Here is a 288,358-nt window from a genome sequence, read left to right as displayed (position 1 = left end):
TGTGGAGCAGCTTCCTCTGCGTGGTAATTTGCTTTTCATTATTGGTCTGACCTCTCCTTAACAAGACCGAAAAAATGTGACTTGGTGCCATGATTTCCATTAAATTTGTTAGAATGGAATGTCTACATAAAACATTGCTGCTATGGAATTGAGTAGAAAAGAAGAATTGAAAAGATAACTTATACAGTACTGAAAGCTACTATCAACTTCAAATCAGTATAGTTGGTGCATTTTGTACTTGACATCTACTATCAACTTGATTTATTCTATGTATGGGAACATAGAGTAAATACAGTTCTGTTAATGGGCTTGTTAACTGGATGCCAAGAACAAGTTAATAACAAGCACATGAACACCACACTATTTAAACTTCTATTCATCAGGACTGGACAAATCAAGTGCATACAATACAAAAAAGAAGATGCTATAATTTTAAATCAAGAGGCACTTTCTAGCCTTGTCATCTATGCCAAAATAAATAATACATAGCTAAATAAATAAACAAATAAATAAATAATATATCAGGCTGTCTATAAAAAATGCTCAGTGCCTTGTATTCTCACACTCATTTCTGGCCTGCTTCCATGTGATCACTTCCTCCAGCCCCATCTGCTTGATTATTATCCTAAATAAACATATATACAGTGACCATGGTTTTCAGTAGATATGATATGATACAAGAGTGATCATAATGTTAAACCTGCAATAAGCGATTTCAGACCCTCTAACCAATCCTGAAACTAACGTGTGCTACGTGGAGATTTCCGTGAGACGTAATGATATAAACAAACAGCCACACACATGGACCAGCTGTGTTGTTGTTTTCACCTCTTTCCTAAAGCTTGTTGTCAAAGTCGGCCCAAGTAATGGCGAATCGATGAAGCGAGCGAGTAAACGTTTTCAACTAGTAAACTTGCTACCTGCCTCTTTACGTGTCATTGTGGGACATGTATCCTTCAGCGAGAGAAAAATCTGGCAAAGCGAGACTGGTAACTGGCAATATTTCTCCATAGGTACGTTTATTTTAGCCATTAACCTTTATGCACGGTTCCGTCGCCCATTAGCTTTGCTGTGTGTTTACAAATGTGTTGCGGTTTCTGTCACCCTCTAGTGGTCAGAAAAAATCGCTTAGTGTAGCTTTAAGTGGATATAATGTAATTAAATGGAAAAGATATCCACTACCCTCTGCTGTATGTATACAAGTATTACTACTACTATGTTTTTTTTTTCGTTTTCCAGGAGGGAAGCTGGTGGATCGTTAACTAGATTTGCTGCACCTGGGTAGAGGCTGACAGGACTTAAAAAGGGCTTTTAACTAAACTTGTAATAAGGCAAGTGACTTGAAATCATGCATATTAAAGAACCTAAATATGAAATTTCATATCATGGAGTGTGTGTCCACTCTCTTTGATATGAAACTACCCACTTAATTTGCAATTATATATTATATAGGGTGTTTTGGATTGCATTAAATGGCTTTTCCTCATCCTTTTCTTGGTTTCTTGTCACCTACTTTAAAAGTCAGTACAAAACATTCCTTTTCTCTGTGGCCTTTTGCTAAATCATCTATATGTAGATGTAGCAGGTGTTATTATCTTTATTATTATTTATGTCTTTTATTTGTTTTACCTATTTTATCCTTCTTTTTAATATATAATTGTATGTGTTTGTTCTGTTTTATGTGAAGCACATTGCATTTGCCTTGTCTATGAAATGTGCTATATACATAAAGTTAGCCTTGCCTTTTTGCCCTGCCTTATACTTCTCCACAAGAACACCCTGATTATAACATGCATTATGTCCTTTTGCCTTGTAATGGCTCAATGGTGACTGCAGTTCCAGAAACCTCATGAAGCCATTTTGATCCTCTGTTGACCATCCAAAATCAAACCAATTTCGGAGCAGACATGTCAATTTGGTTTGATGGGTCACTTGATATTTCTGTGCATACTGTACATCTCACCAGAGGGCTAAAAGCAGAAAGTAGTGGATAGGTCAATGAAACACAACTATTACTAAGAGTTCATAAAGCTGGAAAGGTCCAACAGCTACTGTGTGTTGAGCACAGGAGCATGAGCACCTGTTGTTGAACAGGTGCTAATGATACCAGTCATAGTCAAATCACACTGACAACGGATTACACACTGACTAGATCTGTGGCTGAACACACTCTCAAAGTGGCTGTGGGTGTATGACAGCAGGATGATTTTTCTCTGAAAAGAAAGCCAGTTACAGGTACAGTTAACAACTATACTTATCTATTCATGAAGTTGAATTGATTAGGGTTTTCTTGGACTAGCTTGCAGTCAGTTGTGGTTTAAATAACCCATGAACAAAGATACATTTCACTCTGTAAACATATTAAATCTGTTCTATTGAACTTAAAGCTTCTCAGTGTGGTTTCAATGCCAACATTTCTCTGTGGAAACATGAATGGGGTGCTTAAACCATTAAGGTACATACAGGGATTTTTAAACTTGAAAGTTTTTGTCTTATTTCAATATCTGTTTTGGCTCGTTTTGTTTTCATTTATTTCACAATATATGGGACTGATGGGGATTTCTCCTGAGGGGGCAGCAGGGAGAGAGATTGGGGACATCATCATCAAAATGTATGTTAAATATGTATGTTAAATGTTTCTCTCTTCAGACTCCTGAAAACAATTTCCAACTGTTCTTTCTTCCTCAACACAGAGACAATTTGTCCTCCTGCAGGTCAAATTATCTCTAAATAAAATAAGTCTCCAATAATAAACAATGGACTTCCGTGATGTCAACTCATCTTCCCTCAACTCATCCACTCCTTGCCAGTGGAAGCTGCAGTGGTATGAATGCTGGCATTGGCCAACCTGCCTGCATGTCTACCTGGCATCAGAGGTCAGTAAAAATCTGACAAATCTCCCTTTTGGCAAGGTGGAGACTATTTAAATTTTTTAGTCATTTAAAGGCACAGTTTTTTCATTGACCACAAGATGTCCTGTATTGCATGAGCAGACATCCATCATAACATTTGGTTATATAGGAGACAACTGGTATAGTTACTGTTGGTTTCGGGTTGTGTGGAAATTAGCCAATATACAAGATTAAAGCAATATTCTACTTAGTTTTAACATGGGGGTTATGGCACTTGACCACCATGAAAACCAGAATATAAACTAATCACCAAGATCGGATGCAGCTGGATGAGTTGAAACAAAAGGGGGCTATGAGGCAATATGATGAATTGACTTTATCATTACTGTTGTAATTCCAGATGTTTAACTCTATCCTGGGTCTGGTCACCAACTGCTGGTTCCTGAAGCTGGTGACTGGAGGATCTCTGTTCCAGGTAACAAGACATTAAAGAAATATTTCATTTCGGTTACACATTAGAGTAAGGAGAGTTCAAAAGTAGATGGAGGGGACATACTGTACCATATTCAATTATTGCACAAGCTGGGATTAATTCCCTTACAATTCTACCAATTCAGGAAGCAAGTTTTCATCAAAGCTCAAATGTTGAATAACACTGAATAACACTTTATCATTTGGAAATAAATTTTGAGTTTCTATGTACATTATGAATTGATTGAATTGAAAGGGAATTGCAGAGGCCTGGTGTTGCCAGACCCGGTTCCACAGGATTTGGGGGCATTCAGTGATGTAGTTCACACACATATACACGCCCCACGGACCACACAATCAGTACCACCACACATTATGTTTCTTTGTTTGCTTTTTCTTAATTTTCCTTTACGGAATGCTCAGAAGTGTCCTACGTTCCAAATATAACACGGTCACACACAGGCTAAGCAAATAAATACCAATTATTTGCATATTGGCCATGGATCATTTTTCACTTTGCTCTCTGCGCCCCAGCTCTCTTTTACCAGTGCTTGCTATGCTTTGATCCTGAACTGGTAACACTTTAGAATAAGGTTGTCCTAACGAATAGTTTTCAGGCCTTAGTTAAATGTTAGTTCAACAGTAGGTAATGCATTAACTAATATTGTATTAACACTTAACTCATGTTTAAACAACACTTAAGTAAGGTATGAATAAATGTATTCATGACTTAGTTAAGTGTTTATTATAAAAATGTGTTATTAATAATAGTAATAATTTATATTAGGACAACTTTATTGTAAATTGTTAAACTCAAACGTCATTTTCTATTTTTGATACTGTATGTATCACTGGTCATTCTAGATAGGTATATGAGGTATATAGCTCTATATTGGAGCAGTTTGTGGATGAAGTGCCATGCACAAGTTGGTGAGGGAGAGCATTACCACTTGTTCACACCTCCAGGCACTCATTTTCTATGACCATTGACCAGAGACACGCTGTCCTATTTTGACCATGGTCTTTTTCCCACGGCGCAGCCGAGGGCATCACAAAGGAAATTCAGGTCAGTCAGTCAGGCAGTGACACACGATCTCTGATGTGCGCATCACGTCATCTTTGTCATTTGGAGATGCGCAGACCAGCAGCATTGTACTCAATCCACAGAGTCTGCCGCTGTGAAAACAAAAGTGAAACTTAACATTGCACAATTTGCTCCAAACTCACCTGTGGTAGTTCTGACTTTAACGGTAGGTAACGTTATTATTTTGTGGTATTTAAGTAACGTTAGTGGAATTAGGTAATTGAACCGTGTCGCAGTGCTTCAGTGCATAGAATTGAACACACGCACCGTGGGTCTGTACAGGATCTGTGCTTGCTGTTTTCTCATTTGTTTGCGATTAAATTTTGGCCGTTGCTATATGTCCCAGCTATGGCTGGAACACCACAGTAGCAGGGTGATGTGGTTGCTAGCAGTCTGAATGCAGTTATTCCCTCACTTTGACCATCGATATTTCTCGGTTGATGTGGGGGATTCAAACCCACAACAGGTCACAAGCCCACTTTTCTAACCTTTAGGCTAACCTTTGGCTTCCTCGTTCCCTTTCCCAGATCAATCAGGAGATGTTGTCCATCAACCTGGCCATCTTGGAGGTCATCTACTGCCTCCTGTCTCCTCTTCTGGTCCTCAACATCATCGTCTTTGTCAACCAAACTATTCTGAGCTGCAGTTGGTACATCTATGGTTTAGTTATCGTTGGCCGTCCCTTTTTCCACAGCTGCATCTGTGTGGAGCATTATCTGGCGGTGGTCCACCCTGTGGTCTTCCTTAGGTACGATCTCCTGCCTGCCTGCAGCAACAGTACAGTAAATACACTGTAAATATAGATTAAAGGTGCTATGTGTAGCATTTTACCATACATAAATCATAACCACATGAATTTTGAGACATTATTATAATTACCATAAATAAACAAGACCATCACCAGGATGATTGTCAGCCTCATATTGTCTGCCACCGGGTCGGATTTGGAGGTAAATCTGCTGGATTGCTTTACCGCACAAAACAGGAACCATTTTTACTTTGCAGCTATACAAATTTATTGCAATTCCACTATTCTAACTGCATAGTTTCAGCTTGACATTACCTTACCTGGTAAGAATACATATTGGCTGTTATCAAGGGCTGTTATGGGCTCTTATCCTTCTTCCGGCTCTTCAAAACAAACGGAGCGATGCCAGCGAGGGGGAGCAAGTACTAACAACCTTTTTGCAACAGGAAGCATGTGAAAATGTGAAACAAACAAGACTAGGTCAAAACCTAGTATATGGCTGGACCGTGTATGGGTGTGCCACGTGCCACGGCCGACCAATGGTGTAACTAACTCCGCTGTAGACTGTTAATATACAGAATAATAGTCCATACATCCATACTGATCTCCATTCCAGCGCGTCCCGTCTCCTCTCTCTGCCGCTGTCCTCTCCACCGCGCCCACGGCCCGCATTGATCCTCCCGATCCAAGCCCCAGTCGCTCTGGTACCCATCGGTGCCGAAAACGCCGTTCGCCAGACACCCGGTGACGCATCGGCATTGGGACCCCCGCCAAAATCTCGGCCGGATCACCGGGAACAAATCGGCGCCCAGCTATCGGCACTGGCCGGAACCGTGCCCCCGGGAAACTCCGGGAAGCGTCGGCAGTAAGCCCTCGGCGCGCCGAAACCTCCATGCTTGTCTGTGTCTCTCTCTCCGCCGACAGAACAGAGGGCTGTCAGGTGGACTGAGCTCGCGCATATGCATCGAAATAAACAGCGATATTATATAATTGTATAGATTCTACTTTAGCTTCAGTTAGCTTCAGCTTACATGCATGATATTGGTCAGCCTTCTTACTGTGTGGGAGAAACGGGCTCCCGATCTCAGCGGAGAAACAAGATGGCGGAGAAAACCAAACTTAAATTTCTGGCTCTGTGATCCTATGATGTGCCACGTGCCATGGCCGACCAATGGTGTAACTTCATCACTCAGTCAGTCAGTCAGTGAGTGACAGACATTCGCGTTTATAGGGCTGGCCCCGCTGTTGCGGTCCAGCCAAAAATGCCACACATAGCACCTGACCACCACATGAGAGTGGTTGTCAACAGTAAAACTTAATTTCAGAATTTTTAGTAGGGAGAAACAACCGCCTATTCATGCCAAACTCTAATCTCTGTTACAATAACACATCAAAAATAATGAGCATCAAACATTATGTCGCTGTCTTAATGCATACGGAGCTCTCTGTAGATGACACACAACCCTGGTATGGGATTAACATTGAATATGTGTTGCAGGTATAAACCTCTACGGTACCGGGTGGCATGTTCTGCACTGGTTTGGTCGGCAACTCTTGTCTTAGCCATCCTGTTCGGTTCAAATCCACTCATTGAATTCACTTCCTCCATCCTCTTCATCATCCTAATCACTGACCTCTTCTGCTGCGTCTCCATTCTGCTCGTACTTCGTAGAGCTGGTCCTGGAGAGGGAATGAAGGAGCGCAACAAAGACAGAGAGAATGGAAGGAAGACAATGAAGGAACGTGCCTCCCAGACAGTACTGATCATCCTGGCAACATTTGCAATCAACTACATTCCTGTGATCATGGGCGCTGTTGCAAAGTACATTGGCATTTCTTCTTGGTCATTTGAGTGTATCGTGACGAACCTCACATTCTCGTTCTGTCTGCTGGGAAGTTTCACTCAGCCTCTGCTGTACTTCCACAAGGCTGGAAAACTACCCTGTTGACGAGGGAAGAAAAGGGGATTTTCATAACTTTTCATTTCATTTACACTCTTAAACTCTTAGGATGAGTCATTTTCAGCACATCTGACTGTAAACAAATATTTTCATTTCACTTTTCCATGGTTCGCACTTTGGTTTGCTCAGCCACCTAGGATGCTCCCCTGTAGCTTGGGACAGCACACATCTTTTAATACGTGTTAATAGAAGCACTTATTCATGTCATGACAGCATGTGTTAAAGCATCTTTAACAAGTGTTGAACGGAAATGCAAGGTGTAGCCTAATTGTCCCATGCAGTCACAGATGTGATCAACCTCTTTATCACAAGAGTGTTTGTGAGAATTTATAAAATTAACTATTACAAAACTATCTACAATAAAGTTGATTTACTGATTGTTATTTATTAGTTTGTGCACTTGGGGAACAAGCTTGTGAGCTAAGTTGGTTGATTTAGTTAGACTTTATTTATATCTATAATATGTCTTGGATAGTTTATTATCAAATATTACCTCTAGTGCTCTATTATTAATTTAAACTGTAGCCCTGTAGCGGGCCCGGTGCCACGAGGGGGCAGGAGGGGGCTTTGCCCCCTCAGTTGTATTTTCTGCCCCCCCCAGTTTAAGTTTTATGTACCCTATAGAAACATAGCGCTGTTATTTCAGAACCATGGACAGGCAGCGCTGTTTGTTGTGCGTTGGTTGTCAAGAGATTTATTTATTAGATTTCAGCTTCATTATTATTATTATTATTATTAGAACAGCTGCAACTCTACTGAGGAAAGGCACGACAGAATTTAGCTGGTTTATTTTTCTGCTGGTTTGGCATGTCGGAGACAGATACGTTTAGGCTATTTACATAGGGCCGCGCGGCGCTGTCCCCGGTACTGAATGGAGCGGAGAGATAGACAGAACACATCACTTCGGTTCAGCCTGCTTTTTATGGTTGTAAATAGAACTTTCGGCCCTAATTCTGTTTTTTTTCCATTGTAGCAATCCACAGAATCGAAACGACAGGGAAATGAAGTTTCGGTCAATGAGAGAGAGAGAGGGGGGGAGAGAGAGAGAGCGCGAGAGAGCTGTATGGCATGAGCAGAAAGACAGACAAAACGATCTGATCATCTTTTTTTTTTTTTTACTTAATGACCCTGACGCTGTTGGCTATTATTTTGTTGATTTTAGCAGTCATCCAATCGTTCATAAATTCTATTATTTTGCGTAGACCTACGTTCCAAGTGCTCCGATTCCCTAAGTTGTGCGAGGACAGGTTTAATACTGGCTTCACCACTGCTGTGAAATAAATTTATTATTTGATTTAATAGTAGTCTTTCTTGTGTTGTTGTTATTTAGCCTCTCAGATGCTACTGCATGGTTAAATCAATGAATTTCATTAAACCTACCACCAGACCAATTTTAGGTGGTGACCTGGCAATCTGCCCCAAATATTCCTATTTCATATTATGGCCATGACGCACAAACACATGGGAAAGGTAAGGTAGGGAATTGTTCGCATCTAGTCAAAACGCCACTATACTGCCACCCGCAGGATGAAAAAAATGCAGAAATAGGCATAGCAGGATGATAACCTACTGTTTTACTATATAAAAAGATTTGCCCTCTCGCCATTTTTAACTGCCCCCTCAGTCACTTCATCCTGGTGCCAGGCCTGCCCTGTAGGCTATTGTATACATATGACAAGTCAACTTTGATTTGAAGTGATATGATCTGAAGAAATTGCATCGAGGTCAAGATAAGTCCAGTAGCTTGCCGAACATTGTATCAGGCTGTTGGTCTATTAACCTTATTCACACGGCGGCCATTTTGAAAACTAAGGGTGGGAAACTCTACCTGGAAGAGCAGGTCCAGCTGCTCTACAGTTAGTATTTCACAGATTCACACTGAAAAACATATCAGAAACAAATGTATCTCAAGAATCAGAGGGATATTGGTTCACATTTGAATGTATTTGGCCCATTATCTCTACCTACCAGAGTCTAGTCTAGGCAGCTAGCTAGTAGCTAACTAACTAGTAAGCTAACTAGCTGACTTCCTGCTAAATTCAGACAGTTGTTGTCGATGTTGCTAGCTAATCTGGTAACTGTTCGTCTATCTGAAGTCCTCATGTTGAAGTAACACTAGATGCCGATCTTCCAGGTAGAATTTACCACCCTGAGTGTTCAAAATGGCCGCCGTGTGAATAAGGTCATAAAAAAATGCTCAGTGCCTTATATGAAGTTCTCACACTTATTTCCGGCCTGGTTCCATGTGATCACTTCCTCCAGCCCCATCCTGGGCCGGATTATCCACATATGGCATCGGGCGAGTGCCCGGGGGCACCAGCCAATTTGTCTTGTTGGGGGGCATCACAGCATTCAAACCACAATTATACCTTTAAAAGTTTTGTCATATTTTCTTTATATATTACTCTCTGGCAGGAATGCATACATGGCCAAAATTAACCTTTGATACTAAAAAAGAATATAAAGAGAACGGCAATCCTGTGAGTGAATCTGATGACGGAACACGCGTTCCGGTTCTGAAAAAATAAATACGGAGCAGTACCGGTTGTTATACAAGTTTTGGTGGCTTAAACAACTGGTTTGGTTAGTTTTTACACCAAGTTTGCCGGCTGGGCGGTGTTTGGACCTTCGGGCCAATCACAGTGCTTAAAAACGCAAACTCCACCCAACTGGGAAGCTGGGCCACGTTAAACAAACTCACATCAAATGACAGGCACGGTTAAATATGAGCCACGGAGCTGACAGGTTGTGTTGTGAAATCACCAGCAAGGATGGTTGGTGTCCGGCCGATTGCGGTGGGCTGGTCTGGACTAACGTCGCAGCCTGAATGTGCTGCTCCTTTCACCTTCTGCAGCTCCCACTGTCACCTCACCTCACCTGAAGTGACTGCTTGCTACAATCACTGAGCTTGCTTTATTTGGTCGTATGTGGGGCCTTGTCCGTGGTGCTGAAGGTGCATTAGATGTCTGTTATGATTTTTTTAGTCATGCTCTGTAATGGTTTGGCAATTAGCCTTCATTCAGGCCTTTGAAAATTTATGTTGGAAACAATGATTTTTAACATGATGTCTATATGTCTGATACAGTATAGCTCTGTGTGTAAAGCCTAAAATGGCATTTGTAGTCAATCTATGGTGTAAAGTAATGTGTTGGTTAGTTTATTGTCTTATATTTGTCTGTAGTATGTGTGTTGAGCCTGTATAGTTTAAGGTAATGTAAATTTATGATCCTTATTGCCATTGTAAATTTACCTTTTTTGCGTGTAAAGTGGAAGGAGGGGGGCACTTCAAGTGAGGTCACCCTAGGGCACCACACTGTGTTAATCCGGGCCTGGCCCCATCTGCTTGCTTATTATCCTAAATAAAAGTATATACAGTGACCATGGTTTTCAGAAAATATGACAAACGGTTTATCAATGTATACAAGTATTACTACTACTATATATTTTTTTCATTTTCCAGGAGGGAAGCTGGTGGATCGTTAACTAGATTTGTTGCACCTTGGTAGAGGCTGACAGGACTTAAAAAGGGCTTTTAACTAAACTTGTAATATTGCTGTTTTGCTGTAACAGCATTTAATTCAGTGATAGTAATGTTGTATCGTTCCACACACCAGCTGGCTTGGTGTCTGGGAAAGAGCTAACTTAAAGGATAAGGCTGGTGTTTTATAATGCATTGCTTACCGTCAACAAATCCTATGAAAATAACAAAATCAGCAATTATTTTGTTTTGCCAACAAGTCTCGTCCATGTAGCCGGTGCCCAATGAAGCCATGTCCCAGCAGCCATAGAACTCCATTATATAAAAAAAAAAGAAAACGATTAAACACACGTCAAAGAGCTATGCCGTTGCTCTGGCAGCATATTTCATCATCGCGATGCACCGGGCCGGCCGACTTTTTCCTCAAGCAACTTAATAAGCTGGCTGTAAACACTTTGCGATCTCAAGAAAGTAGTTCCGTTGCACTGAAAATAGTCCCCGGCGTAATGAAGAATTTGTTCCCATTTGAATTTGATTTGGTAATAACTATAACAGCCTGACTTTTCATGGTAACAGTTAGCGATTTTTAAAATTGAAACTATGTCTTTGTGAGCTGTATTTAAAGGTTTTTAGCTTACAATTGGAGCCAATGACTTCTGGGTTGACGGCTAAAAACGGTACGTGGGAAGTCAGAAAGTAACGGGAGTAGAGCAAACGCATTGTTGATTTTGTTATTTTCATAGGATTTGTTGACGGTAAGCAAAGCATTAAAAAACACCAGCCTTATCCTTTAACAGTGGCCAAATCCGGACACACACTCTTTGATGCAGTTTTCCTGTCTTTTAGTGTGAAATTTTTGAGAGGAATTTCCTGATGAAAGGCACGTGACTTGAAATCATGCATATTAAAGAACCTAAATATGAAATTTCACATCATAGAGTGTGTGTCCACTCTCTTTGATATGAAACTACCCACTTAATTTGCAATTATATATTATATAGGGTGTTTTGGATTGCATTAAATGGCTTTTCCTCATCCTTTTCTTGGTTTCTTGTCACCTACTTTAAAAGTCGGTACAAAACATTCCTTTTCTATTTGGCCTTTTGCTAAATCATCTATATGTAGATGTAGCAGGTGTTATTATCGTTATTATTATTTATGTCTTTTATTTCTTTAATTTATATTTTAACTATTTTCTTTCTTTCTTTCTTTTTAATATATAATTGTATGTGTTTGTTCTGTTTTATGTGAAGCACATTGAATTTGCCTTGTCTATGAAATGTGCTATATATATAAAATTAGCCTTGCCTTTTTGCCTCTCCACAAGAACACCCTGATTAAAACATGCGTCATGTCCTTTTGCCTTGTAATGGCTCAATGGTGACTGCAGTTCCAGAAACCATTTTGATCCTCTGTTGACTATCCTAAGTCAAACCAATTTCGAAGCAGACACGTCAATTTGGTTTGATGGTCAATTGATATTTCTGTGCATACTGTACATCTCACCAGAGGGTTAAGAGCCAAGAGTAGTGGATATGTCAATGAAAGCTGGAAAGGTCCAACAGCTGCTGTGTGTTGAGCACAGGAACGTGAGCACCTTGTTGAACAGGTGCTAATGATATCAGGCATAGTCAAATCATACAGGTGATTGATGGCACACTGTCCAAGGGAGGGAGGAGAGTCAGAGAAAGGGAGGAGAGTCAGAAAGGGAGGAGAGCAGACTGATCTCAGAAAAATGAAAAAGTGAAATGAACACAACTTGTTAACAGCAAATTATGTGTTGGTGGAACATAAAGTGTTAAATTTAATATAACTTAACAACTTTTATTATTTTAGAAACATACCTGGAAAAAACAACAAAACAATCCTAAGTCAAATGTAAGCTATAATGTACCTTTCAGCAATGTGGGATAAACAAGGGTAGATCTAACCACACCAGTGATTTAAAATGAGTGTTTTTTTTGTGGGTTTTTTTACATGATAGCATGAACATGTTGAAAGCATCAGGAATTTTTCTTCTTGTTTTTTGTATTCTGTTTGTGCAGTTTGTGATGTGTCTGGGTCAGTTACTTGAGTTACTTAACTGAATTTTAAAACATTTATCTTCTATATAAAATATATGCTAGTTTTATGTGCCCTTATGTGTCACACACAGCCAAAAATTTAACATTATTAAGACAGTACTTACTTACAGTAACGTTTGTTAAAAATGTGTCATTACCAAAAGCTAAAAATGGCTTAAAATATGCTGCTGAACATTTCTGGCTCATCTACATGTCCGGGTTTTAAAATTTGGCCCATTTGAATTAATTTATTATTATTATAATATTGAAGTAATTGAATAGCCCTGACATAGAGGATGATAGATGTGAGAATGATCATTGAAACACAAACACACACAGATGTTTCCCTCCAAGGTTCTAACTGGGGATTCAATTTTTGCCATTATTTTAACCAGTGGTCGGCACATATTAATTGATTAATAAAGGGTTGTAGCACCCAATAATGTAATAATTTCCTGAAAATGTAATAACGCCTGAAAATGTAATAAAATTTGCACTTAACTTGATCAAAAATGTAATAAAACCCAATAATGTAATAACTTGACCAATAATGTAATAAAATGTCCTGACTGATATTGTAATAACATTTTTATGTTTATTTTTATATTTCATGTTTGGAAATGTAAACTCTAGGCTTTATGTAGAATTTGAAATTTACAACAGATGGCAAGTGGTACATTGTTATCAGGCAAAGATGCATTAAACTAAAATCCCTATCAATGGGAAATGAACCCGCCCATACCCATGCTGATTGGTCGTTGTGCAAGGATCGTCCATTAGACCAGAGTGGATCTTAGATTAGACACCATCAGAAGATTTGTAAAAAGTAGAAACTTTTTGACTTTTACTCAATTGCACCCCCACGGATTATGATGGGGGGATCCAATCACGGATTTTCTAGTTTTAAAGGGGGGGCCTGACCAAGAAAGTTTGAGTACCACTGCTTTAACTTAAGTATAATTTCTGGGTACTTTTTACACACCTGGTGATTTATTTCCTGATAAGGCAAAGTTAGCATCACTTTGCGTTGAGAATGGTACTGTCAAATTTCTGTGAGCGCACAGCCTAATTGTTTTGGCAAGCGCGGAAAATAACGCAACTGCTGAGCGCCTGTCAATATTATTATTATAAGAAGTTAGCATCAACAAGCATTAACATCAACTTCTAACTAGCATGTAACACATGGTCAATAAAAAAAATCTAGCCTGAAGCCTACCACTTTATCCTCATATCCTATCAAACTCTGTCTGATATTCTACAGAAATCTGCAGGAATTGATGCTGTGACATTTCATACTGTACCTTGCCAAGTGATCATATCCTATAGGGAGAAAACTTCAGTGCAGTGTGTAGCTAGTGCTGGAGGTATTTTCTGTAGCTAGTGCTGGAGGTATTTTCAGTTTAGCTCCACTAGAGCTCCACCTAGTGGCCAAAATGATTGGCTGTTGGTTATATTATTTTGACTTATTGAGGAACACGGAGAACGACAATGTCAATTGTCATAAAGTACTATGTCATTTTGAAGCAGAAAGTGTCATAACATACCAGTATGACAGTATATGTCAACTGACCACTATGTCACTTGACATAGAGGATGATGTCAATTTGACATTGAAAGTGACATAATAACCCTTTATGACCAGGTGGAACAAACATTTATGACTGGCTATGTATGTTTATGTCAGGTGTCATGTAGTGCGTATGTAGGTGTTATGAATGCTTATGTATACCCCCTTCAAATTAAGTGTTACCGAAAGTTGTTTTGTTGGATTGTGGTTGTTTTCATGAGGCAGTGTTTTGTTGGAAATCCGTGGTATAGAGAGTGAAGAGGAAGGTTTAGGGAACAGTTACCTGGGGTCCCCAGTGCTGCTCAGAAGCTTATCTGACCTGGAATGGTCTACCAAGGAGGTAGTCCATCACCCACTCAATAAGACCAGGATGTAGTTGCATGTCCCCAGGGGTTAAAGTGGGCCGGAACGATCCGGAACGGCGTTCCGGCACCTTCGATTAATAAGTAAATAAATCTGATTGACAGTTTCATACATAATAATGTCAAGCGAGTTCACAGGGCTGCCAACTCTCACGCATTGACCGTGAGACTCACGCAATTGACATTTCAAGTCCATTTTCTCACGCAGTGAAAAACAAATTCATAACTGATAACGTCGCGGCGCGAAAAGAGACACTGACAGCGCACGAGACGAGACAGAGCAGCACAGCGCAGCAGCGAGTTATTCAGACCATCTGAATAGAGAGAAATATACACAAATCTATTATATTGTAATTTATTCCCATGCATGGTGCTCAGAGTAACGTCAGTCCGCGGCTCTTCTGCGTCTCTCCCTCTCCTCTCGCGCTGTGCGCACGCAGGCAGGAGTGAGAGTGAGTTACTATGGTTACGGGGACGCTCTGTGTCTGTCGCTCTGAAACTTTCTCGCGATTCCCAATAATAGGTTTTTAGGTTAGTATGCCTATGCAAAATCATGAATGTAAGCACCTCAATGCTGAAATCTAGTAATATAACATAATTTAACATTTTTGGTTAACATTATACAGGGTTGCTGTTTCTTGACTTAATCCAAGAGGTTAGGTGGTGTAGAAATGCAGGAAATTTGACCCCCCCACCAATTATGTATTTTACCCCCCCCCCCCCCCCCCCCCTCGAAACAGGGTTCCCCCACCTGCCAAATCCCACTTTAACCCCTGCATGTCCCTGAGTTTCTGCCCATATGCATATGGCTGTATGGTGCTCAAAGTCTGCACTTTAACCTAATAGTCATTCTTTCATTTAAAATCCAATGTATATAACATTCTTAAATTCTTAAAACACAAAATGTAGAACTCTGGACTGAAAATGAACATCATCAGACCCACCTGAAAGGTATTACATTATCAGTAAAAATATTATTACAATATGAGTCAGGACATTTTATTACATTATTGGTCAAGTTATTACATTATTGGGTTTTATTACATTTTCGATCAAGTTAAGTGCAAATTTTATTACATTTGCAGGCGTTATTACATTTTCAGGAAATTATTACATTATTGGGTGCTACAAGGGTAATTATTAAGCTTAAAACAAACTAATTGATGCAAAATACCATTCAATGATTTTTAATAAAAGCAGGGTTTATTATAAGGTATGCTCCATCTGTGTCCCATCACAGATGGAGCACATGCTCCAATGTACTGCCACTTGGAAGGAAGAAACTTTTATATTTATAATTTTCCTTCACTGTCATCATTTTGCCGATGGGTATAATAGGATAACCTCCTGTGATGATGGGTATCTCCAAAATTTTATATCAACTAGCTAATGTAACGTTAAGTTGCAGTTATTTTTAGATTGAATGAGAGTGTCAGCCATCAGAAAATTGGCTTGTGGCTTGGCTCTATACTAAGCTTGCAGGGAGAGATGACAGTGTGAACAAAGTTGGGAGTGGGAGTGGCAACCTCCTTTGTTGAGTTTCAGAATTTAATTTCTAGTTGAGGAAAAACTGTGTCACCTATTCATTCAAATTAACCGTTAACTCTCTCTCTTGCTAGCATTGAACAGTGAAAATGCTACCCCATCCAGAGGCCAGAGTGACATTCTCAACAGATGTGAGTATGGACATTGACATAGTTCGGCCATGATCTTTACACCTGCCATTCCTTCCTTACATCTCCCATTCTTTTCCCATCTCTAGAAGTGATAATATACATTTAAAGGGTAACTAAACCCCACCCAAATGTGTGGTGAAGCCTGACATCTACTGGTGAAAGTAGGGTACTGAACTGGCCATCTGCTATTGGCTGATCTTTGGTGCCAGGTGATGTCACACCTGTTGTACTCTATTCAGGGGTTAAAGTGGGCCGGAACGATCCGGAACGGCGTTCCGGCACCTTCGATTAATAAGTAAGTAAATCTGATTGGCAGTTCTATACATAATAATGTCAACCGAGTTCACAGGGCTGCCAACTCTCACGCATTGACCGTGAGACTCACGCAATTGACATTTTTCACACGCTCTCACGCCACAAGTCCATTTTCTCATGCAGTGAAAAACAAATTCATAACTACTCTGACAGCGCACGAGACGAGACAGAGCAGCACCGTGCAGCAAGTTATTCAGACCATCTGAATAGCGAGAAATATACACAAATTTATTATATTGTAATTTATTCCCATGCATGATGCTCAGAGTAATCTCAGTCCGCGGCTCTTCTGCGTCTCTCCCTCTCCTCTCGCGCTGTGCGCACGCAGGCAGGAGTGAGAGTGAGTTACTATGGTTACGGGGACGCGCTGTGTCTGTCGCTCTGAAACTTTCTCAAGATTCCCAATAATAGGTTTTTAGGTTAGTATGCCTATGCAAAATCATGAATGTAAGCACCTCAATGCTGAAATCTAGTAATATAACATAATTTTACATTTTTGGTTAACATTATACAGGGTTGCTGTTTCTTGACTTAATCCAAGAGGTTAGGTGGTGTAAAAATGCAGGAAATTTGTTTTAAATTACTATTTTTTTCGGACCCCTCCACCAATTATGCATCTTACACCCCCCCCCCGAAACAGGGTTCTTCCACCTGCCAAATTCCACTTTAACCCCTGACTCTATTGAAGGTGGCATCACCCAGCACAAAGAAGAGCCAATAGCAGGTAGCCAGTTCAGTACCCTAGTTTTCACCATTAGGTGTCAGAAGCCTAACAACTCCCGCTCAACTTTTGCTCTACAGCATTCAACATAGGAGATAGCATCACACCATCAAGAGGATGAAATGTTGATTGTAATGAATGTATGGACATAAACATTTACACACCATCTTCACATGCATACTCACATACACAAAATCCACTCTGACTGGAAACATTAAAACCCATTTCCTCTGTTTTCTCTCTCTTACTGTCCTTTTAAGCTGTCATACGGAATATCCTCGCCAATCAAGAAATGATCAAGGAGCATGAGTATCCTGGTGAAACTGGTTTAAGATTTAAGGGGTGCCCACGAAGATACTCAAACATTTCCTCAAGATATGCTTCCAGTTTCCAACCTTCAGCAGTTGCAGGGGTTGGAGGGACAGCTCCAGCAAGATGATAATCTGAAGAAAGCCCTGGTAAGAATTCTGACTTACAAACCTTTTATTAGGTTACATTTTCTGAAGGAAATTTGTGCGCCTACTTCAGTTTGAAAAGTTACAAAGTTGAATTAATTACAGAGTTTAAATGTCTTTAAAATGTGATTATTTTGAGCTATTAAGCTATTTATTTGTCAGCCAGAAGTCTTGTATTAATCAATATATTGAAGAATTGGTCGTAATGTTTTAAAATGTAGTAGTATCAGCAGTAGTGAAAGTAGTAATAGTAATATCAGTAGTAGAAGCATTTGGACTTAGTAGTTGTAGTAGCCATCTGCTCCCGTCCGGTAATACTGGGATCCCCCCTCTGCTGCAATAGAAACCTAGGGGCATACGCTAGTGAGCCTTTGAAAAAAAATGATAAACGTTGTTTTGCAAAACACGATGGTCACAGTATAATCATACCGGTGTCAGTATGTTATCTTGAAAAAATCGTTAAAAAAAACAAGCTTTCTGTCAGCAGTTATTTTAGGATTCTTCTGGCTCTCGTGGACGCTTACACCGGTTTAGAAGGTAGTGCGTCTTTGAGAAAAAATAATTTCCATCCAAATAGCACACAACTATTGACAGAAAGCTAGTTTTTTTTCAAGATAACATACTGACACTGGTATGATTATACTGTTTATCATAGTTTTCAAAGACTGTGGCGTATGCCCCTAGGTTTCTATTGCAGTAGTGGGAGGGAGCTTCCCAGTGTTACCGGACGGGTGGAGCAGGCGGCTAGCCGAGTTATGGTTTCTACTAATAGGGATCATGACGGAAAACATGTTATTTGGGCCCAGGGTTCAAAATACCAAACTATTCCTTTAAGTAAAGGATAATTTACAGTGAGCCAGTCATTATTGTAAAATAAGCCCGACAGGATGAATCATGACCCCGAGGCAAAGCAGGGGCTCTCTGTACATTATCCTGCTTGTTACATGGCTATGTAGCAAAGACATTCATTATTTGACACAAAATTGATTGATTGACTTGATTTAAAATTATTTAATTACAAGCTAAAATAATTTACAAGCTTCTGCCTCAAACCAGCAGAACTCTCTGCAGTAACCAAGGAGTCTTTTTGACACAAGGTGGCACCAGTTAAATTGATGAGAAGATTTGACTGGACTTGACTGACCTTGGAATGCCTTCATTTGCCAATCAGAATTGGCCAATCAGAACTGAGTGTTCTACAAAACTGTGTAATAATCAGGTGTATATTGTTACGTCTTTTCATAAAGCAAATTAACTATCAAATTAACTACATTAACTATCCCATCGTGTTTGTAATTTCCTCTGGTGACCAAGCAAGGTCATTATGAGTTATTGTGTGTGCTAACAACCACATTCATAATGCCTTATATTAAATATGAAAACCCTTACATTTGTAAGGATGTAGTGGAGGGTAAGCCCAAATAAACTCAGTTTACCTACCTTTTTTAATTGGACATGACAAATTCGTAGTGTATATCAAATGAAGTAGTATCAAACTGATGTCATTTATTTGAGGACAGGGTCTTTTAAAGAAAAAAAACATAATGCTTTTTCAGTAAATGTAGATTTTTTTGCATATGGGCAGTTGTTTGCTTTATGATGATCAAAGACTGGAGGTCATGTTTACCCACCTTTTTGATTTACTACTCCATCATTGGTATATTAATATATATTTTAAGTGTTGCCAAATGAGTTACCGTTCTCTTCTTGTCAGGCCCAAACAACATGTGAAGAAATCTTCTCCTGACCCACGAAGCCGCACCAGTCAACCACCACCTTTACCAAGACCACTATCACCAGTCAGAGGCCAGTTAGGCTTACAGTATGGGATGAAGCCTGTTAGACTGCCTGGTCTTGCTGATGGGAGGTTGCTTAACATTTACCCTCCCTGTGTGCAGCCGCCAAAAACCAGACGACATTAAATTTAAGGAGAAGGATGGACTCTTGGCCCAGTGTTCCACTCTGGAGAGTTGTTGGTGAGGAGCCTATAAGGGCCTCCCTGCATGTGAGTTTTCTGTTTGGTTTCTGTTCAAACTGCCTTGTAGTCTAGCCTCTATGTTTGTCTGCCCGTCCATTTTGGGACAGCTTTTAAGATTTCATTATAAACCTTTTTATTGGTTTTTCACATGTGAGTGATTTCTTGTTTTGGGGTTTGGCAAGGGAATGTAACAATTGTAGTCGACATACTGTATTTCTACTATTCTGTGTTTAATTTGCCAACCTGGAGGCCTCTGTAATGTCATGTAATAATCTGAACATGCAAAATTAAACAAAACTTTTACATATGAACTGTGTTGATGAAGTTTGTAGATGAGGAAAAATATCTTAAGTGAGTAATTGAATGTTTTGTATATGCAGTATTAGATTAATTTCAATGGTGGAAGTATCAAATTACATTTACTCTCATTACTGTAATTGCATAGCTTTTTTGTGTACTTCTACTGTTTTGAATAGTTTTTAAAGTCAGTACTTTAAGTTTTACTTGAGTATGTTTTTAAGGATTGTACTTTGTTACATTTTAAATCACATCCATTACAGAGTACAAATATTGTGGCTCTCCATAGACATTGCATTAGAAACCTTTACCTGCACCTTTATCACATGTGTTCAAGCTTGTAGAGGAAGTGAATTTGCCCATGATAGTAGCAGAGTTAACATGCGTCCAGTTACAGTATTGTTGTGTTGTGTTTAACTGGTTGTTGCTAGCTAGTTGGATAGCTAAGAGCAAAACAAACAACAATGGAGAAACTCAATAACTTCTAGTCTGAATACATTTTAAATGAGCTACTTTTTACTTTTACTTAAGTAGATTTGTACACCAGTAATTATACTTTTACTGCAGTAATATTTCAGCAAAGTAACAGTAGCCCACTTCTACTCTACCTAGAAGTTAAATGGAATAAATGGCAATTAAATGGAATAAATAAATAAATAATTTTGTTAGATCAATACATATTTGCACTAAGTGACATGAATAAACTGAATAAAAACATATGTCAGAAAGAAAATACTAGCTGTACACAAACATATCAGCAAAGTGCAAAATTGATGTCACAGGCTATAATGTTAGAAATAAGAGTCCATGTATATAGAGTGTACAGTCTGACAGATAATATTCCCCAAGTTATAGGTACACAGAAATAAAACACTGTATAGTACATTTGTAATTGTTTATACAAATTCATTTTACCCAGTGTTGCCTCCATGAGGGTAGATCTCAACTGAGTTAGACAATATAGTTGAAACATAGAACTTGAATGGATAGAACAGTCCTTCCATTGTTTGCTATGGTAATTTGGCTAATACATCATAAATTGCATGAAATTTTAAGGGTTGGTTGCTATGGTGACAATGCAAGACTGGACATTAAGGGTGTAAAGTGTGTCACACTTGCTTGAGAACTGTGCAGATGAGTCTGTTGCACGAGTGCTTAGCAAACTGCCAAAACTCAACTGAAAGCTAATGTTAAAGATAAAGTTAACGTAGCTTTATCATTATCTCTCGCTAGCTCTTCACGTCAAAATCAGCATATTAGCACCTAGCTGGTAAGCATCATCAAACAGCTACCTTTAACCCCTTAAATCCTATAAACTAATGTAGCTTAGTCTACCTTTAGTGGAGAAGAAAGGTTAACATTCGGTAACTTCAAACAGCTAACGGACATCGGCTGAAACAGATTAACTCAACTGTAACCACTTCCACTAACTGTGCAGAGCTGTCAAAACTTTTGACCTAGGCTACTTAAAAAGACAGCAGCAACTGGAGCTCCGCCTAGTGGTGGCATGACTGACAACTTCATTCAGCTGCAATGCCAGTTTTCCACCGCTTTGGTTCTTGCTGCAAAACGTCTCTCCTCAGCGACTTACTGTGAGTCGGTTTATACAGAAGCTACTCCAACGGTTCACATAAAAATGGCTGCCACTCCGACCATCCTGGAACGTTAATTTGAATGGGAGTGACCATTCTATCCCTTCAAGTTCTGTGAGTTGAACCCTTTAATATGACATCTTGAATTGAGACTTAATGTAACGTGAATGAAACGTCCTTACAAAAAAAACCTTGACTACTTTAATAGCCTATTACTTAGTCTACTCATCCTATGTGGCAGGGCACTTTTTTCCATTTTCATAGCCCATAGTAGAGCCCAGCTCTCATCTATATACTGTCTAGTCACCTCTGATATGATTACATATATATTGTACAATTTATCAATACAACACTGGTTGTCTATATGAAACCCTGAATCTTAAATGATAGTTGATTCTAATGAGACATTTTGATTGGATTCCACACAAGAATGCAGTAATATGTTAGATCATTATTATTATTATTATTATCATTGGTATGAGTATTAATATCAATAGTAGCAGTAGTAGTAATAGTATCCTGTGTTTCAATTTTTTAGTTTTAGTATCTCATGGTCTATGTTGTTTCAGAGGCTTTTCCACCCTGACAAGAATAAAATTCTGGGGGAAACACTGAATACTATTTACTATTTTTGGAATAAAAATGGTCAAATATCTATATTGGCCTTCAAATCCTAAATCACTGTAACCCTAAATGTAACATGATTATATCTTAGTAAATCTTCATAAGGTCACCCTTAACATATGCAGCCTATCTTGGTGCCCACTATGCTAACTCTCGTAAAGGTATCCTTAGCCGAGGTACTGAGGTATGATGCTTAGTTGTGTCTGGAAGCTGGTCACATTCAATTTCAGGCCTGAAAAGTAGATGACAGAGAAATTATTCTTACAGAAGTGAACATAGATAGAGGATTCCCACTGGTTACCTGTTAGCTTCAGAATTGATTTTCAGATTTTACTGATCACTTTTAAGGCAGTGATGGGTCTGGCATCAAGCAATATCACAGACATTTTAACCTCCTATGAGCCATATCACACCCTGAGGTAATTGGACACGTTCCTATTGGTTCCTAATGTCACTTAAAAACAAGAGGTTCCTATTGGCTGTTCCAAAGTCTAGGTTAAAAACAAGAGGTTCCTATTGGCTGTTCCACAGTCTAGATTAAAAACAAGAGGTGATTAGCTATTTTCTATCAGGAATCCTGGACTTTGTATCAACCAGCCTGAGGAGCTCAGGCTGCTAAATCTGTATAATCTTTTAAATCACCTCTTAAAGCTCACTTTCACAGACTTGCTTTTATGAAATAACCTTTATTAATTGTCTTTGACAACAAACAAAACAAACAAAACAAACAAAAAACCAAAACAAACAAAACTAAGTAAGTAAGTAAAAAACAAGTGAACTATAGTTTACTTTTCAGTTGAATATTACATTTTTGAAAATGTTAAATTTCAGCCTACTTATTAATGTAATAGAAACAAAGCGTCCCAATCAGTGCTCAAAATAATTATTTCAACAAAATGAATAGCCTTTGAAAAACAAAACAAAACATACACCCATTATGTTATGGGGTCATTTTTTCCGACATTGGGGCAACTGCAAATTAACTGCAAATTGTTATTGCGTTAATGGTTTATTACATTAATCGGAATGTATTGCATGAACAGCTGTAAATGTTATGTACTGTATGGTGGCTGTTAAGAGCAGAGCGTGTGAGGAATGCTGCCGATGCAGTTTGTGAAGTTTGGAGATAGGAACATTGATTTGCCACTCATTTGATTCTCTGTACGGGGCTGATTTTGCTTCACCGGATCACTTTTACTGTCAAAAGTTCAAAAGTGGTACAGCGATATGAGCTTTAAGCATGACTTACAATGTATTATTTTAAGAAATCTCCAAAAAACAACAATTTCTTCAAGTTACAATAACAAAAAATTAATTCCCATCACTTTGCCATACTGTGAATATGTTTGAAACCCAGAAAAATATTTTGTACTGACCTTATTCTGAACATGGTTTGGAGTGTTGAGGTCTGGTCTCTGGATAGTGTTCTTTTCAGCGTTGAAGCTTTGTCCTTCCCGCTGCTACCCTGCAAATCTGTGAGAAACTTAATTTACAGATTTGGGAGTTTTAAATAAAGTTTTCCTTCACTGTTCCAATCATATAAACTATTGATGATTAATTTACTCGTCGATCACTTTCATTGCTGAGTACAACAAGGTCAGAAAAATCCAATACTGATAGTTGACTGGCTGAACCGACATCAATATTTTAATTCATTATTTCTTTATTCTTTACTTTACTTTACTCATATTTATTTTTGTAAACATATCATTGAAATGACAGCAATGTTTTTATTCTCTGAAACTCACCAGGCTCTTATGTACTTCCTTCAGTCTCTTCAGGTTAAGTTTGCTTTTACTTTTGTCTCACTCCTTCCTTATCTATGCCTACTGAAGGGGGTGGGAGTGTTTAAATGATTACTGGAAAACAAATGCCTCCAGCATTCCCCACCCAAACACACCTCATGGCCAAGGTTTTGTAAAAGCACTTTGTAACAATTGTTTTGAAAATGTGCTATACAGTTTTATTATTATTATTATTATTATTATTATTATTTAGTGTGTGTCTATGTGTGTGCGTGTGCGTGTCCATTCTACATTTTTTACAATTTTATAATCCAAATGCCCCAACAAGCCAAGGTCCCAGGATGTGACTCAATTCACAAAATTTGGGTCCCAGGATGAAAAAGTTCAACAATTCCTGTATCACAATAAACAGCGATACAGAGTCACATTTGTTATATGAAAATGTTGCCAATTATTACTTTAAGACCTTTAGGTAGACAACAGTAATATTTTAGGACTTCCCAGAGATCACCTGTCGATCAGTATGTCCAATACTGTGACTTCTTTTTACTTGGATTTTCTGTTGATTAAGTTTTAGTTTCTTTAAGTAGCACTCTGTTTTCTTTTGTTCTTTGTCTGTTCAGCCATGGTGGCTATCACTGCTCATGCTAGCTACCCAGTTCTTCTTCTTCTGTTTATTCCAAACAAACTGTAAACGTAAAACACACTCACTTCCTGTGTGGCAGAGGATTTTTCCCAGGAAAGAGCTACCAGACACCAGCTGTTTAGAACAGAAAATGTAAAAGCTTTCATGAACTGGATATAGGTTGAATCACTGTTGTATCAATCAGTGACAGAGAGTAGCAAAATGTAAATATATTTACATGAAAATGGCACAGATTATTACTTAAGACAAGACTGTAAAAATGAGTGCCTAATAATAGCACTATAACACATCAGACCTGTAACACAGTATCAAATTCAGACTGCCACTGTGCATCTTCAAAGTATCACTATGGGTAAAAGCCCAACAGATGCCTTATGGGTCATTTATTGATTTTACTCAGTGTATTGGCCTGTGAACGATGCACATGAAACTAAAGGGCCTATGTGTATAACCATTGCCTATTGGAGTGCGAGAAAATCACACTTAATATCGCAAAGATCACTCAATAGATTGTATTTAATACCATCGCCAAGATACTGTGGCTGATACTGATTAGAGTGCATCGTTGTAACCTGAAATTTCCCAATACACGCATGGGCCTGCCTCATATACTTCGTTAATTACGGTAAAAGTTAACCCAGTTCCGGTGGGAGAGACCTGTGTCGCATTGAACCAATCGCTATTGACTTGATCTCTCAGCTGCCCAATCACCGCTGTTTATCTGCCATTTGTCCTCATTGACCTCTGCACTTCTTTCCGCCCCCTTTAAATCGTGATTTCCATACATTTTCGCCGACTAGAAACTACAAGGCTAAGCCAAGCTACACAAAATTAACTAAAGTAACACCGGAAGTTACGTATTTTGCCTTCAAAGTTGTTGCTTTTGGACAGACAAAAATAATTGAGTATTTAGCTGTGCACTACAGAACAAAAAGCATGTCAAAATATTCAGTGGTATTACATTAATTTCAAAAACCGTATATTGTATTGTTGTGCATGGCATTTCCTAGCGAAGGAAGGGTTTTATTTTTTAAATTCTAACCGGAAGTTGTATTGTTTATCCTGGCTAGCTTAACACTGGTAAACCACAAGCTAGCAGCCGGCCGTTCACATTTAGCTAACAGTTGCATCACCGGCTGCCTCACTCTTTTCGGGGTTCATCTCCCGTTTTAGTCGTAGTGCGTTAGGGACCTAGAAATGGCGCTGCTAACGCCTTTATTCGCTTTCCTGTACCACCTGCCGCAGGTGTACAAGTGGCTGCTGAAGCCCTACTATGTAGCTTCTCTCTTCATGTCTGTAGCCTTTCTAGCCATCCGCAAGACGCCTGGCATCTGCGACCATCTGGCTACACAACGAGAGGACGGCAACTCCTGCGACTTCGACTGGGTCCGTAGAAAATGCTAGAAAGTAACAGTCATTTTAAGAAGGAACATTCACTAGCTAACCGGATAATGGATGAACACAGCTGCGCTCAAAATGTGGGAATGGTTGGGCTGACTGGCAACAAGGGCCAGGATGACATTAGCCCCGATATGAGCTGCTCTCTAAGGAGGAACGTCACGCCTACTCCTATTCAAAAATCTGGCCTATTAATGCTGCCTTGCTTATCGGTAAAGTTGCAAAAACGGTAAAACGTAATTTAAGAGTTTTACGAATCGTTAAGGTCTTCTGTTAAGTTCGGCATGTAAAATGCCAACTTTTAGAATTGGTTCACGTTAAGCATTAAGCAAGACAACATTGAACTCCCAGATATTTGGCTGTGGCATGGCGTTCTCGATACGAGAGAGCGGACAGTATCGGGGCTATGGACACATTAACGTTACATTTTCGTTGCGATATGAAGAGTGCAGAAATGGCCGGTGGCCTGCCTTGACATTTAATCTGCAATAGAGGCCTGTGGTTAATAATGTACTCTCTGAAGGGAAACGCTTTGCACATTCTTGACACAGACTTAGTGGCTGAAGTTTAAAGGTGTGTGTGTGTGGTAGCAGGAGCTTATATTCCTGAAAGCACCAGCTATGTGAAAGGAGATGCTTGCATGCGGACACTTGCTGCCTTCAGTGTCTCTTCATAAGCTTCTACTTTCGAATTCAGAGGTTGTAAATTCGACTTGTTTAAGTGCTTTTGGTTGAAATTAATAAATAATGAATTGGCCCTGTAAACAAGTCGTTTTTAGTGGGCGTTTTGTTTTAGAAATCAAGCAGCCCTGAACTAATTAAGAGCTACTTACAGAACAAAGAGGAGAAATATGCATCACACATGTAACTGATGTTTTAATTATCAGCCGAAAGTTGTTTTATGCATCATGTTTATGTCCCATTTTGGCAACTCTGATGTCAACGGAAAATGTCCACACTCCTGGTCCCAAGGGTCACTTAGTGGAGTCGTACAAGGGCGCACAACTGCTCATTCCGATATTTCCAACAGCACTCGAAGGCAGCAGCAGACTGATTAACCTGGCTGGTCATGGTTGTGAAATGGTGAGATACTGATGCAGATCTAATGTTTCCGTTCTCAGAGAGAGGTGGAGATCCTCATGTTCCTCAGTGCCATCGTCATGATGAAGAACAGAAGAGCCAGTGAGTAGATGTTGTGTTTTGTTCTGGCTTTATTTGTCGTTGATGGTCATGTTAGGGTTGGGGCGGCCTTAAAAACATGAAAACAGAATTGAAAAGCTTCATTCTCTCTCTCTCTCTCTCTCTCTGTTCATGTTAGTAACGGTGGAGCAGCATGTCGGCAACATCATCCTGTTCAGCAAAGTGGCCAACGTCATTCTGTTCTTCAGACTGGACATCAGGATGGGACTGCTCTATCTGACGCTCTGCATTGGTCAGTATAGTCTCTACTGACACACACACACATACACACACACACACACACACACACGAGTCGGTTCACTTTCCAATCAAACAAATCAAAATGTCAAGGGGAGAAAGAGATTGCCCTTCAACAATTTGTAGTTGATATGAAGTAATGTGATGTATTAGGTGCTCATATTGTGTTGCAGTGTTTTTAATGAGGTGTAAGCCTACATCACCTAGACACACAGTCCTTGTGTTGTATACTGATGTGTTCCTCTCTTCTGTTTGTGCCTTGCAGTGTTTTTAATGACCTGTAAGCCTCCTCTCTACATGGGACCAGAGTACATCAAATACTTCAGCGACAAAACCATCGACGTGAGTAAAATGGCCAAAATTTGCAATAGTGACTCAATGCTTGACCAAGAGCAAATGTCTGGACATCACTTACTTTTTTATTCAGAAGTCAAAATTGGATGTGTGTGTGTGTGTGTGTGTGTGTGTGTGTTCAGGAGGAGCTGGACAGAGACGGTCGCGTGACGTGGATTGTGGAGTTTTTCGCCAACTGGTCGCCAGAGTGCCAGTCCTTCGCCTCTGTCTACGCCGACCTCTCCCTGAAGTAAGGCTGCATCCATCCATCCATCCATCCATCCCTCTCATCCTCCTCCTCCGCATTTTTTCTGTTTTTTTCAAGCAGCAGGGAGCGTCACCGCTGAATAATAATAATAATAATAATAACTTAGATTTATATAACGCCTTTCAAGAGACCCAAGGACGCTTTACACAGTGAGGCAGACAAAACAAATAAAACAAGAACAGAAAATAGTAATAGCAATAATTGCCGGGAATTAATGTAGAGTCACTGCTCAGTGAGGTTACTGGAGTGTTGGACTCAAAAAGTGAATTCTCCTTTCATCGGTTTCAGCAGGGCTGGAGAGAGTAACATAATATACTAGTTAAATAGGATTTACTGTTGCCATGCTTAAAGTTTACTTGAAATTACTGGTGTAAAAATACACTTAAGTAAAAGTAAAAAGTAGTTGATTTAAACAAACTACTTCAAACGTTTTGAAAGTTGAAGAGTTACTTTAAAAAAACAAAGTTGAATAAGATCTTTGCAATTTAAAAAAGATGACTGAGAGTTCAATATGTGATATGGTACATGTTGTTTTCTGAAATTCATGTCAATATTTGATATGTGATTCAAAAAAAAAAAAACTGAAAATGCCCATGCCCGTTATTCAATAACGTTGCTATTGGCTATCCAACTAGCTAGTAAGGCTAGCGAACTAGCTAGCAACAACCATGTTAACGCAAATCAATAAAGTTACTGTGTTCAAAAAAGATAAAGTTCAAGTACACAAAATGCTACTCAGTTACAGTGACCAGAGTAAATGTAATTACTTCCACACTTGTGTTTCAGGTATAATTGTCCCGGTCTCAAGTTTGGCAAGGTGGACATCGGACGGTATGGAGAAGTTTCCAAGAAGTAAGTCTCTTCATTTAATTTAATGTTTTTTAATCCTTTACCCCCCCCCCCCTCTCTTTTTGACCCACCTTGTCTCTCCAAAGAGAGGGAGAGGACTAGAAATACAAACATGTTATCCTCCATTTTTCTTCTTTCATGATTTTGTCCCTTTCTCCAGGTACAAGGTGTCGGCGTCTCCTCTGTCCAAGCAGCTTCCTTCCTTGGTGTTGTTCCAGGGAGGGAAGGAGGTGATGCGACGCCCCCAGGTGGACAAGAAGGGCAGAGCCGTGTCCTGGAGCTTCACAGAGGTCAGTTTGTAAAATATATTTCAGTTCAGTGACGGTTTATTGAAACTATTTGCAAAAACAACAATTTATTCAATTCATATTGTGATGAGCAATTATTTGGATTGAAAACGTACTACACAATAGCACATAATCAGCATAACCTGATGTAAAACAATTCAAAATTTGAGAACATGTACTGTAGTTATGAATGTACCTTCCATTAGCTCCCTGTTGTACTACAGTGAGGTTGGTAGCAGCTTTCACCTCATTTGCTGGGGTTCCATTTGATTATTTTTGTTTTGAAAAAGAAGCTGAACGGCAAAAGTTTTTACCCTCCCTTGAGGTGTAAAGGATGTTATGAAGAGTTTGAGTGTGATAAATAGCAGTGGAAACGCATTTGTTTATAATAACAGGCTTTGAATGATCAGCCTCTGAGTCTCTTTTTTGGTTGTATGACCATGAGTTGTACAACTTGCACAATACTAATTGGTTGAAAGACTCTTACCATTTTTCTGGTCAATGTGTTGTTTCTCATGTTCAGGATCTGATTTATTTGCTTAAATCAAGCTGAGGGCAACGCACCTAATTAGCAGTTCATTTTTTTTTTCAAAGATTTGCGCAAAATTAGCTTGACAACTGGATGGAAACAGCTATTATGTCCATTATTATGTATTTAGTCTGCTATGGTGCATGTTAATGCTTTTGGCACACTGTGTATATTAAGTGGACGCTACAAGCTAGCTTAGCATCATCTCTAAAGTATTATCGTACGCACCATAACGGACCAAGTACTGAATAGGGTTTGAATTGAAGCTGCCGAAAGCAAAGAGTTTTAGTGTCTCAAGGGCTAAATACTGTTTAAAAAATTCTGGAGGGAACACAAAATTTTTTGGCACGAAAATGCTCAAATGCAAAGATCTCAGTACCGGCGTTCAAAAACCCTCATCGGCAACACTTCCCTCTGTCACTCTCCCCCAACAGGAGAACATCATCCGCGAGTTCAACCTCAACGAGCTCTACCAGAAATCCAAGAAGCTCAACAAGACCAAGGGCGGCCTCGGCGACAAGGCCGGCCTGTCGCAGTTCCCCCCGGTCCCCGAGGAGGAGGAGCCAGAGCAGGAGGGAGGCGACGCCCAGGGGGAGGAGGTCGAATCCAAGAAGGACAAATAGGATCGCTCCGCTTGAACGTCGGGACGAAACTTTGGGCTCCTCCTCCTCCTCCTCCTCCTCCTCCTCCTCTTCGCTCCAAGTGTCCATTTGTTCACTCCTGCCCATGTTTTCTACGTCTGTGAGATCGGCGTCGGTGTAGATGAGTGTTCCATTTCTCAGTGGCGTGGGAAGGCCTCTTAAGCCGCATTTAGACCATTTTCAAAGTGGGAAGGTACTCAAGAACCCCCAAATAACCACAGGTGCAGTTTGGAGGCCAGGGATTTGAACTGGAAAGAAAGAAAGACCGCAACTGTGTTCTCGCGGCACAAAAAAAATCCAAGTCCAGGCATTCACGTGGGTTTGAAAACATTAAAGAACACCTACAAATCTGATGAAGCCCAGAGTGTAGGTGGTTTTTAAAGGCGTTTTGACCGTAACACCTGGACTTTTTTCTGCCACAAGAGCTATTTCTATTAATGGTCACATTTCCTCTCTCTCTTTCCAAGTAACAGATGGTTTAGACCTCTCCATCGAAACCAACAAAATTCTCCCAGACGTAGCGGCCCACAGTGACCTTACAGTGTGTTTTCCCCTTTTTAGAAATCAACAAAGTGAACAAGCGTGCACTTTAGCGGAGTAGCAAATCGAGACGCAGCCAGCTGGATTGTTAAACGGCACAGCACTCTATTAATATATATATATATATGTATATGTGTGTATATATATATATATATATATATATATATATATATATATATATATATATATATATATATATATATATATATATATATATATATACGTGTATATATAGATATAGATATAGATATAGATATATATATCTATATATAGATATAGATATATAGATATATATCTCGGATACGCATACGTTTAAGCTCTGGAAATGTGTTGTGTAGACCTTGCCATATGTAGTGGGTTCCCACAGTCCATACAGCACATTTCCGACGGCTAAAGCTGTGAATATTTGAGTGGCTCCATCCCGCTACAGCGAGACCTTTTGGAGATCTAGAGCAGTGAGGTAAGAAGGGGTCTGACTTAGACGAGAATGCCTATTGAGAGTTTTTACTAATTAACAATAAGGGAACATTGATTGTGATGCTGTTTTCGATTTTGATTTTGTTTTTTAAGTTGCTGATTCAATGTAGATTTTTTTTAATCATTGATTGATTAACTCTATCTTAATGTAAACTAAGTTAAATCTAGACGGTATAGAAAAAGTAAGTAGTTTTTTGTTGAAATCAGTCGCAGTGTTACTCGTTCAGGTTCCTAATGGTTTCGGCTTGAACCTGAAGAAACATGACTACACTACAGCATGAGCTGGGTGGTGTCGCGTTCATTAATAGTTGGACACCATCCCTGTAAGGACACAGACTTGAATTTGTATTATTGTCGACCTACCAAGTTGAACTTTTTTTTTTTTCCTTTTTTCCCAGTCATTCAAGCTTTTCTGACACATTCCATTTCTTTTTTTTTCATGGAGATTCCTACTGTCCCGCTTTATTTCCCTATCATTTTAAATTTGTATTTTTTTTTGTGGTGATTACATTCATTCGGTGTATTTACCTCTCAAACTGAGATGATCTTGATTGTATTTAGCTCTCAAAGTTAACAGACTATCCTGCTATCTAAGTGTGGCAAGTTGTTTTGTAATGCCTGCCGTTTCAAACGTCCCAAATTCTGCTTTCTGCTTTCTGCTTCCGTTAAGCGTCAAGGCGTAGAGAATCAAAGAATCAAGCCGCCTCCTCTGCTAAGGCTGCATTCAGGTCATACGGGAAAGATGGGAGAGAAGAGTTTCCTACTTGGACATACTTTCAGAGGGTATTCCCATGTGACGTGAATGCAACATAAGCGCAGAGCCACTGATAGACTATAGGCAACACTTCAATCAGCATCTTGATGGCTGCAGATTCCCACGGAGCAGAAAACGCCAGTGGCTGAAAACTGCTAACGTACAGTTTGTCCCAAAGCTCATACTGCCCACTAAATAGCATGTGGTGGAATTATGCAAAAAAAACTATCAACACATTAATCTCATCCATATCAACAACTGGGGTCATGAGCCTCTTGTCTGTCTATGGCTGTGGGTGAGCTACAGTTCACTGTCCCTGCATTTTCACTCAAGCTTTGAAGTCCTGTTAGCCAATCAAGTGATGTCAAATGCTATACCTGCGAGTTCATTGGTCGAAAACTGGTCAAACATTTCATGCTACCTACCTCCAATTGGCATCATGATCAACTGCAAGCGCGTTTTTTGTTGTTAGGGCTTGTTTATTTGAAGCTACCTTAAGTGAATTTCTTATGTAGTCTATTACCTATTCGACCCATTCCAAGGTAGTCTGAGACATTGCCTTTTTTTTTTTATTTAATAAATCACCTTTATGATATTATACAGTATGTTATCAGTAACTACATTGCACTGCTAAGTTTTCCTGGTGAAACTTTTCTTATCTTGGTTTATTTTTTGGTCTAGATAAAAGGAGGAGCGAGAGAAACAAGATACTAGCCACTTAGCCTGTGGCTAGTATATTTTTGCCTGTATAGTGTAAAATGATGCCCAGGAGCCAGATTTTGAGTGGCATCTAAGGGAGATAACATTAAGATTATAATCTGCATATCTCTGGTAACACAGATATCAAATAAAGTCATTTAAGAAGCGATCTGGCTTTTGGGGCAAAATCACTCCATTCATTCCTTTTCTGTGTTTCCCACCATTATTTCCTGCTTTTTTTGTGTTCCCTGATAACATCCCCGCTCACGGTTTTGAGCTTTTTCCACCAGGCTGCAGCATACTGTAAACACCTAATACAATGTACACAGTCAAGGTTTGCTGTTTGATGACACTGTGAAGTTTTATCCCCGATTCACCATTTTATTACTAATATTTTTTTTTTTTTGTTATGTGTTGCGTACTTAACTTTGATTTAACTTTTTTTGTGTCATGTTGCATTTTAGTTTTGTTGGAAGGATGCGTCACTGACCAGGGCGTCGTGTTGAACAACCATAACTCTGTATGTATATTTGCTCATGTGAGTGAATGAAGAAGCCTGCTGAAAAACAATTTGAAAATAACTTGGGGGGGGGGGAAGTCTGGCCTGTTTCTTTTGTTTTTTCCATGCAATAAAACTATGTGCACATGAAACCCAACAAAGCCACCTCAGTTATCCCATAAGTATTTGAATGAGCGGTACTCGACACCAGTGTGTAATATTGACAAACACGCTGTCAAAAATATAAAAAAAATAGAAAATCAATGCACAATTTTGCCCTCAATGTGTTTGGAAATTGAACAGAGTGAGAATCTGTTTCATTAAGTTTATTATCAATCCTCCAACACCCCCCACCCCACCCCACACACACACACACACATACTACATCCACAAACATACTCACACACACATTAAGCTATACAGTACACTTTATCTTTTTTTTTTGTTTCTTCAGTTAAAACATCCATTTCCCAGCCCCGCCCTTATCAAACACACAGGCGAGAGGCATTGGCTGCTCCTGACGCCCGTCAAATGTGCTTGCCAACATAAGCCTAAAGCCCGCCTTCTTACTCTACCATCCCTTGTGGTCCAAAGCAATAACCTGAAATTGGTCGCAAAATATAGCAACATGAGCAAAAAGTTGAAATTAAATATAAAAAAAAAAGGCATCACCGGGGGAATTTTTGCTCTCCTGTGATCTGATAGATTCAATCAAAAACAGCATTTATGTTTCACAGGATTTTCCCCTTCCTGTTATGTTCTTTGATGGCTTGGCTATGTTGTGGGGGAAAAAAAGCTGTAAGAAATATTTGAACTACTTGAGGTGTGCTTGATTTATTTTGCCAGACAATTGAACAGCCACATAACTGGACACATCATTTGCAAGATCAGAGGAATAAAGTGCGCCTTGTGTTTTTCCGATGTGTGTCCATTTTGTGTCCCCCAACTGACCAATAGAAGGGGCACAAAATGGGCGCAGATGGGACACCCAAAAGGTGACACCCTAGAGAAAATGAACAATTCCAAATCAAGTAAAACTTTGCCCACTATTCTTGGCCGTTGAGGAATGACGACAAAGTTACAAAGCATTATGCCACTTACCATTAATTGTACAAGAAACGTCCTGCAGTGTGTTGCACCAGTTAAACTTCAGGTCTAATGGCAAGTTTGAATGTTAATTCTGCCCGAGTCTGAGGTCACGCATTGCCAAGATTTTAACAGTGGCACCAACTGACATAGTTGCAACACAGACATAAGTTACAACTTAAACTTACACCTACCTCCTAATAGGTGCAAAGTCTTCTGTAAAATTCCGTTTGCATAGTGAATTGATTTGAAAGATGGGCAAACTTGCTGGATGACCTGGAAGAACGATAACAGCGTGGTCTGTAACAGCTTTTAGTGTCACACTAACTAGTTTTGAAGGTAACGGTTAGTGTCCACCCTAAAGCAGTGGTTCTCAACATTTTTCATATCAAGGACCCCTAATTTGATGTGATTTTGTCTCTCAGACCCAAATCTGAGAATATTTTTATTGTAAGATTTGATTTTGTCCAGAATCCCATGACTATCTGTATTGTAGGTAGAGAGATAGCAGTGAAACTATGATCAAAATAGTCTTTTTCCTCCATTCTCAAATTGTGTAATGGTAAAGTTTAACACTTCATCAATTTGCTGGGGACCCCCAGGAAGCCCCTCAAGGACCCCTGGTGGTCCCCGGACCCCACGTTGAGAACCACTTCCCCAAAGTGCAATTGAAAGCACGTTTGAACTGGTGCAACAGGCTGCTGGACATTCTGTTGTCGGCTTAAATGTCCACACTTTATAACACCAAGCAGTCCATTATGTTCCTGAAATCACAGCTCCAGCCCTTAAGTGAATTACCGAATGTGAAACAGTGGATTTGAAATGGTAAAGGGGGGAGAAAAAAAAGGAAGACTTTTAATGCACTGCTTTTCATTTGCCTTTCAAATGGAGTTAAGTGAGTGGCCGGTAAATCAAATCATCACAAGTTTATCAACATTTTCACACAGATTTTTCTCCTGGTTTACAACATAGGACTTTGCTAAATTTGATGCTCTTTCTGGAAAAACACTCGGTGGATGAACTGTGTCGGGAGCTTCACCCAAAACCCAACAGGGGGGCTGCTTTCATCTTTTTTTTTCTCCATTCTGAAATTGACAAAACAACCCCTTGTTTGAGTCGATATTAAAAACTCTTCATTTATCAATAGCTATATTTCAATATAAATTCATATAAAACAATTTGAAATTAAATAAGTGAAATAAAAAAAGACAACACTTTTCTTTGATTTTCAAGGCAATTGCTCGAGGAATTCTTTTTTTTTTCCTAGAAAAGGCTGCCTCGTCTTAAAGACCCCTAATAACAACAAAAGGCCAAAACACCATTTCCTTGTTCACTTTAGTATCCTTATTTCTGATTGGTCAAGAGACAACAGACAGCGTGGTCCACAGCCAATCACAGTGGCCCACAGTGGCTTGTAGTAATAGTAGTGCATGCTGCAGTCCATTATGAATGCCACTTGTTTTTTTTTTGTTTTTTTGTTGTTTTTTTTCTTTAGGAAATCCACATTTAAATCACATCATCCTGTACAAACATGGAATCATATTCACATCTAGGAATAAATCAACAAATGAATAAAAGAAAGAGGGAATCGGCATTTTTTTTTTTTTTCTTCCAATGTCATGTTTTCCTTCCCTCCGTCAAAAAAAAAAAAAAAAAGGCAAATCCATTCACGCCTCGACGTCAATCTGAAGTTGATGGATATCGTTCCTTCCAGCCACTGGTAGATTGTCAAGAGTCCATGACGGATGCTGACGGTAACGTAGGTCCTACACACTGCGGTTGGTTGGTTGGTTGGTTGCCTCCTGCCAGGCCTTAAGGTGTATTTCCTTGAGCGAGAGACCATGGAGGAGAGAGAGACAGGAAAGAGGAGGGACATTGCCTGGGTTTTGTTTCTGCCTCCATGCGTTGCAGAACACCTCGGATTGGTCAAAACTAGTTCTTGGCCCTGCTAAACCAAGTCAAATTATACAACGCTCCATTTGGTGGACGCTTTACTCAATGTAGGGTTGACCTGATACATGTCCTTCTACTACAGGTTTGGTCCAGTCGGTGTGGTCCAACCCTTAATTACATATTTATTGTAGAATTGATAAGTATTACACTTGTCGTTTATGGGAACCCCTTAACCTGAATTGATTCTAATGAGACATTTTGATCAGATTCCACAAGTATTTCACTGTCCTGTTTTACTGTCTCATGGTCTAAATTCTGTTTCAGACGCCTGACAAGAATAAAACTCTGGGGAAAACACTGAATAGTTGGAATTTTGAAAATTTTGAAAAACGAATACCTGCCCAAAATATCAGCTATTGGCAGCGTCAATCCCAAAACATTGGCGTGAGCCTTCAAAACCCCCCGTTGCGCTCAAACCCTAATCCGGTTAGCTTTACAGTGCAGCAAGTGGAGTGGTGGCCCCAGTGGGAATCAAACCCCTAACCCCATGGCAGTGTTAGTGCCTTGCTCTGTAACTGAGCTACACAGGAAACGGAACCCCCGACCCCTAGTGGTGCTAGTGCTACCTATTGAGCTACAGTGGGAACAAAAACCCTGTGGCAATATTAATGCCGTAGTGAACCATATGAGCACAGTTTGAGCCAAGAAAAAAAATGGTTCCTGTTTGGTTCCAGTCAGGTCCAAAAATCCACCCTGGGCTGCTAAATTAAGATAAAAAAAAGTGAGTGTTTTTACACCACAAAACAGTCCAGTATCAGTTCAGTCCTGGCTTCTGTCAGTCCAGGTTACGCTGTCCTTTACCAGCACAGTTCCAGTTGCTGTGGTGGACGTTTGGAGCCGGGCCAGCAGAATACAGTTTAGCTCCATCTAGCTCCAAATCACCCAAGGAGGAGTGCAATCAGGATAAAATGGTTCTTCACACCCTCATTATTCCCTCTCTTTCTCTAGGTCTATGGTAGGACACTGGTTTCTAGTGTCACCGCACAAAAAATAAAAAATACAGGAAAAACCCCAAAACACCCCTTCTCTGCTTCAAATCCCCGTGGCGACAGAGAGAGGCGGGGCTACGTCGAGCAGTCCGACCCGTCTCTCCGTGCCATTGGTTCCCGGCCCCCGTCGGTCGAGACTCAGACGGAAATCTCGTAGGTGGTGCCCCCGACGCCCGTCACCTTCTTCACCCCGCCGCCGCCGCCTTGGGGCTTGTGGGCAGGACTCTGCGTGGACGCCGGGCCGGGATAGGCCGCTCCGGGCCGGGTGGACACGCCGATCGGGTGAGAGGGGGAGGAAGGGGCGGAACAGGAGGCGGAGGAGCAGGAGGAGAGGGGCTGGCCCCCGTTGGTCCGACTCAGAGGTTTCATCTGGATCAGCTCATCCCTGAGTTTGTGTGTGCGTGTTGGAAAAAAATTGAAAAAAGGAAGACAGCATTAGTACCACAGTTCAAGACATTCAATACAACCACGATACAACGTAATAAATACAAGTCTGACTGTGCAGAATTCTGTTTATTTCTGAACCACAAATCTTTGTAAACAACAATTTAAAAATGTCATTACAAAGTGAAAATGTAATTTGGATGGAGAGCTTGTGAAACTGTGATGGTCAAGCGTCTCATTTGTGATATTTGTGATTACTACAGCAGAATAAAATGGAGCTAATATCACCATTCATTTTTCTGACCCACGATACGTATTGTCACATTTTTGTATCGCGATATATTGAATTCCGATATATCGTCCTGCCCCGTTTTATAAAAATATTGACATTTTTATAATTTCATCTCATATCTGAAGTGTTTTTCTTTTTTTTTTATTCTATTGCGGCTACTGCTGTTATCTTGCACACCATCATATCACTTCATTCTTTTTCATACAAGTCATACATTCAATTTCTGTTCCATTTTTCTTTGTTATATCATGCAACAATCCAATTCCCCAATGGTGCTTAATTTATGAGTGAATCTTTTACAGATTATATAATATCTTTCTGAAACGCCAATATCAGTTGATAATACTAGTTGATAATACTAGTGCAACGGCATTTACTGGACCCTTCTGGAATGAAACCAGTACAAATGGGAGTTTTGGCAGTGGAAAAGACGAGAACAAAATGGCCGACCAAAACAACGTCACAAACACAGCAGTGACAGACAAGGACACAAATGCCAAGAACCCCACAGATGAATGGAAGACAAGCAAAGGGAAAAGAAGGAAGAACTCACAGGAAATCTGGCAGGAGGAGGAGGAGGAAGGAAGAAGGGAAGAAGAGGAGGAGGAGGAGGAGCAGGAGGAGTAGTCAATCAGGTAGTCAGGTTTTCAGGCAGGCAGATGGTTTTTTTCGGGGCTAGCAGCAAACCAATCGTCCTGACAAGTGGCGAAACTCATACTCACTTTGGCGCTTGTATTCCTCCTCCTCCTCCCATCCCTCCTCCTCCTCCTCCTACCCCCGCGGCGTTCGCTCCGGCTGACGCGGAGGCCTTTCGGACCAGCCGGTACTGCATTTCGGCGGCGGCGGCGCTCGAGTACGAGAGCGACTTGCCCAGCGGCGGGGGGTGCGGCGAGCGGGGAGGGTGGGTGGTGGAGGAGGAGGTGGAGCCGCCGCCCAGCGGGGTGTCGGTAGAGCGGGTGCGGTAGGGGTAGCCGTGGTGGGGGGGCGCATGGGGGGCGGCGAAGCGGGGGGGAGGGCGGGAGGTGGCAGACGAGGAAGAGGAGTGGTGGTGGTGATGGTGGGAGTGGTGGTGGTGGTGGTGGTGGTGATGGTGCGGGGGAGGCGGGGCGGAGGAGGAGGGGGGCGGGGCGGAGGGCGCCTGGCTGGCGGGAGGCGGGTGGGGCTCGCCCAGCAGGCGCTCCCTCTCGGGCGGCGGCGGGGGCGAGGAGGAGGTGGAGGAGGAGGAGCGGTGCAGGAAGGGGTGGTGGTGGTGGTGGTGGTGGTGGGAGGGGCGGTGGTGGTGGTGGGGCGACTGGGACGTCTGCGAGTGCAGCTCGGCCTCCCGCTGCTGCGCCGACAGGAACGGGGAGCTGTAGCCGCCCGTCGCCGGCGTACGGGGCCTCCCGGGGGAAACCTCGGGGGCCGCCGGGCCCGGCGCCGCCGGGTCGAAGTCGTCGCCTCCCGCTAGCAAGCTGTCGTACGACAGGCTGCCGTTGCGGGATGGGTGGTGCGGCGGCGGCGTCTGATTGGCTAAGCTCTTGTAGCTGGCCGAGGTGGTGGTCGCCTCGGAGATGTGGGCAACGCCCGCCGAGGTGTGGGTGGAGCTGGAGGAGCGCGACGCCCCCCCCGACAGGACGGTGGGGTCGGAGAAGGAGGGGTACGAACGGCCGCCGAGGGTGTAGCCGGGGATACCGCCTCCTCCTCCCCCTCCTCCTCCTCCTCCCTCTCTTCCTCCGTCCCTCCTCTCTCCACCTCCTCCTCCTCCTCTGTCGGAGGGAGTGTCCCTGCCGTCCAGGCTGGGCTGGGAGCGGAAGCCCGGCTGCTGGCTGGCCTGGAGGAGGGAGGAGGTGGAGGAGGAGTCCCTGGCGCTGCCGACACTCTCCCCTCGACTCAACTGGAGGAGACGGGAGGAGGAGGAGGAGGAGGAGGGAAGGGAGGAGGAGAGGGAGAAGTGAGAGAGGAGGGAAGAAGAAAAGGGAAATGTGGAGGGGGAATGGGGAGAGGAGGAAAACGGAGAGAAAAATAAATTTAGGAAATAAGTTGTGTCAGTTTTTTCCCCACACATATAGCCATGGAGCATCATCCCCCTCTAGTGGTGACACACTGACACAACACCTGAACTGCTTCTATTAGGACACAATTAATTACCAGACAGGACATTGATAAGTCTGACAAGTAGGGATCGACATATGTGAGTTTTTAAAAGCTGACACCAATATTTTTGAAGATATTCTTTGCCGATATCCAATATATCTAAATTTGACCATTTCGATGCCTAACAAATTCTTGTTAGGGTGGACAAGCCTCTGAAAAAACATGGGATACTAAAGCCCTGGATAATAATTATCATATTCATGCGTGGAATCTGATCAAAATGTCTCATTAGAATCAATTCAGATTAAGGTCTTCCCATTGACAACCAGTGTAGTATTGATCAATTCTACAATAAATATGTAATCAATCAAACTGCATCATATCCATCATATCAGAGGTGGACCACACTGACTGGACCAGATCAGATTTTTAATAAAAGGACAATATCGACCTCATATATCAGCAAACCCATATATCGGTCTAACCCTAATACCAAGGTCAGTCGGGGAACTCCATGTAGAGTGCAGATTTGTGCAGACTACCAGTCACCAGCAGTGTTTTGTCCTTTACATCATGACATACGTTTAAAGCCGTTTATGACTCCTACCTCCAAAAAGCCCCACTATTCAGGAACTGCACATGTATTTTGACATTTTACAGTACAGTATTGATGGCTGGCGTTGGTCCCAGGGGGTCAGGAAACATTTTCTACACGTGGGTCCAATTGGCAGTGAAAATGAAGCTTTTAACATCTGAGCTACAACTGGATTTCTTCTGACAAACTAGTGGGAGAAACTACAGGAGTCCCTAAGACAAACTGGTGTGGAGAAGGACGAAAAGCTGAAACGAGACGTGACAGGACAATCACCAAGGACGGACTTCTAATTGGAAGAAAAATAAAAACTCAAAGGAAAAGAATAGGGAGATGGATGGATGGGTGTTAACAGACCAAACAGAAATGGAGGAAGAAAAGAGAAAACCTTTACAGGGAGCTGTATTGGAAGGGTGGACGGATGTTAGAAACTGACGGAAAACATGGGCAAAAATACACAGAGGAGAAAACATTAGGACCACCGGCTCTATACATGAAGCAGACTGATCAGATGAATTTACATGAAAGTTATGAACCCTTACTGATTGTACCAATCGAAATCCACCTCAGTTTAGAAGAGGAGATGAAAATGAAGGGGAAGAGTGGAAAGTATTCTGTTTTTTGTTTTTGTTTTTTAACTTTGAATCAAGTCAATATTAAGGAAGTGGTCCGAATGTTTTGCACACACTGTGTTTTTGAATACAGTTTCATAAAGCACTAGAGGTGCGCTTGACTCGTCTTGCCAGACTTAAAGTAAATGATAAGAATAATAATAAAAAAGGCAGGAAATAAAAAATATAGTAAATCAGGAAATTAAGTCAAATTACCCTAAAAAATACAAAAATAAAATACCTCCTTGAAGACACTTAAACAGCCTCAAAAGTGCACAGGAGGTTCAGATTGATATCAGGCTGATATTACTATTATCATTATGCTGGTTTTGAATGGAGAATTTTAGCATGGTCGAAATGCCATTTCAGTGGTTTTTCCATCCTGCTAAGAGTAAAACTGTGGTTGAAGCAGTTCTTGGAATTTCATGAAAATGGTCGAATTTAAGATATTATATTTTGAAGATAGTATATTATCACAAAATATCAGCAATTGGCCGCTTTAATCCAGAAATATTGGTATGAGCCGTATACGAATATATTACTCATATTGGTCTCGACTTGCAAGACAGATAAATCAAGCGCACCTCATGTATTTCAAATGTATTCAAGTAGTATTCACCCACGTTCACGGTAAACAGAAAGGTGGGGGGGGGGGGGAGCTTTCAGAACAAGCACTTACTGATACTGATCAACAGAAAGCCACTGAGAAACCAAATCAAGATGGCCGACAGGAAATCAAAAGGGGGAAAAAAAACAAACAAACAAACAAAACAGGAGATGCATTAGCAAGGCAGATTAAAATCAAAAGAGATCAAATGAAAGAAAGCCAAGGCGGGGGACAAATGTCTCAGAAACCAGATGGAAATGGACTTTCTCTTCAACACACACACACCGAATAAAAGTCACAATGAAACAGGAGTATAAATCTCTTAACAACTTGTTTTCATTTGCGTTACTCTCTTTGTATGTTACCTGGCTTTGTCTATCGTGTGTGTGTGTGTGTGTGTGTTACCTGGTTGGCGTAGGCGTGTGTGAGCGCTGTGTGGTTCTTGCCAGGGCTGTAGGTAGGCCTGTACTTGTACATGGTGGGGGTGGGTGGGGCTTTGTTCAGTAGACTGCTCTCTGTTGGGTGGGGTGGGGTGGATGGGGTGGGCAGAAAATAGAAATCACAGTGAAATCAGTATCGAATCATAACAATCTCTCGCTTTTACGGCAAAAAGTTAAGAAAAAGAACAGAGACTGTGATATATACACGAATTAATTAACTAATTAATGATAAGTTCATTCATTCATTTCGTTCACTAATGATCAGTTTATTTGAACGCGATCTTAGCTCTCTGGTTCCCTAGTTGAGCAGCTGCCTTAATCTCTTCTATGGAGAATACAGTAGCGAACATAGCTTATATAGCATATTACATACATACATACATACATACATACATACATAAAAGCACTGCTGATACAACAATGTGGTTTATTATAATGTATAATCACTATATATCACTGTATGACAACAGTCCATGTACACAGAAATCAATTTTCAATCATTTTTCTGCCCCACGATACGTATCGTCCCATTTTTGTATCGCGATATATTGAATTTCCGATGCATCGTCCCGTCCCCTGTTAAAAAGCGTTACCCTCTGTATTCCCTCTAGTCAGTCCGGGGTAGCGGAGCTCTGGTTTGGGGGGAGGAGGAGGCTCGGCGTCGCATGACTGGCTCTCCATCATCTCGAGGCTGGACTTGGACTGGAAGAGGGAAGGCAAAGGGAGGAAAAAGAGACAGAGATGTTGGACAGACGCACGTTATTAAATAAGCAGCGGGTCTGGTTGTGTTTGTGCTTCCTGAATTTACATGTAGCAAACCTCTGTATGCTATCAACTGTAAAACAGACAGATCTGGTCCTCAGTTACGATTGGTTGACCCTGACACATAATTTAAAGCCCCTGTGTGTAGAATTTGAAATTTGATGACTTTGGCAACCTCTTCAGTCCCTGAGTGGTAGTATTTTATGGGACACCGTGGCAACAGAGGAGAGCATCCCATCCCCCCCTAATTGAGATGCGGTTGATTTGCTCCATTTGCCCCATTTTTTAAATTATTTCTCTGGTGTCTGGTACGGTCACCCGGCGGGAAATTTTTGGAAAAAGATTAGTGCCAGCAGAGAAGGTCTTCGAATTCCAAAAATGAATTCGGTTCATCAGCAAGATTTATGGCACTTCGACATTTCCCCCCCAGTAACGGCGAGGTTTGTCCCACCGAGCGTCCTTCCCTCGGGACGGCTCTTCTTACCCTGTGCAGGTCTCCCTGTATGCCGTTGTCCAGGATCTTCGCAGCCAGCTGGGCCTCGGTCAGCTGTGGCCTCAGAAAAGGAGGCTGCACACACACACTCTGGACACGCTTCTTCCTGCCCAGATACCTACAGTAAGCACAGAGACAGCAGTCTTGAGTGTGTGTATGAGGCACCGTGGGGGCTTCCCATATATTCATTATATTTGGGTTCAAACCTGGCGTTTAGCGACAACACAGTTTTCAAACGGCAATAATTTTATGCCGTCAAGCACTGAAAGCGTGTTTAGTGAACCACAATGACCATAATTCACTGCACCTACGATGCAGTGCATTGGTCTGTGCGCAAAATGTTCTTTATGCCTCAATTCAATCTACTGAACGATGGAGATGATATTGTAGTCTATATTGGGGCTGCATATTTGTTGACATTTCATTTAGTAAGCTCGATATCTCATCATTGCTCAGGCCCTAAAGACTCTGACTCTATTGTAAGCTAATGAGGCTAGCACTGGCTAACTTACTACTGCAACATTAGCCGACTACTAAGTAAATAAACAGTAAATCAGTAAATCTATATATATATCAATCAATATCAAGTCTATTACCCCCCTATTTGCAATCCACTTTTAGAACCGTACTTCTACCAGAAGGCTGAGGTTAAAACCTACATGACATAGGGATCGGACCATATGCTTATCTCACGATACGATTCGATACGTGATATGAGGTTCACGATTCAATACAGCCACGATACGATGTCATAAATAAAAGTTCAATGACAACAAAGTCCGACTGTGCAGAATTATGTTTATTTCTGAGCCACAAACATCTCTAGCGATGGCATTGGTACGCTAGAATGTAAACAACAATTTAAGCTCCCCCTTGTTTGTTTGGTGTGGGAATGAACTCCGCTACCTCTGTTCCTCGTCTACTCAGTTATTTGCTGTGACTGCTATTATTGGTAGTGTGGAGGAGGCTGTGCTTTCTGTAGCCTTGAAGCACTGACTGGATTTTCTATAACTTGTACTATACTGTAATGTGAGATGATTGTACTTGAATGTCAGATTTCTATGAAAACTATCTTGCATCCCAAGCAGCTGTTTCATAACTAAAAGGCAATCAGAAGGCACATATGGCAAACAGACAACAGTTGCCGTTACATTGTGAGTAGACATTTCAACACCTTTGGACATACATTTAGCTTAAGACTTCTCATCCTCCCTGTGTGTCTCAATAGTTAATTACTAAAAAACAATGTGGTCCAGTCAGTGTGGACCACCTCAAATGTGTTGGGTATAATGCAGTGATTGATTGATTACATATTTATTGTAGACTTGTAGACTTGATCAATACTGCACCGGTTGTCTATGGGAAGACCTTAACTGGAACTGATTCTGATGAGATATTTTGATCAGACTCCACACAAGTATGTATCATTATTATTATTACTACTACTACTACTACTACTACTATCCTGGGATTCAGTGGAAAGTTTTAGTGTCCCATGGCCTAAATGTTCAGAGGCTTTTCCACCCTTTTTTTTGTCATGAAAACGGCCAAATTTAAATATATTGAATATTGGCACAAAATATCGGCTATCAGCCTTCAAAAAAACCTTATCGACCAAACCATATACACAGAGTATACATGTTTACTGTAGGCTTGTTTTGTTCACTGTAAAATTGTTTTGTTTATAGGGAAAAATATGAAAAACACTAACTAAATAATACATTTGGAAGGTCAAGTGTTATGTGTGAAAGGCTGACCAAAGACAGCGAGCTAGTTAAAGAAGAAAAGTAAAACAAATACAAACAAAACAAGTGTACCTGGGTGCTTGTGAACTGCAGAGGACATGAGATACGTTCTTCCAACAGCCGTTGGTGAAAGGATTGACCCCTCCTCTGAACTTCCCCGTTACCTAGAGAGACAGAGAAAGAGAGAGACAGAGACAGAGAGAGAGAGAGAGAGAGATGAATAGACTACTTACTTGTAATGTTCATGCAGACTAAGACGAAATCTATGGACATTCAAATCCGTTTTCTAGACAAGATTTTTTATGTAATGATCCAGCCGTCTATTCAGGCTAAATCACAAAGTGGGGCTGCAACAGAGAAGAGCGTCCCATCCCCACTAATTGAGACACTGTAGATTCTCCCTATTTGCCCAAATTAAATTCTGGTGTCAGTATGGTCACTGGTGGGAAATCTTCTTGGACTCACCAACGATGGTTGAACCTCTTCACCAAAAAAAAAGAGTTACATCTCTCTGCCACTTGGGGCCACCAATGAGCAAAATTGCCTAGAGCAGATTCAATATAGTATTTTTTTTTTAGTTTTTAGAGTATTCTAGTATGTTTTTTAGAGTATTCTAGTATTTTCTAGTATATTTGGACCGGGGTTTTGTTCTCACCCCATTCCATCTGTTTGTTTGTTTGTCTGTTAGCGGGTTAACTCAAAAAGTTCTTAACGGATTTGCATGAAACTTTGTGGAAAGTTTGGTCACGGGGCGAGGAAGAACCCAACTTTTCACACCGATTGGCCGGAGGTGGGCGGAGGGGCGGGGGTGGGGGGTGGCAGTGAGCGTGGCTTCTCATAAAAAGGCATGCAACGCCATGAAACTTTGTGGTAAGGTTGGTCGTGAACTGCGGCCTAAGTTTTATACACGTTCTTTGCCAAATATACAGAATAGAAAGAATTTTACTGAGTGCCATCTTTCTAGTTCATGTTTTGAATTTTATCAATTAATGGACTTACTAGTTGCACTAGTCCATGCAATCAAGCAGCAGTCTGGCATCAGATTACAAGTTGCTAAGTGTAGCCCCTCATACTGCACAAGTAAGGATTTTTCTCTAAGGATTAAATGGAATTAGCCAATTCTCAATCAAATACAAAGCAGTTTCAAACAATCATAAAAGGGAGCCTCAAATCAAGACCTCGATTGACCTAGGATGATGTCCTGTTCTTGATTCAAAGGATTTTCAGAGTGAAGGAGAGAAAAAAACAAAACAAGTCGGAACAAAGAGAGACGTCATTTTCATCCCAAAAAACCCTGTGCACAAAAAAAACAGGAGAGGGATGAATGGAGGAAGAGGACAGGGGATGGCAGGAGAAAAAGAGGGACCTTCCCTTCTTGATTAGATTATCAGCTGTACATTTTCATCCAAGAGAGGCCGGACGGAGAACAAAGGAGGGGGTGAGATGAAGGGATTGATGGAAGAGGGACATGAACAACAGAGCGCATAACTGACGGAGGAGGAGGAGGGTACGATAAAAATTAAGGCAAATACCATCACATACTGCCATTGTTGTACCTGTGAGGACTTTCCAAAGATTTACATTCATTCTCAGGCAACATGATCATGGCTAAAATCATAATACAGATTATTTTTGTTAGATAGTATGATCACAAACATTAATAAATTATTATTATTGATGATATCAGCAACAAAATGATTTTACTATGCCTTTTAAATCTTATATTGACATCTTGACTATTGTCAACTACAGTGGACGCTGCATGTAAAGTGAAATGAGAGGAAACTAAAATGTCAGTACATGATTATACAGAAATTATTGTGCGGCTCTAGCAGTGTGACTGCAAGTTTCATCAGAAACATCTGTTTAAATCTTTAAAATATTTTAATACATTTTGAATGTTAGCTAAAATGAAATATAATGCCAATTTTGCAATTGAAGTTATGATGAGAACAACTGTAGACCTATCTAAATACGTATGTCTGCATGACTAGACTGATTTCTAACCAAGAAAAAAACAAGAAATTAGGAACAGCGTGCCTTCAAACACTTTTAGCCCTCGACGACTGAATTTAGGGTTCTATGTAATTGTGTTGAAGATTTTTAAAAAGGGGCATTAAATGACATTTACTGCCCTGCATCAGTGACCAGTAGGACTTGCAACAAGTCATATCAACAAGTCATACAACAGAGATGAGTAAGCTTGCTCATTAGAGCAGAAATCCAACAGAAAGGTCTAACCTACCATTGGATAACCTTTGGAGAAAAGATATGAAATCATCCTCTGTGCATCTCAACTGGAATACTATGCGGTCTAACATATCTTTGTGTTCCAGAAATGATTTGCTACAAATGTATACACGGATCTTATGTCACACCTCGAAAGTTGCACCAAATGAAATCTAAAACTGAACCATATTGTTAATTTTATTCAGACAGTACCATTGGTACCTTTATTCATATTTGGCTTGGGCGATATCCCAAATTTTATATTGTGATACTGTCCCGCCAAAATATCGCGATATACAATATTATCACAGGGGGGTGGGGGTTTGTGGGGGTATTTTATTTTATTTCTTACATTTCTAGGCTATAATAATATTTTTTTATTGTTATTATTAACAGTGTAGAAATTTGATCTTACTATTCAAGCATTAGAGGAAACAATGGCCATTTGGTGTAATTTGCTCATTCCTACTATTTCCAGAAAAATTTGGAATTGTGGAAAAGGGAACCCACTTGAATTAAAAACACAAATTGTAAGTATGATTACTTTTTGGTTTTTTTTACTATCCTACCACTTGTAGATTATAGGTTTATAAGTTTAAAAGCAGTTGTGATCTAAGGAATCTAAGCAACACATGGTGCCATGGCCGCGATATTTCCCGCGATATTGCGGGAAATATCGCGATATTTACGAAATTCAATAATATCAAATATCGGTCCAAGCCTAATTTATATGGTATGGGAGTGCCCAGAGGTAAACAGTTTCTCGGAGCATATTTTTTGTATTTTATCCAACCTCTTGATGAGAGTCATTCCTCATTGACAGTAGTTGCTGCTCAATGACGGCTCCTTTTTAGAGCTCAGTACCAGCGGCAGCCGCCTCCTCTCCTCTATTCCTCCGAATTGTGGAACTCAACTTTAGTTTTACCTGCCCAATCCTAATGCTGAGCAGAGTTTCCTACCTGTTCGTTGGTAGTCCTGCCTCTGGCCACGAGTACTATGTGGAAGCCGGTGAGGCCGGCAACAGGGATGAAGAACAGCCCTGCAACACACATCACAGCCAGCCTGAGGGAGAAGGGTGTTAAGGAATCTTACGGATGAGATTATACAATAGGCAAATCTCAAAAATCTGCAGTCTCAAACGCCTCCCCTCCCCGTCTGAAAGGATACGTGACGATGGCGTGCAGGCGGTCGATGCTCTGGCGGTGGTAGAGGATGAAGAGGAGGCCGAAGCCGAACACGGCCATGATGTGGGCCGTCAGCGACAGCAGGAAGAGGAAGAAGTAGCGGTAGTTCCTCCTGCCGATGCAGTTGTTCACCCACGGACAGTGGTGGTCAAAGTCCTAAGGGTTAGAAGAAATAGTGGTGAGCCAACAAGTAGAGGGAATGGTCAGAGCATTAAAACGACAGCAACTAATCTAAAGGCCCATTCACATCTAGAATGATAACTATAAAGATAACTATAACTATAAAAAGATTTCAATCGTTCTAAGTAAATAGAATGTCTGTGTTCACACTACAACTGTAACTATAAAAACATCCAAAACGACAACTATAACTATATTCTTGGTTCCATCTCAGAGCGATTTTTCTGTGTGTGTGTGTGTGTGTACCTCGACACAGTTGTCGCAGACCGAGCAGTGGGAGCAGCGCGGCGGTCTGTAGAAGCGGCAGGTTGAGCACCACTTCATCCTGACCTGGATCCCTCTGATCTCCACCGTCTTATACAGGGGGGCGCGGAAATCGTCCTCCTTGTCCTCGTCTTCCTCCGCTACACACACACACACACACACACACACACACACACACACACACACACACACACACACACACACACACACACACAGAGAAAACACACTCATGATCAAACACACAGTCCTACATCCCTACTGAGGGATTTGATCCCTGAAATCTGAATACACACACATACACTTTCGGCCTTTAATTAGATAAAAGTACTGAGACAGGGAGATGACTAATTCTGATGAAAACGAGTCTGATAACTCTAGTTTTAGATATTTCAGCTTAAAATCAGAGTTTTAGATATTTTTGAATTGGCAACTATAATTACTGAAATTGAAATAGTAATTTGTGGCACTACTCATTACTAGAGGCCAAAAAGTCCTCTCTTAAAACATCCAAAATTCACAAGTATTCACAAGTATAGTAAGTACACACATACACCTTAAATGTATTGTGGGGCAGAATTTCTGCCCCACAATACATTTAGTTTAGTTAGTTAGTTAGTACATTTAGTGTATTGTGGAAAATTAGCAGAAAAACTTATCGTGATATTAGCTCCATTTCATTCTGCTGTAATAATCAAAAACGCTTGACCATCACTATTTCACAAGCTCTCCATCCAAATTATGTTATTTGCATTTTGTAATGACATTTTTAAATTGTTATTTACATTCTAACCAGCCAATGCCATTGCTAGAAAGATTTGTGTCCCAGAAATATAAAAACATATTAAACATAATTCTGCACAGTCAGACTTTGTTGTCACTGAACTTTTATTTAGGATAGACATGATAGCCTATCTACCATCAAGCAAGAAAATGATTTCATTCATAAAATAAAGCCAGACGCAAGCTGCAGAGAAAATGTAATATTTGTTGTGTAGTCTGAAGGATGATACTACATGTATTGCATACACACGCACATGCAGCCACCCATCTACTCACCTCTGGGGAAGATGCCGGGGTCCATGAATGTGGCCATACAGAAGTTGGCCAAAACAAACAGGAAGATCACTCCATTATAGATGGGCACGGCCACCGAGAAGCGCTCTGAAAGCCATGGACAGCTAGAACAGAGAGAGCGAGAGGGAGATTAAAACATCCTCCCATCCATCATCATATATGTATATATATATATATATAATAATATGGCTCAGTGACGGCCTGCTTTCACACCCAATGAGGTCAACTTTTCCAAAGCCAAGCTGCTGAGTCACTACTCGGTCCTTTTACTTGCTGCACATGCTGATAGATTCAGACTATTATGAGCATTATTATTCGGGTTAAAGGGTTTTTGAAGGCCAGTGCCGATATTTTTGGACTGGAGCTGTCGTCAGCTGATATTTTTGTGTACACGTCTTTAAAATTTGACCATCTGAATGCCAAATAATTCCTACAAATTCCAAATATTCAGTGTTTCCCCCTAGAATTTTATTCTCGTCCGGGTGGAAAAGCCTCTAAAACGGCATTTAGACGCTAAAACCCAGGATAATAATTTCAACTCGATATACCAGCAAACCAATGGAATTCTGGATCAATTCTGGATCATTATTTCCTAGCCTTTTTGTATTGTTCTAACCATTTCCCTCAAGTCTGGCAACATGAGTCATGCACCTGAAGTGCTGAATCAAACTGTATTGAAATATAGTACAGCGTACAAAACATTAGGACCACTTTCTTAATGTTGAACAATATTTCCCAACATAGACAACTGGTGTACTATTAATCAATTCTTCATCAGATCAGAGGCGGATGACACCGACTGGATGATTTTTTTTTTAATAACAGGCCAATATGGGCAAACTGATATATCGGTCTAACCCTGATGAGAAAGTCAGAGAGAACGTGTGAATGGCTGCAGGGAGGGAGGGAGGGAGCGAGAGAGAGAGCGAGAGAGCGAGAGAGAGAATGAGAATCTAGTGAGAGACTAGATGAGGGGCTTTTCTCAGGGTGACAGATGTTGGCCTATTTTTCTCTTCTCTAATCTGAAGCGCAGAGCTGACTGCCCACCACACTGACCACACACACACACACACACACACACACACACACACACACACACACACACACACACACACACACACACACACACACACACACACACACACACACACACACAATTCACCACACTGGCCACACACACTCACTGCAATTTAATTTCCTCACATATGCATGCACAAACACACAGACACACACTTGCACTTGTCAATCTCAATTTCTCACATTCACAAACTGCACACACACACACACACGTTCACACTCCCGTCGCCCTCTTTCACACGCACACATCAGAGTGAGGTGCCAGTCAGATTAGTGATGACAGATCGCGCCGTTTACTTGGCACTCCGTCTCACACACTCACACTGCTGACGGGTAAGGGCAAGGTTCTTATGTAAAAATCGACCCCTCACTGCCATAAATTCATCCCATTTGCCCAAATTAAATTCTGGTATCGGTATGGTCACTTCCCGGCCCGCAGAGTGACTACACTTAAAAGTGAACTTAAAAGGATGAGTTCAGCGATTTTGGGCCCATATATAATTCGTCTTTTACATACCTGTAGTACTTGGACCCGCAGAGAATATTGGCTCCAGAGTCAGCTGTCAGTTTAAACAGTGAGCTCTGTTGCCTCTTGCTGCTAACAATGAGTCCAAATGGGGTTCGTCAAAATATCTCCAAAAAAGCCATTTGTAGGCTCCACAGGCGAGTTGAGAGTAAACATGACACAATTCTGTCATTACGCACACTTTCACTAATCAGGAAATCATGGAACTATTTTTCTCTGCCGCAGCACAGACTGCTGTGGGGTGAAAGGTCATTACTGGCGGAGTGATCTAGTTTTGGACGATCAGGTCAGATTGTAAACAGTAGAGTTTGGTAGAAGATGATCCGCTGAGTGGAAATGGTGCAGTGCTGCTGCTTTCCGGGCCGTGGATAGAAATACGTTGGTCGGTCGCCATATCATTTTTACCGACTGGCTTTTTGGAGATATTTTGACAAACCCCATTTGGACTCATTGCAGCAACAAGCTAAAGGTAAAAGACACATTATATATAGGTTAAAAATCGTTGAACTTATCCTTTAAACATGCATTAAGTAGTCTATGACTTTTATCGACTTCTATCAGTGACCAATAGGAATTGCGACATTGACCCTGGCACTGCTTACTTTGGTCTGGCATTGACATAAATAATAAAGTCATATTTTCACAATGTAAAGGAGCAAGCTAGCTAATTAGAGCAGAGATCCAACAGAAATGTCTCGTGAAGAGGTAATATATCACCATGCTAAATACTGGAATAATAAAATTGTTTTGTCATTTGCTTTGTTCGCTTAAAGAGTCTGTGGTGAAGCCTGAAAACTAGGGTACTGAACTGGCCTTCTCCTACTGGCTGGTCTTTGTGCCGGGTGATGTCATCAATTCTACAATAAATATGTAATCAGGCAAACTGCAACATATCGATCGTATCAGAGGTGGATGACACCGACTGGATGATTTTTTTTAATAACAGGCCAATATGGGCAAACTGATATATCGGTCTAACCCTGATGAGGAAGTCAGAGAGAACGTGTGAATGGCTGCAGGGAGAGAGAGAGAGCAAGAGCGAGAGAGAGAGTACCTGTTGTACTCTATAGAGGGTGACATCACAGGGCACAGAGACCAGCCAATAGCAGATGACCAGTTTAGGACCCTACTTTTCACCATTAGGTGTCAGGCTTCACCTCAGATTTAGGTGGGGTTTAGTTACTTTTTAAGAAAGAAGCTTTTTAGCCTTCGTAGCTGAAATGTGTCGCGACACCCGTCACACACTCGTACACTGTCTTCGATCGTTCAGCAGTTGCAAATGCCAGCAGGTGGGGGAGAAGATTGGGAGTACTGTGAAACTCCAATTGGCTTTAAGCTTTAACAACAAAAAGTAAACTGGTGCCGTCTTAGTGGTTAACACTCCCAATGGAGTACAATTTAGGTATGTGTGTGTGTGAGCGCTGCACTCCCACCACTTACGTGAAGCAGAAGAAGAGCGTGGTGGATCCGACCAGGAAGAAGGTGGCCGCCGACACCGGGACGTAGCGGGAGGGTCGCAGGGGCCGGCTGGGCGGGGCCACAGCGTGGGGGAGGGGCGACGAGGACGGACCCCCGCCTCCGCTCTTACTGCTGCCGCCGCCCGGCATCACTTCCTGTGTGTGTGTGTGTTCAGCAATCACTCTGTTGAGGAGCGTCGTTCAGGAGGTGCTCAGTTGTTTAGGTGTGCGTTGGGTAAGACGTGAGCCGATCAGCGCGTGTATGAGGTGGATTTGTCGTTTTGGGGTGGATCGAAAGGATTAGCGAAGAACAAAAAAAAAAAAAAACAGGGAGGGCGAGATTAACGAGAAAGGAGATGGAGAAGGAGGACGGAGGGGTGGAGGTGGAAGTTAGAGGGGATGGAGAACTCCCTCTTTCAACTGACGAAGAGGAAAAAACCTCCTTTTCGGCATCGTCGTGAGAGATGAGAGGAAGAACGAGAAGAGGAAGAGTGTACACTGGTTTGCTTAGGTTCCAGTCCAAACCCAGTTGACCCCTCAATCCTGCTCTACTGTGTGTGTACGTGTGTGTGTGTGTGTGTGTGCGTGCGCGAGATTGACAAGAGGCTTACGAGCTGCTCCCCCGCAAAGCCTTTGTTTTCCCGTCAGCCAGAGAAACAGGTGGAAGGGTTTGAAGGAGGGATAAACAAATGAGCGGGGGATTAAAAAAAGAAGGTGGTGTCTGGGTATCTATCCGTTACCGAGTTACAGGCAAATAAACAGAGTGTATTTCTCCACTATTCGACGCTCCTTCGGTTAATCACAAACATGAGCCAGTTAAAAATGATAATTCTTCAGGGTCAGTTGCCACAAAAGTAAATAAAATATCTTTGTTCGATTGTTAAAAGAGCAGGAGGTATAGCTAGGTAAATAAAGGCTTCATAAGAAAATAGTGCAATTTAAAAAAAATAAATATGGCTCTTTTTTGGTGTGGTTAAAAAAAAAGCAGTATTTGGACCCTCCTGTTAAAACCAAATAATTTCCTTGTATATATGTATATTTAAACAATGATTATGAGTGGTTTGATGCTGTGAAAATGATTGGATGCGAGACGGACCCAATTTATTAACTCATCTGTCATACATTCTGCTTCAAACACCAACAAACTTGACAAAGATTGTGGGTCTTTGTCTTGTGTCTAACCGTAATGTGATTAGATGGTGGGTTGACTGGCTAATTGGCTGAACGGTTTGATTGGCCTGGTCTTCGAAATGGGAGTTCGGTGAGGTACGAGAGGTGAAAAGAGAGGTAGACTTGTTCTGGTGGAAGATGGGAGAGTCTAGAGAGGACGAAAAGCGAGAAGAGAAATGAGGAAGAGGAGAGCAGAACGAGAGAGAGGGGAGATGTCAGGGATGAGAATCCCGTCTTGGCTTTCCGTCTTCCTGCTAATATGAACCTCACCCAAAGAAGCTTCCAAACTCTCACAGCTCAAAAAACAAAGTGCAGATCGAGACCAAAAAAAAAAATGGAAAGTGGGCCCTTTTATAGATAGAAGTGTTGGAGCATGGTGTTCCGGGGGCCAGTTATTGGATTCACTCTAATTTGGCGTTTTTCACAAACCCGGAGAACAGCGGTCCGGGCTGCTTTAGCAGTCTGAGAAAAGTTGTTGGTTTTTATTTTAAATAACCCCCCCTCCTCTCCGCGGGAGAAGGAGCCAGTCGCGTTTCAGTCCAGGACTCGTATTAGAAACTGCAGTCTGTAAGCGGGCCGGTGCTGTAGCCTGGTTTTCCTGTGTCGGGGCATCCCTAGACCCCGCCGGTGGCCGATTCACACCACCTCACCTGCCTGTCGCGCCGGGGATGTGATTGGAAGAGGCGAACAAAAAGCAGGAAGTGATGGTGGGGTAATATCCGAAGCATCTGGGGGGAAATCCAGTCGAACACCCATTAGTCTCCATGTAAGTAAAAGGGTTGCAGGTTACAAAAACACCAAAATGAGTTAAAATAACACCAAAGTGATAAATTAATCCAAAAGGTGTCGAGATGGCAGAGTCGGTACCACAGAGGAAACTTCACCTCAGCTCCCCTACTGGTCTCCTTGCTGCCCTGTGTATGTGTGTGTGTGTGTGTCTCTGTGTGCGTGTGTGTTTGACAATGACTCCAACGTCCGTCGGTTACATAAGCGCTGGCCTCTCAGCTAGAGGCCGCTTTCCTTTTTCCCCCCCTCTCTCCTCCAGGGACTTCCAGGGCCATTCCTCTGCTTCCTTCCCCAGCGGAGAGTACCGAGGCCTGGGCAACACCCTCCACCAGACTCCCCCGGGGAACCGGGCTCTCTAGAACAACAGCTAAAAAAAAAAAAAGCACAACTCCGTGACCTTTATGTGCGGGAGACAGAGATTGCTCGGACAACTTGTGGCTTAGGTCTTATTTCTGTTTGTGTACAAGTTATAACTGACAATTTAGCCGACTCTTATCCACAGCAAGTTGCAGTATCCTCATCTTGGGTCTTATTCTTATTGGATGAAAACCATGGAAGCTCACTTCTGAGGAAAAGCAAACGGAAGTAGTTAGCTTTTTCCCCTTCTACTCCATTTCTGAGCTCATCTGATCTCCGCCGTTAGACGGCTTGCTGTGGAGCTCTGAAGTAGCTGACCCTTGAAAACAGGATTCAGGCAATTTCCCCATCCAGTGCTGGCGTGCTGGTACGTGGATCTGTTCTGCGTATATGGGGGAAAACCGTAGAGGCTGCCTTGGAGAGCACCGTCAAATATCAAGTCCGACAGGTTGTCCCTGGTTGGAAGGAGGATGAATCGGGGCCCGACGGTTGGTTGAGGTGCTGCACCTAGGAGGGAGAGGCAGAGAGGGTTGGTTAAAGAACAGATACTGCAATCAGCGTGTTCTGAAAGCGCTGCCGCCTCGGACTCTATACACAGTATTGTTGCTTGCTTCTCTGTCCTGCATCTGTTACATTTCAACCAATCGGACAGAGACTGGTATTAGACTAGCAATGCCATTTGGCAATGTGACTAAAGACCATAAAATCAATCGTCATTTTGACTTGCCTATGAGAATAAAATGTACTTATCACAGAACTCTAACTTTGGTTTAAAAAGGTGCTGTATTCTACCTGTAATCCCATGTATTCATTTATTTTTTGTAAGAATATTGGATAAGTGGTGGACAAATATTTACCATACAACATTTCAGAACGTCTAAAACCACATTTCAACTATTGTCAGTGTTTCCCACACATAGACTTTAGTTGGGCGGGCCGCCCAGGTATATTAACGGCCGACCAAGTATATTTGGCGACCCATTTTAGCATTTTTAATTTTTTTATCCGTCCGAGAGAACGACGCCATCCGTGATCAATTAACTAGTGGACAATCTCCCTTCGCTCTAAGTTACCCCTCCAGGGTTTCCCACACATAGAAAACTTTGTGGCGGGCCGCCACAATATCAGCACTGACCGCCACAAATGTTCTTTTTTTTCACTATTTAATCGTAGAACTGCGTGTAGCGCTTTGATTCGCTCAGCCCCTACTTCCTTCTCTCTCTCTCTGCACACGTGTGAGGGAGATTTTTTTTCCATGCCAAGAAGACGGCCGACTGAATTCGCGAAAAGAAGAACTAACAGTTAACGTTACTCGGAATACAGCTGAGTTTCCGAGATTAGCACACTGTATAGCCTAGCTGCTAGTCAGTATCCACCGAGTGGACCGATAACGTTATTATTAACTTTTTAACTCTGACTCTGAATGTTTGCTCCCTCAATCCAGATTAATATTGAAAAATATTTTCAAAGAAGGAAAAGGACTCGTCCTGAGGAGGAGCAGGACAGTCTGGACCAGAGGAGCTGCTGAGCAGTAAAACAGAGTAGATAATAATGTCAAAGGCTGTAATGTAACGATGTAAAGATACAGGAGAGACCGACAGCACAGAGAGATGCAGCAGGGCAGAGGGGCAGAACAGCAGATTTCTCTGTAAAAGGAGTCTCATTTCTATTCTTCACCTTGTAGACAAAAGCAACAACAAACAGAACAGTGTAACACTGTTTATATTTTTAAGTTATGTTATCTTTGACACAAAGTACTTTAGATATCTACAGGTTAGTTATTTGTTTGACAAATGGAACTATTTAAAATGGAGGAGGCCTACATTAGATAATTTTTCAGCCATCCAGGTAATGGGATCCTTTATTGATATTCTATTCAGCTTCTATAATTCACGTCATAATTTGCATTGAAATACTTGGATGGAAGCCCAGCTTGTGAGGTGTCAGTGAGAAAACGCTCCACTGTGTTACCCTTCCTTTTCCACCTCGTCCTAGTGCTGTTCCAGCGGTTAATGAACTAAAGACTAGTTTAACCAGGTTGTTAGATGTACATCGTCCTGCTGGTTCCCAAAACAACAAGACACTTTGTGTGTGTGTATGTGTGTGAGAGAGAGAGAGACAGAACCTGGCAGGTAATCTGTTGTTTATGCCTGGAGGTAGATGTGATTGTGAGAATGAAACCTTGGGAAGAAAAAAAAAAAAAATAACACGGATATGACCGACATAGGGAGGGAGGGAGAAAAAGACAAGATGGTGTAACCAGTGTGCTGTGCTGGAAATGACACACGAGACTGTTAAGTTTTGATGCTAAGTGGTGTGAATAGAAGAGTGTGAACGCCTAACAAGGCAGCTGGACAGCCTATTGCAATGGTGGAGGATCCAAACTGATTTTCAGTGTTAGTCCAGATTTTTATTCTTGTTAGGGTGGAAAAGCTCTGGAACAGGAATTAGACCATGGGACACAAAATATATAATAATACTAATAAACATGCATACTACTCAAAATGTCTAATTAGAATCAATTCAGGTTAAGGGCTTGCCATAGACAACCAGTGTAGTATTGATCAATTCCACAATAAATATGAATTCAAACAAACTGTATATCCGTTATTATTGATTTGGCTAATCAGGGCCAAGAAAACAAACTAGTTTTTCCAATCCAAGCTGTTCTGCAATGCATGGAGGCAGAAACAAAACCAATCGGCCCCATATATCCGTAAACCAGTGTATCGGTCCGATTCGAACTCATCTAACCCCTGCATGGCTGGGACATTGGGAATGCCGTGGCAGCGTATTATAGCCAGCGCCCTCGTAGAGAAGTCGAATTGTCCAGTCAAAACCAATCAGTGATGTCTACAGAGTAATCTGGGGACCCGTTTTAATCTTTCATCGACCCAACTTCTGCATCCTGACCCAGACTCTGAAATATAGTTACAGAGAGGGAGAGAGGGAGAGAGAGAGAGAGAGAGCGCTCTTACTGGCCTTTGAATGATTTGTATAACGACATGTTCTCAATGTTGGAATTGTTTTTACATTATTATAGATAGTGGTGATTACCTACAATTATCACTATTTTGCCAGCCTAGTAGGTATTTAGAACAGAACAGGGCCTCAAAGTGATGGTTAGATTGCAAAAACAGATAAAGAACAGACAAACCCTGGTAAAACATTGGGATGACACTGACAGGGCAATTTTTTACTGGATTTATACTGTATAGTCTGCATCTTCTTTTTGCTATGATGTAGCGCTGCTATAAGCAAAGCCTTCATGGGATCCATGTTGTTGGCAATTACCTAGTCTGCATGGAGAGTAGCCCGAACAACCTCAAGACGTCATTCATTTGTTTGCATCTCGAGTAGAGCTGAACAATTAATCAGAGAAAAAAATCGAAATCGCAATTTGAACTTCTGCAATTTCCAAATCGCAGAGGCTGCAATTGATTGCTTAAGAGAGGAGCGTCCAAAATGGATTTCTAAACAAGGTGTTTTAGAGCTGCAGGTAATCTTTGGTCCATGAATTAAGTACAATATTGGTGAAAACCTTTCATCATGCTCAAACTCAGCAAATCCTGCACACTGACGTCTATTTTTAATGAATTTTTAAGTTCTAAAAAATGTATGACATGAAAAGCGTGATGATATCAGTGTTTCCCACAGAATTCGAATCTATTTGTGGTAGTAGGTGAGTTGGCGATATATAGGCTATGTATAGGCTATTATCAATAAAGGATCCCATTACCTGGATGACTGAAAAATGATCTAATGTACTCCATTTTAAATAGTTCCATTTGTCAAACAAATAACTAACCTGTATCTAAAGTGCTCCCTTTCAAGTACTTTGTGTCAAAGATAACATAACTTAAAAATATAAACACTACTACAGTGTTCTGTTTGTTGCTTGCTTTTGTCCTGTCAACAAGGTACAGAAGAATAGAAAGGAGGCCCCTTTTACAGCAAAATCTGCTTTTCTGCCCTGCTACATCTGTCTGTGCTGTCAATTTCACCTGTATCTTTACATCGTTACATTACAGCCTTTGACACTGTTACATTATCTACTCTGTTTTACTGCTCAGCAGTGTCCAGTCTGGTCCAGACTGTCCTGCTCCTTTTCCTTCTTTGAAAATATTTTTCAATATTAATCAGGATTGAGGGAGCAAACATTCAGAGTCAGAGTTAAAAAGGTAATATTAACATAACACTGACTAGCAGCTAGACCGCGTGCTAATCTCGGAAACCGAGCTGTATTCCGAGTAACGTTAACTGTTAGTTCTTTTCGGGAATTCAGCCGGCCGTCTTCTTGGCATGGAAAAAAAAATATCCCTCACGCCCGCATGTGCAATGGGAGGCGAACAGACGGGTCCGGTGAGAGAGAGAGCAAGCGAGCGAGCAAGCGAGCGAGCAAGCGCGCGCGCGAGAGAGAGCGAGAGACAGAGAGAGTGAGTGAGCAACAGAGAGCAAGCGAGAGAGAGACCGAGAGACAGAGAAAGGGAGCGAGAGAGAGAGAGAGCGCGGAGCAATTAGGTGCTGAGCCAATCAATGCGCTACACGCAGTTCTACAATTAAATAGTGGGGAAAAAAAACATTGTGGTGGTCAGTGCTGATATTGTGGCGGGCCGCCACAACGTTTTCTGTGTGGGAAACCCTGGATATGAATCGCAGTTTAAATCGCAATTGTAATATTCTGTTAAATAATCGCAATTTGTTTTTTTGTCAATATCATTCAGCCCTAATCTTGAGTCAGATGATGATCCATCAAAACCTTGGAGGAAATCTCGACTACATACCATGCAAAGTAAATCAATGACGGCAACGTCTTGAGGCCATTATATCTATCTATATGTATATACATAACACAGAGGGATAAATACTGGTTCATGGGTGAAAAAAAAAAAAGACAGAAACGGACAATAACATTTCAGCATCTCAGGACTGGGGAGGTGGATTTTTAGATTATCACAAAAAGAACTCCTTTCCTTGCTTAATCGGTTTTCTAGGCATATGCTTCAGCACCATTACAAAAACCAGCATTTGAATAGGTTTCACGGGCCCTGGAGTCAAAACAGTTACTCAGCACATAAAGGACCATGTAATTATTTAAATTAGCCAAAGTGAAAAGCACCCAGTTGTGAACGTGTGAAGATGTAATGAATGTGAAGCGAGAGCGAGCATGCCGAGTCAACCGTTCCCTGGGTTAATAAGGGAGATATACAGAGGGAAAAACAAACGGGGATAAAACACTGAAATCAGACTTGGGAGGTTCATTTTTGGGGGTTTTCATGCGACAGCAGCCAGTTATTGATGAACATTCACAAAGCGGATGAAACCCAAGTGTGTGTGTTTGTCTTTGAGCGAGAGTTATAGCAGTGCAGATGATAGCCTAATCAGTGGAGTATCTGCCGAAGGGAGAAACGCTTCGTATTCGCACACACACACACACACACACACAGTGAGTCATCGCTGTGCTACACCCTGCCTCACCTCATCTGTAGGGTTGAGAGAGAGAGAGAAAGCAGATGCAGTGTGTGTTCATCATAATGTAGTTCTTTCCAATGGCACGTGCACACACACTTTTTAATTCCCAGGAGGACTTCTGAGAGCAGAGGCCCACACTGGAATCAGGGGGAAAACTGTGTGCGCGCGCACGTGTGTGTGTACCCGCCTTGGGGTCCCATTAGAACCTGAACAGCTGCTTCAAACAGGACTGATGTGTTTGGGGTGGGGGGGTAAATTCCACAGTCCGTATAACACTTATCATTTTAAAAGTGCTCTGCGTGTCATCTTAACATCAATAAATCATTACCACGTTAATTTTAATACATTATTAGAATTACCATAAACAAACAAGACCATTGCCAGCCTTTACCAGCCCCTACAATGCATTTTACATTGTGTGCCACCGGGTTGGATTCAGTGGAAATCTGCTGGATTGCTTTACAGCACAAAACAGCAAGAGGGCGCTGTTCTTCTAGCACAAACATAGCTTAAAGCTGGGGTAGGCAACTTTGGAGAAACGTGCAAAAATTTGAAAGTATAGCTACATCAATCATCATTGGATTATGGCCGTTTCACGTCATCTCTTCTGTGGATACTTTTGTTTTCTCTCTGCAGTCTGCAGGGAGGTCAAGACCAGGGGACGCCTGCTCACAGAGAGCTGTCCTGATTGGTTGCTACGATTCAGGCGCCGAGATTTCGGAGTGGCTGATTACAGGGCCTGGGACGGCCACAGAGACCGGATTTTTTTTCTCAGAGCATTTGATTTATTGATAGCTGTCAGGAAGCAGTTTGACCAAATATTACCAAAATTGTTCTAAAGAAAATTGCCTACCCCAGCATTGAGCTTTCAACAATGGCAGATGGTGGAAGGAGTGAAAGGCAGAATGTAAAAATCGCTGTTCAGTAAAGCCAAAAGACACTACGGAGGGGGTACATGAGGCACAATGTGCCAGCCAGGGTTGGAGAAAGTTTTTAAGCTACCAGCCATGTGGTCGGCAGCATCAAAAGCTGTTTATTGTCAACCTTAGCCCATGGTTGTTAAACAGCTGGAATGTCTGGTACAGTAGACAAACTGATCAGCCACAGCCAAAATCCATCCGCATTTGGCTGGTGGCTGGTGTTAATTTCCCAGCCTGATGCCAGATAATCTGAAGGCAGATGTTTGGGCACATTTCTGATTCAAAAAACCAAAAGGAGCACCATGAACTCATGCAGACACACACACATACACTGTGTGCAGCGCAGTGTAGGCGTGATGGCTTTAATTGTAATGTAGCTTGTAAGTGCTTAATTAGTCTGCGATTGCATGAAGTCCAAAAGTGGCATAAGAGGGGGGGATACCATGCGGCAAAAGCTCCCAAGCTGGATTCAAACCCAGGACGTTGTGATTGCGTGGTACGCGCATAGACTGTAAAAAAAGATGGACGTAGTGAGTGTGACATCATTTATAGGTTTCTGAAGGGCCGTTCTGAAGCCAAAAGATTGGGTTTACAATCGGCGCCATGTTGACATTTTTTGGAGCCAGCGCAGCCAGAGCGAGGCTGAGGGTCGTCCATAGAGTTGCAGCGCCGCCTGCTATTGGCCCGTAATCGGTGACCTGTCAATCACTGGACAGGCGACCTGTCAATCACTAACAACCCCGTTGTATATCCTGTTAATGACACAATTCGTTTGAAAATCACCATAAGGACACACATGAGAAGAAGTGAAATTCCCTGCTGAATATATTCCCTGAATATTCCCTGCTAAAATATACTGACTTTATATTTGAGTGAGAAGTTGGGTTGTGGTCCCATTGACTTGCATGGAGTTGGGTCGGGTTTGGAGTCTTTTTGTAGGCGGCCCCTAGCGGACGTTAGAGGAACTGCCGCCTAGCGACACTTCCTTATTGGCTTCAAAATTCACCTGTGGTTTTGGCCGCTTGGGTACGCGCCTTAGGCAACTGAGCCACCAGGATGCCCTTCTGTCACTCTCTCTAAACTCTTTAACTCATCACAGACAACTTCAAGCTCAGCAGCCTAACCAGAGGGAGGGAGAGAGACAGAGAGTCTCTGCGTGAATCTGGACACTCCATGGACTCAAGACTTCAAGCCTCAAATCGATAGGCAGATGAGAGATCTGACTAACAAAGCCCCACCTGTTCCGGACAGGCGTGACGGCGTGATGGTCTATCACTACTCCCCCATTCGTCAGCATTAATCTATCTCACTCACTCACTCTTGTATGAAGTTAATGGCTCTGTTGCCGAGGCCTTCCCTAACAGGAAATTCCAGCAACACTTGCAAAGATTTTTCCTGTTTCCCAGTGTTACCTGCCTGTTCTACGCACCTTGTCAGCATGCTTTTTCAACCTCTGCTTCCCAAGACCCTACAAAGTCATGCAAACTGAATAAAATCCTCTCTGTCAGCAGGTCAGTTGCCTGAAAAATAATCCACATTTTGTGTGATCGTACACTTTGGTTCAAGAGAAAAAACTTGGGTATATATGGGTCTCTAGAGATTTTTTTTATTTTTATATTTTTTTAAATCACTGCAATTTAGTATCTTTGAGGAGTAGTGGTTTGCCTCAAGTTTAAAGTCACAAAAAAACAAAAAAAATGTTTGGTTCTCATATATTTAAATCTCATTTCTTTTACTTCTTGGAATTTGGTGTATTTTTAGTGAGTACTTCATGGCTTACCAGTCAGCGTACATAAAGATTCTAACCCATAAAATCAAACGCAGATTTTTTTTAAACAACAAAGTAGGCTAACTGATACTTTTGTGACCGCAGAAAGTGGTGGCTGCTTGCTGCAGGACTTGAGATCCAACGTATGTGTCAGACTGTAAAAACCAATCGAGTCAGCAGGGTTAATGGACACTGGGATGCGAAGGAGATGTAATATGATAGAAATGTACACAGCAGGATATACTAAGCTTAAAACTAAAATGTCTCCCACAAACACGGTCAAATTCATCGCCATGTTTAAACGAGGCACTGCAACCCACAGGTTTTGGGCATTTTTGTAACCCAGTTTGGCTAGTTTGAAGCTAAGTTGCTGCTTCGCTTAATACCACACCCAATAGTTTTGTTTCCCACCTGGAAGTGAAGGCAAGCCTTTTGTTTACCAACTTTAACTTTCTGATTTGACCTAGGCTATTCTGATTAGGGTTGAGTTCCGAACTTCCGTTTGCCGGTTCCATTTTGGAACCGACTCCCCAGTTTGTTTACTGGACTGACTGAACATGGCAGATTGCCTCAGACGTTCCAAAGTGTGGCTGCAGTTCATTGAAATGACTAAAAGCAATGAACAAACAGCAGAAAACAATATTTGCAGCAAAGTCCTCGTGACAAAGGGCGGGGGGGGGGGGGGGGGGGGGGCTACAAGCCCCATGCTGAAACATTTATCTATACAGCATCAAATCAAAGTAAAACTTGAGGACGAGGCTCTGCCTCAACCTGCTGGTGCAACCAGTTCATCTTCAGGTAAGTTCAACATGGTGCTATGCAACAATGACAGCCATTTATTTAGTTGATGTTGGCTAAATGATAAAATAGAATTAATATTATTTGCACGTCATGTTTATTACATGACATTACACGATTTCAGAATTTTAGTTCTTAAATAGAAGGTTCTTTATAACTTTGTTGTGTTACTTAACATTGCTGAAAGCTATTTTGTTACTGCACTGAGTGCAAAAAAACAACACCTATTTTTTAACTAAGAAATTGTCTCTTGATAAGGAGCACAACAAATTACCTAAAATGATTCGATTTTAGATTCGATAAGCAGATTCGATACTGGATTCAGATTTGATAAAATGCTTTTGAATCCCAATATATCTAATATCTAAGATTACTCCAAATCAGGGTAACAAAACTACTTGCAAACCTCACTGGGCCAAGTCAAACACTCTGTTTCCTTCCTCAGCCCATTAGTGTAATTGTTTCTTTCCCCCCCATCTTGTCCATGCTGACTTATAGTTACATCCAGTCCATCTGGGCACTTGTGGGGTACAGCCAGCTGGCTGGCACTGCTACCAGTCTCTCTCTATGCCTACAGCAACTGCAAAGGAATCAAATGCTCTTATATACTGCTGACAGAAGAGACTGCTGAAGATGTTTGAGTCAACACAGCTGACATCATGACAGGCTCATAAAACATATTTACAAATCAGATCTTTAGATTTAGTTCATTGGCAACCTAAATGCATATGGTTTGGACATTACTATAGGAGCAGGGGATGATCCTTTATTCTTTCATCCATGCTAATCTCAGATGATTGGCCAGATCCCCTGGCCTTGACCATGGCACTTACTGGGATGAGAGCGGCAAACAGATTCCTGATCAGCACCTCTAACCTGACAGCCCAGAGCACAGCTCACTTAGTAGCATAAGCAGCATCTGCTGTCACTTCTTATCCACTTCCAATCATAGGCTGGACATGGTAGCCTTTTCAAGCCAAAACATTTTGCACTATTTGAATTTCAAAGAAAGTCTACTCTCTGAACTGGGTGAACTAATCCCAGCCTGTGTTAAAGTTTGAAGGGGATTTGTAAGGTCCGATAACTGATACATGCACACTGACATGTGGACTCGGAGTAATGCAGGATACTGCTCCTTGTTTTTGTATCCAGTACTTCCTTACACCTGGCAGGCTGCCACATAGGGATCACAGTTACAACATGTCAAAACCAACAATCAGGTTCATAACTCACTGTGATATGTGGCATGATGCCAAATACTCAACATGGGCTCCTGTGACATGTTGATCAGTGGATACTGTGTTTTCCACACTGCTCGATAAGGAGTACATCTGTCTTTTGCGTGCCATACAGAGCTACAACTGCAATTATCAGAAGCAACCCATTTCATTCAGTAAATCTGAATGCCTATCACAGTCAAATGCTGCACACAGAATTGTATGGTTTCCCTTAATAATGAGCATTGCCAGTGTATTGGAGTGAAATTCCAAACACATAGAACTTTATTTGCTCTACCTGAAGCTCACTGATAAAATAAAAGTTATTCTCTCATTCAATCTTATGCATGCATGCTTCCTTCAATCAAGAGCACTGTAAGTGCATTCTCAATCTAACAGGCAGAATGTCTAACCTCCTGGTGCTGTAAGTGCTAGCGAATCCCCCCACACAATGACACCCAGTGTAATTAAACGAGCCTATAGCATTGCCAGCGCCGTGATACTGGGTGTGTATAGTTCACTGCAGTCCAGGAATTTCTCTCTATGTTAACGGCAGTCAAGGCCTCCCTATCCGCTCTATACCGGCGGAGGATGGCTCCCCCCACAGATGTGAACAACCTCATTTCTAAACCGAGAGTCTCTAATTTTTGAGTGCCTTTGGCGAAAAATGATTTGAATGTGAAATCTCACTTATTTCACATTTAGATGCTGACAGATAATGCGTTTACTCCCTTGCCGGTTAGAAGCCAGTTGCCACACAAACCCCAATCGATTCTGTCAAACGGCACATAGAGCTCGGCTTGACAGCTCCGTTGACACGATTCAGCCTGGGCACGATATGTGCCAGTCTCATTTTCGTGTGGGAGAGAACATCACGCCAAACTCTTTTCAAAATCTTGTCAGCTTAGTATGGCCTTTCTAATGGGTATATGTACGTACCTGAAAGATCATGGTTTAAGACCTGTTCTGAATCGTTAGGAGCTACTCCTCAATTCGGCATGCATCCAATACACCATACAGCAATTGGTTCGCCTGTTATTTCCACAACCATCTTCCACCGAAATACACCCAAATGGGCGGTAGCGAGCAGCCTGAACCAATTCTAAAAAATGAGATTTTATTTACATCAAATGAACTGCTAGGTAGATCATCTACATGCCGAATTTATCAGAAGATCTCAAAGATGGGTAAATACACTTAAGTCATATTCTACCAGGTATGTACGTTTACCGATAATCAAGGCAGCAATTAACTGTAAGATTTTGCAATAGAGTTTGGCGTGGCGTTTTGCCCACACGAGAGAACGGTTCGTATCGTGGCTAGATTCAGCCCATCTTGGACAGTCCGTAACATTGAAGCCGGGGTGGGGACGCAGAGTGGGGGCGGTAGTAACGTTAGGCATCTATCACGAGCAGCAAAAAGGCTCCAGTTTAACAACCGACGTTAAGTTAGCTTGTACACGTCAAGTGACACCTTTCAGACTTGTACAGTCAGTAGTCAACCTTTGGTTAGCCGATTGAAACTGGGGTGGGGATAGCAAACTACTGAGGTACATCAGCAGCAAGATAATGCTACTGCTTGCTACATTAGCTTGGTTACTGCTAATGTGAGCTAACGTTACATATGAGGAAGAATCCCGTTACACATAAGCATTTTATCAATATTAAGATTTTTCATGGTTTGTGTGCTAGATAACGGTATTAGTCAAGCGCAGTGTATGTCAACATTAGCCAACGTTACACTCGCTCGATATTTAACATTACTTGCATCATTTTGCATCTGAGGTTACCTTAACATTAGCTTTGCTCAGCTTTCTATTGGTTAGCACTGGCTATCGGCAGGCTAACGCAATTAATCTCACCTGTAAAATGGGTTCACAATGGCTTCGATTCCAAAAACGATGTTGCAGTCTTGGTCGTATTCTTTCCGTTTGGGATTATAAATGGCAGTGGCAACTCGTTGCATCCAATAATATCCATATCAGGCTCACTTGCGTTGCTAGCAAGCTGCACGGGTCTTGCTTTGGTGGTTACCTTAGTGCCGAGCTAGTTTTCAGATAAATGGTTGGTTAGCAAACCTGCCACCGTTAGCTACCTCTAACGTTATTTTGCTACTAAACAGAGGGAGCTAGCTTAACTAACTGTTAGCTAGGGGTGGAAACCGCTTGGTTTGTAACTTAGTTATGTTAGCATCAGTGCCCGATCCGCCAAAATGTAAGCTACATAGAAGAAGTCCAAGTGAATACAATCCCAAGACATGTATGAAATCTTCTCATATATCCATAATATTGGTTGCTAAGAGTGTCCCAGAGGCCGACATATTTCTCAGCACTACAAAACTCCGATACCACAAGGTCCAACAGCAGAATTGTCGCAATAAAGTTACCGCTGATTGAACGAGTAGGGTGCCAATCAAACTGGAAGCACATTCTATTGGTTCTCGAGGTGGGTAGATGCCATGAACCCTCCCCCGTAACAGTGAACGTCATGATTGCACTAAATCATGATTGAATGATTATTCCCCAATACAAAGAAACACAGTGAAAGACTTGTTGACTCAGTTGCAATAGATAATAAAGCCTTGGCAAAATATAATGTTTTCGCTTAGCGTTATTGGCACATAAGCTGTCTCTAACATGAGGTTTTAATCCTCTCATGTGACACACTGACATACTAAATGTGTGTGTGTGTGTGTGTGTGTGTGCGTGCGTGCGTGCGTGCGTGCGTGCGTGCGTGTGTGTGTGTGTGTAAGTGCGCGAGGTGGTGAATGCACATGAGCACTCACATAAGTGCCACCAGCAATCAGTGCCAACATAGACATGCACACAGAATGAGAATAAACTAAACAGGCACAAGCACGCGCACACACACACACACACACACACACAAAGGGAAGATTAAAACGACAGCAGGGGCTATGGGGATAAGCCCACACAGCCTAGGTCCTAAACAACACAACACACACACACACACACACACACACACACACACACACACACACACACACACACACACACTCCAAAATAATAACAAATCTGAAATCCTGCAATCAGGAAATCACACATGGAATTGAGGTGGCTCACTGTGTGTGTGTGTGTGTGTGTGTGTGTGTGTGTGTGTGTGTGTGTGTGTTAAATCCCTATGGCAGTTGGCATGTGAATGCATAAAGCCCATAAACCAAGGGGGCAATCATGGCATTAAAAACAACAACATTGGCTCATTTTATGATGACCTATTTCACATAGAAGGGTGAACAAAGAAATCTGTTTTCCAATAAATGGCCCTCCATGTTAGCCTGTAGCTATAAACTTGCAGATGATATGCACATTGAATAATTTGGAACCATTCAGTTTTGTAAATAAGCAAGAACTCTGTTCAATGGAGAGTATCAGAGAAGGCTTCCCAGTAACAATTATTATTATTATTCAATTCCGGGGTGAACAACTGACACATTATCAGCATCAGGTCCCACGTGGCAGTGGTGTAGCCAAAGATCCTCTAATCCTTTAGGCCTTTTGAATATGCATTATTATTAGTCATATTATTTCACTACAATGGCCTAGGATACCCAAGTACATACACCTGAACATCAATGACAATACATATAGCTTCAATTCATTTCACGATATCGTTGTCTCTATTGAAAACCTAAAAAATTTAACATATACTGAAAGTGAGTTGCCCCCTGTTTATGTTATATGACATACAGCTATCCATGATGGCAAAGCCTAAGTGACATCTCTCCTCTCCACAAGGCTACAATACACCAGAAAAATTGGTCATTTTTGGACAGATCTCTGAGCAAATGTAATGTAACTGCCCGATAGCTTTTGTGGACTTCAGTGACATGAAACTGGAAAGGGTGAAACTGCAATTCCTTTTGAAACCTGTAATGTTGCTTTCCAGGTCTCCTCATGAACTCTAATTACAAGTTCATACATTCAACTTGTCGGTGCATGCAAGTGCTTTTGGTTCCAAGTAATAACAAAATGGACCCTGTAACAAAAGTATTTTTTAGTGGCTGTTTTTTTGGTGTCTTTTTCACAGTGGTACAGAACTGTGGTGGCAGAATGACAAGGAGAAAATGTGCATCAGGTCATGCAACTGATTTATTAAAAGCTATGAAGGCCTTCAGTACATCTTTTTTTTTTTTTACCAATATAAATAAAATCTAGGCTTAATACTTTTTTGCGCTTTTTGTCTCTTCAACACCAACAGAACAACTTAGAAGTATGTACAAAAATGTGTAACAAATGAGTTACACATTACACAACTTGTACAATCTTAGAAAGGACGTGTTATTTTCAACACGTGTGACTTTTAATGGTCAGAGTTTGGGGAACATAGAATACAAACTTCAACTTTTTTTCAGCCCCCAATTTGAACCATTTTGGTAGAATCACCCATGTACAGAAATGTATCTCGAAGTGCAAATGTGCATTGTTAGCTATTCACATTATCAGATTTACTGATGGAAATAAGATCCGTAAAGAAATGTGTCCAGAAGTGCAAATGTGCATTATTAGATTTTCACATAATCAAGTTTTAGAGGTAACATCTGTACTGAAATGTGTGCAGACATATGTACAGGCCATGTGTAGTGCAGTATATAACCAGGCTACAGCTCCTTCCACAAGGCACAAATGAACTTTTATGCATGAGTTTGTAAAGAAACACGAGGCAACTAACAGAGTTCACAGACGCCAAGTAGTCTGTGCTTGAATTCTAGGAGCATCAGTCACAAAACCTGCAAAATGATTTATTCATGTGTCAAGGGTAACAGTAGGAGCACAGCAAGCAGGAGTGAAGCTGTTCTAGAGGCAAAGGGTAGCCCTACTCCTTATTAGCCACTTGATAATCATATATTGTTGGCTGTTTACATTGTTTTGTCCGCCCCTGGCAGTACCACCGATGATGGAAATACAATATGTTTGCAGAAAAGCACTTTGATGTGTTTTTAATCCGTGTTTTACCTAATATCTAACCGCCGAAGCACGATTCCAAATCAAAAGAACGACAGGACGGAGGACCCCAGAAGTTTCCTCGCCAACCTCAAAATATCGAGGATGCATCAGATGGTGACTTGACTGACGAGAACGTAATGAAAGCCCCAAGATTCATTGCGACAACGGTGAACAGCGCTGCAGTCTACAGTACAGAGCCGGTTAACAGGTGGGAAAATGAACAGCTGTGTGTCTTCATTAATCACGCAGTTCATCTCAAACTGTAAGGAAGCTTCTCTGTGCTTACTTTCATGAGAAGATCGTTCTCTCCAAGACGACTTGGGAAGGGAAGAACGTTCTCCGCAAGAACGCTAGTATCGACTTGGCGTTCTTGGTTTTGATAATCAGCCTGAGGTGTGCCTGAGTACCAGCCACACCTGGTCTGTGTCTACTGAGACCAGCGCCCTGTTCCATAAAGCGAGTTTACCAAATAAGCCAGGCTTCTTTCGGTTAGTCTGACTCATTTTCAGTTGATTCGGTTCCATAAAGCAAGTTCAACATAGTTCAAGCTCAGTTACTATGGCAACTTATGCTGGAAAACTAACCTGGTCCGGGGCAGGCTAACTGTCAGGCTAAGCCTGAGTTGTTGCTTAACCAGAGTTCCTGTAACACTGACCCCACGGGAAAGCCATGATTTTACCACTGACTTTCTGGCGTGCTGCCATATTATTTAACTTTATTAACCAATATCAGTCAAAAAATTTAAGTTCATAGAAAATCAACTTAAATGAATAATAAATAAAATAAATTATACAATGATAAATGATAAGATATAGACCTACGTGTTTAATTATATGGTATGTGATATCAAACATTTAGGCTTATGCTACATAAAATATGTCTCAATCTAAATTACCCCAATAGAATGACAATAGCTACATAAATAGTTAACAGTACAATTGCAAAAAATTATATTGACCAGAAATGTAGTATCTAAATCCATATGCCTCTATCCTCTATTTGCCCGATAGGAAACCATGTTTAAAAATGTATTGGTTAATGTATTGGTTAATACATTTAAAACAATGTCAAAAAGTAAACTTAGATGTGTTTAGTGGGTGTATGGTTTTTCAGTCAATACAGTAAAGGTCTCTAAATAAGGACCTCAACCCATGTGTCATTCTTTGTCAGTCATGGCGTGTCCTTTCATTGATGAGTACTAGGTGGCATGGATTCAGACGCTGTTCCCCCCTCTATTCCCTCAATGACTGGCCTCCCCCTGTTCAGCTCCTCTGCAGGAGTTAAGTGTGCTGGTGGTGGCTGTTTAAAAGTTCAGCATTGAGGTGCTTACATTCATGATTTTGCATAGGCATACTAACCTAAAAACCTATTATTGGGAATCGCGAGAAAGTTTCAGAGCGACAGACACAGAGCGTCCCCGTAACCATAGTAACTCACTCTCACTCCTGCCTGCGTGCGCACGGCGCGAGAGGAGAGGGAGAGACGCAGAAGAGCCGCGGACTGAGATTACTCTGAACACCATGCATGGGAATAAATTACAATATAATAGATTTGTGTATATTTCTCTCTATTCAGATGGTCTGAATAACTCTCTGCTGCACGGTGCTGCTGTCTCGTCTCGTGCGCTGTCAGTGTGAGTGTAATCGAAGGTGCCGGGACGCCGTTCCGGATCGTTCCGGACCACTTTAACCCCTGCGTATATATTAAACGAGTGAACATATATACATTTGCAGCCTTGAGGTTTGATATCTATGTATTCTTGTATAAGATATTTTAATAACCTACAGGTTTTCTGTTCTTACTAACTGTTTGAATGCATTGTGCCCAAGATTTAATTTGGTTGTATCAAAATATTTTATTACATTTTAACTTAGTTGCTACTTACGCATTCAATTGATCAGCAATTTCTTGCCAGGCTTTCTCTCTTGTTTTGTTTATGGCAGCTGTATTACCTTTTTTGGTTATTATATGTTTCATTTCTTCATATATTTCTACTAATAAGCGCCGCTTGGTGGCCGTGAACATCGCCGCTCTCTCTTTACCGTTGCTTTTTGCCATGGTGTATCGATTTGATCCATGATCGACCTCTCGGGCTGCTTAAGAATGGCGTGCACACGCAATTATTTTGACTACTTGAACCTGTCTTGAATTAGTCTGATTGCGTGAACTTGAATTGAGCTTTATGGAACCGCTTTAGCCCCGACTGATTTGTTAGGTTCATTCAAGTCAGGTTTTGGATTTTAATCCCCACTTTTCTTAGCGCGCTTTATGGAACGGGGCCCAGGTGTGCCTCATTAGCTGCCAGGGAGGAATAACAACCTGCCGGACACGGCCCACGATATCCGGAATTGAATAATCATGATTTAGACCATCATATGACATTAAAACTCAGATTAATTAAATTCTTTTAGCGTTAGCAGCTCTTTATGGCAGGATGACCCATCTCACTTATCCAATGGTAGAGGAAACTCTGGAGCCAAGGATCTAGCAGGGACACATGGATGATTTTGTGTTTGACCTTAGCATTGCTGACTCCTCTCCCTAAGACCAAAGAGTGGCAGAAGAAGATGTTATACCATCATCAGTCTGTTACGCTGCCGGTCTTGCATGTGGGACCATCATTACAAACACATGTTTTGCAGCCAAGCTTTGTTTCAAACCCACAAAACTTTATTTTAAATTGTAGTCAAGATCTCAAAGTTTCCAAAGATACCAAATCTGTCATGCTGAATTACAGGGAAATGTGTATAAAATGATACACAAGATATCTAGATTTTTGTGAAGTGTTGGAACGAACAGATAGAGAATATGGATGGATTGTCATACAATATGGAAAAGATGGTTTTTTTCTAACTTTGAAGCTACTTAAGAGGAAATATAAGGGGAAACTCAGGATGCAAACTGAGGTGTTTCGGTGTTCACAGCCCAGTCAGTTCCTGCTGCAGCAGTCACAGCAGCGCCACCTAGAGGACTTACTGGGCAATGACGCCGTTGTAGTTGAACCTCCTAAACCCTCAACACCACTACTAGCCCCTTAACACCGCTCATCACTGTTTAAACCCTTAATTTAACTATAACTGTAAGAGTAATTCCCACATACACTGCCCATCAAAAGTTTGAGGATACCTCATTGATTGTACTATGATTTTCATTATGTTAAAGCCATTTTGGTCTAAAGGCTTATGCTTAAATGCTTGAAATTTGTTTCTTAGACAAATGTAAATAGTGAAGTTGATCCTATGTGTGAATTTCTTTCCAAAGCCTTTGCCTCTCCATCAAGGCAAAGGGCGGCTACTTTAAAGAATCTAAAATATAAGATAGTTTTGATTTATTTAACACTTTTTTGGTCGCTGCATAATTCCATTTGTGTTAGTTCATAGTTTTGATGTCTTTACTATTATTCTAAAATGTGGAAAATAGTAAAAATGAAGAAAAATGTGGTGTCCCCAAACTTTTGACGGGCCCACAAGTCCTCTCCAGACTTTCTATTAGTCACAATCAAAGTCTCAATTTTGTCAAAACTCCTTCTTTAACCTGTCTCCTCCCCTTCATCTGCATCATAAATACACACTTAACAAAGAGGGTTCTACTTCAAAACCAGGAAATACAGGATACAAAAGGATCTACATCGGACCTTTATGGTGCTGTAAAGCAGTGGTCCTCAACATGGGATCTGGGGACCACCAGGGGACCTTGAGGGGGTTCCAGGGGGTCCCCAGCAAATTGATGAATTGTTAAACTTCAGCATTATTTCATTTACAAGAAGTTAACACCATTAGAGAATGTAGAAGAATGGCTGTTTTGATCATAGTTTCACTGTTATCTCTCTACCTACAATAGAGATAGTTATGGAATTCTGGACAAGTTCTGAGTCATTATGGTTCCATACAGAATCACAAACAAGAACCAAGGAACCCTGAAGACTCCTCCTTTTCCTGGGTGTACTGTAAGTGAACAAGAAGGGAAAGATAATAATAATAAGTAAATAATAATACATTTTATTCGTAATACACTTTTCATTACAAGTACATCTCAAAGTGCTACAGAGTAAATAAGTACATAAGATGTTGTAGAAATCAATAGGTTTCATTCGGGTTCAATTAGCAATAGATAACATGGAAAGAAATACATACATACGTGCATACACACACGCACACACACACACACACACACACACACACACACACAGCATAAGTACTGAAGAAAAATCTCTGGTTTACAAGGAGTGACGTCATCCTGTGTGATTCATCAGGGTGACGTGTTGAAATCAGGTTGAAATATGAGTTTAATATTGAATACTCATGTGAACTTTGTGGACTGGACAAAGAAAGTATTTTTCATTTATTGTATTTTATTTTTTGGGGGGGATGATGTGAAAACCTTTCTGTTGCATTGTGATTAATCTATGTAGAAATGACTCAGTTATGAATAATTATAGTAAAGTTACTTATCTATATTTACTAGAAGTAGCAGTAGTAGCAGCAGCAGCAGCAGCAGTAGTAGCAGTAGTAGCAGTAGTAGCAGCAGTACTAGTTGTACTAGCAGTAACAGTAGTAGTAGTAGTAGTTGGAACAGTAGTATTTGTCTCATTATTATTATTATTATTATTATTATTATTATTATTATTATTATTATCATTATTATTATTGTTGTTGTTGTTGTTGTTGTTGTTGTTATTGTTGTCTGATGGTTCAAGTTCTCCAGTCATTGTTGGTTGGTTTTCTGTATCAGGTCAGGACCAACTGGCATAAAATGGATAATATACACTTTGCTTTAGTGAGAAGTTCATGTCATTTGTTCAGTATATTATCATTCTTTCTGTGTTTTTTGGACACACAACACATGTCCTGTTGAGATCCCTAATAGAACCAGAGACATTTGTCACTGTCTGCTACTTTCTAAATTGCACAAATTTTTGCACTAATTTAATAATTGTAATTGAAAAGCTGCTTCAGATTTGCTCTTGTTTGAGTTCAATTTTTACAGGATTTCCAACTTGTATCTGTCTTTCTCCAACATCACCACCAGGGAGCAGTATCTCACAGCTGTCAGCACCATCCTATCATAACAAAAGCCCCATATACAGTCATTTCCTCTGTTCCCAGGAAATTGAAAGCTGGACTGATGCTGCCTTCATGTCCTATGGGAAAAATGGTAGATATGAGCTTCCCAACTAGAAAATATGCCTACCGTTCACCTCAGCCTTCAGATGTAAATACTACTAGAAAATATCGTTCACCTCAGTTTTCAGATGCAAATACTACTAGAAAATACTGAATGGCTTCAAATGAGTATAAGAATATGAACACTTCCTAGTCCTTGCTTTGAACCAGTTTTTCCCATATGACTTGAATGCAGCATAAGTACTGAAGAAAAATCTCCATATTTGGTTTACAGGGAGTGACTTCATCCTGTGTGATTCATCAGGGTGACGTGTTGAAATCAGGTTGAAATATGATGATGATTTGAATGCTCATGTGAACTTTGTGGACTGGACAAAGAAACTATTTTTCATTTATCTTATTTTATTTATGCAGAATTTATTTTTTTCGAATGATATGAAAACCTTTCTGTTGCATTGTGATTATGCCATGTATTTTGTGCATAACAAGGTAGAGAGAGACATTTGTTAACTCAGTTATGAATAATTTTAGCAAAGTTACACAAGAAAACCCTAACCCTAACCCTAAAAAACAACTCAATGTTATTAATGAACATAGTAAATAATAAACATCACAGGACTAGTTAGCCAAAATGAGGAATAAAAAAAGCAATCAAGATTATGCATAATTAGTTTTACCCTGGCACTTTGTATTCTGAATTGTGTTATGTGTCAACAAAAAAAAAGAGGTGATGAATTATTGATGAATTATTGCTCCTCCAGATGAAACCAAATGATGATGTCATCCTCACACCCCCTAATTCAGACACACACACACACACACACAGCACTGACATCACTTTGAGACCTCACTTGTGTCTTCAGAATGAGCACTGGCCATGTATGAGCACACACACACACACACACACACACACACACAATGGAATTATGACATTATAGTTACATCATAAAGAAAGTTTGTGTTTTCCAAAAGTACAAGCCATGCTAGCCTTACATTAAACAGTATAATATTAATATTACACAGCATATACTATATACTTTAATATATACTGGACAAAAACTACCTACTAAACCATTTTTCAAATTCAGCATAGAGACAAAAAAGGTTTCCTCTGGGATGAAACTTGTGCCACTATAGCTACAACTGAATTTGAATTGCAGCGCTGCATTTGTGTGTGAATCTTGAAATTGAATGAATTTTTGGGATGATGTGCAAACCTTTCTGTTGCATTGTGGGAAATCGATGTAGCAGTGACATGAAGATGTATTTTGTGCATAGCAAGGTACAGAGCAACAAATGTCACTCAACTCAGTTATGAATCATTTGAGGAAAGTTACTTATCCACAAGAAAAAATGGACTGACACAAATCTAATTATTGCCATTTTATTAATGAAATTAAACATTACGGCACTAGTTAACCAAGATAAGGGGGAAAAAAGGGATCAAGATGATTATGGTGTCAATAAAGAGAAAAGATGAAAGAATTATTGCTCCTCTGGATGAAACCAAGCGATGATGTCATCCTCACACCCCTTAATTCACACGCACACGCACACACACACACACACACACACACACACACACACGCACACACACACACAGAGCACTGACCTCACTTGTGTCATCAGAATGAGCACTGGCCATGTAAGTGTATGAAATGTATGGCATCAAAATAAAATTTCTGGTGACTCCATTGTAAAGCCTTGTTGCACCTTTGGTTCTCATATTTCACCTTTACAGTCAGTTTTTCCCATTGGAATGATTCTCTCACCTGTGCATGTTTGCAGTCTCACAGATGTACGTTTCAGTTTAGGGAATTTCTCCTTGTAGTCTTTGAAGGGTATGACAGACAGAGCAGATCCAGTGTCCAGTTCCATTTTTAATGCCATTCCATTAACTGTAGGTGTCAGCCATATGCCCTCACTGTCAGCATGTTCTGTAGAGTGTAACTCAAGACAGGACAAATTCTCTTCATTTGAGTCATTAGAGTTTGTCTCCGTTTCTTCATGTACCTTTTGTCCCTTTTTCCTGTTTTCTTTCCCTGTCTGTCACATCTTCTGTATGTGTCCTCTTTTATTGCACTGTCTGCATTCTTTATCTGTAAACCAGCAATCTGCAGGATCATGTAACTTTTTACTACATCTGAAGCAAGACTGTGTTTTATCATTGCGTTGTTTTGTGTGTAACTTCTGTGCTTTTATTTATTATTTATTATATTTCCTTTGATCACCTTAATATGACTTCTTATACCTTGATCTTTGTTTAACACACACGCCCCCTCCTCCTTCTAGCTTGTCCATCAAACGTACTATCCATGTGAGGTGGGCAGATGGTGAATTTCCACAAGATCCAGGTCAATAAAGTCCATGTTCTCCTCTTTTTTCAGTTTTGCCGTCCGTTGCACATTAGGGATTCTTAGACTCATCGCCAATTCTGTTGTTTTTCTTCTCTTACACTAACAGCAATAAAATGATGAGTTGAATCACAAGATACAGTTCAGGTGTCTTTACTGTTCAAGTGCAAATTCAATCACACAGGTATCATAACGCTGACGTATCAGTTAGCCAATTAAAGGTATACTACTGACCATTGTATCAATTAACAAAAAGTAGTGCCAAATGCCTATTCTAAATATTGAAATAATGTTTTATTTTTCCAAATACATAACAAATAGCAGTTTAAAAATATATAGTGGCTTAATATTGACTTTGTTATGCTTCCATAGTACCATGGCACTATACTATACTACGGTATATGCTTTAGGCTCAGGTTCCCTCATCATTTCCTCCAACGTGAACAGGAAAATCATGTCAGTGGCACACAGCAGGAGGAGGAAGAGGAGACCAGAGGAAGACCTGTTTTTTTTTTAGGAAAATTGTTATAAACCTGTTATTATTATTATGTTTCATTTCATTTCATTTTTATTTCATTTTTTTTTAAATTTCATTTTTCTTTCTTTCTTTTTTTTCCAAGATGTGTGTCATTGCCATTGTGCCACTTCCGGCTCGGCTGCTGGTCTGAGATCGACGTCTATGGTTTTCTCTCTCTTTACCTAAACTGGACGGTCGGACAGAGGAAACTGACTCCAGACCAGCTCTCAGGGTTTGACGCTGCCTTCTAATTTGCTCCAATCAGAGCCGCTCAGCCAGCGGACTGGGGCGTCAAGCTAGAGAGAGTGAGACAGAAACATCAAGGAGGGTACGCGATTTTACCTTCAAAATAAAAGCTCCCTCTATGCTTTTCTATGCAGTTACGTCATTTTAAGGCAAACAACCACCAATAGAAACAAAAATCATTGTAAGAGAAGCATTAATTTTTATTTTTGGCATGCAACACTTGCAAGTCAGGTGGATTGGAGACTCTAAACTGCCAGTCTATGGAGGTAGCTATATTTTTATGGAGCTATATTTCCCCCAAAACAAATCGTACGTACACTCAACATTGTGAAATGCTTCAAGCTAAAAAAAAGTTAAATCTATAAACAGGAGTGTAACCCACATTTTACAAGTACAGTCCTCAGTTTACAATTCTGAATTTTATTCACAGAGATTTATGTGAAAATTCCTATGCATTACTTATGGACCAGAATCAGTAGAATGCTGTCTATGTACGAATCACAAGTGAGGATACAAACAGCCAACAGTCTGAACGTAAAAAAATATTGGGCACCTATAAACGGTGATGCAAAATGAGAACTGAAGGCATAAATACTTATTCGTAGTCATAACATCATGATAATAAGGTATCATAAAAATGTATTTGCAAAGCATGGATTCCAATCCTGTTTATAGATTTACAGAACTGACTTTGGGTTTTCAGATTACTTTTTAACGAGTGAACCATTCCATATTCTTGGGTTAACGTAAGATTTGATAATTGTACAAATATAGATCCATATCCATGTGTATCTGTGTTAGCCTTGTGATGGACTGGCGACCTGTCCAGGGTGTCTCCCTGCATGCCGCCCAATGTATTCTGGGATAGCAAGGTATTTTCATTTACCACAGATGTACAAATTACTACAGATAAAAATTAATTAATTAATTACAAAAAAAAGAAGCTACTTTTATTGTGTAAAATCCGACCGGAAGTGCTCTGTGTTATTCTTGTGGGCTTGACTCCGGTCTATTTTATTATGATGGTCGCCCCGACAAGCCGCTCATGAAGCAGGGAATCCAGACAGGATTACCAACAGCAGACGCCGCCGAATTGGTGGACAACATTTCTGCCTGCAATTTAACATGAAGACTTGGACTAAGTCGACATTTCCGTACAAGCCGATGTGAGAAGAGAGGTAAGCCGTCGACTCTCTGTGGGCTGCCCGCCTGTCATCGAGACTTCCCGGTGATAACATTTTGATTTTTTTATTGCCTAGGATAAATGACGAGATTGCAAAGGGCTGCTTTTCCGGGCTTGTATAGCCTTTGTTAAATAATTATCAGCAATAAACAGTTGAGAAAAAATGTTTTGAAATAACGGCTGATCGAGGCCTGTAATTAGGCTATATCTAAGCCTAACAGAGCTGCTGCTGTCCCTGTCTATTTATTCTATGGAGGTTATGGCTTATCGCACTGCAAGGTGATTCGCTGTGGCTACTAGCCTCATGGCCACCATACACGGCCAATGGAATGATAATTTTGAGGCAATGTAATAGGCCTGTTGCCCTCAGCGGGGATGTGAACCAAATGCGACAAAAATCAATGTGAATAATGCAGTGGGCTTTATGGAATGAGGCTCCATACTATTAACATTGTTGATCGTAATTTGTCATCATGCTCTTTAATCTGGCGAAGAGCGAACATCGCTGCCCTGATGAAAAAACATACTGTAATATTCCTATAATATTCCTATGGGGATTTAGCCTTACTGTAATAGAATGATCTTATTCTACTAGGCTATATAGCCTACATATATATATATATTTTTATCCCCTATGGCATCCCAGTAATATTCCTATAATATTTCTACAGGGACGTATGCATGGTACCTGGCTGTTCGCCCCTCCTCCCGTCTCCCGGTACCGTTCAGTAACGCCGCAGCATCATTACCCCTCTGTTAAACTAACGGGATGACGGAGGGGACCGAGCCTCCTCACGCACCGACACGCTGAAGGGACGTTCACGGACTGCAGGAATCCCCAGCACCACCGGCCCGGCCTGGCCTGGAGGCGACTTGGGAGAGAGGACCGCCGAAGATCTCAGTGAATCAGCTGTTTATTAGTGATCTTTTATTGAAGGGTGAATCCTCCTTTGGCTTTGGATGGATGCTTGAACCTGGTTCCTATGGTTGAAGGACGGACTCTATAACTACTACAGGGAGCGTTTTAACCAAAACAACAACAACAACAACAACAACAACAACAACAACAACATCAACAACAACAACAACAACAATAGCAACACTATAGTGTGTCAGTAATATTCCTATTGGGGCTTATAGTGTGTGTTAGTATTTCCTTTACCTCCAGTAGTATCATTATAATCTTTCTAAAGGGTATTAACTATAGTTTTACTTTGATATTTGAATCGTATCTTTTTAACATTTATCATACGATTACTAGGCCTATAGTCCTTTTTCGTAAGGGTGCAACCTGGAAAGTAGACACAACCAGTGTGTAGAATAGAATTATTGTCAGTTAACATTAGTTTAACCCCTCTACTCTGCACAGCGAATGCATTTATCATTCTGACACCATGGTGGTGGGAGCCACCATCGTCTTGTGCTTAAGGACTAGTGTAGTTTAACAGTTGTCGGTAGGCGTACGTGTTGGTTACCCTTTGGGAAGGAGCAATAATAACGTGGCGGTCTGCCAGCGCAATGGACTATCATGCTGACTGTATCTGTGATCCGGAGGAGGGTGACGGGGGCCCCGAGGAGCCGCCGCTCCACCGTATCCACGCACCCAACCGGATCCGCCCGTCCTCGTACCGAGCCCTGAGGAGCGCCGTGTCCAGCCTGGCCCGCATCGACGACTTCTTCTGCGAGAAGATCGGCTCGGGCTTCTTCTCTGAGGTCTTCAAGGTATGTGACCAAAGCAAGTCATGAACGGTCAATTAGGCTACTTACTGTTTAGCTCAAGATGAAGCAGTAGAACTTAGTGGTTAACCTCACACAGTGTTCAGTCTCTGGGATTGCAACATATCTCAGTGGGTTTATCATAACTGGTAAAGTGTCAAATGATCAATCTTCAGTTATCATGATAGCCAGGCAAGGGTAAACATGTCTTTTGTGATGCAGTCAACCTCTGGGCCAATCAGTGATCCTCGGACCATTCAGTGTAATTTTGAACATGCTGGACAGTGGTGAGATGCATCATTCTTCCAAAATCCAGTCAGTGGTGTCTGATTGCGTTTGATGGACAGACAAACGAACAAATAAAGAGCGAGTCATTTTCTAACCAGTGAATATGTCTATCTTTAACTGGTCCCAAGCAGTGCTACTCTGTTGTCCCCTACCTGTGGCTCATGAAAAGAGCTACCCCTACTTCCTACAACTGATAGTTTTGAAGGTCCCCCTTCCTCAGCCCTTCTGTTGTTATCTAGGCTGGTTAATAGCCCCCTACCTGCATCATATCCCCTGGAGTGGAACCCAATCCCATTAAGGAAAGCTGCTGCTTGGCTACAATGTATAACTCCACACCTAAGTGTCTCACTAGCTGCTTGTTGACAGCAAAGATACTATGAGTTAAGTTCTTTCCAGTGGCCAGGGGGTGTGTAGTAGGGTTTGGCTGACATGGGTTTTTGAAGGCCAGTACCAATACTATGTTGATATTTTTGTACTGAAGCAAAATTTTGTGCCAGTATTCAATAACTTTAAAATTGATCATTTTCATGTCATTAACTCAGTGTTTCCCCAAGAATGTTATTCTTGTCAGGGTTGAAAAGCCTTTGAAACAGCATTTAGACCATTGAAAGTCAGACTAATGAAATATAATATCATATAATACCAATATCATAGCAAACTCACCCTAGTGTGTAGAGCATGGGGCTTTGAGCCTCTAATGCAAACCTCTGTATCTATTATCAACTCAGAATCACAAGAAATCATCTACTTTGATGAAAAAAGAAGTAACATGTGCTCTGAATGGTTCCCCTTTTGTAAGCATAGCTAACCAGGTGATTGTCATTTTCAAATGCTGGTCCTATCTTACACTTCAAACTTCAAATTTTAGATTGAAAAATGCTACGAGGCAGAAAAGAGATAGACGTCTAAGGAGTAACCACTGTCTTCAGCATGACCATGGTCAAGGGGTTATTGTCTTTGTCTTGGGAATCAACAAGTCATGGTGTTACCAGCTTCAGGCACCACTTTCTCTAAAGCAAATACTGGTTTACATTCAAGCTATTCCTGGTTTACATAAAACTAATAACAGTTAATTGCTATACCAGATAACCAGACCATGGGCCACTAGGCAACATCCCGGAGAGCAGGTCCCCCAGATCTCAGTGGGAGAATCACTGCTTCATACAGTATCATTAAGATCCCATTTACACCCTAAATGCGATCTGTACCTGATATCTGGATGAGGAAAACCCAATGTCAATGCAAGATGCAAATGAACCCAATACATTTTGGGATGGGAATGTGATGGGATCTGCCAGAGTCAGCCACGTGGAAATGCAATCTGGGCAGTTTGTTTGCAGTGAGAAAGTAAGAAAGTAGTGAGAAAGTATCCACTCATGTGGCAGAAATGTCATTACTGCAGGTAGAAACGTTGTCACTGCAGGTAGAAACATAGTCAGTGCAGGTGGAAACGTTGCTGCAGGTGGAAACATTGTCACTGGGTAGGAAGATCGTCACTCTGGGTACAAACATCGTCACTGCGGGTAGAACCATTGTCACTCGGGGTAGAAACATTGTCACTGCGGATAGAAACATCATCACCACAGGTTCAAACATCGTCACTGGGGGTAGAAACATTGTCACTGCAGGTACAAATGTCATCACCACAGGTAGAAACATTGTCGCTGCAGGTAGAAACATCATTGCTGCGGGTAGAAGCTTCATTACTGCGGGTAGAAACATCGTCACTGTGAGTAGAAGCATCGTCACTGTGAGTAGAAGCATCGTCACTGCAGAAAGAAACATCATCACTGCGGGTAGGAACTTCATCACTGTGGGTACAAACATTGTCGCTGCAGGTACAAATGTCATCACCACAGGTAGAAACATTGTTGCTGTGGTTAGAGACATCATCATTGCGGGTAGAAATGTCATTGCTGTGGGTAGAAACAACATCACCGTGGGTAAGGACGTCATCACCGTGGGTAGAAATGTCGTTGCGGGTTGAAATGACATCACCTCTGCTCTCTAATAATTTTTTCGTGGCTTTTTGCCTTTATTTGATAGGTCAGTAGAGATTGACAGGAAAGACAGGGCAGAGAGAGGGGATGACATGCAGACATGGGCAAGGGCAGGATTCAAACCCATGACACGATGATTAGGACTTTGCCTTAATGGTTGCGCTCTACCGGTTGAGCCACCTGTTCTCTACCGGCCCGACAGATCAACGCACCAAAAATGGATGATTCTTGTTGTTTCTGTTGCCTCCAAATAGAGAGTGTTAGAAGACGAGCCCTTCCGCAGCAACGGAAAAGCAAGTCCAGGTTGTAGAGTAACATCATCGTAGTACGGCCACTGCACTCTGTTCGGTGCAGTATCCAGTTATTGGATCATATGAGTTGAAAGGATGGATACTTACTTTGTTAAGCACTTATTTTATTTCACAATGGACAGAACGTTGTCGGCCCTCCGGTCAGTGATGAAGGCCGGAGTGCTTAACAGAGTAACATCATCTGCCATGGTTTTTTTTTTGTTGCCACCTCCCCACCTGCTTAGCCAAAAATGAAATTCAATCACAAAGTGGACAGAATGCAGACAGAGAACACATGTATACCATGGTGGCAATGCAAGGGTGTGATCAACTTGTTCATTATCTGGATAGCATATACAGATGCAGATTGATAGAACTACACAACTATACAACAGCATGGCTTCTACCCCTAACTTGAAAGTCCTTTTGCTGGTCCAGGAGATGGTACCAGTTGATTTAAGATTAAGACCCACCTGCCTCCTTCCTCCCAAGAGCTGCCACCCTACTGAACCAGCCCCTTTAAGAGTCAACCCCCATACACCCACACGATCTTTGGACTCCTTCTCACCTCCCCCTATAGAACTGTGTGTAAACCTATTGTGACTGTTAAATCCATGCTATGTGTTATTACTCAACGCTGCTTCCATAATCCTACACCACCCCTAATATCTGCACAAGTCTTTGCATACCATGGCAATTTCTCCCCTAGGAATTATGTACATGCTCCATCATACTCGGAACTTATTTCTTGCTTTTCATCCTACTCAGTATAACTATGGTACACTGTTCCATTTGAATACTCAACTGAGGGTAAAAATAATCTGATTCCAGTCCCCTTAACTTTAGATAGTTAAGCATGATGGACTTGTTTCTTTGATGTAATTTACCTTCTCTGGTGTTCATACCAGTTAAAAACACATGAGGAAATAGCTGAATATGAGCATCAGTCCAGACTGGTTTGTCCTCACTTCCTTTTGTTATGCTAAGCTTTCCAAGCATGAGGAACTTCTAGCTATCAGATGCCAACATCCGTCTCCTTATACCCATGTAGAACTTAAGCAAACCACTTGTTTTTGATTTAGGATTTTGATTTATTTTTGATTTATTAGATTTGCCAGAATCTAACTGGGCTAAACGGTGCATCTCACTTTGGCAAGTATGGGTACTTATATGGGTACCAACCGGGACTGAGATTTCTCCCAAAGCTTTACACTGTTTAGAATCAACCACCAATCTCTGCTTAACTGCTAATGCAGAGACACTCGGAGTCTGGACTGGAGCCATCTCTGAGCAACCTCAGTATTGTTGTGTTGACGAGTTAAACTGGAGGATAGAGTAAAGCTCATCTTCCATCCCATCAGTACAGTATGCTGCAGAGGCAGATAGAACAGCATAGCTAGAATCACTGATTCCTGATCAGTCCTAACTAGTTTTGCTCACGTATTGTACCTGTATTTTATTTTATTGTTTTGTACTGTACATGTATTTTACTGTGTTGTACTTGTGGTTTGTACATATGCTTGTGTTCCTGTTTGTGTTGTTGTTTGTGTTTGTCTGCTGAATATGTCTTGTATTTTGTCTATACATGTAGGTGTATGTTTGTATGTTTGGCGGTGCGTGTTTGTGGTGTTTTATGTGTGTTTTGGCCACACGTGTGTGTATGTGTTGTCTGTTTGTGTATGTGTGGCGACAGGTTGATTGGAGGACAGGTTGCTCCCACTGCCTAGACTAAGTAGATTACCTGCACACCACCTGTGTGTGTGTGTGTGTGTGTGTGTGTGCATGCACGTGTGTGGACATCATGCTGCTTTTCTCTCATCTCTAGTAGGCTAGTAGGTAACTGTTGCTTCATGGCTAGTTATTACATTTCTTTGACCTAATGTGGGCGTGTGTGCACGTGCTTTTGATTTTTTTTCACTTATTTTGTAAAGCACTTTGTCATTTTGTTTTGATAAATGCGTTATTATTATCAGCACAATCAAGGCACAGTAAAACATCCACATGTACTGCTTATTGACCATGCAAAGGCATTTAATCAGGTTGCTGGTGTATTTGCTCAGGGTGAGGGTTCATGCACATTCCTCGGCTCTTATGATCTTAAATGGTAAATGCTTTGGAAACTCACACCCAGAAACCCAGACGTCAGAGAACAAGGAAATGCCTGACATAGGATTCGGCTGATATGGCTTTTTGAAGGCTGATACTGTTTTTGGATTGTAGCTGCTGATAGTTGATATTTTAAATCAGTATTCAATATCTTTAAATTTGATCATTTTTATGCCAAGTAATCAGTGTTTCCCCCAGAATTTTATTCTTGTCAAGGTGGAAAAGCCTCTGAAACAGTATTTAGACCATCATGGTACACTAAAACACTGGCATTGAAATCCAGCATACATAAATAATAATAAAACATATTCTTGCATACTTGTATGGAATCCAATCAAAATGTTGCATTAGAATCAATTCAGGTTAAAGGAAAATTCCACCCTAAAACACTGTTAAAAAAAGCAGCTATTGGTGATCTAGGCTATCTTGCATTTCTGGGTCCATTTTGTTGTTTACTGGTGTATTTTTCTTCTTCCCGTGGAATTTTTCAGCTACCTAAAATATCAGTGGTAAACATCAGGTTTTGGCGTCCGTCCTTCAGAATCAAAGAGCAAGGGCTTCTTTCTAGAGTCGCCATTTTGCACCATTTCATACAGGGAGAAATCCATTGTAGAAGAGGCAGAGATGCAAATTCCTCTGACAGTTTTACTTGATATAGACAAAACATGACAAAGAAATTTGTCATTTAAAGTGAAAGGAATCGGGCATTAGCATTTTGTCATCGCTCTTTTTATTTAAAATATAAATTTGAGTGAGTGGTGTAGGTAATGACACTCTCACAAAATCATTTAACTAATCAGTGGTCCACAATTTTGCTGCTTCCTTGGTCAGGCCCTTTCCCCATTGATGTGAATGGCAGTGTCCTTTCAGTGAGTCTTATCTGAAGAGTTCACTTCCAAAACACTATATATCCCTTTTGGAAAGAAAGTGAGACCTGAAGTTCATCATTCAATGTCTCTAAAAATACAGAGCATCCAGATTGTAAAAGTCTTACAATTCAGTCAACCAATGATTTAAATCACCTACAATCTTTTAAAAAGATGCATTTTTTTTTGGTTTTGTGCTAACAATTATGAGAGTAAATGTTGATTTTAAGCATAGGTGTCGCTTCTTTCAAACGGTACATATCTCATTGTGGAATGAAATTGTTTCCATGTGTGCTCTCTCCACCGTATAGGTGGGTCAGCAAACTTTCCAGGCTGGTATGTATTTACTCTCTCTATTATATTGGAGATAAGAGGCGTGAGTCAGGGGTGACCCAACCCACATGGGTAAAGGGAAAAATCTACCCTAAAACTGAACTTGCGCATTCCTGTGAGCCAACACTCTTGAAAGTGAATTTCTCAGTAGAGGCAGCAGTCTCTTGATGACAGTTCAGATCAGAACACTGCCGCTTTCATCTTAGCTTCAGGAGAAAGGTGTTCGTTTTCACAGTGTCATATTATGGGACAGTAAAAATTCATACTTTGAAATGGTTTAACTGCTATTAGAAATGTATTCAGGGCCCAAATTCGATGCAGGTAGCAGCTATCGACGACTATGGATGTCGTCTCAATTTTGATTTGGTGCTATATTTACACAGATTTTCAATGTTGGTGCAGGCCATCGTATCAACATCTATCCAACATCGAAATGTTTGTGGGGAGGGTAAAAAATATTGCTTGAGCTGGCTAGGGTGGAATTTCTTAAATACAGGAAGCCACTTCACAGCATTATGCTTTGTTTGACTGGCAAATCTGATTGATAGACTTATGGTACAATACAGGTCAGTTGATTAGTTTTTTAACCTTTATTTCTGCAGTGGGTTTACTGAGGACACTTGGTCTTTTGGAGCAGTTGGGAGGTGGAAGTGCCTTGCTTTCGGGCTCCTCCATTGTAGTTGTTGAGGGAGGCAAGTGTGTTATTAAGTATGGAGAAAGACTGGAAAGAGACGAGACCCACACAGCAAGTGGACTTTGCTGTAAAAGGTGGAACAAAACTACTAATTTTTGGCCAACCTTGCAAATATTCATTAGATCCTGGTTTCAATATTAATTTTATGCTTGATCAATAGCTCTCCTTTAGCCGTCAATAGTTTCTGTTCTTCGATATTTTTGATTGGATTTTTAACAGCTGACCATGTTGCTATCAGGGCTTCAAGGTGGGATTGGAGTACAAATCAATGATGGATCAATCAGAATTCAGATCAAGACGCATACTGTTTTCTGTTAACTTTCTGTTGTGTGTGTGTGTGTGTGTGTGTGTGTGTGTGTGTGTTAGTGTTCCTCCCTCCTGTCTGCTGTTGGGTGATGCCACAGTAATGGTCCAGTGGATTTGTGCAGATCAGGAGGAGTGATGGGAAATCCAGAAAGCCTATTAGTGCTACGCTGCTATTAATACACACACACACACACGCACACACACACACACGCACACACACACACGCACACACACACACACACGGTATAGAGACACAAACTCACACAGTGTAGAGATATACACACACACACACAAACATATACACAGTATACAGACATGCCAACACATACATTATAATCACCCCGCCACGCACACATGCACACACAGTTTACACACACCACACACACACACACACTATACAGTATGCTAACGCATGCAGACACAGACACACAGACTATAAAGACATGCCCACACATACATTATAAACAGGCACACACACTTAAAAGAGCCATTGAATCCACATATGAATGTTACTTTATGTAATGTATTCCTAAACACTTTCCTCAGAAGGATTCTCCAAACCATATCTGTATTTCTCAAAAATATTTGGTCGTAATGCTTTGTATTTTAATCTCTAAATCCTTTTTTCCTCCTCCCATTTACCAACTATGAATTAATTATTAATTAAATGACAGTATTTTAAACTAAGGCAGATCTTCTTGAATGTCTTAAAACATGTTGACTTTCATGGGAAACTTTGAAATTATGTCACCAAAGTGGCAAATTTTTCACTTGGTTTAAGAAAAACAAGAAACAACCTTGGATATTGTTACACTGTTATATATCATCAATCTGTGATGTTCAATGCATTTCAGGAGTTTTTTAGGAGCAATTACTCTTGCCTCGTCTACTTCTACTTCAGTTAGTGACTTTCTACATTTCCCAGAATGCCTTTTGGCGACACCCAGAGAACATGCCTGCAATTGGCTATTTATGTGTAAGTGGAGAGAGAGCAATAGTGATAGCATAGTAAGAGCAACAGAGCAAGAGTTTTTCCAATGGAGGAAAAAGCGAGAGCCACGGCCCTTAATCAAAACGCAACACGTCTTGTGGTTGCAATGCATTCTGGTCTATTGAGGCTAGTGTTGGTGGAGAAATTGGTCTCTCTTCCTCTTCTACGATGGATTTCTCCCTGTATGATTGTTGAACGTCGGTGCAAAATGGCGAGTCTGGAAAGAAACTCTTGCTCTTTGACACCAAAACCTGATGTTTACTAGGGTTGTCGCGGTGGGCGGTGTTACCGGTGGCATTCGGTTTTGGAGTCCACACCGGTGGCATTAGCCCCACACCGGGAATACCGTTATTTTGTAAAATAAAAGCACATATTCAGAGCTTCCATGTTCAAGTTAGGCTGTAAAATGATAAATGGACATACTAACAACATACTGATCACTAAATCTGATCACTAATATGACAGATTAGGATGAATAGGATTAATTATTTGTCCTTACCTAGTGACAGCAATGTGTCCAGTACAATCCAATGGTAGCCTAAGGGGATGATCACACCGAGAAGCTAGAAACGTGTCGCCACCAAAACCATTGTTTTCCTATGGTAAGGCGCGGCTGGCGCCTGCTCTTCTCTTGCGACACACTTTGCGTTTTTCTGGCGGTTTTTAGGCGCACATAAAAGTTAAAATATTCTCAACTTTTCAGCGCAAGGCGCGGAGTCGCACCGCTCGTCAATGTCACATTTGGGCCAGGCAGCCAATCAAATCAAGCAGAAGGCGGGCTTTCCTTCCTGTTTTGATGCGGTTTGATGTGGTGGGAACGGTGGGACAGAGGAAAACACAGATGAAAAGCTGTGTTTTCGATCTTTAACCCGGTAGCGATCTTTAACCCGGTCGCACACGCAGCCCTGCTCCACAGGCCATCAAGCTGTTTTGCCCGACGCAGTCTGCCGAGGCGTTTTTGAAGCGGATGCGCCTGTAGCGACGCTTCTCGGTGTGATCGCCCCTTAAAGAAGGGCAATATGCCAGAATCTGCACTGCACTCACATTAACTACCTGAGTGTTGAGCAGTGTTATAAATCGCTGATTAAAAAGTGTTACGTTTACAAATGCCGTTAACGTGAGTTTGGAGAGGAATTATAAGTTTAACTTTAATTGTAGTGACGCTGATTTTGATAGCGCATAGACCCTCTAGTGGCGACAGGCGGTATAACCGGTGTGACTGGTGTTGAGGAGGGAAACGACACCGGTGTCAAAATGACACCACCGTGACAACTCTAATGTTTACTGTTGATGTTTTAGATCACTGAAACATTTTCTGCTGTTAAACTAATAAGAAAAATACACCACCTAACAACAAAATAGACCCAGGAATGCAAGAATGTGCCTTGCATGATGTTTCAATAGCTGTTTTTTAACAGTGTTAAAGTGCTTCATGATGGATTTGCCCTTTAATATCTCAATATTAGACTAAATAACTAAATGTTTGCAGTATAGATAGCACAGACAGTTTTCTCTTTGTCAAACAATATACACGAAAACCCCAAACCAGTGGTATTTTGCAACATACAAGCATGTAAAGAAAGGTTTTTTGTTGTTTTTTTTAGATTATCTACACATAATACAGTAGAGGTGCCACTTTTTCTACAAAAAAGCAGAACAGTATGAACCCGAGTAGTAATTATTATGCACTTTTTTTCTCACGCACACACGTTCATGTGTGAGGCGTGTACAGTGGTACATGTGGTGTGTCAGCAGATGAATGTTTTTGTGTGTCTGTGTGCACACGACAGGTGCATGTTAGTGTGTGTGATATCTCTGTGTGTGCATGGTGTGTGTGTGACGGTGTGTGCGTCATGTCAGCGGAGGGGGGGCTTCACAGCCCTAACAACATGTTCATGTTACCTAAGCTAATAAACTAGCCAGCTAATGTCAATGGCTACCAACTCCAGATTGTGATTCATCAAAGCTGCGCATTGTTACATTATCAGTGTGTTATTCACAATTTCACAAGAGCTAACATTACAGTACTAACTGCTGTTCACGCAAAAGCTGGCAAAAACCACTGTTATCAAAACTCACGCAAACCATGCTAAAGTTAGGTTAGCTTGGTAACTTACCTCAATGTGTTCTTTCAAATTTGATGGTGAACTTTTGAAAGCCAGTATCTCGTGGTTTCGAGGGAGACAAAGAAGGCACCGGAAACTCCATGAATAATTTTTAGAACCAACTATCTCCAATAACATTTGTAAATAGGGCCATGGGTGGCGCATGTCTGGCGGTCTGGGCTCGGCCGTCTCGGTGCTCTCCGCTGACTCCATTGTGGGGCCAAAAGAGGCTGCTGCAACGGGTGCTCTACTTAAAAGGTTGTAGGGACTACACAATCTGATGGGCGCAGTGGATTGGTTCCTCTTGATTTGGTTTACTTTCGATATAAAAATACAGCCCTCCAAAAAAAAAAACCCGCAACTGTTTAGAAATGTAGTGGAGTAAAAAGCATAGATATTTGCTTTGAGATGTAGTGGAGTAAAAGTAGAGTATCCAAAACTAAATATACTTAAGTAAAAAAACGATTTCAGTACTAGTTCAGCAGTAGTTCACTTTTAATTAATTACTTTCTACCACTGAAAACTTCACTCCACATCTTCTTCCTTGGGCACAGAGCGGCGGCTAAATGCCCCCATCAATCTGGAGAAGAAGCCTCGGATTCCCTTCTTCTTCTTCTTCTTCTTCTTCTTCTTCTTCTTCTTGGGCTCGCTGACCTCTGAAAATCAAGAGAGCACAGTCAGTGCCTCAACCTACCTTAGTGCAATTAACTTCATTGTGGAAGGACTGGACAATTCAGACACAAGTTGAGGTGAATATCTCCTATCAGGTGTGGTGTGAGAGGACTCTGTGTGGTCCAGGTGGTCCTCTGTCTGGGTCAGAGCAGCGGCTGCAGCAGCAGCGCTGTGGTGAACAAAACAGCTGCACTGTTAGCATACTATTCCTTCAAATTGTTTTTGTCACAACGCCTTATAACAATCATGCAAAATTCACACATAAGTGCGCATACTCCCTGATCTGCCCCTCCCTGATGGCCTAACTTCACCAATTCCCTCCTCCTCCACCCTTATCTGAGGGATGAGTGGAGTGAGCAGAGGAAATAATCTTACCTAATTTGGTGGTTATCACTCTGCTGTTCAGTAGCCCCATCCTCCTGCATGCTGTTCGTGAGTGGCATTGGCAGTTCCAAGATGTCACCTGGCCGTGGTGCTGTGGAAGTTCCACCAGTGCTGATGAATGAAGACACATGCAGTTAACATATGCTGCTCCCTTCCCTAATAAAGCAAAAGATGGAGCAACACCTACCAATCATCAGCCTTGGTCTTCCCGGTGTCTTGGGATCGGGTCTGGGCCTGGCTCCCGCTGGGTTCCGGTGCTGCAGGCTGAGACTGTTCTTCATCCACAGTCTCACTGTCTCTCTGCATGGTGGTGGCATCATGCATGACATATGTGATGAAAATCATTGGTTTTATTTGAAATGAATATTCAGATATTTCCTTGTTTGGATGACATAAGAATTCAAGAAGTTGAAGAAATCGGGATCACAAATTCCCAAGTCAACAGGATTTTCTAGTACAACGCTCGTTTCTCCTATCTTCCCTATGTGATGTGAATGCAGCATATAGGTATTCGACTCCTGTAGGCTGGCCAAGCACTATAGTGTCTTTCTGTACACACACACACTTTGTGTTTCCAACGCTGTGAGGGTTTGAAATCCCCGTCAGCTCACCTCCTGCTGGTAAAACTCCCCGAAGCTGCTTTCCTTACAGAAAAAAGCACTTTAATGTGTGTGTGTGTGTGCCAATATTGCAGTCAGCAGAATCAGTGTGTTTTAAACTAGACAGCCAGACTGCCTACTGCATTCAACTTAGCCAGGCTGCTACAGAATGACATGAGAGCTGGTGACAGGGAACGTGTTTGAACTAACTTGTGCAGTCTCACACACACACACACACACACACACACACACACACACACACACACACACACAGATGCATGCACTTGCGGGGCCAGACACTTGCTGAACTCTGCAGGCACATATCGCCAGTCAATGACCCATTCACCCACACACACGACCACAGGCCTACCTGCTGCATCACATGCTAAGCACATGTTCAGGTGTAGCGACAAGGTAAACAAGTAGACAGGTTACAGTATTAAGGCCTAACTTGTTTTAACAAGTTACAACTAGCTTAGCAGTAGTTGCATGTTTGCTAGCTGTGAGTGTCTTGGAAAATAATAAAATCAAATCACCAATAATAGCTCAATACTAGTGTAGGCTACAGCATAACTAGCATTACTGCTAGCATACATTTAGCCTACTATGCTAACGTTACAACCCACTTAAAACCCACCTAAAACAAAGGTCCAAAACACTAAAACCTAAATCAAACAATTTAATGTACAAATGACATGACTTACCTTATCAGGAAACCAGAACTAGCTTAAAGGGTAACTTCGGTATTTTTCAACCTGGACCCTATTTTCCCATATTTTTGTGTCTAAGTGAGTAAAAGGGACAACAATTTTTGAAATTGGTCCAGTATTGAGTGAGATCGCTTCAGCCGGCAGCCGCGAAACGGGCTGCAATGTAATCCGATGGGGCAAATCGCACCGTCAATGTACGTCCACTGAAGTGCTTGTTTTTGCCACTGACAGGCTCAGATTGTTATTATAAGTGTCTGACAACATTATGGAAAGGACCCTACAGAGAAATGAAACGTTTTTCTTTACCTTTCGCTTGATCCGGTCTGTCTGTAACTTCCTGCAACAACAACTCGCTCAATACTGGACCAATTTCAAAAATGTTTGTCCCCTTTAGTCACTTGGACACAAGAAGATGGGAAAATAGGGTCCAGGTTGAAAAATACTCAAGTTACCCTTTAAGACTTCCAAAAGTAGTTTTAAATGTAGAGAAATGTGAAATGGAAAAAGCAATCTTTCAGTGCAACTTCAGTGAAAACTAGTGTGAGAAGCAGGAGCAGTAAATTATGGGCCATCAGCTGTTCTATAAAGGTTACTACAGGTATTTTAGTTTGACAGTTCAATGAGGACCTAATGAAAATATTACAGTCTCTTACACATCAGCACATGGAGATGCTCGCCCTTTTGGCTAGCATAAAATGTGTTAAGAGCAAAAAAAAAAAAAAAAGGTCTTCTTCAACACGTGTGCTTCATGTCTTTTGACAGCATAGCATGTACTTACAATAATAATATTTCAAGTCAAAATCATTGTGCTTACTTTTGTCTGTGATTCATTTGATATCATTTTATGGCATCTGCTTTGTTTATATCCTGGGTTCTTAGACTTTTTCAGCCAAGTTAGAGTGGTTCTTATTTTGACCTGCCAGAACTAGCAACACACTGCTCAATCCATTATTTTTGAAACCACGATTTATATGTGATGTGATCCATAGTAATTGATTTCATCTGGAAAGGAATCATGGATTTGCTGTTGCTGTTCAGTTTATCTCTGCTCTGTTAGATATGTCTCGTTCTATGATGTTACAGCCGATATTAAACAGGGATGCAAACTAGTCACCTTTAGGTGACAGTCACCTTTTTCATCCCAAAATAGGACACTTAAGTGAAGGATTTCTGAGTGGTTTTGTGTCTGCCCTGGTATCTGTCACCTTTTTCACTATCCATGAGTTTGCATCCCTGATTAAAGATCCAGTGCAGTGATTTTAATTCAGCAAGGAAAAGCTTGCTAGGGATTTCTAAGGCGAGGAGTGTCATTTTGATTGTTTATGATTGATGGTTCATCTAATTTGTTTTAACTGCTTTAGTGCTCCTTTCTCTATGCTCAGCAAATTGTCAGTAAATTGGGGGGGCAGGCGGGGGGTTCCTAGCAACACCCATTTCTGGTGCCAACATGTCTATAGCCAAAGCATCTAATGTTAGCGGTACAATCTGTGCTTAAGTAAATTTTCCTGTGAAAATCATGTAATATTTTAAATGCCACATGTCAAATACCATGCCAAATAGTACAAACCAAGGGTTGTCAACACAGGTCTCTCTTTCCCTCCTTCTGTCTCAGTCTCTGCCTCACTCGTTCACCTGTGCACACTGACCAGGTCCCTTGTTCACTTAAAGTGGTGTTCCTCAGTATTGTTGTATCGTCGTTTCGTTTTCTGTCTCTATCTTTGGTGTTATTGCTGTCATTGCTCATTGCTGTGGTGCTTTTACACTGCACTTCCCAGGGATCACAGGGCCTGGTGCTAACTTTTAGAAGTGGTTGCCAAGCTGGCAATCAGGCATCAGCTTTTAGTTACCAAAATTGACAATATGGTTGCCATTTTTTAATGGATTACATTTGGACTGCAAGCCAGAATGCTAGAATGTAAACAACAATTTTCAAAGGACATTACAAACATTACATTGAAGAGCTTGTGAAATTGTGATGGGCGAGCCATCTCATTTGTGATTACTACAGCAGAAAAAAATGTAGCTAATATTCCGATTCATTTTTCTGCCCCACGAGACGTATTGTCACATTTTTGTATCGCGATATATTGAGTTTCGATATATCGTCGCATCTCTAAAAACTTCCATTTACGTTCTGCTGCCACAGGAAAGGAATCATGTCATTAATCATGAATAGGACTTCATCTACAGGATTAGTGAGGAGTTTCTGTTAAATCACATTAAGTTATACCGTGCAAGAGCCAGATGCTCTGTTGCATGTTAATATGTACATGTTCTTTGATGTATGTTTTATATAGGACTATCGCTGGAGCAATCACAAATATATGAAGCAAGGATGACTAAAAAACCTTAAAGGAATACCTTGCCATCTTGAATTTAACTCTTTTTTTCTTTGCCATGCACTTGTCACATCTAGCTGCTGGCATGGGCATGCTAACAAAGCTAATAAACTTCATTTTCCTTGTTTTTCAGTTAACTGACATGATAATGCCACTGCAGTCTGACACGTTCCCTGTGAATAAGAATGACAAGCCAAAATTCAAAATGTCTTTGTACTTTGTGGTATTTTTATCTGCTATAGTATCAATGTAATATTCCTATAATATTCTAATATGTACAAAGAATGTCTATAGTACTCAATAGTGAGTTTATGTGGTCTTATCGTTAGGATTTGTATGCCTTTATTCCCACTTGACAATAGGAGTTGAATTGAGTTTACCCACTTTTTATGCCTCCGCGCCGGTGACAGCCGTGGCCGAAGGCATTATGTTTTCGGGTTGTCCGTCGTCCGTCCGTCCGTCCCATTCTCGTAAACGCGATATCTCAGGAACGCCTTGAGGGAATTTCTTCAAATTTGGCACAAATGTCCACTTGGACTCAAGGATGAACTGATTAGATTTTGGTGGTCAAAGGTCAAAGGTCAAGGTCACTGTGACCTCACGTCCGTCCCATTCTCATGAACGCGATATCTCAGGAACGCCTGGAGGGAATTTCATTACATCTGGCACAAACGTCCACTTGGACTCAAGGATGAACTGATTAGAATTTGGTGGTCAAAGGTCAAGGTCACTGTGACCTCACAAAAGACGTTTTTGGCCATAACTCAAGAATTCATACGCTAATTATGACAAAATTGGTTTTACTGATATTGAGCTTCAGGTGATTGTCGTTGCACCATGTGACGAAGCTCTGTACTCCTCTGTAAAAATAGTCTCTTATTATCTTATCTTATACTTAATACCTTTTATTAAATTCCTTCAAAGTCTTCACTACATATATTTTATGAGTCTGGACAGACATGGATGTAAACTGCAACTTGACTTGTTGGCGGAGGCATACAACCGCGAGGTGGTTATTTCTAGTTTTAGGCTGGCATGAATCGTTCTGATATAAACTCCTACTATACATCATACTAAGCAGAAGCAATGATGATGTAACTCATATGAGCATAGAAAGCAGAAAATAATTGACTTCTGTGGGTGGTTGTCTTATGATGATCACCCACTGGAGGTCATACTTACCCACCTTTTTATTTGCCACTGCATCACGGAAACACTGAAACAAAGTGAGGAGACTGTGTGGGACTAGGAGGCAGTAGGTGCTATCTTCTGATTCTGTTTACTGTGTCCTTTAGGTGAAGCATCGTATCTCATTCTCCCTCTGCTTGCCATCCCGTGGTAAATACACTCTGGTTGTTTCCCAGGTGCAGCACAGGATCACGGGGCAGGTGATGGCGCTGAAAATGAACACGCTGGCTAGCAACAAGGCGAACATGCTACGAGAAGTGCAGCTGATGAACAGGCTTTGCCACCCCAATATCCTCAGGTATGTATATATTATTAGTATTTTTATATCAGATCTCTGACCAGAGGAATCATTCCAGTGTGGTGTGGGAGGATTTTACTCAACAGTCTGTAAAACCTGCAGTGAAACCTGCCTCACTCTGCCTTAAGGAGCTGCTAACCCACCTGAAACTAAACTAAAATTAGTCTGGTTTCAATGGAGGTTTTTAGTGTCCCATGATGGTCTAAATGCTGTTTCAGAGGCTTTTCCATTCTGACAAGAATAAAACTCTGGGGCAAACACTGAATACTTTGAATTTTTTTAAATGTTTGGCATGAAAATTATCAAATTTTAAGATGGAAAACAACACTATTGGCAGCTTCAATCCAAAAATAGCGGTCTTCAAAAACCCATGAAACGATTGGGTTGTTGCAGCAGCAAAGTAATAGGATATAACAAAGAAAAATGGAATATACTGTACACATAAAGGTAGAATATACTAGCAAATGGGGGTTAAACATAGCAAATCGACAATTTTGACACTTGTTGAGAAGAATGTATGAATGCAGAACAGCAGAAGGACCTGCTGAGGCAAAGGCCAAAGAGAGATCAATGTGTATACAGTATGAAAGTATCAGTATACATGTAGTATGTAACAATGCAGGGGATATGGGAATCTGGATAGATGACAGATGGTGACACTTTGACTTTCCAACACATATCTTATATCATATACATATCTAATATCTTACCCGTATCTCTCTCTACCTCTCCTCAGGTTTCTTGGAGTTTGTGTCCACGAAGGTCAACTCCACGCTCTGACTGAGGTAAAAAAAACAAAAAAACTATATTACTTTATTCCTCCTTTTCCTCTCTGTACTCTTTCTGTCTATCTCACAGCACCTTCATCCATTTCTGTCTCTCTTGCTCTATCTCTCCTCCGTCGTCAGTTCTCTCTCCGTTTATTCACAACTGTTGTTTTCTGCTTATTCAAAGTTTGTCTCTCTTGACTATTCAATCATTTTACCTCTCTCTCTTTATTCCTCTCTCCCTATCTCTCTTATTCTCATTCTGTTTCTCTCTTTTTTACCTCTCTCTCACTCTCTCAACTCTCCCTCTTTCTCTTTATATCCCAGTAGCCATAGCAAAGGTTCAACTTCCTTCCTAATACAGCAGTTGAAACTTTTTTTTTTCTGGCTGTTGAAATGGTCATGATGATCATCGGCCGATCACTGAGGACCTATTTTGAATGCTAATTGGCTGATTATGATCTGTGGCTGATCGATCAGTGCATCCCCAATAGGAACCTGAATTGATTGTAATGTAACATTTTGATCTGATTCCACACAGGTGCGCATGAATAATATTATTATTATTATTATAATTATAAAAAAGAGTTTGGGTCTAAATGCAGTGTCAGAGGCTTTACCACCCTGACATGGTTAATTGTGGGGAATTTTTGGCCATGAAAATGCCCAAATTTTAATTTAAAGTCAAATTTAAATATATTGAATATCAGCCCAAAATATGGGAAGCTTCAATCCAAAATATCAGTCAAGTAATAATATGCTTGAATGCTCTAATGAAGGCTTTTCTTGTTGAAATGCATTAGTGTTTTATAGTGTATCTCCTTATACAAGAATTCCACTGCTGAAGCGCACTTTTTCCCTCACACAGTACCAATATCAGCCTTAAAATGCCAATATGAGTCCAATATACATATATACATCTCTATACTTTCTGGGAGAGGGTGGTATCCATGGCAACACCATAAGACAAGTCAGATAACTGACAGTACCGATTATGGTCGTATCTTGCAAATGGTAATAAATGATTAATGTGTTTTTATGTCTGCCTCTGACTGTTGTGCATTTGTTGTGCATTGCAGATATAAATAAATCATTAAAGTGAGTGTGTGTGAGTGTGCACATTTTCATGGAATGGCAGTGTCAGCGGTTTTGAAACTATTAAAATATAATTTGACGGATGTTGGTGGCAGGTTCGTGTAGGATCTGTTCAGCAGTGTAGCACATCAGCTAAAGCCCCATTCTGGGATTTGTTGTTGACATTTTGATGTATAATGTACACAGATTCTTGATGAATTTGACTTGGAATATCTGTCTTTTGCCGTTCTTTATTGATTTGTGCTTTACACATGAATAATTCATTGACGTGTGCACTTGATGGGGTCTGCTCCTCTTTCTCCGATGTTAATCTGTCTTTCTTGTATTGTCTCTCTCGTTGTGTTTCTTTCTCCCTGTAGTATATAAATGGTGGGAACCTGGAGCAGCTGTTGGACAGTGATCTGTACCTGTCGTGGGCCGTCAGGATGGGTCTTTCGCTGGATATTGCCAGAGGGCTGCAGTACCTGCATAGCAAGGGAATATTCCACAGAGACCTCACCTCCAAGGTACAGCATGCAGTATAGGACACTGTTACAACCTGGCTCAAGGTTAGCAACAAAGTGGGAGACCACACACAGAATCAAAACGCAAAAGACGTTTAATCCAAATTAACCAAACCCAACACATAAGGATGAGGTATGAATATGTATATATATGGACATTGCATGTAATGTGTGGGGGTGTTGAATGGAATAAAAGAAAAATAACAGAAGGAACCACAGGGGGGTTGGTTGGATGAGCACCAGCAGGCTGAGTGGTAAAGAGAGACAGACTGTCAGGTAGACCAGCCCTTTATACCCTGGCAGCTCCAGCCCAGGTGCTACCAACTAAAGGAAACGACCCACTCAGCCTATCAGCAACCTGTAAAAGAAAGCACAGCAGAACAGCAAGACAGGCCTACAGAGTGGGTGGGGTCATCACAACACACAGTATATTTTGGTGATTTTCAAGGTTTTATTTAATTGTAAGGTTTACAGTATATAATCGTTGGATTGAAAAAAAAAAAGTGGTTAAAATAACAAAATTACTTAATAGTCCATTGTCAACACTGTCAGATCTCTGTCAACACTTTCCGATTTCTGTCACTTATGTCAGATGGACTTTTAGTGGATTTTAGTCTTAGACTTTAAGCTGTGCTTGTATCTTTTGCAGTCAGTAGTGTTGATCTATTAAAGTATTTATCTCTGTAAAGTTCAAAACGTGATTTTTTTTATGTCCAAAATCTTGTTGTTTACATTAAAGGTAAAGTTGCATACGGTTAGAGTTTTAGGAATATATTTGGGGTAGTATGGTAAAAGAGCAAAAGTCGACTTTCAGCATTTATGTGTAACTATGGGGCAGAGAGGAAGATTTTGAGGCTCTAAATGTGTGTTGGACAAAATACATAAAAATAAAATGCTTTTCATTGTGTCAAGTAATTACATGAAAAACCTGGATTTTGTGAACAAATGGTAAAACCAGGAGGTAGGCTAATTGCGGCGAAACATTGCTTGATACAAAACATATTTGCTTAGATTTCTTAACATGTTCACTTTTTTAAAAATTTTATTTTGTTTTTTTGATTCCATGCTAACACTTTAGCATACACTGTCGAGTGATAGTAAATCTCCATGCTAATATTTTAGCATACATTATGTCGAGCGATAGTAGGCTCCATGCTAACGCTTTAGTGTGCACTATGTTAAGTGATAGTAGGTTCCATGCTAACACTTTAGCATACACTATGTTGAGTGATATAGGCTCCATGCTAACATTTTAGTGTACATTATGTTAAGTGATAGTAGGTTCCATGCTAACACTTTAGCATACACTATGTTAAGTGTTAGGCTTCATGCTAACATTTTAGCATACACTATGTTGAGTGATAGTAGGCCACTAGCATAATCTCCAAAGGGAGAAAATGAGAACTTGTAGCAGCTCTAAAGCTAAATAGTAAGTTATCTTAAATGATATGTGGGTATGTCTGGCAGTTTTATGATAATATTTTTTGGTTTATGAAAGTTAAAAATGGGAATAAACCCTGCACACTTGCTTTTCTTCAGAGACCAACAGAGCGTTGACCTAATGAAATAACATATCTAGAAGTACAGGAGGCCTGCACTCATTTTGCAGATAAAAAATCAGAGTTTCAAGGACCTTTTCAAGGGGTTTGCAGCTGCATAGAATTTTGTAGTCCTCTGATTGCTTTGTTGGTTCTAGATCTAACCTCAGATCTCTTACTGTTTTCCTGTGTAGAACTGTCTGGTTCGCTGTGACAACGGTGTGTTCACTGCTGTTGTGGGAGACTTCGGCCTGGCAGAGAAGATCCCTGATTACAGGTGAGTAGGATGATATCCAGAGAGGCTCAGTGCCTTTTCTGAACAGGGAAATTATGTAACCATAATCACCATATAACAGCCACATAACAGAACCTTCAATTAAAGGACAACCATAGAGTCTTTGGTATGCAGGTTCAGTGTCATTCTTAGCAATGATTGGATATTACAGTATATCTGATTCATCACTTCCATAGGCTTCGAGTATATCAGTATCTGAAAACCTGAGAGGTATTGAATATCCAGTACAGAAATATGATCTATGTATTTCTGAAATGCATATCGCCTGATTTTCATTCCCCATTATTAGATTGATAAACTCAAAATATGGGTGGTAAGAAACGTGAGTCAAATTTCTGTACATGTGATAAAAGTATATAATCACTGTTGTACTGGTTGCTTCAAAACTGATTTCAGTTGTATACCCTGTGGCATTCTGGGTAGTGGGTACTATGTCTTTGATATGAACTATTGTTAGCTTAAACTACCACAAAGTGAATTTAGTGTGAGTAGGTTTCTGACACTAAGTGCTTTCAGGATGTAGGGGATTATGGGGCATCGCTTGTTTTTTACAAAAACATTGCCAACAGTTTGCCCTTTTCACAGCAAACGCTTCATCAGCTAGAGCAACTCTGGTTAAAGAGCTGAACTTTGAATTTGGCAAAGTGACTTTTCAAGGCCAAGTTCTAAGCATTATGGCAGATCGTAGGCTTAAGGCAAAATGATTCCAATGTCTTTTGCATGTAATACAGCGTAGCATGAACTACTATTGTCCAAAGAATTGTTTGTGCTGGGAGTTTCCTACTCTGGCAGAGGGCTCAAGAATTTTTTTTTTGTTTTTGCCAGAGAAGACGCTGTAAGAAGTATAGACCTAACTTGAGTCAGTGCAGAATCTTATTGATCTCATTATTATTCACAAAACTGCTTGAGTCAATTTTGAGTAGCCCAATTCCCTCACTTAAAACACAATGCCAGTATAAAGCACAGAGTCTCTGCACCTACTCACGTTTCAGGCAGTTTAAACGTTTTGTGAATCCATATTGTTGCATAGAGTATCGAGTGCATAGGTATCAGCTGATTCTGCTTACACAAGATCAGCAATTTGTATTGGCCCTCAAAATCCACATCAGAGCATCCCAATTCATGAGATGTGTTTACTCACAATAGAAACCCATTTGAAACCCCAGGGCCCATTAATCCCAGTTTAAAAAAAAAGAAAAAGAAAATGGTTGTTGGTAAATGAAGCCATTTTTCTTACATCCCTGGACTAGTGACCTGGGAAATCAGCAGGTTGTGAAAAGGTCAACTCAGTGTTGAGAGCAGAGTCAAACTCTTCTCTGCTCGGGGTCAAAGGTCAGGGTTTAACTCGTCTTGCTCCGTGTCTGGAGCATCACACATGTAGGTATGAATGACTGAAATCCGTCTTTGTGCAGATGCAGGGTTTTTATCCAACACCTGAAATAACTGAATTGTTTATATCACACATCACAGTATCATTGAATTTACCCTCATGATTGTCACATTTATGTGACCACATTTTTGGTGTCGCTGTCATTTCAAATAATGCCGAGTCAAGTGAAATAAACCACCTCCCAGCTTTTCTTCGAAGTTGTTACGGAAATGTAAAAAAAAACAGAAACCTGATACTGAATGTCTGGTTCTATTCTATAATGGAGTCTATTTAGGGAACAGGGTAACGTTTAAGGAATGTTATGTAGGAAAGGAGGGAGGGAAAGTTTAGAGGGATGACCAAAAAAAGTGCCTCTCTAGTGGGACCAACAGAAAAGGTCCCAAGTGGAGGAAAAATATCCGCATAGCAATCCCCCCCAGTAATGTTTGATAACAGTGGTTTTTCTTTCAGTCATAATATGTGTTCAGTTTTGGTCTTTTTCTTGGTTCTAGCACTGTGTGAAGGCTTGAAAGCCATCTAACTACATTTACCACTTGTTTGTATGACATGTTCAGGCATTCGGGCGCAACTTCTGCTGCCTTCAAGGTCTCTTCCTAAGCTCCTACTTCCATGTTTAGAAGTCGTAAATATGACTTGTTGCACATTCAAGTGATTTCAAGTGGTTAGAAATTATAACAGTATGGACCCTGTAACAAAAGTTGTTTTGTGGTGGCTGTTAGTTTATTTTAGAAATCAAGTGGTAAATCCTGACTTTCCCAGCTGCATTTATCACTTCGTTAGGCCGTTCATTCGCGGACCACTTAAAATTACGATATTTACAGTCGTATTGGAAGGCAGCATTCCACTTGAAATCATGGGAAACCTTCTGTTTTTCTTCCTAGTGATGGTGTGGAGAGGCAGCCTCTGGCCATCGTGGGCTCCCCCTACTGGATGGCCCCAGAAGTGCTGAGAGGAGAGCTCTACGATGAGAAGGTAAACCTAGGTCACCTTGGTCATTGCTCTTTGCCCAGCTCAAGTGAACACCTACTGTAGTACAACTGTCATAGACTCCTATGCTAAACTATGACTCTTTCATCCTGTGCTCATGCCAAGACCGGGTATAATGTCTGCTATAATGTCGGTATAATGTTTACCAATATTGTTCTTTTATTAAAAATCGGATGTTGGCTGACTGAAATACTGAATTTCGGTATCGTTATCAGCCTTCAAATACCCATATCGTTTGAATCCTAACCTGTTCTAGCCTGGTCAGAGCGAATATACAGGACGGAGCTAACATGCTTCTTCCCTCTTTTCTCCATAGGTGGATGTGTTTGCATACGGCATCATCCTGTGTGAGATCATTGCCAGGATTGAAGCCGATCCTGACTTTTTACCCAGGACGGAGGTAGGAATCTTCACCTTGTGCGTGTGTGTGTGTGTGTGGATTCAGACTAATGTATCAAACATGGGATGTTTAAAGGGAATATTTCAAGATGAAATCAGCTCTCTGACACTCTTAACTGCCAACCCGCAACCCCCTTATATCATTTTTACCAATACAAACATACGTTAATAGGATCACACATAGAAACATGTTACGAATGTTGTATGTTGTGTTGGAGGGAAACACAAGATGTTAAATGATTTGTTGAAAATGAGAACAACAAGAGCAAACCATGGAAACTTTAACTCGGTAGTTGTGATTCGTTGACCCAGATGAAGATAGAATTCTCTTCTTCCTAACTTATGATCTCTGCTGCGGTGAAAAGACCTGAATATTTAATCACTGCAGTGGCGTGTGTGTGTGTGCACATGCATGATGTCTGATTATAAGGATAATGCAGTGTGTTACCCCACCTAGTGGAAATTTTAGTGAACTACATGTTAGTTTGGTTTTACACAGCCATTATACTATGCTCTCTGGATATTCACATTTGTGATTTGCAGTGGTTTTGATCCCAGGTTTGTGTCACAGCATCAATGCATAAAGAATGAATACATTATACTGTTGGAATAACTGAAACACAAGGATTTCTGTGAGAGGGAGAGGAAGAGGGAGAGAAAGAGAGCATTTCTTGTATGTCTAGAAAATGTAAATTCTGTTTTGTGTGTATATGTGTATTGTGTGTGTGTATGTGTGTGTGTGTGTGTGTGTGTGTGTGTGTGCATGTGCATATACCTATTCATGCATTTGTGCATGTGTGTATGCACGTGTGTAGGACTTTGGACTGGATGTGGAGGCCTTTGAGAACATGGTTGGAGACTGCCCACCTGCCTTCTTCAGCCTGGCTGTCACCTGCTGTAATGTAAGTAACATTCAGACACACACGTATGCACTCACACACATACACACACACGCTTTCTCATCTATGCACAGCCGGTCCATTCAAGGTTGCAAAAAGCCTAGAGGCTTTGCAGTTGTGTCACAAATTTCCTAGCAACCACAAGTGGTTCCATCATGGAAGTCCATTGGAGACTTGGCTGTGCACTATATAATAATGTCTCAATGTACAACCAGGCAAGAAAAATAAAGATTCTTGAATAAGATTGTTGTTGTGTAGCTGTAGATTCATTCAGTAACGTTCTCAGTAAAAGTGATGATGTGTGATAAGGTGGATTTGTTTCCAAATGTAGGTTACTGTGACACAGTAAACTGTCTTGTCTTTAGCCCTAGTCTCTACTCCAAAACACTCTGAGTTGTAGCTTGAGAAGAGTCAGCTCAGTTAACCTGAACAAATACTTGGCTTTAAAGCCTGTAGGCTCCTTTAGCAAAGACACTAATGTTAATGTTATCATGTAATGTAATGTTATCTACTAATGCTAGCTCCTTCTAAATACATTAGCTTGTGCACACATCAGATGTATTAACAAGACAGTGACAGTTAGCTGGCCAGATACTATGGTTTAATTAGCTATCAAGCTGACATTATCTAAACACAAAAAAATATCAAATGTATCAGTGATGAAGTGATCATTGCATCATACACAATCAGCTGTTCACAGCCACTGCTGCTGAAGAGCTGTGGACCTCCAATATGGCCACCAGAGGGTGTGTTATGTCACCTTAAAATCCTTGGTTCCTTTTAGTTAAAGGTGCTGTGTTTCATTTTTGAACATCAATATATCATTACTAGATTAATTGTGATACCTTGGTAAAATTACCATTAACAAATGAGACCATGGTCGAGAGAGTTGGTGCTAGTGTTTCTCAAAATTAAAATTACATTTCCCATAAACCCTGTTGCTTCCTGTTGCAAAGAGAACGTTGCTACTTGTTTCTTTGGTCAAATGTCAAATCGTTTGTCTTACTGAAGAGGATAAACATATTGGAAGTGATTTTTCCATCAGCCTTTCACTCCTTCCAGCATCTGCCATTGCCAGAAACTCTGAAAGCTTTAGCTCATTTGCACTGGAAGAACAGCGCCCTCTTCCTGTTTTGTGCTGTAAAGCAATCTCCAACAATTTCCCTCCATATCCAACCCAGTGCTACACAGTGTACAATTCAGTGTAGAGGCTGGTAGAGGCTGACAATCTTCTCATTGATAGTCTAGTTAACAGTAATTATACTATGATTCATTGATGTTAAAATGCTACATGTAGCACCTTTAAATGACATTTTCATCTTTTCTCCCCCGGTTGCATTTTTTCAGATGAGTGCAGTGAGGCGTCCCTCATTTTCTGACATCGTCTTTACACTGGAGAAGATGGAGAGAGGAGAAGAGAGAGAGAAGCCCATCACTCTTGGTAAATGGATCAGGTTATTGGTGTGGAAAACTAAATCATTGAATTGGAGACATTTTTTACAGTGCTATTGATACAGCTATTAGCTAGCTAGCTAAGGCAGCATGACTGCTAATCATGGGTTTCGAATGCATTGGGAAGCTGAAATATTTAGGAAATGTTCATTTTGATGAAATTTTTAAGGTTTCTGTTTGCATTGCCATATAAAACAAGTGCCTTAGGCTGGGGACACACTACATCACTAGGTTGATCATAGCCGTGATTTGGCCTAACGACTAATTTACTTCGGCACTAGTTTGGGTTAGTTGTACAGATGATCTTGTAGTGTGTAAGGGTTCAAGACTTTAATCTCTTGCCTCTTGATTTAGTCAGGACCATCACCATTCTTTCAAACATGTTTGATTTTTAAAAGCCAGATCTAGACAAGTCTTGATCCCCTTCTGTAGTGTGAGCTGGCCAACCACTCAAATCTAAATGGAGACCGGCAATAGCCAATGAGAGCCGAGTTCCAGAGAATAAAAAATACAGGAAGTGTGAAAAGAAAAATACTCCATCTCCTTGTTTGTTCTGGTGGTGTGTTGTGAGCATGAGAGCTCATGTTTTCAACAGATTGGAGGGTTGCATGACTTAAGAACTCAGGTAGTTTGTGATATCCAAATCCAATTGGTCGTCAAGCATGTGATCCCCAAATCTAACTGGTTGTCACCAACTGCCTCTCTTCAACGACGAAGACAAATAGTCTGCAAATGCCAGTCATTAAAGAGTAACTAAACCCCAAACCCAAATCTGTGGTAAAGCCTGACATCTAATGGTGAAAAGTAGAGTACTGAAGTGGCCATCTGCTATTGGCTGGTCTTTGGTGCCAGGTGATGTCACCTTCTATAGAGTACAACAGGTAGTGACATCACCCGGGTTTAGTTACTCTCTAAGTGTGTGCCTCTCTCACTGCCTCTCACTCCTTTCTTTCTATTTCCACCTCTCTCCCATATTTCTCTCCCTTCCTCCCTCCCTCAGAACCGATAGCGGTAGAAGTCAGTCCGTACCGACGCCGCAGCTCTCCTTGTCATCCCGGCGACCGCGTCCAGCAACGGCTGTCAAGGAGCCAGTCGGACATGTTGCCCCCGGCAACCCTGACCCCTTCCCTTCTCGGGACCCCTGGGCGGGTCAATCCCTTCTCTCTTAGACAGGACCTGAATGGCGGCCGCTGTAAACTCTTAGACACGCCCAGCAAGTCTGTCATCTCCCTGACCTTTACCCTCCCAGCTCCTCACGACCCCTGTGCCTCCCCCCACCTCCTCAGAGGGACCCCGGGAACCAGAGCTCCCCCGAGGAGGTGTCAGTCGCTCCCCTGTACCCCAGAGCTTGGCCGGACTGTAGCCTTGCCAAGAGGCATGGATGGGAAGGAGGAGGAAGATGAGATGGTGGCGGATAAAGCAAGGATAGTGGCGGATGTAGAGAATGACTTGAGGAAGATGAAAGGGAAATCGGAGGAGGTGGAGAGGGTGCATATAAGGTTGGAGGTAGAGCAAAAGGAGAAAAGAGAGTTGTTAAAGGAGGAAGAGGGGGTGGTGATGGGAGAGGATTCGGGTCTTCCGCTTGAGCTGGAGATGGTGTCTCTGGAACGACTTGAGGAGGAGGAGGAAGAGGAGGAAGGTGTATGTCTAACAGAGCCAATGGACTGCACCAAGTCCCCAGAGCCAGTAGAGGGAGTTCTTGCCTCCACACCAGGAAGACCTCTGCTCACCTCCACCTCCACTTCCTTGCTACGGACCAATGGCTGGCGACTTCCCATTTCCAACGGACCACCCTCCTTGCCTCCCCTGCCGCGACTGGACAACAACAACAGCTCGGCCCTTGTGATTGGACGGCAGGCACAGTGGGGGGGGGGACGGGCTAACGGTTACGGAAGAGCCCAGATCATCGCCTCTGACCCTCCCGGCCCTTCTGAACAGGATGAGGTCATTTCCTGTCCGGGCTGCTGTCTAGTGGGTCTGAGTTTTCCCTCTGTGTGCCTCCGTGGTTCGGCCGCCGTGGCTGCCCCCCGGCGACGGGCTTCGTTACCACGGCAGCGACCGTACCGGAACCTCAACGGTACCGTCACTGGCGGCAGCACTTCCTCATCAACAACAGCTGCCACAGCAACCAAAGCCCTGCTGTGTCGCAGCACAAATGGACTTGTAGTGGCCGCTCCCTCAGTGCCCTGTGAGCCTGGCCGGTCTCTGCCAGAGGCTCAGACTTAGGCGGAGCTCACAATGGATTTGGCTTTGAACTTGTGAGATGCACCAGCACTAAATGTTGCTAGCAAACTAACCACAGAATTGTTGCTATGCTACTATTAAAAAACCCAATGTTGACTCCCAACACTTGCAACACTTGTGTTGTTAATCCTTTGAAATCACAAATTGCCAACAGTGGGGAAGTGTGTCAATGCGATCACCATTTTAGAGAGCACCACTTGGTGGGCTGGTGGATTAAATACAACAAAAACACTGACAGTCAAGGCTGTGTAATACTGAAATGGGGCTAAGCTGAGCCAAAAACACAGCTGAACTAAACTACACAGAGGACAACAACAGAGTACTGCCACTGTCATGGTGCTGACCTAAGCAGAGCAGCTAGATTAATGTCTCATTTCTACTGAACTAAATCAAACTGAAGTTGATCTGCACTGCACTGTGCTGGCCTGATCACATGCTTAGTTCTGGAGCTGCAGTGGAAAAGAACAAAACGTGACCAGAGCTGATCTAACATTATTCAGCATGTGAACAGGACAGACAAACTGAACTAATCTGTAATGCACTGCAGTGTTTTCTATACAGTGGTGGATGAAGAACATTTTGTCTCTCCTTGTTATGGTTCTAAAGGTTTGCAGTGGTGAAAGCACTCTTATTTACACATTTTCATCATTGTTATTATGGGTGGAAATTTTCTATAGCAGTCATGGCAATGACATGTTGCAGGCCCACCACTGCTATGTGAAAATAGTGGAAACACTGCTGCACTGCACTGCAATGGCCTGGTCCCACATTCAGTGTATCTGAGCAACAGAAAAAGGACAAAGCCAGCACAGTATGTGCAGGTACATAACCATATGTGAAAACACTGTAACTGTTTTTGATTCTATTTAATATTCTATGATTAACAGTAGCTACAGGGGAAATGTTTATAATATTAATAAAGATTATATACTTCCTACATTTTTATAGCAGCTTGTGTGTGTGTGTGTGTGTGTGTGTGTGTGTGTGTGTGTGTGATATCAGTGTGTTTGGGGGATTTAAAGGAAGAAACCTTTTTTGTCACATTTAACTTATTTATGTTTGCACCTGTGTTTGAAGCACTGCATTAAAACACCAGGCTGCTATACAATAATGTGCTACTGGTGCTTTATGAGTATGTGCTTCTGACCCATCAAACAACAAACCTGTCATCCTTTAACATCCACTCTCCTTCACATGTGTATTGTGTGTGTGTGTGTGTGTGTGTGTGTGTGTGTGTGCGCGCGCATATTTTTATTACAGTTGTAACTTTTAAAAAATGGCATGTTAAGCAGGTATGATTATTTATTGTACAGATCATTCCACACACTGTGTGTGTATGTGTATTTGAGAGAAAGATAGAGTGATGGATACTCATAAGATAACATTTATCCCATCATTTCAGATGTTAAACCATGATTTTCTGGTCATTTCCATGTTCTGTTCTGTTCGGTTAGAAACCTGTGTGCAATAATCTGATATTAAAGAAATATGGTTGTGCATAACCTATCCTGCATTTTTTGGGGGTGGGTATTTTGTCTTTATTAGATAAAAGTGGAGAGAAACAGGAAAGACTGGGAGAGAGAGAGAGGGATGACATGTAACAAAGGTCCTGCCCTACAAACGTAGCTGCCATTATTAACTGTGGTATTTACGTTATGTTACCCGTGGCAACACCGATCCGTTATGTCTGTCCGTCTCCATTCATTTCAATTAATTTTCAATAAGAGCCGTCTGTTGTCCGTACAGTTCTGATGATGCGTCCGTCTCCGTCAGAGTTCCATCTGTTTTAACAGACAGAAAGTTCAACCCAGTTTAACTTTTTTGGGACGGATTCGGATTCGTCACCATCTGTTGGCCAATCAGAGGCCAATCAGAGAGTTTGTTTTGGAAAAAATAGCGGCGATCACAGACAAAACTGAACAACCAAAACAAATATAAAACGGAGAAAGCCTGGTATATATCGTTGGGATGACTGGAGGTTTTCGGGTCAGTTTCTTATTTAATTTATACTGTATAGTTTGTTTCTTCTTTTTTCCATGAAGTAGCACCATTATGAGTAAAGCTACTGTATTTCTGCCTCTCCCACCATGTTGACATTCCACATTCAACAGCCCAATGGACAGAAATCTATCAGTCAATAATTCTGTCCGTTTTCAGACAAATCAGTGTGGCCGCAGCTAGTGGAATTCAACTCACACGCCATGGGCCTGTGCAGGATCTGTACTTGTTAATTATTTTTGCAATTACTAGCACATCAAAATAGGCCACTAACTTGAAAACAAACCCAGCAACAATGAATGGAGAGCTCATATAATATCAGCTCTACACAATTTCTAATGTCATGTAGAATTCTTATACATGGCAAACACTCACAAAGCAGCAAAGTAAGCTTAACAGGCAAGTTAATAATGTGGCCTAGTGGGATGGAGACAGGCGTAAATTCAGTACCACGCAGCAAGTGGAGCAGAAAGGTGCCGTCAGGCCATGAAATGATATTCCAAAAAACTACAAAAAGACTTTACAATGTCACACTAGGATAGAAATAATTATCTCAGCAATAATGCTATGAGTTATACAGGTAGAACATATTAAAAGGGAGCAAAAAAAACATAGGAACACCCTGAACTTGTGCTACTAACTAGAAAGAAAATTAGGTAGGAACAATGCACTCAGTGTAGTAAATGGGCATTCCTATTGGTCATTGGAATGATTGAGTCTTTTCTCAGCCAATAAACGCAGGAGTAGGTTAAACGAGAATTAACATTACAGCTAATTAGAGACCAAACATTAGGAAAGGTCATTAGAAAGTTTGTGACCCAATCACCCTTTTGTACAGTGAGTGTGTGTGTGCGCAGACTTTATTATCCCTTCAGGGAAGTTGTGTTGGTCACTTTCCTAAATACTTCTGCTCCTCTTGATATTTGAGCTTGAAGGAGGAACTGCTTCCTGATCTACGGCCATTTGAAAGTAATGGGACTGGGGCTTCAGAGGTGGCCTTAATGTGTGTGTAATATGGCAAATTAATTATAACTAGTGCTGTTTTATTTCAGCACGTTCACCACTAGAACTCTCTAAGGCTCAAAGACTGATGACCTTTTAACCCTGTAGTAGACTTATTCACATTTCAACCTTATGGCTTCTATAAAGGATTACACATTCAATAAGATATCACTTTTTATTGCAAGATTGCTTAAGCATTGTAACACATATTATTTGTTATTGTAAATCTGTATGGCACAAATGCATATTTGTAAGTCATCTCTATTGCTAACACCCATGAACTCACTGATGTGATTACAAATTGTGACCTACAGGAAAACTGAATCAGACAATGTGAGGATTTACAACAAGTTACAGCTATAATTAAAAAAGAGCGATTGCAGGACATTTCCCAATGGGACTTCACTTCCACACAGCAAGTCAGTGTTAATTTAACTCAACACTATGTGAGTGTTTCTATCAGTCTAAGTTAACTAACTACAACAGACTATAGTGCTGAAATTATGAAAAAAAGCCTTTAATTCCGGACCACATTAATTTAAATCCGTTAACAATTTTGTTTATTGGATTCTTCTCTTCAGCCTTTTTTCTGGCCTCAATTTCATGCTGTCTTTTCAACTCTTGTTGTTTCTCTTTGAGTTCTCTATCACACTCTTCCTTTAATTTTTTCTTCATGTTTTCAATCACCCTTTCTTTCTCCTCTATCTCTTTCTTTCTCTCAGCTTCTCTCTCCTCCCTCTCCTTGGCCCTCTTCCTCTCCCCCTCCCTCTCCCTCTCCCTCTCCTCATTCTCCTTCTTCCTCTTCTCTCTCTCCTTCCTCTCCTCCTCTCTCTCCTTCCTCTCCCTCTCCTTCTTCATCTCCTCCTGTCTCTCCTTCCTCCCCCTCTCCATCTCCTCATTCACCATCTTCCTCTCCTCCTGTCTCTCCTTCCTCTCCTTCTCTCTCTCTTGCTTCTCCTTCCTCCTCTCCTCCTCAATCTCCCTCCTCCTCTTTTCCTCAATCTCCCTCCTCCTGTCCTCCTCAATCTCCCTCCATTCCCTCTCCTTCCTCTTCTTCTCCCTCTCCCTCTTCCTCTCCTCCTCTCTCTCCTTCCTCTCCTCCTCCCTCTCCTTCCTCTCCCTCTCCCTCTCAGCCTTGGCTTGCTCATTTATTTTCCTCAGCTGTTCTTCATATTTTTCCTCTATTTTCTTCTGCAGTTGCTCTTGCTCTTTGCGCATTTGCTCCTCTTTCTCTTTCAGGATTTGTTGTTTCTCCTGTTCGATTGCCCTCTCGGCTTCTTGGAACATCTCGTTGGTGTAGTGGCTTCCTCTGTTCATCTCTTTTATATTGCTGATCTTCTTGAGCAGCTCGGTGACCTGGGAGCCATCCTTAATCTTATTATTGAAGACGTGATAGTAGCCGTTACATTTGTCCACGAGTTCCTGCAGGTCTTTGCTTTCCTTCAAGAAGTCCTCAATTGAGGTATCGAGCAGGTCACCATGAGTAAAGAGAACCATGCTGTATTTCTCGGCATCTTTACCAAAGGTTTCCTGAATCTTCTGCACCGTCTGCTTCTCTTCCTCTGTGTATCTGCCCAGCATGATCAGTACCAGGAACACATGGGGTCCAGGAGCAGCAAAAGAAATACATTGGGTCATATTTCTAACTGTCTTCTCCTGGGAATGCCTGGTGTCAAACAAGCCTGGAGTGTCGATAACAGCAATCTTCTGTCCATCCACCACACCTCTGGCCTTAGTGCAGTCTTCAGTCAGAGACGTAGGGGAGAACTTCGATTCAAAGCAATTTCTCCCCAGAATGGTGTTTCCAGTGGCACTCTTCCCAATTCCAGTCTTCCCCACCATGACGATCCTGAGCTCCTCATTATTATATCTGGTGTGTTCTGAGGGGAAGAATGAATAACATTAGCTAAGAATCAACACTCTAGGTATTCATAAGATTTTGTACCATACACCTACACCAATTGCTTTGAGAAGACAGAAGACAGAAGAGACATATGTGTGAGCAGCCACTACTGAAAGAGCAGGTCATATGGTGTCATCAACATATAATGAACATGAAGGGACAATATGCATAGACCTAGGTGAAAATATTCCTGGTCTCTTTACAAAAAGGTTCTATATTAGTATCAGAAAATGTTTTTAGGACCCCTTTGAGAAATGTTCTCTATAGCACCCAATGGCTTAAATGGTTCTACATAAATCCTTTGTGAAACACCCAAATTAGCAGTATTGAAAAAATGGTTTAACAACCACACTTGGTTATTGTGGAGAAAAGTTGCATTCTATGTCTTGCTTTAGGCTAGGATATTTGCTTTCTTTAGAATATTGATGATCATGTGTCTATCATGTATCCTCATGTGATTTTATGTGACAGAAAGGAGAGTTCTATGAGAGAGGGCTTTATGTTCCTGTGACAGTGGTGTGATCATGAGACGATGCTTTAGGGATGTTTGGCCTTGTCCTTATAAGCTTTGTTGACCACCTCTGTTTGTCACTCCTTTTCAAAGAACTGTATCAGTACTTCTGCTGGGCACTTCTCTCCATGCATGTATCATTAGTCAAGCAAACTACAAATGCATTACCTCCACATGCAATCTCAAAGCTGCCTTTTCTCTCAAAAGTGCTTGAGAAGGTTGTGTATAACCAGCTGACTTTCTTCTTGAGCAATAATTAAATGTTTGAAAGGTTTCAATCAGGTTTCCAGCACAGAGACGGCACTAGTAAGAGTGTCAAATGATTTACTGTTAGCAGGGGACGCAGGCAATTGCTCCATATTTGTATTACTTGACCATAGTGCTGCATTCGACACAGTTGATCACAATATTTTAATTGATCGGCTAAAAAATGTTGTTGGTATCACAGACACTGCTCTCTAAATCAGCATTGATACTTGTGGTGTACCGCAGGGTTCCATCCTGGGCCCATTCTGTTTTCAATGTACACGTTCCCTCTTGGCCATATAATTAAAAGACATAATATCTCTTTCCATTGTTACGCTGATGATACTCAGTTGTATCTACTGGTAAAGCCCAATGCTGCTGGTTGACTCCCTAAAACGTTGCCTGGCAGATATTAAATCTTGGATGTCACACAATTGTCTGCTGTTGAACGATGACAAGTCTGAAGTGGTGATATTTGGCCCACCCAATAACATCCAAAAAATTTATCTCTTGGCTCCCTTTCCACCAATGTAAAAATCTTGGAGTTATCTTTGACTCAGACTTGAAGAACAAATTAAAAAAGTTGTGCAATCATGCTTCTGTCAGTTAAGGAATATTTCTAAAATCAGATCTTTCCTTTCATTTGCTGATTTAGAGAAAGTGATTCATGCACTTATTTCTTCATGTATAGACTATTGCTATTCACTGTATTCTGGCCTTAGCCAAAAAGCTCTGTCTCGTCTACAGCTTGTTCAAAACGCTGCTGCCAGGCTGCTAACTAAAACAAATAGGAGAGAGTATAATTATCCCCATATTGGCCTCTCTCCACTGGCTTCCTATCGTGTACAGAATTGATTTTACTTTAAAATCCATTTTAAATCCATTTATGGTTTGGCCCCAACGTATATCTCGGAACTTTTAACCCCCCTTGAACAACAACGCTCACTGAGATCCACTGCAAAAGCTCTGTTGTCAGTTCCGTAGTCCAGATTTAAGACCAAAGGAGACAGAGCTTTTTCGGTGAGGGCCCCCAAGTTGTGGAATAGCTTGCCTGAGAATATTAGAAGGGCCGAGTCTGTCACTGCTTTTAAATCACAATTGAAAACATACTTTTTTAAACTTGCTTTTTCCTAATTGATTTATTCGCTGTTGGCTTTTACTATTTGAATGTATTTTTAAGCTATTTTTTGTATTTATTTTATGTCATTGTTTTAATTTTCTGGTGTTCAGCACTTAACTTTGTTAAGAAAAGTGCTATATAAATAAAATTATTATTATTGTTATTAAAGAGAACACTGAATCGGCTGATGGCAAAATAGTCTTTATTTCATTTTTATTCTTCAGTTATTTACTCTGACTAACCATGTTTTAATTTAATACATTTTGTTGTGTTCCTTCATGAAAAAAGATAACTTGCAGTCTAGAGGAAGGTTCCACAGAATGAAGTGACAGTTGCTATCTATCAGAGTTTCTTTACTAAGTGAAAGACTACGTCAATGGATTCTTATAAATAAATTATAAGAAATATGGCTGTTTTACTCTAAGTTGGTAAAGGAAGTGAATTTCTGAAATAATACTGTATATAAATGAATCCATGTTACATTCCTAGGAGGACGACTGATAAGTATAATGTACATCACCTCGAACCTCTCTGCTTCTCCTGTTCACACAGAGGGAGCTGTGTCTGTGACCCACATAACTCCAAAGCCCCGCCCCTAATACATTTGTCAAAAAAACGCAGATGTAAATCTCAGAAACGCAAAGCCAAAGCTCCGGAATACCGTTCAGACCAAAAATGATGACTTGCGCATGAGGAATTAAAGGGCTATTAGACACAGATTGAAGCAATGAACATATCGAAATTAATTGCATTGGTTCAAATCAAAATTTTCTAGTGCTATACAAAGACTACATACATTTTGCAGAGTTCATCATTTTGTGTTGCAATAATCAGTTTTGCATTATAAGTGAACAAAATCCTTACCATATACTACATTGGTCAAAAAAATGCTCATGTGAAAGAGATCAGGTAATAAGTCTGAAACAAAAGATAATAAAAGTATCTTTCATGCAATATATGCCTGTTGCAGGTCTGTGTCTGTCCAGAGATCACAGTTAAAATTGGTTTTGCCACTGATCCTTAATAGCGCTGTAGTGGTGATAGGTATTGATGGTGTCTGATATCAATATAATTTAGAGTTAGCTTCAATGAGAATTAAGAAGGGCACCAGATAACAGACAGCATCAACAGGTCTCATCTGAAGGAGTGAGTTCTCGGCATATTAAACCAACATTTCAGCAGACACAATCATGGAAGATGAGCAGTGGAAGACATGAGTCAGCAACGATAGCAATAAAGTATAAAACTATCTGGAAAACTGACTTAAATCAATCCTTGAATAACTGAATGGTTACTATAACTATAGGGAGCTGTAATAAAGTGTGTGATATGTGATATCGCTCGGCTCTTTCCTGTTCAGTTACACATGTTGAAGGAATTTATCAGTCCAATCATCAAGAGGCAAAACACGAACTACCAATCAGAGTGATCTCTCTCACCGACGGGCTCCGCCGCCGATTCAACATGCTCAATCGGCCGAAAAGACGCCGACAGGGTCCGACTAGTGCCGACGGTGCGGGACACACCGCAAAAACTAGGGACACCGACGCTTACCGACGGCCCGACATTGGCCTACGGCCGAGTGTGTCAGGGCCTTGAAGTGTGAATGTAATGGAATAGCTATGTGTGATGTATGATATGATGACACCAGCGGAGGTCCGGAGGGAGATGAAGCACGTTGAGGCCGGGAGTCTGTGAGGAGTCTCGGCTCGACGAGGTGCTGGAGGTTGAAGATCCGACTTCTGTTCAGTTGATCTCAGCAGGCCGCAACAGAGTGAAGCACGCAGGCTTCTGGACAGGGCTGTGGGTCTCTCAAGGCTACGCCGACCCACTCTGGATGATTCTTCAGCAGGATAGCTGATAGCAAGTGTAGCAGGCAGGACACACAGACACACGTGCTGGCGTGTGTGTGTATTTGTCAGGTAGACAGGCAAGGCAGCAAGGCTCTCTTCACTGTTTCGGCTTGTGATGATGAGGCAGTTGAGTCCGTCTTTGGAGACAAACTTTGGAACAAAGTTGTCAGACTCCGTTAGCAGACGTGTCGCGACCACGTAAAGTGCATGAAATCCGCATTGGAAATGTGTGTGTTTGGTTTTGTTGTGATCAGTTGAGGGGTGTGTGCGTGGGCTGGCATGTCTAGTGTTACGGCTCATTACGCATAAACCATTGATTTTGGCTCTCAGATCTATCCAATATGATTGACCGTCGTAACATTGACATTTTTAAACTCAGCACAAATTCCTGAACACTTTAATATCAAACATGGCTATCTAAGCCCTATGTAATAATAAAGAAATTGAATAATGCAAATAACTATTATAGTGTAGAAGTGGCAGGAATGTGGAGACGGACAACTTCTCTCGTTGACTACACTAACTCGTGTGTCATTTATTTGAAAACCACAGAGCAAGACAATTTACATCGCGCTGCCCAGAGCCATATAGAGAGATCTCTCTATATGGCTCTGGCGCTGCCCAAAAACACAACAACACTACGTCGAGCTGACGTCACTCAGAAAACCAGACTTTCTTAAAGGGACCGTGTCTCCTTAACCCTGAGAAGCACACAATAACTGCATGTGTTAAACATACCCAAACCACAGATTATGGTGAATAATGTCCATAGAGTCCGCCACAATATAAAACATCACAGTTACACATAAAATTAGACATATACATTAGAGTCCACCACAATGTGATACCCAAGGTTTCATGAGTCTGTATCAAAGATTTCTCCTGATTTTGGACACATTCCACTGTGTCTTGTCTCAGACTCTCTGTCTCTTTGGGGATTAACAAAGACAGGGCTGAGTGTTGGAGTTTTATGGTTATTTACCAGGTCTGTTCCTTGATACCAGCTCTTAGGGGTGGAAATGAGGTAATTTACGTTGAGGTCAGTGCCCTTTCCTTTCGATCTCACAGTCTTCCCCCACCATACTGATCTGTTATCAGGGAGGAGGCTCACACCAAATGCACAGGGCCTTTCCAGATGTGAGATGACAATGATGGTGTGGGTGCAGTTACTACAGAGCTCATATTCATAGTGTTCTGTTACGTCATCACACGGCCATCTTGGTAGGAAAATAACAGGTGATTGTAATAAATTAACAGGTGATTACAATCAAACGACAGACACAGCCAATGAACTTTCTATATTGTAAGGCATAAATGCATGTGACATAATGGGAATACTATGAATAGGGAAGAAATTAATCTGGGTTATTCTTCTTATTTAAGAGATGCAGAGGCTAGATGTGGCCTGTGGGCAGTGTTGGGCAAGTTACTTGGAAAATGTAATGTATTATTCTTTACTTATTATTTCTTAAGTAATCACATTACATATTACTCTACAGGAACAGTAATTAGTTACATTACTTTCCGTTACCCCCCCCCACCCCCCCCCAGACTAGTAAAAGCAGAGCTCCTGACCACAGCCAGACCTGCTGTCCAGAAGTGAAACAACGATTGTATCTCATAAGGAGAAGCTTCTCTAACCTGTTGTCAGACAGTCTGTTCCTTCTGGAGGTGAGCAGCAAACTTCCTAAACTGAACAGTGGCTCCACAGGCGCTAGCTGGGGTCGGGGTAAATGTTTTTGATGTTTGAGAACTGGTTGAGGGTCTCAGTCCCAGATCCTCCTGACCTCAAATAATCCGTCACTTCTTCTTCTGCTGAGTAGCTGTTTGTCCACCAGCGTGTCCTGCTCTGAAATCCAGAAATTGTTTAGTTGGAGTGCGTTTGTCGTTGGCAGTGGAGGCTCCTTGTCGGGTTGTTTTTCCCTGAGTTTCACATTGCTGTGTTGTGTATTAGATGCTTTGACAAATTGGATGTTGTGTTTTTCGCTGTGGAAAGCGTACAAGTTTACAACGGACGATAACGTTCTTTGCATCCTTGACTGAGATAAATTCAAAGTAATGGGAAAACTTCCAGCTGCTGAAAGTCTGCATCTCTCCCACACCCTCCACCCTCCACCCTCCACTGCCCAACACTGCCCGTGGGCCACCAGTTCCCCATCACTGATGTAAAACCATAACATAAAAGTTTAAGTTAATGTATCTTAGAGTATTTGTTAATGAACAATATGAATACAGTAATATATTGACTTACCATGTTGGGCATGTTTACTGGCCATGTTTGGGAGTGCAGAGTAGATGTGATGCCGGAGTGTAGATGCAGAGTTCAGTCTGTCCACAACGCTCCCTGTTTATATAATGGCTTCATGCACCAACCCACGCCCATATATGGGTGTATTATGGACAGCAAAGCATAGTGAAACCTAAAAGTTAACTTTCTGCTTAGATGTGTGTGTGTGTGTGTGTGTGTGTGGTTAGTTCAGCTACAGTATATTATTTTATAGATTGGGTCTCAATGGGAATGTATTGACAGCAGAGTTTATATCCTGGAATTGTTTTCTACCATTAGCATCGAATCCAGCTCTTGCGTTATAAATAGAACAAGAGGCACTTGAGCTGCCCAATGGCCCACTATAACCATCATGACATATTAAAGATAACCAGTCATGTTAATGAGCTCAGTAATTAAACAATTTATTGCATTCATAATCAAGTATTTTGATATCAACATACTTGCCTTCCCCCAACACATGGGCAGTATTAATACTTTACAGCATTAAGGGGTTATAGCAGTTTCAGTAAAATCAGATTTTCCATATTAATATGCAAACTAATCATAACTATAATCAGATCATTTCCTCTGTAGGGGGAACCTGTGACCGTGTCATTATGAAGCTTCCATCATGTATTTTCCTTAACTTATTGAGTCGAAGAATGTGTGCATGTGTCTACAGGCATTTGATTGTTTAGCATAAGAAGTAACATGGCAGAGTCATTACTTTATAAAAGAATAATAAATCAGAACACTGCTGATGATATTCAGAAAAATGTATATTATTTGTTTCACATCCTACTACACTCTCGCCTGTCTTTGATGATGGAGGTGTGTGACACTTCCTCATGTTCTTCTTTTTCTCAACAACCCAGAGGAATCTATACTAGCAGTTGAACCATTTCATTGTTATATGCAATTGATGCTCAATCTACAGTAAGGGGATGAACAGAAGCCTAGTTCTGTTTTCACTATCTTTCAAACATGTTGAAATACACTAATGGTTCATAAGGGCTGTAGATGTTTATGACAACATTCTTCAAATAAGTTAAATTGTCCCATTAACTCGGGATGTTTAAAAAAACAAAAAAACCAAACATGTTAAGTTAAAATAATAATGACAAACAAAACAAATTGATTCACTCCCCTGCTTATGACTTTCTTTTTGCTGTATCTTCTAGCATAGTTCACTACTGAGGCCAGCAGCACTTACAGGATATCAGTCCTTATAATATCAACTGTAAACCTCCCGTCCTGCTCACCCCTCCCTTCAGCATTTACAAGAACTGGCTGCAGTTTTTTTTAAAGCAAAACAAGCTGACAGCAGCCATGACACACAGACATGGGTATTTTTAGCCCCGCGACTGCAGGGGCTCTATGGAGAGGAGTATGGCAGCAGACCTCGAGCGTCAGGCCCCTCTCTGGGCTGCTCCAGGTCTGCAGCCAGACCCTATTTGCTCTATGGATGATATTGTCGGTCGGTCGGTCGTTCTGTTTACCACTTTGTGGGTGACATGGGCCGCAGGGAGTTAGACTGCAGACTCTCGAGCAGGAGACCCGAGTTCGATTCCCAGCAGTAAATATTCAGGGAATTATTGTGTATACTAAAGGTTTGTTTACATTCTGCAAGGTGGAAGTAGTGATGGCGAAATGAAGCTTTCTGAAGCATTACAGTTTTCTAACACGCTGTCTGTATCCCAAATGAAAGGTAGGCTAGCTGCCTGCTGCCTTGTCTAGCTTTGGAGGCAGTGTTTTTATATGAAGGTACCTATAAAGGACTCTGTTTAAGGCTAGGTTCACACCAGACTGGGCTATTGAACTGCCACAAAAGTAAACAAGGATACATGTTTAGGTTTGTTTATTTATAGGCTATTTAATATATTTAGGCCTATGTTATTATTTAAACAGAGAGAGAGAGAGAGAGAGAGAGAGTGAGAGAGAGAGAGAGAGAGAGATCTAGGTCCCATAGGCTTTCCTAATTATTCCCTGATCACAAGTCACGACTCTGGCTGAGAAGTGACTTTGATACACGAGTCTGTGAAGAAAGGTTGAAAGTGAAGAAGATGGAAGATACAAAGTTAATCCCTGATGTGGAAAAGTAGAGTGAGCTGTCAGCATTGGGTCTACATGTCAGGAGTCCAGCCAGCTCATCTCCTTGAGCTCTTTTTCTCTCTCTGTGTTGTCTGTCTTGGTCTTGTTTTCCACTCCCAGTTCCCTTTTGTCTGTTCTGTGTTTTATGTTTGTCTTTCAGATCCCAGTCCAGTTCCAGTTCATGCTCCGGTTGTTGTCTGCCTACTCACCTTCCCGCCTCCTGCATCACCTGCTGTCACCTGTCTCCGCCCTGCCCAGCTGCATCTCATTCCCTCATTACCCCCTTAGCATTTATACCAGTCCATTTCCCTTTGTTCTCTGCCAGATCGTCTAGTGATGTACCTAGTCTGTTCCAGCTCTTCTGCCTGCCTGTTTATTTGCTCTCCCGGTTTGATCCTGCCAGTTTTTGACTTTGTTTCTCAGTCGTTTTGGTACCTTTTGCCTTTTCTGGTTTTGACCTCCTGCCTGTTTGGATTATGAAAATGCCTGCCAATTAAACCCCTTTGTACCGTATTCCTGCCTCCGCCTGTGTCTGCATTTGAGTCCTCACAGATTTGTGACACTACAAGGACAACAGTAAAACAGAGGCTTTTGGGGGCTACTGGAACATAATGCAGCCTACAGCTTGTTTCCACCGGGTTTTTCCTCCTCCTGTAGAGTATGGAACATTTATTGTGCTACAATAAATGATCATATCTAATAATAAAAACATACAATCTTCAAATAAGAAATGACCACAACAACTAATGAATGCTCACATCATCACATAATGAATGCACACGTCAAATAATGAAAAGCAATCAAACAACAAAAGAACAAATCAAATAAAAAAAACTCACATGAATTAACAAACAGCTTTATCCAATTTTTATGTTAAGATGTGGATCTACTGTTCGCCACTAGATGTTGTGATTTCATTATTTAAGTATATAAGGCTCCCGCACACCATCTACTTACAAATCAAGTAATTTGCAAGTAGATAATACATAATACATACACTGTAAAAACTCATAGTGCAATTTTGTGAAATCAACTCATCTTTATCCATTAACACAATGTATATAGATGTGTTTGTCAATTTCAACTTAAAAGTGCTAGTTATGAGCTTCATGACTTAAAATCACGAGTTCACATCTTGTGACTTAATATGAGTTTAAAAAACACCTTATAAAGCATTCACTAAACTCAACACTTAGTTTATTAGCAGACTTCCCAGTATGCATTGCATTCGGTTTAACTCTCCAGAAACTCTTCCTTCTTCTGGTTTGAATGAAGTTACAGGATAGAGATTTGTTATGTATGTATGTATGTTTGATGAATCATAGGTCAATTTCTGATTAAAAAAAAAAAAAAAAACATGATAAAATCTACTATCTATCTTATCTATGTATCTGGGAATTCACAATCAAGTAAGTTTCTCTCTGATGCACATAGCAAGTACAATCCACTACAAGTAAGTGTGTTGCAGCTGCATACTATATGCTGAGCTGTGTATTAATCATGTGATACAAGAGGAACTCAAACTTAGACCTAGCAAACCTTGTGAAAAAATAAATAACACTGGATTTCAGTTCATCAATTAATGCATTCAACTTGGAAACACGAATCAGCATGACTAGACATATGTTGATTGAACTTATTGTCTTAAGTTCACTCAGTTAGCTTTTCTACATTAGAACAACTAACTAATGATCTTTGACCTATCTATTCAGTACTACTTCAGTCAACTCACAATTTTAAGGCAGCAAGGAAACATATGTTTTTAAGTTGAACTGCCTTAATATTTTTTGCAGTGTACGTACATAATTACTTCTCTATTGTTGTGATGAACTTTGAACTGCTGGAGCATTATGTTCATTGCTTCAGTCTGTCTCAGATTGCCATTTAATTCCTCATGCAAAGTCATCATTTTTGGTTTGAACAGCAGATGGTGGTGAAGCGTGATGGCATTCCTGAGCGGCTGCGTTTTTTTGGATAAAGTATTTGGGGCGAGGCTTTGGAGTTGTGTGGATCTACTGTTCTTCTATTGGTCAGTTCAATGATTGAGTGACAGGCTTTTCAATCCCTCCCAGTCAGCTCCCTCTGTGTGAACAGGAGAAGTAGAGAGGCTCGTATTGGTTATCCCAGGTTATGTACAAGCAGTCAAGCACCCTGTCGCCAGGTTTCAAGATGACACCTCTAATGCTGGTCATAGTACTTCTTCCCTCTAGCGCCGGACTGTTTAGAGTTCTCCGACGCCAGGCTTCAGCCATTGTCTTGGCCCATCTCTCTGCATAGCCTTTTGGGGTCTGAGCTTCCTCAGATGTTTAGCTTGAACAACAGATCCACTGGTAGGCACGGGTGGCAACCATATATAACCCAAATTTAAGAAACCAAGAGAGAGTGTCACAAAACTCCAGTTGAAAATTTTGCTTTGAACCAATGCAATTAAATTTGATATGTTCATTGCTTCAGTCTGTCTCAGATTGCCATTTAATTCGCAAGTCATCATTTTTGCTGTGAACAGCAGATGGCGTAAACCTCAGAAATGGTGGCTTTGCGTTTATGAGGTTTACGTCGTGTTTTTTCGACAAGAGTCTTATGACTTCTTACCCAGGACAGGTAGGAATCTGCACCTTGTGTGTGTGGATTGAGACTGATGTATCAAACATTGGATGTTTAAAGGGATTTCAAGATGAAATCAGCTCTCTGACACTCTTATCTGCAACTGTCAACCTGCAGCCCCCTTCCCATCGGGACCAGGTTGTCTTTGCATGCACAACAGGTCGTTGAGTTGTTGACAGTATTCTGTCCTTTCCATCCAAATAAGAATAACACAGTAAGATTTACCAGTAAGATCTCAGCTCATGCAGTCAAATGGACTTTGAAAACAAGTAGAGATTCTGTCCATGGTGCATGTGAGGTAATGATGTGTAGTTCTTTGTCTGAATCCGAGAAGAGGATTGTGGGAGGATCGCAACAAAGGCATGAAGAGTCATAGCTGAACTAAAATTTTCACAGTAATGCAACTCAAATTTAATTTTCTGAATTATATACTGCTCAATGAAGGACAGACATGATTTGTAGCAAATTTTGCACAGCTACAGGAGTGAAGCATCTCATCCTGACTGACCTGAATTTGCCTCCACATGATGTATGATCTATAGATGAAAAAAGCTTGTGTCTAGATTGAGTACAATTTATATAACTTTTACCAATACAAACATGCGTTCATAGGATCACATATAGAAACATGTTACTAATGTTGCATGTGTTGGAGGGAAACACAAGATGTATTTAATTTTGTTGAAATGCAGTGTGTTACCCCACCTGGTGGAAACTTTAGTGAACTACATGTTAGTTTGGTTTTACACAGCCATCATATGCAGCCTCTCTGGATATTCATATAATTGATTTGCAGTGGTTTTGATCCCAGGTTTGTGTCACAGCAACACTGCATAAAGAATCAATGCATTACACTGATGGAATAACTGAAACACAAGGATTTCTCTGTGTGCGTGAGTGTGTGTGTGTGTGTGAGAGAGAGAGAAAGAGAGAGAGAGAGAGAGAGAGAGAGAGAGAGAATTTCTCATATATCTAGAAAATGTAAATTCTGTTTTGTGTGTATATGTGTGCGTGTGTGTTTATGTGTGTGCATGTGTGAGAAAACAGAAGAAGAAGAGAGAGAGAGGCAGCATGCGGCGATGAGAAGGGGCAGAGATCAGCGCTAAATTCATAGAAACAAGGGCAGCAGTCGTAATTCAACGTCCAGGTGGGAACAGCAGCAGGGATGGGAGTAAGGCCGGCACCGACGATCAAAGAGCCAGGGCAGCACCTGTCCACTGCCAGGTAGAAACACTGCAAAGGAATCTGAGAGAGGAGAGAAAAGCAGCCGCACACACACACACACACACACACACACACACACAGTCGTAATTCACGTCCAGGTGGGAACAGCATCAGGGATGGGACTGTCATGGTGCTGACCGAAGCAGAGCAGCTAGATCAGGGGTGGCCAACCCGCAGCTCGTGAGCCGCATGCGGCTCTTTGCTCGTTCTTATGCAGCTCTTCAATTCACATCAAATTGTCTGTGTGTGTGTGTGAGTTTTTAACACACTGACTGTTACAGGCCATGCTATGTATACCACTGCTTCAGTATGAGAGCCAACCACTTCAAACCAATCATTTACCTTGGAAATGAAAAAAAACATGCCAGCGAACCAATCACCATGGGAAATGGAAAAAAACAAACTGTTTTTTGATTTTGCTGTTGAGCGTTCCGACATTTTCTTTTAAGGCAAGATCGCTCTAAAAATGGCAGGGAAATGTAAAAGTAAGCGCAAATATGAAGACGAACACAGGACGTTTTTAGAAGAGTGGGAGAGTTTATATTTTTTTGTTGAACGTAATGGCAAGCCATCCTGCCTGATATGCCAGACGTCATTAGCACATTTCAAGGCTTCAAATCTACAGCGTCATTTCAGCTCACTCCATGCTAACATCGACCAGGAATTCCTGAAAGGTACTGAACTTCGCAAGCACAAATTAAACACCTTGAAAAGTCAGGCAGAAAAACAGACTCAGTTGTTCCGAAAATTTGCCAAGCATTCGGAGACAGTAACGCTTGCATCATACGAAGTGGCGTGGAACATTGCCCGTGCTAAAAAGCCATACAATGAAGGCGAGTTTGTAAAAAAATGCCTCAGTGATGTTGTTGAAATCTTGTCTCCAGAAAATGACAAACTAAAACGAATGGTATCAGACGTCCAACTGTCACGCCACACTGTTGAACACAGAATATTGAACATAAACAATGCCATTGAGTCACAATTACATTCTGATCTTCAAAAATGCGAGTATTTCAGTGTCGCATTGGATGAGTCTTGTGATATACAAGACAAGCCTCAGCTGGCAATATTTGCACGGTCCATTTCAGAAGATTGTGTAATAAAAGAAGAACTCCTTGATATCGTACCATTAAAGGACAGAACCCGTGGCATCGATGTGAAAGAAACAATGACAGATGTGTTTGTGAAAGCAAATCTGCCATTACCAAAACTAACGGCAATTGCCACGGATGGAGCGCCATCTATGGTCGGATCTGTGAACGGGCTTGTGGGGCTCTGTAAAGCTGACAACACATTTCCCGAGTTTTGGACTTTCCACTGCATCATTCATCGGGAGCAATTGGTGTCTAAAAAGCTGAATTTAGACCACGTCATGAAGCCCGTGATGGAAATCGCCAATTATATTCGCACACATGCTCTTAAACACAGACAATTCAAGAATCTCATTGCTGAACTCGACCAAGGGCTTCCCGGAGACCTGCCGCTCCACTGTACTGTGAGGTGGCTTTCTAAAGGTAAAGTGCTTTCTCGCTTCTTTGATCTTTTGGACGCTGTGAAACTGTTCATGGAAGAGAAGCACAAGGAATATCCTGATCTCTCAGACCCCCAGTGGATTTTGGATTTGGCCTTTTTGGTAGACATGCTGTGTCATCTGGACAGACTGAACCTGGATCTACAGGGGAAGTTAAAAATGCTGCCTGACCTGGTGCAAAGTGTATTCGCGTTTGTCAACAAACTCAAGCTGTTTAACACACATCTTCAAAAGGGAGAATTAGCGCATTTTCCCTCTCTGCTAAAAGCAAGCGGACAAGCAACCGCCCTGAAAATGGAAACAGCCCGATATGCAACACTGCTTGAAAACCTTCAGGAAGGTTTTGCGGCCGATTCCATGATCTACAGCTGAAAAGGCCACATATTACTTTCCTCATTGACCCTTTTACTGCGGAGACAGACTGTTTAAAAGCCCCGCTAGTCACAGACGAAGCAACGTCTCAGATGGAGATGATTGAACTTTCTGAGGATGACAGACTGAAATCTGTTCTGAGGGAAGGGACCCTTGAGTTCTGGAAAACTGTGCCAATGGAAAAATATCCCAATGTCAAACGGGCTGCGCTCAAGCTACTCTCAATGTTTGGGTCAACGTACGTTTGTGAGACTGTGTTTTCTACCCTGAAACATGTGAAATCAAAGCATCGATCTGTTCTTACTGACACACATGTGAAAGAACTGCTTGGAGTGGCCACAACTGAATACAAGCCAGATTTAAAGAGGATTGTTGAAGGCAAGGAATGCCAGAAGTCCCACTGAGTCAAAAGCAGCAACATGCATGGTAAGAGAAAAACTTTTGTCACATGAAAGCAATTTTTTTGGCTCTGACTGGTTGGCCACCCCTGAGCTAGATTAACTTCTAGTGTCTCATTTCTACTGAACTAAATCAAACTGAAGTTGATCTGCACTGCACTGTGCTGGCCTGATCACATGCTTAGTTCTGGAGCTGCAGTGGAAAAGAACAAAACGTGACCAGAGCTGATCTAACATTATTCAGCATGTGAACAGGACAGACAAACTGAACTAATCTGTAATGCACTGCAGTGTTTTCTATACAGTGGTGGATGAAGAACATTTTGTCTCTCCTTGTTATGGTTCTAAAGGTTTGCAGTGGTGAAAGCACTCTTATTTACACATTTTCATCATTGTTATTATGGGTGGAAATTTTCTATAGCAGTCATGGCAATGACATGTTGCAGGCCCACCACTGCTATGTGAAAATAGTGGAAACACTGCTGCACTGCACTGCAATGGCCTGGTCCCACATTCAGTGTATCTGAGCAACAGAAAAAGGACAAAGCCAGCACAGTATGTGCAGGTACATAACCATATGTGAAAACACTGTAACTGTTTTTGATTCTATTTAATATTCTATGATTAACAGTAGCTACAGGGGAAATGTTTATAATATTAATAAAGATGATATACTTCCTACATTTTTATAGCAGCTTGTGTGTGTGTGTGTGTGTGTGTGTGATATCAGTGTGTTTGGGGGATTTAAAGGAAGAAACCTTTTTTGTCACATTTAACTTATTTATGTTTGCACCTGTGTTTGAAGCACTGCATTAAAACACCAGGCTGCTATACAATAATGTGCTACTGGTGCTTTATGAGTATGTGCTTCTGACCCATCAAACAACAAACCTGTCATCCTTTAACATCCACTCTCCTTCACATGTGTATTGTGTGTGTGTGTGTGTGTGTGTGTGTGCGCGCGCATATTTTTATTACAGTTGTAACTTTTAAAAAATGGCATGTTAAGCAGGTATGATTATTTATTGTACAGATCATTCCACACACTGTGTGTGTATGTGTATTTGAGAGAAAGATAGAGTGATGGATACTCATAAGATAACATTTATCCCATCATTTCAGATGTTAAACCATGATTTTCTGGTCATTTCCATGTTCTGTTCTGTTCGGTTAGAAACCTGTGTGCAATAATCTGATATTAAAGATAAGATAGCACTTTATTAATCCCCTTGGAAAATTCAATTACATAGAATATAGCACATATTATCATTATATTGTATTCAGAGATATTTCACACACACACACACACACACACACACACACACACACACACACACACACACAATCAAATATACTTCTATGAGGGGTCAATGAGAAGGATTGCCCAAATCAAATCTTGTTGATGTGAATTCAAAAGTAATTATAAATTATCAAAAGTGCAATTTCAATCAGTAAAAATACCACTGGTGTGTGCAACAAAAAAAAATGCATGTTATAAAGAAAGTGATGCAATATCATTTACAGCAACTGTGGCATTTTATGTGCAACTAAACAGCACAAAGCATCAGTAAAAATATTTGTCTTTTTACCAATTACTTTTACTTACTAGCTCATCAAAATAGGCCACTAACTTGAAAACAAACCCAGCAGCAATGAATGGAGAGCTCATATAATATCAGCTCTACACAATGTCTAATGTCATGTATAATTCTTATACATGGCAAACACTCACAAATAAACAAAGGAAGCTTAAGATATATTGAAATGATTGGGTCATTTCTCAGCCAATAAACGCAGGAGTTAGTTAAATGAGAATTAACATTACAACCATGTGTGAGCACGCAGACTTTATCCCTTCAGGGAAGTTGTGTTGATCACTTTCCTAAATACTTCTGCTCCTCTTGATATTTGAGCTTGAAGGAGGAACTGCTTCCTGATCTACAGCCATTTGAAAGTAATGGGACTGGGGCTTCAGAAGTGGCCTTAATATGTGTGTAATCTGGCAAATTAATGAAAACCAGTGCTGTTTTATTTCAGGGCATTCACCACTAGAACTCTCTAAGGCTCAAAGTACCTTACAATGCTTTGACCGATGACCTTTGAACCCTGTAGTAGACTTATTCATATTTCAACCTTATGAATTCTGTAAAGGATTACACATTCAATAAGATTTTATTGCAAGATCACTTAAGCACTGTAACAAATATTGTTTGTTATTGTAAATCTGTGTGGCACAAATGTACATTTGCTAACACCCATGAGCGTTAGCAATAGTCTACAAATGTGCATGTGATTACGAATTGTGACCTACAGGAAAGTCTCTTGTTGTTTCTTTTTTAGTTCTCTATCACGGTCTTCCATTAATATTTTCTTCATGTTTTCCATCTCCTTTTCTTTCTCCTCTCTCTGTTCTTTCTCTCTGCTTCTCTCTCCTCCTTCCTCCCCTCGCCTCTCTGCTCCTTCTCTCTCTCCTTCCTCTCCCTCTCGGCCTGGGCTCGTTCCTTTATTTTCCTCAGCTGTTATATATGATATGATATTTTTCCTCTAGTTTCTTCTGCAGTTCCTTTTGCTCTTTGCGTATTTGCTCCTCTTTCTCCTTCAGGATTCGTTGTTTCTCGTCTTCGATTGCCCTCTCGGCTTCTTGGAACATCTCGTTGGTGTAGTGGCTTCCTCCGTTCATCTCTGTTATATTTCTGATCTTCTTGAGCAGCTCGGTGACCTGGGAGCCATCCTTAATCTTATTATTGAAGACATGATGGTGGCCGTTACATTTGTCCACGAGTTCCTGCAGGTCTTCGCTGTCCATCAAGAAGTCCTCAATAGAGGTATCAAGCAGGTCACCATGAGTAAAGAGAACCATGCTGTATTTGTCGGCATCTTTACCAAAGGTTTCCTGAATCTTCTGCACCGTCTGCTTCTCTTCCTCTGTGTATCTGCCCAGCCTGATCACTACCAGGAACACATGGGGTCCAGGAGAAGCAAACGAAATGCATTGGGTCATATCTTTAACTGTTTTCTCCTGGGAATGCCTGGTGTCAAACAAGCCTGGAGTGTCGATAACAGCAATCTTTTGTCCATCCACCACACCTCTGGCCTTAGCGCAGTCTACAGTCATAGACTTAGAGCTGAACTTCGATTCAAAGGCTTTTCTCCCCAGAATGGTGTTTCCAGTGGCACTCTTCCCAGTTCCAGTCTTCCCCACCATCACGATCCTGAGCTCCTCATTGTTATGTCTGGTAGGTTCTGAGGGGAAGAATGAATAACATTAAAGTTCCCATATTTTATACTTTCCAGTGTTTTATTTTATGTCTTGAGGTCCATTCAAAGCAGTGTGTGTGGTGTCATGCACCAAAAACACTCTCAATCCATTTCTCCACGTTCATTTTCCAGCATCTCTCTGAGCCTTACCAAGAACAGGCTGTTTCTGTCGCTGTGTCTTTAAGGCTCATTAATATTAACGACCCCTCTGTTCTGATTGGCTAACCGTTTCAAGAATGAAACGTGAGACGCCGGGCCGCTACAGGTAGGGAAAACTCTCCGGTAATAAACAATGGCAACCGCTCAACTGCTTGGAAAAAAAACACTTTGTTAGTCTATTATTTCTTACAAAAATGATAATGAGCAAACCTTTGTGACGTCACAAAGTTACAGAAGTCCAAACGGCTCGTTTAGAGGCTAGCTTTTCTAATATGGATTATGTGGATTTGGCGACTGTGCATTTTGATACTTTCACCATGTTTAGATAGCACATCCAACTCCTTTATAATCAAAGAGGCAAGGGGAATCTCGTTTTCCACAATATGGGACCTTTAACTATATAGCTCTCATTGATTGACAAAACATAAACGATAATACAAACTTGTCTAAATTATAAATTCACTCTTAGTTTAAAATAGCTAAATTAAGTCATATTTCCTAATTGGTGATTTAATTATAGGAAAACTCTTAACATATATTTTAAATAAATGATGGAGGCAATAAAATCAATGGAAGCACATATCCACAGGTGCGAGTGGGCTGCCACCAAACCAACTAGCAATCTAACCAAGGCCTGGGCAGACAGTGTAGGCTATTTTTTACAAAATTAAAAAAAGACAGTCCACAACTGTCACCTTGGCCATCAGCAGAGGAACGGAAACAAAATGCTGCATTGCGAATGGAGCAGCCACACATGATTAGTTAGTAACAGATTTGTAAACAACAGTAACCTGACAGCTCATCTGCTGCCCTACACACTTTAACAGTAGGTACCGTTTTTACCTTGTGGTATTTAAGTAATGTTAGTGGAATTATTTATCCGATAACAGTGTCGCAGTGCTTCAGTGCATTTAACTGAATTGAACTGAGTTGAATTGTACATGCGCGCCGTGGGTCTGTACAGGATCTGTGCTTGTTTTCATACCCGCTTCTGCAGAATACTCAGGTGTAGCTCTCCCTCGGTCTGTCACCAGAGCGCTGTTTGATGCTAATATCGGGTCTGTCCGGGCCAAGCTGCTTGGTATGAAGCTTTTCCTGTAGTTATATTAATGGCGGATGAACATAAAAGATAGCATTGAGAATTGTCCAATCACAATAGATCAAAAAACATAAAAACAATACCAATTCGCTGCCAATAAAAGTGGGAGTGTCTGGGGTGCAGAGAGCTGCGTCCCGTTGAAAATCTGAAGCAACCAATTAGAGAGCAGCCTCAGGTCACCTGCTTGCCAAAAGTTGAAGGACTTACATACACACTCATTTGGCCGGCGACCTTCACCCAGGAAGTATATGTATTCACACAGATACAATTTGGAACCAATTTTTAATGAATGCTGACAGGCGCTGACAGACTACCAGGCGCATTGTACGAGTAAACAATTTTTATTTTATAATTATTCGCATTATCTAATTAATTTATGTTTAACATGTTTAAGTAGACTTTCTTCTCTAGTTGGAGGGGGGCGGCGCCCAAGCGCCCCGCATTAATGAACCGCCACTGATCAACACTCTAGGTATTCATAAGACTTTGTACCATACACCTAGACTAACCCTAACCCTACACCAATAGAGAGCCTAAGTCCCTCCCCTTCCGGTGGACCACCATGGGACCTTATTTCGGAAAAAATATGTACGGTAGTCAACGGCGAGAGACAAATAATTGTTTGATCCCGTTTGAATTGTGCCATGAATTACACATATGATGTTTTGTCAATTTAAAAGATAATTTTGCAAGTCAAGAAAGTCGCAGTTTGTCGTAAAACTGTTGAACTATAAGACTGTAAAAATACGTAATTAGAAAGACTACACACCCAAAAGTCGCGCAAGTGACGTAACTTTCTCTCTCCACAAGCTACCCAGAGCCGCTGAAGCTAAGTCCCTCTCAGATAGCAGTAGTATTATACACAACCTGGAAGGTAGACAGTAAGAACTGATTTAAACTGGTTTAGGATAGTTTTAGTACAGTGGGGGCTAACGTTAACGCGATGCCTGTGTGTTTCGTATGTTTCGTTCCATGTTGGTGTTGGTGACGTATATTGTGCGAGACGAGAGATGTAGTTCACTGAGCGGTTTCACACAAAACTAAACGTTACTGTACTGTTTTACAACAAACTGCGACTTTCTTGACTTGCAAAATTATCTTTTAAATTGACAAAACATCATATGTGTAAGTCATGGCACAATTCAAACGGGATCAAACAATTATTTGTCTCTCGCCGTTGACTACCGTACATATTTTTTCCGAAATAAGGTCCCATGGGGGACAGCGGAAGGGGAGGGACTTAGGCTCTCTATTGCTTTGAGAAGGCCAAAATATGTATGTGAGCAGCCACTACTGAGAGAGCAGATCATATGGTGTTATCAACAAGTAATGAACTGAATAGTTGTCTAATGTTCAATATGTGTAGACCTATAGGAGAAAAGATTCCTGCCCTCTTAACAAAATGGTTCTATATTGATATCAGAAAATGTTTTTAGGAACCCTTTGAGAAAGGTTCTCTATAGCACCAAATGGCTCAAATGGTTCTACATAAACCCCCTGGTTCTGTAAAGAACCCCTTGTGAAAGGCCCAAATTTAGCAGTATTGAAAGAACATTTTAACCACACTGGGTTATTTACTCTGATTAACCAGTTTTTTTTATTTAATACATTTTGTTGTGTTACTTCATGAAAAAGTAACTTGCAGTCTAGAGGAAGGTTCCACAGAATGTCATAATAAAAGGGACAGTTGCTATCTATCAGAGTTTCTTTACTAAGTGAAAGACTACATCAGTGAATTCTTCTAAATTTATTATAAAAAATACTGTTTTACTCTATAAGTTGGTAATGGAAGTGAGTTTACCAAATAATATATGTTGGGCCTTGATAGGGGCAGGTTTGGTTATTAGCAATCAATTAATAATCATGAAATTATTAATATTCATAAAATTATTGACGGGAGTCAGTATTAACGGGGCACCACCCTGGAATCAGGGACCAATAACCGAACCTTCAATACAGTCTCAAAATGGCTGTTCACCCCCAAATGACAGTGTTTAAGTACCACTGTACATTTATGAGTGAACAGTGAAGGGTGAATTTGTACACAGGCCCTCACAACCAGCCGTTATTACAACACATATGCACAAGAAATCACAGACAACTTCTCTTTAAAAGTATAACAGAGTTTATTTAACTTTAGCAATATCAATCAATAATCAATAACACTTCAGTTAATCAACAACTAGTACACAACTATAACTATATGTCTAACTAGCAAGCATAAAGGCACAAACAGCATATGGCACGTATGCGTGTGTGTGGGGGGGGGGGGGGGTGAGAGAGAGAGAGAGAGAGAGAGAGAGGGAGAGAGAGAGAGAAGGCAAGATGGCGGACGTGACCACGTGAGTGGGACGTCTCGTGAGAGTTCAAAATGTCGGCTGTGACCGCGCAGTTTGAACAAAGGGGCTTTGAAACCAAGATGGAGTTGGAGTTAGGCAGCTAAACCAACACCATCTAATCCTTAGGTAGCAATGAATGTGTAATGAGACGTGGGTGTGTGTGTGTATATGGTGGTTAGTAAGAGAGAGAGAGAGGGAGAATAAGGGGGGAGCACTCAGGGTAAACCTAGAGATTCTACTCACCGTCTAGAGACACAACAATAGCTTTTTACCACGCAGAAACTCGGGGTACGACTTGAAAATAGTACACCGGGTTACTGGTCTTTGAACTGGTAAAATGCAGTATATATTGGCTCTATACGGTGGCTATTAACACAGATGCAAGCTCAGCGGCATGCAATAGAACACAATCAGCTTTACATTAACACAATCAAATCAAGCAGCAAGCATAATGATTGAGGTATCTTCACACAGCCTAATATGGACGCGGCGGTCCGATGCGCTTCCCAATAAGCACAATTATAGCTTCTGATCAGTCAAGCTTATTTAACACACCTATTCTAGTCTCTGCCCAGAACCAAAGCCCCGCAGATTTAGGCTTTTAATTTTACATGTAGGCCTTTCCTTTGTTTAACCACATGGCCTGGCCCAACATATATAAATGAATCCATGTTACATTCCTATTGATGTGTGTTTCAGTCCGTCTTATCGATCCGGTGGGTTCTCCCAGGCGGGTCGGCGGAACCGTTATCTCTCCGTGTACGGAACAACGGCCAGCTGGCTTTCCTCGTAGGCAGGAATCCATGTTACATTCCTAGGAGGACGATTGATAAGTGTATAGTACAAGACCTCTTAATACGAGCCTCTCTACTTCTCCTGTTCACACAGAGGGAGCTGACTGGGAGGGATCGAGAAGCCTGTCACTCAATCATTCATCTGACCAATAGAAGAGCAGCAGATCCACACAACTCCAAAGCCCCGCCCCTAATGCGCTTGTCGAAAAAAATGCAGACGTAAGCGTTTCTGAAGTTTATGCCATCTGCTGTTTAAACCAAAAATGGTGACTTGCGTTCACATGAAGAATTAAATGGCAATCTGAGACAGACTGAAACAATGAACATATCATATTTAATTGCACTGGTTCACAGTTTCAACTGGAGTTTTTTGACGCTCTCTCTTGGTTTCTACAATTTAGGTTATATTCAGCAGACAAAACATTGAGGTCTGAGGTTTCACCCGAACTCAGGTTCCGGAAAGATTGTAAAATAAATCACGATCATTTTAATATCAAACACAGACACTGGTGTCTCTGAGATACGTTACACTGTTACACACGTTTGATATAAAATTATTGCAACAGTTGTGAAGGCATCAAGTGAATTTGAGATGACAGTTTTGAACCATTGTTTCACGTTTTTAGCAAAGGAAAAACAATTCTATGCAACAGTTAAATGATCTCAGAGATGCTTGAGTTTCTGTGTCTGAGGTTAAAGATTATTGTCATTTACCTTTACCATTTTCGCCACTGAGAAGATTCTTCCTGATTTTTGATGGAACCTCTGAGCTGGATAGCGAAACGTTTCAATCATTCATCTGGTCTGAATTTAGAATTGCTTTATAAATTCAATAATCAGACAAATAAACAAAGTTCAGATTATTCTGAGGTGGAACTCCATCCCCCCTTGCATTTTACTCTGCACTGATTATAAGTGAAAAACATTCTTACCTTATACACTACATCGGTCAAAAAAACTCAAACCTTCCCTTTAAAGTGCAAGAGTATCCCAGACTATGTCGCCAGATTATATTATATGAAATTCTTGATGGTCACCAGGACAGCACAGGCCAAAATGGAAGATAAAATGAGGGAATGTCACTTGCAAGATATCTGATGTCCACTATGCTCATGTGAAAGAGATAAGGCTGAAAAAAAAGATAATAAAAGTATCTTTCACATGCCACCCAATATATGCCTGTTACAGGTCTGTATCTATCAAGAGATTACAGTTAAAATTGGTTTCGCCACTGATCCCTATTAGAGCTCATATAGGGAAGAAATGAATCCGGGTTATTCTTGATTTAAGAGGCTAGATGTGGCCCGTGGGCCGCCAGTTGCCCATCATTGATGTAAATCAATAACATAATAAAAGTTTCAGTTAATGTTCCTTAGAGTCTTTTTAATGAACAATATGAATACAGTATATTGACTTACCATATTGGGCATGTTTACTGGACATGTTTGGGTTGCAGAGTGCAGAGTAGATGTGATGCTGGAGTGTAGATGCAGAGTTCAGAGTCTGTACACAACTCTCCCTGTTTATGTAATGGCTTCATGCACCAACCCACGCCCATATATGGGTGTATTATGGACAGCAAAGCATAGTGAAGAGTTACCTTTCTGCTTAGATGTGTGTGTGTGGTTAGTTACAGTAGATTATTTTATAGATTAAGCCTCAATGGGAATGTACTGACAGCACAGTTTACATCCTTGAACCATTTTCTACCATTAGTATCAAATCCAGCTCTGGCTTTATAAATAGAATAGAGGCACTTGAGCTGACTAATGGCCTGCTATAATCATCATGACATATTAAAGATAACCAGTCATGTTTGTTTATTTGTTTTTTATATATAGCCCTTTATTACAAGCATGTCTCAAAGGACATGCTTGTCCTCATTTTAATGAGCTCATTAATTAAACTATTTAGTGCATTCATTATCAATTATTTCAATATGAACATACTTGTCTTCCCACAACAAATGGGCAGTATTAATATTTTACAGCATTAAGGAATTATAGTTGTTTCAATAAAATCTGTTTTTCCGTATTAATATGCAAATGTATGCAATCAGATTATCAGATTGTATCAGACAGCATAACTTTACTACCCAGCCCAACAGCATTTACAGGAAATCAGTCCTTAAACCCTCAACGTCCCGTCCTGCTCACCCCTCCCTTCAGCATTTACAAGAAATGGCTGCAGTTCTTTTAAATTGCAGAAAGTATTGTGCACCTCACCTATCAAATGAAAATGGAACTGCATGGTGTAAACGTGTACAGAGCTATACATTTGTTTTACATTTTCAGTGGTAACTTTGACAGAAAAATCAGTTTAGATCGTTGGACCTGCTGGGTATGTTAGGGATGGGATTTTTGACATTTGTTGCCTTAACAACAGCTTCTAAACAGCTTTAAGGCACATTCATAAACAGTGACTCAAACCATATGGCAGCTTTCAGAAAGCATTGATTCATTCAGGTAAATACCTGAATACCTGAATCTACAGAAGAGATATTTTTCAGCCAAGGCAGAAAAATATCTCTTCTGTAGAAGAGTAAAATTCAGATGAAGGTGTTACTTCCTCTGTTGCATTTCTCTGCGTGTAACACTTTGCCATCATTCAATTACAAAATGCTACATTTTGAGGGAAAAAATCATCACCTTAAGTTCATAATTATATATATTTATACATATGTAGGGGATGCAGTCTGTAGAAGTGTTTGTGCATTTTGTCAACTAATCACAGCACAAAAAGCCTTGAAAACGACTGAATGTCTGACAGTGAATGTCTGGCCACACTGTAACTTTGTGGGGTTTGCAGGCATTTGCCATCCATTTTCAGGGGGAAATGCAACGCCTAAAATCCCCGATTTGATACCATTCAAATTTTATGGTAGAAATTGTCAGCAACGGTCAACCATGGTGAATAATCCTAAAACCTTTATAGGGCAATCAGGTAGGATTTTTGAGTTCTATAAGACACTAGTAGCAGCTCTATTCACTTTACAATAAATGTACAGGGATTTGTTTTGGTGACATTGGTGCAGACACATATACTGTAAACAACTAACACAGCAACATAAGTGCATACAGGCACCCACGCATATGGACAACAGCTAGCATTCTGTGCAAAGGGGACAGAGCAAGAACCACATGTACCGACTGTACGTATCACTATACATATACACATTATACAGAGGGTGGATAAAATAATGGAAACGCCATATGAGGAAGGATTTTAACTTTGAAGACACTAAGGGTGCCTTCACACCAAGCATGTTGGGAGTGGTTTCTTTGAAAAGTGGTTTGGTTTGTTTGGGCAAACAAAACTGAAAATGCAGATCTTGGTCCTGTGAACTGTGTTGCATTTGATAATGAGTGAGTGCATCATCCAAACAAGCTACAGGAAACGACCACAAAACGCAAGGGATTATGGTTGACATCTGATAGCTAGCAGTTCCTCATACTTGGAAGCCTAGCATAACAAAATGAAGCGAGGGCAAGCCGCAGTCTGGACTGATGCTCATATTCAGCTATTTCCTCATATTTTCCTCATGTGTTCTGAACTGGTATGAACATCCGATAAGGTGAATTATATCAAAGAGACAAGTCCATCATGCTTAGCTAAAGTTAGCTAATGTTAGCAATAGTAAATATTTTCCTCAGTTTTTTCCAGTTTTATTTGTATTTGTATTTGTATACTTTATTATCCCCGTGGGGAAATTGGTCCTCTGCATTTGACCCATCCTATGAGCAGTGGGCAGCCGCAGTACAGCGCCCGGGGACCAACTCCAGTTCTTTTGCCAGTGCCTTGGTCAGGGGCACTGACAGGAGTATTAACCCTAACATACATGTATTTTGATGTGGGAAAGGTTAAAAAATCACTATATTACCCCGTTTGAAGAGATACATGAGGATTCGCATAGGGATTCCTGAGATTTTAGGCAGATAGAATCCACAAATATACACAGGTAAACGCAACGTCAGCCATATTGCATCTCAAGTCCTGACCCAACCCGTTCTCATTCCTAACTCATCCTATGTTGACTCTTTGTCAAATCCCTTGGCGTTGCTATAACAACGCTAAAGGTTCCCTGATTCACTGATCTGATAGCCTGGTAAGACCATCCTGATCATGTGACCTCACATTCTGTTTCGCTCCACGGATCAGTCTGGACTTCTAGCCGCACATCGATTTCCTGAAATTACAATGCAACTGGGCCAATCAGGGACTGCGTCGTAGTTGATGACGTGAAATACAGGCCGCCGCTGGCAAAACAGTAATGGCGTCTCCCGAAGCAACGAGCGGTAACGTTAACGTTAGTAGAGTAAACACAGCCATAAGTGCAGTTATTGCAGAAATAGACTCAATAACAACAATTAAACAAGAACAAGAGTATGCACTAGCGGAGTTTCTCAGCGGAAAAGACGTTTTCGCCGTTCTTCTGACTGGATTTGGCAAAAGTTTGATTTATCAACTTGCTCCGTTGGTGATGAAGAAGATTAGCCTGGTAAGACCATCCTGATCACGTGACCTCACATTCTGTTTCGCTCCACGGATCTCCACGGATTTCTGCAATAACTGCACTTATGGCTGTGTTTACTAACGTTAACGTTACCGCTCGTTACTTTGGGAGATGCCATTACTGTTTTGCCAGCGGCGGCCTGTATTTCACGTCATCAACTACGACGCAGTCCCTGATTGGCCCGGTTACATTGTAATTTCAGGAAATCGATGTGGGCGGCTAGAAGTCCAGACTGATCCGTGGAGCAAAACAGAATGTGAGGTCACGTGATCAGGATGGTCTTACCAGGCTACTGATCTGAGGCCATGCATAGTAAATGTCATGACCATATCCATCTGATTATCAACTCATCACCCCATGATAAGGATAAGCCACAAATCAGCTGTGGAGACTGCCACCTACAAGTTCATAACAGGGTCATCTTCAGAGATATATGTAGGAAACTTCATCTGTAAACAGAGGGGTATTGAGGCTACAACATACTATAATCCTGACCATGCAGGAGGTTTGGGGGAGGGGCTAAAGTGCTTCAAAAACAGCAGTGTTATCCAACCCTAACCCTCCTATGACAACAATACAGATGTATTTGGTAGGTAAAATAAGGTCTACACTAGCCCGAATCCAAAAGTATGACTGTGATTAGGAAAAACATCAATACCTTGAAGGTTCTGAATACCTTTCAACTAAATAAGCAAAAATCTAAAGACTTGATTTTATCCAGGCTGGAGTCTCAAAGGATCTCAGAAACTACGCCTGAAAGAGGCTGCATCTGGACAGAGGTGAAAATATAACTTTGTCATAGGACAAAATTAAAGACATTTTTGGAAAGGCCTTGACCTGGAGAGTAACATATGTCAATATGAAGAACATGGGTGGTTCCTGTACTGCAATATTGCCCTTTGAACTCTGACCCCTGGCTACTTTTGAAGGCTTATTTTGCAGCAACACAAGGGGCTAGAGACATGGGGTCAACTTCTCTAGAAAGCTATTGAGCTGCACTTTAATGGGAGTGGGGTTACTGATGACAGGCGGTACTGAGTTGGGTTGAAATGCAATATTTTCTGAAATTCTCCTGCTTCCCATTAAGATGGCTGAAATCTGACAAAAGATTTGTTCTTTTCCACCCTCAAATACCCCAGTAACAATGTCAATTCCATGTTTACAACGTCAACTACGGGAGAAACAACAGCAAAACAACAAAACCCACGGAGCAGGGCTTTTATTGTGAAGTGCTCATAGGAAGTGGTACAGCGCAAGCTGTAGCTTTTCCAGGGACAAGGTTACGGTTGTGAAAAGGCAAACTGCTCAATATTACAAAGATGCAATACAATCTGAACCAACAGGTTGATGTTATAAGAGGATATAATCAAAAAAATTACAAAAATATACTTTTGTTGGTGCTATGTTGCTGCGATTTCATCAGCTCTGTTTCATGGGCAGAAAGAGGTATGTTCAATGACGAAACGAATTATGCAAAGTTTAGAAACATTAACTCCCGACTGCTTTCTTCTATTTAAATTGTGCTTATTGTAAAGTAGATGTAACGATACAGTCGTTATAAAGTGCTATTTTTTATGGAGTTTATTGAGATGCCACTGAATAACTTGTTATATAGGTTATGAGCCAAATTTATTTATTTATCTAGCAGGTGACATCAAATGGTAAATGCAAGCGATTTTTTTTTTCATTTGGCCTTGAAATTGATCTACAACCATACTAACCTTTTTTTTTTTTAAATTAATATTAGCACCAAAGAGCTCAAGCAAAGAAATGCATCAAAGCGGAATGCCTTATTTGGGCAGAAAATGTAGGCCAGACTGTGTGTTCTGTGGTCCAGGAGAGAAAGTTGCAGGCGTCCAATACTGCCGCGAGAGGCTTTACCATGGAGTCTATGGAACACCCGGTGTGCCCTATACAGACGCAGAAGGGTACCTTTAGCGTCGTTATAGCGACGCCAAGGGATTTGACAAAGAGTCAACATAGGACGAATTGGGAATGAGAACCGGTTGGATTTCCTATAAATGCTGTTGGGCTGGGTAGTAAAGGTATGCTAGATGATACAACAAAAAGATAGTCAGATAAGCAGGGGAGTGAATCAGACATCACACAGGTAACTCTTCACTATGCTTTGCTGTCCATAATACACCCAGAGATGGGAGTTGGTTGGTGCATGAAGCCATTATATACAGAGGGACAGTTGTAGACAGACTCTGAATTCTACATATACTCCAGCACCACATCTACTCTGCACTCCCAAACATGGCCAGTAAACATGCCCAATATGGTAAGTCAATATGTGGAATTGTTTAAGGTACTTACACTTGTTAGCTGACCAAAGTTGACATAGTTTCAGGATATGCCTGATGTTCCTGCTACAATGCCATTTGGCTCCAAGTGTCAATTGTTACGTCAGCTATTAGGCATATGGAGACATGCAGGAGCCATGTCTTTTCATTTATCTGTCATGTACATAACTGATCACTATATAGATCACAGGTCTCTCTCAGTACAGGGAGAGACTAACATCACTGACTGTGTTCACATTGTTCCTCTCCAATGGTGCATCATTAAACGTCTAATTGATCAGATCAACTACTGTCTGTTCCTGTGCTCTGGTATCAATATCACATACAAAAATAAATATATTACTGTATTCATTAAAAAATACTCTAAGGAACATTAACTTAAACGTTTATTATGTTATGGATTTACATCAATGGCAACTGGTGGTCCACAGGCCACATCTAGCCTCTGCATCTCTTAAATCAGGCCTATTCAACTGGCGGCCCGCAGGCCAACTCCGGCCCGCCAATCAAGTCACACCGGCCCGCCGATCAGTTCTGTTTACAAATAAATAAAATTTAAAACCTGAAGAAAAAAAAAATCACGCGAATAACGGACATTTTTGCCACAATAAATCCTTCAAACCAGCAGAGCGCTCCTGTGTAATGTAAACTACCGTATTTCCTCTAATATTGGCCCGGGCCTTTATTTACCTCAACTGCAGAGGGTACCAGGCCTTTATTGGAAGCAGGCTTATATTAGAGACAGGCCTTTATTTCTAATTCCCTCTGTTTGATAAGTATATTTGCTCATATTTTAGTACGAAGCCTCCTTGTTTTCTGATCTGCTTCTGTTGGGGTTCGTTAGGTAGCGGTTTTTTTGTTACTGCAATGCATTACGATAATTACGGTAATCGACGACGGCATGCTCCAGAGACTTCCGCCGGCCGAGCCGTCTTGTGGCACTTGTACGTTACTACAAACTACAGTTACAAACAGGCACCAGGAGTTTACCGGTATCCACCGTTGTTTGCATGTAAGCTGAAGCTAACTGAAGCTAAAGTAGAATCTATACAATTATATCATTTCGCCGTTTATTTCGATGCATATGCGCGAGCTCAGTCCACCTGACAGCCCTCTGTTCTGTCGGTGGAGAGAGAGACACAGACAAGCATGGAGGTTTCGGCGCACCGAGGGCTTACTGCTGACGCTTCCCGGAGTTTCCCGGGGGCACGGTTCCGGCCAGTGCCGATAACTGGGCGCCAATTTGTTCCCGGTGATCCGGCCGAGATCTCGGCGGGGGTCCCGACGCCGATGTGTCACCAGGTGTCCCCGATGGGTACGGGCCGTGGGCGCGGTGGAGAGGACAGCAGCGGAGAGAGGAGACAAACACGGTCCAGCCATATACTAGGTTTTGACCTAGTCTTGTTTCCTTTGTTTTTTCCCCTGGCCTGTATTTGGGGCCGGCCTTAATTTGTTTGTGTCGACCACAGCCCCGGCCATTATTGGAGACCCGGCTTTTAATTGACTACCGGCCACTATTAGAGGAAATACGGTAGATCCTGTTCTACATACTCCAGTACAGTAGGTGCAGTGTTGCCAATTTGGCGACTTTGTCGCTAGACTTAGTGACTTTTCAGACCCCCCTGGCGACTTTATTTCTCAAAAGCGACTAGCGAAAAATCTGGCGACTTTTTCTGACCATGGGAAGCAATGTTAATGTGTTGAATCCCAAAGCATTTGGCAATAAATTGGTACGGCTGATGCCGGTTTGCTCTACTTGCTTGTCTAATCCAGAGAGGTCTGACGATTCCCACACACAGCGTAGCTCCCTCCCTCTGCTGAGAGCAGGGACTGTAGGATAGGGTCCACTTGTAATTGCTGCCGGCGTACGCCGAAACTGGCCCGGGTGGGCGGAGTCAGCACTTTAATTAAAACGGGCTACGCCGCGGCGGGCATAACAAGTGCAGCATTATATATTGATATGCAAATTATCGTATGACATCATCAATGTCACTATCAACGCTGAAGAAAAGAAAAGTTGATGCCGAAAATCGTCAATTCAACAGTGACTGGACTGAGAAATATGTGTAAATAAAGAAAAAGAAAAAAATAAAGAAAATGAAATTAAGCACTTGGCCTAATTACTTAAAGAATGCCTATTTATTTTCTTTTTTAATTTATGATTAGGCTACTTTTGCAATGTAGCAAAATAAAAGTTTTGAAAATGTGGTGGCGCGTTGTGTCAGATAATGAAATGAAATGTCCGGCCCCGGGCCCTTAGCTTTCTGACATTGTGGCCCCCTGAACAATATAGTTTAATAGCCCTGTCTTAAATCAAGAGTAACCCGGATTCATTTCTTCCCTATATGAGCATAGATCAGTGGCAAAAAACAATTTTCACCAATGGACAATAAGGTACAGAGAGAGATAGCGTGCCCTTCATACTTATTAATTGAAGGACTGTCTATAACTGAACCAAATATAGCCTGTAATGGATGAAGTACTATAGTTTTGTTAACGGCTTTTGATATATAATCGAATACAAGGGTCCAGAAGAGTTTTAATTTTGGGCAGGACCAAAACTGTTGGGTAAGAGTACCAGACTCTTGTTTACACTTATCACATAACTGAGATGTACCCTGGAATACAGCATGAAGCCTGGATTTTGAATAATAAAGTCTGGCATTTACTGAAGTATGATGAATATTATCAAGAATTGCCATGTTTCAACAGATATTTCAGTATTGAGTTCTTGTTCCCAATCATTTCATAATTTGTGGGCTAAAAATGGGCTTGTAAGGTATCAGAAAAAAGAAACAGATCCTTTAATACCAGGTTCATGACATTGAAAGCTGTCCAATGTGCTATGTTCATATTGTGGTATGTTGGTCCTAATGCAATTGCTAATTTGGAGATACTAGAAGTATGTTGATGGAAGATCATGGGTCTGTTGTAGTCGTTGAAAAGAAAATAAGTTTCCTTTGGCATACAAGGCCCTTATTGTAACTATATTTTTATCTTTCCAGACAGAAATTGGACTGCATTTCTTTCATGTATCCCAGAGTAAGTAGCCAGATTATAGTATGTGAAATTCTGGGTAGTACTCAGGAGAGCATAGGCAAACATAGAGGAGATAAAATGAGGCATGTCCACTATGCTCATGTGAAAGAGATCAGGTAATAAGGAAATAAGGAAATAAAAGATAAGTAATATTTTATTTCCTTATTACCTGATCAGATAATAAAAGTATGCCTTTCCTCCTGCGTTTCTAGACCTTCTCCATGAAGGTCTAGAAATGCAGGAGGAAAGGCATACTAATCAGGTAATAAGGATATTTGAAGCGCTTTGCTGCGCAGCAACAGAGTGTCACTGTCAGGGCCACCGGCGGGGCGAGGAGACAACGGAGCTCTCTGCTCTTGACTCACGTCTCATGTCGATAACGGGGGAATCCCTACTTAGTGGCGTTGTGTTAGAAAAAGAGGGAGACACCGACATGGCATTAGAGGAAAATGAGACAGCTGCGACTGACCCAGGTAGGCCTATCCTAAATGTGCCTTTTATTTTTGGAAAGACTGAACCTAACCACGCATTCAACATCTCATATTCATTTGATATGACTAAAAAACACCTAATGGATTTAGGAACAGATGATACAATTTTATTATTGCCATTTTCTGACTCTGGTATCAGAGGGTGCGGTCGGAGGTGAAGAGGATGCTGTAGGCTACAGGATGGCTGTGCGCCCAGCAGCGGCGTCTCCAGTGCGCTCTGTGCGTCACAAAACCATAATGCATCATTTATCTTGTTACATCCAGTCCAATTGCTTAACACTTTGAAGTTGTCGCAATTATTTGGGACAAAATGGGACTCTGCTAAAAGACTGTGATGCACATAACTGAGACTAAATTAGTCACCGATATGTCTTTTGGACTTCTCAAAGCAATTGGTGTAGGTATCTTATGAATACCTAGAGTGTTGATTCTTAGTTAATGTTATTCATTCTTCCCCTCAGAACCTACCAGACATAATAATGAGGAGCTCAGGATCGTGATGGTGGGGAATTAGGAAGAGTGCCACTGGAAACACCATTCTGGGTCAAAAAGCCTTTGAATTGAAGTTCTCCGCTACGTCTCTGACTGAAGACTGCACTAAGGCCAGAGGTGTGGTGGGTGGACAGAAGATTGCTGTTATCGACACTCCAGGCTTGTTTGACACCAGGCATTCCCAGGAGAAAACAGTTAAAGATATGACCCAATGCATTTCTTTTGCTGCTCCTGGACCCCATGTGTTCCTGGTAGTGATCAGGCTGGGAATATACACAGAAGAAGAGAAGCAGACGGTGCAGAATATTCAGGAAACCTTTGGTAAAGATGCCGACAAATACAGCATGGTTCTCTTTACTCATGGTGACAACCTTGATACCTCTATTGAGGACTTCTTGATGTACAGCGAAGACCTGCAGGAACTTGTGGACAAATGTAACGACCAGTATCATGTCTTTAATAATAAGGTGAAGGATAGCCTTCAGGTCACTGAGCTGCTCAAGAAGATCAGAAATATAACAGAGATGAACGGAGGAAGCCACTACACCAACGAGATGTTCCAAGAAGCCGAGAGGGCAATCGAAGACGAGAAACAACGAATCCTGAAAGAGAAAGAGGAGCAAATGTGTAAAAAGCAAGAGCAACTGCAGAAGAAAATAGAGGAAAAATATGAAGAACAGCTGAGGAAAATTAATTAGCTAGCTCAGGCCGAGAAGGAGAGAGAGAGGAAGGAGAGAGGAGGAGACGAATAAGCAGGAGGAGAGAGCTGAGGAGAGGAAGACGGAGAGGGAGGAGAGAGAAGCAGAGAGAAAGAAAGAGAGAGACGAAAAAGATAAGGAAATGGAAAATATGAAGAAAACATTTAAGGAAGAGCATGATATAGAACTCAAAGAGAAACAACAAGAGTTGGAAAGAAAGCATGAAAGAGAGGCCAGACAGGATGCTGAAGAGAATAATCCAATAAATACGATTGCTGAAGGAGCTAAATTAGTCTGGCGCGGATTTAAAAGCTTGGTTTTTGGATAATTTCAGCAATATAGTCTTAACTCTAATGTTGTGAACTGATAGATACTGATAGAATTTTACACTCTCAGAGTTAAATTAACACTGAGTTGCTGTGTGGAAGTGAACTCCTATTGGGAAATGTCCCGCAATTGCTTGTTTTTAATTATAGCTGTCACTTGTAAATCCTCACATTTTTCCTGTAGGTCACAATTTGTAATCACATCAGTGAGTTCATGGGTGTTCAGCAACAGAGATGACCTACAAATATGCGTTTGTGCCATACAGATTTACAATAACAAATAATATGTGTTACAGTGCTTAAGCGATCTTGCAATAAAAAGTGATATCTCATTGAATGTGTAATCCTTTACAGATGTCATACGGTTGAAATATGAACAAGTCTACTACAGGGTTCAAAGGTCATCAGTCAATGTATTGCAAAGAGCTTTGAGCCTTAGAGAGTTCTATTGGTGAACGCGCTGAAATAAAACAGCACTAATTAATTTGCCAGATTATACACATGTCAAAGGTCACCACTGAAGCCCCAGTCCCATTACTTTCACATGGCTGTAGATCAGTAGTATTTAGGAAAGTGAACTCCCCTGAAGAGATAATAGTCTACACACACACACACACACACACACACACACACACACACACACACTCAGGTGTTACCATAGTGAGATAAAAACTCAACTGGATCCTTCCATTATTTTCTTACAATTACTACAGTTACAATGGTTGTACTGGGCAGCTCCCAGTGGCCGACAATAGAAGACTGTGGTTGTACTGCACACTTGCTGGATAAATAAATAATGATAACAACAACAACAACAATAATAATAATAATAACTAGGATGCTGTCGGGGGCCGACAGCAAGGGTATATCCCCGAAATTCTCCAATCCTCGAAGGCCCCATTAAGTCAAAAGTAATAAAAAACCATTCAATTCATTCCCCAATAATAAAGGGTATGTACCTTAACTATTTTTTAACACTCAATAATAAATTTAACTAATTAAATATAGCCACTAGCGCCGATGGCTGGGTTCATGCCGGTACAGCAGCCAGAGCTGAAACGTGGAAGTTTGCATTAAGATTACTGTCAGTTTTGTCATATTAGGCTGTTGAGCCATCAGGCCCCAAGCTATCAAGTTCTAATACTGAACAACTGGAAATTGGTGAGTATGTTCCACATAAAGGTTGGAACATGATTAACCAGTTTCATAGCAATTGGTGAAATTCTGTTTGAGTTGTAAGCCAAAATGTCATAGGCCACGGCCACTTTCACTAATGACGACCAACCTTCAGACTTTGACTAGGACATGATCCTAGAGCATGTGTAACAAATTTCGTATTGGATTAGGAGATACAGTTTTCTGGCCTTTGTGGCGCCCCCTATTGGTCAATATTTGAATGGCTTTGCACACATGTTCATTCATTCATTATATGTCATGATGATTGGACCATCTATCACAAAGTTATAACAATTTAGCTTATAGGCCACTCCTCCTTCACAACTTTAAGAGTTAATATCTTCAAAACTACAGCAGATATCAACAATCTATAGACAACATTTTAAGAGCATAGGACCATAGATGCTACTGACCAATTTTGGTGGTAATCGGTCAAACGGTGTAGGAGGAGATGTTAAAAATGTGTGTTTCAAATAATGCAAAATATCTCAAAGATTTTCCAGGCGGACCTTGAGGGTCCTTATGGCAAATTTGTAGAGTACGGTTAGGTGGACATGTGTACCAAGTTTCATGTAAATCAGACAAACGGTGTGGGAGATACAGCCCTTTAAACTTTTTATTTTTGACTTTTGATTATAGCGCCACCATCAGGCCGATTATAATCATAAACATATCATCAATTTCCATGCCAAATTTGAAAAGATTCTTATAAAAACTGTTCAAGTTATCGCGTTCACACGAAGGATCTGCGGCGGACGCAGCGGCGGGTGGGGTGAATCCATAATATTCCCGAAACTCTCATTTCGGGGATATAATAACAATGGTCTAGGTCAGTGATTCTCAACCTTTTTCATATCAAGGACCCCTAATTTAGTACATATTAGGGTAGATTTTGATGAGATTTTGTCTCTCAGACCCAAATCTGACAAGATTTTTATTATTAAGATATGATTTTGTCCAGAATTCTATGACTGTATTGTAGGTAGAGAGATAACAGAGAAACTATGATCAAAACAGTCATTCTTCTACATTATCTAATTGTGTTCACTTCTTGTAAACTAAATAACTACCCCGCCTGCCTCTCCCTGAAGGGGCCCTCATTTTTATGTGAGTCTACCACAAAATGGCTCCTCATCTCTTGCAAGCTGCATGAGCAGGCTTCCTGCCCTATGCAAACTTACTTATTTAACAGAACTGCAGCCACTTCTTGTAAATGCTGAAGGGAGGGGTGAACAGGATGGACTGATTTCCTGTAAATGCTGTTGGGCTGGGTAGTAAAGTTATGCTAGATGATGAGACAAAAATAAAGTCAGGTAAGGCAAGGCAAGGCAAGGCAAGTTTACTTATATAGCACATTTCATACACATTGGCAATTCAAAGTGCTTTACATAAATAAAACAAAAACAAAGACACAGGTAATAAAATATATAAAAAGTGAAAGTGCATTGAAATCATATTTAAAAAGACAGTGCAAAAAGATTTAAAAAAAAAAGATGAAGATAAAAGATACAAGAATAAATATTCCAGCGCAGATAAGCATTGCCCTAAATTTCTTAAAAAGCCCTGGCGAACAGAAAAGTTTTAAGCCCTGATTTAAAAGATTCTAAAGTGGAGGCAGACCTCAGATTTTCTGGAAGTTTGTTCCAGGCATGAGGAGCATAGAAACTAAAAGCTGCTTCTCCATGCTTTGTTCTGATGCTCTGTAAGCAGGGGAGTGAATCACTTTTATTTGAGACACTTATTTGAACAATGTTATCATAAACATCTACAGCTATTATTGTATTTCAGTATGTTTGAAAGATATTGAAAAACAGAACTAGGCTTCTGTTCTATCTCTTTACTGTAGATTGAGCATCAATTGCATGTAACAACTAGAAAATATGTTCAGTTGAGCACAGAATATAGATTCCTAACTAAACTAATGAATACACTAGTTTAATTAATTACCTCATTAGCATAACCAGTGATGTTTAATATGTCATACAGAAAGATAACTCTTCACAATGCTTTGCTGAGCATAATACACCCATATATGGGCGTGGGTTGGTGCATGAAGCCCTTATACAAAGAGAAACAGTTGTAGACAGAACTGCATCTACACTTCAGCTACTCTTCACTGCATCTACTCTACACTCTGTAACCCAAGCATGGCCAGCAAACATCCCAGATACGGTAAGTCAATATACTACTCATACAATATACTATTCATGCTGTTCATTAAAAATATTTTATGGTGCATTAACTGAAACTTTTAACAAATATGTTATTGATTTACATCAATGATGGGCAACTGGTGGCCCACGGGCCACATCTAGCCTCTGCATCTCTTTAAATCAAGAATAACCCGGATTAATTTCTTCCCTATATGAGCACTTGTAAGGATCAGTGGAAAAAACAATTTTCACTGTGATCTCTGGATAGAGACAAACCCATAGGTGCGGAAAGGGGGGTGCTGAGGGTGCTGCAGCACTCCCCTGTTGGCTGAGAGTGAAACTGTTAGAAAAACCTTTACCAAAAACGACAGTCACTGGATTCAAAGTAGATTGCTCTTTACTCGCAGCGAGGAATCAAAACAGGCAGTACAAGAGTACAAGATTTGATTGATTACTGTCAGCCAACACATGAGTTTTATACAGTCATACAAATAATCCTTGCCCTAACGGCGGTTACACAGTAACTTCTGTTCAAAAGAGATAACGGCTCACAAAAAGGAACTTCGTATATGTTCGTATATGGGACTGTCTGTCCTCAAGTGTGTTACTGTTTTTAACCATACTATTTTAGAAACAGAACTTCATGACCTTTAAAACCAATGCAGTTGTGAAACAAACGTATTCATTTCGGTAATTTTTCCATCAGAAACACAGTGGAAATAATATTGTACCTTTTACTGTAAATAATGTCTGATATATTATTTGAAGGACTTATCTTAAGGCGCAGAAAATGATGATAGAGACTGTGTTTTTTACTTTGTCAACTGCAAAGCACGGGAGAAAGGTAGGACATTGTGGTATTGTTGTATTGTATAGTTAAATTGTTATTACTTTAGAACATGAATAATCATTGTTTTTAATGTTGGTGATCCCCAAGTTATGAATTAACATCCTTCCACCATCCATATATGAACAAGGGATAAAAATTTGATTTGGAGCTATTAACTTAATTGGGATGCACAGTGTCAGTGTGTTTGACTTGTGCAGGGATTGATGTACAGCTTTAGGAGTTCATGTGTAAGTGCGTGCATTTACGCTACCATACGCTTGCATGTAGGCTAAAGTCAGGGGTTAAAGTGGGCCGGAACGATCTGGAACGGCGTTCCGGCACCTTCGATTAATAAGTAAATAAATCTGATTGGCAGTTTCATACATAATAATGTCAAGCGAGTTCACAGGGCTGCCAACTCTCACGCATTGACCGTGAGACTCACGCAATTGACATTTTTCACATGCTCTCACGCCACAAGTCTATTTTCTCACGCAGTGAAAAACAAATTCATAACTGATAACGTCGCGGCGCGAAAAGAGACACTGACAGCGCACGAGATGAGACAGAGCAGCACCGTGCAGCAGAGAGTTATTCAGACCATCTGAATAGCGAGAAATATACACAAATCTATTATATTGTAATTTATTCCCATGCATGGAGCTCAGAGTAATCTCAGTCAGCGGCTCTTCTGCGTCTCTCCCTCTCCTCTCGCGCCGTGCGCACGCAGGCAGAAGTGAGAGTGAGTTACTATGGTTACGGGGACGCTCTGTGTCTGTCGCTCTGAAACTTTCTCGCGATTCCCAATAATAGGTTTTTAGGTTAGTATGCCTATGCATGAATGTAAGCACCTCAATGCTGAAATCTAGTAATATAACATAATTTTACATTTTTGGTTAACATTATACAGGGTTGCTGTTTCTTGACTTAATCCAAGAGGTTAGGTGGTGTAGAAATGCAGGAAATTTGTTTTAAATTACTATTTTTTTCTGACCCCCCCACCAATTATGTATCTTACACCCCCCCACTGAAATTTGCCAATCTGATAAGCTTTCTGAAATCCTTGAACCCTTTTCTGCTACTTGAGTAAAACATATTGTTTGAAAATATTTGCAATAAAGTATAAAATCTAACTTTTGTTTGGCTTGCTATGCCTCTTTCCTGTGCATGTTTTTCCAGCTTGTCACACAGGGAAGAGGTGTTGAAGAGGAATGGACTCCTTGAAATCTATTGATTTAAATATTATTTGATAAACTCACTTCCATTACCAACTTATAGAGTAACAAGTACAGATCCTGTACAGGCCCACGGCACGTGTGTTGAATTCCACTAGCTGCGGCCACACTGATCCGTTGGAAAACGGAAAGAATAATTGATGGTATGATGATATATTTCTGTCCGCTGGGCTGTCTTGGAATGTCAACATGGTGGGAAAGGCATGTAGCGTAGGGGTTGAGCCACCGTTTTGTAGGGGTATAACCGGTGTGTTCCTACCTTGGCCGATTGTGATAGTGGAAGGATCTGAGTCCCCACCCCCAATACAATTATGTATTGGGGGTCGTCCTCCAAATAACATTTACAGTAGCCTATGTATGTGAGTATGGAGTGTGTGAGAGAGAGATTTATTTCTCTCCATGGAAACGTCATAGGCATCAGCCCCATGGATGTATTAAACTATGGATTAGGTATTCATTCCACTGAAAGTTGCTCACCCAGCGCATCATCCCAAGGATTGGTATGTGATGTCACTGTCATACGGAAGTGATTCCGTCGGCTACACATACACAATTCCTCCGTGTATGGCGCTGGTGTCACGTACCTATCCTTAGCAGTTTTATTCCAGACCACAGCAAAAAGCTCCGCTGCGCTTGAGCTTTAAAAATGCTTGGGAAAATGTAGCTTTTGTGTATGCTACCGCACTACTTGACCAATAAAACGGCTTCGCTACTGAAAACAGTGATGCTACAACCACGCTACTGAGAAATGTAGTTAAACTAGTAGCTGCCTTTTTGTTAGGGCAGGAATATTTTCTCCAAGGTCTATGCATATTGTCCCTACATTAGAGAACTATTTGGTTTATTACATGTTGATGACACCACATGACCTGCTCTCTCAGTAGTGGCTGCTCACCCATACGTCTTTTGGCCTTCTCAAAGCAATTGTAAGTGTATGTACAAAATCATATGAATACTTAGAGTGTTGATTCTTAGTTCATTTTATTCATTCTTCCCCACAGAATGCACCAGATATAATAATGAGGAGCTCAGGATCGTGATGGTGGGGAAGACTGGAATTGGGAAGAGTGCCACTGGAAACACCATTCTGGGTCAAAAAACCTTTGAATCGAAGTTCAGCGCTAAGTCTATGACTGTAGACTGCCAGAAGGCCAGAGGTGTGGTGGATGGACAGAAGATTTCTGTTATCGACACTCCAGGCTTGTTTGACACCAGGTATTCCCAGGAGAAGACAGTTAAAGATATGACCCAATGCATTAAATATGCTGCCCCTGGACCCCATGTGTTCCTGGTAGTGATCAGGCTGGGCAGATACACAGAAGAAGAGAAGCAGACGGTGCAGAAGATTCAGGAAACCTTTGGTAAAGATGCCGACAAATACAGCATGGTTCTCTTTACTCATGGTGACCTGCTGAAGAATTCCTCTATTGAGGACTTCTTGATGGACAGCGAAGACCTGCAGGAACTCGTGGACAAATGTAACGGCCAGTATCATGTCTTCAATAATGAGGTGAAGGATGGCTCCCAGGTCACCGAGCTGCTCAAGAAGATCAGAAATATAACAGAGATGAATGGAGGAAGCCACTACACCAACGAGATGTTCCAAGAAGCCGAGAGGGCAATCGAAGACGAGAAACAACGAATCCTGAAGGAGAAAGAGGAGCAAATACGCAAAGAGCAAGAGGAACTGCAGAAGAAACTAGAGGAAAAATATGAAGAACAGCTGAGGAAAATAAATGAGCAAGCCGAGGCCGAGAGGGAGAGGGAGAGGAAGGAGAGAGAGGAGGAGAGGAAGGAGAGAGAGGAGGAGAGGAAGAGGGAGAAAGAGGAGAGGGAGAGGGAGAGGAAGCAGAGAGAGAATGAAAGGAAGAGGGAGAAGGAGGAGAGAGAGGAGGAGAGGAAGAGGGAGAGGGAGGAGAGACAGGAGGAGAAGAAACAGGAGAGGGAGGAGAGGGAGAGGAAGGAGAGAGAGGAGGAGAGGAAGAGGGAGGAAGAGGAGAGGAAGAGGGAAAGGAAGGAGAGAGAGGACGAGATGGAGAAGGAGAAGAAGAGAGCCAATGAGAGGAAGAAGGAGAGGGAGGAGAGAGAAGCAGAGAGAAAGAAAGAGAGAGAGGAGAAAGAAAAGGAGATGGAAAACCTGAAGAAAACATTAAAGGAAAAGCATGATAGAGAAGTAAAAGAGAAACAAGAAGAGTTGGACAGAAAGCATGAAAGAGAGGCCAGACAGGATGCTGAAGAGAATACTACAGTAAACAAAATTGTTAAAGGAATTAAATTAATCTGGTCTGGAATTACAGGATCGTTTTCATAATTTCAGCACTATAGTTTGTTGTAGTGAGTTAACTCTAATGTTGTGAACTGATAGATACCCATAGATAGAGTTTTATACTCTCAGAGTTAAATTAACACTGACTTACTGTGTGGAAATGAACTTCTACTGGGAAATGTCCTGCAATCGGCAGTTTAGCTGAGCTTGTTTTTTCTTATAGCTGTAACTTGTTGTAAATCCTCACATTGTCTGATTCAGTTTTCCTGTAGGCCACAATTTGTAATCACATCAGTGACTTCATCGCTGTTAGCAATAGAGATGACTTACAAATATGCATTTGTGCCATACAGATTTACAATAACAAATCTGTGTTACAGTGCTTAAGTGATCTTGCAATAAAATGTATATCTTATTGAATGTGTAATCCTTTACAGATTTCATAAGGTTGAAATATGAATAAGTCTATTACAGGGTTCAAAGGTCATCAGTCAATGCATTGTAAGGTACTTTGAACCTTAGAGAGTTCTAGTGATGAATGCCCTGAAATAAAACAGCAATGGTTATAATTAATTTGTCATATTACACACATATTCAGGCCACCTCTGAAGCCCCAGTCCCATTACTTTCACAAGGACAAGCAAATCCTCCTTCAAGCTCAAATATCAAGAGGAGCAGAAGTATTTAGGAAAGTGATCAACACAACTCCCCTGAAGGGATAATAGAGTCTTCACACACACACTCACACTCCGGTGTTAGCGAGATAAAAACTCAACTGGATCCTTCCATTATTTTCTTACAATTACTGCAGTTACAATGGTTGTACTGGGCAGCTCCCAGTGGCCGACAATAGAAGACTGTGGTTGTACTGCACACTTGCTGGATAAATATCTAAAGATGATAATAATAACAACAGCAACAACAACAATAATAGTAACAGTGGTCTAGATAGGTAGGCTACCAAGCAATGGGAGAATAAGGGAAGGCTTCCATCTAGTGTTTGTTATTTTCATTACTAAACACTGGAGGAAAGAGTTGGGGGAGTGAATATCGGATGAACAGTGTTGCCAAAGCATGTAAATACATTCTTTATGCCTGTCTTTCTCAAGTTGCCAGAGAGACTTTATAGACCGGAAGTCCACTTTGCTTTCAAAATAAAAGTATAAAATGTGTCAAAAAAAAATAAAAAAAATACAAATAAAAATACGATAAGTATTGGAGTGCATAGACCCGCCAAATATATAGCAAAATTATGATTACACTACTATAAAAATATTATATATTACATTATATTATTTTATATTATATTGTGCACTGTATTTCCTGATGAGTGGCTACTGGGTAAATTAACTTAAACGAAAAAAGATACAGGAAGTATGGTATGTCTAGTATAGAATAAGGCCATTAGCCAACTTAGAAGGATGTTTATTATCTTGCAAACATCCATTTTAACACATATCGGCACAATTGTTCCTGAAGGCTATAGAATTTGTGCTGCTGTCCACAGATAGGCTGCATTTACAGAAATGCCAAAAGGATACAAAGGTATTCTCAACTACCAAGCTTATGCCAGGCAACTTGGAAGGGGCTCTACTGTCTTCAGTCTATTTTGAGCCATAGTAGGCTAGTAGCTACATGCATTATGCGTCTTATTTTGAAAATTAAAAAAAATAAAAATCCGGAAGGCCCGTTTGTTTTTGTTGTTAAGTCTGTCTAGCGCTCCCCCCCCCCCCCCCCCTCTCTCTCTCTCTCTCTCCCTCTCTCTCTCTCTCTCTCTCTCTCTCTCTCTCTCTCTCAAACGCAGCGGTGTTTTATGTCTCAGCCGACAACAGCGCTTCCTCAGGATAAATCCCTGTGTCTCTGTAGGGAATAATAACATGTCACCACTTGTATGGACGTAGAAAGCCACTAACACCCGGCACATCGACACTGAGCGGTAAGTGTTTCGTATTGGACTGATTTTTGTTTGCTGCAGGATGCTGAATTGATGGGCGTGTGTGTCTGTGTCTCCATCTGGGCCAACTGGGACTACAGTTTCATATTAGCCCATACTAAGCATCACTAAACCTTATATGAGGACACTGTACTAGACATGCTGCTATACAGAGCTAGTGAGTGATTTATTCAAGGACACCGGTAGACAGGTACATTTCTGTTTACTTCATTTTTTTTTTTTGGTACAGTTAATAAAAGGGGGGTTCATTTGATAATTTGGTCTATTTGGGGTTGTCATTCCCTCTCATCCTCCCTCAGCTCACCCCCACACATGGGACTTCATCCTCACTCTGGCATGGGTGTTAACTGTATGTATGGCAAGGTGTTATATATCTTGTCTTAAAATTTGCCAATATAAATTAATAGAGAAAATGAACTTTGAGTCTGGCCCTAGTTACATTTAGTCAAAGGTGATGGTTCTTTTTGACATTAAAGATGATCGTCATTCAAATAAATACAATTTACACCTTACCTTATATATATATATATATAGATATATATATATTTATATATATATGTATATACATATGTGTTATGTGTGTATATTTATATGTATGTATATTTATATATACATATATTTATATCAACTTTTTACATCTGTATTGTAGGCAGTGATCTATGGTGTAAACTTTGCCCTCCAGATGGTGATCATCATAAGGCAAACAACATCCAGCATAATGAAAAATACATCAGTTTTCAGAAAAAAAGATAACTCTTTTTTCCCCCCTTAAAAGACCCTGTGCTCATGCAACTTGCATTGGTTTAATGGTTAATGGTTGTTGTTGTTGTTGTTTTTTTTTAAAAATACAACAAGGACAGTGGCAGGGAGCTCTCCTTACAATTCCCCATGATATATACAGTATAAGAAGGGAGTACTTGTGCTAACCAGGAGGTTCAGCTGTAGGCCCAACCAACTCATTAACCCAAAATAAGCTAATAACCCAAATACACTCACTTTGAAATAAGAAGGGAAAATAAATAAGCAAGGAACAGCTGGAAATGCTATTATGTGTGCTACTTTTCAATTTGAATATCAAAGTGATATTTACAGTTCAATTCACGGTTAACACTTTTTAGTGACCTAATTATACGTCTATGATTCTCTACTCATGCAAGATTAATGAAGTGACTGGACTGGCAGCTAAAAGAAGTATTGTAATTATGCTAAATATTGGTTATATGTGTGTGTGTGTGTGTGTGTGTGTGTGTGTGTGTGTGAGTCCAGAGAGAGCAAATATGATATGACAAAGAGAGTCAAAGTATAGAGACGAGGGCAAAGTGTGTAACTTTATCCTTCATGTATTCAGCTCCAAGATAGGCATCTTGTCATATAAATAAATCACATATATATGATGCTAAACTGAACAGAAAATCCACTGAACAGTAATGCTCCTTTAGTGCTGAATAAACTGTTGGTTTCTCTATGGCTTTGTGGAAGAGGATTGGCACCAAAAACTTTGTGTCTGGTAGATAGTTCTGTTCGGTGTGCATGCTAACACTTTAGCATACAGTATGTTAAATAATCGTAAGTGACTGGCATTATCCTAAAAGTGAGAAAATTAGAACTTGTGCCAGCTCTAAGGCTGGATGGTTAGGAAGCATAGGAAGCATAAATCAAAGCAAGTAGATGTAACCTTACTCAACCCTAGCTTACTAGTTCTTGTCCAACTTTACCTGACTCTCCTCCTCCTTGTCTCCTGCCTTTCTCTTCTTTGAGAAATACCTCAATTAACTTATTTGAAAGATTAAGCAGGGAAATGTCCTGTTTTATCTGATGTAGCCAAGAAGGTAAAAGGGGAAGAAAGAGTAGGGTCTTCAAATTATGAAATGTTAAGTTTTGTTGGCTATCACAAAGGTTGCTATCAGTAGGCTATGTCAGCTAGCCACGTCTCTTAGCTGACCTTGACTGTAAGGAAGCTAGCAAAACAAACTGATGACTTTAAGTAGCACTAGACTAGACAATTTCCTCTGACTGGCAGTACAAGTCGTTTCCCTGTTCTCTAGGTATTGCCATCGACTGTTATGGATCTCTTTGCCATTAATCAAGGGAAATATAACCATAACGTTAATCATGCTGACTTCATAGCTAACATCAACACTATATTACCTTGCTCTCAGACCTGCCACTCTCCTATGCGCTTGGCTGCTTGACTAACTGAGGACGTGAGTGAGGCCATCCTGAGGAGAGATGAGGAAAGGTGGAGGTGCGCCTATGTGGGGCAGCGCACTGGCCGCCTGCCTCATAGTCTTGACTGCACACTAGCCTAGCATACTTAGACTGTTTTTGGCAAAAAATAAAATTATTTTGGAAATTATTCTTGGAATGGCAGGTCATGATCTTACCATTGCGCCAAACTTGGCTGCCAAAACCTCCAAAAAGTCAGAGTAGGTCTTTAAAGTCAAAGGAAATAAGTTGTTACTAGTCAGGCATTTGTGTACTGTAGATAGATTATAGTAAAGGCAGAGACCAAGAGACTGGTCAGTGTGCTCGTCTTTTTTATAGGTACAGCAGTCTATTTGTAGAGGTGCCTGCTCCTTAAGCGCTGTGTATATGAAACACTTGGACAGCATCCAACACTTTTGGAGCTTTTACAACGTGCAAGGTCAACCTTCTTCACTTATTCCTTCAGCACCAGTAGTATCCTTCACTCACATTTTTTGCTCGACTTCACATTTGCTTACTTACGTAACCGTTGAACCCAAGCCCTGAGTGATCCCTAGCATTAAGTGAGGAATTTACGTGAATTAGTCGAATATCCCCTGAGAGCTACAAATGCAAGGCTCAAACAGTCAGAAAATGACTCTTTCTTTGCTGGCCAGAGTGGATTTAGGTTTTGAGACTGTCGCTATAAGCTTCTTTAGAGCACATGCGTCATATATGGTACATCATCATCATTTCTTTGACCCTTTCCTACTGAGGGCTCTGTATGTATAGCTGAGCAGGCTTTGACAGATGACAGTATAGTTCTCCTTAGAACTTGAATGGACCCCATTCTCATTCAAATCAGCGCTCTTTAATTTTCATTTAACTGGTACACTTAAAGTGGAATACCACTCAATGTAAAAATATACATGTTTATATGTTTATAATGTCCAATGTTTCCCACAGGTGATCAGTTTACTTTTGGGGTGTCGGGAGAGGGATAGTTATTGACAAATTGTTATTGACGTTTCATCCAGCGAGCCCAGTAACACATTTTTTCTACTTTATCTAGTATAAGCTAATGCCATTGTAACATTAGATGACTATTATAGTTCCATGTGATTATGGAGGCTACGTTTCAAACTGTCTGTCACACTCCAAGGAGCACACATGCGCTACGATCAATGAATTTTGGTCACTCTGGTTCACTAACACGCTTTTGACGCTTGGCAGCATTGAATCTTGATTGTTTGAAAACTACATCGCAGCTTCATGCATCACGGCACCGAAATGAATCCAAAACAACAAATCATATTTGTGACCATGAGCAATTCTCTCTGGAGCTCCATAGAAAATAAATGGGAAACTGATTTTATGGACCCACAAAATGTTTGTTTAACTTTAAGCAGAGCACCAGCAGAGTAGGGCCCATTGCAAAGAAACCATATACAAATACACTATTTACACACCCTTAGCTAGACAGGCACTGCTAGATACTGTGTTCTGCTCGTCCTTCTCCATGCCTAGGCACCAGATGATGAATAAGGACTGGCAGTCCCAGCCACACAGTGTCCCAGCCACACAGTGAGCCTAGCCCTACCGCAGTGGAGATAGGAGATAGTCATTGTCCAATAAAAAAAAGCCATGCAGCCATTGTCCAATTTTCTTGCTGAATGTTGCAGGATATTTTATCCTGTCTTTAATGTAAAAGACCTTGGGGTTGATGAATCGTGCATTCCTAATGCCTCAATTTACACGTTTCTGCACACTGCCGCTAAAAAAAAAGGCCTCTAAAAAAGTTGTGAAGATTTAAAATTCACCTGCAACCAGCAGGAATTAGCAGGAACATTGATAGAACTTACACAAGTCTGGCCAAGTAATCTTTGAGTCATTGGTATTGATCAACAACCGTATCAACCACCACAGATATATTATTTCCATTTTGTGCTAAGGGGCAAGAAAAACATATTTACAGCCCCTTTAAAAAAAAATTATATTTTGGGGACACTGCTGGTGGGAGTGTTTGTTTTTTTACTTTGATTGAAAGTGGAGCACCCTACCATTTCAGCCACATGATTGATACTGCTTTGTGCTTTGAATAATGGGAGCAACACCTCCCTTGAGACCTGATTTTGTTGATGTGACGTTAAGCTGGCAGCCCCACACATTTGCTACTGTTTGCCCTGATACTGACGCTAGCAACAAAACCAAGTGCATTGGCTTTCTATCATACTTGATTTACTGGTTCCTGGGTTTATTTCTCACTGAGGAAGCAGACACACTCAGGTAGCACATTTTGACAAGATCACCTTTGGTTAGAGGAGATATGTTTTTCAGCTTTGGTTGGACAAGATATGTTTCATAGCTTTGGTTAAACAAGATATGTTTCATAGCTTTGGTTAAACAAGATATGTTTTGTAGTCTTGGTTAGACAAGATATGTTTTTCAGCTTATACTTGGCATCCACAGGGATCAAAACAGAACATAACAAAGAAGGAGACAGCAAAAGAAAAATGAATATTGAGAAGAATAGCGCAGTGCACATTTGGAAAAACAGAACAAAACAAAGCAGTCGTATGTACAATATATGCAGTCTGTTGACAACTCAGCATCATTTGATTTGGAGAATTACTGACTAGACTAGAACTGACTAGATTGAAAAGTATACGACTGGCACTCTTGCATGAGCACAGGCAAGAAGTCAAGTCTGTGTGCAAATGCATAAGAAGGAAGGAAAGAAAGAGAGGAAAGGGCGGGAGCGAGGTTAAAGATCAATACAGTGTCTATATCCAGTGGAGCGTGTAACATCGTTACACACCGTACCATCCCTTATGAAGCCCAGGACAGCGAAAACACCTCAATTTCGGAAACTGTTTCCTAGTTTTTTCTGCAGCAGATTATGCAACACATAGCCTACATTTTCAGACCTGCAGTATTGTTCTGTCTCTCTCTTTCTCTCTGTCTTTTTCACACTCTGTCTCTGTCTCTCTGTCTTTGTCATTGTCTGTCCTTACGCTACAACAGGAGGTCAGTGATGACATCATCAGGGTATTATCCATCACTTCCTGGTTCCTAACCACATTGCCATGGCAACAGGAAGAAAAGGTAGGTCTTTCGCTGTCTGTGACCACGTCTTTGTGTCTTCGTAGCGTGCTTGCATGTGTGTGTGTGTGTGTGTGCATGTGACACTGTAGTAGTGGTCTTAGAATTAGGCTTAGGTTGAAGGGCAGCACTTTGGCCTAGTGGTTAGAGAGAATGTCCCATAACCAGTCTCATGTTTGATTGCTGCAACAGCCAATGTGTCCTGTTGAAGTGTCCTTGAGCAAGGCGCTGAACCCTACTCACTCATTGTCTGTCAGTTAAATACCTAAAAAAATTTAAATAATAAGTGAATGGAATGTCCTTGTATGGATAATACCGGTAAGTGTGTGTGTTCATGTACACTTAGCCACTTTATTAGGTACACCCAACTAGTACCAGGTAGGACCCCCCTGTTGCCTCAAGAACAGTTTCAATTCTTCAAGGAATGGATCCAACAGCTTGAAACTTGCTGTGCTAATCCGGACTGTGCCAACAGCCATCCTACAGTAGCAAGCAGGAGCGCTGTAGGGTGCGCACAATCAGAGCATTGTCAGTGAGGAGGTAGGTTAATGTTGGACTTTTGGATCCATAGTGCAATCGTTTGTCTACAAAACACTTGGACTATGCTGACTAGCTGTTTGGAGAAATTTGGGTTCGGGTTAGACATTTTTTTGGAGCTGTAAAAAGGATGGCGAGCATTAATTATGGCTAGTAGTTGCATCTTAACATAAATATTGATTGCTTTGCTAAATTAGCCTATTGGCTAGTTAGCTAGCTAACAAAATAAAAAAGAAACTGTTCAGGGTAACTCAGCTGACTCTTCTCAAGCTACAACTCAGTGTTGTGAAGTAGAGACTAGGGCTAAAGACAAGACACTTTATTGTGTCACAGTAACCTACATTTGGAAACAAATGATCCGACTATTCACTTTTACTTGACACAACAACGTTTTTCAGGTATTTTTCTTGCCCGGTTGTTATATATTTAGCCATTATTTGCATACAGCTAATTCTCGAATGGACCTCGACGATGGCGTCAGCTGAGGTTGGTAGGAGATTTGAAACCTCTCTTGTCTCTCTATGGCCAGGCTCCACCTCCAAAGGGGGTGGCGTGCGATTCCCTGATGACGACGAGCCCCCTGGTTCTCCAACGCGGCGAGACGACCAGTCAAACAACTCAACCCTCATCGCCATCCCAGAGAAGGATGGCAGCTACCTGGTCAAGGTGTGTCTGATTTGTGCGTGTGTTTGAGTGTGTGTTTGTGGTTGTTGAAGTCCACGTATACGGAATGGGTATAATTTCCATCAGTCATGTCTTTTGCTCAGCATTCAATGTTTGGGAATCACACAAACACCAAGGTTCAAGCTTAGGGAATGGGCAGGATGAAGCTAGGCTGGCCATACACTCAGTGCAGACAGAATATTGTGACATTGAGCCATCTTCCTCACTGTCTTTCCCACCCTCCCTCTCTTTCTCTTTCAGGGTTGTTATCATGCTCATGTGGGTTCCCTCATTTTTCATTTTTCATAGGGCTTGAGCAAGTTGATTTCTGAATTTGGGTTTTTGCAGTGGTTCAATAAAGGCTTTTTTTTACATTGTGAATTCTCTTTCTCCCGCTGTCTTTCAGTTCAGTTCAGAGGTGCTTTATCGACATGAAAAGTACTTCTTGCCAAAACAAAATCAATATAAGCAGATTCACTTCTCAACCACGACAATGGGACATTAACAACAGCAATTTCAACTTTCCATGAAATTAACATCTTTCTCCATCTTAATCCTTGCCCATTCTCTCCTCCCCCTATCTCCTTCTTTACCTCTCCCTCTCTCCCTTATACTCTCTCCTTCCCTCCTCCCTGTCTTCTCCTTCCCTCTGCCCTCTCCTCCCTCTCTCCAGGCTGGTTTCCTGAGGAGCCACCACTGTTATGAGATCGTCTTCACCGTCCCTGATGTCCCCTCGCTGGGCAGAGAGCTCTGCTGCCTCCCCTCCTCCTCCCCAGCCTCCCGGTCCTCCAATCTCCGGGTCCACCGCATTACCTCCACACTAGAGGGTAGGTCCTGTATGCTGGCTGGTAACTTTTGAAATGTTGCAAAAAAAATAACAGCGCAACAGTAAACATGAATGGTGCAGTTGCTCTTGGCCAATCAGTAACAAATAAGTCACCTTGTGGATGTTTATTGGGTGGGACAGGAGGAAGTGAGTGGACTGGACCTCTAGAAATTGACGTTTTTATTTAAAATCACAATGAAATGGCATTTTATGAACATCTTCCTTCTGTAATTTGATGTATTTACAGTTGAAATAGGATGTTAGGGTGGGACATAATGTGGGGAGGGATCATTCAAAAGTGAAACCAATGGAATAGCAGTTAGGGAGATAAAGGCAGTTGTATTTGATGGGAGGGGCGGAGGGGTATCCCAAAGTAATGGGATTTTGATATAACAACATAGCAAATTAAAAATGCTGTCAATTTTTTTTAGTAGGTGGTTAAGTAGTAGTAGTAGGTTAAGTAGGTGTATATTATGACATGGGGAAATCAAGGTGAAAAAGTCATTTTTTGTTTCATTGTGACTAAATATTCACAGATTACAAGAAATTATGAAAGAAGCATTGATAGTAAACAAGTGTGCAGGAAGGAAAGAAATCCAGAACACCTTATCCTGTGATTTACAGCAATGTTGTAAATCAGATCAGTGCAGAAAAGGCCTTAGGGGGAAAGCTGCAAAATAGTGGAAAATCCAATATGCTGTACATTGATGGTTCTGGAGGCAAATTTGTAGAGCAAGGACAGCTGGATATGTGCACCATATTTCATGCCATTCCAACTTGCAGTGTGGGAGATATGACTGATTATAAAAAAAATTAACTTCACCTTTTCATTGAGGCACCTTCTTGGGCCAATCAGTGACTACGTTTACATGGACTGCAATAATCCGACTATTGACCTTATTCTAAATAAGACAATATTTCGATTAAGGTGTTCACATGAGTTGCTTATAGAATATTCCATTCATATTCCCGTTTACATGCTACAGAGCATAGTCCGATTAATGACTGAAGACGCACACCCACATTACGTCCCTATGTCCTACGTCCGAGTTTCCCTCCGGAATTTAACCTGAAACCCTTTCTGTCATGTTGCTACCATGGTATACCCTTATGAGTATTTTCTTGCTAATTTTGCAAAACACTGTGCTTCGAGCCGTTATTTTTTGGAAGCTAGAGCATGCGTCGTCAAGCAGTTGGATTGCCATACGTGTCGCAAAATGCTGCGAAAACCCACATGTCTACAATGCACTTCAATAATGCGACTAAGATCGGAATACTCCACGTCTTAATTCGACTATTGCTTACTCCGACTATGACCTTATTCGGGTTAAGGTAATCAGCAAATGCTGTTTACATGGCAGTTTATTATTCAGAGTATTGTCTTAATCGGGTTAATATCTGAATATTGCAGTCCATGTAAACATGCTCAGTGTCATTTTGAAAATGCCAGAACACAGCGGTGGGATGCATCATTCCCCCAAGTTCCATCAAAATCTGATTGAGATAGTACATGGACCATCGTTCCCTATGATGAAATCTCCTCTAATTAGTTGCATTTCCCTCTGTTGCTGGGTTGAAGAGAATAGATGACTTCCTGAACGTAGAACTTCCGTCTTTCAAGAATTGATTAGTATGGATTGATCGATCAATAATCGGGAAGTTGTTATTGGTGTTTAGTGCAAGATGATGTTGGCCATATTTCATACTGTCATACTAATATCAAAACAAAGAAATGCACTTGATGATATTCATGGCAGCAACAGTACATGCAACATTTCAGGGTGGTCATGGTGGACAGATATTTTATGATATTTTACACTTCAGAACATCCAAGTCCACTTTTGAACTGTTGTGCAGTGAGATTGAACAGTTTGCCTAGTTGATCATGCCAAGACTGCACCATTATTTAAGCAACAAATGTGTTTTCACCACTATTTGTTACATCATTTTTTATTTTCCCCTTCAAGCGAGCGTAAAATTTTGTGCATTTTCCATTCAGCCTCATACTTCACATGGCTGCCTGTAATTGTATTATATCCAAACTGGAAGGTGCAGTGACTGTTTATAATAACTGGGTAAATGGCTATTTATAGAGGATGGATGGATGGATGGATGGTAGGGTTGGACGGTAATACGCTAATATGGTATCCCGGGGTATTTGAAAATAGCAACGGTGTCCGTTTCATTACCGTCATAAAAAAATGTCTGTTGCGCAATGTGCGCATATATATAATAAATGCCTTAAGAGTGTTCAGCACCACTGTCTGTGTGGTTGAAGATGCTATGAAAGTGATGACAGAACTTTTTGTAAACAATGTAATTTGTCAAATAAATAACCTGTCAAAAAAGACTAACTATTTAGAAGCGATCATAATCGCGCGTCATGTGACAGCTTCTCCTCAGATGGGAGAATTAGAAATTAGAAATTAGAAATTAGAAATTATACAATAAAGTTAGACAAGAGGTTCAAGTGCTGCTGTCGGGGGCAGACAGCTATTCACTGACAACTGATATGTGGTCGTCAGTTAACATGACACCATACATGTCCTTGACTGTCCACACCATTACACCCGAGTGGAAACTTGAGTCTAAATGCCTCCAGACCACTTATTTTCCTGAAAGCCATACAGCGGCCAATCTTGCTGCTGCGCTCAGAGATGCGCTTCGGGATTGGCAACTCGATGAGAATAAACTCTCGGCCATAACCACAGACAACGCTGCCAACATTGCTGCCGCAATCAGGTCCCTGCATTGGCCATGGCTTAATTGTTTCGGCCACAACCTTAACTTGGCTGTTACGAACGCAGTGCAGGACCAAAGACAAAAAACAGAGCGCGCCCTCGGACTCTGCCGTGAAATCAACGCCGCCTTTTCGCACAGCTTGCACCGAAAGAGAGAACTGCACAAGAAGCAGGTGGAATTGGGACTCCCAGAGCATAGTCTCATAACAGTAAGCCTACATCAATTTATTATAGGCCTATAGACAAATAAAGAGTCTAATGAATGTGCATGTGGTGCAGAATGATTAATAAAAAATCGTATTACGCATGGTGATTGTTGTTTATTAGGCCTACTTCTTAATGATTCTAATTAATTAATTAAAACATGTTTTTTTTTCATCGACAGGACTGCGCAACTCGCTGGGGTTCTAAACTAGCAATGATAGAGCGCATCCTTGAGCAAGCTCAAGCGATCAGACACGTGCTGACTGACGACAGAAGGAGCAATCTTTCACTTACATGGCAGGACACTGATGTCCTGCAGGCTGTTCACAATGCACTTAAACCAGTCAGTGACTTCACTGATATTTTGTCTGGAGAAAACTATGTGACCAACTCCTCTCTCCTCCCCATGCTCCAGCTCTGCAGGGACGATGTGTTGGCTGTGTCAAACGAGGACGTCCAGTTAACCAAGTCCATAAAAGCTGGAATTCTTGCCAAGCTGGAGGCCAAATACGAAAGTGATGCAGTGCACGAGTTGATGCGCAAATGCTCCTTCCTCGACCCTCGGTACCGTGGAGGATATGAGAGTGATGACACCGCTTTGGCTGAGACAAAGACGCAGTTAGAGGCCGAGATGGTGAGACTGGAGAGGCAAGCAGAACATGCAGCAGCAGGTCCAGTGGCCATCAGAGTGGAGGCAGAAGAAGAGGAGCGAGATGCGCAACCTGCACCCCCCCAAAAAAAGATAACTTTGGGCAGTCTGTTGCAAAAAAAAGCTGATGCGGCGGGCGCGGCAGGTCCTGTCGGACTCGGCACCATAGAGGAGCGAGCAGAATCGGAGATGACTGACTACTGTCGCGAGCCTGTGATTCACGGAGACGAAGATCCCCTTCTCTGGTGGAAGTCAAATGGAGCCAGCCGCTTTCCACTGATGTTGAGGGTGGCCCGAAAGTTCTTGTGCGCGTGTGCCACAAGCTCACCATCAGAGCGGGTGTTCAGCACCGCAGGCAAAGTCGTAAGTCCGTTACGTGCCCTGCTCAAGCCGGAAAAAGTAAACATGCTTGTTTTTCTGGCGAAAAACCTAGAATAGGCTTGAAGAATAGCCTAACGTTGCGGTCTGTAGGATACGCTTTTATGCCCATTTTCGTTACTGCCGTTTTTGTTATTTATTGTTATTTTGTTATTATTTGATAAGCCTACTGGATGCTATAGGCTGTGCTTTTAATTTAATTTATTTGTACTGGATTGTAGCCCATAGACAATTTGTTGTTAATTTCATTCCGTTTGGTTGACAGACGCCCGAGAATTAATGTCATGTCCTTGCACTATTTTTTATTTACCTTAGGCTACCCGCTGTATTTGCACTCAAGTTTTATATTTGTTGTTAATAGATGACATGTTGTTAATGTTGTACATGTTTTGTTGTTATTGTTTCAATATTCTGTTGTAAATATGTAACGTTTGCTATTCCGTTTCTGATGTTGTTCAGAGAATAAAACTGGAACATGTATCACATTTTTGTCGTGTGAAAATCACAGTTGAAGTGCACTGCAGCCACCTTGTGGCGGGAAACGGTATAGCAGCGACTACATAAATTCATCATATGGAATTGGCGGCTCCCTCCAAGCCCTACAATGTGATTTTTAATCGGATGGTAATACCGTATACCGCGGGAAAATTTGGGGAAGGTTTAACGGTGTCAAAAATTGGATACCGCCCAACCCTAATGGATAGATGGATGGACAGATAGATAGGTAGATAGATAGATAGATAGATACAACATTTTAATTAAATCCACACCAGAGAGTACAATGTGTGACTCGCCGGCTGGCTGTTTGGCTGCCTGCCTCTTGGTCTACCTGCCTGTTTGTCTGGCTTGCTGGATTGGCTATTATCTGTCTGTCCATCTGTCTGTGTCTATTTCCATCTATCCATCTCCCTCTTTCTTTCAATCATTCCATCAGCTGAGGACACAGAGGTCAAAACATTGTCGTCATCAGACAGTTTACAGCTGCCTAGGAGACTTGACGGATCAATAGAACTGCTCTGATAACAACACACACACACACACACACACATACGTAAATATGAGCTGACCTCTGGGGTTTTCAGAGTGTCTTTTTTTGGTAAGACCTGCAGGTTTACGGTCAGATCTCTTGACAAATCAATGGTTATCAGTACCCTTATTGTCCTAACGATTTGAGGATGTTAGTTCATGCATGTGTGGTTCTTTTTTACAAGGATAAATACAACTGCAAAAACATATTTCAAGCAACTGGCCATAGAGTTGTATCACAGTATTGAGGCATGGGTAGGTTAGATTTCCGTACCTGCCCTTAGAGCAGGTATTGTATTATATGTGTGTATCATGAAAACATACATACATACACAGCATATCTACCTATTGATATGTGTATGTAATATATATGGTATTACACACACACACACACACACACACACGCACACACACACACTCACACAAACACACACATTCACATATGTAGACACTTGCATGCACACACTATACAGGAAACTAACCCAAAAACCTAACCCAAATAAAGGAATCATCAATAAGAAATGTCCAAATAGGGAATCGGTTCACCAAGAACCACAAGAATAGCTTCAGTACACCTTGGTATTAGGGATGCTGCGATCGATCGGCCAGCAATCGGAATCGGCCGATATTCAGTATAAATATGAGATCGGAGAATTTCGATAATGCTTTATAGTCGCCGATTGCAAAAACCGATCGATGACGCAAAACACGTGAGCCATTTCTCTTCTTGAACTTCTTGAATTCATATTTCTTTAGGCTACATGTTAATTAAAAACACAAATCTTCATGGACAACCAGTAAAGTCACAGTCCGTCACGCCCGCTACTTCCCCTCATTTAATTCTCTGCTTATTTAATGCATCAATTCATCGCATGCCATGTGCGTTTGTTTACATAATGGTCTGCACTCTGCACCGCTGTCCGCGTCGTACTGGACGACGGTCGAGACCCTAACAGCGGAGAGGCAACTGAAAAGTCTCATTTCTCTCTCTTAAGAACATTCACTTATACAAAAACAAAGACTAAAACGGATATAAATCTTCGGAGGGTGTCTCCATTTATTTAACTCGACTCAACAACACAGGCAAGTGGCAACAGTCTGAGTCTTGTGCTTTGGTTATCTCACACGCACATGGTTTTGTTTACATACTGATCAAGTAAATATTGAGGTAGAAAAAAAGAAAATGTGGATACTTTTTAACTAGGACTCAATATGATGGATGAAATGTATGTAAAATGGAAACTGACCTATAATACTGCTATACCAGCTGCTATAACAAAACAAAAAAACTATCTATGGCCGATCGGTATCGGCAGATATGGCTCATAGACGATCGGCGATCGGCGTCAAAAAACGTTATCGGGGCATCCCTACTTTGTATAGATTTTTGTGTGTGTCTAAAGTGTGTTGGAAGGATGCACTAACCCTAACCCTAACCCTAACCCATTATTAGTTGTATTGATGATGGCGGTGTAAAATGCTATTTCAAATGCCGCCACAGAATCTTCCATAGGTGTTCCATTGGGTTTAGATCTGGTGACTAAGAGGGTCATGGTATCTGCTTTATATGACTTTCATGCTGACCAGCCCTTTCAGTAACCACTGGTGCCCTGTGGATGGAAGCATTGTCATCCTGGAATATTCCACTGCCATCAGGATAGAAATGCCCATACATGATCACCCTCTCAATCATTCTCAACCATATGCCATCAAGGCCCAAGAGGATGTAGATTTTCATTCCAACCAAACCACACCAGCTCATTTCACTATTAACACCACCACGCTGAAAGGAAGCGCTAATGGGTGTAGTTTTTATTGGAATGAAAACACAGCACATGGTTGAGAACCACTGCTCTGATTTATTGATGTTCACGTCATTTTGAATACAAGTGGACGACTGGGAAAAAAACATTCACGTCTGCGTCTTAGTGGTTCTTACAAATAGGACTTTTAGGGTTGGCGCCGATATTTACCACATGGTGCCACAAATTGTGGAAGTGTGTCAACACAGATGCAACGTGGCAGGGAATCCACTGATGCCGTCAATCCAAGGTAATTAAAATCAAAACTATCAGTTATATTCACTCTAATACAATCAACTCTGTCTGACTATCTGCTGCAGTTTGTTCGTGGTTGATTTTAAAGTAATTTGCTTCCTCCACTATGATGTGAATGTGACATAAGGGGCTCAGTGGACCTAAACCTTGCCAGGAAAATACAGCCAATATCGTTATGGAACCGCCAGAACGTTTCACTGAGGGAAATAAGCACTCTGGCCGGTAGACACATTTTGGTGTGCAACACACATGCACTGAATGCACTCGTGCGACACACATGCACTTGTTGAGAACATGATGAGGGATCTGACTATATGACTTTTTCCACTGTTTAGTAGACCACTGCCTACACACCACTACATTTTAAGATGCAGTAAAGGAATTATGCAACCCACCTAAACATAGTATTTCTCTCAAAAGTTAAATAAAGTAAAGTTCTCAACACCTTATCAATACTTGATAAAACTGTCTGCTCAGGCCTTAGATTGAAATTTGTCAACTGATTGTCTCTTTTCCTTGCTTCTCAACCAGTTCTCTGACATTGCATTGACATTGGATGTTAATTTTATAATTATCTCAAGGACCATATCTGTTTGGAAGCTGCTTTCAATATACTTTGTATCCCTCATTTACTCAAGTGTTTCCTCTGCAGCATCAGTCTCCAAATCATGTGCCATTGAGAGCCATGTGTACAGGCTTTCATTCCACACTGCAGCAGCTGATTTATTCGTTCCTCGTCTCTGGTTGAAGGTGTGCTAATGAGTGAAATTAGCTGCTGGGTCGTGTGGTTGGAATGAAAACCTGCGTACACATGTCTCTAGATGGCACATAGTGAAGAACCACAGCTTTACAGGATGTCCAAAAACTCTGGAGTAACAAATATAAATGATACATTTTGGCCATTGCTCAGGTGCACCTGGGCACTGTCAGTTCTTGGCAGCCTCCCTCTCCCGTCTGCCAAGTCCACCGAAGAGGCTTTTGGAAGCTTCTGCATCAAATGAAGGATATGCACCAATCAACTCATGAGACAGTGTTCTGCTAGAGAGCTCAGCATATGGCACATCCTACACAGATGAATGAGCTGGCAGGTTTAACTTCATCAGTTCTTAGGGTCTACAACTTCATTTCAGAGTGTGAAATGCAACTTCCCTAAGTCAGCTCTTGCTCTATCTCTCTGATGACCTTGCACAATGAATTGAGGGTTCTCACTCTCCTTCTCATCCTATCTCTCCCTATCTAATCTGTTCCTCTACATCCCATCCCTCCCTCTTCATCTACTCCTCTCCATCTCTCTCCATCCAAAGTGCTTGATTGGCATGATAAGACTGTTAATATTCAAGTATATAACGCCAGCACCTCCTCTCCCTTTAGGAGGAGTAAAGGTAACGTGTGAGTACAAGACTCACCAGGAGGGGGTGCTACAGGAGGAGCTCACTCTTGTCACCAGAGGAAAGAAAGACACCTGTCTGAAGGTCAGGCTCCAGGCCAGGGTCATGGGTAAGTACTAGCATGCACGCACGCATACACAAGCTTCCTTGTACTTCTATCCTCATGAGAACCGTCCATTGACTACATTCATACCTTATCATACGCGTATATGATAACATATGGAACGCGTATGATAAGAAAGACAATCTTATTATATAAAATTTCTGACCAATCAGTGGATTTCTTATTGATTCACCACTGAAGTCTATTATCATATATAGGTCATTGCTGAATGAATAAGAAATCCATTGATTGGTCTCTCGTATCACACACATTCCAGTTCTTGTAATACATATATGATAACACATAGTTCTTATTATGCACGTATGACAAGGTGTGGTTCTTATCATATGTGTATAATAACATATATGCACATGTGTGCATTTGACACGTATAATAAGAAATGTACAGAAAAGAATGTGATTGGTCTATCCTAGAGTGAAATCATTTTGTTTTGATCAATTTGGCTTGCCATACTTACTGCTGTTTAGGAGACACTTTGGATTTCACTCTTAAGTTCTAAGCATCTCAATTAGTATGGATGGGACACTCTTCCCTGTTGCAGCCCCACTTTTAGTTGGATTTAGGCTTATAAGGCATGCGGACTTTTACATGAAAATTTGCCTTGTGCAGCTTTAAGAGAGAAAGGAAGTATAGGAAAGTCATTGGATGCTGTGCATTCTTTTTTTTTAATATGTATTTACAGGTGCTAATGTAACAGTTCATTTGATTCTGTGAAGAAGCAAGTTTAATTCCAGTCGGGATCTCTCATCCTGTCATTTGAAAATGAGTTATATAATGCCATCTCTGTTTTTCTCTCTTCATCTATCTGTATTTCTCTCTGTACTCCCACTCTCACCCTCCATCCCCCTTTCTCCCTCCATCCAGACCCACATCATGGCACTCCCATGCTGCTGGAGGGGGTGAGGTGTATGGGCACTGGGAAAAATGCCCAGGCAAAGCACAGCGGCGACCGCAAGAGGATATGACGAGGGGATACGAGCCCTCTATATATCTACAACGCTGTTCCAAGGCTTGGCCCAAAGTGGCAACACAGGAAGATCGAAATGTCAAAGTAGAAATTTTATTTGAAATTTTAATTCTGTCATGCTATGTTATGCCACCATAGCATTCCGAAGTCCTTGCAGTGTAACATACTGTCAGGCCTGTCAGAGCTTGACGAACACTGGCCTACAGCTCTGGATGTGTATTTGACAGCCGCCATACAACTAGATAGCCATGAAGCCTCTATTGTCGCAGGGGTAAACCAGCACTGAAGACAAGCCAGCTTATATACACACCTAACCCTAACCCTAACTCAGCCTGGAGAAACAAAATAGTAATGATCAGGAGGACCACACATACTCACACATTAGTAGCTTGCAAAGTGTATTTGAGGTGCTTGAACCCATGACCTTAGGCATTTCAAGCATCTGCACTACCACCACACCTAAAGATTCTCTTAGCAGTCAATGTCACGGTATATTTTTAAAGATCTAGTACAATGATTTTAATTCAGTCAGGAAAAGCAAGCTCCCTTTTGGTGGCTCATCTAATTAGTTGCATCTACTTTAGTGGCCCTTTCTCTATATTCAGCCAGTTCTCAGTGGGTTGTGGGGGCGTGGAACTGTCAGCCTGCTTAGTGAGATCCATTTCTGGTTGGCCATGTGTCCTAAGTGGAGACATCAAATTCCATGCCAAATAGAAAGTACCAGCCAGGGGTTAACAACAGAAGTGTCTCTCTCCCTCATTCTGTCGCAGTCTCTGCCTTACTCGCACACCCCCACACAGACCAGGTCTCTTGTCCACTTAGCTTTAGTAGTCTAATAAAAAATGGTATGCATGTTCAAGATAAGGAGAGATGTAAGAAATTTCAAATAACGTCATTTTACATTGCTCTACTGTACATTGCTATTTTCCACCAAGGCAAACTCTCAGTAGCTTTTTTCGTCTATCTTTCATACTATCCCATTACCTATGCATACTGTTGGCCAATCAGAGCATTCATTAAAATCTGCCTATTTTATTACAGCATTTACACCAGGAAGTAGATTATCTAGATATCTAACATTGCTTCATTCTGTTGAGAACCAGAGGGAGAGATTGTCAAAGGGCATTGGATACATTTCTACAACACTGACAGTTGACACATTTGTTTTTTGGGGTAACTTTACATAATCAAAACCTTTGTTAAGCAATACCATGATACCATGAAATGTGATTCTCATTGCACTGGACCTTTACAGTTTCAGTAAAATATTGCAAGCAATATTGCGTTGCATTTTGTCAAAAAAGGGACATAGGAAGATTAAAATCAGCTAATCTTAGATCATTTTCAATTAACTGTCCTCACCACAGGTTGGTGAATATACATAGATGAACTGGGGCCTAGTAGGCAGCCTTCCTAACCAATCCACCAGTCTGCCAACACCCTTGCAATTGGGATAGCACATCTTGTATTACATTTCAACACATGTTGCATCAGTATCTTTTCAACGCCGAGTTGGAAAAGACCAAGACGTTTTGTTCTTGTACAATACTTATGGATGGGTTATTTTTAAGTGTAGTGAAAAGTAGCAGCGCGCACAGCTCCAAATCTTGAACACTGTATCAGGTGCACGGTTGTGGCAAGGATCAAAACAAACAGAACACCGGCACTCAAAAACAATAGTCTTCTTATTTATTATGGGCAAAAACGACGCTGATGATGGCTTCTAGCTGAAACGCGTTCATTTTTGCCCATAATAAATAAGAAGACTATTGTTCTGTGAGTGCCGGTGTTCTGTTTGTTTTTATTTTTAAGTGTGTCATTGGGTATGTAATACCTGTATTTCTATGTAGCCATTAACTAGCTGTATACATTAACTGGAATGTGCACTATAGTCAACCACACACACACACACATACACACACAGGAGAGGTCATGTAAGGTTTTATTCAGACGTTCACATACACACATGAAATATTAGCACATACAGGTATATGAAATACTTGCACACGCACAAATACTTCTAAATACTCACAGTATCAGCATATTGCATATATCATTATGGCCGAGGCTGTGAGTGTTTTGCTTCACCTTTTTGAGTCTCCTGCAATGATCACTTCGATTGCATTGTATTAGATGAACTTCAATGATCCCTGAGGGGAACTTTAGTTGAAAAGTAAAACAAGATATGTATGGTCCAAAACTACATTCACCAATGTGCTGGGAGAGAATTTTTGTGGCACATGATGGATCTTTCCTGTTTTTTTCAAACAGATAATAGTCAGATTATTTCTGATTAGACAGACAAAAGATCAGTTCTCTGCCACAGAGATAAAAAGTTATATATTTCATGTAAATCCTGTCTTTTTTTTAAATTTCAAATCAATCAAACCTTTCTGTAATTCCACTGTAACTAAGGAGAAGGCTAGTATGCTTTTTGTCTTTTGAGAAAAAAACCAAAACGTAATCAAGTATTTACCTGCCTTAAACAATCATAATTAAGCGATTTATTGCTGACATCAGCGTAACTTGTTCATTTGAGTGATGCTTTAAATGACAGCTTATATCAGCAATGACATTATCTTACAACTTAATATACAGTATGTAAAGTTACAAGTTGTTTTAAATAAACTACTAATGCTGTGACAAAGAGGGAGGTTGGGGACAGTGTTTCCCCTCTATTTGCATGGTTTATATTTCTTGAGGTGTAACCAAATTCAACAACCTGACCAAATAATAAGACATGGTCAGGTGAATGATAGGCCTTCTGATGGCAACAGAAACATCTGTGTCAAATGTTTGTTTTTGTTACTGTATAATGATCACACTGTAAATCTAATGTGTGTGTTACCCTCACTTGTTGTTAAAGGAATACACTATATTTTTGGTAGATTGTCCATTGGTCAACTAAGCCAACAAGTTGAATCATCCATGTGTACCCAGTAGATCACTGCTGGCTCCGATGCTCCATGTTAACACTTTAGCATAAACTATGTTGAGTGATAGCCATGCGAACACTTTAACATAAACCGTGTTGAGTGATAGTAGGCTCCATGCTAACACTTTAACATACATTATGCTTGGTGATAGTAGGTTCCACGCTAACACTTTAGCATACACTATGGTTAGTGATAGTAGACTCAATGGTAACAATTAAGCATACATTATGTTGAGTGACAGTAGGCCACTATAGCATTATGTCAAAAGTAAGAAGAATGACGTTTTAATAACAGAAAGTTGGCAGTGCCTTATGTGGCCTAGATTCCTACATTTTAAAAATGAAATATTAAAGTGATATTGGACCTTGGCAGGGTTGTGTAGCTTCCTGGCCATGATATAACCCCAAAATTGGCGATTCTCTGTTATCTGTTGCCAGTGTTGTGCATGAACGTGCTAAAAGAGCACGTTCATTGAACGTGCTCATGTTTTTGGTGAATGGTGAACTGAACGTATCCGTTTGCAACTAATGAACGTGAACGTGAGTGTTGTTAACTCCCGCGAGAGTTAACGATGCTCCCGCAAGAGTTAACAACGCTCACGCACTGTGTTTTACGGCGCCCGAGGATTTACGGCACCCGGCATGGCTAGTGCAACTGGCAATTCAGACGCAGCTACCGGTACTGCTGAAGTACTCTAAATACTCTAAATTGTGTGCTCTGCAGAACTGAAATCATAGCACATCTTTCAGCTAGCGACTGTAATGAAGCCAGTGGTGGAGCTGGTACCAGCTCCATTTATGTTTTTGAACTGCTGCATAATTTGGTTCATGCAGGCTAAATAAAATTTCCATTGCATCTACAGTATACCTTTACTGCACCTCTTTTTTTCACTTTCTGCATAATATGACACATTGTTTAAGTGGTAAAACATATACTCACATTGGTTTTTCTTGGCTTTTAAAAGTAATCTCTGTCTGTGATTCTATAGTAGTATACAGTAATTCATTTAGTTTGGGAAGTGGGCAGTGGCAATGATTGGGGGCTGGGGATGGATGGGTAGGAGGAGGTTCTATTGAAAAAGAATAGCTCGGAGCAGCTCATTTAAAAAAAACAGAAGAAATTAATGTGAACTAGTTCATTTTTTGGGACTGTGAACTTAGTTCAAAATTCAAAATTGTGAACTATGAACGTGAACTAGTTCATTTTAATCTGTGTGAACTGAACTTTGAGCTAGCTCTTGTGAAGTGTGAACTTGCACAACACTGTCTATTGCTCCGGTGTTCCGGTAGACATGATTGGAGAATTTTTTCTCTCTCCATTCACTGCAACTGTATGGCGAAACAGGTCTGAAAATCACACTTCTAGCAACGAACGTGAACAAAAGAGATTCTGACAATATATAAAAAAAACTAGTCATTCTGTTGAAATGTTTGTAAGTGAATCGCTTTCTTTAAGTTTATTAAACCTTTCAGTTTGGATAAGTGTAACACCAAAATCCGGTCAGAAGAATTTTACCAATCTCATACAAATAACTGCCTGACTTAGATATAGCTTCAGAGCTGCTACAAATTCTCATTTTCTCACTTTAGATAATGCCAGTGGCCTACTATTACTCAGCATAGTGTGTGCTAAAGTGTTAGCATGGAGCCCACTATTACTCAACATAGTGTATGCTAAAGTGTTAGCATGGAGTCTACTATCACTCAACATAGTGTATGTTAAAGTGTTAGCATGGAGCCTACTATCACTCAACATGCATGTTAAAGTGTTAGCATGGAGCCTACTATCACTCAACATAGTGTAGGCTATGTTAAAGTGTTAGCATGGAGCTTAGCCTACTATCATTCAACAGTGCATGTTAAAGTGTTAGCATGGAGCCTACTACTCAACATAGTGTATGCTAAAGTGTTAGCATGGAGTCTACTATCACTCAACATAGTGTATGCTAAAGTGTTAGCATGGAGTCTACTATCACTCAACATAGTGTATGTTAAAGTGTTAGCATGGAGCCTACTATCACTCAACAGTGCATGTTAAAGTGTTAGCATGGAGCCTACTATTACTCAACATGGTGTATGCTAAAGTGTTAGCATGGAGCCTACTATTACTCAACATAGTGTATGCTAAAGTGTTAGCATGGAGTCTACTATCACTCAACATAGTGTATGTTAAAGTGTTAGCATGGAGCCTATCACTCAACAGTGCATGTTAAAGTGTTAGCATGGAGCCTACTATTACTCAACATAGTGTATGCTAAAGTGTTAGCATGGAGAGCCAATGATCTATCGGGGACACAAGGATGACCAATGGGACTATCCCCCATAAACATGCTGCATTCCTTTAAGCGTTGTACACTGTGATGTGAAGCCTGCAATGTGTGTGTCATGTCATGTTGTGCTCTGTTGTCTGACTGTGACCCGCTACACTCAGTAAGAACACGTCTCCTCGCACTTGTGTCCATCTGGACTGTAATATTTGTCTGTTCTGCTGAATGTGAATAAAATATCCTGTCACATGTTGTATGGGGTCATGCATTTTTGTATTCATTGAACTTGTCATGTAAGTGCCTTTATTTCCTTCTGACCCATTAAACACAACATATATTTTGAACATTACTGTAAATTCACTGAAAATGTGTTTTGCCAATATTCAATAAAATAGGGAGTTTGTTGGAAACAAAGATCTGTATAGGTGTGGAAAAGAACATATGTGTAAACACATTTGTAAATAAAGCACTGCAAAACTACTGGACTATGGAGGCCCCTAAGGACAAACAAGCACTGTGCATAAAGGCTACCAGCTAAGCTAACCGTACCTACGGAGAAGTCTCGTCGGTTACCAGTCTCACTTTGACAGAACTTTCTCCAGCTGAAGGTTACATGTCCCACAATGACAAGTGAAGCAAGTTTACTAGTTTAACAAGGTTACTCACTCGCTTCATCGATTCCGCCATTACAAGAATTTATTTCAGGAAAGGGAGGGGGAGAGCACCGCTTTTAAACAGCGAGGGAGGAGACAAGCTAGTTTAATAAAAAAAGAAAAGCTACTGAATGGACCAGGAGGAGCTTCGTTCCGGAGCAGAGTTTTTTTGTGATTACTGCGGCCAAAAATGCTTGATTTTGCTGCGGCTTTTCTCAAAAATTGCGATACAATTTGCAAGGTTTTATGTGCTCTTTTTGAGGTAAAATTGCGGGAATTGGGAAAAATTGCAAGCAAAGGAAACATTTTTTTTCTCTCTCTCTCTCTCTCTCTCTCTTATTCACTCACACACACACACACACATACACAGCCTCCCCCTATTCTCTCCCACTCTCCGTTTAAGCCAGTGGTCTTCAACCGGGGGTACTGCAGGGGGTCCGCCAATTTTCGTCAAAATAATTTGTGAAAAATTTAAAAATGTATTTTAGACAAAAATAATAATATTGAGTAAACTCCAAGTATTAATAGGCAATAAGATACTTTTGACAAAAACGATGACCAACCGCCATTGAAAAAAATTAGCTGGCTTGCTAGCAAGCTAAGTGTTGGCTAAAACGCAGTTCGGTGCTAAAATAATAACTAGCCTACTACTAGGTTAATATGTGAAGTAGAATGGATCACTTTGTAACAGTAACTAGGCCTCGAGCTCGGGATCCTACCGTTACTCCTTCCACCTCGTCCGAGACCACAGGTGAACCTGCCCCAGCAGCACCTGCCCCAGCAGCAGAGGGTAAACGCAAAAGAGAGAAGTCCCGAAAATATTCAGAAACCTACCTAAAGTTTGGATTTACCTTCAAAGAAACCGAAGGGATTGAATTGCCGGTGTGTGTTGTTTGTTCGGCGACGCTCTCAAACGAAAGCATGAAGCCATCAAAGCTGCAGCGACACTTGGAGAAGAATCACGGCCACTTACAAGATAAAACACTGGAATACTTTCAGGCTCGTCTGAACTCTCCCCAATGCCAACAGACAACGATGAGAAAATCAGCGAAAGTTGGAGAGCTTGCTTTGAAAGCCTCATATCAAGTTGCTCTTCGCATTGCTCAATGTAAAAAACCATATACAATTGCAGAAGATTTGATATTGCCCGCGGCCAGTGATATGTGCAAGACAATGTTTGGGAATTATGAATATGTAAATAAACTGAAGACTATCCCGTTGTCAGACACAACGATTGCTCAGCGAATTGGTGAAATGGCATCTGATGTGAGGGTGCAATTAATCAAGAAACTAAAATTGGCGGAGGCGTTTGCATTACAGTTGGATGAATCTGTGGACATGTCCAAAGACGCACAGCTCTTGGCATTTGTGCATTTTGTTGACCAAAACGAAATGTGTGAGGAATTTTTGTTTTGTAAGAAGCTTCCTGAACGCACAACAAGTTCTGAAATTTTCAAAGTGATTGATTACTTTTTCAGAGAAAACGACATAATCTGGGCAAAATGTGTTGCGATTTGTACTGACGGTGCGCGAGCTATGACTGGTCAAAAAAGTGGACTGATTGCACTTGTCAAAAAAGTCGCCCCACAAGTTCTGTGGACTCATTGCATGTTACACAGAGAATCTCTCGCTGCCAAAGAAATGAGTGCTGAATTTGCTGACGTTATGGACACTGTTGTGAAGGCTGTCAATTTTATTAAGAGGAGTGCCTTGCAAACGCGTCTCTTTGCTTCTCTGCGATGCTACGGGAGAGGAACACAATGCGCTCCTTTACCATTCTGAGGTCAGATGGCTTTCTCGCGGATCAGTATTGGCACGCGTGTTCGAGTTACGCACAGCTATCCACGAGTTTTTAGTTGGTCAAAACCGAGCGGAGCTGGCTGCAGATTTCAGTGACAATGTCTGGGTCACTAAACTGGCATATCTGGCAGACGTTTTCTCAGAGTTGAACAGACTGAACAGTTCTATGCAGGGCCGCAATACACATGCCATTCAGCTGTATGACAAGATGGAAGGCTTTCCGAAGAAAACAAAAAGATGGAGAGAGCGAATCAGGGGAGGAAACATTTCCATGTTTCCATCAATGGAGGAGTTGGCTGATTCTGCGGTGCTCTCGCCTGACGTGAAACATGCAATTGTTGGACACTTGGAGGCACTCGAAAGTCAATTTGAAAAATATTTTTCTGAGGCTGAGTCCTGGAGAAGGGACAAGACATGGATACAGTTTCCATTCAAACACAATGCATCGGACGGCTCAAACTTGACAGCCTCTGAGGAAGATCAGCTGATCGACCTATCCACAGACAGTACGCACAAGAATGTGTATGAGTCAAGGCCTCTCATCCAGTTCTGGATCTATTGCCAGAAAGCCTTCCACCAGCCTACAGCAAAGGCAATGGTGAGGCCTTTTGCCTTTTGCAACAACTTATCTTTGTGAAAGTGGATTCTCCTCCCTCACCTACCTGAAGAGTAAATACCGTTCAAGACTGCAGCCTGAGGATGATATGATGCTCTGCCTGACAACCTCCATCTCCCCCAGAATAGACAAGCTGTGTGCCACTCACCAGGGTCAGTCATCTCACTGAGGTAGGCCTATGTGTCATCCTGAAGCTAAAGTTAAGCTAAATGTTTCATTGTAAAAAAAAAAAAAAAAGCATAAGCCTCAATCTATAATAATCATAATAATAATAATAATAATAATAATAATGATCATCATCATCATCATCATCAATAATAATTATGTATAAACGTTTTAGCAACCGTAAGCATAATAACTGAGTATATAAATAGGTTAATAAGGGATTATAAATATGTTATTATAGGTCAGGTTTAAAATGCAACACAGTTTTTTTTTTTTAATCTAGGGAGTCCCTGCTCTGTTTCTCTATCGACCAAGAGGTCCTTGGGCTGAAAAAGGTTGAAGACCCCTGGTTTAAGCTATTAACTCTTCCAAGAGCTTGAATTTTGCACTCACCTCGATTCTTGCTGCTTTTGTTTTGTTTTGCACGGTCTATGGCAGTCATTTTTGTTGGCAGGTGAGCTTTGTTCATCTTCCACCTGAATGCGCGCTGCGATGATGTAAGTTACCACGACACCGAATGCGACAATTGGTCCAAATCACAAGCGGTCTGTTGATTTGGCCATTTCATGCGGAAAAGTTGCGGCAATTTTGCAAAACTGCAAGCTCTCGCAAATATTGCGGAGATTTCTTGAATTTGCGTTAATTATTGCGATCGCAAAATCGCAAGTTCCTGGAGGGACTGAAAGAGGTGAAAACAGCAACACAGCTGGCTGCTGTGTGGATATTGGTTTATATCATTATGTCTCAATGAAATCTCCACATAGCACACGTTAGTTTCAGGATTGGTTATAAGGTCTGATATTGCTTATTGCAGGTTTAAACATTTATGAAGATAAAGTTAAAATTTAAGAAGTTAAAGGTAAATAGAGAGTAAGGTATACAGATTGGAGGTTTTGAAGACAATATAAAATGTGATGTTTATATCGGCATCAGGGCCTCATATTTTACAATGCTTGTTCTACAAGTGGTGGCAATGCAAGTGTTGTTCAACATCATGTATTATGTTAGTCAAGGCTGCAGTATGTCTCTGCCAGCTGTTTTTAATGTATTTTAGACAACAATGGGAGCTTATGACTTCTGGGAGCTAAGGCAAACCTGCAGTAAACGTGCAGCATTCTGATCTTGGATCAGAATATGACCATGTTCAGCTGACTGGTATAAAGAATGCTCTCTTTTTCAATACTGTCAATTCCAGAGCTCTCTCTCTTTCTCTCTCTGTGACATTCATGCTCACACACACACACACACACACACACACCTACACACACACACACACACACACACACACACGCACACACACACAGACAAATTTAACCCAGCCCTGGCATAAAAATCAGGAGTGATCAGATATCATCTGGCTTCCCTGCCAGAGTAGTATCGAAGGCTGAAAGTTAACTACTTCATGAATTGGTGTTACTACTTCACCAACGCAAAATGCAAGGAAACTGGGTGAATCATATGGACTTGTTAGTTACACATGCCTGAAGACTGTTGAGATTACGCAAATAAAAGAAGCAATGGGACACTAAGAGGTAAGGACCCCAACTTTACACAGGAATAGAAAATCTGTTTTTTAGTCCAGTGTGACACAGATCTTTTTATGACTGTATATAGGTAGCCATAAGAAGATGAGATTGTGTGCTGTAAATGGTTAAAAATCAGACAACCTGTGTCTGTGTAGGTGAATGCAGCCCTGTTCTGCGTCAATCTTTTGCATATGAAACTCAGGTTGACTGAGGCACACCGCTGACTGTTCCAGCCATACTGGATTAAAAACCAGTGAGTTTTACTAGCTGACCAGCATTAGTAACATTCACCCCAGTGGCCAAGCTAATATAAATCTATTTGTTAAACCGAGTGTTTGTAATTTGTTTTCAAGGCGAGGAAGGGTTTTTGCAGAATCTCCATCCATTTAGACCTGTGCAAAAATATATTTCACTACAGTTTCAAATCTTTTAACCTGTTGAGGTGCATGTGATGTATCTTGCCAGACACTCAAACAGACTCAAAAACAAACAGCTAAAATGTTGCACCCCTCATGGATTTTCAAGTATTCAAAATGTATTTAAGTAGTGTATGCCCAATGTCTACATCAGTTACACTTTAACAGGTTCTATGAATGTTGCTCTGCTGCTTATTTCCTGCAAGCATTCATCACACAAGAACACAACTCTGCTGTGTTTGATTGTTGGACTCTGGAATGCAGAGAGACAAGCTAAGGTGTGTCACATGTTGACGTTTCATTGAATGAAAGGATATATTGTTAAGAGAAAAAAATGACCATGTGATCCTTGAGATTAAATCTGGCTCATATTGTTTCTGAGCTTGTAGAAAAATGTTCACAAATGTTCTGAGACTTATAGCTGTGCAGTATATCACCATATTTGAATGTGTGAAAAAATGCATGAATAAATTCAAATGTGTACATGTGTGAAAACGATTGGATCAAATAAATTCAAATGTTTGAATGCATAGACATGTAGACATAAATTTTGAATGCATACGAAAAGATTTCTCAAAATGAAATACCATGATAAATTCTGCTAGACTCCTGACAAGTACGTTATTGGGAGGGTTTAGAAGTATTATATGTACTAACATTAGCAAGCAAACGGCATGGAGAAATGAGCTATAGCCCAGGAAGACCAGAAATAGGTCCCTATTCATCCAACTGGCTAACTTAATTAAACTTGTTGAAGACATAGAAATGTTCTAGAAAAGATCTTCCCACTCACTTCCTGATTCGATAAACAGAATAAGATCCTAATCTGAGCATCCCCATTGGATAATGAGATAGCACTGGAAACTAAGGGCCAAAGTTTGGGGTTTATGGTATGAGCAGAGACATACCATAAACTATATAGTAACATAATTAGTACATACTGGTAAACATGCTACATTCACTGCAAAGGGGACACTGCAAGACATACAACAGAAGATTATGCATACCACTCTGTCGTGAAACTCAAATGGATGGGGAGTTTTTGTTCCAAAACAAAAAGAGTACAGGCTGGAAAGTGAAATTTGAAACCAGAAAGTTAGTACCTGGACAAGTAATCATTCAGTCATTGGTGTTGATCAAGGGTGAAGGAAATTTGGGCAAAAAACACACAGAGATAAACTTGATGAAGCCGATGGAGGTTTATTATTCAAAGGGGGTAAAAAATGCAGTTCACATAGTCAGTCAATGCCCTATGTCTGAATGTCGTCATGGTAATGATGACTCCTCCTTATTTTCACAGTACCTGGACTGGATAAGGAAGTCCACCATGTTTGTTTGCTTGTTTTAGAAGGGCAGAATAGCACTGACAGGTGAATATATGTGTTGTTGTTTTTTTTTTACTGCTGCTCCAAAGTCTTTGTATTCTAATAATTGATGGGAATTAATAGTTAATAACACTGCCTGACGCAGTTAAATACAGCCACTTGCTTGGCAATTTGAATTTAGATAGAAAGACTGTTCTTTCAGATGGATAGGAGAGGTTTGTTGTAGGGAGAAATGAAACTGCTGGTATACATAGTCTAATGAGCAAGGGAGAGCTGCTGTTTCTGTGTTCCATATGGAAATGAATCTCAGTTAATGCAATTGTATCTATGGCAAGGAAATCAGAAAAGATTCCCTGAACGCTGTTGTGTCAAATAGTTTTTAAATCCTTTCCTTAAGCTGTTGCCAAGAAATGCCACTCCCAAAAAACAAGTAGAGACGAGGAAAAGAGATGAAACCACAGAACAGGTTTTATATGCCTTACAAAAATGCTTTATGATTTATGTTCTTACATTCCCTTTCACATTACAATATATCACACTATGAGACAAAAGAGGTGTAAGGGGTTGTAAAATTGTCCAGCTGCATCATCCTCTCTTTTACTCTTCCTCTCTAGCACCTGAAGGACCTGAATCTATACACCTAGGCAGAATGGAGTGAGGTTTGTATCCAGGAAAAGCAAATCAAGGAGGCAGCAGGAGGCCAGTCCTCCCTGTTGTGACGTAGGCAAGATGGATGCGAAGCAGGAGAAGAGAGCCGACTCTCCAAGCTATCTCTCTACGAAGAGTGGCAGTTCAATGAACCGGCCTCCAGATTTCAGTCAGGAACCTGATACACAAGAAGACTGGTATGCTTTTATAATTTGTCTTCTCTTTTGCCGCCATTATCCCCCCATCAAAAATGTACTTCAGGGAATAGACCAAATGGAGTCATAACAATCGGGATTCATAAATTCGGGCAAGACATACACATAGTTAAAAAGTATTCGCCACTCCCTGGTAAACAGAGTTGAGATTAACTTGTGACCGCAACAGTTATTTTCTATGACACATCAAAGCCTTTTGGGTTATAATCCTACATGCAGGAGCATGTCATATTAGAGAGTAGAAATGAAAGGTCTCACTATTCATAATTTATATCCCTCCAGGAGTCCTCCATGTCCTGAGACAGACAGGATGGATGCCAAGCTTCAAGAGAGAGACAAGTCCCCAAGGTTTCTGTCTCTGAAGAGTCACAGGTCAATGAGCCCTCCCCTGCGTTTTGAACCTGGCACTATTGAAGACAGGCAAGACTTGTAAGTTGTGTTTTCTGCCCTTGCGCTCTGTGTTCCTTGAAGCTCAACTATGTTTACATTATTTACGGCTGAATAGAGAAGTAAAGCACTGAGCTAGCTCCTTAGTCAGATTTGGTATGGTAGAATAGATCTACATAATGTAGATGTTAGATCCAGTGGCTTGTTTTAAGAAACAACGTAGTAAATAATCTTAGAGAATCAAAACCATGAAACCATTTACAATCTAACACTGCAAAAGAAAACTGTTACATAGTTTTAGTAGTATAATAGTATACATCTTTAAAAAGGAGGGTTTGTGAGAGAAACTTGTGACCGGAAAGTTGCCAGTTCAAATACCAGGACCAGCTGGGAAAATGGGGGTGGGAAAGTGAAGAAGTAATGCTCTCCCCTCCCTCAATAGGTGCCCTTTAGCAAGGCACTAAACCCCCAACTGTTCCAGTAAGGTGCTCATTGGCCACCAATAGAGGACTGTGGTTGTACAGCGCATACCCCAGTGGGACAGTAGGAGACTGTGGTTGTACAGGGCAATTACCAGTGGCCAACAGTAGAAGACTATGGTTGTACTGTGTAGCACCCAGATATGAATGTGTGGAAATGATATAAATGTGAAGTAGAATGTGAACTTTCCCTAGGTTAATAAAGGTTAAAAAAAAACAAGAAAAAAAAACAAGACAGAATCATACAGATTTTCATAGAACCTGTTTCAAAGCTTGTCAGAGATGTATAACAATGTGTCCAAGACTTTATAGTATGTTTTTTTTTTTTTTCAGTTACTGTAGTTTTGCTTCATTAAATGACTGTTTACAGGTATGGGAGTGACTACATTGGCTAAAAACATTGAAGGAGAAATTATATCATATATTGCATTACAAGTGCAGTCTGTTTTCTCTGTACAGGAATGTGAGATCTTATGGAACACAATTGCCTGTTGGAGGGGCACGAGCGAAAACGGTATGTTAAAGCCTCTGGTTTATATAATTTATAGTAATTACTAATTGGGCAGCAATGAGCAGGACATGATTTACCCTGTAACTTAATAATGTATCCTGTTATGTAATAATGACCAGACTGATAATACTGACAATAGTTATAAATGCACAAACATTTATTTTCCTCTAATTTTTACCACTGGTTGTGCAGAGAGGAAATGACCTTGATGAATCCCCGCTAAAGATTGAGGACTGGACCAAGGAGCATGTGAAAGATTGGCTGATCATTAGACTACGAGTACCAGAGCGAATTGCACAGACACTCTATGACCAAGAGACGTCAGGAGCTTGCTTGGTCTCCTTTGAGAAACAAGACCTGTTAGATTTAGGTGTGCCACTAGCACCGGCAATCCAAATAATACGACAAGTTGAGAAGTTGAGGAGGCAATCCGAGACAATTGGGGGAAGTGTGATGATACCAGAGAGTCATTATGAAACCAGAGCAGGTGAGCTCAGGGCAAGCACAGAGAGGTGGGAGGTGTCAGGAAATCTTGATGAATCTATGGAGACTGAAACAGTGTCGTCAGACTCTGGAATTGAAAGTCTAAGCTCCACAATGTTGTTATTACAGACACTGAGATATAAAATCAAATCTGTAACAGATGGGAAGACAACAGATGACAAAAGATTACATAGAGAAAATACTGAGGACACCACATCTCTACACCTGAAGAGGCCAATATGTCTGACCCGGCCCTTTGACAAAAGCGACCCATCGTTCATTTACACACAAAATGGCATTCTTCCTCCTGTAGCCGGTCCAAGCAATCTCCTTGACCCTGTGCATGAGTATCAGCTTCTGCCGAACACAGATGAGGCCAGTGAAAGAGAAATCCTTTACGAATTCACAAAAGAAGTATTTTGTTTTGCTGCAAGCTGCATGAATTCACGCACCAATGGTACTATTCATTTTGGAGTGAATAACCAGGCAGGACAGGCAGGTCAGGTAATTGGGCACAAGGTCACCTCTTTCAGTAAATATAATGAGGCATTTGAATCATGTCTGAGCGAGCACTTTGAAGAACACAGAAATGTTGCCAGAACATGCATCAGACCTCCTAAATTCTTCCAAGTTCACTGTCAAGATGGAACAACTTCAGACAAATGTGTGATTGAGGTTGATGTAGTTCCAACATATTCAGAGACACAAGAGAAAGTTTTCTATACTTTCTTAAATATTGCATCAACACAGAAGGAGCAACAGTGCAAAACCGAATGTCTGTTTGTCCGGGATGGCCCGAGGGCAATCAACATTTTAGCAGATCCTAATCCCCGCATAGTCCAGGAGAAGATAAAAAGTATGATTGAAGAAGTAAAATGTTGGGCATCAGCACGCAAGTCAGCAGAGGAGAGGGATGAAAAGCACCTCAGTCAAGGCCACCAGGGCCAAAGGCTCAAACAAATAATAACTCGTGGAAGAGACACTTTGGAGAACTCCCTTCAAGTCATTGTTGTTACCAACAAATGTCATTCAAGCCAACTGGAGCACTTGGGTTTTCTGAAAGAGATGAAGTTGCTTGCAGTACTTGAGTTTGACCCAGAGTCTGATGTTGATGGAACGTGCAGTTTTTACCGAAAGGATCACATAGCTAATCTGCACTACCCACGAATGTACATCACCCAGGACAGTGTATCAACTGTCATTGGAAAGCTGAACCTGTTTAAGCAAACAAGTTGGGTCTTCTGCAATGGACGGGTGAATGAAGAGAGTGAGATGGACAAACCATTAACAACTAGTGAATGGTTGAAGAAACGCTCTGGAGATATCAACAACATGATTTCATTTCTCTGCAATCCAGATCTGCTTTCTAAGGATGGACTGCTGGTGGTCTTCATTCTTCACTCAGCCATCACTGACATCTCAAGCCCTATTATGGAGACCTTCTGTGCAATTTATCGCACATTGGAAGGGGATGACAATATGCTTTGCATATGCAAAGACTCAACTGTGTTCAGCCACTGGAAGCAAATAATAGAGACTCGCTGTAAAGTGGACATCACCAGTAAATGCATCTATGAACTGAGTCCGAATGAAATCAATAGCACCATCCAAAAGCTGAAAGAGCCTCAGACACGGTCTTCTAGGAGATACCTGCCATCCTCAGGCTCAAGCTCAGTCCTCCTGACAAAAAGAGATGAGGAGCTGATGACTGTTCTGGACATATTAAGTGAAAATGAATGTGAGAACACAGAAATTGAAACAATGGAGTCTTTCCAGGAGTTCAAGAAGAAAACAGAGGAGGACTTTTACAGAGGAGGACAAGTTACATGGTGGAACTTTTACCTTTCGGAGAGGCCAGGCTGCCTGCCATTCATCAAACGAGAAAAATACAATGAGCTATATGATCTGATCACTCCCGTAGAGGGCTACACATCTCCATGTGTCATGATTAATCTTTTTCATCACCCAGGTTGTGGGGGAACAACTCTAGCAATGCATGTTCTTTGGAGCTTGAGGAGAAAATTCAGATGTGCTGTTGTGAAAAACAACATGGCATCGAATAGTGAAATTGCAATCCAAGTCACAAACCTGCTGACTTGTGGCAAACAGGAGCAGTCAGACTACACACCTGTTCTCCTCTTGGTGGACAACTGGGATGATGTAGAGGACCTAAAGCAGTGCATCCTGAGTGTGGGGAGTGAAAGAAAGCGACATAATCTAATGGTAATCATACTGAACTGTGAGAGAACCCAGTTCCCGGATGAGAGCTCCAGGAATAGCCGGGTTGCAAACGTGTTCATCACTAACAATCTGTCCCCCAAAGAGCAGAGTTTGTTTTCTGATAAACTAAGACAACTCAAGGATTTCCATGAAGAACCTGAAACGTTCTATGCATTCATGATCATGACCAATAATTTCAGTGAGCACTACATCAAGAATCTGGTGAGCAACATTGTTAAAGCTCTCGACACCACTACCAAACAAGGAAAGCTGTTCTCCTTCTTAGCTTTGCTGAACACTTACATCAATGGATCCTACATGTCGCTCTCTCTGTGTGAAGACTTAGTGGGTATAAGGAATGCCCTGTGGAAGACAGAAACGTTCAAAGAAAAAATGAATCCGTATTCCACACTGCTGATCAATTTCATTGTTGAAGAGCATGGCACATATCAAGCAGTACGGTTCTTACACCAAATGATTGCCAGTAACTGTCTTGACATCCTTACCCAAATACACAAACTCTCTCTGGCTGAGATAACAATCAACCTGTTGCACTGTAACTGTCTCTACAAATCATGCATGGGAAAGGATATCCTGGTCCAAAACATCCAAAGTATGCTGATCACACGTCACAGAAAAGAACAGGGAGCTGACAAAGACACATTGTTCTCTCCTTTGATTGAGGCTATACATGAGGAGGGACTTGACAAAAGGGAGGGACATGACAAAATCAAAGAAGTCTTAGAAAGAGCAACAGTCAGATTTGACAAAAGTGCAACATTGCCACAAGCATTGGCAAGACATTTCTACCTGAAAGAGAAAGACTTTAAATCTGCCCTCCATTGGGCCAGGGATGCACAAGGAAAAAATTCAAATTCCTACATTGCAGACACAGTCGGACAGGTGTACAAGAGCCAGCTCAAAAAGGAAATTGAGCAATCTAAGGATCTCACTCCTGAAGCACTTGACACTTGCCTAAAATTAGCATTCAATGCTATAAATGCATTCAGGGATTCACAGGAACTAGCCAAGAAGGATGAACCGATAGATCCATTAGATCTGCACAACAGAAAGAGACACAGGTCTTACAATACATCAGGCTATGTAGGAGAGACAGAAGTCATGATGATCCTTTTTGAGGTTATTCAACACATTCCTCTTTTCAGTGTCAGTGACAGACATAAGAAGGATAAAATGCTACAATTCCTCAAAGGTCACCTCCCAGTGAACACGTTTCATGAAATCAGCAACACAAGCATTAACCAGTTTGTCACTGTCCTGGCAGACCATGAGAGATTTCTGGTCTCTTTGAAGCCAAGGCTGAAGGAAATTTTCAGTTTCTTTGAGAACTACTTCACATACCTAAAGCCTAGGTCATTTGAAAGGGAGACAGCAGATGACAGAAACAAACGCAAGGTGTCAGAGTACTTTAAAAAGTACATACAGATATTCTGTATTTCAGAACAGGAGAAGGCATCTGAAAAAGCCAACAACCCCAAGCTGAGTCTACGTCAGGAGATAGCAGATCAGAGGAACTATCTGGAACTAAAACGAGCTGACTCATTTGCTGGGCTCCTGCAGTGTTTGAACGACAAAAGTGGAGTGGAAATGGAGCACATTCTGAATAAATGGCAGTTTGTATTTGACAACTCACCCTCTAAGTACACGGTCAACTTCATCCTGGCAAACATTGTTCTTCACAGCATCAAGCCCACCTCCAAATTGCTGAAAAAATATGAGGAGTTGGTCTACCTTCTCAATGAGGAGCTGCAAAATGAGGGGACTCATTCAAATTCTACAGAGCTGTACTACCTCTCTATGCTGCTCATGTGGCCTACAAAAGACCACAGGCTTGAAAACTCAGCAACATACAAAAATATCAATATGTATGTTACATCAGCCAAGAAATCATTTCATCGACGCTTCTCTCACATGTTTTCAGCAAGAAGTGCCATTGCTCACTTCTACCTTGGGAAATCCAATGGACTGAAGCGAATAGTTTCAAAGGGGAAGCTTGATCAAATTGTGATCGCCGCTTCAAAGCAGCAAGCCTCTGCCAGTGGCTCAACTGGTCAACCACGTAACCTGCACCATCTCTGGCAGAGTGGTGCAGTATGGAAAGAGCCAAAGGTCCAAAGTATGCTGCTACGGGTTAAAGGAAAATCAGAAAACAACAACATTTATGTTCATTATGCTGGCAACCTTAAAATGCTTGTGCGTCCCATTTACCTGGGTGGTGTACGCAGTGGTTACAGCCAGGAGGAAGTGTCCTTCTACCTTGGATTCAGCATGGAAGGTCCTGTGGCCTATGATATTAGGTATGAAAATGACCCATGAGCACATTTCCTTACTGCAGATGTAAACAGTGGTTTACATACATGCATTGACATACAGGGGATGGACAAAAGACTTTAACGTTGAAGTAAATACCGTAAAGATAAACCACTAAAGGCAGGGTCTCAAATAGTGTGCTGATCTTTAACAATAACCCGGGAGTGTGTATGCATAAATAAAGGCTGGACCCAAATGAAAACCGGGTTAAAAAAAAAAATGGCAGAATTACCAGAAAGAAATTCTAAATTCATAATAGCTTAAGTATCATTAAAATTACTAAAATACCACAAAATATATTACCAAAAAGAGATGTTGCATGTAGTGGAACACACTGACATGTTTATCTTGTTGCCATAGATACAGGTACTGGTGCAGAAGCCTTTAAATTCGTTACCAGACATAACTCCACTACTTGGAGCACTATACAGCATTGCTCCTGTTTGCAAGGCTGATGTAGCTGTAGTAATAGTAGTATCTGACATCAGTTGCCTATATCAGTAATATTTTTAGGAAACAGGCCTAAAAACGGAATTGTATGATTTTTTTTTTTTTTACAGAACACCAGCAAATTCTCACTTCTTGACATGAATCTGAATTGAGCACTGGTCACAAAAAGTAAAAAGAAAAAGTAAAAGATTATTTAAGGTGGTATGTGGAACACTCTTGAAAATCATGACAACATATGCCAAACTGCTTTTAATTTTCTATTTACTTATTATTAATTATATTAACAAATCATTGTTTACAATATTATGTTTATGTTATGCTAAATGTTTCTGTTTCAAATTAAGGTTTTGGATAGCCATACATTTGTGCTTAATTCATCTTCAACTGTCATTTTGCTTCTATGTTTAATAATGCAAAATAATTATTTGATTGTGTTTTTCTTCAAAATGACACTATGGCAGGCTTATTGCACTTTTTCATGCACTACATCTGCTCTTGAGGAAAACACAGGTTTCAGGTCTGAATGCAGCAGCTCTTCACATACGCCTCAATGTCGGGGAAACCTCACCCCAGAACTACAACTGCTGAAATAGCTCTATTACCCATTTATTATTCAGTGAGATCTGATTATTGCTGCATGCATTTTTGGTATTAAATCAGACTTATCTGTACCTGAATCATAGTCTTCCTGAGTGTATATTTCAAATTCATTATGAAAGTTTGTTGCATATTTTCAATGGTATCAAAGTTATACAATGTGTCTATTTGATGTACTATTTGAACTGATGATGAATATATTGATGCCAAGCCTTAATATATTAAAGTCTACGTACTGATGAAAGAAATTGAATGTCTTTCTTTATCAAATATGAAAAGTTCCTTTACTATGGTGGCATATCACAAGCACCTCAAATTTATATTCTACAAACTTCAGCAGAGAATTGTTAATTCAACATGGAAATATAATATAATGGGATATTTGTTACAACATGTCATAGGGCGTCAGAATTACCCACCATAACTTCTCTGAAAACATGCAGTTGAGTTGAAATCTGGCTTTTTGGATGCTCTGTCATTTCTTTAATGTTGTCCATTGCACTTACAGCTAGTAGCTTATGTGTTAATTATACAGGTCAATTATCACAGCTACAGCTGGTCCTTAGTTCTGATTGGCTGAGTCACATACAAAGTCAGTGCAAAACATCTGATGAACACAAACCTGTGACCACATAACAGTTAATTTCAAAATTAATGTGACCCAAAAACCAACACCCATACTGCTACTTATGTGTTGGTTAGGAACTACTTTGTTTAGCTACTGTTCAAGAAGTGTTTTTGTATTGCAGCATCCTGGCTATAAAGAATAGCCACAATTTTGGTCAAGTGTTATACATGAAAAAGCTGTTTATCAAGACGTCTTCTTTGTGTAACTTGGGTTTGCTGGTTTCCAGGTAAATAATTTAGTTGGAATTCAATGATAGGTTACTTGCTGTCTGTTTACATGCACCTTATACTGTGGAGGTCCACACAATATCATGACATATCCCCACAATATCATGACAAACACATAGGTCTGGTGCTGTACTGTACTGTACTATATATACTATACTCTACTATACTCTACTATACTGTAGAATAGGCACTTTACCTTGACACATTATATTTTTTATGGGTGATATAACAGAGGGTTGACTGCTGGAATCAGTGCTGATTTTTAAATGAAAGTGCTTCACTGACATTACATTAAAGCAATCTAATCTAATCTGAGCAAACATAATCTCATCTACTCCTCCTGGAAACCACTGGAAGATGACTGTGGATTGAGTTTTTGCAAAGGACTGACACAAGGTGTTTCCTTTTTTATTTCAAAATTCATTTATACCACCTATTCACAAATTAAGTATGAAGAATTAGAGACTGATCTATTGGTATAAAAAAAAAAAAAAAACATTTTCCCATTGCATCCCACCTTAAATAGACAACCACCGACAATGTAGATAAGGCTGATCTAGAGAAACTAATTTCTTAATTCAGCAAAATAGGTTTCAAAATATTAGGCTATATATTGCCAAGTTCAGAAGAAGCATTATCTCAATAATTGCATGAAAGAAAAACATCTGTATGATGTATACAAGTAGCATGATGGAAATCAATGACCATTAAATAGTTGCGGATATCTGCCCAAGTATTATGCCCATATTTACACCTGTCTTGTAAAATAGGAACCTTAACCTTGTTCAGTGAACTTTGTCATCAATTTTGTAACAACTTTTCTATTCAATAATGTGTAAACACACTGAACCTAGGTTCAAATCTGGTCATTGTTTCATGTCATTCCTCTCTCTTTCATCTTTTCTGCCACTCTCAGTTTATTATTAGAGAACAACACTGTCCCATATCAGAATCCATGCACATGTGACCAAATACAGTTCTCTCAGAAACTGTAATTCTATATTTGTGCATGCAAATGAATAAAGTAACCAAAGTGAACCAAAGGTCTGCTCATGATCTGCTCTGCAGATTGGTTCTGATTTAGTCTGGTCTACAGGTACGTATGTGCATCTCAGTCTTCTTCCAAGATGCATAAAAGTGTGTGTTCATCTTCATCTTTCTTCATTACAGAGGATACGCAACATATGATTCTATGATTATCTTAGGTTGAATCTGTGGGTATATTTCATTCTGTTGTTGCAACAGGGCAGATGATTAGCGGAGCTTCATTCCTTCCAGATTTATTAGTACAAGGGCTGAAGAATGGAAGGATGGTGTCGGGAAAACTATCCATGAATGTATAGATAAGCACTCTGGCCTCTACATTATAGAACGACACCAGTCCCTTGTCGCAGTCCACGTAGATCCCAACCCGGGAGGGTCTGAGGTTGAGTCCCAGGTTGGTTGAGGGTTCTGTTCGGAAGGCGAAGTCGGTCCGATCCCGCAGGCTGAGGAACCAGTAGCCGTGGGCGGGGCTTACAGTGATCTTGCCTTTCCGATTGATGGACTGGCTTGCCACCCCCAGGTCCCAGTCAGTCTTTCCTCCAACCTCCACCTGGAAGAAGAGGCAGGCGTGGTGGAGTTGAGTGCACTGGGCACATGTACATACTAGTATTAGAGTATCAGTTTCCCCCTGGGGGATTAATAAAGTATTTCGTATCGTATCGTATCGTAGACTAATATATTGATTTGCCAACATATGGGGTCAATATTGGCCTTTTATTAAACATTGAATATCAGGTCACATCGTCCACTGCTGATATGATGGAGGCTCCTCTGTGACCAAAGCTGCCTAAAAACTTTTCTTTGCACGTTTCATTTATTCATTTAATTGTTCAGTTATGTTTTTGTAAATTATTTTATTAATTCAAAGGCACTAATCCATCCCAGTCCATTGCTGGATTTAGTGTTATTTTTTCAATGAAAAGTCAAATTGCTTCATTGACAAGACATTTAAATTAAAGGATCTAATGTAATCTAATGTAATCCTACTAGAAAACACTGGAAGGCAACTTTGTGGATTGAATTTTTAAATAGGAGTGATAATAAGAAGATTACAAGATTATATTCCTTTTTAATTCTAAATGTATTCATACTACCTATTCATGGTGGGCATGTGCTTTGTATGCATTTCATTCTGCCATAATATTAAACTACAGTACATACATGAATTTTACCAGTAGATGGTGCAAGCTACTTTTAAAAATCATTATGGAGAGCTTCCCCCTCCTTTCCCCTCCTAAGTCACAGTACAGTATTTTGAGTGCAGTGACACTGACAAGAGTTCAGTAACAATGGAAGATATAGTAAGCCTTGCTCCATGTAGCCAAAACGCACACAAGAAAACACCACACAACACAATGTTGACAAACTAACATGCTAACTGAAATAAAAATGAAAAGGTTGCAACAGAGCAATATCTAATATTCTACAATGCAGCACAAAAAGCCCAGAACTATAGTGAGCAACACAAATACAGTTAATTGTTTCGTTAATCATAATCATACTGTTTTGTTTAGGGTTTTGTTTCTCCAATCTGGAGAAACAAAACCCTGAGCAGCTGATAAAGATCTATGAGGCTCACATGATCAGTGGCTGCACATCTGCATAAAGCCATACTACAGGCTGGCTTTCACTGTAAGTGTAGTGTCCCTTTTGTTCTGACATTACTGACTTGGGACCTTGCATCAAGAGAGATTATGACTAATGGCAAAGACACATGAAAGATGACAAAATGTATGGCAAAATTAACCAAAGCAGACAATGTCTGTCTAATTTGATGTGAATTTAGAGCCATGGTGAAATGTCTGGCCTGCACTGCTTACTTACCAAGCCAGCAAATTTTGATGTTGAATAGATGCTGATGCAACAGCTTGCACCAACATTGAAAACATGTGTACAAAATGAAGTCTGTAGTCGGGATAGCTGCTACGCACATTGTTCTGTGCAATCAGGACCTAAATATCTTTCTGATATCAGTTCAAAACAGTTTCCAAAGCTGCTTTCTTAAATATGTTTTCTGTCATTATTGTTTGATAGTTCACAGTGGAAAAGAGAGGAAAATTCAGAAACAGAGTGAAGGATGCCACAAAAGTCCCAATCCGGATTTGAACCCAGCATACCATGGTTACATGGATCTTTGTGACAGATGCACAGTCATACACATGGACACAGTTTCATGCAGCTTCCTACCTACCTCCCAGTAATGCCGTCCTGAGCTGAAGCCCTCGCGACCGAGGACACAAACCACCCGGTCGAAGCGCTCGGGGTTGTCTGGTACCGGCTGATACCGGTCGCCACAGCAAACCTGCTTACCGTCCACCGAGATGTTGAGACGTGGGTGAGCTGTGTTGGGGTCTAGCGTAATGTCAGCTGAGACATTCAGAGAGAGAGAGAGGTGGTTGGTAGTTAGTTTGATGAATGGATGAAGGGTGGACTGTAACTGTGCGTTCACACTGCAAGTGAATTGGTTGACTGATCGCTCTATTCTGACTTATTTTGGGAGGTGCAAGAGGCTCCAATAGCATCTATGTAGTGGCTACAAAGTTTTGAACATGAAAATCATGCACTTTTTTTGTTGCTTTGGTATTGCCTTTCATAATGTTACATTGTTTCGATGTACTTCAGTACTTCATGTCTTCAGTGCACACTGAGAGCTAACATAAACGACATGCATGACCGACTCTTCTGGCTGAAAGTTGATGAGAGGTTAAAAGCATCACTTCTTTCTTTTGTAAAAAACATTAATGTATTGAAAATCTCTGACTGTTTGTATAGCTCACACTTAGCTCTAATGCACACACATACCCCACCAGACATGCCATCAGTGGTAACTACACAATTCCAAAAACCAAAACAAATTCGAAACAACGCGCAGTGCTGTATAGAGCTATGGTTGAATGGAACTCCCTTCCAGGTCATATTTCTAAAACTCAGAATAAAGCTAGTTTCAAAAAACAAGTGAAGCAGCACCTCATGGCTGTTCGCATCAGATCTTAGTGTGCATTGCTTACTTATTACTTTAATTTTATTCATTTATTTATTTTGATTTTTTTGTGTTAGTTGTTGTTTTTGTGTGTTGGTTTTTTCTTTGTCATATGCTTTGTTCGCATTAGATCTTAGTGTGCATTGCTGACTTATTATTTAATTTATTTATTTATTTTTATTATTATTATTATTATTTTTTTTTTTTTGTGTGTGTGTGTTGATGGTTTCTTCCTTGTCATATGTTTTGTGTGGACCCCAGGAAGAGTAGCTGATGTTTTCTGCATCAGCTAATGGGGATCCTAATAAAATCAAATAAAATCAAATAACGTAGCTAGCTAGCAAACGCTAATTAGGCAGCATTAATTGAAAATAAACAGAAAAACTTCTCGGCCATGTAGAACTTTCATGAAACGGAATCACATGATTGGCTGCTGAAGGCCAATGACCGTGAAACTTTTCTCAGCCGACAAGCTTGTTATTGTCCACACATCAGCTGAGTTTCCCTGGTCACTCAGCTCTATAGGAAATCAACGGAATTCCGGTGACTTGTTGATTGTGTTGCTCGCTGTGTGAACTCACAGTTAGAATGCAGAAAATGCAAGGTTTGAATGTTGGGACATAATGTGATGTCAGCGGACAGATTAATGAATAAATTAATGAATGACCAATGAATGAACGAATGTTAGAGCTGAATAAATGCAAAGTTTGAATGTTCAGGTCTAACGTGACATCAGCTGAGAGAGGGACAGAGAGAGAGAGAGAGAGAGAGAGAGAGTTGGTGGTTAGATTGATGGATGGTTTGAATGTTGTTTTGGTCTAATGTGATGTCCACCCTCACAGTGAGAGATGAGAGTGGTTGGTGGTTAGACTGATAGATGGCCAAATCAATGAAAACGGGACTGAGTATCAGAACTGAGTGAATGCAAGGCTTGAATGTAAAACAAATTACCTGCATATTCTTGAACCCTCCTCACCTCTGCAGACAAGAGAGAGATTTGCTTTGATCACATTTTATTGACTCAGCTAACAAAAAATAGTAAAGTCATTTGAAATCAACAAAATTTGATATGAAAGTAGGGAATTCTTACTTGGGTTGGACCTGGATACAGATTGCTCCGATGGGGATTGCTGGCCTGTTAATGAGAAGGTAAAAAGTATATTGTTACTGTTATCACAATCATACTTGGAACAAGAGAGGCAAGGCAAGACACAGTGACAGAATTGAAGATAATATGGGATCATTTTCTGGTTCACACTGGTTGGTCCATTGGGATGTAATGGCTTATAGAAGCATTTTGTGAATACACAAAGTCAGTCACTGTCAATGGAGCAGATCAGGCTATTGTCTTTATCATAGATTAGAGTCTTGGTGTTTGGGTTTCTATAGTAGTTTTAGGAGAGAGCAGGGAGAAGATGTCTTTTCTGATGGTTTCACTTCAGGTCTGAGTGTAGACTTACAGATCTCTGGCAATTTCCGTAAGTCTTCCTGAAAGCGCTCCATCATTTGAGTGACAGTCCTGAGAACCACCCCTGAGGTCAGCTCAGACACCACACGGGCATTGGACCAATCCCTGGTTTGTGGAGTGCTGGAGAGGCCAGGGAAAGTCTGCAGAGAGAGAAAATGACAAGAGGAGATAGATTTAACCTGTTCTTCCCTATCGCCCCAGCCACTGGGTCCATCACTACAAACGCAGGTTGCACGGCCAAGCTTTGTTCAAACCCACAGAACTTTTTTTTTTAATTCTAGTCAAGATAACAAGTTTTCCAAAGACACCAAATGTCATGCTACATAAAGGGAAATGTGTATAAAATGATGCACAAACATCTAGATTTTTCCCATTTGATGTAATGGTGCAGCCATAAAAACATAGCGTCTTGTATTTGAATATTTCATTTAATATAAGCAGCTAGAGCTTCAAGAAAGTGTTGGAACAGCAGATACAGAATATGGATGTGATGTTTCTAACTTTGAAGCTACTTAAGGGTAAAGTCAGCTAAAGTCAGGGTACATGGGGTTAAAGAAATACACACAGTTTTTGGAAGATTGTCCTGTTAGTCAACAAAGTGGTGAGAACATAGACACCACAATCACCCATTTGTTCCTGGTGGATCATTGGCTCCGGTGCTCCATGCTAACACTTTACCATATACTATAATGAATGATAGGTGACATTATCCAAAGTAACAAGACTGACCTCTTTTAGTTATAAAAAGTTGTTGTGTGGTTTTTATTACACAGCATGTAGATTCATAGATTTTCCTAAACGAAACACCTACCTATCATTCCTCTATCCATACCTTGAGGAAGAGTATATAGTCTTCAGACTGAGCGAGCTGGTTCAGCGATGTACTCCTCTTTTTCAGCTCAGCTATCTCCTGCTCCAACTCTCTCACCAGGCTCTGGGCTCTGTGCTCGGCCGCTCGACGGGCCATCTCTATCACCTGGTAGTAACAAGAATAATACGTATCATATGCGTTGATAAATAATTTCCCATCTAGTTAAAATATCTTAAATTGGTTGATTATTTAAGTCAATGTAGCTTTAAAAAGTTCTAACTTTAATTATTGACTGTTTGCATTGCAACTCAGTTAAACTAAATGGGATTATATTTTTGGAGGATAGACAAGAGCTACTTACCTCCTAGCCCCAATAGGTGTCATTCTCGCACCTATGGAGAGAATGCCATTCCAAACTCCATTCCAAATCTGGCAATTTAAAGTGGACTTGCTTATCTGTACTATATTTACGTTATATAAAATGACTCAAGACCTTTTCTGAATTATGTGGAGCCAGTCTTCAGTTCAGCATACATATGATCCAACAAGCAGCACATATTTTAATAACTTTACCTTTTAGAACTGGTTCGCCTGTTATTTCCACAATCTTCGTCCACCAAAATACACTTTGGTTGACGGTAGCAAGGAGTGGGAACTAATTCTAAAAGTTGACATTTTATCGAAATAAGTGCTGCTTGGTGGATCATATGTATGCTAAATTCAAGCAACTCCTAACAGTTCAAAAAATGTCTTGAGTCGTAGTTTATGGGGTATGTGTACATTTGCTGAGGTCGCATTAAATTTCCAGATATTTGAATGGAGTTTGGTATTGTCGTTTTTGGTGTCGCTGTGGCTTACCTCCAAGACTTCAGCTTGGCAGCGCTCCACACTGGAGACTAGCTTGGAGAACACACATACACTTCCCTCGGTCTCTCTCTCTGCAGCGGCCTGGATCAAAGAGGAGAGGAGATTGGGGTGAGAGGAGACTGGAAGGAAGACAGGTATTTTGAATAGTTTGGCTGGTACACTTAAGTTAAGTTAAGTAAGGTTTTTCACTTTAATCTAACCTACAACCTTCTCAGTAGAGATGCTGGTGTAAAGTTGAACTTCTAATCTATTCATTCCCCATTTGGTTTGTGTACAGTTCAATGTATTTTTTAAGGGCCGTAAAAAAGCTCCTCCCATATAGCTGGAGCCCCTCCCACCCCTTATAACCATTCAGGCTAAACCAGCTCTCTCGTATCATGTAAAATATGGTAGAGCAGCCAGTTGTAAGACCGAAAAACTCTAGTATGCCTCCCAAATGACCTTTGGTAGAGCAAGAGCAAACACCAGAATAAACATTGGTATTGCTATTGAAAGATGGAGGAACCTGAGACAGACCAAAGGAACTAAAAGTGATGCTGAGTTGGCCATTTTTCTTCTAGACAGGTAAGCACAATTCACATTATCTAACGCTTGTTATCTAGATGATTAGACGCTATTGGGGAAAGCCCAGTTGGTTTGTAATGTGTCCCTAAACCGAGCTAACGTTAGGGGTCCAAACACCGCAGGTGCTGGAGCCCTATTGTTTGTGTTCAGATTATTATTATTCCGTTTCTGCTTCTGTTCTCCCTATGTTTGCATGGGGTTCCACTGGGTGCTCTGGTTTCCTCCCACAGGCCAAAGACATGTATGTCAGGTGAACTGGAGACTCTAAATTGCCCATATGTATGAATATAAGTGTTATCTGTCTAACTGTGTTATCCCTGCGATGGTCTGGCGACCTGTCCAGGGTGTTTCCCTGCCTTCCCGCCCAGTGCATGCTTGGTTAGGTAAAAGTGGGTAAAGACAATCAATCAACGTAATAAAAAGAACAAGGAGAGAACGCAAAAAGAGAATTTGGGTAAAGCCGTGGCTGGAGAGATGCAGTCAACGTGAGCTGAGGTGAGTTGGCTTTGGTTGTGTCCTCACACAACCAGATAATCCTTGCCAACCAACCAAACCTCTGATCAGGATTTCTCCTCCGATTGCCTGGAAATGTGTAAATCAGCCTGATAATCCTCAAGCATGTCCCCAGCCTTAGAGAAACTAGCTAAACTTGACTCAACCTCATAACTTATAGAACTTGCCATAGACCGAGAACTCACCTGTATGTCCCACAGAGAGTTCTGTATCTCCTCCACTTTCCTCTCTCTCTCAGAGATGAGATCCTTCAGCTCCACCTCTGTAATACCTAACTGGGACTGCAAATGAAGACAGCGTTAGTGCACACATGACAACCACACACACACACACACACACACACACACACACAGATACCTTCTTGATGTGCCACTCTCTCTTGGCAGGGATGACGCTGTGTCCTCGGTGTTCTGCTGTCTCCACACAGACGCTGCAGATACAGGTCTGGTCGGTTCGACAGAAGAACTCCAGGCCTCTCAGGTGGGCAGGGCACAGAGGCAGGTTGGGGGAAGACTCAGCTGGACCGCTCAGGGTGTACCTGGCATGACATTAACATTAATAATCTGTAACATTGTCATACAAATAAACGTCAATTTTGCTACTCTCTGTCAGTAATTCCTATGATGCAAAAGTGATGCAACCTATAGCCAGTTCATGAAAGCTTTTCCATTTGCTGTTCTTAACACTCTGTGTCTGGTAGTTCTCTCCTGGGAAAAATCCTCTGCCGCACAGGAAGTGATGCATAGAACTGCACTCATGCTAACTATGCAAGAACTGCATAGTAAGCATGAGCAGCGATAGCCACCATGGATGAACAGACAAAGAAAAGAGCGCCACCTATAGAAATTCAAACTTCATCAACAGAAAATCCAAGGAAAATGATTTAACACTGGACTGGACTGTACTGTACTGGACAAACTGTTTGACTGACAAGTGATCGCAGGGAAGTGCGGTGCAGAAACACCACAGCAATGAGCATTAGGATTAAAGATAGAGACAAAATAATAAAACACCACAGCAATGAGCACTTAGCACCAACATGGAGATAAAATAAAAATAAAATAAAAAAACAGGTTCTCACAGATTATCACTTTAAGCACTTATAAGCAATAAGGTGTTGTAACTGGTAGGAACCCTCTAACCTTTGCATTAGGGTCCCTCTTAGCTGGTCTAAAATGGTGTCTCTTCTATAAGATGAGGGACAGATTACAGCTTGATATTTATACATCATGTCATTATACACAATCCTGACAGGATCGTATCTGACCTGAAGGTTAAAAAATACATGTATTAGCAAATTATTAAAGGAACGCTTCACCATTTTTTAACCTTATCTCAATATATTGGCCCTCACTAATACATGCTTTGAGACGGCACAATGTCTGTCTACTTGCTCTGTGTCTTGGAAAAGGGCTGTGGGAAGTCCCAAAATTCACCCGCCGATTACATCATCGCCGGGGATTTCCAACTGGTGAAAACTACAACCGCTCTCTTTCTGGATTCTGGAAGTGAGCGGTTGTAGTTTCTATGAGTTGGAACTTTTTTGGGATGTATTAGTGAGGACCAATATATGAAGATAAGGTAAAAAAAAAAATGGCGAAGTGTTCCTTTAATTGTTCATACATGTTAATGTTTATTTTTTTTATATTCCATTCCTTTTCTTGATCTCAGTATGTTTGACTGCTGTTATTTGACTGCTGTAAAAAAAAATCATTCATACATACATGTTATAGTGTTGAAATTAGATTAGATTAGATTAGATTAGACTAATCTAGTCTAGTCTAGTCTAATTTAGGAGTGTAGCTCTGTACCTGCGAGAGGGTGAATAGGGTATAGGCGGGTCGTGATGCTCGTGGGTCTGAGCCTCGTGGGATGGGTGAGGGTGGGCGTTGGTTTGGGTGGGGCGTTGGGGGTGAGGGGCGTTGGGATGGGGGAAGGTGGTGGGAGGCATTCCACTGGTTGGCAGCTGCTGAAACCGAGTCTTCATCTCAGCAAAGAGGCTTCCCGGCATCTCCCCTGGCCTGGGACCGGAAGGCAGGGGCGGGTGATGATGATGGTGTGGATGAGAGTTGGGTTCCTCCCCTCCTCCTCCTCCACCTCCTCCCATTCCTCCCGTTCCAACTTCAGTGTCGGCCATCTGTTTGAACTGCTCGGTGATCTCCTTCAGGGTCCGGTTGACGTGGAGCTCCGGTCGTTTGCGGAAGGACTCCTTGCAGAGGGGGCACAGGTAGCACTTGGCACCTCCTCCTCCTCCGTCCCAGTAGGAGGAGATGCAGGCCTGGCAGAAGCTGTGGCCGCAAGGTGTGGAGACCGGGTTGGTGAACACATCCAGGCAGATAGAGCAGGTGAACTGGTCTTCAGACAGGAAGGCCGTGGACAGAGACATGGCCGTGCAAGGTTAGAAATGAGCTGTACAAGAGACAGAGAGATAGTGTGACTGTGAGAGAGAAATCAGTAATACAGAATGTCTGAGGCCTTGATCACATAGAAGGCTTATTACATGGCTGCACCTTTTTTTCAGGTAATGATTTGGTCACGGCAGGCAGGCATGTCCTCCAGACTATGCGCCTGGGGATTTGGACGCTGTTTTGGACGTTTTGGGGTGCTGCTCTTGGCTCCAAGTTGACATGAAGTTGAACCTCAATTAAGCATCAGTTAAGGGGGGGGGGGGGGGGGGGGGATTTTCCCCTAACCAATCACCAATGACTAACATAGTGACTGATGTATCTGGCCACCAGTGTATTTACCAACTCTACCAAGAATGTTGGTTGATTTTTGTCGGTTGATTTTTAAAGACAATACGTTGGTTAAGGGGGTGATTTCAACAAATATTCTGCTAAAACATCAAAGAAAAACCGTTGCACGAACGGTTCAAAGTTTAGCCCCACCCGTAAAGGCGCTGATGGGTTCAATTGTTTTTCCGAGCTAGAACAAGCTGTTGACTAGAGCAACACCAGACTCTTTGAATCGCTCGACAAAATCTGTAGCAGGCAGGACGCAATTCAGGAGTCTGGAAAGTTGGCGTGCTGGTGGGCGTGGCTTCTCACTAAAAGGCATAACTTACGAACAGATTCACGTAACACCATCAAACTTTGTGTGCAGACGACCATCGGAACTCTAGATGGCAGTGGCTAGATGGTGTTACTTTGTTAGTACGGAAGTAATAACAGAAGTAGTAGTGTTTGCATTCTCTGAAATTCATGTTCTTGGATTACCTTGCGAGGCAGCTGGATTCGCAAGATCACGATCATGCGAGAATCCATCTTGCCAGGCTTCAAGTTATGCGTTTGTGGCCGAACCATGGTTCGGACCAATCAGCATCCTATGAGGGCAGCTATGGGCGTGGTTTAGGTGTAACGACAGCGAGAAGCGACTGTTCGTTCACAACAATGACGGCTTCTAAAGAGGCTAGCGTAGATGCTGCTATAACATCAGTTATTTCTGAACTGGAGAGTAAGAGTGCCCTTTATTTATAAATTTTCCTTACAAAGACGGCAAGAATCATCTACCGACATGCTAACTACATAGTTTGTTGTCGTCTTTCCTCTTCGGCGCTGTCCTACTACGTCATATGGTTCGTTGATCTGATTGGTTGAAGTTAGCCCGTGATAGACGGTGATAGACAGATGGTTCCTCCAATCACCTGCCAAGTATTTTTTGAAAGTGCCTGCCCTTTTCCAAACAGTTTCCAAGGACAACTTCCCAGATGGTTCTGTGTAACAAACCATCTGACGCGTCAGGTTAGTTCTTGGATATTTCTCACCACGAATTCAGTGACATCTGGTAGTAATTCGGAGATGAGGTGCATACAAATGAATATCTATTTGCGAACCGCCTCAGCTAGTATCTCTTCAATCTGTTCCATCCATGATCCATGTTGTCTTCACTATCGGTGGACATCATAGGAGGAAATACGACGCGAGTCAATCACAGTTCTTGCGGTCTTTTGGAGAGGTGCGTGTTAGCTACAGCAGCAGCCTCTGTGGGCTACGCCTGCGCTGCAAAGACCTACGGTGTAGCTACAACAACACGTCAATGCAGAAGTATAAATTGGCCTTTAGACAAAAATGGCCTGCCAATTTTTCCAAAACATGGTACAGTGGTAGAAGGGCAGCCCGAATGGCCACTGAACCAATATAGTGTTGATTAGCCAAGTAGTGTTTTTTAATAGGCATATCTCATGTCCCATTTCAGATACATGGTAAGGTGACCAATGGGCTGAACTCCCACAAAGTTGTAGTAGTCATTTAACCCTAAACCCAAGTTCTAACCTTAAACTAACATTAACCCATACCCTAATGTAAACCTATTTCTAACCCTAAACTATCCCCTTGTAGAAATTAGGACCGGCCAAAATCACTTTGGGGGATTTTCCTAATCTTTCTATTCTTTGGTCCTCACAAAGATAGAAATACAAGATCACACAGACACACACACACACACACACACCAGAGTGAGACACTCTTCCATTTGTCCATTCCACTGACATTGTTACCAAACAAGTCAGACGTCGTGGGTTTGTAGGCTAAAACAAAAAAAACAAAAAAAACAAAACCAAGGTCTTCATATTTGTGAGCCAGCTCCCATTGTTCACCTAATAGAGCCAGCTGCCACTAACACACAGACACTGTCAGACACATTGTACCCCTGTCACTGCGCAGGTGAAGTTGCTACTGTGTAATTCTGTGTATGTAGGTGTATTTGTATGAAAACACACACACTGACACCAACAATGAGGTGTTTCGCAACATCAGGAAATTCAAGCTTGGCTGGAACATTTAGACTTGTTTTCCATTGACCATGAATAGGATTACTAGGAAACATATTCTATATGTGGCAACAAACTCAGAACCTGCAAGTCATCCTCACTTCCTCTTCTCTCTGTACTCACGCAAACATAGGAGCTAAAGTGCCTCCTTAACATTGACTAAACACTATGATAATTAAATTATGACACAAAACACACGGAATAGCAGCTTAAACTGGGTGCTGAATCCTCAAAAAATACAAGATAATTAAATAAAAATCTAGGACAGCACTCCCATTATTGTATCTTTCATTGCCGCATGGATGTTTCGGGTAAGATGCCCTTCCTCAGCATGCAATTGTGGTAAAAGTGACAAACCTATTTAGCACAGGTGAATACAATCTATAGTCAACCTGGCATCACAAAAAACAAGCAAGTGAAAATTTCTCATTCAAGCCTACTGGCATCAATGTATCAAGAAATTTAATTTTGTCGTTATTCCCTCTTCTATGGGGCATCCTTATTGTTTAACTCACCCAAACTGATGGTGGTGATGGCTGTTGAAATGTCTAGCTACTGATGATTTTACATCTTGATTGCCAATAGAACATTTGTGTTCACATATCGTTGTTTGTTTTTTTTGCATTTTAGCAAATACTCAGACTCAGACCCCACATGAAATTTGGGAAGAAATCACGACTGTATTGAGATGGGCCTTACAAAATGGGCATATTACTGATGATGACTATAAAAACATTTTACCAGGGCTGGAAAAATAATAGTAACAATATCATGATACATTTTTTCTGTATAGCAGCTTTTCAAAAACAGTTTACAGTGCAAAAGTGCATAAACAACACATAGAAAACAGGACAATAATAAATTAGTCAATAATAAATAAAGAACTAAGAATTGTTAAGGAAAGCAATTTTACAGAGATGTTTTTTTTTGGGGGGGGGGGGGCATTTTTCCCTTTTTTATTAGATAGTTCAAAGTTGAGAAAGACAGGACTGATGGAGAGAGAGAGAGAGGGGGATGACATGTGACAAAGGTCCCGGGCCGGATTCAAACCCGGGACGTCACGTCCACATGGCACATGCCCTATACCCCCTGAAAACATGGGTCTCAGTCCTCTCCCAAGTGGACTGAACCACGGCTCGCAGACCACCAACCACAGGATAGGTAATTTACTGCTTCAAAGTGCTTCAATGAATTGAATTGAATTGAATTGAACTGAACTGAACTGAACTGAATTGAATTGAATTGAATTGAACACACGCGCCATGGGCCTGTACAGGATCTGTGCTTGTTTTAAATACTGCCGTCTGATTGGCCTATGGGCCCTGAGGTGGCTGTCAGTGAATATTTATTGCTGACTATCCATGCAATCCTGTAACCCTGATGAAGGCTATTGCATCCGAAACACCTTGTTTTTCAGCAGAGTAGCTGTTAATTTGTTTGATTTTGATTTGTATGCTCCTTGGAGGAGCTGGAATGTTGTGACAGATTTTTCCCCCAGTAAAAATTTTAAATAAATTATTGGGGTCATATGGTGCCGGTCTGTAAGGAGCTCCTAAACCACCATAATTTCATTAATATGTCTTTCAATGGAGAGTTTTAGTGTCCCATGATGGTCTAAATGCTGTTTCAGAGGCTTTTACACCCTGACAAGAATAAAACTCTGGAGGAAAAAATCAATAATCAAAATTATACAATTTAAAGATGCTGAATATTGCCACAAAATATCGGCAACTAGTAACTTCAGTCCAAAATTATCGGTATTGGCCTGCCGAAACCCATATCGATTGGATTCTAATTAGTAGGTGAAGCATCAACACAGTGACGTTAAACTATTACATGAATGTTAGAAGTGTCTGGCTGAGTCACTTCCAATGCTTATCTAAGATATTATTATAAACCTTGATTGTGAATTTAGACAATGCAACCACTTTAATTGTCACTTAGTCTAGTTATGTTTGTCTCTCTGTCATTGTGTGCTACACATGGGTGTAGGGTGGCGGCACATGCACAGTGGACACACACATAATTATGAATTATGCTTGTGAGGACCTTCATTGACTGCATTCATTCCCAAACCCCTACCCCTTACCTTAAAGTAACCTTAACCTTAACCCTAACTAAACCTATTCCAAATTATAATCTTAACCCTACACCCAAATCCTAAACTTTAAACTAGCCCCTTAAAGAAGTGAAGATCAGACAAATGTCCTCACTTGAGAGGGTTTTCCTCATATTTCTGTCCTTGTCTGGACATTTGTTGCTAATACGTATACAAATACAAGAACACACACACACACAGAGACAAACAGATACACGCACACTCCCAGCTGCAGTACAGGTACTGCCAGTTTCCCATCAGTTGACTGGGTTAGGTATGCAAAGTGAAAAAAACCTCAACATGGTGATCATAGCTGTGATAGAGAAGAAGTAACTTTCAAGTAGCTTTCATTCAGTTGCAGGCTATGGCTCTCACACTATAAAGCACCGTCACCAGGAACTGGTGTGGGAGAGTGTGTAGCTTTCCTGTCTAAAAAAAAAGTCCCTTCCATTCTCCTTAGTTCATATTTTATTTATGTTTCTAGAACGTTCCTTTTACATGATCGTTCTTTGGTCAGAGGGCTATTGCAATGCCAGTAAGCCGACCATGGCATTCCTTATTTTTGGTTGCTTGTAATTGTTGTTGATTAAGAAATTGAGCTTATTCTGCTGATCCACTCACTCAGCTAAATGCTTAAAATGTCAAATGTAAATGAGTTTGATCCATATTAAAATACAAAAAAATGAACCAATCAATCAATTAACATACTGGCTGTATTTGAATACTGTATGTACAGTAAGTGCAAGGTCTGGAACTCTGAAATGTATTGAAATTCTACAGTAAAGCTTACACATCCTTGAATGCTTTAGCACAGTCTTACAGCACTGGCAATTTAAATACTTTAAGCTGAATGTATTGTTGCAGAAAAATATTCTGTTGTAGATTTGGATCAAGGAAATCACTCAGGGTTATCAATAAACAGGCAGAGTTCCAGTTCTCTTGTAGCTGAGTAACTTTATAGGTGCACAGAGAGAACAGAGATTCAAGCTGGTGGCAGGTTCTTTGCTCTCTGACTAGAGAAACAGAAAAAAATGATATAAGTATGAGACAAGGAGTGTGTAGGGAGGGGGTACTGTCTTATCAGTCCTGTGTCCTTGACTGTCTTCTGGAGACAGGAACGAGCACTAAGATCTGGTAAACAAGTTGCATGAAGGATTCAGTAGTTTTCCACTATGTGAACAGATACACACTAAAGAAAGAATGATATACTTTATAAGCTTTAATGCATATAAATGATTAAAGCTTCATTTCTTCTACATGTATTAACAAGGAAATTCCAACAACTATAGTACACACATACAATATATTGCCGGTGTCAATTTTTATGTTTTTATTCCTACCTGAATTGAAAGTTTGGTTATTTGTGTGAGTGATTGTCACAAACCTTTGTCCTTTGAAACCTTTTAAAATCCTATCATTTCAAAAATAAATGGGCATCAGTGGGAAAACAAGCCGTCTTTTCATCCTTCCAGGAAAACACCACATATTGCTCATTATAGATCGGTCAGTTCGGACAAGTGAAGATCTACTATAGTTGGCTGTAGGGACGCCCCAAGGATTCTTGCAACTGCAACTAATAAGGCACACATTTAATCTTATTTCTCTTTGTAGTTCTCTTTCAACACTCTTAGGATTTCTCACTCTCATCACATCCATGTGTCTAGTTTGGGGCCACACACATTTATATGTTGAAAAATCAGTAATGGAAGATAAAGATTGAGTACTGCAGGGTGAAAAAGCGAAGCTGCAATGTAAACAGGCTCCTAATGCTGTTGACAGAGGAGAGCATTTTCCCATAGCTCTCCTGTTTGAGTGCCTGCCTCATTATTTTTTGCTTTCCATTCCTCTAATGAGGCTTATCTCACACTTCTTTGTGAATTCTACTTTTCTACGCAAGCTTATCTCCACTTGTCCACCGAGACCCTTTAAGTGGCCTTTCACATTCTCACATACTCCATACAAGCATGTGCTTCTAATGGTAAAAATAGGAATTATCTAATGCTAACAGTACATATACATTGTGGGCTTGAACCTTTTAATACAGAATAGGACTTATCTAATGCGAGTGATGAATGATAGCATTACATATCAATATTTGACACTGCTTTCTAACTGCTAATGATGAGATAAGTCAAGTGACAACAGTGTAGAAAAGGTTTTTGCTTATCACAGATGTATAATAGATTGCTTTTTCAGTCGATTAGCATGGACCAGACAGTTATCCCCAGCCAATTCCCAACTATTCACCATTGCTGAAAAGGACAACTTTATAACACTGTAAGGTACAGCATCTGCTATACATATTCCTACTAGTGTTTTAATGTCCTACCTTAGAGTTTAAATGGGTCATACCTGTTCTGTGGACTGCAGAGAGATTTCTGAAGAGATATTATTCCGTTGTTAGTGGTATTTCCAAGACGTCCTGATTGTCTTCTGTCAATCTTTCTACATACAGTACAATCTTTCTTTCCTATGCACTGTTTTCTCTTCCTATTAATCCCGGTGTCTCTATTTTCAACTGTTGCATTCCCTTCTTTTTCTTTCCCTCCCTGTCTGTCATGCTGCTGCTGACCCCTCCCTCCTAACCCCCCCCCACCCCCCCCTGCAAAGCTTATGCAATCCAACCTGCTTGACAGGTGTAGCCATTCAGCTATGCCTTTTTAAAGCATTCACTTCCTCTCTCTCTCTTTCTCTCTCTCTCTCTCTCTTTCTCTCTCTCTGCATGTCTCTCTTTCTCCCCTTTGACTGCATTCTCTCTTTTTGCCTGTTTGCCCCCCCCCCCCTTTCCTCCTTCCTCACTTATTTTCATCTGTAGGCCATCATATCGTGTCTCTCACGGCAGTCATTAAATAATTGAAGTAATAATCTGTGACACTTTCCTACGTTCTTGCCCTGATGAAGACCTTATGGTCGGTGATGGCTCTAAGCCATAGCTTAGCCAAGCTTTTTAAATTTCAAGCTTTTAGTCTTTTCCCTACTTACTGGATTTAGAGTGCCTTGGACACTGTGCATACAGCTCAAGATTTTACTTTTTTCTCACTGGAGGTTTTCAATCTTAGAGCTAGTATTCCTCTGCAGGCCATCATATAGTGTATCTCCAATCAGTCATTAAATAATTAAATAATAACCTGTGACATTTTCCTATCACTTAATGTCTGCTACTCTCTACCATTGCTATAACACAATAGTGATCCAACCTATAGCCAGTTCATGAAAGCTTTTACATTGTTGTCAACCTCTCAGTCCCTCCAATAAGGCCGTGGAGTCACACTGGATCGACCCGAGAAAGGACCTGAATTAACTGAAGATCTGGAGCATTTTATTGCTAACTATAACCAGGCTTTGAAGTACAGGATGTTGTAGGAGACTGCTGTAAATGCTGATACATGGAAGAAAAAATCTGAGTAGAATTTGCAGAAAAATCACAGACTACACGTGACCATGTCCGAGTAAGAGAATACACCCTGAAAGTGAAGATGAAAACAACAAGACAACAATGGAAACTGAAATCAGTTTGCTACAATCGATCAACAGCCGGCTGGCCAAACTTGAAATTCTGGGTGTAATGATGAAGGAAATCAGCGATCTAAAGGCAAGTTTGGAAAACAGCCAACTGCAGATTGAAGACCTGCTGCAGGACAATGTGATAATGAAATGCACTGTGGAAGCAGTGGAGCGCAATGTGGACGCAGTTGAGAAGAAGGAACTCTTACTTGAACTCCTGTGCCGTTCCATGAGGGACAATTTCATTGTTCTGAGGGATACCAGACAGGAGCATCAGAACATCTGAGGCTAACCCTAAAATGCAAAAAAAAGGTGAACCCTGATCACCTACAGATGAGATAAGTTTTAATAACTGTACTTACCACAGCAATAGCATTTTAAACGTGTTGCAACACTCACCAATAAGCCATCCATCTTCAGCAGCACCTGGAGACATACGTTCCTCTGCAATAATCAAATTTGTTGTGTGACAGTGTTTTTATTGCTATGTGTGTACAGTTTATTGCTCCGATTTGGAAATCCAGTGATGGTGTGAAGTCCCCACTTGATCTCAGCTTGTTGTGAAATTGTGTAAGGGAACTGGATGTAGCTCGGGCTCAGAGAAATTATGGCATCCAACACTGCAACACTATCTGCAATCTCACGCAGGGATGTGCCGGTGGCCAAAAACCCCAGGGTGGACAGGACTTGGATGTGCACAAGAATGGCTTTCGTGTGGTTATAAATCATGGCATAAATCTATCAAGATATGTTTTGGGAAGCGGGAACCTACTTAGAGGCCACTCTGTGCTCTCAGCGAACAGATCAGCGTGCTCTCTGAAAATGGGCTCCCTACAGAGCGCACACATATGCTAAATCTTCCAGTGCTGCAAAATGAGCCATGTTACATTTTCAAAGACTACTACTGCCTGGAGCCTTGTTACAGGACAGCCTCCTCATCACTGCTGCGCAAAATAACTGCCAGCTTGTTTCAGGATTGGAGAAGAGGACAAGGAGGAGAGGAAAGCAGAACGGGACCAAGGACTGCGCCTGTACATCTCCTGAATGTCAAAATAAATGTTCTTCCTTTTTATACTGACTCCTGCCTGTGTCTTGGTCATTGTGGTTCCTTCCCAACTGGTCACACTAATGATCGAACCTGAGTCCTGGTGCTCATTCAAACCATCAGGTGGTGTTGTCATAACAATTTCACAGATGTCTTTTATAGATTTTGACACCAATTAGGCTACATGTCTGTTTCTAAGTAGACAAAATTACTAATTGATTAATTCATAATAAAAAAATAACAGAACATATGTGGATGTTGAAATTGTTTGATGTGTGTGGTTGTATTGTGACTGTTCACTTGCTGCAGTGCTTTCCATTTGCAGTTTCCCTATTCTACTGCTGGATGCTGTGCGTAAGCATGGTCAGAGCTGTGCTTAAATTCACACACATTTTTAAGTGCAAGTTGATTAATTCCACACTTTGCATTGAAATGATCGTACGCACTAGGGGTGCAACAACTTAAGTTGTACCGTGAGGAACATTAATGTACCATATAGGAATACTTACGTCACTTTTTTTTTTGAGACTACTGTCACCAAATAAACTCAACTCAACTTACCCCATACAAAACAAGACTCCGCAGTTGGCAATAACAATATAATCTTTATTGATTATCACGCCATGTACACAAAGTTCAGCTCATAGAATGGACGTAAAAGCTAACTTGGTTCATAAACCTTTAAACCAATTGAGTAAACTACGTGGGTACAAGCTGAGTAAACTACAAATACCAATATTAGGATCAAATAAACATAGGATACTTACTGAAGCAGGCCATAATATAATCTTTATTATTAAGCTACGTACACAAAGCTCAGCTCAGTAAAAGTAAAAGCAAGAAATCACTCCAACCTGGGAATTAATATACAACAACAATTGTTACGAACAAACTGAACAAACCTTTAATGCCAATTGAGGCATTAAGACCAAAGCAACATATAATGCATTCTAAGGACATTAGCTTATAACTAAAATAAAATGATATCTTAATTTGGTGTAAAGACTACAAGTTATCAAAATACTGCCAGTCACTATTAAAAAGCTACTAGTAACAGCAGAATAGTAACAAGTAAGAGAATAATTAGAATAAAGCTAGTGATTAATTAATGGTTACTAGTAACTAATGCATAATAACTAGTAGAATTGAATTAGAAATTAGTACTAAATAAAATAATTACTAGTGAGTAATGAAAAGTGTATCTAAAATGTGTAGCCCCATAGGATTCAATTAAAAAACAACTTACATTTTTACTAGTGAGAACATAACTGTGACTGGCAAAAATTAAATTAGTAACTAGTAACTAAGAATAAGTACTAGTGTTTATTAAACTATACTAGTAAAAATAGAAAAGTGACTAATAAGAGACGAGACATGAGAAATGAGAGACAAATTAGTCACTGGTACCTAAATTAGAACTAGAAGCTATTATATAGCAACTTATAAAATTAATAGCAACTAATAATTGGCAAAATAGGGACTACTGACTAAATACTAAGCACTAATGGCTAATTGTTGGTCACTAGTGTATGTTAGGGAATAAATGACAAAACAGCCTGCCAAAAAGGAAAAGGTCATGGCGGGTCAACAGATAGTGGGTGCCACCTGATAAAAGCCACCTAGTGGTCAGAGTAAAAAGTTGATTTAAATGTGAAGAAACTATAACCTGTGTCCATGCAGTATGTTAAAGTTGTACTCTTTGGTAGCCCCAAGTGGCAGTGGGAAATAACTGTAGCAGTGGAAAATTAAAAAAATAAAAATTTTGACAGTCTGAAAGATTTCAATACCCATAAATCATGTAACTGCACACTCATCTGACCTATTTTTTTTCTTCTTAGTGGCAATTGGGGGTGAAGATGGTGAAAAAACAAACAAAAAAAACTCTCTTTGCAGCAGCCATTGTCGGTGACTCCAGCTTTCTCTGGACAGAGCTCTTGTTTGCTGATGTTTAGGAGAAAACTGATTTGTCAATTTCTGTGGGTAAAGAAACTTTCCCACTAGTGACCATACCTGACACCTGAAATTAATTAACAGGGTGAAACTATGGGGTCTCAATTAGTGGAGAAGGGATGCTCTTTGTTGTAGCCCCAGGTTATGATTGAGACTGGGGTATTTTTACAGTGCAGATTTAACACACTATATTGTTATCTTTGAAAAGACAAAATAAGTTAAATTATAGCAACTCTAGCTGCTGCCCTAATTACTTTCCCCTGCCTCTTTTGCATTGCAGCTTCCCAGCCCTGTGGAGGAAGAGCAGAGCCTGGAATGAACTTCCAAAAGTGGACAATGTGAACGCTACAGGGATAACCTCACCAATGATGACATTGTATTCAAGAACTCTGTGGAGAAGAGCCACAAAGATGAATGACACTGTGTTAAAAAACAACATGGCCAACACAACGCAGATGATCTTGACAGCTCTTATCTTCTGCTGGTTCCCTTCCTTCTTCTTTTGTTCATTTCGCATCCCTCCATCCCCTGGGCCAGGCCGTCTAAGGATCCTGAGGATGGACAGACTGCAGAAGAGTTCAATGAAGAGGGCAGGAACCAGGAGAGCAAATGAACAAGTGGAAAGTGTAATATTTAGTGGCTTTAAGGAATTGATCAATCCTACACCTGCAAAACACCAAAAAGAATAACAGTTAGGGCAGACAAATGACAAACAAAAATAGAATAGGACAAATATGTGCAATAATCATGAAGTAGGGTGCCAGATCATTTAGGTGTTTCTTTAGTAGTATCCCGTTTTATTAAAAAAACAGGTTTAAAGTTCAAATGACAGTCACTGACTTATATTCACAAACTCACTTACCTATGACCACCAGCCAGATTGCAGCAAGACATGCAACTCTATACCTTATTTGTTTGTACCTGGACAAGGGGGAAAGGGACATGTTTCTTGCTCAGTGAATTTACAATTAACAGATACATTACAGAATTTCACTGAGTCCAGACACTAGGACACTAGACACTATGTGTCTTTTCAGGAATTGAAGAGTTTCATTCCTAAAAAAATTGAAAATGAATGATGAATTAAAATCTGCATGGTGGTAGTCTAGAGGTTAGAGAAGTGGACATGTGGCCAAAAAGTCACCAGTTTGAATCCTGACTGGGAAAATGTAGGTAAGGAAAATCTATGAGTAATTTTCTTCCCTCCTAAAACAACTACTGTCAAGGTGCTCTTGAGCAAGGCACTGAACCCCCAACTGCTCCAGTGGAGCTGCGCAGTGGCCACCAGTAGAAGACTGTGGTTGTACTGGGCAGCTCTCGGTGTGAATGTGTATAGAGCTATGCAAATGTAAAGCAGCATGTTGCTGGAAAACAGCATGGTGCTCAGTCGATTTTCCCTGGAGAAATAAAGATCAGCTAATTATGGTCCCTCCTTCCTGTCTACAAACCACAGTGTCCATCTTTAAACAGGCCTACTCTAAGACATTAACTGTAAATTCAGGAGCTGGACAAACCTGAATGCATAGAAGAGGCAGATGACGGAACGCAAGCACACACATGTATTGAAGGAAAAGTTTGGGCCAATAAGGAGGTGGTTGGGCACAGCTGCAGTGCGCAGATGAGCTGAATGAAAGCTAATGGACTAGATATGTAGAGGCTGGAGAATGACAGGGTAAAGAGGAGAGAGGCAGAGAGGGGTTATGCATTCAGGTTTTGTCTGTTCGGTAAGGCCTGGCGCACATCATACGATATCACAGCCGATTTAGGCGTCCCAGACGGTCTCAGACATTTTCAAGATCCCGATGCAGTCTGGGACCTGTCTGGGATGTCCTGATCATTTTCAAACATGTTTGATATTTTTGTCGTTCCTCTTGTAGTGTGCAAACTCACATCGTTGCCTCATCCTAAAGTGTGCACACGATTATGATGTAAGGCGGGATTCGGTAGCTGGGTAGCTCGGTAAATGTCAGATGTCCTGCAATATACGGTCGTGCAATGTGCTTCTGGCATAAGCTCAGTTAATAAATTTACTCCATAAGAAGTCTCAAGACTTGGGGACAAATTCCACCACATTTTGGCTTTCAGGCTCTTCTCTTAGCAAGACAAGTCCTATGCTACCTGGGAAAATAATAATAATTGGACACACACTGCAGCTAGACAAAATCAAATAGCCTACTGTTCGCAGGACTCCAATACTAAGTTCATGACTCGGCAACCTCTCAACTTATTCCTCCTAACAGATTCCGGTTTCACTTGTCCTTTTATTTTGAGTAACTCCGAATTTCAAAATAAATCATAAAAAATAAAGACAAAAAAAATCCACCACTTGAGAAAGAGACAGCTAATTTTACAAATTAATTCTTGTCTGTAGAAGAGCAGTAAGTTAGATTTACTTACTTACGGCCCCATATATAGCATAGGTTGTGGTATGTGGTAGTTGTGCTACTGCCGCAGTTGCTAAACTGGTTGAAGTAGCTTATGTAGCTAGCTAGCTACAATATTAAATGTATATGTTGTGAACTAAACTGTAAATGAGTGAGTGAGTGAGTGAGTGCAGTAAATGCAATGGTTTCTGATCTCCCTTTTTCTCTTTAGTGCATTTTTGGAACGTGTTTGTCTTAGTCCTTAGAGAACATCCAACCACACCACAACACGAGCCATAGGATTTTTTTAATCCATGACCTCCAGCAATTTTAAATTGTTTTCAACTTAGCGTTTGCCACTTCCTAGTGTAAACAGCTGAGTGGATGTGTACAAGGGTTTTCACTCCTAGCAAGGTTTTTTCCACAATTTCTTAATAGAGCGCCTTGGGAGCGCCTCGGGACTAGCACACACGCACACACGCATGACTAGCACATGCAGTCATGCAGTCATGTGTGTGCTAATCATGCAGTACCATCACGCACGCATGATGGTACTGTACCATGGTACTGGTATACCATGGTAAACCATGCCATTGTACTACCATGATATACCACATTTTATCACACCAGGTAAAATAACCCCTCCCTCACCCATCCTCGGATGCTCAGACAAACATAAATTCTGATACAATTTGGAACAGTATGATATATTAATGTACATGTAATATACACATTTAATTTGATGTTTTGTGATGTAAAACGGCTCCTTAGTCACTTAGACAACATGCCCCGAAATCAATGTGACAACATGCCCCACCCAGGCATTCCTGACAAAGGTCCCTTCCCTGAGCACACAGCTTCACTAAACCATTCAAATTTATTATCAGGTTATAGCTGACCCTTGCTTTTATGTATCACAATGTATAATTATTTTGATTCCTTTATAAGAAAAAAATGAGATGAAAAACACTGAGATTTTCATTATTTACTTTCAGGTATACAATTTGGTTTTATGTTATGTAGTGTTTTGACTGTTGTATTCAACATAGGTAACCTCTTATTAAGAAAGTAAACATTTTTGTAATTGGACTTTTGGCTCTAAAATATTTAGTTTCAGATATAAAGCCACTGAGAAAAACTTACCCACCTGACAACTTTCCCCACCCTCCTCTACCATGGTATAGCATGGTTTCACCATGGCATTGTACTGTCATGGTAGTGACCAAAAAACCATGGTATTTATGCCACTTCTATAATACCATCATATTGTTTTATAGTATTACCATGGTACTTTTTTGTAAAGGTAGTAAAGTGCTTCTAGTTGCTGGCATCCTCAACACATTTGTTTTTGAGAAAAGGCCATTGGAATGAAACTATTCAATTGCACATTATCATTTTGTGTTCAGCCAGTTACCTGATAAACGCCACAGGATAGACCACTGCCAAGTAGCGGTCCACACAGACATAGCACTGGAACAGGGATCGTCCGACTGTGACAAAGGCATAAAGAAAGTTTGCCACAGGGTCCACAGACGGTAACATCAATCTGACCAGTGAAAAAGCGAATCCCACAGACCAAAACATTTCCACAGTAACCATGTTGAGAGTTATGATCTCTGATTCGACAAGGTTCGGCCCACCGGAGACGATCAGCCACAGAGCCCAGCTATTGGTCGGAATGCCAAACGTTTGGTCTACTGAGCTGGTAACCAGATAAATGTAAATCCCAGTGGTCATAAAGAGCGAGGCACCTGTGGAATTGTTGGCCATTTTTCTTCTCTTTTTTTCTGAAGATGAGGAACTTAAAAAAAAAAGACGCAAAGCATTGTTAGATTGCATTGTTGAGATGGCAGTGTTTTCAGAAAGAAAAAAAGTACAATATTCTACCTTTTGGCATTGTTCTACCTTCTTTTTCTTAAATGCATGGCAATGGAAATTTCAAATTTTACAAAGCACTAACGTGTGACTTGTATATGGGGAATGATTTCACATTTAAAACGTTTTCCACAAAAAAGCATCAGTGGACATCTATTAAAGCAATCCGGCCAATTGTGGTTAGCTTATGTTTGAAATACTGTGGTCATGACTACAGAATTGTCAAAATTTTCATTTTTGACATTGTCAAAATTTTCATCAATAGTAGACAAGTGTTGCCTCTTACACAAAAAGTCACATCTCTCTCTTCATATACACTGCACTGTAAGGACTGCAAATTACTAAATCAAATGGCAAATATAATTTTCTGCACCAAAAACCAATACAATTGACTAATTTTAGAATGTTAAAAATATTGAGACTGACCTGTAGAGTACATGGGTGTCTCGCTTCTCCGATGTGTAAGCTTGTACCTTGTGTTGGTCCCCGGGTGCTGTACTGCGGCTGCCCACTGCTCCTAGTGTGTGTATAGGATGGGTCAAATGCAGAGGACAAATTTCCCCACGGGGATAATAAAGTATACAAATAAAAATAAAAAGTAATTCAATCCATGATGCTTTGCATAATTTGTTCATTTGACTAAATGCTATACCTCTCTACAGTTCAAAACACGACATGGCAGAACTCAACAGCTAAACAAACATGGCATACAAATAGCTTAACAGGGCTCATCTCCATTTGTCAAAGGAGAGCTATTAAAACCTTATATGAGAAAATCTGGTACCAATGCGTGTGCCACATTACAACCTAAAACCTTTTGTGCTATCTGTAAGTTATAATTCTGAACAAGCAAGGGATGAACATTCATATTTGATTTATTGAGGCAAATATGGATCTTGACTTTTATAATGTTAACCCTGAAAAATATCCTTTTTGTGTTTTTATGTTACAGCAGCTTCCTGTAACAGTGTTGATGCTATCTCAGCCATTGCTTTAGCACTAGCTTGTTTACTCTCTGCCAGCCAACTGCAGCTGTCTGTCTACATGTGCCACATGCAAAGTAGGGCAAAAAAAAAAAAAAATAAATTGTGCAAGTTGTCGGGTCATAGACAAACTGAAAATTAAATATAATCATGTTTCATTGCAGACATGCTAGCTAGCAAGATGCAAGTGGCTCTACGGTGAAGCAATTCTCAAGCTTTTGGTCAGAAATCATCAGTATGATATGAAAATGATGGGAAAATAGGGTCCAGGTGGTAAAAGGCTGGAGTTATGCTTTAAGCCTGCAGATAATACGTGTTGGGCCAGGCCATGTGGTTAAACAAAGGAAAGGCCTACATGTCAAATTAAAAGCCTACATCTGCGGCCTAGCAAGGGAATCAGAAGCCTGAACTCTAGCCCACCCGCTGGGCTGGGACCTTAAACAAAGGAAAGCAGCGCCAAAATACCAACAGGCCCTGAAGTTCACACCAAGGTGCGGACTGGCTGAAACCCAACCTCTGGTCTCTCATTGGACGAGACTCGGACGAGCCCCGGGATGTCCCCATGATGTCACTAAGAGTATAAATTCCAGAGATACCTTTCTGCTGAGCCCCTTCCTTGCGACTTCATCTGCTAACAAGGTGGTACCTGAAACATTCGAACTGTTCTTTTGTTTAGCCGAGGCGCAGTCTTCAACTCGCGGGATGAGCCCAGACTGTTTAGTGTTAGCTGTACCACTGTTGGATCCAGAAGGATTAGACTAGTCGTCTGTGTATCCGACATTCTAACTCCTTACACGCACTGCCGTGTGTAGCAGACCTGCAGAAGTGGACTGGAAGAGAATACAGCTAAGGATACTCCTTCCCTCCAAGAAGACAACTTAAGGATATGTTTCTTCAATCAGGTCAACTCCTGGCCGACATCTTCGCTGCCTACGAGGAAAGCCAGCTGGCCGTTGTTCCGTACACGGAGAGATAATGGTTCCGCCGACCCGCCTGGGAGAACCCACCGGATCGATAAGACAGACTGAAACACACATCAATCACTCGAGAGTGATTCCCAAGTAAGAGGCTTTGGTTCTGGGCAGAGACTAGAATAGGTGTGTTAAATAAGCTTGACTGATCAGAAGCTATAATTGTGCTTATTGGGAAGCGCATCGGACCGCCGCGTCCATATTAGGCTGTGTGAAGATACCTCAATCATTATGCTTGCTGCTTAATTTGATTGTGTTAACGTAAAGCTGATTGTGTTCTATTGCATGCCGCTGAGCTTGCATCTGTGTTAATAGCCACCGTATAGAGCCAATATAACGTTACTGCATTTTACCAGTTCAAAGACCAGTAACCCGGTGTACTATTTCCAAGTCGTAAGTTACCCCGAGTTTCTGCGTGGTAAAAAGCTATTGTTGTGTCTCAAGACGGTGAGTAGAATCTCTAGGTTTACCCTGAGTGTTCCCCCCTATTCTCCCTCTCTCTCTCTCTTACTAACCCACACACACACACACCCACATCTCATTACACATTCATTGCTACCTAAGAATTAGATGGTGTTGGTTTAGCTGCCTAACTCCAACTCCATCTTGGTTTCAAAGCCCCCTTTGTTCAAACTGCGCGCTCACAGCCGCCATCTTGAACTCTCGCGAGACGTTCCACTCAAGTGGTCACGCCCGCCATCTTGCCTTCTCTCTCTCTCTCCCTCTCTCTCTCTCTCATCTCTCTCTCTCTCTCTCACACACACACAACCCCACACACACACACACACACAAACACACACACACACACACACACATACGCACGCATCCATACGTGCCATATGCTGTTTGTGCCTTTATGCTTGCTAGTTTAGACCTATAATTATAGTTGTGTAATAGTTGTTGATTAACTGAAGTGTTATTGATTATTGATTGATATTGCTAAAGTTAAATAAACTCTGTTATACTTTTAAAGAGAAGTTGTCTGTGATTTCTTGTGCATATGTGTTGTAATAACGGCTGGTTGTGAGGGCCTGTGTACAAATTCACCCTTCACTGTTCACTCATAAATGTACAGTGGTACTTAAACACTGTCATTTGGGGGTGAACAGCCATTTTGAGACTGTATTGAAGGTTCGGTTATTGGTCCCTGATTCCAGGGTGGTGCCCTGTTAATATTGACTCCCGTCAATAATTTTATGAATATTAATAATTTCACGATTATTAATTATTTTTGATTTTGATTGCTAATAACCAAACCTGCCCCTATCAAAGCCCAACATACATGTGATACTGTCGGATACATATTACATGGAAACCAAGAAGGAATGACGTTCATTTGGAATTTAAAGGCTTAGCCTCATGACAGAGCTCTTCACCATAAAAGAAACATCAGGTAAAATCAATATAACCCTTTCCTGCATTACCAGTCAAAAGTTTGGACACACCTGACTGAATGTATGTTTTTCATTATCTTAAAGCCATTTTGATCTAAAGGCTTATAAATGCTTGACATTTTTTTCTTACTCATAAATTATATAAATAGTGAAGTTGATGCCTGTCTGTGTATGAATTTCTTTCCAAAGCCTTTGCCTTTCCATCAAGGCAAAGGGCGGCTACTTTAAAGAATCTAAAATATAAGATAGTTTTGATTTGTTTAACACTTTTTTGGGATAGGGGATAGCCAATTTGTATCAACATCAAAGCAATATTAACTTTTGCAGCAATTTATTGATGAGAAACTAATTATAATCATTTTGAAATTAGAGAAATTAGAGAGCACCTATTCCTTTGTGAAGAATATGCCAAGCCAGCCAATCACTGGTTAGGAAACTGTAAACCATGTGGAAGATGATATGGACGTAGTGTTGAAATAGAACATTTGGATCCAGTGCCAAATTGTGGGAATCATTGGAAAACACACAGAGTTGAGATGTATTCAATTTATTACTAACATTTTTGACTGTTGTTGATTTGTTAGATCCTAAATGTCAACAGCTTTACACTAGAATAGACAGCTATACTGTTAATATGAACACTAGCATAAAATACACAGTTATTTCAAACTGAAGGTAAAGGATCAGTTCAGTTGTCACAAAAGATGACATGCAAATAGCACTACGTGTGACAAGACCATTTGTCAAAGGAGAGCTGTTCAAACCTGTTCAAAGTGATAAAACGCTAATAAAATAAATAATACAAATAATGAAGAAAAAATGACTAATTTGTGCAGATGGGATCCAAGAGGCTCATAAAGCACATCTCACCTTTAGAGAGGAAAATAAATCAGGATACAAGGAAAGTGAATTGGAGAACAGAAATTTCATGACAACAAAACAAGAGAAATAAATGACAAAGAAAATTTAAAATAAGAAAATTGGTACTGGAGACGAATGTCTCTCCTGCTGACTGTGTGTATAATTGTCCAATCTCTAACTTTCTGGCCTCCCTCACTGATTTATTTTATTCTGACCATTTGCCAGTTAAAAAAAGGTATAGAAAAAAACGTATAAATGGATAAAATGGCGATACAATGGACAGTGGTAAGCAAAAGTGGAATAAAGGGATGTGAATGATTATGCTCAAGGTATTAGTCAGACCCTCAGCGGTTACTTGGGAAACAAAGATTTGCCCAACAAAGGATTGCATTTTCCAAAAATAGAGTCTGTTTTGTTTTGTTTGTTTGTTTTTTGGGCAAAAATGTTTTTTGTTGGTAACCCCTTGCATAAACAATAAAATCAACTCAGGAACTGTGAATTTCAACTCTGCTTTGAAATACTCAGCCCATTGTGTTTTCCCTTACAAACTGATATACAAACCTGAATACACAATTCACATTTACATGATTACTATATGATTACTATGTGAACTTTTTTTTTTTTTTCATGATCAATTTGCAAAACATAAATTGAAGATCACAATCAGGCCTATCTATCCTTCAGAGCCCCTTGATGCGAGGCAGTTTCCCAACTCTATGGAGGAAAAGGAGGGGCTGGACAAACCTTGTCATTGTGGATACTGACGCAGAGATGCTAAGAACAAAGTAAAATTTCCCTTCGCTAAAATAACCTTTCAGCGGTAGAACTACCACAAAGGAAAGATAGTTGAGGAACGCTGACATCATGATGATCAAGATGATTTTAAAAGCATTCCTCTTCATGCTGTTTCCCCCCTCCCTGTCTCTCTCCCTCGCCCCTTCTCCCAGTCCAGGCTGTTTCAGAGCCCTGAGGACGGAGACGCAGCAGAACAACATGACCAAAAATAGCAAAATGTAAAAGCCCAGCAAGATGTACAAAGAAGCATAAGTTTCAAACACAAATCCAATGCAAGATCCAAGCACCAGCAGCCAGACAACACTACAACAGGCCACCCTGTACCGCAGGGGTTTATACTTCAGGAAGACCACAGGGTGAACTACTGCCAGGTAACGCTCCGCACAGATACAGCTCTGGAACAGGGGAGAGATGCAGAGACCGTCCAAAAAAATCATGCCTATGTAGAGTTGAGAGTTACATGTGAACAACCATGAGAAGAACAGGATATTGGAAAAGCAGTAGAGGAGATCGCACACAGCCAGGTTGAGAGCGAAGAAGTCGGAGGCCATCGTCCCCCCGGCCCCAGTTACGATCAGCCACACTACATAGCTGTTGGTGGGGAGACCAAGGATGAGGTTGATGGAGCATGCGGCAGATGCTACTGACAGGGTCTGAGATGCATAGTCATCTGAGTTTGTGAAGAGGGAGCATGAGTTGAAGCCGTTGTCCAAGGTGGTATTCATCTTAAAAGTTGCAAATACACACGGTTCAGAAACGGAAATAAAAGTCAGTAAAATAATTAGTAACAAGTGTGATGATGGTGCATCCCCCAATGTAAATAATTTAATTGAAATTGGATTGAGGGTGACTGAACACAAAAACAATGATGAGTGAATATTTAGCAATCAAATTTTATTCAAGTCAATAATAATATGAAAATATCCTAAAAACCATTCTCACCTTTTGGAACTCAGGAAACTGTCACAAATCTCTCAGTGGCGTCCTGGGTGAATTCTCTTCTTCAGAGTTTGGTCTTTGGATAAATGCCAAATTGTCTCCTCTCTATGTTTTTTACATTCTGTTACCGATTTTCCTGCCGCATTCGCTCTTCCTTGCTTTGCTTTTTTTTGCATGCATGCATGCACACCTGAGCATTTCCATACTTTCCACATTTCTTTTCAGAGATCGCTTCCCATGCAAATGGTTTCCAATTGGATCATGCGCTTGCTTGTCTTCATTAGGCAAATCTTCACTGTTCCAATCTGCATATATGGATAAGAAATAAGATCTGAAGTAATATGGTTGTATATCTTACTCTTTTGTATTATTATTATTATTATTATTATTATTATTATGGTTATTATCATTATTATTATATTTCGTTATCAGACTCATTAAGGTGGTTAAAGGTGCTGCATGTAGTGTGCAGTGGTTAGTGGTTATGGTAAAGACTTACTGTATGGCTAATTAACTTAGTCTCATTATTTATGAGTGTTTCTCAGCCTTTATTAAAGGCTGTAATTAAAGGAAGTAATGTAAAATTATAAAATACTATAATATTACTGCATGATGTGACTTTAAGTTGTATTACCCAACAGTGTATCAGTAACATTCGTTTTGAGGGAGAGGGAGAGTCAGACCAAGAGGAAGGAGAGAGGGTTGAGTGGGGATGAGGGGCCATCAGAAGAGGTCAGCACTCAGCTAGCAGCCAGGGCCAAGATAGACCAGGGCACTAAGAAGAGATCCAGGCACAGTGAGGGAGACTACCTGGACAGGAAAGAGGCTAAGGAGCAGGCCAGGAAAGGGAAAAATAGTGCAACACTTTCTATTGGATTTGGCACCCCAACTGAAAAGACTCCCACCAGAAAAGTAATTATGGGCCTGGTTCAAGATCGCTGACATCCTGCATGATGCAGAATTTGGCCCATGGTACCACCACCACCAAAATTTCCTAGGCCAAGCCTTTTTCAGTCAACTCAGTTACTGTTTTTCACTGTTGCTAACGTTTATTACGGAATTCATTTGTGTAAATATTAATTACCTCTCACTAGTGTTAATAAATAACTTTATACGCCCTTCTATGTGTATGTGATCACTTGTATGTGTTAAATTTAGTATATAAAGTGTATTAAGTATGTATTAAGTTGTATTGCACCCATTTGTGCCCAATTTTTCCCCAGACTTTTCACCCATGTGATCATGACTCATCCACAATAATCCAGAATCTCATCCATGAACATAATCTACAGTATTTTTTTTTCCAAAGTGATTTTATTTCTTGGAATTGTGATTTAAATGCTTGATGAATGCTTAGCGATCCACTGGTCATGATTGACCAGTGGGCACATACCTTGTCATTCATTAACTCATTTCAAGTAACATTTCAGTGTAGCACTTTGGTGCAGTAATAACATTTGCCCATGGTGAGAACATTAATGTATACAGTATAATTAATATCTTACATAGCAAAGACAATCAACATCTATTGCCAATGTACGTTTTTGATTGTAAGGTGAATACAAGTGCATACATTTTTTATTGTAACGTGAGGGTTTCAAGTACATCAGTACATAAAAACCAGTGAATGCATTTAAGCTTTATCAGACGTATCCAGTAAATTGAACATAAAAATAGACAAGAACACCCATACAAAGTGTAAAGTACATTCAAACTGTTTTAACAGACCTGCTTTGTTTTAGACTTTGGTGTGGAAGATTTCAAAGCATTCAGTGTGCAATGAGGAGAGTCTGTGTAACCACCCTCTGGAAGCCTAGCAGGTCCTCTTCTCCCCTCAGCACAGATCGATAGTAACACCACCTGTTAACCATTGTGCTGTTCAGGGCCCAGCTGTAGATTGTATTTTTGTTATTTCTTTTTTTTATTGCGAGTAATTTTTCAAGGTTTTATGTTTTTTTTGTTGGAATAAAGTCATTCTTGCAAGTTAAGGCAGTGTGCAGGACTTGTTTTCCTATTATTTTTCAGTACAAAAAAAAAACTTTGGCACAGATATAGGGCTGCCATTTTTTTTTTTTTTAGATCTGTCAAATTCAAATTATAGGCTTGAGTATGGTAAACCCTCCAGGATGCCAAAAGCATTCTCTAATAGCATTGCTCTGTTTGCCTGAATATGCCTTCATTATGTAAGTTTTCAGAAGGAAGGCATCGTCTGCCACAATGGCAAAAGGTAGGTGTCCGCGCTCTGGTACAAACTCAAGTGGAGCAGGGGGTGGCACATTCAGGACGCCTGCTTCAAGAGACCTCCTGAGAGCAGATTTGGCAAAAATGCCACTGACGCTGTTGCTGCCAGTCGACACCCACAAAGACAAGCAGTATGATGGAGAATGCTCCCTTGTAATACTTGAAGGTGGAGCCAGAGTGAGGTTTTTTGGATCACTACATGTTTGCTGTCCAGCGCACCCAGGCATTTGGGAAGTTCCACCTCTCCCTGAATCTGTGAGCCGTGCTTAAGATCTCCTCCGTGGGTACTGGCATGTATTGTCCCTTGAGCTGTTTCCTTAACACACGGTTTCCTTCACAATACCATCCACCGTGGAAACCCCGAGATGAAACCTCGAGGCAATTGTAACAAAGGGGTCCCCAGTGCTGGAACCTGCAGAAAAAAACCCAAATCAAGTAACTAAGTTACATGAATGATCATTCTAATTTTTTTCATATTACAGTCATTTTATGTCTATTGATTATTGAGGTTCATTGAGACGAACGATAGGCTATTGTGCGTAATTGCGCGCAATGGCGCACAAGGAGTTCCCTGTGGTTTACGCTAGTTAATAATAGTAATAATAACAATAACTTTATTTGTACAGCACTTTTCATACATAGGATGCAGCTCAAAGTGCTTCCCATTCAATAAAAGGAAGTAAAAGGGCAAAATTGACCATTAAAAATAAAACAGGGATAAGATTAGATTAAAACAAGTAATAATTAATAACAATTAAAATAAACAATAAATTATATAAGAACAATATAATAAATAGAGCAATAAGAAGAAGACGAGAGAAAATTATGCTAGTTATAGGCTAGGTTAAATAAATAAATGTCCACTGAGCAGGCCTCTCCGATATCTTTTGGCAGTGTTCCACATCAACTCCTTGGACTAAGTCTGTGCGAAAAGGAACAATAGTAATCTGACAATTTTTGAAAGATATTATAGGCTGAGGAGCACTTATTTGAATAAAATCTCAATGTATAGTAAGAGTTCACAATGCTCGCTGTACCGCCCTCCATGGACAAAATGCTGTAACCCTTTCCTCATAATATGATGAGTGTCTAGAGAAGATAAATAAAATGTTGTTTATGATATGCCTGGGTTTATAGTCTCCTTAAGGGACAGATTTGGTTCAAGACATTTTTTTTTACCAGTTTGCTGTCCAATAAGATTTTTTAAATGTATCTTCTAACAGGATTAAAATAATTAATGAGATAGCCTACTCTAGGTCTATTCAGCAGAACATATAGACCTATTCTAACAGGCTTACTTTCATGTTCTGCACCCTTTGAATTGCAAAAGTTCATTCACTGATGTAGTCTTTTTTTTTCTGACAATCAACTTATATCCTTTTTTTGTGTCAATGTATTATTGGCCTTTTCAATGAATGCTTCCAGTGCTATATTATACCATAACAAAACAGTTGATCCTTGATATTATTATACTATTAATATTTTAAGCATAGTTCTAGACCAGTGAGTATTTGATGAGTTAATATCCATGATGCTATTATTATGTGATATTAGGTGAATATTGCTACCTATCTTATGGTGCTATAGATTTAAGACAGCATATAGCCTGATGTTTTCTACGGTACTCATTTGTATGGTAGTATAGGCTATAATTCTGTTAAACTCTGAATTGGGCCTCTATATGAATGCTCACTGTGGATTATAGCTCAAAGGATAGTAACATCATATCCTGTGTATTGATAAATGCTTATACTATTAATGCTTGAAGCATACTTTTAGCAAACTTTTAAAGGCTTTGTCAAGCATTTTTTTTTTTGTTCGACCAGTGAGCATTTGATGAGTTAATATGTATGTTGTATATATAAAGAGAGAATGCAGGTTTGTTACATTTATTACAATATGTAACTTTACAATGTGAGTCATAACAAACTATTTTAGAAATCATTCCAACTGAGTACAGATGCTGTACACATAGAAATTGGAAAAAAATGAAATTCAATGTCTTATCCTATAGCTACTTGGCCAGCTAGTTTCTCCTCACGTGCAGAATCAACTGCTGTTCCCTGTTCTTTCTATGCACAGTACATTAGAGTGAAAAGCAACGGTGACATTTAAAGAAATTGTGAAGAGCATCCCTAAAATTGTCATAAATACCATGATTGTCAAACAGCTAGTTGTATAAAGCCCATTTGTAACAACCTAACTATCAAGCAGAATATAACTTCATTGTCATCTTATCCTATCTGGCCAGCTAGTTTCTCTTCACCTGAGCAGATCAGCTGCTGCTCTCTGCTCCTCCTATTCACAGTGCAGGAGAAAGTGTAAAGCAACAGTAACTGTTACATCCAAAAATATACGAACAAGGACTGTGTGCTCACTGTGTGTTTATTTGCATCAGCGGCCATTTAACAACTGCACTTCACTGAACATCCTTTACGACAGTGACGTCACGCTGTCGTGACTTAACATGTTGTAGCATGCAGCTGTATACTACATTCACCCCCCCCCTTCTAAAGTACAAACAGACTTGAAACAATTTAGTGCAACAGAATATTACTATGGCCTGAACATAGCCAACCTGACTGGGTAAACAGGGTAGACTGCCGGTTTACCCGCATAGCCTTGTGGGTTATTCTGCCACGTGACAGGCTATGCACTAGTCAAGGTTTTATTTACAGGTTAACACATAGTCTCTGAGGTAAGGGGGCCTCCGGCGAACCCGGGCAGGACGAGGCCCAGGCTGCAGGGGTTCAGCTGGTGCATCGGGTTCTGGCGGATGCGCAGCCGGGGCTCCTGGCTGTACAGCAGGGAAGTCCCAGTCCCCGTCCGTGTGGCGCGGATCAGCTGCGGCTGCCAGGTCAGAGGCGGACGGTGCCGTCACCCATCTAAGGCGACTGGCATGCCAACGTGAACCGTCGGCCAGGCGGAAGGTAGCCGGTCCCAACTGTGCCGTGATCTGCTGGGGTGCAGACCAGAAGGAAAGCAGCTTGTGGGACCGACTGGGTCGACGGATCCGGACCCAGTCTGACACTGCGAGTGCAGGGCATCTCACACGTCGCACCCTGTCGAAGCGCTGCTTCATGCGGTGTTGCTGGTCTGCTACTCTGTCGCTAGTAAGTTTATTTATTTATTTATATAGCCCTTTATCACAAGCATGTCTCAGAGGGCTTTACAGAGAGTGTGTCTAGCTAGGTCTAACTAAACACAATCAGTGGTAAACAAAATTTTGTAGGACAGCATGATGAAAAACACAAGGTAGGTAGGAGCAGATTTAGCGAGACAAACAATCTACCTATTCTATATAGCCTAACCTACCCGGCACCCCAGCCTTAGACCCTAAATGCACACAAGGAAAAACTCCCAGGAAAAAATTTGGAAGAAACCTTGGGTGGGCTGAGGCAAATAGGGATCCCCCCCCGGGACGGCTTAGCGTGCAATAGGTGCCGGGCAAAACATTGACAGAGTCATGGGCAACAATGATGACAAGAGAAAACAGAGAGAGACAAAAGAAGGGGAGGAGCATGCGGCGGTGGGGGGGGGCTGAGGCCAGCAGTAAAGGAGCGAGGGCAGCAGCGTCCAGGAGGGAGCAGCGGAAAGGAAGGGCAAGGCAGCACTGACGACGAAGAGCCAGGGCAGCACCCGTCACTGCCAGGTAGAACACTGACCTGGAGTCAGAGAGGAGGAGAGAGAGGAAGCCGCGTACACACACACAACACACCCAGACACACACACACACATAAAGAAGAAGGGGGGAAACAGCTGCAAACAGAACACACAGGGTCAGAGACACACGGGGGGCAGCAGCATCAGGGATGTGGAAGGGACCGAGGCCGGCGCTGACGACCACTGGACTGCACCGGAGTCTGAAGGGGGGAGAGAGTAAGGGGAGAAGCAGCAGCAGCAGAACACAAGACAGACACGTTGGGTGGGAGCAGGACCAAGGCCGGCGCCAACGACCGGCGGGAGCAACACCTGTCCACTGGCAGGTGGAGCACTGGACCGGAGTCTGAGGAAGGGGAGAGAAGACAGCTGCACACAGAACACACGGAGTCAGAGCACATCGGGTGGGAGCGGCAGCAGGGATGGGACTATGGCATGCACTGGCGACCACTGCACTGCACCGGGGTCTGAGAAAGGGGGAGGAGACAGGTACACACAAAGACAACGAACACACGGAGAGAGATCCAGGTGGGAGCAGCGTTAGGGATGGGACTAAGGCCAGCACCGAAGACCATCAGGGTCAGAGGAATCTGAGAAAGGGAGGAGAAAACCAGCCGCGCACACACACACACACACACACACAGAGCTGTGCAGAAGCAGCACAAGACCCAGACGTATTTGGGCACAGACACGCTCATACAGACAGCAGATAGGAAGTGATTAGACACAGTATAGCCAGAGGGCATCCCTATGCTTATGTTCCCAACGGCAAATTTCTATATAAATACTATCTAGGCTAGGGTAAGAGAGAAGACTGTGACGAGCCCAGGCCAGCGGTGCTAAGGTAGGTCGTAAGATTGCGAGAAAAGATAGGTTTTGAGTCTAGATTTGAAGATTTCGACAGAATTAGCTTCCCTGACTGTAAGAGGTAGCTGGTTCCAGAGATAGGGAGCTCGGTAGGAGAAAGCTCTACTGCCTGCTGATTTTTTCTTGATTCTAGGGACAATAAGGTAGCCAGCGTCCTGCGAACGGAGGGCACGAGATGGAATATAAGGGATGATGAGGTCGGATAGATATGATGGTGCAAGCCCATGTAACGATTTATAAGCTAACAGAAGCACCTTAAAGTCAGATCTGGCTTGAATTGGGAGCCAGTGAAGGGAGGTTAGGATAGGAGTGATGTGGTCAAATTTTCTAGTTCTGGTTAGTATTCTGGCAGCAGCATTTTGCACAAGTTGTAGTTTTTTAATACTACAGTTAGGTAGGCCAGAGAGTAAGACATTACAATAATCGAGTCTTGATGAAACAAAAGCGTGAATTAAGGTTTCAGCATCCGCCGTGTTTAGTAGGGAGCGAATTTTCGAGATATTACGTAGATGGAAAAATGCTATCTTAGTGATTTCCTTAATGTGAGCATCGAATGAGAGAGCTGAGTCGAACGTAACGCCAAGGTTTTTAACTGTGGGACTCTGGGTAATTAAGCAATCCCCAAAATTTAGAGTAAGGTCTGAAACAAGAGGTAGTTGGGTTTTTGGGCCAACAACTAGCATCTCAGTTTTGTTGGCGTTTAGTCGCAAGAAGTTTAGTGACATCCAATTGGTGACAGCGATTAGGCATAATTCTAGGTTTGAAAGTTGTAAGCGGTCGTCAGGTCTAATTGGTATGTAAATTTGAGTATCGTCCGCGTAACAGTGAAATTTAATACCATAACTGCGAAAGATTTCACCAAGAGGTAGCATGTAAATGGAGAAAAGCAATGGTCCGAGCACGGAGCCCTGCGGTACGCCAAAGTTAACTTTAGAATAATCAGATATAGTATTTTTATGTGAGACACAATGTGTTCTGTCAGATAGGTAGGAATTTAGCCAGGAAAGCGCAGAGTCGCGGATGCCAACGTCGCTCGCTAGGCGGTTTAAGAGAATATTATGATCGACTGTATCAAATGCCGCACTCAAATCAAGTAAGATAAGAACAGAAGAAGAATCGGAATCTGAGGCGAGGAGTAGGTCGTTTACCACTTTTGTGAGAGCAGTCTCAGTGCTATGTAGAGACCTAAAACCAGATTGAAAGGGTTCGAAGAGACTATTACACGAGAGGTAGTCGGTTAGTTGGGTAGAAACTATTCTTTCCAAGACTTTAGAGAGGAAGGGGAGATTGGAGATTGGTCTAAAGTTATTAAGATCATCCGGATCAAGGTTGGATTTTTTGAGCAGAGGTTTAATTATGGCTGATTTGAAGGACGAGGGCACAATGCCAGAGGAGAGAGAGGTGTTAATGATATTGAGTAGGGAGGGGCCTAATATTGGGAGAAGTTCCTTAACCAATTTAGCAGGAAGAGGGTCAGATAAGCTGGTTGTGGATTTAGAGGAAAGTACTAATTTAGAGAAGATGTCTAAGGAGACAGTCTCAAATTGCGAGAGTACGGCGGTGGTCTCTAATGGAGCTAATGCACGATTAGGAGAGGGATCAACGCCCTCGGTGGGTAAAGAATTGCTAATTTCATCTCTAATAGAGTCAATTTTGTGATTGAAGAAATTAAGAAAGTCATTCGCGGTAAATTGAGAGCTCGCTACAGGGGAGGGTTTACGAGTAAGTTTTGCTACCGTGTCAAATAGAAACTTCGGGTTATTTTTATTAGTGTTAATAAGATCTGAGTAGTAGGAGGCCCTAGCGGCGGAGAGCGTACGCTTGTAAGTCAATAGGCTATCGCTCCAAGCTAGTCGAAAGACCTCGAGTTTGGATAACCGCCATTTGCGTTCTAGCTTTCTACACGCCTGTTTTTGTGCACGAGTTTCATCAGTGAACCAGGGCGACGGTTTCTTTAGACGGCGGGTTTTTATGAGTAGGGGCGCAACAGAGTCAAGCGAGTCAGTTAGAATAGAGTTGAAGTTATCCGTGAACTCGTCGAGGGAACCAATTCGTTCAGAGAGAGAGGCAAGAGTTTTAGGTAGGAGATCAGCAAGTTTTGTAGTTGTCGAAGTATCAATACGGCGGATGCTGTAGGTATCAACTGGATTGGAATGCCGACAGGGCAGAGCAATTTGAAATTTAATGAGATAATGATCTGATAATGCCGGTGGATACGGCAAAACTTCTAAGTCTGACACGTTAATACCACGAGCGAGGACCAGATCAAGAGTGTTGCCGCTAGAGTGGGTCTGTTCGTGAACCAACTGAGTAAAGCCAAAAGTGTCAATTAGGGACGAAAAAGCTTTGCTAAGTGGATTAGTTTCACAATTTAGATGAATATTGAAATCACCGATAATTAGGATGTTATCCGTACGAATTACAAGGTCAGAGAGGAAATTGGAAAATTCTTCTAAAAAAGATGAATAGGGCCCAGGAGGGCGATAAAGGATGATTAGGTAGAAAGGCAGGATACCAGAGTGGTTGAGGCCCATGCTAACTGGAATGGACGGGCGCATAGTGAGCATCTCACAAGATGAGAGTTTGTTACTTAGATCTGGAGAAAGGTTCAGACTCGAATTTAAGATTAGGCCAACGCCCCCACCTTTCTTAGATGTCCGAGCGACATGCGAGTTGGTGAAGTTAGAGGGGGAAGCTTCAATTAATGGAAGAGCATCATTTGGCTTTAGCCAGGTTTCACATAATCCCATTATGTCAATACTATGTTCTTTAATTAAGTCATTGACCAGCAGGGCTTTGTTAGCGAGTGATCTGATATTGATGAATCCGAGACATATGCGCTTTGTGTTGCTAGTAGGTTCGGGACGCTCAGCAATGCGAATAGGTTTAATCTCAATTACGTTACTATTTTTTGTTCCATGCGGCGGCCGAGGACGACGGTAGGAGAGACGAGGAAGGGATACAGTGCTGATTTGCGAGTACGCAATAGAGTTCGTTGTAGCGTCAATGCTGCAGCCAGAAGGGTTGATATGAATAAGGTTATGCTGAGAATGTTTGGCTCGGCGATGGCAAAAGGTGGCATGGCGAGGGCGGGACACAGTCAAGATTGGATACACTAAGCTACCTGAGCTATCAGACTCCAAACCCGCACTAGGTGAAATCCTAGCAGGCTGTCTAACAACCTGCGACCCAACATGCTTTAGGGGAGTGTGTCATGCCTGCCTCAAGCACCTGTCCATGTTCCTAGACAAAATGTGGGCACCCAACCCAGTAGGGTGTATGCCATCAGTCTTAAGCATGCCAGGTTTACCCCAGAAGGAGGGCCAGTTATCTAAAAACATAAAACCCTGTTGCTCACAGTACTTGGCCAGCCAGCGGTTAAGGGCGACTAATCTGCTGTAGATATCATCATTAAGCGTAACGGGGAGGGGACCAGAGACAATTAAGCGATGCCGACTCATCTTGCTGGCGAGGTCACATGTCCTAATTATGCTGTGTTTAGTGACCTCCGACTGCTTCATCCTAGTGTTGCTGGTGCCGACATGTACTACGATGTTATCATGAGTAGCCTGGTTAGCCTGGTTGTTGTGTGCCTTATCCACATGTCTATGCCTGTTTGTCAGCACCCTAAGAGTAGCCTCTATGTCGGGAACTCTGGCCCCAGGTAGACAGACTATTTCGGCTGGCGCTTCTAGCCTAATGTTACGGGTTATGGAGTCACCTATAACTAGGATGCGTGGTTTAGAGCGGGGCCGAGGAGCCGGGGCGGCAGGCCGGCCACAGGGACTACCAAGCGGAGCAAAACGATTCTCAACCGGGGGCAGCGGTTGAAAATCGGGCCGTACAACAGACGGCTGGCTCATGCGGGCGCTCCGACGCCTCGGGACCGGGATAAACTCATCACCCGTTGCCGAAGGGGCTACGCTATCTGGGGAGTCCTGGCTAACGCTAACACTAGCAGGGCTGCTAGCTAGCCCGGACCGTAAACTATCTGGAGTGCCCGTCGTATCTAACGTGACTAACCTATCATCCTCAAGCTGACGGACACGACTCTCTAATAGAGTGAGCTTATCTAAAAGTAAGGAACAGACAGAACAGGAAGCCATACTTACCAACGTTGATGAGGGTAGCAGAGGAGATTAAATAAAGGCTTAGCTGAGGCTAGGAGCTTAGGCTATGCTAGCGGCTACCAGAAGCTATTACACTAGTCAAGCTAGGATACAAAGCTAGGCTAAGTAACGTTATGTAAAAGGCTAGAGGGTGCTGGGCTGTGCTAACGGCTACCAGACACTATAGTATAGGGCTAGACTGAATAGCTTTAGGCAAAAGGCTATCTAGCACAGGGTGCTAGCTTGCTGCGGGTAACTAAGTAAGCAGGAATTACTAACTAGCAGGAAACAAGCCCACAAGACAGGGCTAATAGCGAAAACTGCTAACTAGCTGCGGCTAGGTAAACAAGCAAGGCTAACAGATGATACAAAATTGTTACAGATAAACCAACAGAAATCGAGAGGGGTGATGCAGTTCACAGGTTGAAAGGGAGGAATTAAGGTTAGGATGTTAGAGGGAAAAAACGAATAATAAGAAAGAAACGAATAAAACTCCGGGACGACGTTGGGAAGATGCTAACAGCGTGGCAGCGGAACCGGAAGTCCAAGAAGTAGAGGGCTTCGCCGCTGGAGTGTCTTCTGTCGGAGGGCGTAGACGATCCAGGGGAAGCTGCAGTTCACGTCCCAGCATTAGGAGGGCTGGAGAACTGCCTGTCGTGGCGTGTGGCGTCGCCCTGTAGTGCAGTAAGGTGTTCTGCAGTGCTGATGAGAATGGGAGGCCGTCTGCCAGGTGTGCTCTGAGCCTGTTCTTGAGGGTCTGGTTAAACCTCTCCACACCGCCGTTGGCCTGAGGGTGGTATAGGGCAGTTCTAATATGTTTGATTCCCCTCTCCCCTGTGAAGGAAGCGAAGTCCGCTGAGATGAACTGGGGGCCGTTATCAGTGGTGATGGTGTCAGGCACACCCCAGCGGGAAAACAGGGAGGCGAGGAAGTCGATGACCACCCTGGCAGTGACAGACCCGACAGGGAGCACTTCGGGCCATTTGGAATGTAGGTCGTAGGCCACCAGAAGGAAGCGTTGGTGCTGAGGGATGCCGTGAAGTTCGCCACAGATGTCCACCTGGATGTGGGTCCACGGTGCCGCTGGCCACGGCAGGGGCTGCAAAGGCGGAGGTGGGACCGGGCCGGTCTTACCACTGGTGAGGCAAGCTGTGCAGTCCTTCACCATCGTCTCAATGTCCCTGTCAATGCCAGGCCACCAAACCAGGCCCCTGCAGCGTTGTTTGACCCTCACGATGCCTAAGTGACCATCGCGAACCATGGCCAGGATGCGTGCCCTCAAGGCGCTGGGGATCACTGCGCACAGCCCCCTTGCCACGCAGACATCATTCCAACAGGAGAGGTCACCCTTGACACGGTGAAAAGGTGCTAGTTCTTCCAGCACCCTGGCGGGCCAACCCTTTTGGATGAAAGTGAGGAGCTGGGTGAACACCGGGTCCTGTGCAGACGCTGCTTGGAGCTCGTGCAGGGAGACAGCTGCCCGGAGGGGTTCGTGTAACATGAGGACCAGCTCCGACTCAGAGGGGTCTCGGACGGCATCCGGCACAGAGCTGGGCGTGGCTCTGGAGAGCAAGTCTGCCACGACGTTGTCCCTGCCAGGCATAAACTCTGTAGTGAAGTTATAAGCCTGCAACCTCTCTGACCACCGGTAAAGGCGTAGTGGCTTGTGTCCTGATCCGGTCGTGGCCAGCAGAGCTGTGAGGGCCTGATGGTCTGTCTGGAGAGTGAAGTGCCGCCCATAAAGGTACATGTGCCACCATTCACATGCCCAGACGCAGGCCAGTGCCTCCCTCTCTCCCACGGAGTATTTCTGCTCAGCCGAAGTAAGTGACCTCGAAGCAAACGCCACTGGGCGCTCAGCTCCTCTCTGGAGTTGGGACAGGACAGCACCGACAGCGGTGTTGGATGCATCACAAGTCACGAACGTGGGGCTTTGCAGGTCGAAATGGGCGAGAACAGGCGGGCAAGTGAGCTGCGTTTTCAGCCGGCGGACTGCGGTAGAGCATGCAGGGGTCCAAGACCAGGGCACGTCCTGTTTGAGGAGGGCGCGCAGCGGTGCAGTGGTTTCCGAATAGTGGGGGAGGAAACGCAGGTAAAATGTGGTCATCCCAAGGAACGACGACAGCTGCGCAGGACAGGAGGGCTCAGGTAGGCGCAGGACCGCGTCAAGATTCGAGTGGAGTGGGCTCAGGCCGTCGGCAGTCAGGCGGAACCCCACAAACTCGATGACGGGCGCAGTGAAGATGCACTTCTCCCCATTCAGTGTGAGGTTGTGGCGGGCGAGCACGTCAAGCACCCTGGAAAGGCGGTCGTCGTGCAGGGCAGATGTTGCTCCGTGCACCACGATGTCATCCAGATACACGACCACACCCGGGATGCCTGCGAAGATAGTGACCATGATCTTCTGGAAGCAGCTGGGAGCGGAGCTGAGTCCGAAGGGCATGCGGGTGTACCTGAAGACGCCCATGTGGGTCACGAAAGCAGTGAGGTTGCGGCTCTCTGGGTGTAGGGGAACCTGCAGGTAACCCTGGTGAAGATCGAGCTTGGAGAAAACCGTTGAGCCGTGGAACTTGGCAGAGAGCTCCTTCGTCGTGGGCAGTGGGTACTTGTCGGGGATCACCGCTTTGTTTACCTGCCTGAGGTCAATGCAGGGGCGCAAGCCGCCTGTCTTTTTCTTTGCCACCACCAGGTTGGAGATCCATGGAGAGGCGTCGACTCGCTCAATGATGCCAGCATCCAGGAGCTTCTGCAGCTCGGCCGTGACATCGTCGCGTAGAGCGAGGGGCAGCCGGCGCAGAGGTTGGATGACAGGGGACACGGCTTGGTCGAGGAGCGGCTGGTGGTTGAAGGCAGTGAGGCATCCCAGCCCAGTGAACAGTGAAGGCCAGCGGTGCAGCCAGGGCGTGGTCACTGTCGATATGGTGGCACCCGTGTTGTCCGTGATGGAGAAGCCCAGGGCGTAGAACAGGTCAAACCCGAGGAGGTTGGCACCATGGCGAGACACCTGAAAGGTGAACGCCGGGAGAGCTCTGGAGCCATAACGTACAGAGAAGGTGGCAGTACCCACCATACCGATTTTAGTGTGGCCATAGCCATACAGATCCTCGGCGCCTGCCTTGATCGTCAGTCGGGGAAAGAGCCGCCGGACCGTGGACTCATTGAGCAGAGACCTGGAAGCCGCAGTGTCCAGCAGCAGTGGCAGGCACACGCCATCCAGCTCCACCGTGCACCACTTAAAGGGCTTGGTGCTGGAGCCCACAGAGTGGATGGTGGTTGGGCTCGATTGATCGGACGAGCGAGGTCGGGGGTTTACAGGGACGGGCGCAGAGCGGCACAGTTTGGAGAAATGGTTCAGCTTACCGCAGCGTCGGCACCTCTGTCCAGTGGCCGGGCAGACCGGTGCGCGTGTGGGGTGTGATGAAGAACCGCAGTTTCCGCAGAGCCGAAGCGCAGCGGCGCCCCGGCGTCCCGCGACATTTACCTCAAGCTCGTCGTGAGGGGAGATGGGGTCGGAGAGCGGAGCAGTCAGGGCTACTGTCTGTGCCAGCGGAGCAGAGTGAGAAGAGGCCGGGAGCTGAGATGCTAACAGAGCAGCAGACTCGAGCTGGAAGGCTATTTCTACCGCCTTTGACAGCGGCAGGTCGTCCGGCGACATGAACAGTTTCTCCCGCAGTTTGGGGTCGGTTGTGTGCTCTGCTAGTTGGTCTCGGATCATCTCCTCCTCTAGATTGCCGAATTTACAAAGGCTGGCCAAGCACCGGAGGTCGGTGACAAAGTGGTGGACCGACTCACCCAGCCGCTGTCGGCGCTGTCGGAAGACAATTCGCCGTACCATGACGCTCTGTGGGGCAGCGAAGTGTCCGGTCAGTAAGGCGACACAGTCTGCGCATGTTTGCGCGGGTCCGAGAGTCCTGAAGATGCGTTGTCCCTCGCTGCCCAGGCTGTGGATTAGCATAGCCTTTAGCCTCGCATCACTCGCCTCGGCTAGCCCAATAGCCTCAATAAACGTCTGGAAAGACTCATGCCAGCGGGACCATGGGACCGGTGGCTCACCAGGCAGGGCGAGGAACGGAGGCAGAGGTGAGAATGGAAGCTCCATCGTCGTCGCCAATGTTACATCCAAAAATATACGAACAAGGACTGTGTGCTCACTGTGTGTTTATTTGCATCAGCGGCCATTTAACAACTGCACTTCACTGAACATCCTTTACGACAGTGACGTCACGCTGTCGTGACTTAACATGTTGTAGCATGCAGCTGTATACTACAGTAACATTTAGAAATAGAAGTAGCCCTAAATTGTAATACCATGATTGTCAACCAGCTGACTCAGTAGTGACTTTAAAATTACTTAAATGTTTTTTGTATGTCTATGTACACTGTCTTTTTCCGATCATCGAGGGAAACGCGGCAGAGGGCGCAAAATGTATCCCCAGGCTATGAGATGAGAGAAAGACGCCAAGAAGAGGCAAAAGGGGTAGGTGCCTCAGGCGGCGTAATGAAGGGATCATCTCAGAAGAACAAAAAGACTTAGTGGTGAACTTATCCAGTAGAGACTTAACAACTGCAGAGACTGAGGCACTGAGTAAGGGGTTAACGTTTGTCCCCACTCCCAGAACTGAACCATTTACTGTTAAGACTGAATTGTTCAAACTGTACAGAAATATACGTTTGAAAAGTTTTTTTTAGAGAGAGAACTGGTTTAAAGTCACAGTTAAGAGTTGATAGTGAATCTACAGTGAAATAATTTAGGCACATCCAATAAGACCAGTACTCTACACTTTGCCTAAGATTCACAAATCTTTGACAAACCCTCTTGGCCGACCAGTGGTGCAGGTATTGGTTCACTGACTGAAAGCCTGTCTATATATGTGGACTCTCACATCAAGCCTTTTGTTTTTTCTTTATCAGCATACTTAAAAGACACAAATGATGTGCTAAACAAATTAAAACAAATTGATGATGTACAGGAGACAGACATTTTAGTTAGGATGTTACAAGCTTGTATACACACATTCCACATGAAAAGGGATTGAAAATCATACTGTTAGCATTGAAGCATTGAAATATTATCTCGATAAGAGGAATTGTGAAGATCAGCCTCCAACAGATTTTTTGTTAAAACTGGCTTCACTTGTTCTGGAGAAAAGTTATTTTAAAGTGGAAAATACATTCTATTTGCAAGTCCGGTGTACAGCCATGGGTTCGACCATGGCCCCCAACTATGCAAATCTGATTATGGGTTATTTTGAACAAGAATCAGTGTATTATAACAACAACAAACAACAAAATCCAATATTATGCCAGATATATTGATGATTGCATAATGTTGTGGAGAGGAACCAATTTGATCTTAACTCGTTCCTACAACTCTACACTCAATCTGTGTGAAAATGTATGTTAAATAAAATTTTTGGGATAGTGGCCATATTGGTAATATGCAAATTAGAGTGCTCAAGATAGATTCAATCATAAATCTGAGTATTCCAATGTGTTTCTAATGATCAAAAAGCATAAAATAGACACCAAGTTTGCCAAAAGAGTCAAAAGTTATGGTAAAACTCATTTTCGGGTAGCCGCCATCTTGGAAATATGCAAATTAGGGGTCCAGACACACCCAATCGTAAAGATAAGCATTCCAACGTGTTTCTAATGGTCAAAAAACATAAAATAGACACCAAGTTTGCATTTGTAGCTCATCTGGTTCAAAAGTTATAGCCGAAACCTTTTTCGGGCGGCGGACATAATGGATTTGGCCGCCATGGCGACCCGGGGGTCGCCGGCTCGGGCGCTCTCGCTAAATCATTAGAGCATGCCCTGGGCTACATCTGGGCCAAATTTGGTGCTTTTAGACTGATTTGCACGAAAATATCCCTAAGGCCCTCGACTACTAAGCCTTATTTTCAACTTAAAACAGGCTGCTATAGGTGCCAGAATTGCACCCATTGCAACAACATCACAGAGGGAAACAGCTTCACACACCCACGGACGGGTAAGAGATTTTTCATTAGAGACCGAATCACTTGTACCACCACGCACATAATGTTTATGTGGAATGGGGTATATTGGAAAAAGCACGAGACCGCCATCAGGCTCAATGATGTCACATCCCCTGTAGCAAGGCATTTTCAAAAAGAGCACCACTCAGTGGCCAGCTTGAAATGCATGGGCATTGAGAAGGTGACTCTAGGGGATCCAGAAAAAAAGCCTCTCCAGAGAGAGGCTTACTGGCAATATACTTTGGGCACAGTTTCTAATGGTTTAAATGAAGATTTTGAATTGACTTGTTTTCTATAAATAGGATGCTAACATAATATTGACATTGTGACGTTGATAATTCTGTTTGTATGTATGTATGTATGTGATTGATCAATTATGGTAATGAATATGGCCGAGGACTCTATGTTTGATCCAAGAATGTTACAACTAAATATAATTGTTTAGTTGTTCAAGCATGGGGACACTGAAAATGTAAATAAAAACATTGTGACATTGGTACAACAGCATTTCATATACTTATTTGGAAACTACCAAGTTATTTCAAAGAAACAGTGCTCACTACACTTTACAGGCCATGGGAAGGTAATTACGGAGAAATTTCTAAGTAGTTACCCTGTCTTCAGTTCTTTATCGGAAACTATTCCACTGTTGCATGGAAACAGCGAGCCACTACATTTTACAGGCCATGGTAAGGTAATACTGGGTAAATTACAAAGATGTTACTTTTTCTAATTCTGAAACTAGATCAAGATCACGGGAACAGCAGCCACTACATTTTACAGGCCATGAGGAGGAAATTATGGTGAAATACATAATATAATAATAATAAACTTTATTCATATAGCACCCTTCATACATGAAATGCAGCTCAGAGTGCTTTACAATAAATAGAGAAGACAGATTGAGGTAAAATACAGTGAGAAAAACATAAATAATAACAAAAAGGCAGCTAAGAAATGTAATACAGAGTTAAAGCACAGTGAGACAGAAGCAAAAGAGCAAATTACAAAAATGAAGAACAACAAAAACTAATTAAAACCAACATTAAACAAATATATATAAGATGTTACCAACTTACAACTGAGTAACAACTAGTCATTACAATAAAATTACTCTTTCAATTTTCCCCACAGCTATCCACTCCTAATAGGACAGCTTTATTTTATTACCTCCGCCAAGGAGGTTATGTTTTCGGTGCCGTTTGTTTGTTTGTTTGTCTGTTTGTTTGTCTGTTAGCAGGATTACGGAAAAACTACTGGCCGATTTTCATGAAACTTTGTGGAAGTGTGTAGCATGGGCCAAGGAAGAACCCATTAAATTTTGGAGCAGATCCGGATCCGACTCACGAACAAGTAATAATAGCACAAACCTTGGCAGAGGTCTGCGCTCTCTGAGTGTCCTTCTAGTTGTTAATTGTAACATCTTGAATTGCGCAATACTGAGGAATGAATCTTTCATTGCGCGTTTATCCACAGACTAATTCTAGTGAAGTGAGGGATTACTTAAAATGAGATTACAGTAAACTTTATTAAAAATACATTACAGTTACTGAAAAAATATTCATGGAGATAACATCAGCGATTGATCTGTTAAAAGTAGATCACTTGAACTTGTTTGAAACTACTGTTTGAAACAAAAGCAGAGGTCAGTCTCAAGTCTTGAGGCACAAGTCTCAAGTCAAGTCCATGTCATTAATGTCAAGTCTCAAATCTTAAATGTAGAACACCAAGTCAAGTCAGAACAAATCAAGAGTCCAGTATCAATTTAATATCTTAAAAACCCTAAATCCTAACCCTTAAAACAAAATATCTAGGACTTGTCAATGCAATATGGTTTTAATAGGATAAAAACTTGGTAAGAGCATCATGAGTTTGATTTCTATAATCAGTTTCAACTTCAATAAATTCAATCATTCCATACAAATTCAGAAAACAGAATTTAAATTCAGTCGTCTGCTGGAACAAATCTCATCACTTTCAATCTAAGTCATTTACACAAACACAAGATCTCAAGTCAAGACTTTAGAAACCTTTTCAAGTCATCAAAGTACAAGTCAAGTCAAGTCTCAAGTCACCAGAACCCAAGTCAAGTCTCAAGTCTTCTCCTCATGCATCAAGTCAAGTCTCAAGCGATTAAAACAGTGACTCAAGTCTGACTTGAGTCCAATTCATTAATTGAAATACTGGTTAATTATGGTGCTTCATCATAATGCATCAAAATATGAACTGAAACCAACCGTTTAAAACAAAGTAATCCCAAAGTTACTAAAAGTAATCAGACTGCTTTACTCATCAGTTACTTGGTGTAAACCAATACTGCAGATAACAATTTTAGCAAAATAATCAGTAATCTGTAATGGATTATATTTTGAATCTAAATTTCCCAATGCTGTCTATCCTAAAAAGCAATTTCTATTTTTCATTTTCGCAAACACGTGAGACTATTTTTCTCAGAGAGGAGCTAATTTGGCCATTCTCAAGAGGTATGCAAGTGTCAATAAAAGTAACAAAGGTACTGCTAACATAGTAGGAAAATGGCAGTTCAGATATAATACAAACAACTCAAATTTCTCAACAGAGCCATTGAAAATAACAAAGCAGTCATCAAAGAGAAGCTTTTTGGATATTTGAACTTAAGTCACTAACGCTTAATGGCATGAATGAAGATCTAAATCTCACTTGTTTCCTGTGATATGTGGGGGCCTCTCTCATGTCTGTTTGGGTTCTGCTATATCTTTTGTAGAGTAAGACTCTTATTTTGAATGTGTTCTTCCTTGTTTTTCTGAGCTGATTGTCGGGGGTTTTACTATAGTCTCTGTATCTTCTGGATTTGGATGAAATTGACCTATCCTGATTGGCTAATGAAACACTTGTGAAGTGTGAACACAGCTGCTACCAATTGGGTCATCTACCTGTGAACTTATAAAGTGGCTATTGTGTGGTGCCACTCCTTAGAGCACTGATGAAAGCATGTAGCTGAAATGTTTGCTCCTTAGTTCCTTTGTATATATAGTTTTTTCACTTGCACTTTTAAGTTGAGCACTTACGCAATAAATTCGTTTTTCTCAACTAAAGAAACTTTTTTGTCCTAGCCTTTTATTTGCAGTGTGCGGAATTATTTTTCTATTTTTAGATCTATGTTTATCTTTATCACACTTGTAATGCAAGTCAGTTTCCCTGCCTTGTGGAGGTAGAGGAGGGGGTGGACAAACCCTGAAATTACAGATGCTGCAAAGGAAAAGTTTAGAGCAAGCAGAAAACAGCCTGCACTCATATAAGGACCGAGTGGCACAATTACAACATACGGGACATAGCTGATGACCATGGCGATTAAGTTGATCAAGATGATGTTAAAGGCCCTTCTTTTCATGTTGTTTCCTCCCCCCCTATCACTCTCCCTCTGCCCTTCCCCCGGCCCAGGCTGTTTTAGAGCCATGAGAACTGACAAGCAGCAGAAAAGCATTACCGAAAACAGCGCAATGTGCACACCTACAGACAAATAAAAGAGCGCTGCCTCATAAGCTGCAAACATTGAACCAAAGCATGAACCAAGGACCAGCAGCCAGACAACACTACAACAGGCCACCCTGTACCTCAGGGGTTTATACCCGAGGAAGACCACAGGGTGAACTACTGCCAGGTAATGCTCCACGCAGATACAGCTCTGGAAGAGGGTACGAGCAAAAAATTGAAGCCCAATAAAAAAATTGCTGGCCTGGTGGGCGGGAGCGGAGTCGAAGGACAGCCATATGATGTAACAGACATTGGAAAAGCAGTACAGTATCTCAGAGACATGTGGAGGGTGAAGAACTCTGAGGCCATTGCCTCTCATGCTGCAGTCGCTATCAGCCACAGGACGTAGCCATTGGTGGGGAGGCTCAAGAGGTTAACGGCATTGGAGGCCAAGCCAATGTACAGAGCCTGAGATATGTACGGTAGAGATGAGTTGGAGGCTTGCCCCATGCTGCTATTCATCTTGCCACTGAATGAACCTGAAGTGAATAATTGAAATGGGGATCAGTTATTCGCTGTTTAGAGATGAAATGGTGATTACAGTGCAACATCTGACATAAAGGCAATTCAGAAAAGGAATTGCATAAAGCACAGATACATCCTCAAAACACTAGCACCTTTTCTCCAGATAGGCGAATCCTTAAGTAGAATTTTGAGTTTATTCAGACTTTTTTAAAGAGAAAAAAGTCAGTATTCTGAGTTTAAAGTCAGAATTCTGAGAATAAAGTCAGAATTCTTAGTTTAAAGTCAGAATTCTGAGAATAAAGTCAGAATTCCGCATTTAAAGTCTGAATTCTGAGTTTAAACTCAGAACTCAAATTTTTCACGTGGCCCTAATCCTCTTCTGTAGTAAAAAGTGTTTGTCCTGAGACTGTTATAAAAGGACGCCAGACAAAAAAGACTCATAATTACAGTAATCATGACAGAACTCCTGTATCAATTAATGTTGGACAAAATGTTGTACCTCCCAAACAAATCTTTATGTTGGTTCATGAATACACAAAATTCTAGTTTTAGGTAAAACTTACAAGATTCCTTTTTAGCTTTTGAAAATTGTCCAGCCTGTAGTAGTGGAGAATAAAACTTGTCCAGCCTTAGTGGAGAACCTCAGGTGGATGTTCCATGGATGGTCTTCACTATCCAAAAGCTTCCCACCTTCCCTAACACACCTCCATCTCTACCTCCTTCCTCACCCCATCTCTTTACATACCCTTCCATCCTCTACTCCCACTCTGCATACACCTATTTTTGTTTCATAACCTCCACACTTTACATAAGCCAGTTTGCTTTCAATGCAAATTACCTGTTGCTTGGCGTGACCCATTTTCACATAAGCCACATATCATACCTAAACAGAGGTTGGACAATTATTGTTAATTCTTTTTGGTAGTCATAAAGCCATAGTCCTTTACCTCAAGGTATCTGCAACTGTGGATAACAGTGTGATTAAACTGTGTGATAATGGTTCGTCAGCCATTAGAAGCTCTATCCATCCATCCATTTCCTTGCCGCTTACCCAGGTCAGGGTTGCAGTGGCAGCAGGGCAAGCAGAGCATCCCATACATCCTTCTCCCCAGCAACTTCCATTTAATAATAGTTCCATCTCATAATATTGACATTTTCATTTTTACATACTTATATATAGCACACATTTCATATTTAGTAATCCATGTTTAAGTAAAAAATCGAGACTGTAACAACAGTAAGTAAATCCATAAATATCAGTAATCCATACTCCCCAGTTTTTCTACTAGGATTTGGAAGATTTTAGGTTTATTTGACCCCTATAGTTTATACTCTATTTTGATTGTCCTTATTGTTGTTGTTTTTATGCATATTTATATGTATGTATATACAGTATATATATTATGTATGCATTTTTTTCCTTCCCTGCTGTATCCCATTACTTTTGCTACAACAACCCAATTACCCCACAGGGGTCAATAAAATGTCATCTTATCTCTATGGCTGACCTAGTGGGCTGAAATTGGGACAAAAGTATTGCTCATCTACTGTACATTGCCTACAATGTTGCCAGTGCACTGTCCTTTGGTCGGATACAGTGGTTCAGTCAATGTTCCATATATGAGTGGAGAGATGGAAATGACTCTTTTCTCTTTAATACACAAGGATGCCTTCTGGACTGGCTGAATGACCGTAATTCAATATGGGTACACCACAGCTAGTCTGCAATCAGGTATATATCCAGCTATATAAAATGAGCTGATTGTTCACTCGTTACAAATAAAAAGGCACTGGCCAGGGAGTTCTTTAAGAGGGTGAGTTGTTGGCGTTAGGGTCAGACCAATATATCGGTTTGCCAATACATTGGGCCGATATTGTCCTTCAATTTAAAATCCAATCTGGTCCAGTCAGTGTGGTCCACCTCTGATGATCCAGTTTTATTGATAACATATTTATTGCAGAATTGATCAATACTATGGGACATGTTAATCAGATTCCACACTTGTGCACGAATGTGTTATCCTGGGTTTCAGTTTGTGTCCCATTGTCTAAATGTTATTTCAGAGGCTTTGCCACCCTGACAAGAATACAATTCTTAAGGAAACACTGAATACTTGTAGTTTTTTGGCATGAAAATGGCCAACTTTGAATCATAAATATTGGCACAAAATAGTGGCCATCAGCAACTTCAATTAAAAAAATATCAGTATTGGTCTTTAAAGAGCCATATAGGTCAAAGCCTAGTTAGCACAAGTTGTTATGCTCTTGATAACTACCAATTTTACAAATGAGAGAAAATGACAATTTACCTGCCTACCATTCCCCAAATACTAACCCATTACAATAGGCGTGATTATCAATTACTATTAAACTGCAAAGAGCCTGACAAAATGAAAATACATTCTGAATGAATGACAAAAGCAGACAATTTTATTATTATTATTTATTCTTTGTTATACATAATAAATCAATAGCACATGAAAAGAAAAACAGGACACGCGCAAACTAATTTACACCAATATGAGAGGCTGGACCCTTGGGTGATGACAAAACACTGTAAAAAGGAGAGGAATGACTAAATTCAGTCAGCCAGGGTTTCATAGCCAGGTTCAGCTGGAGTCGGGTTTGACAGTTGGGTTTGCCGTCGTCTTCCTGCTCTGCAAATATTTCTGGAAACGAACAAAGAAGAAAACTGAATGAGAGAGCAATGTTTTGGGGCCTCTTTGAGACCGGTGAACAATAGTATAGTCACACATTCTCTAATTGGGGTAAGTTCTAGCTGGCTAAATCATAGTGAGATTAAACTATTCCTCATTTTGCTGGAGGTCGACAAACTTCGAGATTAGGGTTAGACATAAGAGAGGTTCAGGTTAGTTAACTTCTGAGGTGAAAATTGGGATGACACCGCTGTGTGCGGTTCCTACCTGCAGGTTCTCGTAGTGTTTGAGGCTTTTGCAGTGGTTGATCTCGGCCTCCTGGGTTCCGCTGAAGAACCGGTTGCACACCTTGCAGAAGAAACCCGTCTTTGGGAGCAGGAACTCCATACCTGTAGAAACACACGCACGCACGCACAAAGAGGGTGAGGCTAGCAATTGTTGACAGCTATCAAATAAATCAAATGTTATGATGATGCATGTAAAAAAAAAAAATAATAAATGGTTAAAATTAATGGTAAAAATGAATAAGTGTATTCATAAATAAAATGTAATAATAATAACATTTCTAGCACAATGCCGGAAAATAGATAATTGTGTCTCACCGACTGGGTTGTTAGGGTCAAAAGGAGGGAGGGAGTAGTCCTCATGACAGGGCGTTTGTGTCTTCGGTTTCTTCTTCACACACTCTTCCTCGTTGCTTTTCTCATCCTCAGACCTCTCGCGCTTTGCTGAGAGAGAGAGAGAGAGAGAGAGAGAGAGAGAGAGAGAGAGAGAGAGAGAGAGAGAGAGAGAGAGAGAGAGAGAGAGAGAGAGAGAGAGAGAGAGAGAGAGAGAGAGAGAGAGAGAGAGAGAGAGAGAGAGAGAGAGAGAGATTCTAAAACATGTTTTCACTTTCATTATGGGGTATTTTGTGGTTTTGTTGACAGAAAATACCAATTTAATCTATTTCGAATTCAGGCTGCAACACCACAAAATCTGGAAAAAGTCAAGGGGGTTGAATCATTTCTGTAGACTTTAACTGGAAAAGAGATATGTTCTCATTCGCAAACACCAAATCTCCCATCGCCTTCTCTCTCCCACTGATTTGCATTTCTATGGACCTTTCCACCACCGTTTACCTCTAACCACTAATTTTCATAGAGGGTTTCCTTTCCCTCTAAACCCCACTAATCTGCAAAATGATGCAACGTGGTTTGCAGTCAGCCATGAGGCAGGATTACATGATACATTTATGTGCAATATGATTTGATAGACATGACCCTAGCAATACTAGTAAGCGAGTAGCTAATAACCAACTAGCTACAGAAATGCATTTCAACACAGATAACACCTCTCACCACTCTTAGGCAGGATGTGGCTTACCGAGGCCACAGAGATTCTCCATGTAAATTGTGGTGGAAATAAAATAACCTAGAATATGTATTATTAACCACTGATCTATGATGGGGTGACTAGATGAGCAGCCACTACTACACATATGGCTAAAATGCACTCTGAAGTGAAGCTGCAAGAACCCTGCTTTCATTGAATCCCACTTTTTCTTTATTCTCAGTTCCCTCTATGATTCAATAGTCCCCATTCGATTAAGTGGGCAAATAATCTAAACATTACACTGTTTCAGTAACGCCCTGCTTCACATTCACACCTGTGCGCTGCCTAGTACAACCACAGTCTTCTTCTGTCGGATTCTCTAATCTCTAGGCTAATGCTGTTCCCCATAGTAATAAAGAAATTCATCGTACCTGTACTGACAGCAGGAGCCCTCTTCTCTTTGTCCTCCTCATCCTGCATCATCTTCTCTTCCTCTGGTCTCCCTGACGCCACCGCCGCCACCGCCTCCTCCTGTCCCTCAGCCTGGCTGTGGTTGACTGGACTCTCCTCCTTCTCCTCCTCTCCCTTCACTCCTCCTGCTGCGGGGCTCTCTGCTGCGGAGTCGGCCTCCACATTGGCGACCGGGGCAGCTTCAAGTGGGCTGGCTGTAGTAGCTGGGGCAGGCGTGGGCAGGGACTCCACCTCAGGGGTCGAGTCGGAAGTGGCCATGGGTGTGGTCACTAGAGGATAATAATGACAGGTTGAGGTTGAGGCACCACAGGTGAAAATGATGATTTTGGCTGGATTGGTCAAAATTAGCTATGCGATGTGTAATTGTACCCGTCTCAGGTGTAGTCTCTGGTTCTGGCTGAGGTGCTGGCGTAACCGTCTGGTTGGAGGGAGAGGTGGCTTCTGGAGCCTGTAAGGGTGATGCCGCAAGGGTGAGCGCCGGGCCGGGTGTCAATTCTGAGGATGCCGAATTCTCCGAGGCAGCTGCAGGTGCAGTTACAGGTTCATGCTCTGCACCATGCGCTTCAGACTTTGCTGGGGAAGGTGTGGTCTCCAACACAGTTGCTGCTGTGGGTGCGACCTAGGAGCAGAAAACAAGGAGGGGACAATGATGGCATCACAATGTGGAAATTTCATCGCTCACGGGTCCAGTTTTAGGACTAGTTTCTGTTAATAGTAGCGAAATAGTTATATCGCTTGTCAGAACAGATTGTCTGTCTCGCTCATTGACTCCCACTCATTCACCCCAACAACAATGCTCCCATGTAGAGGAAGAGTTGTGGCATATATTGCACTGTACTGATACTATTGCCAGCACCTTCTTCCAATAAGAAATTACCCCAGGAGCGTCCTGTTGGGCAGACGCGGGAGTGTCCTCCGCCCCCTCCTCTGAGGCTTCCATGGGAACAGGAGGAGGAAGAGGAGGAGGGGAGTTGGGGAGGTCGGTCACATCTCCCACTTCATCTACCGTCACAAAGTCACCCATGTCAAATGGGAAGTCATCAAACTCCTCCTCCTCCACCACCTGAGGGCATGATGAACAGTACAAAAGAATTAAGAATTAATGAAGGATAAGAGCACAACAGAACAGAGCTTTAATTGGCCATCTGGATTTTGTACATGAAACAGGTCTGACAATTACAGTGCAAGAACGAGGCAAAAAGGGTAAAAAAGCGTGCAAGTTGAATTTAACACCAAGTTATACACTAAGTTTTTAGGAGACTGTGCCATTGGTCAACCTTCATGTTATGTGAAGAAAACACGGACAACAAAATCCTCCATGTGTCCCCGGTACATTTTTGGCTCAAACGCTCTAACACTTCAGCATAAACTATGTTGAGTGATCAGAGGTGCTTACTATCACTCATGGAGCACCAGGGCCAACGATGACTTTGGTGTTTATGTTCTTCTCGCTTAATGGGTAAGTTGACCAATGGGCCAAAATCCCCAAAACTTGATGCATCGCTTTAAAGGATAAGGCTGGTGTTTTTTAATGCATTTCTTACCATCAACAAATCCTATGAAAATAACAAAATCAACAATGCGTTTGCTCTACTCCCGTTACTTTCTGACTTCCCACGTACCGTTTTTAGCCGTCAACCCAGAAGTCATTGGCTCCAATTGTAAGCTAAAAACCTTTAAATACAGCTCACAAAGACATAGTTTCAATTTTAAAAATCTCTAACTGTTACCACGAAAAGTCAGGCTGTTATAGTTATTACCAAATCAAATTCAAATGGGAACAAATTCTTCATTACGCCGGGGACTATTTTCGGTGCAACAGAACTACTTTCCTGAGATCGCAAAGTGTTTACAGTCGGCTTATTAAGTTGCTTGAGGAAAAAGTCGGCTGGCCCGGTACATCGTGATGATGAAATATGCTGCCAGAGCAACAACATGGCTCTTTGACGTGTGTTTAATCGTTGTTGTTTTTTTTAATACAATGGAGTTCTATGGCTGCAGGGACATGGCTTCATTGGGCACCGGCTACATGGACGAGACTTGTTGGCAAAACAAAATCATTGCTGATTTTGTTATTTTCATAGGATTTGTTGATGGTAAGCAATGCATTATAAAACACCAGCCTTATCCTTTAAGTTTTATGCAACTGGAAAATGAAAGCAACTGTTGCCTGATTTCTAACCGGAACAACAGGGCACCAAGGAAACTCTAAAACTGAATTTAAGACTTAAAAAGACATTTTTGTGTCTTTTTGTGGACACCCTGAAAGACGATTTTGCTCCAAATTACAGAAATTACAGTCTGTGCACTTTAAGCTGTTGTGATCTTGTTTAGCATTACTGGTGGCTAACTTTTGCTGCTGCTCAGTTGATGATTACATGAAAACCAAACTATGTATTCTGATTTCACTTGATTTTACTTGCCAGCATTTAATAACAAGCCAATATATACAGTGACTACAAAAAAGTACCCCCTCCATCTTCTTTTAATCAAGGCAGAGTGGAAATGTATGTTAAAGTATGAAATCACAATAACAGAAAAAAATAGTCTGCGAAAGTTTTCACCCCTCTACCCATTTGAGTTACACAGTCCCTTCAATAATTAACAGGATTTAGGGTGTCTTTTTCTGCTTCAGAATACTGGAACATAGTGTGGGATAAGTGACAGTGTGTCACTTATGGAAGGGATTTGATTAAAAAATACAGAGGGTGCACTTTTCAGCTGGGTATTTTTGTCCAATTTCTTTCCAAAGTAACATTAGAGAAGAAAGACCTTACTGATAATGCACCCTCTGTACTTGAACCATGTTTGTAGCACAAGAAAATGTGCAAAAAGGGGGGAACAATTTTTCTATCCACTGTATATGCAGTTAAACTCAATAGGCCCTATCAGCTGAAACAGTGGTTTCTCACCGGTTTGGCCTTCTCAGCCACCGTAGTCCTGTCCGGTCCATCCCTCCCGGTGCTCCGCTTACTCGCCTCCGACCTCCCGGACGACCGCGACCCCGACGAACCTTCCCTGTGTGTTCTCCTCCTCTCCTTCCTCTCCCTTTCCCTCCTCTCCCACTCCCTCCTTTCCTCCTCCCGTCTCTCCCTCTCCCGCCGGGTCCTTTCCTCCCTCTCCCGGGCCCTCCTCTCCCTCTCCTTCCTCTCCTTCTCCCGCGCTGCCTCCTCCCTTTTCGCCTCCCTCTCCTTCCTCTCTCTTTCCTGCTTCTTCTCCTCCTCCTCCTCCTCCTCCTCCTCTTTGCTGTCCTCCACCAGCTCCTTTTGTTCCTCCACTACTCGTCTGCGCTCCTCGCCCTCTCCAGCGACGGTCTCCGTTTTTACTTCCCCCTGTTTTCCACCGGGGGGCGCTGCTGTTTGGTTTGGACGGCCGGCGGTTCTCGTTCGGCACTCCTCCAACAGCGCGTCAACCATCTCTTGAGTAACCTGAATTGACAAAACAAGGATCAATTGAACTATATCAATTAATATGACGGAGCTTCCTCCCTGACCACAGCTATTCCAAATCACTATATCAGTCAAAACTTAACTCTGACAACAACTCCAACAACAAAAATAGTCTAGAAAACAGGCTGAAATATCAAGTTTTTAATATTCTACAGTTGAATACATACTACGTTTAATGGATAGTGTGGTAGCCATACATTTGCATCCCAGATGTCTGAGCAGAGAAATCATTCCCGTGTGGTGTGGGAGGATTTTACTCAAGTGTGTAAAACCTGCAGTGAAACCTGCCTCACTCTGCCTTATGGAGCTGCAAACCCATCTAAAACCATTTCATTAGTCTGGTTTCACTGGAGAGTTTCTCATGATAATCTAAATGCTGTTTCAGAAGCAATTTAATATTAGCACAAAATATCGGCTATCAGCAGTTAAAACCAAACATATTGGTACCGGCCTTAAAAAAAAAAAAATCTATGTAGGTTATTTTAAGGTTAAAAGAAATACAAATCCAACCAACCTTAGGAAGCTCTGGAGTGGCAGCCTCAGTGGAAGTGGCCTCACCACCATCGGAGCTAGATGCTGTTGTCTCTTTTTGGCCAGAGGGAGTACTGCTATTCTCCGGTTCCTCATTGGCAGGTTCGACAGGTGCCGTTTCTGTTGTGGCCGTCTCAACGTCTGCTTCCGGTTTGGCGTCTAGTGCAGCAGCAGAGTCTGAAACCTCGCCTGTGGCCTGATCCTTTTTGACCTTGTCATCCTCATCTTTGCTTACCTCTTCTTCCACAACAACGTCATCCTCCTTGCCACTGATTTTCTCATCTTCTTCTGTCTTCTCGCTATCCTTCTCATCGTTCTCTTTTTCTTTCCCTTCGGACACAGACTCTCCATTCTCTTGACGCTCCGGGTCCTCCTTGCCTGCAGCCGGTGCCGTCTGGCTGTCTTTGCCATTGGCAGGTGAAACCTAAGAGCGGAAAACAAGGAGGTGTCAAGCCGGTGTTTCCCATACATAGGCTCATCTGTGGCACACATGCGGATATTGTGGCGATATCACTAATGTGGCGATATAACAATATCACCATTGGATTTGACTGGACACACTACTCTCGCTGTAAGTAATTAATCCATAAGCCTATTGAAATTAAGTCACAACCCCAGACAACATCACATGCCTTGAAATGTTTGATATGGGAGAAAGCTGTGGGAATTTATGCCGACAGTTGACAAATCATGTGTCAAAATGGCTGTAGATATTTTTGAGCCAGTTTACTAGATGAAATAAGATAAATTTGATAAGTGCTCTATAAAAAAAAAGGTTATCATTCCAATTCCACTTCTAACAAACAGTTCTGATACTCATTTCAAAATGATTCATCTTTTTGGACACCCTATATTATTATCGCAACCTTTGGCAACCATTGACAGTCAACTGGCAAACTGAATGACCTTGGCGGAATCCAGGTAGGCGGCGATGACCTTGGTCTGTGTGTTGGCTTTGGGGTCAGCCTTGCGGGAGAAGGACAGAGGGTTGTTCTGGATGATGCAGGGAAACTTCTGGAAGCGCTTGTAGACGGACAGGGCCATGGCGGCGGTTGCCATCTCACAGATGATCTGACCCAGAAGAGGAAGAATGGAAGGGAGGGAGGATAACAAAATGTGTATATTTAAACATTGAAGGATCCATATTCTTTACTCGAAAATATCATCTGAGAGATGAGAGAAGGAAATCCTTTTTTAAAACAAGAAAGCACAGTGTTTTACAGAAAGATGATTATAAAAATAAGAAAACCATAAAGAATAAGGCAAACATAAAAAAAGAGAATTCAGTATAGGATAAAAAAGGGGGAGGAAAAACAGTACTTTTTACTTACAATACTGACAGCCTAATTAAGTCGAGAAACAAAAAAAAGGGACACATTCTGTTTTAAACACTGTAAAAGTGCAAATAGCGGTCACAATCCATGATGACTAAAACTTCTGCCTTCTTGTATATAAGGTAGGCATTTCCAATAGTATTTCATTTAGTTGCCCATAGTGTTTAATAGTGTTTTGACATGAGTAGTCAGAGAAGATCGAGTAGTTCTTTCTGAATGTGAGAAGACCAAAAAAAAACAAAAAACACTACATACATGCATAGATGAATGTGTTTGCACACTCACACTTACCATGTTGTTGTTGAGGACCAGGGTCTTGGACACCGTTCCAAAGCGTCGGACCAGTTTCTGGACCTCGGAGGGGCCGGTCGGCGTGTCGGGAACGTTACTGATCACCAACAGGCTGCTCCAGCCTACTGGGACTGGAGTCTCCTGCAGGACCCACAGGCAAATTAAATGACTAATTAACCAGTGAATACTTATTTAGAAAAAAAACACTAAAAAGTGCACCTACTGTTTTGTTATAGTGTGACGGAAGGACAATATAATTTTTTCTTTTGAACTCGAACCAAATGTCATCCAAAGTTGACAGAGATATTCCGTACTGCGCTCAATCATTCTGAAGCAGAACATAACCTCTGATTACACCAAACAAATGTATTCCTAACCATTTCGTAGCACAAGAAAATGTGCACAAAACCAAAAAGGTGAATACTTTTTATAGCCATTGTACAAGCTGAAATGATCAACAGCTAAACAGCAATGCAGACAAATGAATCGGTTCATCAGTTTATCAGTCAAATAAGTTAATAAATGGATCAATTAATCACCAATCTCAGGAGCACAAAATTTGGAATGATCAATAACTTGACAGTGAGACAGAAAACTAGAATTGTCTAAATACTCACTAATGGGTCCAGTGATCCCTTCAGAAAATTGTAGAGCGCCACCTGTATAAAAGAGTTATTATTTTTCAGCCATTATCGGTCATTATTCAGGGTTCAAAAAGGCAAGAAACAAAGTGAATTTCATAAGAAAAATTATTAGGAATGCTGTGTGAAATCCTCTAAGATAAAGCAATGCAATTTATCTGACAAGCCAAATAATTTAAGCTCTATATCAAGGAAGCAACTCCTGAGAAAAGGCAGAAATGAGCTAGACAGATGGATCTACAGAGAGCAGTAGAGAGTAGGGATGTCAATGGTTAACCGTTAATCAGTTAACCACTGAGAATATTTTTGACCAGTTACGCATGTCGGTCTATAGGTTAATTTGCATTCACACTCCGCTCAACTAGCAGTCTGAGCAGGGCTGCCAACTCTCATGCACTGACCGTGAGACTCACGCAATTGACACTTTTCACACGCTCTCACGCCACAAGTCCATTTTCTCACGCAGTGAAAAACTCATAACTGATAACGTTGCGGCGCAAAAAGAGACACTGACAGCGCACGTACAGACGAGACAGAGCAGCACCGTGCAGCAGAGAGTTATTCAGACCATCTGAATAGCGAGAAATATACACAAATCTATTATATTGTAATTTATTCCCATGCATGCTGCTCAGAGTAATCTCAGTCAGCAGCTCTTCTGCGTCTCTCCCTCTCCTCTCGCGCCGTGCGCACGCAGGCAGGATTGAGAGTGAGTTACTATGGTTACGGGGATGCTCTGTGTCTCTGTCGCTCTGAAACTTTCTTGCGATTCCCGAGAATAGGTTTTTAGGTTAGTATGCCTATGCAAAATCATGAATGTAAGCACCTCAATGCTGAAATCTAGTAATATAACATAATTTAAAAAGCTCATTGAGTCAATGGAGCGCCGGACTAAAAGGAAAGCGCCACTTTCTTGTATTTCACGTCATTAAGCGTTTTTTCTTAAAAATTAACCGGTTAGTTACCGGTTCATGGGTGTCGACCTAACGAAAGCAAAATTAACCGAAACTGACATCCCTAGTAGAGAGAGACCGATACTTGATCAGTCCCCCAGTTTGACAATGGGTTGTATTCTGCAGCACAGGAGGAGGAGAGGAGGCAAAAAGAGGAGCATGGAGGAGGATGGGTGAATGATGGAGTCCTACTGGTGTGCTGAGGCTGATGGGCTGTTTAAGGTGGATCATCTTGAGCTCAGAGTCTTGCATCTTGACAGGGATGAACGTGTGGACTTTCACCATCTCTTGAGCGGTCTCCAGGTCGGGCAGCGACACCAGCACCTAACAGACAAAATGAGCTGTTCAGCGTCATCAGCAATATTTTCAGCGGGTTTCACTTTTTCGCTCGTATCCCTTCCATGGGAGTTGGTCTGTCGCTCTTCAACCTGACAAATTAAACCCACAGAATTCTGCACTGAAATTGCATTTAGAGAGAGATGCATACGAGATGGCGCCAGCCATGGTTGCTGGGAGATTTGTGATGCAACAGCAAAGCTTTTACACCCACCTTTCCAATTTCCGTTGCCAGGATGATGTCAGAAGGAGTTCCAAAGGGCTGGACCAGCTTGATGATGTCACCCTCTGACCAGCCACTCTCAGGAAGTCCTGAGATCAAGACTACACCCTTCTGCAGGAAACATGACAAAGGCACTAGTGATGAACCAGACCTGCTCAAATTTATCAGACTCAACGCCACTATCATTTTTAACCTGGCCCAAATTTGATTGCCCATATTCAAAATAACTTAACACATTTGCCAGAACTGCTATAAAATGTGGACTATAATAACTTTTACAAATTTATGCAAAACCGCCTGAGCCACAGGCTTCAGATAAATCCACTCATCACTACTTTCATATTTAACATTTGATATGGTAGTTACGATGATGTAAAGGTGTATGAAGCATATACCTCATCAGAAGTCTTCTGGTCAGTTTCACTTGCTGTGGAGGAAAAAAACAGTTACAATTTTAGCTTGCAGCTACCAGTTTCAATTGGAAACACTAACAATTATAGACTGTTTTAGTTAACTCGAGTGCCAAAAGAGAACTGGCTCTGAATCTAACACAAGCAAGAAATAAAAACATTTTTAACATGAAATTAATTTCTGGTACAATGTTGTGAATTGTGTACGATATTGCGAATACTCATCTCTTCCTATTAATTTGCGTTGCCACAGGAGTAGGTGCTCAACAGGAGTAAAAGTATGAGTTTCAATTTCGAGTGTTTGTCGGTATGTACAATTTTGGATATGCTAGCACAGATTCCCAGTGAGAATACTTTCACTACTTTCTGTCCAAGTCCACTAGAAAATTTTATACAGTTTTAATATCCGTTTGTTTCTATTGTCGTCTTACCCAGGTCTTCACCTCCTGCACACTTGTCTTTTGTTGGGCCAGGTTTCCTGCAAAGAGAGAAATATGAATTCTTCAATGCAGCCTCAACAGTTTGGGAATGAGGAGGGTGCACTATATGTGGTAAAAAGGAAAATAGGTAAGATGGTAATAAAGACGTACCCTTTGTTGATGTCGGATTTCTCCAATTCCGTTTTCTAAAAGCAAAGAAACAGCTAATAAATAAAATATACATACACTGAGGGTGTACATTATATATGTGTGGTTCAACAGCTCAAAAGGGCCAACATGACTTTTACCTTGCATAGGGCTTCTGAATGGTTAGCCTCTTTTTACTCATGACCATTATTGCATGCTTTCGATATCAACAACCAATAAAAACCCATTGCACTGATGAAACAACCACTTAAGCTTCACGTTTTCTTTGTAAACAACCCAGGATATCCCAAACGATGCCACATCTCGATATCTTCTGCACAGTACCTTGGCTAGTGAGGCGGTGATTTGCTGGTCTCTGATGGAGAGGCTGGTGCAGTGGGCCAGAGCCTGGGCATCCTCAGCCCTCACCATGCACACGGACGCCTGGGAACGAGGGAAGGATGAGAAGAAGAGAAGGACAGAGGGAGGGTGGATGGAGGCAAGATAACAGTGCATAAACAGAGCATAAATTTACATATATGCTTTTCTTAATTTCTCGCATTGTTTTCATCTGTTATATATTTTTTTCATTTTCATACTGAATACATTTCATTTTATTTGTATATTTATGTTTCATTGTATATTTTTATACCCTGCACACATGCTGTTCATACAGTGCATACTTTCAGTTCCTCTAGTTCCATTTGTCTTACAGTTCTACTGTGTTTAACAACCCAACCGGTAATTTCTGCATTATGTTTTATGTTTTGTTTACTGTCCCTCCTTTGCTCCATCCTAATTTATGTTCTATTTTTCTTTGCTGTTTTCTATTATTAGTTGCTGCTGCAAAGATTCAATTTCCCCATAGAGATCATTACAGTTTCATTTCATCTCTCGAATTTCAACTTTTCCAATTCCAGAATGTATGGCTAAGCATTAAGTAAAACTTTTAAGCGCACCTTCTGTCCTTCGCCCTTCTCCCGCTCGCCCTCTCCCTCGCAGCCGGGCATGAGGACCACGTTGTTGATCTTGCCGAAGGACCCCACCAAGTCGGTCACTTCCTGCTCCGAAGCGTCTGCCGGGATGCCTGTCAGATAAACGAGACGCGCCGCAGCGGTGGAGGACTGGGAGGGAGTCGCCACTTTCTTCTTCTTCTTGGCTGGTGGAGGTTTGGCAGACTAGAGACCGAGAGCAGGGAGTTTTAGTTTGGTGAAAAACTGTTTGCATCTACCAGAGGCACACCAATGCCAGTTTATGCTGACAAAGAATGAGTGCTTACTAATACCAAGTACTGATCTGTGTACTTTCATTGACATTAACAATTCGGTGATCTTTGAAAAAAATAATTACATTTGAAAAACTTTGTATTTATTCAATGAAATGGCAACCTAACTCCATTTCATTATCATCTAATAGCATAGTGTTTGCAATCAGCAGGCACTAATACAAATCATGGGTACTTTAGCCAAAATTGGTGTAATAGCCAAACTGGTATAATACTACCATACTCATTACAGCCAAGCAGCCGGGATACACTGAGCAGGTCTATTTTCCTACTTTGGACAGGAGCTGCTACTTGATCCCCTAGACTTCCAGCAATTGAGCTAAGCTAACCTTTCCCATACCTTCAAACTGCATGCAGAGACATAAAAAGGGAATCCAGTTCATCTGACTCTGGGTAAATTAGAAAAATAGCCAAATTCCCTTTAATGACTGAACAGTGTGAAAACACTGGACATCACACAAATAACGACTGGCTTTTGCAAAGTTTTTCATTTTGCATCATAGAGGCACAGACACTTGTTGAGGTAAAGACTGGGATCACACACTACACAATTTATGACGCCGTACCACCCCCTAATCTCATGAAAACACAAACTTCCAAATCACTACAACCAAAAAAAAAAAAAAAAAAAAAACATGGGAGGTGGAACATTTTTCTTTCCACACTTCCTATATATTTTTTCCTTCTCTGGCATATCTCCCAAATCTCATTGGCTATTGCTGGTTTCATTGAGATTTGAGTGGCTGACCAGCTGAAACTACAGGAGGACGTCAAGATGCCAAATTCAGCCTAAAAGTCGTGTAGTGTCCCCCAAGCCTTAGACAACAAATGTCGACAAGACCCACTGTGTCGGGATCCTTGCTCGCAGCAGCCTTGGCACTTGCCGTCTTGGTCATCTTGGTTCCAGGCTTAATCCCCATCTTGGTGAGAGCCTTCATCGAGGATTGGAACGGTCCGGTTTTGGAGCGCTGACCCATCTTGGAGGCCGAGGAGGATGGATGGCGGCTGGCACCAACGGGACGTTTGGTCGGATCGTCATGTGGACGCTTCAGCCCGCCACGAGAGGAACTCCCTGTAGACACACCTGGGTTAGAGGCAGGAGAAAAAAGGAAATGCACGGATAGATTAGACATCCAGAATTGTACATAGTGTTCTCTTCATGATTATTAATCACGATTACCTTATTATAAGCTGTCTAAACACATATTTTTACTTTCCTAATTTTTACCTACTTGAATATTCTAAAGTTTCTAGTCCAGTTTCCTTCTGTAAGAGGCCCCTTGTTCACAATGACACATTATATTTTGCAATGTCTTGAATGTCTTCTCAAAATTAAAGAGGCCCTATTAAAGGATTCAAAATTTCCTATATTTATATTAGGGTTGCCCCCTAATAGTCGACCAAATGTTAGTCGATGAGAAGAGTCTTAGTCGACCAAGTTTTCATTGGTCAGTTAGTCGCAGGGAAAAAAAAAAAACCTCAAACTCCATTTGGGAGCTGCACCTTGTCGTTAGAAAAGTTATTAGACCAGGGTTGCCAAATTTGGGTACCTGGCTAGAGTGAGATTTTGATGCCATCAAACTACAAAGCAAGGAATCTCTGTCTGTCTGTCTGTCTGTCTGTCTGTCTGTCTGTCTGTCTGTCTGTCTGTCTGTCTGTCTGTCTGTCTGTCTGTCTGTCTGTCTGTCTGTCTGTCTGTCTGTCTGTCTGTCTGTCTGTCTGTCTGTCTGTCTGTCTGTCTGTGTGTGTGTGTGTGTGTGTGTGTGTGTGTGTGTGTGTGTGTGTGTGTGTGTGTGTGTGTGTGTGTGTGTGTGTGTGTGTGTGTGTGTGTGTGTGTGTGTGTGTGTGTCCTTTGCATATCTCGACAACAGTTTGTCCAATCTACTTCACACTTGGCGGGTGTATTGCTGGGGACCCAAGGACGTGCAGTGTCGGATTTGGTGCAATTTGGACATGCGACACGTTCAATATTAATAAACTTTGAATAAACAAGCGAACAGCGCTCTGTGCAGCAGCGGGGCTCAAAGCAAGCGACTGATAGCCTACGCCTATTGTGTGGTTTTTTTGGGTGAACCACAGTGTATTTCACCGGTGTTTCTGACCGCGAGAAGCCTGGGTGTGTTTTTTGGGTGTTTTTTCAAAAAAAAAAAAAATATTATATAAATAAATATAAATATTTAAATAATTAAATTAATATCATAAACGTGCGACGACTAGTCGACTAATGGCTTAAACTAACGACTACTAGTCGACTAGGAAAATCTTTGGTCGGGGGCAGCCCTAATTTATATACACTAGTCCATACCCGGGGATGCGCGCACCACAACTCCGCGCAGACTTGCCAAAAATGCGCATAAACAGCGTAAATTTGGGAAAATGAAAAAAATCAGCTTCGTCAGTCCCCGGCCTATGCCAATGCTCAATGCCCATGCGCAGTTTCAGATTGATTGGCCAACCCATTGAGGAGCAAAATGGATGCAGACAGACAGACAGAGTTTTCCTCATTTTATAGTAGGATATAGTAAAAGATGTTTAATGAGGACAATACATTTTGTTTTTGAGTGTTTAAACCTAACGTTATTAAAAATCCCATCATTCAGAAACGCATTACTTTGAAATTACAGCTGAGGCAAAAGTCTATGTGTGGGCCTATTTTGTTCTACTCATTTTGCATACGCAGGAAATTCTCTGCATATTTTACAAAATACCTCATCCTTCGCCCATCATTCCCTGGCCAGGCAGGGGCTTAAGAAACATTTGAAACCCTAAATTTAGCTATCATCATTTCTGTTCTTGTCATGTACTATCAGATGTATCAGCTATCAAGTTGAGATTCTGGAATGGATCTTCACATATTAAACTACTTAGAAACAAATGAATTAAGAAGTTATGAAGGAGTGAGGAGAGAAGACATTGACCAACCTGATGATTCGCTGGCCCTCCTCTCAGGCCGATGGCCACTGGAGGCTCTGTGGGAGTGGGTGGGGCTATGCATACCAGAGGGGCGGGGCTCCAAACGATGGCCGTGTTCTTGGGGGAGCAAATGAAGATGGTGGAAAAAACTGAGGATCAGAAAATCTAAAGTGGCACTGGTACCGTCAAAACAGAATTTGTAAGCATGAACAACTTTCTCTCAGAGTGAGAAGCTATCGGATGTCTGTTATCTTGCAATGGGGAACGGTAGTGGATGTTCCCCAATACAGACCCATTGTCAAAGGGAAAAACACATTTACTCACACATCATGTTCACACTAGTCAAGGTTTTTCCCGCATTGGGAAAATTTTGGCGGCCACCAAAGCCTTATCGTCGGCTAAAAACAGAAACTGTAACTTAATGACTTTTCTTTTCTGAAACTCCCACAGTACAGCCATTGTGCTCCATACCTGCGTGGTGCTGATGGCGAGGGTGATGGTGAGGAGCATAAGGCCTCCCACGCTGCCTCTGAGGGTGGGGGCCCATCCTCTGCTTGCTGGGAGGAGGACTCGGGGTGGGAGACCAAGACAGGGAACGGGAGACGGAGCGGGACGGGGAGCGCCCCTTGGGGTGCCATGGAGCCCGGCTGCCATCTTGACCACTCCTCCTGGGACAAAGACAAGATTCAATGAGCGAAGTGATAACAGATAAAATGACATGATCTAAAACGGAATTTGTGATAAACTGTGACAGATTGGTGCAGGTTGTCTTATTGGGGCCGCTGTGACAAGTGGTAGCCTAAAGTCAGTCTATACTTGTTTAGATTGTGCAGTCACTAATAAGGCATGCATAAACGTCCAATGCCCTACCTCTAAAGCACCAGCTTGCCTGCCTGACAACCTTGTAGGTATTGTACCTCTGTATGCACAGTGGGTTTTTTTTTTTATTTTGGGGACCGACAGACTGGCCCTGCCACCCGACCAACAGAGTGACTTATACTAGCTGCTGGTCGCAGCTAAAAACTGTTTTTTGGAAACATAAGAACAGGAGTCCAACTGACCTTGGTAGATTGGGTTTCCACTCAGGGTACCTTAAGACACACACACACACACACCTGTTAGCACATCATTCATCATCCTATCGGCACACATGTAGCCTAAATGGTAATGGGTGACTTAATTAATTACCAAAAGGACTTCTTCTTCTTCTTCTTCTTCTTCTTCTATGTATAAGTAGCATTTGGGCAAATGTATCAATACAAATACAAATCAAATTTCACTACTTTAGGGTTAATTAATCATCTACTTAATCATTTTTACTGCCATTGTTTCCCATGTTTACAAAGTGATACATGGGCAAAATCATCCGAAACATATTGCAAAATGCAGCAATATCTACGATGCAAATTTCTCTCATTCTCAAGTTCAGTTAACTCTTTGAAGATGTAAGGCTTCTGCAGGACACTGACAATATTTAAAAGCTTTCTCACTTGTTGCGTAGGTCTCTGCAGGCAGCAGTGTGGTTGACAGTATTAACATGGTCGATCCAATCCTGAAGAGAAACAACAAATGGGAGAGAGAAACACGTCACAATCAGAGACAAACAGAAAATAATCCTCAACAAAGCTAGGTTTACATCTCACATGTATGAAGATAAACAAGTCAGCAAGATCTTAGGTAGCACTGAGACACATGAATCTTTAGAGGATTAAAGCATTGGGACAAAAGCTTAAGTTGGTTTTTTTGAGCTGGTGTCATTTTTTAACGTGTAAAAACCCAGAGGTAGAAGTTGACACCCAGTTCTTTGACCCCATATTCAGGTTAAATCCACATTAAAATAGAGTCAACAGCACGAAAGACAACTTGACATGTTACACATAATGAGGTAATTTTCTTACAACTAAGCAAGTGCCAAAGAGGATTCACCAGTGCATATCATGGAACAAGCCCCAAACGATTTTACACTGTTTTTTTTAGCTTATTGATCTTGTTCTTAATTATAAGATAATTCAAGTCCTTGGTAGACAGAGATGTTCCATGTCCTCTCCACTTTCCACTATCTTCAGTGTCACTCTGTCCATCTTCGTCACTGACAGACTACACTTTACTGGCAGGAAAAAATGTTTTTTTTTAAGTGCATTTTTTTTCCATTCTTCAACATTCTGAATATACCAAACAGAAGGAATCAAAGAGAAGCATTTTAAAGTGTTTTAACAGTCTTCTTGATTTAATTGGTGCAAATACCGCTTCAAAATATTTTTGTCCAGTCTAACTAATTCAGGAGAACAGATGCATGTGTACTTAAATGTTCCAGACATGTTCAAAGGCCTGAGGAGATTGTGAGATCAGTCAATAGAGCAATAACCAATCATCAATTCAATTAATCTCTATTGCTGTAGAGAATTTTTGACACAGGCTGTAGGTCACAAATGACCATCTCACTGGAAAAAAAGACAAAAAAAAAAAACCCAAAACAAAACAAAATAATCTTTACACCCTATGTTCACTGCCAAGTCTAAAATAATTGTGAAAAAACAAGGGTGAGATACCAATGAATTTTGTGAGACTTTGGTCTTTTTGACAGGCCACTTTGGTAGAATTCTGCTATATCAGGCCAAGAAATTACTATGATCGTTTACTCATCAAGCTACAAACCTTATTTTGGTCATCATATTATGGAAATTTAGGGATATCTTTGATGCTTCTTTTTTATTAGGTTACAGTATAGCCTATCTGAGACAAATTAATTTAGCATAAATCTTCTAAAGAAAAACATAGTAGGATGAAAGAAATAATGACAGGTTTCACTTAACATTGCTTTTTTTCCCAGGATATATTGGATCTATAAAACCCGCACTCAGCAAATTTAAGAATAAAGAGCCACAACTACAAGTAATTACTTTTATGACACATTGATTGGGAGTACAAACCATTTTAAGGAGTTATTCAATGATCTAAGTCAGTCCAAACAGTATTTATGAAATTGAGCAACTCTACCCAAAAGCCAGAAACCAGAGCACTTAGTTTTTTGAGAGAACAAATGAGTTTTGTTTTATAGTAACAACTTCTAGGCCTAAACTCTGTAGTAAAATATATCTATTATCCCCCGAAAATCCCCCTGGGTGCGCTCACTATCACTTTTACCATCTTTTCAATTCATTCTCTGTGGAGGAATGAACATGTCTAACTTTTAAACTCGCGTATTGTTTTGTCCTCTGAATGACTCTTTGAATATTTACTATGTTCAAGACAAAAGTAATTAATCATTAATAATTGTCTCTCTGGTAGAAGACATGACTACTCACTGGCCCTATGTAAACATGCAGCTAGCATATTAGTGGTTCATTGTTCAGAGAAACTGTCCTGTTAAACTGTCTGCCACAACAAAAATTAGTGAATGATCACCCCCTTTAATATAAGATATCTCTGGCACTTCACAACCCACAAAGTAGATGTACGAATCCGGGATAACAGCTAAGTTCACCTCATCAAGCTCATTTATCATTAATTTGATAAGTAAAACATTTTCTAGATCAGCACTTTGAGGAGTTTGGTAAATACCAGGGGCTGATTTCCCACAGCATCCATAGCCAAAGCAGCTCTTTGTTTCTGTGCATACCCCCTCTAACAGTTGTGAGGTAATGAAATTAGCTTCTCAGTTCTCAGTTCAATATAATACGTAATCACAGATTTGCACAAGAAACCAAGAGCTGGACACTTAGACTGCCAGAAAAACAGGCACAATAGTCCACTACCAGTCACATATGGTACAATATTGTATCTTATTTCTGAGTGTAGCTGTGCTACTAAACGTGCTGGGAAACAAACCCTGGCTCTGCTGGCCTTTATAGGTACACCTTGACAGTTTAAACTTAAATTTGTATTTTACTTCACCAGGCACTTCTCACAATATGGGGGAAAAGTATCTGTCTTGACTTTTATTCACTAAAAATGCTAGCACTGTTAGCATTCCTCATTCAAACCAACGGGTTCTGCTAGCCACAAGCTAACCTGTTGGCTTGCATCAAACTATACGTTGGTTTCAATATGGATTACTAACACTGCTAATAAGTAACTGAATGACATACCTATGTAGCAACCCCGTAATCTGACAACAGCCTGGCGAAGAAAGATAACGGACTCAAATTCAAAATGTGAAGGCATCCCTTTAAGGAAACTCTTGACATTGGTACGATGGCATGTTGGCACTCACCTTAGCCTGATCACACTGTGTGTGACACAGGGAGCAGGTATGGGGGTACACCTTTGGAGGCTCCGCTGAGAAATCACTTATCATGGTGGGGGTAGGCAACTTCTTGGTGCTGCTGTGTGGTTTTGAGCCAGACGAAGAAGAGAGAGAACGTCTGGACAATGAGGAAGACTCACTCCTGGTTTCGGACGAGGGCCTCAGTTTAGGCCCATCCCGCCTGTAGTCTCGGTCAGGGCGACGAGATTTGGACGATGGTGGAAATTCTCTGATGGGTGACCGTTTGGTCTTGTGAATGTCACTGCTCGGTCTGCGGTAGTCCAGGTCTCCATGTTTGTTTGATTCAGCAGGTTCCAAGCGAACCTCCCGCCTTTCAGGCATGTCCACTTTGTGTTTAGGAGCTGAGGAGGATGACGGTGGAGGGTAGAGCATTTTAACCGTCCTTTCACTGGACAGTGGCTCTCGTTTGAAAGTCTCTCTGCCACTACTGTCGTCCTTTGCCCGACTTGCGTGACCGTAGTCGATGACCTTACCCGCCGTATGTGTAACGCTGAGGAGGCTGGGCACTTCCGGGGAGCGCGAATGTCCCATTCTTAATGGCGAAGAGCAGGAAGGAGGCGGCGGCATATCGTGGATGCTGCGCGACATACTTTGAGAGTATGAGGAGGAGTTAGCTGCATTGTTCTGGTTGGATGACTTGTTGATCTGGATGTCCCGGAGGATGAATGGTAAAGTGTCTGGGGTTAGCTGATCATCGGGGTAGTGACTCAGCACCTCTAGATCCTCATTTGAAAGTCCAAAGCTAGCCAGGATACTTCCTGCACTCTCTGGGGTGTATAAACCCTGAATATCCACACCACCACCACTTCCACTACCATTTCCGCCACCATGGGAGTGTCGGGTTTGAGGAGAAGGTGAGTCTGTTGCAGGGGTGTTCCAGCTTGCCATGCCTGTTCCAGAGTGGCTGTTCTGGGGCTGCTGCTGAGGCCCCTGGTGTCGCTGGGGCTGGTGGCTAGCACTAGGTGGAGGACTAGCAAACAGTTTACTGGGCTGTTGGTAGCTTGACCAGTCCACCCCCTGCTGGTGGCCTGGCTGGTTGTCAGATGTCAGTGTTGCTGGGCTGGAGCTGTAGCTTCCATGTTCTGACAACCGCTGACCGATCCCAGGCCCTGACCCCTGGTTCTGGTGTTGGTTTGGGCGGTTCATATGGTCCATGAGACGGTGATCCATGTCCCTGGAGCCCCTGATAGCCAGGGCTGACTCTAGCTCGTCAGGAAGCTGGGTGGGAGGAGGGAACTGGAAGCCCAAAACCTGCGAGAGCATATCAGTGGCAGGGCGACTCTGTTGCTGTTGATTCAGCGGTTGCTGGTGATGAGGGGGTCTGGGTCTGTTAGAGAAGGGCTGTGGCGGCCCTTGTTGCTGGGAGTGGTGGTGATACATGGCACTGGATTGATATTGTTGTGTGGTTCTGTAGTTTTTGCTGTTGGTTTGCAAGTTTAGCCCAACAGCTGACACCTGTTGTGTATTGAGAAGATTCAGGAGGGCCAGGTGAGGAGTCAACACTGTTGTTAACCCGTTGTTGTGGTGACTCTGGTTGCCAACAGTTATGGTCGCTAGAGCGGTGAGCTGCTGGAGGGCGATCTGGGCCTGAGCCTCAATCTGGGCCAGTCGAAGAGCTGTCACTGCAGCAGCACCAACCACAGGTCCGAACAGGAAATGGGTCCCTCTGGTGCTGTTGGCAGCGCCAAAGGTTCCGCTCCGGTCCAAACGAAGGGAGGGAACAAGCTGCGAATGACTGTCTGTGAGCACAGCGAGGCTATGAGGTGGAAAGCAGAAATATACTATTACAGATGAAAAGGCTTTTCTTTCCCGTTTTAAAATTAGTTTTCAGATGAAGTCCTTTTTTCACTACAAGTTGACTTAATCCTCAGTTTGTGGTTTCTTCACTCAACAATTAGTTACAGCAGAGAAAAATGCCGTCAGCTTTGAGATCTCCTTCCTCTAGTGCAGTGTGTCCACCATGCTTTTCTTTCAGGACGGGAAAGCAAAGTAACATTATGTAACAATAGTGAGTCACTGAGAAGCTACAACTCAAGATAGCCAATATGGGTTTGACACACAAGGGACATCACACAAACACCTAACCCTCTGGATCTGAGAAAAATGACAAACCATACTTATGCTTCCAGAGCACCACTTGTTAGCCTACTTTGAATGACAAACATTGCGGCACAATGGACTTTGTCAAAAACATAGTGTAAGCCTCTTTTTGCCAAAATGTTCAGAGTAGATCGAGAGACTTTAGTAAAAAAAAAAAAAAAAAAGACATGAATCTACCAATGATTAGCAAGCACATAGTGTGAAAAGTTACCATTTGAGTCAATGAAATGTCTAAAAACACACTTACCATCCACTGGAACAGATTTAAAGTAAACACAGAAGTAGTGAACTGTAGTGTATTACTTTTCTTTGCCTACAGCCACTAATAGACCAACCAATAAATTGGTAAGTATTAGGCTAACTGAACATCCTTGAAAATAGATTTGATATATCAAAGGTTTTCAGCAAGGTCTATCCAACTGCCTTCAACATTATTTTATTCTAGCAATGACAGAATGTCACTCATGAGAACCATTGACAGGACTGTTAGTATTAACTCACCCCGTTATCTTGTTCGAATCTGGCTTCACATCCAGTTAATGTGTGCACCACATCACAAATAAATCATGGAGGGGTTGAGCTTGTTGGTAATCTGGGTGAGCATCATGCAAAACTACAAGCAATTGCAAGGCTAGCCTACATCGAAACCTTTACCTGCAAAAATTGCACGCAGACGTAGCCTAATATGGCAAATCCATCATTTGCTAGTCTACTCTGGCTGACCTTGCATATCAGCCAGCGCCATCTATCAAGAAATAGGCCTAAGTTAAATTATCAAGGCCCCAATAGTCACCAATATTTCCCAATAAAAGGTTCTGCAAAGTTTGGACACTAGGCAACAAATACAACTCTAGTCAATAGTTTTGGCTAATATTGCTTATCGAGACAATTCAGCTACAGGAAGAAAAACTTCACATACTTGGGTATGCATAGTTCTAGCCCAACAGGTGCCGTTCTCATTTCCACCTCTGTATGGGAGATAATGTCATGTCAAACTCCATGCCAAAATGTGGTGGTTTAATATTGCCTCGCTTATCAGCAAGCAGAGCATAAGACCTTTACCTGAATCATTAGGTTCCGCTGGTAAATTCCACATGATCTACCAAGCAACACTTATTTCAATAAAATGGGATAAAACTGGCTTGCACTGCTCTCTACCACTTCTCAGGGTGTATTCTGGTCTACAAAAGAAAAACAGGCAAACCAGTTATAAATATAAAAACTGAAAATATTGTGAAATATTTGTTCCAAGAATGATTAGGCTACATGTATTGCCAATTTACCACTTGGGGATAAATAAAGTTTATTGAATTGAACAGAACAATTTGGAGAAGGTCTCAAGTAATACTGCGTGAGGTGCCGATAAAGGACTTTTTGGGAGTTTGGACCATTAGTCACCTTACCCGTTATCTGACGAGAGGACTGGTATCAACTAGTGGTGTAACGGACCGTAGTTGATCCGTGATCCGTACGGATCCCCCCCCACGGTTCGGCACGCATGTGAACCGCGGATTAATTGCAAAGTTTAACCATCATAGTGTGAAATACAGTTTTACTGCCACTGTTATTTTTTAAAGTAATAATTCCCTAAATCTCGATGCAGAGTTGCAGTGAAAAGATACAGACAAGACAGATGCGTGCTGTGCTTTACTCTGAAGCGCAATGATTGCGTTAGGGAAGAAAAAAAAAGGAAGAGCGACTGATTTAAAAGCCGTCACTTTCGCCTCCATTGAGTGAAATCCCGTAGGCTATGACTTCGGGCATTTTCAGTAGTGTAACTGGGAAACTGGGCATGCTTGTCATCATTGAAATAGATCACAAGATCGTGATGTTTACTGCAACTTCGGCAATATGCTGCCTTCCCTTCGACACACAGCTCCGCTCGGAGAAGCTCCAGTCTCTTTGCCTGTCTGTGGCATGGCCTTCAGTGTTGATAGGCTATTACTCGTGACGTGTAAGGGGGCGATCACACCGAGAAGTGTCGCTAGAAACGCGTCGCCACCAAAACCATTGTTTTCCTATGGTACGGTGCGCCTGGCGCACGCTCTTCTCTTGCGACGTGCGTCGCGTTTTTCTGGCGGTTTTTAGGCGTGCATAAAAGTTAAAATATTTTCAACTTTTCAGCTCAAGGCGCAGAGTCGTGCCGCTCGTCAATGTCACACTTGGGCTAGGCAGCCAATCAAATCAAGCAGAAGGCGGGCTTTCCTTCCTGTTTTGATGCCGTTTGATGTGGTGGGAACGGTGGGACAGAGGAAAACACAGATTAGCCGTCTTTAACCCGGTCGCACACGCAGCCCTGCTCCACAGGTGCACCAAGCTGTTTTGCCCGACGCGGTCTGCCTAGGCGTTTTTGAAGCGGCCGCGCCTGTAGCGACGCGTCTCGGTGTGATCGCCCCCTAACCAATCAGATAGTGCTGTGGGCGGGACATTGACTACAGAGTGGTGACTACAGACAGAGAGAGGCGGCTGTATCAGAGCCAAAGTAGTAGTATTTTTAAATTAATTTAACCTTAATCGTTTTTTTTTTTTTTGCTGATCCGAAAAATGATCCGATCCGTGACTCAAATCCGTGATACGATCCGAACCGTGAGCTTTGTGATCCGTTGCACCCCTAGTATCAACATTATCTCTGTCCCTCTGATAGACAGTTCTTTCCGGTGCACATGCTAACGCTTTAGGCTGTGATCACATAGGATGCGTTTTTGAACACACCTGCACCTTTTTCAGTTATTTTCAATGGTATGGAGGCGGCAGGCCTGCGAGTGTCCTCTAAACTATGCACCACGCATTTTGGACAAAGTGTATTTTGGGGATCCCCTGGGTGCCCTAGGCTGAACATGTCTCAACTTTAGCCATGTCGCACATTATGTCAGTGTCAGGCAGAGAACAAAATAGCAGCGTCTGGAAGGATGTATAGGTTTCCTGGTAAGTAACCTAACTTTAACGACATCCTCCGTTTCAGAATGGGTTCTGCATCCTCTTCTTCAAGCGCAAACAGAGCTATCACTTTCTCTTGTCCATTTTTGTTTTCAACAAAGCTATCCTCTTTTTTACTTCAGGTTAGATAGGTAACACTAGGCTAACTGCAGGTCAATAAAATTATCTAACATCCAGCCTTTGAGCTGCTACAAGTTTCAAGTTTCTTCAGTTTCTCACTTTCAGGATATGCTAGTCACCAACAATATAGCCTAACGGGGACAGAGATGATTTTGGTGCTAATTCTCTATTCAGACATTGGGTAAGGTGACCGATGGGCCACAAAAGTCGGAGTAGGCCTTTAAGCAAGACAACATCTGACTGAAAAATTCAGGGCTGCCAAAAGAAGGTAGACAGATGTGCCAAGAGAGCAAGGTAACATTAGCTAAGCAATTACTGATTAGACATACCCCTCTTGCTAGATAGCAAAACAATATTGGTGATTATGAATGGCAATTGATGTTTGACTTTGCTGATAAAATGGTATCAACTGTCGCTTTAGATCAGTGATCACCAATTAGTGGACTTCGGTCCAAGTCCAGACCCAGCAAGGGATCTATAGGGACGGCAAAGGCTTTCACATAAGAAATAAACTTAACAGCTGTCACTTGTTTTCTTAAACCGGCGCAGCTTTGTCACCTCAATGGAGGTGTGTGTTCTCCAACTACTGCGGCTTGTCCAATCACATGCTTTCATGCAAATGACTTAGACATGCAATCATTCTGTGTCTCTGGAAGAGCATTAGCTGCTCTAGCAGAGACATTTTGTGCTGTGGTGATGCTGTGAGATGAGAAAACAGGCAGACGGAGAGAAAGACAAAGAAAGAGACGAAAAGTAGCAAGTGATGACAAAGAAATGGCTTGTTCAAAAATAAGAAAAGTTGATACTGTTCAAAGATGAGAGTTGTACTGACTCCATTTTTGCCAAGTTTCAAAATACTGGCAGGACAAAAAAGGCTAATTTCTCTCATTGAATAGGAGAAGTAAAGGGAGGGAGTGAAAACAGAGGGACTTCTATTCTAAAATGTTCTCATTTGTTTAAACTGTTTTATGTTTTCATCATTATTGGACTTGTAATAGAGGAAATGAGCTGAAAATTGCTAAATTTGGTGGTGCTGTTTTAGCAAAATAAAAAAAAAATCTCACTCTCAACTGTTCCTGAAAGTTGGCAGCCCTGAAAAGTTGTGGCATGCAGTTTGACATTATGTTCTCTCCAATACAAAGATAAAAGGAATAAATGGCAAGTGTCAGGGCTAAATAGTTCAAGGCTCCTAAATCGTTACCCTACAAAAGACAGCATGATGCAGGAAAATGTCTGTCTCCAATGGGATGTAACAGTAATGTTGTTTACATGAATGTCTGACATCAATGACTAGTCCACCAAAAAGTCATAACAGTTCATTTACTAGCCGTTTTGCCTACAAAAAAAAAACAAGAAATCACCTTTACAAAATGTACCGTAAAACTACTGCTACTTCGCTGAAATTTCACTTGTCAGTGTAGGAGTAGCCTAATATTAGTTGTCTGGAAAATTACAAGTACAAAAGTACAAGAAAAATAAAATCATTAACATTTGGTGCATGTAAAATCATTTGGATTTGGTGAATGTTCCCTTCCCCCAAAACATACACATTAAGTTGCGTAACTGCCAAGTACCTGACCAGATACAAGTCCAGCATGAACTAAACTATGCCCAACGTGTTCCCTTTTAGAACCAATTCTAAAAGTTCAGATTTAGAAGTGTGAATTGACGAGCGGCTCCTACCGATTCAGAAATGTCTTGGGTCATATTCTATGGGACACAAACTTAAGACACATTAAATTGCCATATATTTGAATGGAGTTTGACGTTACGCTCTCTCCATGTAACGACACCTATTGGCGCTAGCATGAACCGAGGCGAAAAGACCGCAAACACGAACAGTCTGCTAACCCGGGCCTGGCTAGCAGAGATCTTACAATCCTGAAATAACACAAATACAACCAGGCTCACAGTGTACAGTTTACAGATTCTGTAAATCACAATTACGCAATACTCCAAATCCACATACACACAACTGAGGTTGCGATATATATATATGTTAAATCTTGGATTAAACCGGGCTAGGCTAACGTTAGCAAGAGACAGCCAGGGCACGCCAGCCATTTTGGGCGTTGTACAAAGAAGATGATTCCGTTACATTTGATGGACTGTGATCGTAACGTTACCGAGACTATAACAAGGCAGCGACTTCCATAACTACCTTTCACAAAGTGTTGTTGTGGATCTTTGTTTTCAGCGGCAAATCTGTCTTCCTTCTCCGCCTGCAGTCAGACCATCAGACCAGTCAGCCGACAAGAATAGAAATAGCACTTCTGGTCAAAACTTTCAGCATAAAACCCTTTTTGAAATACCGTGCCCCTAATCCAACACATTTGTGATTATTTGTGGATATTTTCTTCTACTTTCACTCCCTATCCAGTATTTTGATATGGTATTTGTTGGAGTACTTACATGTAGTTTGTGACAAATTTGACGGTTTTATTTTGAAGGCCAAATCTAAACACCTCTGCAAAGGCTGACTAATCGAATGCCGTGAAGTCAGGGTGAGTGAATCGAGGCCAGATTACTCGTTCTCTCGGAGTGGGTTCAACCAAAAGATCAAATCAGTGTAGTGGGAAATAAAAAGGAGGGTAAGCTATGACCCCCATGATGTATAGTATATGATGTACATGAAGTATGTAACCTACATGACATAGTATAGGATGTATATGATGTGTGTATGTAATATGTATGATGTAGTATGTATGACATGTACTGTATATGATGCTATGTAAAACCCTTTGAGACATGCTTGTGATAAAGGGCTATATAAATAAACCTTTTTTTTTTCAGAAAATGCTCATTCATATTCATATACATTACATCAGTTTGATACTACCTATTATGATGTATACTATGTATTTACCTCATAGATTTATGTCAGCCTACACAGGTGGGTAAACCCTATTAAACAAGTAATAAGATGTGTAAACTAATATATACCATCCCTGTCTAACTGGAATCATTTGATGAAATTGACATTATCGAGTGTTTGCAAAACATCCCTCCTCTCCCTACATGTGCGTGCTTGACGTCAGCACAGTGCAGCCATCTTGCGGTAACTCTTAACAGGTTAGGACACCTCCTGAGCTCTCCTGAATACATCCTGAGATTGGAGTACTTTTATGCCATAGTAATGTGGATTACATGCGTACATGTGATGTGTAAAAGCAGGACCAAATTTGCATGACAATTTTTGGGCAGTTAGGACTGATTTGCTAACTACGGGCCGTGGGATTATAATAATATTCAAAGAAACAGCGTTGTATTCATCATATTGGAGGTGGACAACGCTGACTCGACGATTTTTAATAAAAGGTCAATATCGTCCCATTATATCAGTCTTGTATATATACTTACATGAACGCCCCTACTACCACCACCACCACACACACACACACACACACACACTGTCTCCCACCTGTTACAGTGCTCCCTGGCCTGATCATCTCCTCTTTCAGCTGGTGTGATGGAGGAGGTGAAAGATACATTTGTCAGAAATTGACCTCCCCGAAGCCTCCTCCTCCCCTCCCCCCTCAACTGCTACCCCCTACCCGCACCGCCAGACCTTATGCTATTCTAATGGTTTATTGAGCCAAGAGAAGGAGCATCTGTCACTGTGGCTGACTGGCCCAGGGTAACCAGAGAAAGCCGGCAGCACAACATGCGGAGTGACTGGCATGGAGAACGGACAGAGGAAAAGTTTGTGCAAGAGAGTGTGTGGTGAGTGAATGCGGAAGAGGATTAGGGCAACGTGAAAAATGGATTTGAGTTCCGAGAATAGTCAGAAGATAGAATTCTGAGACTTAAAGTCCAAATTCTAGTTCTAGTTCTTACTCCACAAGGAGCCTACATTATGGAGCCAGCCAAAGAGAAAAAAAAAGCCAGCTAAAGGGTCAGGGGTCAATCTTTTTTCTTCTGTCGTGGGATACTTTTTTGAGGAACAAGCTTTATTTTGGTGTCTTCTCATGCATTCTGACACCTGGATTCCAATACCCCTCTTTTTTTATTTAGCATTTTAATGTGTTTCCCTCAAAAAAGGGTAGGCTATTTTTACTTTCTAGTTTATTTGTGTTGAACATTGAGCACTGGTATGTAAGAAGTAACTACAATTGCCATTAGGTAGATGAATAGCCAATAAACTACAATGGGTAGATAAAACCTAATTAATGCACACGCTATGTAACTATTCTAGAACACCAGCCCCAGCCTTCTTTGTGAATCTACACTGATTGTAAAAACGACATTACCAGACGCACTCTAGTAATACAAATGCTGTCTAGACAGAGCCAGTGGTTTGATCTGGCTGAGCTGCTATGTCCAACTGTGTGAAAGTCTTATAAGTAAGTGGTTAGTGTTATAAGTCACTTGGAGCAGAGCTGTTTCAGTTTGTGTGACGTTTTCGAAAACAACAGCTGTAGTGAAGATTTGTGCTAAATAATGGTGTAAATATTGACTCTTTCCGCTCAGTGTGATTGTTTGGCTTCAGAAGACTTGGATTATGCTGCAGGAGCTGTATGGAGTCATTTTATGGTCATTTCTTTACCCTTTTTGGAACTCTAAAGAACTGGTCCCCACTGACTTCAATGGTTTTGGAGAAGGCGGCTATAGAGTTGTGCTGGCAACCTCCCTGTATGTTATATGGACTAACAAACTTCACCTGTGTTTCAACTGGCATGAGGGTTGGAAGATAATGACCCAATTTTCATATTGGGGGAACTATTCCTTTAAAATTTCTGATGTGCCCTCTCAGATCCCACTTTTTTACTTGTATTTTTTTTAAATGCACTTTAATACGGGGCCTTTAAAAAGAGCATAGATAACACTCCCTCCAGAGCGATGAGATCATGAGTTGCAGCAGGAATATTCCAATGGTATTTACATAGTGTGTCAGCACTTGCCATGTTGGACATAAGGTTCTCAACATTTCTCTTTGGTCTCTACATCATCAGGTTACATGCACACACACTTGTGCACTGCATACACACACACGCAAATGTAGAGGCATTCCATCTCAGCTACCAACAAGTGAAGACTTATTGACTGGCAGAGAGGCTAAAGAGAAAACAAGGTGATAAAATAAGAGGGAGGGGGTGGGAAAATGATGTGTTTGTGTCTGCGTATGTAGGGGCAAGAGAAGGCAAAGGGACTGGGAGAGAGCAAGAGAGAGAGCGAGGTCTAGTGGTCTAGTGAGTGAGAAAGAGAGTCAGTATCTCTGAAATGGGAGTAATTTGAAGACTAATTTTGATTCTGCTAATGGGACAAACAGAATGCTATGGGGAATTATTACATCCCGCTCTGTGGTTTGTAACACACACACACAAACATCATCCATCATCCTCTAATATGATGAATGTGATGCAGTTTGGTTGACTAGATATTTACTGTAGCACTACACCACTTCATATTGTATTTATTGATTTGTTTGTTCACTGGTTTGTTTATTCCTGGGTTTCAACTGAGAGTTTTAGTGACCTGTGAAAGTCTAAATGCCGTTTCAGAGGCTTTTCCACAACTTTTTGAAATTAAAATGGTCAAATTGAAAGATACTGAATATCGTCACAAAACAGTGTCTAGCAGCTTCAGTCCAAAAATATCGGTATTGGTATCAGCCTTCAAGAACCCATATCAGTCAAACCCTAAATCACATGCACATTTATAGTTTACTTTATTAATAAGAAACCAAGCTACTTGTTCAGTGTTGTTTGTTGCCTAAAGTTTCATATTGCCTATTCTAAAGAGCCAGAAATAAATAACATTGCACTGCTGAAAATGTGATAAAGCAAGTTTGATACATGCACGCTCTTCTCTTTTGCAAGTATAGATTTAGCCTCTCAAGCAAGCAGAATGTCTGTTCTTAATGCTTTTGAGAATAAAATGGGACAGCCTGGGGCAGCACAAACAGGAGATGTGTGCATATGCAAGTGGAAAGTGCATTTCTATTTCCTATATTATGAGGGGAAAAAGTAATACACCAGAAGAACCACTTACTTGGAAGATATATTTATGACTTTATGTACCGAATCAAAGTGTACCCTCTCAAATTCCCTCGTATGTTCAAGCCAACACAATTAAGTAATGTACTTGTAATATAAGAGAGAAAGGGGAGATGGAGAGAACATAATGTAATCAAATGGTTGTAATGTGGTCATCTGTTTCTGTCATGACTCTGCAGTGCTCGCCCCTCTTAACCTGAATGTCAGGGGTTGAACTTTATGAGCCACTGCTCTGTGTGTGTGTGTGTGTGTGTGTGTGTGAGTGAGTGAGTGAGTTACCCATTAGTATGGGTTTCAGTGGAGCGTTTTAGTGTCCCATGATGCTCTAAACACTGTTTCAGAGGCTTTTCCACCCTGACAAGAATACAATCCTGGAGAAAACCCTGGATACTTGAATGTGGTCAAATGTAAAGCTATTGAATATTGGTACAAAATTTTGGCCATTGACAGCTTTAATCCAACAATATTGATATCGATATCAACCTTCCAAAACCCATATCAGTCTAACCATAACTTAAATATCTTTCTTCCTTTCAAATGTTTTAAATAAATTTCTGCTTCACTTGATAATATTCAGTCGGCGGGAAAGTGTCAGAGGACGTAACCTGGACTCCAACCCATGACATTGCGAATACGTGGAATAATTTCATCTTGTTCAACTTGGGACACGTTGTTGAATATGCCCTCTGTGTTACCACCCAACTTGATACAGGTTTCTACAGCCAGACGACGTCCGAGTCATATGAATGACTTAATTACGTTATCGAGATCCAATGTTGGCTTGGGAGAGGATCGCGAACTGACACACAAGACTTGATACCGCTGGTCTGGTGTCTGTCTGCAGGCACATGGGGAGGAGGAGGGAAATGGTGGGGAAATTAAAGGAATATTTTGGAGGGTGGAAGAGGGAGTTGGAGAAGTTTGGAGGGAGACCAAATGGAAAGGAGAGGGGAGGTGAAGGGGGGGATCTGTGGGGGGAAAGGGAGAGCCGAGGAGGGAGTAATGGGAGCGAGTTGGCTAAGGGGGCATCCCTGAATTGCTTGGCATCAACCCAGCCAAATTACAACTAGTCTTCTCTTCCTCTTATTGGGTGACTAACATTCAAGACCATAATGTTAAATGAGCTCCTAATCGCTGTATATGCTTAAAGCAATAAATGCCGACATGTTCCTATAAAGAAATGATTGATATAACACAATAGTGATTCAGCCTATACCCAGCTCGGCTTTAACATTTGCTGTTGTAAATTCCTGGTGTCCTCTCGCGCAAAGGAAATTATGTGCTTTACGTTTCTGGCAGCGGCAACCAGCGGTTTGCTTGGAATAAATAGAAGAAGAACTGGGTAGTTAGCATGAGTCACCATGTGCTGAACACACAAAGAAAACACTACTGCAAGACGGAGACGAACTTTAAAAAAGAGGAACTTGTGATTGCCACTTTATGAAGATGAAAATTAAAAGAAATCAAATAAAAAGAGATAAAATTAAATAAAATAAAAGTTTTTCTTCAGCCTAAGGCTCAAAGAGGCTCAGCGTTGTGCATGAACTGGAGGGTTGTTTAAAGGTCCCATATCGTGTATGACAGGATTTCCCTTGTCTCTTTGATTATAAAGGAGTTGGATGGTCTATCTAAACATGGTGGAATTATCAAAACGCACGGTCGTCAACTAAATCCACACAATCCATATTAGAAAAGCGAGCTTCAAAACGAGCCGTTTGGACTTCCGTAACTTTGTGGCGTCACAAAGGTTCGCTCACTATCATTTTTGTAAGAAATAATAGACTAACAAAGGGTTTTTTTATTACTGGAAAGTTTTCCCTGCCTCTCGCTGTCTGCAGCTGCCGGCTCGGTGGTGTCTCACGTTTCACTCTTGATACGGTTAGCCAATCAGAACAGAGGGTAGTTAATATTAATGAGCCTTAAAGGCACAGCGACAGAAACAACCTGTTCTTGGCAAGGCTCAGAGAGATGCTGGAAAATGAACATGTAAAAATTGAGTGTTTTTGGTACATGACACCACACAAACAGCTTTGAATGGACCTCAAGACATAAAATGAAACACTGGAAAGTGGAGAATATGGGACCTTTAAGGCTATTTTGGAGTGGAGCGATTGCCTAGGCTCTCCCCCCTATAAATAATAAGTATTCACTGTTTTATCATACATACTTTTGGGATATTTGATGCTGTGCACAATGGCAATGACACAATTTGTGTTAAAATATTTAGTAATGTCCGGTCAAGTTGTAATTGTAGTATCAACTCAGTATTTTATCATGTGTCTGTCACGCTCTGATTGATTGATGCATCCCGCGACTGAACCAGCATCCAAGCAATGTCCTCCAAGAATTGGTCATGGCAGCCATAAAACCTAGATAGCCCTGTGGTTTTATATTCCCAAGGTTATGAACGTTATAAACGTACAGTAACTTGTGGTATCTCTTGTAAAGCCTTTCATGTGTGCTGCCTTGCATTATGTTTTAGGTTGTAGCCATTCAAGCTGTCAAGTAAACACAATCAATCAGTCAGAAGTGACAGTTGGATGTTAATGGTGCAGTTTACTGCAATGCACCTGTTGTTTTTAACTTTTACTAACCAAAGGTAGGTTGACCGAGCACCCATGCACTTTTTCCAGCAACAGTTTACTTATCGCGAATACAAATCACTGTCTGGGAGATATATTTATGACATTACTATTATTATCCTGGGTTTCAATGGAGAGTTTTACACCATGTTCAGGAAAGCAGGCAAATCCGATTTGTTCTTCAAATCTGATCTTTAAGGCTGACTGTCCACATTGTAATTTAAAAGCGAACCAGATTGGAAGAGGTCCCCCAGAATGATCTCTGCTTTGGGCTTCCAAAACTCTAGATCTGCCACTGGAGGTGACTCACTCCACAGCAGCTAAAATGGTTTTATTTTATAGGTCTATGAGGACAGGTCGAGTGCTTTGTCAATGTGGAACAACTATTTTGAGAGTCATATGGTCAGTCGCAGCAACCTGGACCCAATTTATGAAACGCACAGACAAGTGCACGCACACACACAAACACACACACAGCCAGTTTACACCCTCCCATGAGCACCAGAAACCGAACCGACAACCATCCAAATACTTGTCAGATTCTTTCACCTCTGAAGGTCAATATCCTGTCAAACGCCCCTGGCATGTAGTCTAATTGTGTCTTCAAGATTTATATACCATTTTATTGCTGGCACTCCTCTAAAGACACAAGGCCACAAGGTCCTCTAAACAGAGAATTTAGAGCAGAGGGGGCAGGCTGTCTGCTGTGTATGTGTGTGTGTGTTCTTGTACTTCTTGTGAGAACCCATTTGACCTTTTTAGACCTTCGGAGTCTAAAAAGTCCTCACTTCTTCAAGGGGCTAGTTTAGGATTAGAATTTGGGTTTAGGATTAAGATTAGAATTAGGATTAGGTTTAGGTTAGGGAATAAATGTAGTCAATGTGCATGTGTGCAAGTGTGTATCTAGCTGCCAGGGAAGCTTATCATGCTATCACTGAGGATTACATGAAAGTCTGTTCAAATCCGTTGGTGTACTAGGAAAACCACTGGATTTCAGGGCTTAGTCACTTCAACACCAACACAAACTACATGATGTCCTGCTTCTCAAACCAACCGAGCATATTCCACTTGTAAGTGGAATACATGCCTAAGTCCTAAGTCACCATCATAGGTGACCCTCTGGGTAATGCAGTCCTTACGATACAATTGAGTGGCAGTTACCTCTCACTGCCACTTGAGGTCGCCAACATGCAAAATTGACTAGTGCAGCTTTACCCCCAGCAGCACCTGGATTTCTGATACATCTGAATAACCATTTTTTTTGTATTTAATGTAACTTTTATTTAATCAGAAGAAATTCCATTTAACACTTGAAGTGGTTCTCATAAGATGCAGTAGCACATTGTGAGTGCATTATAGTTATTCTGATAAAAGCTTGATAACTCAGTGTGCAAAAAATTTGGTATGGATGTGACTGTGTTTCTCTATCTGTGTTAGCCCTGTGATGGACTAGCGACCTGTCCAGGGTGTTTTCCTGCCTTTCACCCGATGCATGCTGAGATATGCTCCAGCCCCCATAACCCTGAATAGGAATAAGTGGGTAAAGAAGCAAATGCCTATTGTAAGCCACATTTCAAAGCATGTCAAAATGACATGGATGACACACAAACTTTAACTTATTTAACTAACACAAAAAGCGAGTGCCAAGGCTAGAGGACTGGCTCTCTCTCTCTCTCTCTCTCTCTCTCTCTTGGACAGGTGTATTAAAGAGGTTGGAATGTGTCAGGTGAGAAGCCTGCTATATCCTTGGTCTCATGACACCCAGGAATGCCTGAGCTGGGGAGGCCTGAGCGGCTGCTCATCATAAAACCGCCCTTGATTTGTAGCCGCTGGGTAAGCCAGCTCCTCTCTCCTGGACCGGGAAGACAACACTCGCTCTAATGCGTTCCGGTAATATTTCTACTTTCTCCAGTATTCAGTAGTGTAACAAATTACTGTTTCAATTTCAGTCATAATTTTACAGTTACCAATCATAATAAGTCTTTACGTTTGTTATCACCCCCTCTAAATATCAGATTCAAGATGAATTATCTAAACTATGTCCCACTAGGGTTCAACCTGTATGGGTTTTTGAAGGTTGATACCGATACCAATACCAATATTTTTAGACTGAAATCGCTGATTGACAATATTTTGTGCGATTATGCAATATCTTTAAATTTGACATTTTTCATGCCAAAAAAACACAAATATTCAGTGTTTCTGCCAGAATTTTATTCGTCTGAAACAGCATTTAGACCTTGGACACTAAAACTCTCCATTGAAACCTATACTAATCCGACTCCCTATTCAATGGCACTGGGATACGTAACTGCATGTAAATGAAGAATTAATTTGCAAAAACCGTAACTGAATAAATGAAAAAAATAAAAGTGGACTTTGACAAACTACCCAACGTGAAATGAGGGACGATTGTGCTTTCATTTTCACGGAAACGTGGCTCAACGATAACATTCCGGACTCGGCCATTCAGCTGGACAGCTACTGGGCAGACAGAGATACGTCATTGTCTGGTAAGACTCGCGGAGGAGGTCTGTGCGTTTACATCAACAGAGAATGGTGCACAAACGCTGTGGTTGTTTCCAAACACTGCTCATCGCTGGTGGAGTTTGTTATTGTGAAGTGCCGACCATACTATCTGCCAAGGGAATTCTCAGCTGTTGTTATTGTGGCTGTGTACCTCCCGCCTGGCGTTAATACCACTGAGGCACTCCGCGAACTGTGTGGTGCCATCAGCGAGCTACAGACAGCCCATCCCAACGCTTTTTTAATCATCGCTGGAGATTTCAACCACGCCAATTTAAAGACTGTTTTACCAAAAATGCACCAGCATGTCAACTTTGCCACAAGGGGAGACAATGCATTAGACCTCGTATACACAAACGTGAAAAATGCATACAAAGCTGCCCCCCGCCCCCACCTTGGCCATTCAGACCACATCTCTGTTATGCTAATCCCGGCATATAGTCCTCTCCTGAAACTCACCAAACCTGTTACGAAAAAGATCACGGTCTGTTCAGAGGGAGCTACCTCAGCCCTAATGGACTGCTTTGAACACAAAGGCTGGGGCATGTTCAGAGAGGCAGCTTCATGCGGCCAACACATTGATCTGGAGGAGTATACAGAGACGGTCACTGCCTACATCAGCAAGTGCATTGATGACGTGACAGTCATTAAGACCATCACTTCACGAGCCAATCAGAAGCCATGGATGACAGCCAAGGTCCATGCACTGCGGAAGACCTGAGACATGGCTTTCAGATCCGGGGAGCAAGCAGCCCTTAAGACAGCAAGGGCCAACCTGTCCCGTGGCATCAGAGAGGCAAAGCACCAGCACGCGCTAAAAATCCAGGACCACTTCACAGAAAACAGAGACACGCGGCGCTTGTGGAAGGGCATCCAGGTCATCACTGATTACAAGACACCAGCACTGAACATCGATAGTGATGCCTCCCTCCCAGACGCGCTGAACGACTTCTATGCACGGTTCAAGCGACTGAACAACGTGCAGGCAACCAAGACCACCCGCCCCCCGACGACCAGGTTCTACGCGTGACTGCAGACAGTGTGAGGAGGACCCTCTCCAGAGTCAACCCCCGCAAGGCTGCAGGACCAGACGGAATACCATGCCAGGTAATCAGGGACTGCGCTAACCAGCTGACAGATGTCCTAACAGACATCTTTAATCTCTCGCTGCCCCAGGCACTCATCCCCTTGTGCTTCAAGTCTACTACCATCATCCCAGTACCGAAGAAGTCTCCTGTGTCCTGCTTGAACGACTACCGTCCCGTTGCACTGACGCCCATCATTATGAAGTGCTTCGAGAGGCTGGTCATGCACCAGATCAAGGCCAGCCTTCCCCCCACACTGGACCCCCTTCAGTTCGCATATCGTCCCAACCGCTCCACCGAGGACGCAATAACCTCAGCTCTCCACCCAGCTCTGTCCCACTTGGAGAGAAAAAACACGTACGTCAGGATGCTGTTCATTGACTTCAGCTTAGCCTTCAACACAATCATCCCACAGCACCTCATTGCCAAGCTGACCCAGCTCGGCCTCAGCACCTCCCTCTGCAACTGGGTTCTCGACTTCCTTGTGGGGAGGCCACAGTCAGTCAGGATCGGCAATAACACCTCCAGCACCATTACACTGAGCACCGGCGCTCCACAGGGCTGCGTGCTCAGCCCGCTGCTGTTCACACTGCTGACCTACGACTGTACTGCAAAATCCAGCTCCAACTGCATCATTAAGTTTGCTGACGATACGACAGTGGTGGGTCTCATCAGCAAAAACGATGATGCTGCTTACAGAGAAAAGGTGGACCAACTGGCAAGGTGGTGTAAAGACAATAACCTCTCCCTAAACATAGGGAAAACAAAGGAGATCATCGCTGACTTCAGGAAGGCCCGGGCTGACTACACCCCTCTGACCATCGACGGCGTTGCCATAGAGAGAGTGAGCAGCACGAAGTTCCTGGGCGTACACATCTCAGAAGACCTCACGTGGTCCCCACACACGACAGCAATCACGAAGAGGGCCCACCAGCGTCTCCACTTCCTGCAGCGACTGAAGAAGGCGAGTCTCCCTCCACCCATCCTCACTACATTTTACAGAGGCACCATAGAGAGCGTCCTGACTTACTGCATAACTGTCTGGTATGGGAACTGCAAGGC

General features: G+C 41.4%; 13 protein-coding genes, 1 long non-coding RNA gene and 1 pseudogene across 18 annotated transcripts; 7 read left to right on the top strand and 8 right to left on the bottom strand.

Annotated features, from left to right (window-relative positions):
- Positions 1 to 2,178: 2,178 nt before the first annotated feature.
- LOC139932029 (uncharacterized) lies at positions 2,179 to 7,504 on the top strand. The gene is made up of 5 exons (XM_071925692.2): positions 2,179 to 2,235; positions 2,715 to 2,876; positions 3,253 to 3,327; positions 4,935 to 5,155; positions 6,654 to 7,504. The coding sequence occupies exons 2-5, from the start codon at positions 2,757 to 2,759 to the stop codon at positions 7,102 to 7,104; spliced, it is 867 nt and encodes a 288-aa protein (XP_071781793.2). The 5' UTR covers positions 2,179 to 2,235; positions 2,715 to 2,756; the 3' UTR covers positions 7,105 to 7,504.
- Positions 7,505 to 20,522: 13,018 nt separating this feature from the next.
- On the bottom strand, positions 20,523 to 24,083 carry LOC139918189 (uncharacterized). The gene is made up of 4 exons (XR_013504306.1): positions 23,993 to 24,083; positions 23,621 to 23,727; positions 21,436 to 22,476; positions 20,523 to 21,052 (listed from the first exon to the last, which is right to left on the bottom strand). It is a non-coding gene; the product is annotated as an uncharacterized LOC139918189 (long non-coding RNA).
- A 1,660-nt stretch (positions 24,084 to 25,743) lies between these two features.
- LOC139918187 (thioredoxin-related transmembrane protein 2-B) lies at positions 25,744 to 30,462 on the top strand. Its single transcript, XM_071907488.2, has 8 exons — positions 25,744 to 26,021; positions 27,154 to 27,214; positions 27,351 to 27,464; positions 27,735 to 27,811; positions 27,946 to 28,052; positions 28,857 to 28,922; positions 29,080 to 29,209; positions 30,170 to 30,462. Exons 1-8 carry the CDS (start codon positions 25,833 to 25,835, stop codon positions 30,356 to 30,358), a joined length of 933 nt encoding a protein of 310 aa, XP_071763589.1. The 5' UTR covers positions 25,744 to 25,832; the 3' UTR covers positions 30,359 to 30,462.
- Positions 30,463 to 37,401: 6,939 nt separating this feature from the next.
- zdhhc5a (zDHHC palmitoyltransferase 5a) lies at positions 37,402 to 53,529 on the bottom strand. Its single transcript, XM_071907489.2, has 11 exons — positions 53,347 to 53,529; positions 50,286 to 50,407; positions 49,212 to 49,369; positions 48,769 to 48,941; positions 48,561 to 48,663; positions 45,445 to 45,536; positions 43,619 to 43,745; positions 42,966 to 43,074; positions 42,338 to 42,447; positions 38,772 to 39,922; positions 37,402 to 37,758 (listed from the first exon to the last, which is right to left on the bottom strand). The coding sequence occupies exons 1-11, from the start codon at positions 53,511 to 53,513 to the stop codon at positions 37,512 to 37,514; spliced, it is 2,559 nt and encodes an 852-aa protein (XP_071763590.2). The 5' UTR covers positions 53,514 to 53,529; the 3' UTR covers positions 37,402 to 37,511.
- A 28,226-nt stretch (positions 53,530 to 81,755) lies between these two features.
- On the top strand, positions 81,756 to 109,915 carry tesk1a (testis associated actin remodelling kinase 1a). The gene is made up of 11 exons (XM_071907486.1): positions 81,756 to 81,959; positions 98,001 to 98,122; positions 98,859 to 98,907; positions 100,344 to 100,490; positions 102,220 to 102,302; positions 104,592 to 104,682; positions 105,014 to 105,097; positions 105,912 to 105,998; positions 107,343 to 107,436; positions 108,448 to 108,926; positions 109,014 to 109,915. The coding sequence occupies exons 1-11, from the start codon at positions 81,756 to 81,758 to the stop codon at positions 109,671 to 109,673; spliced, it is 2,100 nt and encodes a 699-aa protein (XP_071763587.1). The 3' UTR covers positions 109,674 to 109,915.
- A 2,949-nt stretch (positions 109,916 to 112,864) lies between these two features.
- LOC139918185 (uncharacterized) lies at positions 112,865 to 120,632 on the bottom strand. 2 transcript variants are annotated; one of them, XM_078281988.1, is made up of 3 exons: positions 120,576 to 120,632; positions 113,595 to 114,571; positions 112,865 to 113,483 (listed from the first exon to the last, which is right to left on the bottom strand). In XM_078281988.1, exons 1-3 carry the CDS (start codon positions 120,598 to 120,600, stop codon positions 113,193 to 113,195), a joined length of 1,293 nt encoding a protein of 430 aa, XP_078138114.1. In that variant the 5' UTR covers positions 120,601 to 120,632; the 3' UTR covers positions 112,865 to 113,192. The 2 variants fall into 2 exon arrangements, with proteins under 2 accessions (XP_078138114.1, XP_078138108.1); XM_078281982.1 differs by having other exon boundaries at positions 112,865 to 114,571.
- Positions 120,633 to 131,126: 10,494 nt separating this feature from the next.
- Positions 131,127 to 137,944, bottom strand: LOC139913109 (GTPase IMAP family member 4-like). Of its 2 annotated transcripts, none has more exons than XM_078281996.1 (2): positions 137,881 to 137,944; positions 131,127 to 132,056 (listed from the first exon to the last, which is right to left on the bottom strand). In XM_078281996.1, the coding sequence occupies exons 1-2, from the start codon at positions 137,903 to 137,905 to the stop codon at positions 131,326 to 131,328; spliced, it is 756 nt and encodes a 251-aa protein (XP_078138122.1). In that variant the 5' UTR covers positions 137,906 to 137,944; the 3' UTR covers positions 131,127 to 131,325. The 2 variants fall into 2 exon arrangements, with proteins under 2 accessions (XP_078138122.1, XP_078138126.1); XM_078282000.1 differs by lacking the exon at positions 137,881 to 137,944 and adding an exon at positions 132,222 to 132,238 and having other exon boundaries at positions 131,128 to 132,056.
- An 8,809-nt stretch (positions 137,945 to 146,753) lies between these two features.
- Positions 146,754 to 148,035, top strand: LOC139913110 (GTPase IMAP family member 4-like; annotated as a pseudogene).
- A 6,500-nt stretch (positions 148,036 to 154,535) lies between these two features.
- LOC144537838 (GTPase IMAP family member 7-like) lies at positions 154,536 to 155,605 on the top strand (the record flags this gene model as incomplete). Its single annotated transcript, XM_078282549.1, has 1 exon — positions 154,536 to 155,605. A coding segment is annotated over exon 1 (846 nt), but the record flags the coding sequence as incomplete, so codon positions are not given.
- Positions 155,527 to 271,726, bottom strand: LOC144538507 (zinc finger protein 638-like). Its single transcript, XM_078282739.1, has 5 exons — positions 269,897 to 271,726; positions 267,174 to 267,235; positions 266,745 to 266,774; positions 266,274 to 266,351; positions 155,527 to 156,000 (listed from the first exon to the last, which is right to left on the bottom strand). The coding sequence occupies exons 1-5, from the start codon at positions 271,328 to 271,330 to the stop codon at positions 155,991 to 155,993; spliced, it is 1,614 nt and encodes a 537-aa protein (XP_078138865.1). The 5' UTR covers positions 271,331 to 271,726; the 3' UTR covers positions 155,527 to 155,990.
- LOC139926021 (adipose-secreted signaling protein-like) lies at positions 163,211 to 174,784 on the top strand. The gene is made up of 5 exons (XM_071917576.1): positions 163,211 to 163,229; positions 164,293 to 164,429; positions 165,100 to 165,253; positions 173,679 to 173,804; positions 174,684 to 174,784. Exons 1-5 carry the CDS (start codon positions 163,211 to 163,213, stop codon positions 174,782 to 174,784), a joined length of 537 nt encoding a protein of 178 aa, XP_071773677.1.
- On the top strand, positions 187,139 to 195,123 carry LOC139926020 (sterile alpha motif domain-containing protein 9-like). Of its 2 annotated transcripts, none has more exons than XM_071917575.2 (4): positions 187,139 to 187,334; positions 187,638 to 187,781; positions 188,678 to 188,732; positions 188,922 to 195,123. In XM_071917575.2, exons 1-4 carry the CDS (start codon positions 187,219 to 187,221, stop codon positions 193,767 to 193,769), a joined length of 5,163 nt encoding a protein of 1,720 aa, XP_071773676.1. In that variant the 5' UTR covers positions 187,139 to 187,218; the 3' UTR covers positions 193,770 to 195,123. The 2 variants fall into 2 exon arrangements, with proteins under 2 accessions (XP_071773676.1, XP_071773675.1); XM_071917574.2 differs by having other exon boundaries at positions 187,635 to 187,781.
- LOC139926019 (E3 ubiquitin-protein ligase TRIM21) lies at positions 196,058 to 213,266 on the bottom strand. Of its 2 annotated transcripts, none has more exons than XM_071917573.2 (11): positions 213,131 to 213,266; positions 205,724 to 206,321; positions 204,270 to 204,450; positions 204,098 to 204,193; positions 202,827 to 202,916; positions 201,990 to 202,133; positions 201,150 to 201,297; positions 200,780 to 200,824; positions 200,641 to 200,667; positions 198,901 to 199,076; positions 196,058 to 197,259 (listed from the first exon to the last, which is right to left on the bottom strand). In XM_071917573.2, exons 2-11 carry the CDS (start codon positions 206,296 to 206,298, stop codon positions 196,891 to 196,893), a joined length of 1,851 nt encoding a protein of 616 aa, XP_071773674.2. In that variant the 5' UTR covers positions 206,299 to 206,321; positions 213,131 to 213,266; the 3' UTR covers positions 196,058 to 196,890. The 2 variants fall into 2 exon arrangements, with proteins under 2 accessions (XP_071773674.2, XP_078138904.1); XM_078282778.1 differs by having other exon boundaries at positions 213,108 to 213,233.
- LOC144538475 (G-protein coupled receptor 4-like) lies at positions 226,405 to 227,244 on the bottom strand. Its single transcript, XM_078282547.1, has 2 exons — positions 226,586 to 227,244; positions 226,405 to 226,438 (listed from the first exon to the last, which is right to left on the bottom strand). Exons 1-2 carry the CDS (start codon positions 227,242 to 227,244, stop codon positions 226,405 to 226,407), a joined length of 693 nt encoding a protein of 230 aa, XP_078138673.1.
- LOC139914575 (uncharacterized) lies at positions 250,738 to 266,265 on the bottom strand. The gene is made up of 21 exons (XM_078282738.1): positions 266,155 to 266,265; positions 265,693 to 265,800; positions 263,616 to 263,854; positions 262,445 to 262,663; positions 261,831 to 261,929; positions 261,510 to 261,544; positions 261,351 to 261,397; positions 260,905 to 260,936; positions 260,501 to 260,620; positions 260,143 to 260,274; positions 258,974 to 259,015; positions 258,357 to 258,497; positions 257,638 to 257,802; positions 256,715 to 257,155; positions 255,664 to 256,179; positions 253,629 to 253,814; positions 253,121 to 253,370; positions 252,712 to 253,020; positions 251,572 to 251,697; positions 251,237 to 251,358; positions 250,738 to 250,981 (listed from the first exon to the last, which is right to left on the bottom strand). Exons 1-21 carry the CDS (start codon positions 266,228 to 266,230, stop codon positions 250,922 to 250,924), a joined length of 3,465 nt encoding a protein of 1,154 aa, XP_078138864.1. The 5' UTR covers positions 266,231 to 266,265; the 3' UTR covers positions 250,738 to 250,921.
- Positions 271,727 to 288,358: the final 16,632 nt, after the last annotated feature.

This window comes from Centroberyx gerrardi, chromosome 3, assembly GCF_048128805.1.
Source record: "Centroberyx gerrardi isolate f3 chromosome 3, fCenGer3.hap1.cur.20231027, whole genome shotgun sequence".
Classification (NCBI taxonomy): Eukaryota; Metazoa; Chordata; class Actinopteri; order Beryciformes; family Berycidae; genus Centroberyx; species Centroberyx gerrardi.
Note: the sequence above shows the minus strand (reverse complement) of the source record. Positions and strands in the feature narration are given on the sequence as shown.

Excerpts from the sequence above, each read along its gene's own strand:
- LOC139932029 (XM_071925692.2), top strand. The coding sequence starts at position 2,757 with ATGGACTTCCGTGATGTCAACTCATCTTCCCTCAACTCATCCACTCCT. Across the intron at positions 2,877-3,252 it reads ATGTCTACCTGGCATCAGAG|ATGTTTAACTCTATCCTGGG; the intron begins GTCAGTAAAAAT and ends TTGTAATTCCAG. Across the intron at positions 3,328-4,934 it reads CTGGAGGATCTCTGTTCCAG|ATCAATCAGGAGATGTTGTC; the intron begins GTAACAAGACAT and ends TCCCTTTCCCAG.
- LOC139918187 (XM_071907488.2), top strand. The coding sequence starts at position 25,833 with ATGGCGCTGCTAACGCCTTTATTCGCTTTCCTGTACCACCTGCCGCAG. Across the intron at positions 27,465-27,734 it reads CTATCTGACGCTCTGCATTG|TGTTTTTAATGACCTGTAAG; the intron begins GTCAGTATAGTC and ends TGTGCCTTGCAG. Across the intron at positions 27,812-27,945 it reads TCAGCGACAAAACCATCGAC|GAGGAGCTGGACAGAGACGG; the intron begins GTGAGTAAAATG and ends GTGTGTGTTCAG.
- zdhhc5a (XM_071907489.2), bottom strand. The coding sequence starts at position 53,513 with ATGCCGGGCGGCGGCAGCAGTAAGAGCGGAGGCGGGGGTCCGTCCTCG. Across the intron at positions 48,942-49,211 it reads TCTGCGACAACTGTGTCGAG|GACTTTGACCACCACTGTCC; the intron begins GTACACACACAC and ends TCTAACCCTTAG. Across the intron at positions 42,448-42,965 it reads GACTAGAGGGAATACAGAGG|AGAGCAGTCTACTGAACAAA; the intron begins GTAACGCTTTTT and ends CCCACCCAACAG.
- tesk1a (XM_071907486.1), top strand. The coding sequence starts at position 81,756 with ATGGACTATCATGCTGACTGTATCTGTGATCCGGAGGAGGGTGACGGG. Across the intron at positions 98,123-98,858 it reads TGCCACCCCAATATCCTCAG|GTTTCTTGGAGTTTGTGTCC; the intron begins GTATGTATATAT and ends ACCTCTCCTCAG. Across the intron at positions 100,491-102,219 it reads ACAGAGACCTCACCTCCAAG|AACTGTCTGGTTCGCTGTGA; the intron begins GTACAGCATGCA and ends TTTCCTGTGTAG.
- LOC139918185 (XM_078281982.1), bottom strand. The coding sequence starts at position 120,600 with ATGGCCAGTAAACATGCCCAACATG. Across the intron at positions 114,572-120,575 it reads CAGTAAACATGCCCAACATG|AACACACCAGATATAATAAT; the intron begins GTAAGTCAATAT and ends TCTTCCCCTCAG.
- LOC139913109 (XM_078281996.1), bottom strand. The coding sequence starts at position 137,905 with ATGTCCAGTAAACATGCCCAATATG. Across the intron at positions 132,057-137,880 it reads CAGTAAACATGCCCAATATG|AACCTACCAGACATAACAAT; the intron begins GTAAGTCAATAT and ends TCTTCCCCTCAG.
- LOC139926021 (XM_071917576.1), top strand. Across the intron at positions 165,254-173,678 it reads CATTACCTCCACACTAGAGG|GAGGAGTAAAGGTAACGTGT; the intron begins GTAGGTCCTGTA and ends CTCTCCCTTTAG. Across the intron at positions 173,805-174,683 it reads GCTCCAGGCCAGGGTCATGG|ACCCACATCATGGCACTCCC; the intron begins GTAAGTACTAGC and ends CCCTCCATCCAG.
- LOC139926020 (XM_071917574.2), top strand. The coding sequence starts at position 187,219 with ATGGATGCGAAGCAGGAGAAGAGAGCCGACTCTCCAAGCTATCTCTCT. Across the intron at positions 187,335-187,634 it reads CCTGATACACAAGAAGACTG|GAGTCCTCCATGTCCTGAGA; the intron begins GTATGCTTTTAT and ends ATATCCCTCCAG. Across the intron at positions 187,782-188,677 it reads ATTGAAGACAGGCAAGACTT|GAATGTGAGATCTTATGGAA; the intron begins GTAAGTTGTGTT and ends TTCTCTGTACAG.
- LOC139926019 (XM_071917573.2), bottom strand. The coding sequence starts at position 206,298 with ATGTCTCTGTCCACGGCCTTCCTGTCTGAAGACCAGTTCACCTGCTCT. Across the intron at positions 202,134-202,826 it reads GCCAAGCTGAAGTCTTGGAG|GTGATAGAGATGGCCCGTCG; the intron begins GTAAGCCACAGC and ends TGTTACTACCAG. Across the intron at positions 201,298-201,989 it reads ACTATATACTCTTCCTCAAG|ACTTTCCCTGGCCTCTCCAG; the intron begins GTATGGATAGAG and ends CTCTCTCTGCAG.
- LOC144538475 (XM_078282547.1), bottom strand. The coding sequence starts at position 227,244 with ATGAATACCACCTTGGACAACGGCTTCAACTCATGCTCCCTCTTCACA. Across the intron at positions 226,439-226,585 it reads ATCATCTTGATCATCATGAT|AGTTGGGAAACTGCCTCGCA; the intron begins GTCAGCGTTCCT and ends TTTCCTCCATAG.
- LOC139914575 (XM_078282738.1), bottom strand. The coding sequence starts at position 266,230 with ATGGGCCCCCACCCTCAGAGGCAGCGTGGGAGGCCTTATGCTCCTCAC. Across the intron at positions 262,664-263,615 it reads CGAGCAAGGATCCCGACACA|TCTGCCAAACCTCCACCAGC; the intron begins GTGGGTCTTGTC and ends CTCGGTCTCTAG. Across the intron at positions 253,021-253,120 it reads AGAGACTACACCTGAGACGG|TGACCACACCCATGGCCACT; the intron begins GTACAATTACAC and ends ATTATCCTCTAG.
- LOC144538507 (XM_078282739.1), bottom strand. The coding sequence starts at position 271,330 with ATGTATCACCACCACTCCCAGCAACAAGGGCCGCCACAGCCCTTCTCT. Across the intron at positions 267,236-269,896 it reads CACAGTGTGATCAGGCTAAG|GATTGGATCGACCATGTTAA; the intron begins GTGAGTGCCAAC and ends GTTTCTCTTCAG. Across the intron at positions 266,775-267,173 it reads TGCAGAGACCTACGCAACAA|GTACCCTGAGTGGAAACCCA; the intron begins GTGAGAAAGCTT and ends GTGTGTCTTAAG.